This window comes from Rhinolophus hipposideros, assembly GCF_964194185.1.
Source record: "Rhinolophus hipposideros genome assembly, chromosome: 22".
NCBI lineage: Eukaryota > Metazoa > Chordata > Mammalia > Chiroptera > Rhinolophidae > Rhinolophus > Rhinolophus hipposideros.
In genome coordinates this window covers 11,233,686-11,522,043 of record NC_138068.1, presented here as the reverse complement: position 1 = coordinate 11,522,043, position 288,358 = coordinate 11,233,686, and the positions used below count along the sequence as shown (strand labels likewise).

The 288,358-nt window shown below is 44.8% G+C and overlaps 2 protein-coding genes across 2 annotated transcripts; one reads left to right on the top strand and one right to left on the bottom strand.

Moving 5' to 3' along the window:
- Positions 1-62,224: 62,224 nt before the first annotated feature.
- EYA2 (EYA transcriptional coactivator and phosphatase 2) lies at positions 62,225-286,702 on the top strand. The gene is made up of 16 exons (XM_081033652.1): positions 62,225-62,408; positions 132,377-132,495; positions 145,261-145,306; positions 147,077-147,219; positions 152,329-152,445; positions 198,324-198,391; positions 200,236-200,413; positions 209,475-209,617; positions 215,540-215,623; positions 247,497-247,586; positions 264,826-264,884; positions 269,620-269,780; positions 273,248-273,362; positions 274,298-274,419; positions 277,537-277,637; positions 285,902-286,702. The coding sequence occupies exons 2-16, from the start codon at positions 132,387-132,389 to the stop codon at positions 285,980-285,982; spliced, it is 1,617 nt and encodes a 538-aa protein (XP_080889778.1). The 5' UTR covers positions 62,225-62,408; positions 132,377-132,386; the 3' UTR covers positions 285,983-286,702.
- On the bottom strand, positions 256,817-257,540 carry LOC308490718 (histone H3.1-like; the record flags this gene model as incomplete). The annotated part of the gene is made up of 2 exons (XM_081033333.1): positions 256,817-257,235; positions 257,456-257,540. 2 exons carry the CDS (start codon positions 257,538-257,540, stop codon positions 256,817-256,819), a joined length of 504 nt encoding a protein of 167 aa, XP_080889459.1.
- Positions 286,703-288,358: the final 1,656 nt, after the last annotated feature.

Below are 288,358 nucleotides of genomic sequence, written 5' to 3'. Positions count from 1 at the left end.
AGCATGCTTTCACCAGATAGCATAACCCTGATTTTCCTCTGGGAAGCCACCTTCTCCACCACAAGCAGTCCACATGCCAACTGGGCAACCAGTGCTCTTAGCCACAGTGACTGGTTCAGGGAATCACATGTGTTTTAGTAAGCTCCGGCTGCTATACCAACATACGGTAGACTGGGTGACTCAAACAGCAAATATCTATTTATCATTGTTCTGGAAGTCGAGAAGTCCGAGATCAAGGTGCCGACAGATCCAGTGTCTGGTGAGAGCCGGCCTCCTGGTTTGCAGACAGCTGTCTTCTCACCCTCACACGGAGGAGAGCAGTGAGAAAGGAAACAAGCTCTCTCATGTCTCTTCTGATAAGGGCACTGATCCCGTTCCTGAGGGCTTCACCCTCATGACCTAATCACCTTCCAGAGGCCCCACCTTCTAATACCATCACATTGGGGATTAAGTTTCAACATATGAATTTAGGTGGACACAAATATTCAGTTCATATCAACATGTCCGTCAAGCCAGACTGGCCAATCCAGGCAAATCCCACGGCTTTTGATTGAGTAACTGTTAAGGGAGTTCGTTTCTCTCCTTCTGGAGTCGGTGTTGTGAGGCTATCAGGCTGGAGCTCCGCCAGCCATCCTGACGTCCCAAAGGAAAATTCCACCTCAGAATCAAACTAGAGGAGGCAGCCTCGAGACGTGAAATTATTTGAGCACTTGTAACAAACTGCCTGAAACCAACCCACGCTCCTGGACTTTTTAATACCCAATAAATTCATGGGGGGATGGGGAGTTATTGTTGAATGGATACAGAGATTCCGTTTGGGGTGATAAAAATGTTCTGGAAATAGTGATGATGACGGCACAACATCATGAAATGTACTTAATGCCACAGAATCGCACACTTAAAAATGCTTAAAATTGGTCGTTTCCGTGTTTTGTATATTTTGACACAATAAAAAAATACCATCACACTCCTCTTGTGTTTAAGTCCATCTGAATCACGTCTTGACCTCCTGCAACCACAAGCCCACGGTAACACTAGTTACCTGCCTTCAGAATATCGAAAAATATCTGTGTCCCGTCCTCTCGTGGGTTCCACTGGCAACGAACCTTCTGGAGGAAGGTTTTTGACAAGTGCCAATGTGCTTCTGGGTGTCACAGGTACATATTTTCAGGGGCTCTGGTAGGAGAGCTCAAGTTCAAAGGCGTGAATCTAGTGGTGGGCATTCAGGCACAAGGACACACGCGTGAGGAGGTTTCCCCGAAAATCCACAAGAGATTCATTCAACAAACAGCACTTCCTGAGACACCCCCCCCCACCCACCTGCCCCCGGGAGGGGTGAGGCCCCTGGAATTTGGGCTGCAGGAACCTCCAGGAACTCCTCATTCCCTGGGAGCAGCCTCTCCTCCCCCTACAAGAAGACCAGGCTCTCCCACTCACCCATTCTGCTTGGCCCTAATTGCTTCCCCAAGGAGACTTTCATCCCTTGGGGCAATTACATGTGATTTCCTGGTGACAGATGCTGTCAGATTCCCAGGCCCTGATGAGACAGGCAGTTGGGGGGTTCCACTCCCTTCCTCCTCACCTTGTCTGGCTGCTTTTCTTTGCCTTTCAACCTCCAAATGGTTATTAAAGCAACAAGCAGCATGGGCCAGCTGCAACATTTCTGATGGGTTACTGCCGCCATTCTAGATGGGGACTCCCCTCTCCCGTGAGGGGCTGGGGTAGATCTGCCCCAGACGGCTTCCTCTCCAATTTCTGTAGTCCTAGGTCGCCTGTTCATCCATCTACTCATTCATTCTTCATTCTGGCACTGCAGTTGCTCTGACCTCATTTTCTACCTCCTGCTTTGATCTTGAAACTCTGTCACACTCACTCCTCTCTGCTCCTCTAACATGCCCAGCTTTTCCCAGGTCAACCCCCAGCCTTTGTACTAGCTGTACTCTCTTTCTTCAGAGCTTTCCATGGCTGGCTTCTCCTCATCCTCAGACACCACCTCAAAGAAGCCTTGCTGGAGCACCCTGCCTAAGCTGGCTTTCTTCACCCCCTCAGACATTTTCTAAATCATCGCTTTATCCATTGGTAGCATCAGCATTATCTGATGATTTTCTTCATTTCCTGGTGTGCTTGTTTTGGGTCTGTCTATTCCAATTATAGGAAATGGGACCAGAGGGGACCTAGTCACTTTGTTTCCAGAGACCAGAGCCAGCACTGGCCTCAAGTTGGTGCTCAGAACCTTGGAGTGTCTTCAGTTGGGTCTCCCCAAAAGTAGACCCTAAGACAGCGATTCAAGTGCCGGAAGTGTATGTGGAGAGTATGGGAAACACCAGTGAGGGAGTGGGGAAGTGGCATGGAAGGAAGGTGGCTCCTTTTAGGATGTGGTATCAAGCAGGTCCTCAGGGTGGGCAATTGGGGTGTAACCGCATTGGGGTGCATTAATCACATTGGGGTGCTGGGGGTGGCTGTGTAGAACAAGCACACCAGTAAATCAAGAAAATCCTCCGTTAGTTCCGTATATGAAGTAGCAGTCTCGTAACAGTCTTGGTTATCAGATCCATTATCAGAAAGAGAGAGCCCGCATTCACATAACTTGTATTGCAGCATATTGTTATAATTGTTATATTTAATTCTTAGTTATTGTTAATCTCTTACTGTGCCTAATTTATAAATTAAACTTTATCATACGTACGTATGTATAAGAAAAAAACGTGGTATATATAGGGTATGGTACTATTTGCGATTTTAGGCATCCACTGGGGGTCTTGAATGTATTCCCCTTGGGTAAGGGGGGACTACTGTACATGTTTCTGCAAACTTCTACCTCCAACTGCCTGCCTCACATCTCCAGTGGCATCTAATAAATATCTCAGAGGAACATGTCTGAAAGAAAAATGATTGGTTTTCCACCCCCAAATTTGCTTCTCCCACAAAAGCTTTCCCCGTCTCCATCAATGGCACTTGCACTCCAATGTCCCTTTATCAGAGAAGATCCTTCTGACCACCAGTATGAACATGCAATAACATCCCCTCCATGCCACCTTCTAGCTCTCGACCCCACTGTTTCTTCACCACTGGTATCACCACCTGACCAACTGTACATGCTCTGTTTATCATCTGCTTCACGGAAACCTCAGATTCTTCAGACGACAAATGTGGCTATGTTCCCTGTGACATCCCCAGGCCCTAGAACAGTGCATGGAGCATAGTTAGGGCTCGATAAATATCTGTTTGAATAAATCACTGCATGAACAAAATCATGAATAAATGAACGATTCTGGTCTGCACTACCAGACTATGAGCTGCCATGAGGACCAGGGCTACGTCTGATTTGCAGCGCTGCAAGAACTAAAATGCCCAACCAGTAGAGGCTTAAGCACCTCATATAAGTCTATCATTTAACAAGATTTCTGGAGCAGTTATTCTCAACCAGGGGTGATTTTGCAGTGTCTATGGACACATTTTATTTTATTTTTTTTTGTCATGACTGGGATGTGGGTGCTACTGGTATCTATTGGGTAGAGACCAGCGGTGTGCTGCTAAACATCCTCTAATGCACAGGACAGCACCCCACAACAAAGAATTATCTGCTCCAAAATGTCAGTCGTGCTGAGGTTGAGACACCCTGGTTTACATGGAAGTGGTTTCAGGGTTAGTTCGGTCATTCTGCAATGTCAGGACTCTGAGTCTGTGCCTCTGTGATTCTCTTGGGTTCCCCACCCCTGGTTGTAATATGGTTGCCATGGCTCCAAGCATCACATTCATCATTCCAAGGAGAAATGAATCAATCTCTATACCTATCTATCTATCTATCTATCTATCTATCTATCTATCTATCTATCTATCTATCTTTATCTATCTATCTATCTATCTATCTATCTATCTATCTATCTGTCAGAGGAAAATCTTTCATTGTATGGCTAGTGACACACACTGGGTCACATGTCCACCCCTAGTCCACTTACTGTCCAAGGAAGATTGAGGTGCTGTGATTGGCTTGGATCAACTGACTCATCCTCTGGAATTGGACCCAGAGCCTTGGAACAAAATCAGGGTTATATGAGCTAGAAAGGGGGAATGGCTGTTAGGTAGTCAACTCAACCAAAAGTTACCCATCATTGAAAACTATTTCATTTTAACTTCTTATTGATCCTACCACAAAAAAAAACAAAACCAACCCACCAAGTGAAAATGCCTTGGTCTTTCTTCCCATTCCTTCCCACTCGGAGCTCTCCACTTTTGCTGAGCTAGCCCATGTCCCCAGCTTGCTGGAGAGAGGAGGGTGACTCTTTTCACTGTCCCATTAGACTGCATTGGATCCTAGGTTTGCCTTTGAATTCAGTTCAATCAGACGCCCCTTCCAGTGTCCCTTCAACAAAGCCAGGTCCCCTCTTCTCCCTGCCAGAAATCTCTTGCTGGCTCAGCAGATCTAAGCTGCGGGTAGCAGTGGTACAAACAGCCAAGTTCACCAAAGAGGCCTGACCCCAGGAAGGCAGGTGGACGTTAAGTAGCCTGAGCCAGTCCACAAATGCCAGACAGCTGTGCACATCTTTTGGGTGGAGACGAAAAACAGATACTTAATGTATCTGGTTAGAAATGAGGATTTTCTGGTTTGGTTATGCCTGTCATTTCTAACGTGTCTCCTCTATTATTTACAGCATTTATGCACCTGACCTTGTCAATTTCACCCTGAGAAGCAACTTGGTGAACCATCCTCAGAGCCTGACCCAGAGGCTCCAGGGAACTCCCTGCCCAGCCTCAATCCACTCAAACTTTTGTTGGGACACAAGTCTGGGTGAAGATCCTCATGCCAGAAGTTTAGGAAGATGTAAATAACACTTCTCGATTCAGAGCAGAGCCAAAGCAAACTGATTTCTGGATTCCATCCTCCTCTTCCTAGTCCCCAAACCTGTTGATGGCCCCAACAAGCAACCAATAACCAGTCCCACAATCTCAAGGTTATACTTGTTTCCTTTCCTTCTCTCATGTCACACACACTTTCCATCAGTAAATCCTGTTGGCTTTTAATAAAACATATTTCCCAAAGCCCTGGTGCCCTTCCAATGCAAGCTGGTGGAAGGAAGACGTGTAGGGAGGCAGGTCATGAGGGCCTCCTCGGTTGCTCCTCCAAATCCAGCCTGGAGGGTGACCATGAGGGTAAGGCCCCAGCAGGAAATGGGAGAGCAGAAGCACAGTGCAGGCAGGGTCTTTACCCCCCTGTGCTCCCTTGGCACCAGGGATTTGCAGTATCCGACTTCAGACCACAGTCTCCCTTGTCTAGTCTGGTGACTGCTCCCAACCTGCATCCCTCTGGCTTGAAGAGGTAACCTCAGTGCACACACCATCCTTACTGCTTTCCCTGTCCCCATACCTTTGTAAATAGTTCATTCATTAAACTCCCCTCTATTACCAAGAATGAATCTGCCATCTGTTTCCTGCAAGATACTGACAGACACACAGGGTATCGTCTCATTAGTCGTAAAAAGTAAAATTATCTATATATGTGTACGCACAGAGAATTGTTTGGAAGCAAACACCAAGCTGTCAATAGACATTACCTGCAGGAGGTAAGATAAGAGTGTTTGTTTATTTGTTTGTTTGTTTCATAATAAATATGTATTGTCTTTGTAATTTAGAAAGTATAGGACCAGGAGATTCAAGATGGAGAAGCAGATAAACACTTTGCCTATGTTCTTCCCTGAACACATTAAAATCACAACTAACTTATAGAATAGTCAACCTGGAAAACCATCTGAAGTCTACCCAAAGTCCTATAACTAAAAATATAAAGAAGAAGCCACATCGAAACTGATAGGAGGGGCGGAGACGCGAAACAGGCCCCAAACCTCCATGTGGCAATTGAGAATCTCGGCCGAGGAAGCTCTCCCTGGAGGAGCAAGAGACCCCAATTCCCCCACACCAGGACCTCAGCCCAGAGTAGTGGTACCGGGAAGAAGAGCCCCCCATAATATCTGGCTGTGAAAAACAGTGGGGATTCAGACCGTTCGGGTGTGATAAAAGGCGGCATGCAACACAGACGTCCTCTTAAATGGCTTGTGCATAGACTCACTGCTTGCAGGAACTCACCTTGGGCTCCATCGGAGGGACAATGACTCGGAGGACCTCGGAGACATACGGGGGGAAGACTGAGGTATGTGGCTTCAGAGGGTTTCCTGGTGAGGGGTCCTTCTCCCATGCAGTCAGCAAGCAGGCGCCATCTTTCCTATGTTAAGCCCGTCCCCACAGGCCAAATCCAAATCTGATTGGCCTGGTAAGCTCTGCTGCTCCGTCCTGATGACTCAGCTGGGGCCCTGCCCCACCCAACTCGAAAACTGCCGGAAGCACTTTCTCCAAGAGCAGCCGCCCCCTCCCACATTGCACTCTTTCTTGGAAAACTATCGGAGTTCACAGGCCCCAAGTGGGCAGCAACCGGCCTCGGTGTGCTCTGAGGCTTTTACAAGTTGCTCCACACTCAGCACTGGCACCAAACCAGAGTCTACATTAACCTGGTGACACAACTCTTCTCACCTAGTGACTGCCTGAAACCCTGCCTCACCCAACTCGAGTGCCACACGAGGTTTTATCAGTGACTGAACCTTAAGGGAGCCAGCAGGTGAAAAACAATGGTGTACTCCTGAAACTAATATGATATTGTATGTTAGCTATATTTTTAATAAAAATCTTTTTAAAAAAAGTACAAGTTTGTTGTTACAAAATAGTCATGGGGATGTAAAGCATAGGCAATATAGTTGATAATATGGTAATAACTATGTATAGTGCAGGTGGGTACTAGACCAGTCAGGAGGATCACTTCTTAAATTATTTAATGTCTAACAACTATGCTGTACACATGAAATTACTATAAAATAATATTGAGTGTTAACTGTAATTGAAAGATTAAAAGGGAGGGGAAGGTGAAGGGGGATAAGTGGTCCAAATTTCCAGGTATAAAACAAATAAGTCATGGGGAGGTAATATACAGCATGGGAAATACAGTCAGTAATATTGTAATAGGATGGTACGCTGTCAGACGGTTGTTGGACTTCTCATGGTGATCGCTTTTTTAAGTATATAAATGTTGAACAACTATGGTGTACACCTGAAATTCATAATGTTGTGTGTTAGCTATATTTTTTAAATAAAAATCTTTTTAAAAAAATGTACAGGACGGGAAATAAAACACCATCAGCCCCACCAGGCTCACAGTAGCCTGGACAGAACCCACACTCTCCAGACTGGAGAGTTGACAAATGTCTTTCTTGGGAAATTCAGATGGAGTTCAGGGATGGTCCAACCAGAAACGTCAGCTACTAGAAGTTTCTTAGCAAAGTAGCACAAGAGAAGCACCCACTGCCAGGTTGCCTAGCTTTCCCAATTCCTGATGTACCATTGTAAGAAGGCAAGAATGAAGAGACGAGCCATACACTGGAAGCTTCAGAGCTGTCTTCTCAAATTTTCCAATAATCATCATGCAAGAAAGCCAGCATTTCCAAACATGAAAGCTATTTGCCATCCATTTTCTAAAATTCCCAATGCCTACTCCTTCTACAACGGTACATAGGCAACCATTCTGGTGTGTTTGTGATGCCACATGCCACATTTTTGGCTTGCATGTGTTCCTGTACAATTTGTATTATTTTGTGTACATGTGTATTTTATCTTCTGTAAATGGTGTTGTGCTGTTTCACTCTTGCTTCTTCTACTCCACACTAGGAAGGACTAGCTTCTTAGGATCCGTGTGCAGCCCTCGCCTGTTGCCTTAACAACTGCTCACAGTGGCCCATAAGGTGTTATTAGCACCACGCTCTAACCAACTGAGCTAACCGGCCATCCCCCTTTAACAGATGCTCAGAACTGTGAGGGTGCAGCCACATTTTATCCATCTACTAGCTCCCTCCTAGACACTCAGGTCACCTCCCTCTCGTCACTACCCCCACTGATGCTGGAATGACAACCTGATACAGGTCCTCTTATGGACCCTCATGAGAATTTGTCTAGGATTCATACCTGAAAGAAGAAGGTTGAATCCTACACTTTTGTGCGCATACTTAACTCAACTCAGTAGTATCTGCTCTTCAGAATGGCGGCATCAGAATACCCTCCCACCAGAAAATTTGGCTTTCTCCATTTGTTATTACTTTTTATGATTATGTTTTACATTTAAGTACACCAACAATTAAAATCTCCTTTTGCGGGGGTTTTCTACTTGTTCACATGCAATTCCCCTCTTTGTCCTTTTCAGAGCTTTTCACCTTGACTTCTACTTTGTGGGACCCCAGAGTCTGAGCACTTCCCAATTTTCTATGCTGCCTTTCTGACTCAGAACTCGTGCCTGCTAATCCTGTGTGTTCAGGATTAATGTCAGTGGCCATAGCTCATGCATGGCCTGTGTCAAGATGGGATAATTCCTCTTGATGGATTCTTCAAAACAACAATCTTTTGCAGGCAAAGAAAAAGAGACTGACTGTCCGGGAGATGTAATGGACATCTGTTGTTTACGTCTGCCCGGAACCCATTTTTTCTTCTTCTGGCCATTGAACCCTGGTTTTCATTGGGGATCCATCTCTCCCCACTCCACATGGTCTATGTGGATCCATGTGTTCCCCAATCCAGGTCCTGACCAATCAGAGTAACCCACACTCCCAGCCACAGTGATTGGTTCAGCAATGACAGGTGACCCAGGCCATTTGATAAAATTTTGAGCCAGGATATTAGCTGGAATTTTCAGGAAGAAGCGTTATTTTTCTGCAGAGGTTTCTAAGATTGGAGAGTAAGCAGGGAAGTGCTGGAGGCCACCTTTGCCATGACAGGGAAAGTCTGTCTGAAAAAGGAAATGAGAGAGAGAGAGAGAGAGACAGAGAGAGAGAGAGAGAGACAGAGAGGAGGAGGGGGAGGAGGAGGAGGAGGAGGAGGAGGAGGAGGAGGAGGAGGAGGAGGAGGAGAGAAGAGAAGAGAAGAGAAGAGAAGAGAAGAGAAGAGAAGAGAAGAGAAGAGAAGCAGGAGGAAGAGAGGAAAAGAAGGGGAAGAAGGAGAAGAAGAAGAAAGAGAAGAGAAAAGGAGAAGAGAATCAAAAATTCATCATGATATCAACATCTTTTGAGCTACTGGATTCAGCCATGCCTGCAGCCCATTACCTCTGTTTTTGTTTTGTTTTGTTTCCAGAAACATGCCCCAATAAATTCCTCTGTTTTGAATCAGACAGCTTGAGTCAGATTTCCATCACATACAACTGCAAAGGGCCCTTATCCAGGTGGTTTACCCCAGCGCCTACGGAAAACAAAAAATACCTGTCCATCAATTGTCTATTAGGCCCTTGTCCACCTCTGGAACCTTATGTCCTATTTTACATTCCCTCACCTACTCTGTTCCAGCCATTTCAGTCTCCTGGCTGTTCCTGGAGCTCACCTCAGGGCCTTTGCACTTACTGTTCCCTCTGCCTGAAGTGCTCTTCTACCAGATTGTCATTCGACAGTTTCCTTCTCACACTTCAGAACTCAACTCAAATATTGACTCCTCAGAGGAACCACCTCAACGAGTCTATCTAGATGGTCACTCATCACCCTGCTTTTCAGCTTTGCACTGCAGTCACATTTATGCAATATCTTCCTGTTTGTTTATTCCTTTACTTGGTTACTATTTGTCTCCCCAATAGAATTAAGCTGTTTTCTCACCATCATAGCCCTAATGTTTAAAACAATGCCTGACGCATGGAAAATGCTCAATAAATATATTTGGAATAATGGAGGAAAGAAGGGAGGTTGGGAAGGAGGGAGGAGATAGAAAAGGAAGAAAGAAAGGAAGGAAAGAAATGAGGGAGGAAAGAAGAGAGGGAGAGGGGAGAGGAGGAGGGTGGATTTATACAAATGCTCCAGGTTTAAAAGCCATTCCCTTTGTCTTCACACACTCAGATTTGATCCAAACCAAACTCAGAAATAAGAGACTTTGAAATCCTATCTTGGAATGTCCCTCTGGCCTGCTACTTAATTAAATGACCCCATAATGAAATTTCTCCCCATTGAGTCTATATTTAATAATTAATTGACGTCTTCAGCCAGCCAGGCTTGGAGTCTCATCAATTATGCATTTCTCCCTTTTGCACTCAACCTCCCAGGAAAATAGGGCCCAAGTAGGAGAGGCTCTGAGTGGTTGGAGGCTAAGAGGGCCCCTCTGAGGGGTAAAGGTCCCCCCCAAACATTGACCTCTGGGGATTTGGTCAATCCTCTGATGGGGAGGATTGGGACAGGGGCAGATCCAGTCTTGGGCCTGAAGCTTTTACTATTTGAGGGCCCCTCTGTAAGAAGACAAAATTACTAATACCAAATCAGGCATAAAAATAAATATTTAGAGAAAAGGAAATGACAACCAATTACTTTTAAAAAAATTGACATAAAATACAGCAAAAAAGAAAAAGAAGAACACAATATTTTTATTAATTAACTGCCTCTCCCCTTGGCTGGTTGATGGCCGTCATCTCCCTGTGTCTTCACATGGTCTTCCCTTTATGGGTCTTTCCTAATCTTCTCTTCTTGTAAGGACGCCAATCCTATTGGATTAGAACCTACCCTGATCACCTAATTTTAACTTCATTACCTCCTTAAAGAGCTGAGCTCCGAATACAGTCCCATTCTGAGGTACTGAGAGCTAGGACTTCAACATGAATTTAGGGGAGGGGGACACAATTCAGCCCATAACACATACATGTGTAGGACAGTTCTCACATTTGGGAAAACCACTATCAAGTGTCTTTCCTACATGAGCTAAAACATTTCAAGGCATTTCAAGTTTTCTAAGCGCAGTGACTCATTTCAAATACTCACTAACTGATGAATATCAACAACCGTTTTTCGATGACATCCATCCTTATGTTGTGATGATGTATCTGGGGCCATCGTGAGCAGGAGGAGTTTTCTGGGTAACCATCCTTACACCTGGAGGACAAGCAATGACTTCACCAAGCACAGAGATGGCTGTGAGTCACATGAAATATCTCATGTGGCCAACTGAATGCAATCCCAACCAAACTTCCCTTTGGCTGGACCCCAAACATGTCGTCCCATCACGACGGTCTTAAATGATAGTAGTTAAAATACTGTACTTGTGCACATTCCACAAACATGTGGCCCCATAAATGTGCTTGGGGTCCTTCCCGTGATTTTGGAAGGTGCCCGGGCAAATGACCGGCCCTGAAGTTCAAGCTTCACTCACTTCACAGGAGATCTGCCTCCAAGTGGGTCCAAGTTATAAGCTTCCCCTCCTCAAACCCCACACAGTCTAGGCCAGAGTTCCAGAGAGAGAGAAAGCAAACGGGGTTTGGGGGAGGGTGTATTCTTTTCCTAGGATCACTGCAACAAATTACCACAAACTGAGTGGCTTAAAGCAATAGAAATGTATTCCCTCCCAGTTCCGGGGGCCAGCAGTTCAAACTCAAAGTGTTAGCAGGTCCACTCTTGCTCGCGGGGAGAATCCTTCCTTGCCTCTTTCAACTTCTGGTGGCTCCTGGCGTTCACTGGCTTTGGACAGCATCACTCCAATCTTTCCTCCATCTTCACCATCCTTCTTCCCTATCTCTCTGTGTGTCTTCTTTTCTGTCCCTTATAAGGACACCTGTCGATGGATTTACAGCCCACTCTAATCCAGGAGGATCTCATCTTGAGATCCTTACCTTAATTACATTTGTAAATACCCTTATTCCAAAGAAGGTCACATTCATAGGTAGCAGGGTTAGGACTTGGACCTATCTTTTCGGGGGGACACTGTTCAACCCACTACAGGGGAGCCTACACTGTCCTCACCAGTCATAACCTTAGGAGAACGGGCCTAGGTCTCAGCAGTTTTGTTGAAAAGGAAAGACTGTCTCCTCAGAACTGAAATCCCACCTGTATGGCTCTTCTTGGTGTCAGCCCTTACCCTTCACCACCTGTAGGAGAAGCCTCTCCTAGCAAATACTCAGGAGACAGGTTTTTCTCCAACACAGCGGAGTTCCTCAAACTTCAATCGGACTCTCTACTTTCATGATGGTTTCCGTCTTCTGCACTCACTTCCACCACATTCTATTGGTCAGAACTCAATTGCGGGGTCATGCCCAATTGCAAGGGGTGCTGGGAAACATAGTGAAAGGGTGGGCTTAACACAGATATTGGGGAGAACTAGCAACAAACAAATAAATATATGGTATGTCCGATGGTGATGAGTGCTACAGAAGCAAATAAAGCCAAAGAAACTGAATAAAATTCTAGCACAGATCATGATATTATTAGGTTGGTGCAAAAGTAATTGCAGGTTTTGAAATTATTTTTACCCTTTTAAACCACAATTACTTTTGCACCAACTTAATAAATAGCATGGCCAGGAAAGGCCTGACTGAGAAGGCAACACTGAACAAAGATTCCGAGCGTGTGAATTTCTAAGGAACAGTGCTGCAGGCAGTGGGACCAGCATGTGCAAAGGCTCTACGGAAAGGGCAACTGGGATGATTTTGAAGGACTGAGAGTCAGCCCAGTATTATAATTTAATTATTTGCTCCATGTCTGTCTCCCCCACTAGAATGCCAACCTTGTGAAGATGGGATTTTTGTCTGTTTCATTCACTGCTGTCTTCCAAGAGCCTAGAGCAATGCCTGGCACGTAGTAGACCCTTTATTGTGGAATGCTGCCCGAATGTGGCAGGATTAGTACACAGCAGGGAAAGAGAGGTGTCCTTGAGCAAGATCACTCTGACCTGTGGGCTATGGTAGGCTTCTCAGCCGTGAAGGAGAAGCTCTGGTTTTCATTTTGAAAAGATCACTTTGGCCGCCGCAGGCAGGTGCCCCTGCAGGTGAAAACCTGGCCACGTGCCTGACACGGAGAATGTGGGTTCCATTCAACTGGCCTCTGGGGCAGCCAAGGGAGGAGGTGTTTGAAAGGTGGGGCAATGGGACCAGGGGGACCCCTTGTCTCTGAGATGTACTGCTAAGAACGGCCTTGTATCAGGCCTTTGGAAATTACTTCTAAATAAGCTCTCCTCTCAGTCCCAAGCACCAAGGAGCAGCAGCTGATGTGATGAGGCGCAGCTCCCAGTTGGACACTCTGCCACGTTACTGGCCCACCCTGTCTGCAGGGCCCTACGGAATTACAATTGTACAAATCACTCCTGTAAACATCTTAGGAAAAAGCACGATTTGCTTGCACCTTGACTGGCATTTGGTGGGAGATGGGTGTTCAAAAGGGTTAATGCAGTCAACATAAACAGGTAAGATGGAACAGAATTTGAAAAACCCTGCCACAGCATTTCATATGTACATGCTTGGAGTAGCAAACATTTTTAAAAATTAAAATTAAAAAAAAGGAAAAAAAGGAAGTGGGGGTCACCCAACACCACTAGGAGTCTCTTGGGGACAACCCTGGACTGGGAATCCCTGGAGGTGCCACCACTTGCTGGGTGTCCTTGGGTGTGAGGCTGGTCCCACCTGACTTCAGTCTCCTCCAGTGAGAGAGGTTTCAGGAGCTAACACTCCTTGGAGATCTAAGGTCCTGGAAGGAAAACACGACAAAGGGGTTAGGGGTTTCTCTCCCCGCCCCCTCACCCGCCACCTTTCCCTCCATCACTTGCTTTCTCTCTCTCTCCACCCCCATCCCACCTCCATGCTGGAATTCCCCGGGGAAGCCGCCACGGTAATGACCCCTCGACAGCTGCGCTCCCACTAAGCAGTCGCCCCCTCCCCGGCCCCCGCCCTCCGCCCCACTGCCTCCGGAGACAGGTTCGCACCTGCTCGGGGCCATTTCTCATCAATTAGGCCTTGGCAGCGCTTGAATGGGGCCCAGCGAGGGCGCGTCCTGGCGTTCCCCCCCCCCCCCAGAGCCGCCCCCGGCCTCCCCTGGCGGCCCCGTGCACACAGATGGCAGCCCGGGCGCAGCTGCCCGCCCAGCTCGCGGGGGCCACAATCGGCCCAGTGTTCGCAGCCCGCAGGTTGGGCAGGGGGCCGGGCACACCTGCGCGGCGCAGATGGTGCTGCCTGCGACAGCAGGCACCGGAGGATCCTCCAGGGACGGGAGGCAGAACGAGAATGGGGCCCCCTCACGGCAAGGCGGCTCCTTTAGGGGCTTGGAATCTGTGGAAGGGGCCACCGAGAAAATTGTATAGGCTGTAGGACCAGCCACGCCCCTGGCCTTTCACCTTGTCACAACACGTGCCCCTGACCAACTGACCTCCCCAGTCCCCTTCACTGCAAAAAGAGTGAGTCGTTTTGGGTAACGTAAATGCTCAGTAATAGGGGAATGACTAGAAAATATGCGACAGCTCTGCAGGGCACTCACAAGCAACTGTGGGACAATATACAAGAAAGGAAAATCAAGTCACAAAGCAATAGACAGTATTTGGTGTAATCCTACTTTGGGGACCCAAGTTTGAATTCTAGCCGCATTGCTTTGGAGCTTGCTTGGTCAGGCCCCTTCACCTTTCCTAACATCGGTTTTTCAATCAGTAGAATGCTTTAATAACCATTAAACCATTGATGTTGCAAGAGATAAGTGCCTTGAGAGTGCCTACATAGGATCTGGTACATAGGAAGTAATTAATATTTGTCTTGTTTCTTACTATAAAAATAACACACATGCTGTTGAGAATTCACACTTTATCAGATTATATGAGTCAAAACTAAAGTATCCTATACTTTCACCTCCACCTGAGATAACCATTAGTAACAGTTTTGTGTTTTGTCCCACGATTTTTTTCTACCTTATGTGTATGTACATACGAAAATATAGACTCTGAAGTCAAATGTGAGGCAGTTTACCTTGGTGGTTAAAATCGTGGACTCTGGGGCCAGACTGCCTGCATTAAAAAACAAAACAAAAAAAAAACCCTGATTCTGCTGTTTCCCTGCTGTGTGTTCCTAGGAAATTTACTTAACTTCTCTGGGCCTGGGTGTCCTCATCTATAACCTTTCAGGAAGTCTATGAGATTCACTGACCTAATGCACACAAAACACTTCAAACAGTGCAAATAGAAATGTTAGCTTTCTTGTAGATATGAAGATGTTTCTTAGACATTTTTCTGTGCCAGAAAAGTCAAAGCAATCCTATTCGTTTTACTGCTATAGAGTACACCATCCTATGGCAGACCATCGCATATGTCCTCTCTGAGGGGCTTTGGGGTTGATTCCCCAATGCTACAGTGAACCCCACAGAATGCATGTCTTTATGCCCTGTGCTGTGAGATTTTCTGTAGTGTCAGGTCCCTAGTGGAGGTGTTTTGGGGTCAGGCTCCATATGGTTTGGCTCCACCAGGTTGGGACTAGGGTGAGATGACTGAGGCACTCACTCACGCACAAAATTTAAGAGGACACTACAAAAACTCAGTAATCAATATAAGTCATATTCGAACGCCATATTTTTAAAAATCAAAGTTATTGCTAAAAACAATCCAGGATGAACAAAATATCAAAATTTTGCAGACAGAATCCAGCAGGGCCACACTGAGCTCCAAGGAAGCCTGTAGGCAAAGGAGATGTGTGCCTCTATATACATATTTTTATGTATTTTTTAATGATAATTTTTTTCAGGAACATTAAAGTAGTTGAAAAAACATACTGAAAAGTTGAAAGGTAGACCTATTAAACTCACAGCATTATTTCATGTTTACATATGCCCCAAAGAGAATTTGTATCAATTTTATTTTCCTGGCTTTCAAGGGAGAAAATTCACCACTAATATTTTCAAAATTACTTCTGCAGAGAAATTAACCATGAAAAAATTACACAAAAACATAGATATTAGGGATGCACATTTTTTCCTTTGGTCTCAGGCTCTAATATGGCTGAAGTAGGCACTGGATGGTGTCAGTTTGCCTTTTCAAAGGGTTATAACAACTGACACTCACACTGACAGTGGACTCAGTTTTTCAAGCATCTTTTGGGCTTTAGCTGTTGTCAGCAGAGAGCCATTATCACCACATTGGGCCCTTGTTTAAGAGAAGCCAGGAGCTGGTTGCCTACCTGGGCTGGCTTTCTGTCCTCACTCACTTGTGAGGAATACCCAGCCAGCTCTGCCAAAGCCTGGGCAGCTCAGGTTACTGCAGGCTCTGATGCTGCCTTATCTCAGATCTGCAAAGCCGTGCACAGCGACACTTCATTCTCAGGAAAACCTTTCAACTCTGGGGTAGACAAACTCTGGGAATCCTGGAGCTCCCTTAGGGGCAATGAAAGCAGCTCCTGAATTGATTAGATCTGGGACCCCTGCTGACATCATCTCGTTAATGTTCCCTTACTTGTGGCCAGCAAGAGCTACTCTGTTGGTTCACTTACTTATTATTCCCTCAGTGGACACCCTGTGCTGCCGTTCTGTGCAGCCCCGAGTCCAGACCTGGGAGCAAGGCGGTTAGTCACGGTCTCTGGAGCTCAGAGGGGCAGACAGGAGGGTAAACAAAGAGTTTTCCAGACCCTTTCATGTCTATCATTATCTCACCACATTGTCCCTGGAGAGTCAGAAGCACTTGAGCCAGATATAATTGGATACCAAGGGGCATCTCAATCTTCTGTCCGAAGCGGTAACAGCAGTAGTAGTAATAATAATAATAATGAAGTAATAATGATGACGGTGATGACGATGACAGACTGTGTACCACCCCAAGACCGGTCTAGGTGCTTTGCATATATTAACACTTTTAGTCCTCATCAGGACCCTGTCCTCATCGGTACTTTTAAATTCTATCAGACAGAGGAAGAAATCGAGGCATAGAGGCACTTCATTCCTGCAGATGATAAATGGCAAAGCTGGGATAGGAATTCAGGGGTCTGCTGCCACACTTTGTGTTCTTAACTGTTACACTGTGTTCGTCAATTCCTCCTTATTCTCCCTCAGTTTTCCACATCTTGGAAAAATGGCACCACCACCAAAAAAAAAAAAATCCAGGCATTCTTATTTCACTCTTACCAATTCTTTTCATCACTGGCTTCTTCTCATCACTCAAATATCAGAGACACCTGATATTTGGGTTTCCCCAGAAGCAGTCACTGAGACAAGGATTCGAGGGCATGTCGTTTATCTGACAGGTGATAGGTGATGATTGTTGATCAACAGTGAAGTAGGGGATGAGATCGGGGAGAGAAGCAACCAGTACAACGTGCTTTAGCAAGCCAGCGACTATGTGGGTGACCACAGCTCCCTCCCTCGGACAAATCCTGGGAAACGGTACAAAGAACACGCCTCAGAATTATTCTACCCGAGGGACGAGGGGGCTGAGGTGTTTATACACTACCTCCTGAGAGTCATCAGTTGGGAGCTGCTGGGGTGCAGTGTTAACTTGTGGGCACTTCTTCCTGCCAGCAGCAAGGCTTCCACGGTTTCAGGGCAAGGAGCTCCCAGGCACAGATGCTGATACTGGCAGTTAGAAGCTACGAGAGCATCCAGGAACCATTTTCTTGTCCCTCCTGTACTCTTCATCCCTTCTCTCTCCAATGGGAAGGTATTTGGTGGTGGAGCCTATGGGAAGTAATTAGGTCACGAGAGCAGAGCACTCATGAATAGGATTAGTGCCCTTATAAAAAGGGGCTCTGGAGAGGTCTCTCACTCTCTCTGCCAATGAGAAGTCTGTAGTCTGAAACCAGAAAAGGGCTCTCACCAGAACCCCACCATGCTGGCTCCCTGATCTCCTGTGAGAAATAAATTTCTGTTGTTTATATACCACCCAGTCTGCAGTACTTTGTTAGAGCAGCCCAAATGGATTCAGACGTAAGAGTAGACAGAGAAGAGAAGGAAGCCAATAAAGAAGACGGTTACCAAGCAGGTTACCATCGTGGGCAGAGGCAGTGTTATCCCACTGGGGTTCTCTGGGAGGCAGCACAGAACTCCCACAGACAGAGGGACCAGAGAGAGGTATTTATCCTCCAGTCTCCATCTGTCACTGGGTGAAGGCTGCTTCTGGGGGCATTAACTCTTCAGCACCCTGGATTGCCCCAAACATGGGCCAAGTATGCTGCTAGGGCTGGGGAAAGAGCCTCAGGTGAAGAATTGCAGGTGTCTATAGTGAGCATTGTTCAGTGAGAGAAGGTGAATACAAGAGAATAGAGATAGGACTCCTAATGGCTGCTCCAAATAGCGTTCTCATCCGAGGAGAACCAGATGACAACCACCCTTCATTAAGCACCTACTGCTTGCCTGGCATCACGCTCAGTGATTTCCTTGTCTGATTTCACTGCAAAATTTGCTTGTATTGTCCCATATGAAGACGAAGAAGGCAAAACTTGAGAAGTTAGGACTTTGCCTAAAGCCACATATCCAGTCACACATGGAGGACTCAGGATTAAAACTACTTCTGTATGACTTGCCAGACCCAATATTTTCCCCCTCATGCTGTTTCTCTGGATTTCCCTGCATCTCTGAGATTCGTGATTCTCACCAGTCTGGCCCATCAGGGTAAAATGTACCAAAGCTATATGAGTGCCGAAGTGAATAAAATGCTAATCCTCATCAATAGATTAAACTGAGAAATGCTTAAACCAGAGATCTGCCTGCAATAAAAGCAATTGAGTTTTTTCTTTGTAATTTGACTGCTCACATGGGCCCAGGAACCTGCCTTATAGCTTTACAAATCTGTGATAATTTCCTTCAACTTTTCCATTTTATTGCTGCCATTAAAATCCCGTTGTGTTCTTAAAACAAAAAAAAAAATGATTAAAACAGATGTGGCTCTTAAAGTTACAATATGAATTTTACAACCCCAGGTTTTATGATACTGAGAGAAATTTCAGCCACCAGGGTCAGAGGCAAGAAAAATGGGACCGGATTTCTGAAATGGGTTTGGGGCAGAGGAAGGAGTGGGGGCGAGGGGTTGTGAATGACAAAGACAGCCAACAGAGCTAATTTCCTGACGTTTACTTCTCTCTCCAAACTCTGGGGACCAACTGCAGAATGTCACATTTGCAACACTCTCTCTGCAACCCAAAGCCAAGTCCCCACAGCTACTGAGTTTGGACCAAACCACTTTTCCTCACTCCAGCCTCGCTTCCAACCCCCTCACTCCAAATCATACTTTCCAGTTAAATAGTCTGCAGTAGTCTGTTTTATTTTTCGAGGCAGCATTTTGTCGTAAAAAGAGCATTGAAGATCCAAGTTCTGGTCCCTGATCGTCAACTCATGCACCTTTTGGTGCAAATCACTGAAATCACAAATCTGTGCTTCAGTTTCTTCATCCACAAAACCAAGAACTCGAGGTTCTGTACCGGTCCACTACCCCATGACCTCATCTGCAGGAGCCCAATGGCTGGCACAAAGGGCGCTCTAAACATTTGTTGGCTGAAGAAATAAATGAATTCCCAAATTTGTCTCCATTTTTCTAATGATAAGCAAGAATTAAAACAATCACTAGATGGGTTTCCCTTTTTGAAAAAAAAAAAAAACCAAGTGATCAGACTGGCAAAGATTTAAAGGGCCGTACACAGTGCTGGCAAAAATATGGAGACATAGGGATCCTTCCATATTGCCAGTGGGAATGTAAATGGTATAATCATGTCCCCTGCCAAAACAAAAAAAAAGGAGGTTAACTTGGCCTCTTTATTTTGGATATTTACATTGCTTATTCCATTTCCTTATATAATCCATTCGTTAGACACTCTGAAATAAATGTAGATAGTAGCCACCCTGCCTTATTTCTCATTTTACTGGGCATGATTCATATTTCACGGTGTCATAGTATGTGTACCATTAGTTTGTAGTAATTATTTTTATTCTAGTCACATAGTTTCTTTCTATTCTTGGTTTTTACGTAGAGCAGTTTCCTAGAAACAGCTGTAGAATTTTATCAAGTGCTTTTCCGGCATATTTTTATACAACCTCTGGTTTTCCTCTCTCAGCTTGCTGATGCAATAATGTAATGAATTATATTGTCAGATCTCAGGATGAGCCACTCCCACCTCCTGAAACAGATGCTATACGCTCATGATATATTGTTCTTTTAATATGCCACTGAATTGCATTCGCTGACATTTTATTGAGAATTTTAGCATCTCTATTCACAAGTGAATATGATCTAGAGCTTTCTTGATTGTACTCGGATCGTCCACCTTGACATTGAGGAGGTTCTTTGCTTTGACAAATGACAGAGAGAGAGAAAGAGACAGAGATAAAGACAGATAGAAAGAAAGAGAGATACGAGTATAGGAATAGGCTCTTGTGATTGTAGAGATTGACAAGTCCCACATAGTCAAGGTGAGACAACAAGCTGGAGGCCCAGGAGAGGGGATGGTTTAGCTCCAGGCCAAGTCTGAAGGCCTTAGAACCAGGATGGCCAAGGGTGTACTTCCAGTCTGAAGACCAGCGGACTCGAGCTCCATGAAGAGTTGATATTTTAGTTTGAGTCCAAAGGCAGAAAAAAAGCTGACATCCCAGTTCAAAGCCTTTACGCAGGTGGAATTCTCTCTTACTTGGAGTAGGCTCAATCTTTTTTTTCTTCTTTTTTGCTAAGTCAGCTCTTCAACTGATTGAACGAGGCCCACCAATATTAGGGATAGCAATCTGCTTTACTCGGCTCACCAATTTAAATGTTACTGTCGTCCAAAAGCACTGTCACAGAAACATTCAGAATAATGTTTGACCAACTCTCTGGGCACCCTGTGGCCCAGTGAAATCGCCACATAAAATTAACCATCACCTTAATCAGCGTGCACATCACCTAGCCCAGACTATACACCCGCTTCGTACACCGTGCCTCTCTACAGGAGCACTGGCCACATTTTATTTTGTTCTACTTTATGTTGTTTTTATTTGCTAGTTTGCTGTTAGTCCTCTCCCCTATATTATGCGCATCCTTTGGACAGGTTAAACTAGCAGGAGATAAGCCCTGCTCATCATTACTGCTTTATCATTTAAGTCAACATTTATGCATAGTACAGGTTAACAAATGACTTTGAACAAACTGATTTGCCCCCTTTATCACAACCTAATGTTTGCCATAATAAGCTGTCGATGTGTCCCCATGAAGGCAGACGAATGTGTATTGTTCATATCTAAATCAACGAGACTGGCTCTGGGACGGACACACAGCAGGTACTCAAAAGACATTTGTTAAAGCGAATTCATCTAAAGTCAAGGATTGAGTAGGGTTGAGAGTCAGTCTCTGCATAGTGGCATGAAGGGGACGAGAACGATGACGATCTCGGTATGAGGCAGGATGTTTTCAGTTGCAAGAGATTGAAACTCATCTCAAAAAGATTTAATTTAAAAGTAAACAGATGGGGGATATTATTGACTCAAATAACTAGAACCATATCTAGACAGGGAGTTTAGGCAAAGTGGAATCCAGGAATGACTATGATATCACGAGAACTCACTGTCTATCTTGTAACAGGGTCCCTAAGTCTGAACACCAGCAGCTCCAGGCTTCCATTCTGAAAACTTAGCACGCTCTGTGGAAACAATGCCATTATGCTCCTGAGTCATTCTGGAGATGCCTCACATTAGCTCATCCCAGAACCTTTGGCCAAGAAGGTGGAGTGTTCCAGGTGGCCAAGCCTGAGTCCTGTATCTATTCCTGGAACCTGGGTACAGGATCATACGTTCCTGAACCTAGCCTTGGCCTAGAGTGTGCAAGGGTAAGGGGAGCATTTTATTAGCCATCAGCACATGACACGGGATAAGAAACCAAGAGAAGCGTTTGAAATCCATATGTAGCCCATAGACATCCATGAGTCCCTGTAATTAAGAACCAGTGTCCCATTTAGAGAAACATCACCCAGGCAGAAATATCAATCTTCCTTCATGACGCTAACAAATATTTGGAGGCGGGGTGGGGGGTCATATTTAGCCAGTGGTAACTCTTATTTCAATCTTTGTGTTCTACTGCTCTCTAGCACCCTGAAACTCTACCTCTCAATTATTTCGTGTTATACTCTGTTGGGGCATTCACCTCCGGTCTCCTCTGCCTTGAGAAACCACTCAAGCAGCATTGTCGCATTGTCCTTTCTCCTCTTTGGACAGCAGAAGGACAAAGAATAAGGTGCATTTTGTCACCTCTTGGTGGCAGCATACTTGAAAATAAAACTAACAGAGGAGAGCAGAACCACGTAGTCTTGTGGGCCTGAATTCTGCCCAGACACCCTCCTACCCTCTGGCTCTAAGGCTGACCATGTGACTCAGGCAGGGCCAATCAGCATAGTTTATTTTCTTGGCCCCAGTGATTGGTTCAGGGATGAACACCTGACACAAACCAATGGAATCAGACTCAATTCTTGGAATTTGTTTGGAATTTTTGAGGGGAAAAAAATCTCTTTCCACTGGAGTGGTTAAACTGACAGGAAATCAGCCTGGAGCTACTGGAGGCCATCTGACCGCCACAAGCCTGCTTGAGAATGAAGCCAAGACAGAGGGAAGCAGATCAGAAAAACAGGAGAGCAAATGCTTATGACCTCCCATTAGCACCTGGATCCAACCAGGCCTGAAGCCTTACCCTTGTACTTATCCATTGCACGAACCAAGAAAAGTCAGGTTAAGTTGAGTTTCTGTCATCTACAACTGAAAGAGAACTGATTAACTCTGAGGAGAAACCTACGAGTTCATTAGCAATTGATGTTTTTGATGCAAAGGGTCTCCTCTCTCTCTGCTTCCACAGCCTGCGATGCTTCCACCATTGTGTCCCTAATCCCACGGTATGGCAATTACTTCTTCTGTTCTCTGTCTCCCCCAAAAGACTGCAGCTACTTGAGGTCATAAAGCTGCCTTTTTCATTTCTGTGTCCTCTAAGCCCAGTCTAGAGTCCAGAACCAACAGTTCCTTAGAGCCTACACTGTGGTCAGCCCATTCCCAACATTAATGCTTCCCACCCCCTTAAGAAGTAGGTATTGCCATTCCCAAGTAACAGGTGGGGAAACTGAGGCAGAAAGCAGACACTTTCTTAGAAATTTAACGAGTGACAGACTCCAGATTTCAACCCAGACTTTCTGATTTCAAAGCATCATTTGATGAATGCTTGCTGAATGAATGAATGAATGACTCCACAGGCTGACCTTGTCATTGATCTGAATGAAATTTTAGCTTGTTCTCACCCACAGATCCTGACATTGTAGAACCTTCGGAATTTTGCCAGAATGTGCCATGGGGTCTGGAGTTTCTTGGACAGCTGGTCCACAGCTGACTCAGGGCTTCCTTCTCATCACTTCTTCTGGGCCCCCAATCTGCAGCCCTCAGGACTGCTGTTCTGAACAGCTGCCTCCTATCACTGCCTTCCCTAAACACTGGCATACCTTCCTTCTAAAGCAGCTCTCAAGTTTTGTTTTGTTTTGTTTTGTTCCTTGTTAAATCCCCGAGACCTTAATGCGACTTCCTCACCATCTAGGACTCCAGAAAATGTCAGCCTCTTTTCTCTGTGACCATTTTTCAAAAATGCTGCCCTGAGTTCCATGTTCCCTGACTCCTGTTCGGTGCCTCCCTCCTTTGGGCTCCTCATGACACACTGAATTTGCTTCAGTCCGCTTAAGGCCATGTCATCTCTCACATCAAGGTCTTTGCAAATGCCCTGCTGTCCACCTGAAGTTCTCCTCCTCACCCCAAAGCTTGACTCTGCTTGCTCTTACTCTCTATATATTTGGCGAGATAGCTGGCCAAACATACCTCCACAGGGCATTCCCCACGTGCCCCTGACCCAGGTACATAATTTTACCCACCACTAATGCTTTGTAGTTCTCCTTAAACCCAACCAACACCCCTGTAATTACCAACCTTTCTAATGCCTGCATAGCTCTAGGCTGTGCACACCAAGGGGATAAGGACGCTGTCCTACTGGTTCTCAACTATGTCCCCACCCCTAGAACAGGGCCTGACACATAGTAAGAACTCCATAAGTATTTACTGACATTGGATGAATGAATCAGATCAACAAATTGGTGCTCAGGTTTGGAGGATTCTGATAGGTTAATGATAGCCCTCCCTCTCAGATTACACACTCAACTGCATGGCTTCAGGCACCTCCCAAATCTTCCCCTGGAGCTGCAGTAGTGAGTATCACAGCAGCACGACTTCTCTCCTGGTCTGGGTTAGCACAGGAATACCTGCCACACCATCCCACCCCAGGCTGCCTTCTCTCCTCTAAGCTAAGGCCACCCTTCCCATCTGTACAAAAATCCCTGTCTAATCTTTGCTGTTTCTCCCCTGAAAATCTCATCCCTTCGCTGCCTTTCAAGGAATAATAAAGATAATACAGACAAGGATAGTAATAGCAAGGGTTTATCATGTACCAAGTACTATGCTAAGCACTTAGCATGTTTCAGCTCATTTAATCTTCCCACAAACCCTCTAGGTAGGATACAATTATTATCTCCATTTTACAGACATGGATACTGAGGCCCAGAGGATTAAGTCAGTTATTCAAGGTCACACAGCTGGTAAGTGATGGAGCCAGACAGTCTGACCCCAGAAAAACCTCACATAACCACTAAACTATATAATAATAACTTCCCAACATTTTTTACTGTGACTCACAGTAAAAAATACTTTTTATATCATGATCCAGTTCACACATAGGCACTCACCCACAAAAGACAGAAACAAATGTTTCATAAAGCAATAATTACTTTTATTATCTGCTATGTATTCTATTTCCTTAAAAATAAATGATGGTCATGACCCAGGGCAATTATTGGTTGTACATGTTCAGGAGGTTAAAATTAGGTATATACCACATTGAATGTGCAATGCTTCTTTTTATTAGTATTTTTTATTAGGTTTTAAATGAAAATACATAACCCCTTGATTTGAGCCAATAAGACTTATGTCAAACTTCAATCCTGTAGAACTAAACGACAATAAATTTGTGTTGTTTTAAGTCACTGAATTTGTGGCATTTGTTACAGCAGCAACAGGGCACTGATACAGAAAACCAAGAAACTGGTGACACTGGTGCATCTTGGGAAGGGGGAATAATTAGTTGAGGGATAAGAGTGGGAAGGTATAGAGTGAAAAGAGCGTACTGTTTGAATTTTGAATCATGTGAATGAATCATTTTAATATAAATAAAACGTTTGGAATGTTTGGGAATTCCCTTTAAGTCTCCCCTGAACCCAGTCTAGAAACCATTGATCCACTCCAGTGCTCCTGGTGACATCACGTGATTTTGCCTTCTTAGCATGAAATTTTTTTCCCTCTAATTCAGTCTCACATTCCTTTCAGAAAATCTTTCCCAGGACTCTGTCCACGTGGTTTAGGTAGGTCTGCTGACAGACCTTGCCTCCACGGTTGGGCATGTGACCCAGGCTCAGCCAATCGGCATTCTTCACCCAGCCATCGTGATTGGTTCAAGAGTGGACACGTGACATAAGCCTAGCCAATGAAAAATATTTCCTCTCCCTGTGCACCGTGAATGATTGAGGGACCGGCATGGGATCCGAGAAGAAAGCGTACCCTGGAAGGAAGAATCAGCGTCAAACTCAGGAGATTTGCTGTAACTATACAGGGAGATATTGAACTAGTGGGAGATAAACCTGGAGCTGCTGGGTCCATCTTTGCCACCAGCTTGGAGAAAGCGTGTCTGAGAGTGAAATCAAGACAGAGCTGAGACGAGACTCCTGTCTAGTGACAAAACATCTGGATCCATTTGTGCCTGAAGCCACACAGAGTTCCATAGGCCAATGCAACTCCCTTTGAGACTTACTTCAGTTTGATTTGTTGCTTTTGTTTGGTTGGTTGGTTTTGGTCACTTACAAACAACACAGCACTGATATGCTCCTTTTTTTGCGAATGGGGAAACTGAGACCCAGCGAAGGTGCGTGACCTGACCAAGTTCCCACAAGGAGGCTGTGGCATGGCGGGGGACAGAGTTTGTTCCTAATTGTCTTGTTGTGTTTGCCTCCAGACCACAACTGGCCTTTCATCCCACCCACCTTCCCTGCACAAACACACATAATCCGAAAATCTGATCTTTCCTTCTCTTACCTGGATTAGATCTTCTTTCCGTGGGTAAGGGGAAGAAGTAAGACATTCCCCTTAATGTAAAACAGAAAAGGTTTTATGAGGCACCCCAAATCTCCATGTTCCGGGAGGGGAGGGGCGACATAAAGCCAATGTCCCCAAACCTACCCAGCTCATACTCAGCATGGATGTGAGGCCCTAAGCTTGGGTCTGGGTGAAAAAATGCGCTTTGGCGATTGTGGAAATGTGTTACAATGCTGTGCAACGGCCTGGACAACTCCTAAACTGGGAGGATGTAGGGCCTAAGAGGTGGGAGGGTTTGCTGGTAGAGCAGGACCCTCACACGGTCCAGAATGTCAGTGATAAGAGAGGGTCACCTGGAGAAAAGAAGACTACGAGCAGGAGACATAGCCCCATTGTTTAAAAGCAAGTGCAGTTCAGGCATCGACTAATCAGAACAGATGTGGACAAAAACCAAACCCATCAGAGCCATCACCAGGCAAAATCAACTGACACCTAAGAAGAGGGCCAGGTCGAATCTTGCCACCTTAGGTCTATGCTGGGGACGACTGAAAATCATCGTAGCTATGCTGAGTGAGTGCCTACTTTGTGCCAGGACAGGGCTGTGCCTTTCACAGACTCCAGCCCAAACAATCGTCACTCCCAACAATTCTTTGAGGTAAGTGCCATGTTATGCCCCTTTCACAGGTGAAGAAACTGAGGGTCAGAGACATTAGTCAATTTGTCCAACTCAAACAGCTGATAGGCAATGGAGCTGGCCTTCCAACCCACGTTCCAAAGCCTCAGGCTGCATAATTGCTGGGTCTGGTACAAAAAGAAAATGTGGGGGCCTTTGTTTAAAATTTTCAAGACAGTGACAGCAGAGCATTAACCCAAGTCCAGGACCATTCTAAGCACAGGCCCTGTGTGACTGTGCGGGTCACATCTGTGAAGCTGAGACTGGCTCCAGCACTTGTGCATGACTTCGAATGGCCTCCCGTAAAGCCCCAGGCCACCCACATTTGGAAGAGCACCACACTGGAGACAGGAGATGAGGGAGGGAGTGTGCCTTCTCTCCAAGGCTGGAGATCTGAGAGGAGATCTTGGAATAACAATAGTGTCTAGACCAGTACTTCACCATTTTTCATTACCTCCTCCCTAAAGGAGCCTTTTTAGATTCCCCCTCCCCCAATTCCACCGCCCTTCCATGGAATTTTAATACCACAGATGTACTACCGTGTTTCCCTGAAAATAAGACCTAGCCAGACAATCAGCTCTAATGCAACTTTTGGAGCAAAAATTAATATAAGACCCTGTATTATATTATATTATATATTATATTATATTATATTATATTATATTATATTATATTATATTATATTATATTATATTATATTATATTATAAGACCTGGTCTTATAGTAAAATAATACCGGGTCTTATATTAATTTTTGCTCCAAAAGTTGCATTAGAGCTGATTGTCCGGCTAGGTCTTATTTTCAGGAAAACATGGTATATATCTGTGTTTTATAAGTAAGATTTTTTTTTATCCCTAAGACAAAATTCCTCCTACTCCCTGTTGAGTATGCATGGTTAGGATGAAAAAAAAAATCATACCCTTTTTATGTCTGAAGCACATATACACATACAGTACATAAACAGATACATGAAATATCTGTGGATTAAAATTTTGTGGCAGGGGATGATTAAGAAAAAAATATCTAAAAAGCTTCTTAGGATAGAATATAAAAGCTCCTTAGCAATGCTTTTTAGAAGGGTGGGGAACTGGTCTACACGGGTGGTTTGGAATCACCCTGTGACGCCTACATGGGATTGGAAGCGTTGCAAGTGTCACACCAGAGCGGGCTTCTCTCCCTTGGGCCCTGGACACCCGCAGGCAGCCCAAAACTACCCTGTCACTAAAGCTGGGGTCTCAAAGTGGCCCATTCACAGGTCTGTTTGATCCACCAAACAATTTGTAAGAATTTGAACTCACTGCTAGTATTTAAAATTGGGAGGTTTTTACATAAAATATGAATTTATGGCTTCTTATGGAAAATCAGAAGATCTGACGACACTCTGACCACATTTCCGCACATCAGCAGTATGGATATGATATTGGCTGGAGTTCATTAGTGACTGCACCATTCATAAATGCATAACCTCTGTAGTTTGCCACAGTCCACACTCTTCCTTAATGTGCCCCAATGCTGAACTCAAGTGTCTGTTCCATTTGTCAGTTTGTACAGTCATCTTTTTTTAAAAACTATAATTGGCGTATTTCATTTATGTATATTCCCTGTCTGTCCCCAGCACTAGGGCAAAGCAAAAGGAAGGGACTGTGGGAAGGAAGGCAGTTTCTTTCACACCCTTATTTCTATTTATTAAGGAGTCTTCAGCAATTAATAATAACTTTTATCAAACACTTGCCATGTGCCAGATACTGTAGGAAACACTCTAATCTAATTCTCCCCATATCTCTATGGAGCATATACAATAAAATTATCTTAATATTCCTGATTAGCCAACCTGGGCTCAGAAATGTAAAGTAACTCAGCAAGGTCACACAGCAAGTTAACGGCACATTCTAATTACTATTCCTGTATAACAAACCACCCCAAACTTAGTGATGTAAAGGAACCACCATTCTGTTGTCCTGGTGTATCCTGTGGGTTGGTAATTCAGAAAGGGCACAGCAGGGATGGCTTATCTGTGCTCCACAGGGGCTCCTCTGGGAAGACTCAAAGCCTGGGGATGAGTTGGAGGGGACGGAAGTCACTCCTTACATGTCTGGTACCTACGGAGGGAGGACTATCTCATGCTTCACTCAGTTGGGACTGCCAACCAACTACAGCACCTACACATGGCCTCCCCTTCTGGCCACGGCCTTCCCATGTGGCTTGGGCTTCCTCACAGCATGGCAGCCTCAGAGAAGTAGAACTTCTTACATGATGCCTCAGGGCTGCAGCAGGAATGTCGCAGCAAAAGGGAACATCATGGCCTTTTCTGACCTAGCTAGGAAGTCCCATAGTTTCCCTCTGCCATGTTCTATTAGTTACAAGCAAGTCACAAACCTGCCCAGATTCAAAAGAAGGGGACATACACCCCCGACTCTGGCTGGGAGGAGGGTAAAGATTATATCATAGAAGAACAGGAAGGACGGAAGATATTGTGGCAAGATATTGGAAAACAGAATCTGCCACAAGGCAGCACCGAGACGTAGACTCAGGCAGGTGGCTCCAGAGACGTTGTGCTTAGCCATTACATGGTGCCTTGCTAGGTGGCTGTGAGAATTAAAGGGCAGAAAACATGCAAGGTGCTCAGGAAGAGGCATAGCACGTTAAATGCCAAACTCAATCAATGTTGCTTTCCTGATTTTGTGCACTCTCTTTGACTGCCTCAACATCTGTGTATTACTTCACCTATGACACACCTGGCGACATGCTTCTGGAAACCTGGCATCCATGGGTCTAACTCATGAGAAAGACTGAAGTCAGCCCACTCCTTACAACAACTCTGGATAAGAATTTCTCGGAGGTCTTACCCCAGAGGTGGCAGGGCCATGTCTCTGAAAACCCAAGCAGAGGCAGAGAGCAGTGCCCCAACCCCAGGCAGATGACCCAGGGATCTGAAGTTCAAAGTTGAAGAGTTCAAACTCAGCACAGTTCATGAATGTTCCTGGGCCCCAAAGAGTAACCTGAGAAATTGTTTGTATCAGAGAGGAATGACTTAACTCTTGGCAAATCCTGGAAAACAGCCTCTCTTCCTGTTTCTAGAGGGCTTCCAAAGAAAAGAAACAGTTTAGGTTTTGCTCAGCTCTGTGGTGGACTGTAGGCTCCCACCCCATTCGGCATGGGGAACCTGTGGGTGAGGTCTCAGCTCCTGGGAGCAGCAGGAGGGAACACTCAAGGAGTGCAAACCAGACTGTTTGGTTTTCTCTGGCCAAGGGGGCCTCTGAGTCAGCCTCAGAGACCCCCGAGAGGTGGAAGGGTCTTCAACACTGCTGATCCCAGAATATCTACTCTTAACAGCACCTTCCAACAAAGCAAGTATGGTCTCCTCACCCCCGACCCACCTCACCCCATTCCCTTTCCCACCGCCTGGCCTTCGTACATGCTGAGCCACCTTCCTGAAATACCCTCCCTCCCATGATGAAACAAACTCATCTGAATTTTCAGTAACCAGGTGGAGCTCTCCATCCATCACGGGAAACTTTCCCTGAGAACCACAGTGCAACAAAAGCTTTCTTTCTCTCCCTCAGCTTGCTACACCAGTTAATCATTCCTTAATCCAACAGATAATTTTTAAGAAAGCAGTGCTGAAGGCTTTTGGCCTCACGACCCCTTTACACTCTGAGCAATTAGAGGGGACCCCAAAGAATTTTTGTTTACATGGGTTCTAGCTATTGATTTTTACCATATTAGAAATTGAAACTGAGAAAGTTTTAAAATATTTATTAGTTTATGTGAAAAGAACAAAAACAAACCCATTCCATGTTAATATCAGGGGGATGACATCATCACATGTCATGTAACCACTGGAAAACTCCACAACACACTTGTGGGAGAAGGAGACTGAAAAGGCAAAAAACATCTTAGTATTGTTTTATCAAAACAAAAATAGTTTTGATCCTGTAGACTCCCTGGAGAATTTGGGGGAGCCCAGGGTCAGTAAAACACACTCTGAGCATTACTGTCTTAGGGTATTTGGAGGCGCTATGATCTCTCACTTTCTCTCTCTCTCTGTCTTTCTCTCTGTCTGTCTCTCACCAAACTTCGTATCTTTTATGTATCACAGGCTTTTTGGTGTAACTTCAGTGTTTATTTTACTGGTCCTGGTTAGCATTTTTCAAAGGTAAATAGACAAGGACAGGAAAGGAAAAGAAAGAAAAGGGAATGGAAGGAAATATCTGGGTGCAAAGCACAGATTCTTAGTAAAGACTAAGAAGTCTCATCAGTACTTAAGTATTATAAACACTTTTGTTATGCGTGTTTGCAGACACAGACCAGGATACCCATATAGTATAGATGTGGCTATTGATGTGGGTTTGTATTTGTTACCATAGGTTGTGATCATAACATTTCTTCTGTGGCTATTCCTCCTCCGTGGAAGTCAGTGTTAACCAGAGGGTGGGCACTTTCCCTTCATGTCTGGGAAATGCTGTTTGGTTGCGTACTGCACATGGATATGCTATTAAATAATACTTTATCACATAGTGATAGTATTAATAATTCCAGCTCAATGATCTTTCAATCATTCTGATTACATCCAGGAGAAGGTCTCACCTGGCCACAAGGCTGTCCTTAACATTCTCTAACGTTTGCTACTTTCCCTGTGTAACCAAGACAGAGATAGCTTCAGGCTCAAAGCTCTCAGCAGGCCACAGCGTCTAGATGGGACGGAACAATATGGTTTGATTCCATTTAAAATATATATATATATATATATGTAATATTACAGTTATTATCTTTGTCTTACAGTGATGCTTTCTTATTTAAGTAAAATTATTGCAGTAATAAGATCAGTTGTTTCAAAGAAACACTTTTAAGAAATTAATATTGAGGTAGTGGTGTGCGTATCTGGCAAAAGGTGTGAGGTGAAGGTGGGTACTGAGTGACGGAAGTTCGGGAAGTACTGACGTACTGGAAAGCACTAGATGGAGTCAGATATGCGTATGGGTTCAAATTCCGGCTCTACCACTCACTGGCTTTGTGACCTTGGGCGAGTGATCCAGCCAGTCTGGGACTCACTGCTCCTTTGGGCTCTGAATGTTTTCAAGGATCAAAGATATCCTCAGGTGACATCAGATAACCTCAGGTGAGAGAAACAGTCCAACAATTATGTCCCACACTCGTGCTAAATAAATATTTTATAGCCATTATCTCGTTTTGGGCTCACAATAACCTTGAAATAAGGACATTATTTCTACAGTTGCGGAAAGAAGGCTAAGAGGAAGTGTGATGACCTTCCCAAGATCACACAAATGGAAAGTGCAGAAGCAGGAATTTGAACCCAAGTCCATCTGGGGCTGAAATTTATTTTGTTCCCACTATACTGCCCATCTTCATGGGGACAGTTACAGAAGCAGGAGTGGCCCCCTGGCCAGGACTCCCTTCATCACCCAGCTCTCTCTGCCTCTTCCTCTACCGATGCCACTGAATGTGGTGGGAAAAGTCAAGCTCAGTTTCATTACTTCTGCTATAACCATAGCTTGTTTTTACTTGCTTTAATTTATTAATCATAACTTAATTTACACTTGGAAAAATGTGTTTTTTTCCCCCTCATAAGTCCAAGCAACTAGGAAGATCAGTGAACTCATTGTCACTGAGCTAAATATTAATAGGCTGGTTTGTAAATTCACAGTCAAGGTGATGTTGAAAAACATATCATTGAATTGAATTTTATGAGGGCAAGTTGTAGAATACGAATAAATCGGGTAGAAAAGAAGCTTCCCATCCACCGTGCTTATATTTACACTTAGGAAGACTTCAAGGTCTGACTTACAAACATCCAACAGTTTTCACTCTTATTTAGATAACCAAATGTAAAGGCTGGCTCAGTGCTTTGTATTTTGAAGTACTTGCATCAACAGTTCAAAATTTCTTTTTTTTTTTAAGATGCTATTAAAAATGTGTGGCTTCTGACTGTAATTTTAACTTTATTCAAGACTAAATAAAAGAATTTGGGACTATCATTTTAATTGCTCCCAACCAACCGGTGATTTTAGTTTCCAATTCAAATTCCCCCAAGACAGGATCATTGCTGGGCATGGCTTTTACATCAAGGCCATTTTATAGTGGGAAGAGCACTCAGTCAGAGGGACAAGCAAAGGCCAAGATCTTGAGCTGAGAGTGACTTTACAGTAAGGAGCAGCCAGGAGGCTGGGGTGGCTGGAGCTGAGGAAATGGGGTATAACATGGAGTCAGAGAGGTGCTGGGAGTTGGGAAGGAAAGACCATTCAGGACTCGCTCCCCAGGATAAAGACTTTGGCTTTGACTCTAAACGAGATGGGAAGCAGCTGGAGGGTTCTACGTGAAAAAACAGGATGTTCTGTCTTAAGTTTTAATGGAATCACTCAGGAAACTGTGTTGGAAATAGATCACCGCAGGGGAACGAGTGAGGATTCTATACAGTGAGCCACGTGAGAGAATGTTGGCTCAGGTCAGACCAGGAGTTAGTTTAGACCATGTGAAGTCTGAAATGACCATTAGACACACACGAGCAGATGTCGAGGGGACAATAGGGGACGGAATCTGCAATGCAGGGAAAAGTTTGGAAGAGAGGTCAACCCTGGGAGCTGTCACCATAAAGATTATATTCAAGGCCCAAAAAGTTTTCACTAAATGACTAAAGGTTGCCAAAGGAAGAAAACTTTTCATTGAAAAGGCAATTTGAATGCTTAAAAGTCCTGCTATGTACTGAATGTTTGTGTTCCCCCCAAAATCCATAAATTAAATCCTAGTCCCCAGGGTGATGGTATTAGGAGGTGGGCCTCTGGGAAGTGGATTTGGATTAGTTCCTGTATCGTGATGTCACAGAGAAAGGCACCAGCTATGAAGCAGGAAGTGGGTTCTCACCAGATACTGCATCTGCTGTTGCCATGACCTTGGACTTCCAGCCTTCAGATCTCTGAGAAATAAATTTCTGTTGTTTATAAGCCACCCAGCCTCTGGTATTTTGTTATAGCAGCCCGAACAGACTAAGACAGGCATCCATGCCAGAGCAAACCACAAGCCCTGGCTGCAGATTACACCAGACATGTCTCCTGGAATTATAACTGAATCACAGGCCTCTGCCTCTATTCTTTAGAGTATTTTCCCTGAGATTCTGCCTGCTTCTGGCTTTCCCTCCCCTTCTACCTCTTTCTTCCTGTGGCTCCTGATCAAAACAACTCGCCTCTCATGGTTGATGGTTTAATGTCCACAAATTTCTCCCATCCAGAAGGCACGCCCCTTGGCAATGTGTCTGCTTTTTCTACTATCCAGAGGTACAGTCTTTTTCTCCACCTCTTTGAAGCTGGGCTTGACCTCGTGACTTGATTTAACCAATAAAATGTGGTGGAAGTGCCATTGTGTGAGTCCCAGAGTTTGGGTCTTAAGGAACCCTGAAGTTTCTGCTTTCACCTTCTGGGAACCTTGAGACTGCCGTGTAAGTCTAGCCTCCTGGGGGATGAGACACTCTGTGGAGGAGAATTGAAGTGCCCCAGTCAACAGCCAGCCAGAACTGGGAGGGAAGCTTTGGGCCCTTTCAGCCCCAACCAATCTCCCAGATTTATGTAGCCACCTTGGTGAACCCAGCAAACCAACAGAGAAACCTCATAGATTTTATGAGAAAAAAACAATTGTTCTAACATTTAGTTAATATTTTCTTTAAATCCTTATTACTTTTTTGTTTGGATAAAGTTATTCTTAAAAAGCACTCCATGTACTAATAGAAAGGCAATATCCCTTTAAGATATCCCTTGTCTTACACAGGGGTAACTGAAAAAATGATATTCAGCGAGAGCCAAGCAATGTTAATAAAGTCTAGCTAAGTACTTTTGACCCCAGAGGCTTTTCCTCTGTATCACAAAAAGAGATGGGTCAGCATAAGAGAGGTGTTAAGGACAGAAGAGTACCCCAGGGAAATTTTGTCCTTGAAGGATTGGAGGAAAATTGGAGATGGAATAAATTTCTCTTCATGTGAGTCAATGTCATATAAAGCCAGGTCCATATATACCCAAACTCGCGCTCACCTAAAATCATGTTAGCTTCATACATTACAGGGTGGGAAATAGGGAGGTACAGAGCATTAAGAAATGTGACATTTGTTGCTCACCTGAGTTGGTGGCCTGAGATTGACACCCATGACTTATGATTGACCAAGTTCAAAAATAATCAAAAGAATGATCTGCACCAGACCCTATTCTGGGCATTTTACATGCATGGCCCCACTTTCAACCAACCCAGCAGGCAAGGTCTATCATTTCCCCCATTTTTCTAATGCAGCAATAGAGACGTCACTTTCCAGAATCCGCCACCTCGTCAGTAGCAGATTCTGTGATGTCAACACCTTTGCTGACATTGTCTCTCTCTCAGCACAGACACTCCTCCCAGGCTACAGGGATACAGGTTAAGAAGAAAGTATCTGAGCAGGTCTTTTGGGGCTGTTTTGCCCATTGCTCCTCCTGACCACCTGCCTCCCAGCCCTGCTCCTAGGATATACTCAGAAAACTCAAAATGTCCAATTCTAACGTAAAAGTTTCCAAATTTTCCCAGAAGACAAAAGATTTTTTGATCTGAGTGTTTCCCACAATTTGCAGTGATTTGCCTTTTGAGACGCCCAGAATTCTTTTTCTCTCCTGACAAGTTAGCAAGAGCCAGTTCATGTCTCAGGAGGGCTGAGTTTTAATGCGAGAAAACACTTGTGTGTTTCGCAAACACCGTCCAAATCAAGCAGAGATGTTCCAATTTTGGTTTCAGTTTTTAAAAAATTCAATCAAGTTCTTAATTTGAGATTTTATTTATTATAACAACTTTAAGCCTCCCCATCCCTCGAGAAAAAAAAACAACCCCCCAAAACTTCAGGCCTTTATGCCTTTTGCTGAAAACATACATACATATTTCTTCCTGGTCTTGTTTAACCATTACCCGTGTGTCATTTGTGGGGAGAGCAATATAGTTACAGTTGCATGGTTTGCTTTTTTACACTGGATAAAATATGGTATACACCAGGGATCAGCAAACTTTCTCTGTAAAGGGCCTAATAGTACATATTTTAGGTACTGAAGGCCCTACGGTCTCTATTACAGCTGCTCGAGGTTATCACTGAAGGGCAAAAGCAGCCACAGATAATAATAAGTAGATGGGTATGGATGTGTTCCGATTTTTTACAAAAATAGGTGGCCCACAGGCCATTGTTTGCCAACCCCAAGTCCAAGTTCCAATTTGGGTTGTTCCAGCACAAAGTATAAGATCAAGTCGCACAAATCACATAACATCTCTTGGCCCCAGTTTCCTCGTCTATATAATGGGAATCGTAAGATCACAATGTGGATGGGATTAAATGAGTACTGTGTATCCCAGACTTGGCCCAGCCCCTGGTGCACAGCAGAATCTGCAGAAACGGTGGCTGCTATGGTGACCTGCTACCCTGAGCCAGGCTTCTTGTTTGTCTTCCATCCGTCGGCATGTTAGTCCGTTGAGTAAATAGACTTTAATCTCCTTCATTGTTTCTCCCAGACTGTCTACTTTAAAAATCATTCGACACCCTTGAAGAGTTGAGGATGATGAGGAGAAGCTGATTTTCATTTTTGGACTGAATGTCTGAGTAAATGTGTGTGTGTTTGGGGGTGGGAGGGTGTTTAAAGACATAACAGTGAAATATTTGTGCTTGGGAAGAATTTTCCTGCCCTTCCTCCCATCAAGAACATGTCGACTAAAAGACGCGAATGCATTGCAGAATTCGCGTAGGTTAGGTAGGCCCTTCATTGAAAGTAAGAGAAACTTACATAAAACTGCAAGGGGGTCCTTCTAACCCAAACAAAGGAGTTTGTTACAGGGAATCAGGGGTGTCCCATGGTTTCCAAAGTCTGATCATGCAGGCTGGCTTCAGCAGGGTACAAGACAAGAATGGAAAGCTTTCGGGGCCCAGACAATGACACGTCTCATTCTGGGGCAATTCTGTCTGCAATTCCCTGCAGAAATAGGTGCCTCCTGATTTTGCTCTTTAAATCTTGTTCTGTGTGCAGCCTCCTTCCTTGGATCCAAGCCTTGAGACTCATCACAACAAAGGGACAAGGAACCACTTGACCGAGACAAGGAGAGAAAAGCAGACATCTGTATCTTAACTTCCCACCTTGGGTTTTGGCCAGGAGACAGGGGCCTTGCATCAGCAGACAGGACTAGGGAGCCTGAGGACAGAGGACCTCCGGTCTCAATCTCCGTTAGTAAGACTCTGAAAATGCGTCCTCTCTCTGGCTCCGTCTGGCTGGCTTCTCCACACTTGGGAACCGTCACAAGGAAGTGAACTTTGAGTGGCAAGTTGGTGAGGTTGAGGGTGGCCTTGGTGTTTTTTTCTCTCCCCTGCTATTTTTGGTTCCTACATCGCAAGGACAAGGCCTAGCAGTCCCTGAGGCTTTATAAGGTAAGACTCCGAAGGCAGCTAAGTCGGTATCTGGCTCATTTGTCACGAGGTGGTGAGAGCAGCATGCCCCACTGCAGATCCTGGAACGGAAGGTGGATTGTCCCGGCCAGAGGGCTGGTGGAGGGTGTAGCAGCCACCAGCTGCTGGGGCAATAGGCATTGGCTCAAAGAGCCCCAAAGCTAAGGACAGAGCAAGTTAGTGGTTGGGTTCTGGCTGAGCTGGGGAAGAACAGACGTCCAGCTACACCAACCATCAGCTTCCACTGCAGAGGCCCCAGGGTCCCACATCAACCCAAGGAGTCTCAATAGCAGGACAAGGACACCCCCCCACCCCCGCCGCCGCCCAGGCTCCATACCACTCAGGCCACCTGTGCTCACCCTGCCCCCAAACACCTGGAGGTCATCTTGGCAGAGCAGACACAGAACCAGGGAACCCGATTAATCCAAAGGCTCAGCGTTACTTAGAAGAACTATTTGAATTACTGAGTTAGACTCTTTAGACTCTTTTTGTAAGAAAGATTTTTGTAAAAGAGATTAAAAAAAAATTCCTTCTTTAATGTGATATTTAAGGGATCAGCAAACTTTTACTATAAAGGCCCAGATAGTAAATATTTAGTTTTCCAAGCTTATGGTTTCTGTTGCAAATACTCAATTCTGCTCTTATAGAGTTAAAACCGCCATAGACATTTGTAAATGAGTTGAATGTGGCTGAATTCCAATTAAGACTTATGGGCACTGAAATTTCAATTTCATATAATTTTCATGTGTCATGAACTATTCTTCTTTTGATTTTCTTCAACCATTTTAAAATATAAAAACCATAGCTTGCAGGTTAATCAAAAACAAGCCACAGGCAGATTTGGCCAACAGGCCATAGTTTGTGGGCCCCTACAACATATGATTCATACAAAAATTATATGTAAAATATATGTTATAAAGCATAATAATGAATCAAAGACCTGTGAATCCAGCAGCCAACTTAACCCTCAAAATATTACTAATACTATTGACTATATTCTCCCTTCTCTCATCACCCTGCCTCCCCCACCACCCTGCCACAAGGGGGCCACGTTCTCAATTCTCCGTTTATCTTTCAGCTTTTCAAAAAGTTTTATTGAATATGTATGTCTCCCTAAGCAACATTTGTAAAAATTTTGCTTGTGTGGAAGCTTTATAAAAATAATATCATACTGTCTGTAATTTAAAGAGACTTGCTTTTCAAATGTGCCATTTTATTGCTAAGATTTATCCATGTTGTTTCATGCAGCTGTGGTTCATTCATTCCCACTAGACAAAGTTTTAACCAAATAAAGATAAGAATAAACATTGTTTTTCCATGGAAGGGGGCTCACGAGGAACCAGTTAACTAAAAAATAAATAAAACTTCTCTGTACATCCACGCTCAGGACCCACTGCCTCCCGTGCCCACCACATGCGTCTGCATTGTTCCCTCTTTCATTTGCAGCTATGTTTTCCTTCCCAGCAGGCATGTGGGTAAGCATGGCCACTTCCAAACCTCCAACCTCTACACTGTCACCATTGACATCTTGGACAGTATCATTCTCTGCGGGGGCCTTGTTGTGCATTGCAGGTTATTAAGCAGTGTCCCTGGCCTCCACCCACTAGATGGCAACAGTTTCGATAACCAAAAATGTCTCCAGACATTGCACGCGGGGACAGTCTCATTCCAGGCAAGACACATTCACTTGTTTTAAAATTGAGCAATAGCAGAGACCACTCAGTGATTGTGTGTCACATGTTCTAATTCCCTGGAGGGTAAATCTGATGGGCCCAGTTTGAATCAGATGCGTCAACACTGGCCAAAGAGCGATTCATATGGTGAACTCTTGGCCTCAGGGCTCCATATGCCTAGGTCATTGGAGGCTGCTTTCAGCAAATGGGATTGTGGGCTAGGTAGATAACTGCAAAAGTGCATGTTACACCAGTTGATTTTATCAGTAAGTATCCAATCTCATATTTCACAGAGGGAATTTAGTGCAGGGGATGGATTAGTAGGGTGTTGGAGGGCTGGAGAAACAAGAGGGGAGTGTGAAGTTGCCAGAATCCATAGGTGTGGTGCCTTCAAGTCTGCTGCTAATGGGAATGAGCTGCCTGAGCAGGATCAGAAGCCACATGTCACCCCTGCCACCACTGCTGCTCTTGCTGCTGCCACTGCCACCTGTCAGAGGCATCACGGGGAGCTGGGGAAATGCCTCTGCCTTCACCTGCCTCCCACTGACCCATCAAGGCCTCTCCTTGGTAGAATCTGTAGGAAGCCAGATAGCAAGCGCATCTGGGAATGTAGTTTGCAGCTTTCTAGCCCCTGCAGTAGAATATGGCAAGTGGGGCTGCGATCAGCCTACGCTGCCCACCTCACTCACTGATTTCATTCATAGGAATTCTTGAAGCCTGTTGCTTGTTTCAATCTTAGGAATTGTTGCAACCCTTTGATTAGTACAATAGCTTGTTCTCACAGATGTCATGAAATAGCACTTTCATTGTATTGATCAGGGTTCTTCAGAGAAGCAGAACCAGTAGGATAGAGATAGAAATAGATAGATAGATAGATAGATAGATAGATAGATAGATAGATAGATAGATATTATGACCAATTGGATCACAAAATTATGGAGGTCGAGAAGTCCTACAATCTGCTATCTGCAAGTTGAAGACCCAAGAAAGTCAGTGGTATAATTCTGAATTTGAGTCTGAAGGCCTGAGAACCAGGGAGCCTATGGTTTAAATCTATCCAAGGGCCAGAGAAGATGAGATGAGATGTCCCCACTGAGGCAGGCAGGCAGAAAGCAAAAAAGAGGACAAATCCTTCCTTCCTCTGCCTTTTGTTCTCTTCAGGCCCTCAATGGATTACATGATGCCCACCCACTATGCTTACAGAGTCCACCTATTCAAATACTAATCTCATCCAGAGACAACCTCACAGACACACCCAGAAATAATGTTTAATGTGGGCACCCATTGGCCAGTCAAATTGACACATAAAATTAACCATCACAAGCATCAAATAGAAAGTGTAGGAAAATGTTGTTGCATGCTTTTCTTTTTGTCTTTCCTAATCTATAAAATGGAGGAAACAATCCCCAGCCTTTTCCTCATTAGGCCATGGACAAGTGCTGAGACTGACTAGACAGTTACAGTATGAATCTCCAGTTTATCACTTTGAAAGAAGGTAGTAAGTCTGTCTGCCAACAAATTATTATTGAGCAATTGTATGTCTGATCCAGAGAATTTAGTAATGCTTGAAAAGCCAAAGGTCTGATCCATGCCATCAAAGAGGTTACAATCTAATTAAAGAGATAAGATATTCACTAATGATACAAGTAAAGAGCAAATAACAATAATTCAGGGATAATACACACCAAAGATGGTGACATGTGGCACACATGCAATAACTCTTCATTTCCAGACCTGTGACAGGCATCACTAATCAACTGCAGCACTTTTTTCTTGATGAATCTGGATTCAATCACACAATTCTCAACACAGTGATTCAGACATCGACTCAGTCTCTCAAAATTGATAGCTGTAGCCTCCGAGACACTGGTTTAAGGATTTTAATTAAATAAGTAATTTATCTGATTGACAAAAATTGCTCACAGCCTACTATACACAAGGCACAGAGCTGGCCACAGTAGTAACTACCATGGGAAGATACTCATACTTATGGCTCAGAGTCTAGAGAGAGAACCTAAAAAGCAAATAGGAAACAACAGTGCAGTGGTATAAGTGTTAATATATTGAAAATACAGAGTTCTGGGGATGTACAGAGAAGAAACCAAACCAGGTTTGAGAATCAGGGAGGCCTTGAAGCTGATATGTGAGGGATGGACAAGAGTTAACCAAATAAAAGGAGAGGGTATTCTTGCAGAACTTTTTAGTTGTAATTGACAGAAACTTAGCTCAAATTGCTTTAAGCAAACAGAGAAATACATTGGCTCATGTAACTGAAACACATTTGGCTCATGGAAATGGGAAATCCAAAAGTACTTAGCTTCAGGTATGGCTGGATCCAGCTGCTCAAGTCATCAGGAAGCTGTCTCTCTCTCTCTCTTGAATCTGCCCTGCTCTGTGTGGCTTCATTTTCAAGCAGGCTCCTCTCTCATGGTGGCAAAGATGTCCCTGAGCAGCTCCAGGCTGACATTCTATCTATTCAGAACCCTAGTGGAAAGGTACCTTACAACAGTGTCAGCAAAATCCCTGACGTGGACTCTAGTTTTGTCACACTTACCCAAATTCTGTGGCTATCATGCTTGGAACACTCTGATTGGATCCTCCTGAGTCACATGGTCCTGAGGTAGGAGAGGTGGGGCATGAAATTGGCAGCCCCTGTGTGGGAGGACGGAAAGAATGTTGAGTACACAGAGTAACAGATGTCTCCTACCAAAGTCTTCAACACAATGGATGTGAATGCCTCCTGTCAATGCCTTTCAACTGAGAAACTTTAGAATCACATTTGTGAAATGGGCCCCTTTCTTACTCCAGGGAGGTTAGAGCAAATTCCATAAACCAGTCATTTCCAATCTTGGCTATAAATCAAAATCCCGTTGGCATGCTTCCTAAAATTACAAATGCCTGGACCCCTCCCCAGACCTAAAGAAGCAGAATCCCAGTGGGTGTGACCAGAGAGGGTATATAAAATTTGACATGCAGAATGGTAATAATTTTTCCCAGCCAGCATACATTCCCCTTTCCTCTAAAAACCCCAGTTTTCCTTCTGAAACCCCCTTCACCAAGTTTCAGTTCATGCCGTTTGGGGATTGGGGGGTATGATCCCCCACCTTAGGTGAGCACATGACCTAGGCTTGGCCAGTCAGAGAATTTGGTCTCTCTGTCCACAGTGATTGGTTCAGGGATGAGCAGTCAGTGCGACCTGAGCCTGTGAGCCCCAGTCCCAGCATTTTATTGGAAATCGTGGGAAAGAGAAGTCCTCTCTTTCCGTTGGAAGCATTAGCTGTGAAGGTGCCATGAACCTGCAGTGGCCAGGGGCCGCCACGTGGTGAGGGCCTACCTGACAGTGAAAGCTTCAGTAGGCACAATCGAGCTGAAAAGGGAAACAGCTGGTTCTAGAGTTTCTTGGGGGGAGAAGCCCAAGAATGGGCCAACATTTAGAAGACCCAGAGAGCTGGGACTACCACAGAAAAAAAAAGAGGCCATTCTTCTGGAGCCTGCTGTACCTCCAGACTTGCAGTTAGGAGAGCCTCTAACCTCCCTGTAGAGAGAAGTCCCTTTGAGTGGTGTTTTCCTATTACTTATAAACAGAGGCAAATCCCTTATTCGTGTTCCAAAGCTTACTCATTCCTTCAACGACAGTTTGTTGAGTGTCTACTATGTGCTCAGCATTGTCGTAAACACTGAAGACACAGCACTAATCAAAACACACAGACTCCCTGTCTTCGTGGAGATTACAGCGAGGAGGGTTGACAGGCAATCAATAACATCTATTCGAAACATGCAGAAAACATCAGTAAAAATAGCCTCTCAGGCGGAGACAATGAAAGCAGGGGAGGAGGATAAAGAATGCCAGGGTTGTGGGTGGGATAAACAGCGTCATCAGGGAAGGCCTCGCCTCCAAGGTGACATTTGAGCAGAGACTCAAGGAAGTAAAGAAACGAGCGAAGCAGATATTGGGGGAAGGAGGGTTCCAGACTGTGGGAACAGCTAGTGCAAAAGTCCAGACATGAGAGTATCTTCTAGGAAGAGTAAGGAAGCCACTGTGGCCCAGGAAATGTGGGTAAGAGGCACCTAGGGAGATGAATAAAGTCAGGGACATCATAAAGGCTGGATTGTATGTGTGTGTGTGTGGGGGGGGGTCTTCAGGGTGCTTGTCAGGACTTTGGTTTTTTCCCCCTGACTGAGATGGGGGCCATGGGAGGATGCTGAGCGAAAGAGGGTCATGGTTTTTGTGGCTTTGGGCAAAATGCTTCAGCTCTGTGGACCTCGTTTGTCTCATGTATGAAATGTGGGTGAATCCCATTAGGCAAACACCCCAGTAATAATTGCTGCAGGTGAGATCCACCCACGAATGCTAAAATCAGTGGGGCAAAAGTTGGCAGAGAAACAGGATACTCACATACCCTCAAAGTATCACCCCCAAGATATTTATTAATTACACAGGGAAACTTAGTAACTGTACAATGGTAAGACCCAGCAGGCACCACCTTGACCGACTGATCAAGGTTAACATCCCCAGTAATGACTCACTGACATCACCCAGCCCCTGACGAGAAGACCTGAGGGTGCAACTTCACTGCTGTACTGCTGTTCTTGCCAAAGATGCACCACCTCAACTTAATCATGGGAAAACACCAGAATAACCCACATGGAAAGACCTTCTTCAAAAATAACCAACCGCTACTTATCACACATGCCAAGGCCATGAAAAACAAGGAAGATGGAGAAATTGTCACAGATTGGAGGAGACTAAGGGACAAAACATCCAAATGCAATGTGGGTTTCTGAACGAGTGCCTGAGTGGGAAAACTGGTGAAATTCATGTAAGGTCTGTAGTTAATAGTATTGTGCCGGTGTTAATTTGAGCTTGGAGCTTGGAACTTGATTCTTCTCCTTGTACTATGGTCATGTAAATCGTTCACATTAGGGGGAGCTGGGTGAAGGTACATGGGAACTCTATACTGTTGCTACAAGTTTTCTGAAAGTCTGAAATTATTCCAAACTGTGACATATAAAATTGGGGTGATTAGTAGTTCGTACTGTATAGGATAGAATGCAGATTGAATACCCAAAGTCCACAGTGCCCTGTTGGGTAAGGGTTCTATAAACGATAGTGATTTTTACTAGCTCCTTTCCATCTGTTAGCAAACACTTCCATAGTGTCAACATGCTCACCGCTGCTTGATGGTTTTCACTGTCTCTAGCCGTCAGCAGTGACTTCTCTGTTTGGGGCTGAGTACACAGGATTCCTCAGATCAGTCCTAAAAATCAAGACCTTAAACAAAAGCAAACTGTGCCTTCTGGCTGCTTGCATCACTCAGATTATGAAATAGAAACCAGAGGCTCCTGGGTGCTGAAGGCAACAGACTAACAAACCCGCCCTTCTGCCCCCCGGAAGCAATGGCATAATTTATTTGAAAAGGTCTAAGAGGAAAAATGAAGAAAGCATCCACTCTCGGACCGGCCTGCTAAAGTGTCGATGACAAAGGGAACATGTTTTGTTTTATCCTGGATCACATTCTACCCTAAAGCAGTGGCCTCTAAACTCCTGATCAGGCAAAATGTTTTGCAACAACTCCTTCAATACTTATTTATTTACTTATTAAGTATGTATATATACTACTGTTTTAAAAATGCTCTCTCCATTGTCCAATTTTCTTTGAAAAAGCAATCCATTTCTCTCTCATTTTTCAAGTGCCACCTTTACCCTGAAGGCCCAGAATAAGTGTGTGGCTGACCAAGCGTGTGGTGCGAGAGGAATGTAAACTCTGCCCTCTTCCCGTGCTTGCATTATTCCCATCATCTCCCCGAGGAATCTCTTTGGCCACTTGTCCATTGCCATTTGGGAAGGATTAGTTCAATTAAAACTAGAATAGCCACCCATCTGGACCTCCTCCAAGGTGGTCTCTTCATGGGGGAGAAGATGGCAAGGTGAAGGGGATGTACACGCCCACAGTTCACACTTGTCTCCAGACTATGCACCTTGGGGTCCTGAAATTTCATTCCAGGGCTGTGTGAGCTGCTTCCCCAGGGCCGCCCTCCCAAGAGCAGATTGCTGCAGCAAGAGACATACTCTGCAGCCCCACGGGGGCAGGGTGCCAAGGGAGTGAGGCTAAGCTTGGACATTCAGGCTTGTATGTGCAAACACGTATGCAAAGAGCCCCCTGTGGTAAGATGGAGCTGGAAGTAGATCGAAAAGGGAGGTGGGCTATGGGCTGGGTTACATTCCAACCGGAACATGGAAAAGTCCAAGAATTCTAAACCTGAATTTGTCTCTCCAGGTCATCATTTGTAAAAGGAGGAAGCTAGAACATATTTAACATTTGGATATTTAGACAGTTGGATGTGCTGCGTGGGCCTCCATTTGTGTCATATAACTGACTGTCCCACAAATCGATAGGGGCAGCGGATTGGGGCAAATTGGTGTCACTCATCTGCCTCCTCTACGTAGGCAACCACTTCAGCAGGCGATTCCATGGGGCTCCTCTTTTCCCATGGGTGTCGGGCAAACTCTCACTTGAAATCTTGTTGTGAGAGGTCTCTCGGCAGCTGTTGGCCTGCAACGAGACAGTGTACCAGGATTGATGCTAAAAACCAGGGTGCCACCCTACTCAGGGAATGGTGGACCAGCATGGATCGGAAAGCCCAGGCCTACTACCAAAATGAGGTGATTCTCTTTGGGGAGCTGGAAAAGAGAAAAGTTCTCAGCTCCTCCCAAAACCTAGCCACCCGTTGCAAGGGCTGCTCTAATGACTTCCACTGCCGACGTGAAAGACATTCCAAAAACAAGGGAGGAAATGAAAAGTTGTCTGAGAAATAGAGAGGGAGCACATGTAATTTCTTCACAGCATTTGCTGATCTCTAAGTAGCAGAAGTTAATTGACTTAACCTTCAACGCATCACAGAGGTAAATGAATGAGTGAAAGTGGGTGGCTCCCAACCCGTCGGCATTGGCAACACTCCAGCTCTGCCCTCTGAACGTCTCAGACACGCTAAGGGACTCAAGACATACAGTCAGAGGGGAACCACTGCCAACTGGAATATTAAGTATTCATAAACCTGAATGTCTTTCTTCTTATTTTAGATTAAAATGACATATTAGAAATAGAAGTTCTTTTATTGTCTTTTGGACCCAGTGGATGCCCTGCCCTACCTCCTCTACCTAGGTGACACTGCCCTAAATCGTGAATTCCGATTAGAGGTAACTTGGAAAGCTTCAGAGCGGACTTTCTGCTCAAACAGATACCAGGCAGTTATGAAGAAGACAATATCGTAGTACATTTTAGTCACATAATTGGAAAGAAATTGAGAGAATTGCAACTCCGAGGGATACACGTAGAACAACAGAAGCAGGGTCACAGCAGAAAGAGAAATCACTTAGACGTCAGAGTACGAACTTCCAGTTAGAAAATGGATAATTTCTAGGACTCTAATCCACAGCATTGTGATTAGTTAACAATATTGTATTATGTACTTGAAAATTGCTAAGAGTAAATCTTCAATGCTCTCACCGCAAAAAGAAATGGCAGTTCTGTGATGTGATGTGAGTTAATGGGTGACGGGTATTGTAATATAGAAGTGTATCAAATCAATACATTGTATACCTTAACAGTACACAGTGTTCTATGTCAATTATACCTCAATAAATCTGGTGGTGGGGACAAAGTCAGGAGACCAGGATCTAGTGCAGTTCGGCCTCTACCTCAGTTTTCACAATTGTAAAATCAGGCGGTTAGACTTGAAGTCCTGCAAGTTGAAAAGCTTAGATGTGCATGCAATTAAAGGCTGCAAATTCAAATACCTATAGGGGCTGGGGGGTAAAAAAATAAATGAATAAAGAAGTCCGCGTGTGAGACGTCAGGGAGTGGTGAAGACTGTGGTGGACTGGAGAGAATAAACCACCACTCTGTTCCATCAACTGATGCCATTTAGGCAGGAATATAAGCCTAATATTGACAGTAGTTCCGATTTTTCAGGAGATGCTAAGAATCCACACGTTGTATGAAAATGCCTTATCATTAATGATGACATCCAATTAAAAAAAACTTTTTTTTGAAGCCCTGGGGCACATAGTTTCATACATAAAGCTATATTTCAACTTCACTGGCAACAGTAGCTGGAAAGTACTTTATTTTGCTTTGTCCTAACACCATCAATGTTTACTTCTGCTGAAGATGTTTATTCGCCTGAGAAGTGGCTCCCTAACCGAAACATTTGTTTTAACTGTTGTGGCAAATCATCCATTTGCTGGGCGGCGAAGAACAGCAAAACCTTCTCCCCCAACAAACATTTTCGTTAGGCCATCTTAGGAAAGCATTTGCAGATTTGTTTGTTTCCCTTAGTGAAAGAGGCTCATGTTGGCTTGGGATGGGAGGATGCCTGCCTGTACAGATAGGGTGCAAGTTTACATTACAATGGAAGTTTCACTCAATCCTAACACTCACCTGTTCATGTGAAGACCAGTTCTCCTCCCTGCCTCTTTCTCCAATCCATCTTGATTATCTGAGTCTGCTCCTTGCTTGACATTGCCATATTTTTAAAAGGATATCAGGTTAATTCCTCTCCTCCTTGCTTCACACTATTTCATGCAAATGATCTCAGCCTAAATGCACGTTGCAGAGGGACTCATTTTATTTGATCCTTCAATCTTAACTTTGCCCTCTAAGCATGCCAGAGTCATGCAGTACTCGATTTTTAATAGGGTTGTGCAAAAAAAATATATATGGGGAAAAATAGAATCCAAATGATGGACTTGATTTTTTTTAATATTCAGGCAGGAATTAATTTTTCAGAATAATTGTCTAGAGGTGATTCTATTTCACATGCTCTTTAAATATGTATTTTTCAGTGCTCTATGGCTTGAAGGAATGATTTAAAATTAGTGTAGATAGTAGGCTCTGAATCATAAATAAAAATTCTAGCAGTAAAGCTTTGTCATCTTTGCTGCAAAACTCCATTTTGAAAATGAAATTCTACCTTCCTGATAAGTCCCCTTTCCTCCTCCCTACTCCACTTTCTAAATAATTTCATCAATGGAAAGATAGAAGATTGTTGTTGTTTTTTAAAGGTTTGCAACTTAGAGATGTTGTAGCAGCCAGAATTCTAAGGTGGTCGCCATGAAATCTGCTTCTTGGTGTCAATGCCCTGTGGAATTACCTTCCCTAGTGGGGGTGGGGGGCACTTGTGACTTGCTTCTACCATGGGGATGTCAGTCCCTTAATTAGGTTACTAATGTAACCTCTGGCAAAGGTGAAGGGAGTCATTCCTGTGATTATATATACCAATGTATATATGATTTGTATATATATATATATAATTTGTATATATAATTTGATATGTATATAATTTATATATATTATATATATAAAACATATATTTACATATATATCACAGGAATTTTATACATAAGATATGTATGTAGATTTTATATACATATGTGCGTGTGTGTGACCCTGTCTTGCTAGCATGTACTAGAGTCAAGAGAGATTTTGGCCTATAAGAAGCAAACAACTATATGTGAACTCCTATGGTGAGTGTGAACTGCCTTTGGTGAGTGTGAATTGCCTATGGTGAGTTGAACTCCCTATAGTGAGTGTGAGCTCCCTATGGTGAGTGTAACTGTCTATGGTGAGTGTGAGCTCCTATGGTGAGTGTGAACTGCCTTTGGTGAGTGTGAGCTCCTATGGTGAGTGTGAGCTCCCTATGGTGAGTATGAACTGCCTTTGGTGAGTGTGAGCTCCTATGGTGAGTGTGAACTGCCTTTGGTGAGTGTGAGCTCCTATGGTGAGTGTGAGCTCCCTATGGTGAGTTGAACTCCCTATGATGAGTGTGAATTCCCTATGGTGAGTGTGAACTCCCTATGGTAAGTTGAACTCCCTATAATGAGTTGAACTCCCTATGATAAGTGTGAGCTCCTTAAGGTGAGTGTGAACTGCCTTTGGTGAGTGTGAATTGCCTATGGTGAGTGTGAATTGCCTATGGTGAGTTAAACTGTCTACGGTGAGGACCACATGGCAGGAAACTGCAGGCAGCCTCTGGGATCTGAGGGTGGCCTCCAACTGATGACTTTCAAGGTGGCCTCCGACTGAGGGACCCTCAGTCATATAGTTGCAAGAAAGAGAATTGTACCAACAACCCGAAAGGGCTTAGGGGTGGGTGCTCTCCTAGCTGTTAAGCCTCCAGGTGAAAACACAGCCTGATCATGCCTTGACTGCAGCCTGGAGACACAGTACAGAGGACCCAGTGAAGCCCTGCCTGAACTCCTGACCTACAAAAACTGTTATTAAATGTGTGTTAAATGTGTGTTATTTTAAGCCACTTTGTGATAATCTGTTACACAGCAATAGAAAACTAACACAAAATTTATTGGCGAGAACTTTTGCAAAATGTGTCTAAACTTAGAATTTTAACGCTGAGAGAGACTTTAGTCCAACCCCTTCATTTTATAGAGGAGCAACTGGGAATCCGAAATGGGAACAGTCACAGAGCAAGTCAGTAACAAAGCCAGGAACCTGGAATCCTGCCTCCTGAGAAATTGATTTTGTCAAAAATCACTTACCTAAAAATAGAATAACAATAGCTAGCGTTTCATTATGTGCCAGGTCTGTGCTATGCGATGTGAATATGTTAGTTCTATTAACCTAAAATATTTTCTCTTTTTAAAATAATTGGTTTTATAATTTATTTTTAATTATCCCAGTAATATATTAATACATTATCATCACACAAAAAATCAAAGAAAATAAAGTGAAGTTATCTTGACCCCGCTTCTACCCTTACTCTAAAACAAATACCCTTCCCTTTAAGTGATCACTGGCATTAGCTTTATGTGTACATTTCCAAAGTATATGGAAGGAAGTGAAGGGAGGGAGAGAAAGATGTGTTTTGTGGGATTTTTTTTTACATAAATGGGACGATATTTTACATATTTGTTTTGTAATTCCTTTTCATTTAATGATATATCCTGGGAAGTTTTTATGAACATACACCTCTGCCTCTACTTCATTCTTTATAACTGCTTCATAGAATGTTTGTACCCTAATTTATTTAAACAATTCTCTATTGGTTTAACCGGTTGGCAACTTTTTGCTATTATATTTCGATGAACATGCTTATATATGCCTCTTTGTGCCCCGACATGACTAACTACATAATATTAATAGAAGTTAAATTTCTAGGCTGAAAGGTGTGCACACTTTAAATTTATATGAATATATAAAAATTAGAACATAAAAGAATATAAACATATATAAATTTAGAATGTAATAGATATATACACATATGCATATATTTTATTGTTGCACTTTCTCCTACTGTTTAGGGGAATCATTTCCGTATCTCCTAATACTTTATGAGCATACCCGTTTCTTTACAACTTCATCCAAACTCATTATTACTAATCTTTTTCATGTTTACCAACTTGCAGGTACAAAAGGATATTTTAGTGTGTTTTATTTTGTGTAGTCCTGATTTTTAGTGAAGTTGAGCATGCTTGCTGGTGATTTCTATTACATGGTTTGTTAATTGCATATCCATACTCTTAATTCTCTATCATACTGGGTTGTTTGTCTTTTTCTTACTGATTTGTAGGAATGTGATAAATGTTGATAAATGTATTCTGAACTATGAATAGTTTATCTGTTTTATATTTAGCAAATGTTTCTTGTGCACTGCCCTTTATCTTTTAATTTGGAATTTGTTTCGATGACTGAAGAGAGGTAAGTATTAAACTTTCCCAGTGGAGAGTCATTTGTTTCACCAGAGTAATCCATGACTTCCTCATTGAGTAATATATATTTGCATAAATATGTGTTTGTGCCTAGACTTCATATTCTGCTGCATTGATCTATTTGTCTCTTTACGCCAACACTTTCCAGTTTTAATTATTAAAACTCCACTATCTGTTTTGATATCTGGTAAGGTAATTTGTTATTCATTTTCAAGATGTTCTAATAAGATGTTTCCTCTTTCCGATGAATTATGGAGTCAGTTTATGACACTCAAAAAACAGATGTAAGTGTCTGAATGTATATATGCACCTGTATGTGTGTGTGTGTGTCTGTATGTGTGTAAGTGTCTGTATGTGTATATGTGTCTGTACATGTGTGTCTGTATGTGTCTAAGTGTCTGTATGTGTATATGCGTCTGTGTGTATGTGTATATGTGTTTGTACGTGTATGTCTGTATGTGTGTAAGTCTCCGTATATGTATGTGTATATAACTCTTTCCACTGAGGGCACCTGAGTACAGAGACACAACAATAACACCAGACAAATTAGCACCCAGATCTTGGTTTCTTAAAATTATTTTCCCCTAAAAGGAACCATAGGGGAAATAGCTAATTCCAGGACTGGGTCAAAACGAGAAGTTGAAACTGAACATCTTCGTTTGACAGAAAGGAAGAAAGTGCTCAAAAAATGACGGGGACATGTCAAATGGACACAGGAGCCAGCATGAATGGCTCTCCAGGGCCCAACTGGGGACAGTGTGGACGTTAAAATAAATAAGATTGTAATGGATTATTCCCATTGAATGAAAGAGTAGAAAAAAGTTAATAAATTGAAAGCTTGATGAGGAACAGGATATGTGTATAGTCTCAAAGTATCTCCCCACAAAATACTTATTAATTACAAAGGAAAAGAGTAACTTGATAGTGGAGAAGCCTGGCAAACACCACCTTAAGTATTAAAGTTAATATCACTATTAATGGGACCAATTGAAAACCTGTGATACACAGCACACATCGTCACTTTTATGGTAGTCTCGCCAAAGATGCATAATGTAAATTTAATGAGAAAACATCAGATTAATTTAAATGAGGGGTGTTCTGCACATAACAGGAATTTTCATAGTAAATGATACATAATACTATATTGTAGTATACAGGATTTTATATACTTTATATGGGAATAAATAATTATTTTCTTTTAAAATAAATATTTTATATGTATATATGTTTTCTTTTTTCAGATATAAATCCTTCTTCATCCTTTTAGTATACAACTTCTTCCAGACAGTTCTCTCATGTGCATACACATGTATTCTTTCTAAATATGTGAACACTGTCACTTCTACTGTTTATGACATTCTACAAACTACATTTCCCATACGTATGGATTCACCTCCTCCTTAAGTAGTCTCAAATATGGGTACACCAGGTCATTTAGCTATTTCTCTTTGATTGCCATTTGTTTCCATCTTTTTACTCTCATAAACAGGCTCAATGACATCTTCTTGCATATGCTCGTTGCAGACTACTTGATGTGTTTGTCTAGAGATAAAAAGGTGGATAATAGAATTCCTGGGTCATACTTTACATTTTAATGGGTAGTTCCAAATTTCTCTCTTAAGTGTTCATACCAGTTTGAGCCTGCAAGGAATATTTCACAAGAGAAATCACAATGCACACACAACTCGGTGGCCTGTAGAGTTGAATGTTGAATGTGGCTGAGACTGATAGCTGTTGCTCAGTATCTGTTCTCCCTTCCTACTGAAGTACTGTGTTTCCCCGAAAATAAGACCTAGCCGGACCATCAGCTCTAATGTGTCTTTTGGAGCAAAAATTAATATAAGACCCGGTCTTATTTTACTATAATATAAGACCAGGTCTTATATAATATAATGTAATATAATATAATACAATACAATACAATACAATACAATACAATACAATATAATATCAGGTCTTTTATATTAATTTTTGCTCCAAAAGACGCATTACAGCTGATTGTCTGGCTAGGTCTTATTTTTGGGGAAACAGGGTAATACAATTTTGTGCTTGGCACTGTCTGTCTGCGAAGATAAAGTCTACATTTTCCAAACTCCCACACAGCTAATCATTAAATTCTGGTCAATGGGATGTGAATGGAGGTGATGTATTCAACTTCTGAGCAGTTCCTTTAGGAGAAAGGAGGAAGCCCTATGGCTCTTTCCCCCCTTCCTGCTGCTGGAATGCAGATGTGATGACTGGAGTTAGGGCAGCCATCTTGGACTATAAAATGGAAGCCACTTGTTGATGGCAGAGCAATAAAACAAAAGGACCTTAGATCCTAGACGATTGTGGAGCTACCAAACCAGCCATCAACTGCCTACCCAGACTTTTAAGTGAGAAAAAAAAAGTATCAAATAAAAGCCACTTTGGGGATATATCTGTCTCTGCAGCCATACTGATATCCTAAATAATACATTCACTGAATGCTGAAAGAGAATTATCTGGTAAGCAAAGAAATCATCTCAAATTGGGGAGATCATAAAAAGATTATTTTATTTGATCTTTCCAGTAATTCTGCAAGGAGGAAAATTTGTATATTGGTATTTAACTGCCATTAGCGTTGTAGATTGTTAAAAATGCTTATTGTAAGACTATTTTATTCCCCTTGGGAATTTTCTACACTGCTGGAGAGGGCAGGCCAAGGGATTCAGCTCTGCTGAAGGAACCAGGGAAAAATGCTGTCCAAACCAACTTGGGTTTTGGCAATGAATGCACATTTGTTCACCAGTTTAGCATTTGTTTAGATTTCACTGTTTTGAAAAATTAAGTGGTTCAGTATTTTAAATTTGTTCCTAAGCCCAGTGTAATAAATGACCTTTCTTCTTCTTAGGTCACTGAAAAGAACTTTCTTGTGTTTGTGGCTAATTCCTCAATGGCAGAGGCCCAAATAAGGGGACAGGAGGGACACTTAGGTCAAAAATAAACACAGGATGAGAGAAGGATCCTGGATTTCCACTGGTTTGTTCCATTTTCAATCATCCATACCGTTATATGTAAGTTTGGGTGAGTTTTGTATGCAGAATAAGCTGTACACAAATTCTAGGAAATAATTTTGAATTACTAAAATTACTATTTACCCAATCTAGTTTTCCCCTTTGAATTTTTAAGTTTCCTTTTCAAACCCGTTGTTCGATTTCTAAGAATAAAAGAACAGAAATTAGCCATTGTTTTTAAGGAAGTCGTTGATTAATATTTGGTCCCATTTATAAGCTTAGCTAACTAAATACTTTCAAACATTGTAAACTGCATTTCTAAATTTGATATTCTGGATTTTCTTTGCAAGCACTTCAAGTGCCCAACATTTTTACTTACTCAATCCATTCTTATGAATCTAATAAATCACGCTTATACAGCACATTTGGACTTCTCTTCAGCATTCCAGTGATTGCTTATAAACTTAGTAAGACTTCAGTTTAAAAACTGCCTGTGTAAGCCATGACTCAATTACATTTTAAATTATAACCAACACGTCTGACCAACATGTTACCCTAATAGTCCTACATCTCTTAATATAAGTCTCTTAAAGCATGCAAATTACTAAATATGAATAGATTCCTTCTTAATGAAAAGATATGATGATGTTGACCCTGTCAGATAGTTCCACATTAATTTCTGAATCTTACCTCAGTTAAAATATGCTACCATTATGGCTGTTACAAATACCTTAAAATATCTTTTATACTCAGCATTACTTTCAAATTATAAATTGTGAGGCTTGCTGCTAGGTCTTATTTATTTAATGCATTAATAAAGAACCTCGTATGACTATATCACAATATTTTCATGTATTATTGAGATACAATTAAAGTACATTAAACTGGAAATAATTAAAGTGTTTCTTTAGGTAGGCCTTCATTGCTATGAATTTCCCCCTTAGGACTGCTTTTGCTGTGTCCCATGGATTTTAGGTCATTGTGTTTTCATTTTCATTTGTTTCAGGGTATCTTTTGGTTTCTTCCTTGATCTCATTGTCAACCCACTCATGATTTAGTAGTATGTTATTTAGGTTCCATGTGTTTTTCAGTTTTTTTTCTTGTACTTGACTTTTAGTTTCATACCATTGTGATCAGAGAAGACACTTGATATGATTTCAATCTCTTAAATTTACTGAGACTTGTTTTGTGGCCTAACATGTAGTCTATCTTGGAAAATGTTCCACGTGCACTTGAAAAGAACATATATCCTGCTGCTTTAGGGTGATATGCTCTAAAAATATCAATTAAATCTATCTGATCTAGTGTGTCATTAAGGCCTCTGTTTTTGTGTTGATTTTCTATCTGGAAGATCTGTCCATTGGTGTCAGTGGGGTGTTAAATTCCTCTACTATGATTGTGTTACTGTTAATTTCTGCCTTTATGTCAGTCAATATATATTTTTTACACATATACATTTACGGTGCATAAATGTTTACTAGCGTTATGTCCTCTTGTTGGATTGATCCCTTTATTATTATGTAATGTCCTCCTTTGTCTCTTATTATAGTCTTCGTTTTAAAGTGTATTTTGTCCAATATAAATATTGCTACCCCAGCTTTTTTCTCATTTCTATTTGTGGGAAATATCTTTTTCCATCCCTTTACTTTCAGTCTGTTTGTGTCTTTCAATCTAAGGTGGGTCTCTTATAGACAGCATATGCATAGGTCTTGTTTTCTTATCCATTCACCTGCCCTATGTCTTTTGATTGGAGCATTTAATCCATTTACATTTAAAGTGATTATTGATAGGTATATAGTTATGGCCATTTTATTATTCACATTTTTTATCTTTGTTTGTTTGGTTTCTCCTTTCTTCCACTTAAAGGAGTCCTTTTAGCATTTCTTGTAATACTGGCTTGGTGGTAATGAATACCTTTAGCTTTTTCTTGTCTTGGAAGCTCTTAAACTATCTTCATTTCTTTTTGCTGTTCTGATTGGGTGTTTTAGGCTACCTTGTCTTCTAAATTGCTGATCCGACACTCTGCTTCATTTAATCTGCTATTGATACCTTCTAGTGTATTCTTCATTTCTATTATTGTATTCTTATTTCTGACTGATTCTCTTTTATGGTTTCTATGTCCCTTATGTTTACTCTCTTTTTGTTGAAATTCTCACTAAGTTCCTTAAGCATTCTTATAACCAGTGTTTTAACCTCTTCTGATAGGTTGGTTGCCGCTATTTCATTTAGTTCTATTTCTGGATATTTCTCCTGTTCTTTTATTTGAGACATGTTTCTTTGTTTCCTCATTCTGGCTGCTTCTCTGTGTTTCCTTCTATGCATTAGGTAGATCTCCTGTGTCTTTCAGTCTTTGCTGGGTGGCCTTATGTAGTATGTGTCCTATGTGGTCTAATGGCACAAATTCCCTGATCTCCTGTGCATGTGCTCCAGGAGTGTTCCTTGAGTGTGATGTGTGTGTTCTCCTATTATAGTTGAGCCTAGATTGCTTTTGGCATGTCAGTGGGTGGGATTGACCCCAAGGTGACTGAATGAGGGTTGGCTTCACCCACAGTGTATGAGCTGCTATGTGGAGGCTGACCCCTCCTAGTGGGGTTCGTCCCCATGGGCTCTTGTGACTGTTAAGTCCACCCTTTGGGTATGCTGCTTGTGGGGCCGACCAGGTACTTCTTTGGTGTGGTCTGAAGCCAGGTTCTGGGTGTGTGGTCTCTGGTGTTTCTTGGGAGAGGCTCAAGAAACCTATTTCAGCCTTGCCTGTGACTGGCCTGATGCTACCTGGTAAAAGTTATGCAGCTATATGTGGTTGGTTGCTGCCTGTGCTGGACCTGGAGGTATGTGAGGGTGGCCTCACTGTAAACCAAGGCCAGCTGCTACCAGTATTGGGCTTGGAGCAGCTTAGCAAAAGGCCCAGGAGTCCCTGTGCCTGTTGCCACCTGCCAGCTGCTCGTAAGACTCAGCCATTAAAAAAGACTCCTTAGGTGCACAGGACAGGCTGGCTGTCCTAGTGTTGAGAGTGCCCCAGCAGTGCAGCCTTAGGTGGGCAGGGCTGGATTCCAGGGAGTTACAGGGTATGGGCAGTGGTTTTTACAAAGTGAATGCACTTTCGTTTCTTGCACTGGTGCCGGGGCTGCAACCACTTCACGAAAACAATGCGGCAAGCCACCACTTGCCTCTGGCTCATAAACCCCTGACAGTAGCCCAAGAGTGGCTGTAGCGCAGGTTTTGGGTCACTGCCCAGCACCAAAAGTTGTCCGGACTGCAGCAGGCCATCTGCTGCTGTAAAAGGCTTCCAGAGCTCTTAGGCATAGCTGGCCACTCCGTAGCCAAGAGTGCCCCCATCCCCACACCCTGTGTGTGATGGAGCACTGGCTGTGCTGGGCAGAGACCCAGGATGTCACCACTGTGATGCGCATGGTGGATTTTACCAGACCAATGTGGTCTCATATTTGGCCCTTTGGGGGAGGGTTCAACATAGAAAAGATGGCGCCATGAGGCAGGCTCCACAGAGGAACAATGGCTGTTCCCTCCAGCCCTTGCTGAAAGCCACACAACTCAGTCTTTCCCTGTATGTCTCTGGCACCTTTCGAGTTGCTGCCCTTCCACCAGAGACCAGGTTGGCAAGCAAGTGAGTCTGTGTGCGGGCCCTCTAAGAGGGCACCTGGGTTTCCAGCCACCTTCAGTCTCACTGGGACGGACAGGGTACTTGCTGATTTTCACTGCCAGATGTGTGGGAATTCCTTTTCCCAGTACAGGACCCTTGAGCTGAGGAGTCCGGTGCGGGGCTCGGAACCCTTCCTCCTTTGAGGGGTCCCTCCCAGAGTTCAACCACATCCTATCTGTGGGTGTGGGGTCAGAGCCCATTTCGCGTCTCCACCCCTCCTGCCACTCTCTGTGTGGCCTTTTCTTTAGATCCTTAGTTGCAGGGAGTCTGTTCAGCTAGTCTTCAGATGATTCTTGAGGTTGATTGTTCAATAATTTGTTTGTAATTTTGGTGTGGTCCTGGGAGGCAGCAGGCACAGTGTTTACCTAATCCGCCATCTTGGACCTTCTGATTTCTTGTGATTTTAAATAAAAATAAAAGAAATTATAATGCATGACATATCAACCCAAGCCCCACATAATTTTCTAAAATGGAACTAAACTCTTAAAATACTTAGCAAGTATCAAACTAGTTTGTTACGTATAAAATGCTGAAAGCATGATTTTTCTAATCACCAAATGACTATTCAAGTTTTCAACAAATAGTTGATGTGTGTGATGACACGGTCACATCCGATTGCATGTCCCCTTCTTCGCTTCTTGGTGCACTTTTCAAAATGGGGTTCAAGTGTTCTCTCAATAGACGTTGAAAAGTTATTTTCCCTATGTGTTATTTGGATGGAAATGGTACATCGAGTTTTGGGGATACAAATAAAAGTTTTTCTTTATAAAGACTGGTCTAAAAAATTGTGAGAAACATGCCTTCTATGAAGTTTGTATTAAAAACAAAGAGGCAATCTATTGGGAAACTATTTACTAGAGAGATATTCAATGTATGTTTGCATCTGTGTTCTTGGGTTACAGAGGATGTGAGATATATATTTATATATTATATATATTATATATAATATATATAAGTAAATATATAATGATATTTGCTTATGTTTATATATGTAATATATAATAAAAAATATTTCCTTTTTCTTGGGTGAAGGAGTATTTTATATTCCATGTGTTTGCAAAAAGTCCCACCCCCACATATACACTGCATGACGTATTACCTCTTCTATAAGTACCCACGGGAAAACTTCTCTCCTGTACCAATATCAAGAAAAATCTGATTTATTCAAGTAGTCCTGTTTGTTTCTATCATATGGACATTGAGAATCATGAACACAGTGAAGCACTTTGAAATCCATGGCTTTCAATCTTGGCTTTGCAGAACTTTTGGGGTTCCTTCAAGACACTTTATAAGTATCCACAGGAGAAAGGGGTAATGCATGAGGTTGGGGCTAGGATCCTTCACCTCCTTTTTTCATACTGAACTTCTGTGCCTTTTTTTTCTTTCTAATTCATCTATAAAAATATGGAACAGTTCAAGAATTTGCGTGTCATCCTTGCCCAGGGGCCACGTTGATCTTCTCTGTGTCATTCCAATTTTAGTATAGGAGCTGCTGAACACAATGTGATTACTTTTGAATAAAAGAAAGTTTGAAAGCCACTGATGTAATTGATCACATTTTCCTCTTTGAACTGGCTGCCAGGAAGCTCAGTATCTAATCCTTTGTCCACCACTGACAAGCGTTCAGGATCTCTTAGCTCACATTTTCTGTGTAAACCTCACCCTTGACTTTCATTTCTTTTCCTCCCCATGTTTCCCCTTCACTGTTTTTCTTGTAGTCTTTTTTCTGCTGGTATACATGTGTTTTTGCATGCTACCTCAAATCCGTTTTGGGAAGAGCCAAGGTTTAAATGAATGCATTTTAAAAATGGAGTCCTTTTTTCTGTAGAGATCTTTGTGGGTGAGAAAGAAATGTGTATAGAAACAAGGCATGATTTGACATGGAGAATACACGTGTGTGTTGGTAGAATATGACTATATATGCTGGATACATTGTGAAGTTTGTAGTTTTCAAGATTCCTCTGATCTTCTGGCTTCAGAGGAAATTCACTTGGACGACTGGGGGTGGTGGAAACTGTTTTATTCCAGGCCAGGCATTGCCTGTGCTCTACACTCCAAAGAATCTGCTTTAGGGTTTAGCATTTTCAGATTTTGTCTGATCTTATTATGCTGGGTCCTTATAAAATGAGCCCAGATACTTACCAAGAAGAAATCAAGGTACAGAAAGGGGGCACTCCTGTCTAGGAAGGTGACTGGATTTTAAGCAGTCTTGAATAAAAATTGGGAGTCTTAAAGCTTATTTCACTTCTACCTCATCTGCTGTGAACCTGGGGTCAAGTCCTCATTCACCCCAAGAAAGGACTTCTACCCTCTGCTGCACGCTGGGATCGCCAGGGGAGCTTTAAAAATATACTGATACCTCAGTCCTTCTTCCAGAGTCTCGTTTAATTGGTCTGGGGTGGGGCCTCAGCATGGGGATTTTTAAAAGCTCCCCTGGAGATTCTAATGCACAGCCGGAATTGAGAAAACTGCTCTGAGAGAAGGAAAAAAATAAAATTAATAAGTACCTGCCTGCTGTTGATCTCTCAAGGGGCTATAGGGTGTGGCTGTGATGTATGAGAGAATGAGCCAGATTCTGATGAAGGAGTAAAATGGTTCAAAGGAAACCAATTAACCCTTTGATTCCATACCCTTAGTTAGTAAATTTTCTTCATATTTTCCCCATGATCTGCAAAAAAAACCACATTTCACGTCCTGACCCTGTACACACACTGCACAAAATTCACTTGGTATTTTCTATTCCAATCTATTCTATTCTATTCCTTTAAGAACAAAGTTCTGCTTACTACACTGTTTCCCCGAAAATAAGACCGGGTCTTATATTAAGTTTTGCTCCAAAAGACGCATTAGGGCTTATGTTCAGGGGACGTCATCCTGAAAAACCATCCTAGGGCTTATTTTCCGGTTAGGTCTTATTTTGGGGGAAACACGGTGCCACTGTTTAAACAACATTATATTAAGGCTCATGGGCCAAGATAAATCAAACACTTCTGAAGAGCATTAAGATGCTCAATTGATAATGACTTAGAGCCTGTTGCAAAGATGCGACGGGAAGTGAAGTTGTATGTACACTAATAATATTTGTTGAGTAATTGCTAGTACCAGTGACAATCATAGTAGAAAGTGTTTTACAAACATAATTTCAGTGAATTGTCACAATAAAAATAACATAATAATAATAATAATAATAACAATAATAATAATACAAGATGGGTGCTGTTATCTCCATTGTAGACATGAGAAAATCAAGGCCAAGTACCGATGTATGTTCTGCATCTAGAAAGCCAAAGACTCATCTTCACCCAGAAGCAGCAGCAGGTCTACAGCTTACCTGACTCATGGGAAAACACCTGTGCTTACTGAATACATTTGATTGTCTGAAGTTTGGGGAGTAGAAAGGGGATGGAATAAGCTATGAGCAGAGGTGGATCCCGGTATAGTGAAGCCTGCTGCATACATAATTTGGGGGCCTTATTTAAGAAAAAGAAAGCAAAATTATGAGTCTAAAATTAGGTACAAAAGTGAATATTTCTTTGAATTCAGAAAAAAAGCTTCACAACATATTCAGATTTTAAGAAGCTGAAAAATACCACAAACATCACCATGTCCCAACTCAACTTTCCCTTGTCTGGATCCCCAAAATGCCACTCCACACCACCCTATTCAAGGTCAAGTGCTACAGTGGGGACTCCAAGTGAAACGAGACTGTGGTCTCTACTGATTGCTGCTAAATGTCAAAAGCAAATGACTTTTGTAAATTTGACATCAGCAAGCAACCATGTGAACACATTTCTAGACCCCTGTCAGGGCCTTAGAAAGTGGCCCAGAAAACCAGTGCCCCAGGAGCTTAAGTTTCATCTATCAACTTCGCAGTAACTCCACAACTGGAGTCAAAGGCTCCCTATTATACCTCAGTATCAAGGGGTTTGGAGACAGCTGGGCCTGAAAGTCAGCCCTGGCTCAGACACCTTCTGCCTTCTTTGAACTGAGACTTGATCATTTGTAAAAGCTTCTACCTTTCCGTCTCTTTGGGGCATTAAAGGAGATAAGGAAGGGTTGGGCTTCAAGTTGCCAGATTTAGCAAAGAAAAATATAAGACACCCAGTTCAATTTGAATTTCAGAGAAACAATGAATACTTTTTTAGTATAAGTATGTATGACCTATTGCATAGGGCACACTCATACTACACCTTATTCCTTGTTTCTCTGAAATTCAGATTTATCTCAGCACCCTGTGTTTTATTAAGCTTAACAAATGGCAGTGCTTGATATTGGTTTTGGACTGAAGCATCCTGGGCGTCCCACAACAGGGTTCATACACATTAGAAAGTGGGTGAGGGAGGAAATGCTGCATAGATTCTGTTCAAGCCAGTTTTTTGTATGTATGTGTGGAAGGTTGAAAGAGGTGGATATGACAGAATGAAGTGGGGTGCCTTAATTTGAGGGTGAGTGTGGAGGGGCTTATATCAATTAAGTTCTCAGAACCTCAGTTTCCCTATTTGTAAAATGGGTGCAAGGAGATCCCTGAACTCATCTCCACCAGGAAGGGCACTTACTCAGAATACAGGTGTCACCTCCTCAGGGAGGTCTTCCCTGACTGCCTTCCCTAAGATCACTGCTCCCTTGCCACCGCACATCATTTCCCCCTCCATAGTAATTATAACTTTCTGAGATTGCCTTGATTCTTTGATTGTTTACTTATGATATGTCTCCCCATGTGAATGTTAAGTTCCGGGAAGGCAAAAATCTAGTCTGTCTTGTTTTAACTGAATCTCCCAGGTGCTGTGCCTGGCACAGTAGCTGTGCGATGTATGTTGCATGAATGAATGAATGAATGAATGAATGAATGAATGAATGAATAGCTGGGTGAATGAATGAATTCAGTGTACTTGCTGAGGTTCCTGCTAAGCAATAATTTCTTTCTCAGGGGCCGTGACGGGGTTACCAGGGGAGGAGGTGTGGGGTGTCGGTGGGTGGGGAGGAGGCTGGGCCCTCACCTCCTCCAGGACCCGCAGGAGCGAGCGTTCTCCGCTGGCTGCAGGCGCAGAGAGCAGCGCGGCGGCAGCTGCAGGGCCCGAGACCCGCGCCCCGCGTCCAGCCGCCGGGGGTGTGCGCCCGCGGAGCCCAGCGCCGCGCCTCGGCGCCCCCACGCGCCCACGCAGCGGCGCGGGGACCCGGGCGGGGGCAGAGGGAGGGCCCGGCCCAGGGAGGGGAAGGGGCCGGTCCTCCCCGCGCAGGCAGCCGCGGCGGCAGCCCAGGAGGCGGAGGCAGAGGCGGCAACGTGCCCGCCGCAGTCGCCCTGCGCGTCGGACCCGCGCCCACCCGCCAGCCCGCCGCTCCGCACGGCGCCGGGGCCCCCTCTCCACTGCGCGCGGTGAGTACCCCCCGCGGCGCCCGCCCGCCCCCCGCTGCCCACCGGGACTCCCCCGGCGGGGTGGGCGCGGAGCCCCTCGCCTTGCGCCTCTCTCTAGCGCTCGCCCCGCCCGGGCCTCCGCAGCTTTCGGGGCGCGCGGGGACGCACGGGCCGGATCGGGGCTCCCAGGACGCCTCAGGCACGAGGGCAGCGGGGACAGCAGGCTGAACCTCTTTCGGGAAGGTCCGTCCCGGGCTCCGGGCCTCAGTTTCCCCATGCGTTTGGGGGTGGGGGTAACGACCCTGAAGTTTGCACTTCCGCGCGCGGGACAAGTGCACGGCGCGCGGGCGGTGTAGACGCGGCTGGGCTGATTCCGTGTGGTTGGTTTTATGGCCGAGGTGGCTCGCGACGAGGGGCGCTTCCCCGATCGGACCGAAGAGGCGCCGGGAGCCGGATCCCAACTCACGCCCGCAGGCGCAGTTTGCGGGGTAACCGAGGAGCAAACTCTGGGATCCCCGGGACGGGGCCGCAAAGGCCCGCGGAGCCGTCTTTCTCCCTGTTGCTGATTTCTTTTTTAAAGTCCGTCTGCGCTCGGCCTGCGCTGGTCCAGCTCGCGGGGGTTTTGTACGCTTGCTGAAGTTGGAGTTGAAATCACAAAAACTTTACCTCCAAAGGATGCTTAGAAGGTGGCGAGAGGTTTGTTGTAATGGGAGAAAGTGGAGCATGGAAATGTTTTTTAGGCATGCAGTCTGGAGGTTAACCGGCGGTGCTGGCCCTAGCTCTTTAAGTATATTTCCTGCCCCCAAATAAATAGTTTATAAGCTCAAGGAATACTAGGAAAGCTTGACTGGTAAAAAGGACTTGCACCACAAAATCCTCAATGCGCATTTCTCAGCTGTTGAAAGTAAAGCGCCTCGGCGGCGCGAGGTCCCTGCTCCCCCCCAGCGAAGCCTCAGCTGAGAGTAACAGTGGGTACACTGCTGTATTCTGAATTGTTTTCAAAAAGCAAGATTGATACCGCCTTTTATGGATACCATTTTCTTTTCTTCCCTCTTTCCCCGAAATGCTACGTAATCTTTAATTACTTTTTTTTATGACGTTGAGGTATAAATCACTCCTGGTGGAGGTACCTTTTAATTATGAGGTGCAGTGAAATGAGTGAACATCGTACTGGGGAGTGTTCGTCAGAGCAGAGGGGAGGTAGAATGATTTACAAACATCAAGGAAGAATTTGAGTGCTGAATTATGTTTGAGTTAGGGAGCTCCCTTCCAAAGGAAATTATGAGCAGCGGACAATTGTTGTATTTCAAACCGACTGTATTAATTTCATGAGCCTTTCCTTTCTTGCTTGAGTGAAATTTCTTCTACCAGAGTACGAGTACCACATTACCAGTCGATGGCCCATTTGGGGAGAGAAAGAGAGGAACCTCCTTTTAAAAAATAATCTTTGTGCAAAAAATCTTCCGGAAACTTTACCTAAGAAATGTTCATTTTTTTCCCCCCACTTTTATCTTCCCATCACTTGAACATCTTGAACTTTGTACTTCCTTGCACATAGACATACTCAGACTAAGGAAAGTTAATAATAAATTTATATAACAAAGGGTGATGGTTTAAATCTTGCTTTTGACTAAGCATAAAATGGTGTTTGTATTCAAAATCTCCTTGCTTTGGGAAGAAACTGTAAATTTTGCACTTTTAACCGATGGGGCTAGATTTGAAAGGACCTGAACTTTTTTTAATGAGTTCATGTGTCCCATACATAGTCAGTAGTTACTCCATTCTTTTCTTGCAACTGAAAATCACAATATTATTCTTTTATCTTAAAGGAATTAGCATTTTTCCTCCATCTTAAAATAGCTCACCTAGTGTAATGGTTGTGTGTATGAGAATATTGTATAAATATACAAATTTCTTCCTTAATATTAAATAGCTAAAGGAAGTAAAATAAAATACAATAAAAATGTTATCCCAATACTTGGGGATTTTCAGAAAACAGATGTTTTAATCACTTAAGTTTTAGAATCTTCTCTTCGTGCCTTTTGTGTTGTATTAAACACATCATAAAGAGATATGATTTGTTGACTTGTTACAGGATTACCATTTGGCCAAAACACCCAAGACATGCTGTTCCAAATCTGTGGTATTGCTTCTGCTTTAAATTGCATGTAAGAGATCGCAAGCCTTGTTCCAGACGGATAAATTGATAAAATGCTAGCTGCTGTGAGGAGAACAAAAAAGTCCTCAGCAGAAACGCTCTGTGGTGTAGCTAAGAACATTTTGAATTAGGTTTGAGCAAGCTATTGAGATCCCGGTAGCTTGTGAAAAAAAGTATACAGAGTTCAATCACGTCCACTTTAAGACGAGTCGGGCTCCCCCATGACAAGATGAGTCCTTTCCCACAAAGAAGAAACCGTTTCCTTATTTTTTTTAGTTACTTTTCCAAAGACAACTTGTGTTCAATGCAGGAGACCGGAGTTATGCAGAAATCCAACCGTAACCCGCTCAGAACGAGGACGCCTTCTCTCTCCTCTCACCAGATGTTTTTTTAGGTGTCCTCAGCTGGAATGCCCAGTTTGAAACTAATTAGGCCAGCAATAAACTCCTTGTATAATAAAATTGCAGGCCGTTATGGTGCATAAGTGGGGTTCCCAACAGCTTATGACAGATGCCTCTCTCAGCAGAGAGAGAACCTGAGGCTGTCGGGACAAAATGAAGGGACTGGGGATATCTTGTTTAGACATTTACCCTTCCCTAAATATCCAGGCACACAGCAACAGCACATTATCTTCTGTAAGAGGATGGGTGGAATTTGCAACTGGGGTAGGGTTTTGTCTTTGCTGGGCCAGCGTCCTTAACGTAAAAATGATTGGGGAAGAAGTAAAAGCACAAGTATGAGACAGTGGCCACAGGTCAGAGGTGCATGTGGTATGTGTTTGAGCATAGGGTGTTATGTGAGTGGGAAGGGGTGTGTGAGAAGGTGGGCGGGATTGGATAAGAAGGCCGCTTCTCACTTAGGCATAGATAAAATCAAAGTGGTCTGGCCTGACATGAATTCCTTGGGGAAGAGGAGATCTTCTTCCCCCAAAGATTTTATATAAAGGGGGAATTCGCCTAATTATGTCATTCTCCTTATCTGTGGGGTTTGTGGAGCTGAAGTGGCTGGTGATTCGGTTATCTCCAAAGGCTGAACCTTCCGATTCTTGCCAAGATTGAGTTTTATTGGTGGAAGGAAACTTTTTTCTAGCTAGCTGCTCTGAAAAGGGAGTTGGTGGACTCAAACGGAATCTATTTACAGAGAATTAACCCTAGAGTTGAGAAAACACAGCCTGTTGACAGAAAACACAGATATACACTCACACATACTCCCCACAATGCCTCGTTCACTCCCCACCTTCCTCCCTGATCCCCACCCCCCAATATCATAACAGCTTTCTGAATGGCCCACTTGCCTCCCACCCCCACCCCCACCCCCACGATTTGTGGCAGTTCAAACAGTCCCTAACACACAAAACAGAAAGAAGATTCTGGAAGGGAAGCAATTAGTGGAGAATTCGCTTGAGACAATGCTTCATTTTTGCTATTTGAAGATCTTAACTGATCTAATGGTGTTTGACTAACACCTCTTCTAATCCGAGGATAACCCCCACCCCCACCCCCACCCCCCCACCAATCAGGTGGCAAATACTTGGAGTGACTGGCTCAGACCCACTTATCTCACAGTAAGTGCATCAGAGGGGCAGGAAGTTGTTCCTTACTGTGTGTGATTTAAAATCAGTTTCAAGGTATGAAAGTACCTGCCTCATAGGGAAAAGAGGACGAAAAAAGCCAGTCTTTTAAATGTACTTTTGCTGCTTTTTTTTCTTCTTTTTTGCTCACTTTTGTCATATTCGTGCTTTTGCCATTTCTCTCCATTTGCAAATTATATCCTTGCATTAATGATAATAATGGAAATAGGTGCCATTGATTGAGCACTTACTTGTATACTAGGCCTGAAGTCAGCTCTTAACGTGTGTTTTTAGGATGGTTTCTCACAACAGCTCTTTGAGTTAGGTGGTAATAATAATAATAATAATATTACAACTTTGTTAATGAGGACACTGCGTCTTAAGTCCAATGACTCGCGAGAGACCACAGAGCAAGTGGAACCAGAATTTAGGCCTACAGACCTCTGCAGACTAGGCCTTCCCCATGTGTCATTTCTGCCCCAGTTCTCTCTGCACAGAGGTACTAAATTTGAATGTTTTTAAATGCATGGAACACAATTATTTTCTGACTCTGTCCTGCTGTTCTTTGTTGTTGTTTTAAACAGAGAAAGAAAAACTCATGTTAAGTATTTAGAATACACAACTGTGAGCCTTTGTGAGTCATGATATTTAGCAGGTTGTGTATGGTTCTGTAAAGGAAAATGACTGTTTATTTACAAGGGCTAATTTGATTTTTTCCTTCCATACTATAACACCATGCATTTCAGTTCCTAAAAAGAGTCAATAAATTTACCGGCAGTGGCAAGGCCCTAAAATGTTACGGTAGGCAGTCCAAATGATGTTTACTGGAAGGGACTGTATTGCTATGGGTGGGTTGTTGTTTGAGGGTTAGATTGTAAACATTTGGAGAACGAAGAATAATTTGGAACAGGTGGTCCCAAGAGTCAGGTAACTGGAATTATTTCTCTTTGCCACTTTGAAGGTTAAGGAAGGCAATGGGTTGCTTGAATCTGGGACAGGGAGGCTGAGAGTCTGGGGGTCTGCCAGGGCCCCCACTTTGGGACACAGCGTGGCAGGATGGATGAGAGGGTCTCTCCACATATTCCTGGTCTGTAGCAGGGGCTTCGTCATTGCTGTCATCACCCTTCTGATGATACTAGTTAGGGCGCAGATGTCCCTGCAGAAGTCCCTGCTCAGGCTTCTTTGAAAGTCTGCCTCTGCATTCAGATAGACACGGAAATTTACAACAGGAACTTAGATGAACAGCTAGCCAGGGAGACAAGTTTACTTCTTACTTCTTAACAGTTTCGAGAATGTGCCCCGGTCAATGGTCTTGGTCTGATAATGTTCATTTAGACACGTTTTCAAATGAACAAAGTATTTAAAACAGGTTAGAAATTATGTTGTCATTTAGTATCAATAGTGTTGTGTCAACAACGTGAAAAAGTGCGTGATTTCAACACCACTGGATTTTTCCCCTCTTTCTTTTTGAGCGTCTAGTAAAGTTAGATTTTAAAAATCTGCATTCCCAGTTGTAACATATCGGTACATATCTACTCACAGCCATACCAAGGAGAGTTGTCAATTTTCTGTGAATTTAACTAAAGAAAAATGATAAAATCCACATTTTACGCCCTCCTCCTCCACCCCCCAAAGGATGAGAAACTGGAGAGTCTGACTACTGTATGAATATAGCAACTTAACTTTTGTCTCACTTCAGCTCAATCTGTCAGTTCCCCTTTCTTTTCTAGTAATCGCCCCAAATCGTCTTTCTTAACTGAAATCTACAGTGTGTTAGCCAAAGACATTTTAATTTTGTAAAGAAAAATCATGCCTGAGACAGCCGAGTCTGTTTCAACCATTATTGTTTCTGTAGTGTGCATACTTTGGTTTTCATGGTAAGATGTGGGTTTGCCAAGAAAGAAAATTACAGCAAGAAACTATGTTGAAAACATATACACTTCTGTTTAAGAAATGGGAAAAACACGGAAAATTCTGCACTGTAATTGCTTTAACGTGAGTTTTAAATGTCATTGTTTGACTTATGTCAAAAAAAAGTCCCTCTTAGCTAATTCTCATATATGCCATTCCCAAATATTTCACCTTAAAAATGGCAAATGTTGGGCTTAACTTTGATGATCTTTGAGGCTTTAAGAGATATCCTTAGCCCCAGTGGAAACACTCCAAATTTTCAGATTGCGCAGACCATTTTTTTAAGGGTACTCAGATATCGATTTTATTTTCTTGACCCAAAATAAGAAAACACGGGGAATTCTCAAAAGCTTTTTACAGGCTGCTATTATGAGAAGAGAAGCCAAACCAACATGTATTAGGTCATGAGCTTGAAGTGCATAAATAAGCCCTATGAAGGTCACCAAAACAGGACGAAAACCACCAGTTCTCCTTACCTCGGCCAAGTCCAAATTCCTGCCTGATAGATGTGTTTAGTTGAAATGGACACAGAAAGGGGGTTTCTAAGCCCACAGCCGAAAGATTTTGATTTGATTTGGGCTCTGAGGACAATCGAAGATGTTCTTGGAGTCAACTGAGATAGGAGGGCTGGAATTCCCATCTCCTTTCATCACCACTCTCACCTCTCACTGTTCAGGAGGAAAAGCAGGTTCCAGGGCCACCCTTCACTCCAATGTAGGTGTTTCATTCCTGCTGTTCGGATGCCAGAGGTCTAACATGTCTTGTGTTTCTTCTGGTCAGTTTCTTCACCTCCCATCCCCTTCCTGAAGTAACTTTGTAGTGAAGGTATTAATCTTCTTCAAAGGAAATTGTTTTATTTCTACAAACATCTATGTGTTTTTGGCATTTGGGGTGCCATAACATATAAGTACAAACCTTCAGGTCTTTGTTGATTGGCAGTTCCCTAAAATACGGAGAGACAGAGTGTCCACTGTGTCCCCGAGTTTGCTACCAACCCATGTGCTGATGGAAATTCCATGTAGGGAGAAAACCTCTTCTTAGAAGAAACAGAGAGGGTGTTGATGCAGAGAGGTTGTTTTCTTTTTTGGGTGTGTATTATTTACACCTATGGGGACTTTTGTTTCAGGGTGTTCTAGAAACATTTGTCTCCAGCAAAGGTCTGAATGTTCTTCTTGATTAGGAAGTGGGTGGTGGCGAAGGAGCAGAGGGGGCAGATTCCTGCACCTCTGGCCTTTTGTGTGATTGGTACAGTAGCGGGAAATGGTGACTTGCTGCTCGGAGGGTGTCATGTGGCATAACAAGTTGTGACTTGCTCCTTGTGTTGTAAACAGAGTTTTGGCCCCATCCAGCCGTGAACAAGAATGGAGCCGAGGATATTATTCTCCTCGTGTCTGCCATGGGCCTGAGCTCTCCTCTTGCTAAGGACGCCATGCTTCCTGGAGATGTTGACGTTGGGTTGTGGAGGGGAGGGGGACGAGAGGGGAGAAAGAATGTCTTAAACCAGCAAATGTCTGAAACTCTCCAAGTGTTTTCAGCATTGCGCTGGCAGCGACAAGGAAAGCAAAGTGATAAAAGGACATAGAAACAGGTTTTTTTTTTTGGGGGGGGGAACAGTGGGCAGAGAGATTGGGGGGCTTGCTAGTGGTTTGATCTAGAATGGAGAATTCTCTGATACCTTGGGACCCCTGGAATACCTTGGTGGACTGTCTTTAGAAAGCTGATTTTAAAAATGTCTCTTCTGTGAGCCTTGCCGTCATTGTTTTGGATGCTTATTTTTAATGAATTAGTTTTCTGTTTTTAAGAAAACATAAGACTTGTTTGAAAATAACCAGTAGCCCATATTTATTGAACATTTATTATGTACCAGGCACTGTGCTAAGCAAACACATATTTTTGTCTCCAAATAGCCTTAGATGGAATGTGCTATTATGATTACGATTATACCTATTTTACAGAAGTGAAAATTGAATCTCAGGGAGGTGAAATAACTTGACCAAGATTCCATGGCTTGTGTCACAGCCAAGATTGAACCCAGTTTCGATTCCTAAGCCTGTCCCTCTGGAATATAAGAGCTGTTTCTCCTGCATGTCTCTGCCTTGGAGAGCTGGATTTTAAAGTCAGTCTCCACTGGTCTGGTTTTACCTTAAGAATACGAACTGATGGTCAGGTGCAAAAGTTGTGCTCAGAAATGAGACACCCGCTAATTCTCACAGAATCTCCAGCCTGTCCTTGTAGGAATTAATGGAAGTTTCAAGTTGGAATCTGTTGAAATACCGGCTGCGTCACTGCAGTTAGCTGGTCTGAGCTGTTGCCTATGGCTGCTTTCATGCGAAAAGGGCGGAGCAGAGTGGTTACTACAAAGATCGTATGGCCTGCAAAACCTAAAATATTTTCTATCTTTACAGAATAAGTTTGCTGACCCCTGAGAAATTGCAATAGGACAAGACAAATTTTGTTTGATAAGGAAGAACTTGCACTTGGGACATTTCATATGCCATTTTACCGATTTATTATTTATCGAGTGCTCCTACGTGCCTGATACATTGCATGTGATGGGAGAAAATTACAAATGCAGTCATTCTTTCCCTCATGTAGTCAACAGTACTTATTGAGCTGTGTTCCAGGCGCGGGGCTAATTACTGAGGATTCAGTACTAAGGCAGTAATTCTTAATACGACAAGAGGGTCCCAATCTGGCACCTCTGATAGCAGGACCCCAGTGTGTATTCACCAATATCACTCTGCCTCTTCTTTCCCATTGAGGATTCGGAGCCCAGTAATAGGATTTTTGAGCTTTGCGGTGTTTAAGCAGCAGGATGGAGAAAAAGACCCAGCTCTACAGACCCTCACCCAAGGAAGCCGTGCCTGGCTGGTTCAATAAGAGCACTGCCCTGGCTTCTGGGCCTAGAACTGCGTCAGGCAATGTCTATGGCCCGCTCCCTGCCTCAGATGGATGACAACCTTCTGCTTCCCTTAAGAGGTGGTAGGGAACAGGTCGGAGTCGGAGGAGTCAGACGTCCCGAACTTTAGCCTTGGCCCTGACGTACGGCCTAGAAAGAAAGAGCATGAGCCCAGGAGCCAAGCTGTTCGGGTTCAGATCCCTGTTTAGCATTAACCAACTTTGGGCAAGTTACCAAACTTTTCTGTGCCTCAGTTTCTTCATCTGTAAAATAGGGTGGACAATAATGCGCCTTCCTCAAGGAGTTATTGTGGCATCAATAAATATAAAGGGTTTGGAATAGCATATGGCAAGTAGTATGAATGATATCAGTGTTAGTGGCTGGATGATAATGATGAGAATGACCTCGGCAAATGGCTTAGGCTCTTTGGGTCTCAGGTCCCCTCTATAAAATTGGGGTGATGGTAATCATAACAATAACAACTGCTTCGAAGGGCCCTGGTGAGAATGTAAACAAGGTGATACATGTGAAACACTTCGCTTTGCCACAGTGCCTGCCTACATCGAATGTGCAGTAAACCAGCTATTATTACCCTTGAGATTATAGGGAATCCTGGGTCAGCGGTGTGCCTTTCAGCTAATGGTCAGCCAAGTCTTTTTATGGTGTCAAGAGAACGTGGGGCAGTGGTGAATAGCGCAGACCCTGAACTCGGATCTGGTCTAAACCTTACGTCTGCCACTCACTCACTGTGCCATCGCAGTGGGCTGGGAGCTGACCCTCTCCACTTCCCAGACAGTGGAGGCAATGGGGTCGCTGTTCGTGGGGTGGTTGTGAGGGTTAAAAGAGGTCGCACACATAAAGCACGCAGCAGGGTGTTCGGCACATAGTAAGCACTCAATAAATGGTAGCTTGTATTATTATCACCCCCACTCCTTGCTGCACCCCCACCCCCAGGAAAGCACTGAACATCAGTAAATTTTAATTTGAAAATAAAAGAACACATTTTAAAACTGCCAAACAGATTTAAAATAATATTCATTAAACAAAATTAAAATATTCTATTAAAGCCAGACTTTGGGCTCAGACCAAATTTTTATAACCCAAGCTTAAAGGCCAAGGAGTCCCCCAGCCACAATGGGGACATTGTGATTGAACTTGAGACTTCAACGCTGCTATTGAGCAGTCTTTGAAATGCACGTTTCCCCGTTAAAATAAAAGGGAAGTCATGGGAAGAAAAAAATGAGGTTCTTGCTCACCCCAGTGAACCTTAATGAATTGAAAAAGAAAAACAAAAGTTTTCTCCTGCTACCTTATCCTGCCAAAGACGCATGGCCCCCTCCTAACCCCAGCTTTGAATGGTACCCACTCAGAATGTTCCAGATCTGATATGAACTACAAGCTAACCTAGTCTAAATCCTGGTCTTCACCAGATTTGCAGATGGTGGAATGTATCATTGACAGCTGGGACTTGGGAGCCCAGCTACAGGGGTTCAGATCCCAGCTCTGTCACGCCTAGCTGTGCCTCAGTTTCCCCATTCACAGAACAGAGATAAAATAACTGATTGTCTAAGCAATCCTTATGGATATTTTAACCTTGTGTTATTATCTAATGAATGAAACTTCCCCAGACTTCTGGGACTTTGAAGAATTGAAGTATACTGGTATGTCTTTATCTGAGAGTTTTGAATCAAACTAATCTCAATATTCAGGGAGGAGAACTGGAGAAGGAAGAAGTGGATTTAAAAGTCTCTCACAGAAGTTATATTGTGTCAGACGCTTTCACAAAACTCATTCAACCCTCTCAACAATGACGACAAAAACGCTGTGACATATGTGTACCCATTTAACAAGTGGGGAAACTGAGGCTGGGACAGGTCAAGTGGCTGCCCAGTGACATTCCATTCCAGGTCTCTCTGACCCACAGCACAGGCCTGTTCCCCCCACAGGACCTTCTAGAACAAGCACACAGACTTCACCCTGACCCACGGCCATTTATGGTCGATTCTCACTTTTCAGTAACATCCTTTATCCTCAATGAGCTTGAGTCTTTGTGGCCTTCTACCTGCCTTAACATCAAGAGTGAATGGACTCTTTCTTCAACAACAAATGGAAAACATAATGGCAGTGGGTTGAGACATTCTTCTCTAAGTGACAGTCTTTTAAGAACCTCTGCAATTTCTTGCCATCCAGGGGACCATGCCCGCCTCCTCAGATCAGGCTGGGGCTTAGCTTATAAGGTGGGGTCACGAGACAGTTTCTCACAGGTTTGGCAGCTGTTGGGGATGGTGTAGAATGGACTCCGCACACCATCGCACACCTTCTGTGTGATGTTGGACAGGTCACTCGAATCCCCTGACCCCAGACTCTAACAGTTCATGAGGCAAATGCTGTCTACAGCAGATTTGTTACACAACTTAAAACACCGATGGATGGGAACACAGTCTGCATGTCTGAGATGATATTCTTAGGGTATGATGGAATTGCACCCTCCTCCAGAAGTACTCAAAGAAAGGGATGAAAATGAAGGTTCCTTGCCCCTGAGCACATTCCTCACTGTTCTTTGGGTATCTACAGTTTTGGGATTTCATACTTTCTGAAAGAATCTATTAGTCTCTGAAGGGAAGTCTTGTTTTCAGTGGGGTGTGTCCCCTTTCCACATTAACTTAAAATGTGCATGAACTGGCTTTTCTTTTAGAGTTCTGTCTTTATTGTGCATTTGAAAAAGACAGAATAAGCATTTCAAACAAATGGTTTCCCACCTTTTTACTGCTTAAGACAAAAATGGTTTAAAATCAAGCCTGCCAAATAATTACTACTGTGTTTCCCCGAAAATAAGACCTGGCTGAACAATCAGCTCTAATGCGTCTTTTGGAGCAAAAATGAATATAAGACCCGGTCTTATTTTAAAATAATATAAGACTGGGTCTAATATAATGTAATATAATATAATATAATATAATATAATATAATATAATATAATATAATATAAAATAATATATGATACTAGGTCTTACATTAATTTTTGCCCCAAAAGACACATTAGAGCTGATTGTCCAGCTAGGTCTTATTTTCAGGGAAACAGGGTAGCTAAAGTGGCACCCAGGTATGGCAGAATTCATGAGCGAAGTGTTAGAAACACAAATCTGAAGAGGTGAAATTTTCTCTGAGATCTATTTATTTAAATGAAATCTGTTACTTCTGAAGCTCATCCCTGCAACCTGCTTACAACAAATGCCCCAGATAACCAGAACCTTCTACTAACCAGAATTGCTCAGCTGTACTCTGTTCTCAGGGGAATAAAATGAAACAAAGGAGATCTGTCAAGGATGTCTGGTAAAGTTGTGTCAGGGTATTGGTAAAGTTGTATCAGGCCATGTTAGTATCTGGATACATTTAGTCTGTATCTTATATCTTTAAAAAAAAAACTGGCTAACCTTTGGATGAATACAATGTTAATAAAAATGACCTCTGAAAGCTTCTTTGATGCTGGGATCTGTTCTGAATGAGTATAGGCATCAATTCATTTATTCCTCACAACAATTCTATGAAGTAGGTGCTATCAGTATTCCCATTTTAGATGAGGAAAGTAAGGCCCAGAGAGGTTAAGTGACTTGCTCAAGGTCACACAGCTAGTAAGCACCAGAGCCAGGCTTTGTATACAGGAGTGCGATTCCAGATGTTGTCTTCATAACCCTTGCATTCCCTGCCTCTTTAACCAGCATAGAAAGAATTAAATTTACCTTCTCTTTCACCTTCATTTAACTGGACAATTAATTGTTTTTGACAGGCATGAGAGGAAAACAAAGGGGACATAAGTCTTGATGGTAAGTGTTTTGGTGTTTTACAGGAATATATTTGTGTTTCCTATTAGCTTTAGGTGCAGCATAACACAGAGGTTAAGAGCCGGTCTGTCCAGGTTCAAATCCAGAGTCTACTGCTTACTAGCCACCTGACCTTGGGTTTACGTCACTTCTTCCAGCTTCAGTTCCCCTATTTATGAAGTGAATCCACATTATAAGAGTTAACAACTATGACTAGCAGGGAAGAGCACCTGATACCCGGCAAGTGATTGTTAAATGCTATTGATTACCTGTTGAGGAAAAAGTTACTATAGAAATCCTGTCTTCCTGCGCTGGCACAAATGCGCTTTGATATAGTCTGACGTGAAAGAGAAGGGAAAAGTGCCTGGGACGTACGCCTCAAGCTGGAAAACAGCTCAGGTTTTTCCAGATGACTTACGACACAGCCAGAGACATTGGCTTTTTGCGTCCCTATCTGAGAAGTTGCCAGGACAAGCACTCAGTAGGCAGCCTGGAAGTCCTAGCGGTCAGGGATTAGAATCTGTACAGATGAGGACATTGAAGCCCCTGGGACAAGGGCTTGCCACAGTCACGTGACCAGCCCCTGGCAGAGCAGAGACCCCCACCCTGTCCCAGGAGGAGTTGGGACTTTGGGCTACTCTTTGCCCTTTCTTCTCTCTAGAATGTTCTTCCCCAGATACTGGCAGGGCTCCCTCGCTCATACAGCGCTGTTCTCAGTGGCTGCCTGCTCGTGAGGCCTCCCTCCCTACCTCAGGTACTTACTATCCACCTTCTCTTGAGTTTTCCCCACAGGCTTATCACCATCTGACATTCTGTGTCCTTTACATATTTGTGTGTTTGTTTTTGGTCTTTCCCCACCTAATTGCAGCTCCACGAGGGAGTAGATTTAGGTTGTTTTTGTTCACCGCTGTGTTATTCTTCATGTCCAGAGAAGGGTCAGAGGCGGAGAAGAACACTTACCAAAAGCTTGCACTCCAAAGCTGCCATTGGCTCTAATTTCAGAATTTTCATTTTTTCTTCTCGTTCCCTTTCTTTCATGGTGAAAAATGTCTTTCTCTCCAGAAGTATCTGCCCGGTTTTCAGTGACTAGGTGGGCAGACTTCCTGGGTTTGCCTCCTTTCACCTTCCTCCTGCACCTCACCCCCCACCTCCATTTCCTCCTGAATATGGAAAACTTCATTCATTCATTCATTCATTCATTCATTCGAAAATATGTATCGAGTACCAGCTGTGTACCAGGCACACTATTCTGGACATGAAGAATACAGCAGTGAACAAAAACAACCTAAATCTACTCCCTTATGGAGCTGTACTTAGGTGGGGAAAGACCAAAAATAAACACACAAATATGTGAAGAACACAGAATGTCAGATGGTGATAAGCCGGTGGGGGAAAATTAAAAGAAATGGATAGAAAGTACCTGGGGCAGGCAGCCATTGAGCGCAGCGCTGAATGAGTGGGGGAGCCCTGCCGATGTCTGAGGAAGAACATTCTAGAGAGAAGAGAGGGCAAGTGGAAAAGCGCTGAGATGTGAGCAGCCTAGAGGCTGGTGTGGCTTCGGCCACGATCAAGGGGGCAGGGCGAGGTGAGGTCCTGGAGGAGGGGCCAGAGGGGATAGGGCCTGGCTTGAATGCAGCAGCCTATGCCAATCAGACATGACCGAAATCAAACTTATTATATTTTTTGTAATGATTTTTAAAAAATACACAGAGCCTAAATCTTAAATACTTGCAAACTCAGATACTCAAAGCAGCCAGACAGGTAACAAAGTTGATGAAGTGGACAGGATAACTTACCGGGAGGAATTCGGGCTTTATATTACCATGTGTTCTGATTTTTCAAAAGACAGTGAAATCTGGATTTTTATGAGGAATGTCCCAATTTTTTAATCACTACGAGGAACCACCAAAATGCACATACGGCTCACAGTGTGTGACCACTCTCCCAAACATGGCCGCAGACCCTGGAAATCTAATCTCAGTGAAAAGGCATTGAGCCTTCTCTCGCTCTCTCCTTTTCTTTTTACCAATTCCTGACCAGAAGGATGCCAAGAGATGCTAAAAATTGTTTCCAGGAAAAAAAGTAGGACTTGAGTCTCACGGGGTTGGGGGCTGAGACTTGTTCCAAAGAGCAATCAGTTTGCTTCATTTTTATGTCTTTCTCAAGACTTTTTCCTGATCATCGCTCATCATGGGTAATGGCAATGTGGTCCAAATCCATCCTCCTTCGGGTTTTCATTAGTTTCATGATGATTATTATTTTGTCATCTGGGGTTGATTTAGGAGTGGTGAAATGTTTGCAGGTTTCATAAATGGTTGTCAGCCACTGTTTAGAATGGCAAGGAATTTCTTGTGTTGTTCACATTGCAAGGACTGGGGTGATAGTTTCCAATGGCTACAGATGTGAAAGGGGAAAAAGGGGAGAGCCCTGAAGGATTCCACACCAGGAGGTTGGAAAGTTGAGTAATTAAGCAGGGGCAGGGGTGGGGAGGGGCGGGAGTGAGCTAAGCTCCCCGAGCTTTAAAGACCTGAGATGCCCAGGCTGACAACACTGAATTCATCATCTGCCTTCTCTACCCCAAAGCTGGAGTTCAGCAAAAACCCGGCCAACGGGCCACATAGCTGGAGATTGTCCTGCTTATAAGCAACAGAAAATTTACTTCCGAGGTGGTTTAAGTAAAAAGGAAATTTGTGGACTTGGGGAAATAAAAAGTTCAGGTACGGCTGGTTCAAGAACTCAAATGTAGGTGATGGGCCCATCTCTTAAGGAATGCCTTTTGAGGAGGATTCTGTCCTTTGTCACATGCAACCTCTGGAACTAGGGATGGAGTGGAAGAGAGGTAGGTTTCCAACTGAAGCCAGCAACATTCGCTGGAAGCGGGGGTGGTAGTGGTGGTGGTGGATTGCTTCCTTGTGGACGCCAAAACTGCATTCTAATGCACCTTTTGGTAACCCTTCTCCACGCCTCTTCTACTAGGTTACAGTGCCATTTGTGAAATTTCTAGTTTTTGCAAGCGCTGTGCTATATTCTGGGTATATCGTCTCCTTTTCTCCTCACACACTCCTGTAAAGGTTGGAACTTTTGAGACATCCTACTATTCTGCCTCCCACAGGCCTAAAGGATGATCTTTTATTTCAAGTAAGGAGTGTTCAGGGAAGGTCACCTCTTTCGTGGCATCTTGTACAAAATTCGCACTCAGTATTTGGGACCCTCCAGCCAACCGTGGGAAATGCCATGGACTTCAGAGGGAAAGGTGGAAGTGCTTCACTTGCAATGGAAGGAGAGGACCTGGCTGTGCTGGGCTTACATTGCTGGGCCCTGATGGTCCGCCCATGTTTCCTTTCCTCCTCTGAGCTTTGCCCTCTATTCTTGCTTCCACTGCCCTTTTTCACGGTCCAGCTAGTGGCACTGCAGTAACGTCTGAAGCAACACGGAGGCTGCAAGCTGGCAGCCAAGAGGCATGTTGTTTGGTCGGCACAACATTTAAAATAGGAAATGGAGCCAACATTTGAAAATCTGGACATTTCACACAAACATGCAGATTTCTGGCTTCCATTAAAAAATGAGAAGATCTGTCAACTCTGTGCCCACATTTGTACATGACTTTAATTGAACGGGGCTGGGAAAATGACGGCATCTTTTAGCTGGATGAGTTCTCAGTTCACCACAATCCTCACCTCTCCCTATTGTCTCTCCAACACTGGGGCTCAGGGTTAGTTGCCATGTCCTGTTGGGATGGTGCTGTTAGTTGTCCTAGAGTAGATTTACGAGGACAAGGAAATCTTTCCTATGTCTAGGTGTTCATCAAAAGTATGAAAATGAGGTGTAAACCAAGTTAGTCATTAGGGTGAAGAACAAAGAGGACAAAACACGTGTCCTTAGATAAGTCAAGATTTCTCAACCTTGGCTCTGTTAACATTTGAGATTGGACAATTTTTTGTCGTAAAGCTCTGTCGTGTGCTTACAGGGTGGCATCTCACATGTCCACATAGGGATTCTACCCCTTTCTGAAGTAAATCATTTCCCAGGCTCCAAGCACCCATCCCCATTTTGGTAAAAAAGAGTTTTCTCACAAGTGAGAAAAACTGATCTGAGTTGTGTCCCAGTGGGCCAAGCATGGGTGGTGAGGCTATGAGTTGGGTGATTTGGGTTTAATCGTCGGTGGACTTAGGAATCATTGAGGCCCCTCTAAGGTGTTAGAGAAGGAATTCAGCATTGGACGAGAGGTTGACCCATCTGAAAGAGTCTTCAGAGAATTTCTTAACTTCTAACTTAGAAAGGCCACGGTGGGTGTCACTTTGAAACATTTTGCACACAGTAGGTTTTACTATGGAGCGTGGACTGCCATCGAAGCTTATTGGAGAGTGGAGGGAGAGGACACATGACCCTGGGTGTCTCCTGCAGCTCTGATTCCGTAAGCTGCAGCACCAAGAGTGAATTTCCCCCCAAGACCGGTTCAGGGCTTTGCCCACTGCATCCTCGCGTCTTGTAACGTTGGTCTGTGATGGAAACCCAAGGAGACATGAATGTCCATGGAGGAAACACAGTCCTCTAGGCTAGTGCTGTGGGCCATGTGATGTTTACTTTTTGACCTGTCACCAGTGCTCCAAATCCCATCGAGTGTCTGAAACACCATCCACGCTTAGGTTTCTCATAATAACCATAATAGGTGCCATTCATCCATTCAACACGTACTGACTGAACACCTACTATGAGGCATGCACAGTATGACCTGTGTTAAGTGCTGGGGGCGGGGAGGGAAAACAGGAAGTGTTGGGGTGGAGGAGGGAAGAGTGGTGTTTGCCATTTAGTTTTCATTTCAAATAGAGGGGTCATTGCCGGTGGTGTGCTGGTAATCTGTTGTGCTCCTTGGAAATAAAAGACACTGATTTGTAGTGTTTGCCACTTCTTATCATGTAAATACTCCCACCGTGGCTGATTTCAAGCTACCAGTGGTTTAACAACCAGCTCGCCAAATTCCTGCGAATTTAACAACCATTTCTCGTAGGCTGGTCCAGGCCGGCTCCAGCCCATCAGTGGCACGGAAGGCCTCACTGCAAACTATCTGGCAGAAGAGCTCGCTCAAAGCTGCGAGTGGAGTTGAGCCTGGCGTGTTCCGGAATAGGCGGGAGTCCACTGTTGCTGGAGCAGAGTGGGGGCGGAGGAGATGTGGTCAGAGAGGTAGCAAGAGGCAGACAATGTCAGGCATTTTAAGCCCCTGTGGGATTTTTGGCTCCTACTCTGAGTGAGGTGGGAGTTACCCGAGGGCTCCACGCAGTGGAGGGACAGTATCTGACTTACCTTTAGCAGAGTCCCTCTGGCTGCCGTCAGAGGCGAAGCAGGGACACTAATAGGAAACTTTAGGCAAGAGGTGACGGTGACCTGGACCAGGGAGGCGGCAGCAGGGGTGGTGATAAGTAGACTCTGGATATATGTTGAAGGTGCAGCCAATGGGATTTGCTGAATCCCATTCAGCAAATGGGATGGATCTGGGGGGTGCTCTAAAGAGACCACGGTGACTGCAAGGTTTGGGGCCCAAGCCCCTGGGAGCTGGGGGAGGAGCAGGTGGGAGCATCACCTGTGCACCTGGCCTTGAGCAAGTGCTTGTGCACTACCGTCTCCTTCCATCCTCACAAGTGGGTTTTTCCATTATTCCACGTTAGAGGGGTTGTGACAGGAACTCGAGGAGGTTCAGTGGCGTGTCCCCAATGGCCCCGCTGGGCCATTGCCAGGCCAGAGCTCCCACCACACCACCGCTCTGCTGTCCTGCTATGTCCGCTTGGCTCTCCTGCCCCCATTTCTCCCCTTTGTTTGCAGGAAATGGAGGCAGAGAAACTCTGAAAAGGAACGAACTGGGGAACCGAGACCCTCTCCCTGTGCAGAAAGAGCTCGCCAGTGGTTACTCCATGCACACGGAGGTTCTGCCCGGGGCTCCTTCGCCAGCCTCTTTCGATGACAATCTTGTCGGATTGACCCCATGAAGATTGATATTTTAAGTAGAATTTACACTTAAGAAATGAGTAGCGTAGAAGGCTTTGGTTTAGTGTGGACATCGGTTTAAATCTACCACTCAATAGCGTTACCGGTCTGAGCCTCGGTGTTTTCATCTGTGGAGTGGGGATATTAAAGGATTGCTCTCAGATTCAGTGAGATAATGCACGCATGGCACTTAGCTATGTGCCTGACCTGGAATCCACACTCGGTACATGGACGGGGAGTGGGGTGGCGGTGGGGGTGGGGGTGTCTCAGGACTACTATTGTTTGAGAGAGAATTAGAAAGTTGGGTTTAATTTTAGACAAAAGCTGACTGACCTTAGAAGCTGGAGTGGGACAAGGGGTTGTGAAGCACATGGTATCTGAGAGCTTTGTGGTTTGGCCTTTCCCTTTCTTTCTTTCTTTCCTTTTTTTTTTTTTTTTTTTTTTTTTTGGCGGGGGGAGGTGTGCAGGAGATTGGCGGCTTCTGTCTGTGTTTCTGCTGTACTCACTAGGAGACCAGTCCTCAGCCATTTTCTGGTCCCGGGGCTCCCAGGAGAGCCAATCTCGGGGCCCCACAGAGTCTCCTGTCTTGAGTCTTCATTTGTCGAAGACAGAACGGCATGTTCCCTTAACCAGCAAATCCCCAGATGTGAGCCCATTCCGAGGCGGCCACGTTTTTCCTGATGAAATTCCTGACTTGGAGTGTTGTGTTTTTTTAAAAACACGCCCACTGCCTCCGAAAACCTCAGCCGGGAACAGAAACATTTCTCGTTGACTTACTAGTTTTTGAAATGGTGTCAAATGATGCCCCACTTTCATGGCTTAGATTCACCACTCTTTCCATTTACCGATTTTGGGGACAGACCTAGATGGCAGAGCGAGGCTATTACCTAGGCCAGCCCTGGCGTTATACAGATGGGAAAACTGAGGCTCTGAGACGCCAGGGAGGAGTGTCACATACTAAGTTGGTCTCTGAGCCTCGGCGAGACCCAGATCTCTGAATTCTAAGCCCATTTTCTTCCTCCTTCATCACAGGTCACAAACGGGCAGCCTGTGGCCACCTCTACCCCACAGATGTGTTGTTTTTGGCCCAGGAGTGTTTTAATTTGAATGACTTGCCAGCATTTAAAAATCAAGAGAATCCATATAAAAGACCAGATTTCTGGCTTCTCTTGGACCATTGGGAGATCAGCCAAATGAGGTCTGCATTCCTGCCTGGTGACAATTGGGGATCTCAGTAATGACCACTCCCCTTAGCAGGGCATGTCTTCAGTTTGCCACAGTCCACACCCCTCCCTCTAGCATCCCTGGACACTGGGGCTGAGTGTCAGTTGCCATCATTGCAGTCCCCATCCTGGTTCTTTTATGGTGGAATTAAGAAGAAAGGAAAATACTTCTTGAAGTTGTGTTTTGACCAAAAATGAAGAAACAAAAGATGAACTGAAATGGCTACTTGTTTAAAAACTAATGAGACAAAGCATGATTGCTTTGTGGCAAGGAAGAAAATTTTCTACAAATTTAATATGTAAACAGAATACATCTGTGTTGAAATAGCCAGCTCCCTTCCCTCGTTGATGCTACCACCCCCTTCTCTGTCAGCATTACTTTGGTGACCTCGGCATGCCAGTGCCGCAGTTTCCACTTATTTTTTTTTTTAAGGCAGAATGAAACTTCTTTGGCCCAAATATGCCCCATTTCTCTGAAACTTGAAATGCTATTAAACCCAATTTAAAAAGTTTTTAAAAGTTTAAGTACTCTTTAACTGCTCAAGAAAGAGTGTGTATGAGTATGAATGAGTACGTGTGTGTGTATTTGTGTGTGTGTGCTGGCATAGGTGATGTGTTCTTGATTTATGGGATTTCCCCTGAATAGAATGAGACGAAAGTGTTTTTGCCCTGGCTCTGGGACTGGTACTTCAGGACCTTACTGTAAATTTAAGCCAGGGTGCAAAGCCAAGATGGTTTTAATTCTCCTTTAATGGTGTATCAGTGAGCTGGGTTAAGGGTGGGTTAAGATTGACTTTCTCTCTGGGGCATATTGGGAGGTACGCGGAGAGAAGACTTGGGGACACCATGTTTTAAAAATGAGCATCGTTCTCTTTCCAGGAGAGTCAACTAAGAGAAAAGAGACTACATTTGCAGAATACCTGCTGTGTGCCAGAACTTCTTGGGAAGATTGTCTTTCTGCTTTCCAAAGTGAGCTTTGGAACTTTCTTTCAGTACTGACATGTTCATTTCGTGTGCGTTAGGAAAAAAACACAGAGCGATAGCCTACAAAGTACATAAATGAGGAGTATTTCTTAGAATGAGGCTCAATTTCCTTAACGAAGAAAAAGAGTCCATTTAAGGAAAAATGTGTAAATAGTACAGGTGGTTTGTGGATGTGACAAAATCTTGAATGACTGATTTAATTTAATCCTCACAAGACTCGGAAGTGGTCAGTTGATCAGCTCACTCTTACATTTATAAACCCTCCTAACATCTTGTACTTCCTCAAAACACTTAAACTTGTCATTATATATGTAATTGTGCAATCTTTTGCATAATTCTGTCTGACTCTTTCAAACTAGGGCTGTGCCTGTCACTTTATTGTTGTCGTCCCAACATCCAGCAGAGTTCCAGACACACAGTGAATGAATGCATGGACATCCTGCGAGGCAGGAATTGCTGTCCCATTTTCTTGATGAGGAAATTGAAGTTCAGAGGGGCCAAGTGACTCGCTTAAAGTATAGCAAGTAGGGTAGGCCAGAGTCAAGATTTGAACTCGTGACCCTGAAGCTGCACAAAGCCTGTGGACTTTTGGCCAAACTCCAATACGGGGGACTCAGGTCAGACCACAACAGCTGGCCCTTAGCAAAATGAGGAAAAGGAGTGGATGCAGAGCGTTTCGTAAAGCTAGACTGGTTCCATTTACACAATGGTCTATTATTTTTATTTCCTTTCCGTTTTAAGGGTATCATGTTTTCTTTTTATGGGTATATAAGTTCTCGTTTGTTGTGTTTAAACATATTACTTGACAAATCAAAATGGCAGCCCCTCATGTGGGTCCTCCCAGTTTTTTCTTGGTTTTGAGATTTTCTAGTTGGTGGAATCCTGGTGTGTGAGAATCCTCAGACAACTTCAGTTTTCTCTTGAGATGTTACCAGGTCAGTGGGTGAAATCTTTGATCTCTACTCTGACTTGCCTCAGGTCCACTTGACCATTTCCCCTTTTTGGGGGTGAGGGCAGATGTGTCTCCATCATTCCAGAAACCCGATGACACAAAGAAAGCAGAGCACTGTCCCCAAGCCTCGTCCCGGGATGGCCAGAGCCCGCCCACTGCAGATTGTCTGGGGAGACAAGACCCTCCATTACTCTGGAAGAAACAGGAGCTGTTGGGATGCCTGTGGTTGATATGACATTTCTCCATGGTCTCTGCTCACCTGGTTTACTTTCAGCACAATGCAGATTGTCTTTTCCTTTTCTAGACCAATCCAGAACCCTCTCATCTAAAGATTAATCATGGCAAATCATAACCGCTTAACAAGGTTTCACCTCTAAAAGGCTGCCTGCTGTTGATACCCTATCACTTCTTCCTAGCTTGGATGTTGGCCGGGTGCCACCTTTCCATGCCCTGCCAGGACATCTAGCTGAGGCCAAACTTGGGCTGGCTTTTAATTGGAGAGCTTCCATGGTGGGGAGGCTGTGGCAGTCCCTGTGGAGACTTGGGGCCAGAAATACCCCATCCTCCTCTCAAGGAACTAAGAGACTGGTCAGTGAGACAAGAGAAGCACCGCTGTTTACGTGGGACTGGGTTCTAGGTCCTGTGCTGAGGGCTGGAGTATAACCTCTTGTGCCTGTACAGCACTTTACAGTTTACAAAGGATAGCCCTAACTTATTTTTCTCTCTTTTCCATTTTTAGTCCTCTGTAATAGATGATGCCTAGCATCCATCCATCTTCTGGTTTTTCTTTCTTTCCTTTCTGGTTCTCCTACTTTTACAAGACATTACCTACTCCCCTGTTCCAGGTGTTAAACCTATGAGCAGGTCTAGATGTTACTCCTAATTCTGGGTATGGACCAGCCAGTCACAGCATTCCATCCCCCAGCCCTCAGGGGTTGGTTGAGGCACAGGTCCGTGACTCAGGTGGAGAGCGACCCAACCCTGGGAACTTTGCTGGAATTCTTAGGGAGAAGGTGCCTTCTGTACCCTGACTGGCTAAGCTAGTAGAATGTAGCCATGTTGTATAGAGAGGGGCTGCCTGAGAAGGAAGGCAACTCGGAGGAAAATAGAGGGAAGATAGAGAAGCAAACGATTCCTAATGACATCACTTGAGCACGTGGGTCCAGCTATTCCCAAAGCTAGGGCCGTGGTATTCAGTTGTATGTCATTTACTTCAAAAACTTTGGACTTCCTCCCACTTGCTACAGACTAACTCAGTTGGCGCCACGTACTGAGTTGCCCTGCTTCCTCTGATCATAATAAAACTCCCTTTCATGTATAAAGCCTTCTATCTCAGAGCGATTGGACTCATTTCTATGAAACAACATTGGCCCAATTTTACTGGGGAGAGGAATCTGAGGCACAGAAGGGAACGGAAGCAAGTTAGTTTTTCCCCGTTTGAGGATCATCACCAACTTTCATTTGGGGAAGAAGAACTGTTGTTAATACCCAGGGCACCTCTACCACTGGGGAGGGGAGTACAAAGGGATTTGATAAACAACCCGGGCGAGGTCAGGAAGACCCTAACCATATCATATAATGGTGATACTACTATTAAGTCATTTTAGATGCTTAGAAAAGTTCTGGAAGATGGGAGGGAAATAGTTAACTGCAGTTACCTATGGGACGTGGGATGGGGAAGGAGGAGACTTTTATTTTTCACTTTATAGACACTGCTGTACATTCTGAAAACGTTTATATGGACACGGATGGTTTTATACTCAAATACGTGACGTTTAAAAGGTGACGATCGCGGGCTTTCCTCTGGGACAGTTAAAGCTTCAAATAGTGAATTCCAAACCATTGAAAAACTACGAACCCCTGAGTCTATACCAATAATAAATAGATAAGTAAATAAACAGAAGACAGGGAGGTTTCTTGTTTACATTAAAATAACAAGGACTAACTGGAAACATGGAAGGAGGGCTGGGTTAGAAACACGTCGTGTTGCAACCACTGTGGTAAGGATTCAGTCAGGAATCACCCATGGGTGCTGAATCTGGGGTGAAGTGTTGATGAGGACTAGAATATTTGCATTCTCTTCAAGGATCACCCCACAGACCGCTTATTCATTTTGAAGGGAGAAATAGCCACTGTGCAGGGGCAAAATCCGATGACACAGTGAGCAGTGGGTCAGAATTACTGTCTCGAGGGGAGGATGGATATGACACCCTGAGAAGCTCACCACCCGCCATGTAGAATTCTGGCATAATGTGAATCAGATTGTGAGGAGACCAGCAGAAGAACGCAGAATGTGGAACGTTCTGGTTCCAAAAAGGCACCTGACTCTTCAAACATGCTAATGTTGTAAGACAGAGAAAGGCAGAGGAAATGTTAAAGGAGCCTAGAGATACATGAGAACCAAGTGCAGTCCCTAATTCTACACTAGGTCCTACCTAGGAGGGGGAACGCAGTAAGGGACATTGTTAGTCAGTTGACAAGTTGGAATAGGGAGAGTGGATTAGGTAGGAGAGTGGAATGGTGTTAAATTGACTGATGCCGAGAATTGGCTCGTGATTATGTAGGAGAAAGCCCTTATTCTTTGAACACACACACTGAAGTATTTAGGGGTAAGGGGCTATCACGTATATAACTTATCTTAAATGGCTCATAAAAAATAGGCGTGTGTGTGTGTGTGTGTGTGTGTGTGTGTGTGTGTGGAGAGAGAGAGAGAGAGAGAGAGAGAGAGAGAGAGAGAGAGAGAGAGAGAGAAAAAAAGAGAGAGAGAGAGAGAGAGAGACTGACAAATCAAATGGGATGACATGCTTATACCACAGGTCAGCTGAATAAAAGATATACAAGTGTTCTTTGTACTAGTAAGTTTGAAGTTATTTCCAAATAAAAAATATAAGAAATTACTATCAGCAAAAATTATATATATATATCATAATGATAATAGTACGTGGCATTTATGAAATAGCAAGACATAGAAACTTTATGTGATTTACTGCTCAGAGACCCCCTGACATCAGGCATGGTTAATGTGCTCATTTTCACAGATGATGAAATGGAAGCTCAGGGAGAGGCCGGTGCCCCCAGACCCACAACAAGTCAGTAGAAAGCAGTCTCACATAGTCATTATCTTCAGAACCCACACTCTCATCACCTAAACTACTATGTCCCAAAGCATGGGACACCTTCCATGTGGTGGCTTTTAGGTGTTATGCCAATAAAGCGTTGGATAACATTAAATCACTTAGTGATCTTTTACATCTCATTTCCATCTCATTTCCATTCTTTTAAATTCGGAAGAAACTCTCCAGTTGGTGCTAGATGGTTCTTAACACCAAACACTTGCTGATTCTCATTGAATAACAAAGGGAGTCTCCAGGCAGGCGCTGGAGAGAAACTGATAAGAAAACGATAATAATCTGTAAGAATACTGGATGAAAGATATGAACAAACAATTCACAGAAAAAAGAAAACACAAATGACTTTTAAATACGTGCAAAGACGTTCAGTCTCACTTAAAAGATAAGCAATTAAAACCACACCAAGAAGATGGGCAAGCATCCCAAAGTACTCTGCTGGGGAGGCTGTGGGGAAATAGACACTCCATCTGTTGCTGGTTGGAGTGTGTATCTAGTAAGGTCCTTTTGGAGGGCAGTTTGGCAGGGTCTATGCAAATTACAAATGCACCCAACCCTGTAATCTAGTAATCCCACTTCTCAGAATTTATTACAATTGTTCATGTGTAAAGTAGCATATGTCAGCCTTTACTGTAGCATTATTTTTAACAGCAGAAGTTTGGAAACCATTCAGATGCTTACAGATAGAGAACTGGTTGCATAAACTATGGTTCACCCATGCAATGGAATACTACGCAGCTGTGACATAGAATGGTGATACTCTCTAGACACTAGTTTGGTAAAAACCTCCAGAAAAAAAAAAATGTTACAAAAAGGAAATAGTACAGTATGCTACTATTTATTTTTTTTTAAAAAGTGGTGGAGTGAATAGTAATATGCATTCATAGTTGCTTCTATTTACATAAAGACATTTTGAACAGTTACACAGGAAACGAATGGAAGTGGCTATGAGGGGATAGCAGGATGGGAAAGAGACTTTTTCACTGTGTTCCTTTATAATGGGCATGGAAAATCACTAATGCTTGGGATGGTGGTGTTACATGTGCTCATGGAAAATTGACCTCGGCTGTTGGGGTCAACTGTTGGGGTCTCCCCTTCCTTCTCTGCCAGGTCAGGATGTGGATGGGTGGGAGGAGGGAGGGCTTTAAGGGACTGCTTTATGGAAAGGGTTCTAGATGGTTGTGTGGCCCGGAAGCGGTGCTGTGCTGATGTCGGGGGCCTCCACCTCTGAACTACAAGCAAATTCTTCCCTCAACAAGAGCACATTGTGTTTGGCTCTGCTCTCCCACCCAGGCTACTTTAAATGCGGCTCTCGCTGCCAACAGCTACTTTTAGTAAGGGCAGACTATCACAAGGAGAGAAACTTGTGAGAAAATAGCAAAATGGAAGCATTGTTCCTGAGGGTTTGGAGCAGACTCAGGGCACTGTGGGATGGGAGAGGCCTGGGGACGTGCTTTGCCATCACAAGTAAGTTGTACCAATAATAATAATAATAGTAGTTAATAGTAATAATGTCACTTACAGTTGGTCCTCAAAGCCGAAAGGAAGAGAGGGCCAGCAAAACGAACTGTCAAAGGCTCTGAATCCCACGGTCCTGTGGAACCTCATTTAAAGGAGGTGGGAGTGTTAGGAGAAGAAAAGTCCTGTCTGGAATCTGGAAGACGCAAAGTGAGGTTGGAGTGAGGGGGGGGCGTGAGCAGCAGAATAAGCTTGTGAGTTGACAGCATAATGATGAAAGACCCTTTTTGGATGTAATCAGAGTTCTCAGGGAGGAACTAGTAGCATGTGATAAAAGGTGGCAAGGACAGTTCCAACTCCACACTAGTTAGAGACTAACTGCTACAAGGAGGCTGCCTCATGCAGTAGTGAGTGGACCGTCCCCGGAAGCATTCAAGCAGAGTCTGGGTGATGATACAGGGATTCCAGCTTTGAGCTAAGACACCAGACTCGGGCAGAGGTTCAAAAACACTGGTCTACGTGCTGGGGCAAAGAGGACTGAGTATGAGGTTTTAATCGGAAAAATGGAATTGAGGTTCATGTAAAGGACTGTCCTTTGAGACGGTTCCCTTCCTATATGTGGATGTTCCAGGGTCCTTTATAAAATTCCCCGTTTTGGAATGTAGAAGTCTGGAAAGATCAGGATTAGATAATGTCCAAGTCTTTTCCATTGCTAAGGTTCTGTGAGTCTATAAAAATATGCTTCTGATTTGGATGAAACAGGATAAGGGGGAAGAGGGTAAAATCCAGCCTAAAACTGACACATCAAGAGATGGCTGTGTCAGCATATTATTTAGAGATGTGGAGTTCATTACTGGAAGGAACAGCTAAAAACAGTTGACAATGGTTGCCCCTAGAGAACTGGGCTGGAGGTGATATTTCTCTTAAGTATTAATTCTGTATTATTACAGGAATTTCAAAAGGACATGCATGTCTTACATGAACTTTGACAAAACTAAAACACTTCAAAAAAATAAAAGACAGAAAATAGCTGTCATTGATTAGCTTCTGTGTTAAGAGCCTTTTGATATTGTTGTATTTAATCAATCCCATCTTAGAGATGAGGAAATGGGCCCCGCAATAGAGAAGAGTGTCTATTTCCCCACGGCCTTGCCAGCAGAGTATGCTGCATACTGTCAGGTTTTCCTGATCTAAGAACCCAAGGCAGACTCCGAACTGAGATTCGGTTGTCTCCTGCCCAGGGTGAATGAGACTTCTGTGTGGTATGAGAAGAGGGAGAGGATGGAGAGGTGGGTGATGCTGCAGAAAAGACTAGAAGATAATTGGAAGGGAGATGATGCCAAAAAAGGAAGTTGTGGTTTTGTTTCTAGAGTGTACATTTTGAGAAGTTCTGCAAAGAAGGCCCAGAGTCATGTTAAAAGAGAAACTAATAAACAATTGCCCGGGACATTTTTGTTCTTTCCTCCTCCGGAGGGAGGCAGATTCAGACGACTTTGAAGAGTCTACTCTGGGCCAGATACTGTGCTAGGAACCTTATGTAAGTGGTAACCCGTTTGGTCCTCGCCATGACCCTGAGAAGTAATATTCGCTATGACTTCGGAATGCCGACTGCAGGGTTTCTCAGCCTTGCACAGCTGACATTTGGGGCTGGGTGATTCTGTCATGGGGGCTGTCCTGTGCACTGTAGGATGTTTAGCAGCATCCTTGGCCTCTATTCACTAGATGCCAGTAGCATCGCCCACCCTCTCAAGTTGTGACAACAAAAAGTGTCTCTAGACATTGCCAACAGCCTCCAAGCGAGGCAAAAGCAACCCCCGTTGAGAACCACTGTCTTCATGGGATTGGGCATGTCATATATATGGTCTTTAATCACCTTGCCAACTTGCAGTCATGATGTCCACTTTGCAGGTGGGAAAACTGAGGCTGAGAGAAGGGGAGGGATTTGCCCAAGGCAATGTAGGTAGTAGTACAGCTGAGAGTCAAGCGGAGTCTTTTCAATACTGAACTTAGAAAAGCAGCTGATGGAGACCTGGGCAGACTGGACCCCACGTTTACCTCAGGCTGGCACTAAAACACAGATTGAACCTTTTCTTTTTAAATGGCAGTGAACATCTTATAGGAGGTGCCGGTGTTTCATTAAGTGTTTAAAAATAGGCTGGACAGCACCAAATGCTGGTGAGGACATGGAGCAACAGGAACTCTCAGACATTGCTGGTGGGATGCAAAATGGTATGGCCACTTCAAAGACAGTTCGGCGGTTTCTTGCAAAACTAAACACACTCTTACCATACAATCCAGGAATTGCTCTCCTTGACATTTACCCAAAGGAGGTAAAAACTTATGTCCACACAAACATCTGCACACAGATATTTATAGCAGTTTTATTCATACTTACCAAAACTTGGAAGCAACCAAGATGTCCTTGATAAGGTGAAAGGATAGACTGTAGAATATTACGTAGTGCTACAAAGAAATAAGCTATCAAGCCATGACGTGACGTGGAAGAACCTTAAATGCATGTTACTAAGTGAAAAATGCCAATCACATATTGTGTGATTCCGGCTATATGACATTCTGTAAAAACAAAAAAAACAAAACTGGAGACGGTAAAAAGATCTGTGGTTTCCCCCAGAGGCTGGGGCAAAAGAGGCATGAATAGGTGGAACAGGATCTTTAGGGCAGTGAAACTACTCTGTGTGGTACTATAACGATGGGTCCGTGTCACTATATATTTGCTCCAAACCCATAGAATGTGCACCCCCAAGAATGAACCCTAATGTCAACGATGGACTTTGGGTGATGATGAGGTGTCTACATAGGTTCGTCAGTTGTAACAAATGTCCTGCTCTGGTGAGGGCTGTTGATGGTGAAAGCAGCTAGGCATGTGTAGGGGTACGGGGTATATGGGAAATCTCTGTATCTTCCTCAATTTTTCTATGAACCTAAAACTGCTCTAAAAAAAAGTAAAGTCTTTAGAAAACAAAACAGTATGCTGGTAGCATGGTGGCTGAAAGCACAGGCTCTGGGGCCAAATGCCTTTATTCAATCCAGTTACCAGTTTGGAACCCCTGGAGTGTTACTTAACATCTCTGGCCTCAGTTTTCTTCTCTGTAAAATGGAGCTAATGATAATACCTTCTCATAGGGTTGTTGTGAGGATGAAGTGAGTAAAACAGTGCCTGGCCATTCAGCATCAATAAATATGAGCTGTTATTCTTATTTGCAAGCTTTTAAATCTTTTTCACATACTCAGACCCAGAACAGGGACCCCAGTGATGTATTTCAGGGAACCATCTCTGAAGTGGCTGACTCTGCTTCTTTGCAGTCAAGCTCTGGGGTTGCAATTTGGGTCGATTTTTCGCTGACCACTGAGCAATCATCTCCGGCCTGCAGGAGTAGCCAGATTTGGCTTGAGTGTCCTGAGGAGAAGCCATCCAAGCATTCGCCTTCCCCACCAATAGGAGTCTCAGGAGAATGATGGAAATATCTTTGCACATGGAAGAGATTAATTCATGTGGCCACAAATAGCTCGAACACTGTGTCCTCAGTGCTCTGATCTCCTATCCCCTGAAATTTACTCAGGGTGCCAGCTCGGCAGCCAGAAAACCCACAGGGCTGCCTTAACGACTCAGCGGGCCTAGCTAGGAAACCTCTCAGAAACTGTGGATGGCAGGATGAGATAATTAAGTAGCTTGATTGTTTTTAATTTCACACACCTCCTGCCACAGCCACAGGCTACTTCTGCCCTCCCATACGTCAGCCACATGGAATTGTTGTATGTTCCCTCTAGGTCACCACCTCCAGGCTTTTGTCAGCTCGTTCTCCCACCTGGTAGACCCTCTTTTTATCCCCAAGACCTGACCACCTCCTAGTCTCCACATGGCTAAAGCCTTCAATCCTGGTGCCACCACCTCTGCCTCCCCCTGTCGGATCATACATGGTTTTAGAGGGTGTGGGACCTGGAATGGGGCTTAACGCCAGCTGTGCTAAGGATGGGCAAAGGGCTTACTCTCCATGAACCTTAGTTTCTGCCCCTGTAGCGTGGGAAGACTGATCGTTACCTTCCTCCTTGGATCATTAGTGATTCCAATGCGAGAAGGTGTGCCAAGTGCTTGGCGCTGTGCTGAGCACGTGGCAAGGATTCAGTCAATGTCAGCTCAAGGAGAGCGAGGCAGAAAGGAGGCCCTCTAGATCAGCTTGGTGCCAGCGCCCGCATCCCTAGGCCCTCAGGGCTCGCCTTCCTCCAAAGCTCCTCCAAAGTCACAGGATTAATGCTCACTGGGCCACATTTGCTCACGTGTCCATCTCTGAACCAACCACAATGGCCTCGCAAGGAAAAGGCTCTGATTGGCCAGGCTTCGAACCCATCCCTGTGCCTGAACCAATCGAAATGGCCGGGGATAGCGCAAGGTTCTGATTGGCTAGGCTTGGGACATGGGCCCGTCCCTTCATAAATGGCGCTGTGGAACTTGGGAGGGAGCCGCTCTTCCCAAACGATGTCGACCGAGGGTGAAGTAGGACGGTTTTCCAAAGCAAGGTCGGGATGCTGTTGGAGAAGACGGGTGCGGGGCAGGTGCAGACGACGGGTGTCCACCAGGCCTTGGAAGAACACGGTTTATTTGCGCCTGATGGTGCGGACTGAATGAGAGTTCATCGGCGGGGACAGGAGACCGGGAAGGGAAATCGTAGGCAGAGGGAACAGCATGCAGAAGGCTCAGAGGTAAAAAACGACATGTTTAGGAAACAGACAGGAGCACTGGGAGTTGGACTGGGAGGTAAGTCGGTTGGAGAATTGAGCCGGGGCAGGTGACTAGAGCCCTTGAATGTCCAGTGATTGGACGAGGAAAGGGCTGTCGTGCCGTTTGTGTTTTAGAATTTATTCCTTCGTCCCACACACACATTTACTGAGCACCCAGTGTGTGAATAAACCAAGTCCCTGGTTCTGTCCTGATGATCCCCAAGAGCAGCGATAAGAGACCGGACTTGGAGACGCTGAGTCTGAGGCAGGAGGCCAGGGGGGCGGCTGGTGCACGAGCCCAGGCCGGAGAGGAAAGACTTAGCCCGGGTGCGGAGCACATTTCCCCTGCATCACAGCGCGACGCAAAGCCGCACCGGTGCTTTGTAGAGTGAGAGCTTGAGGCAGGTTTTCAGGCTCTTGTTCCATGTCCTGCCAGGGCAGTCTGCTGGGAACAGTTTTCTAGCATCTGTTTGCACAGGCTGCCACCAAAGAAGCGCTCAGCCTGGACGGGAACCCTTGCTGCTCCCCGGCTGTGTCATCTTTGTGGGCCTCAGTCTCCTCCGTTCGATGGCTTACTGACACCTTGTGGGACCATGGTAGCAGAGGGCTTGTCACAGCGCTTACCACGTGGGAAATGCTCAATAAATGGCGATGTTTTTAATTACTATTATGACCGTCTTCCTTGCCTCTCAGTACTCACCTTCCTCACTCGGAAAATGGGGACCCTGATAGCATGTGCCTTAGCGGAGAGGTAAACCACTTAGTGACTGTGTGACCTTGGGCAAGTGACATCACCTCTTTGTGCCTCAGAGTCTTCATCTCAAAAAATAGGGTTACTATTAGTCCCTGCTTACAGTGCTGCTATGAATTAAATATGTCACGTTTGGTGCTCAGAAGTTTGTGGCACACAGTACAGTCTCAATATACGTCAAATAAATAAATAGTAGCAGTAGTATATGTTTAATGAGTAGAAGTGATCGTGAAGTTATAACCTAATAAGGGCTTATTAAATGGTGCCTACAATCAGTATCATTATTTTCCCATCAGATACTTTGAGGGGGCAATGACAGCATTTGGTTTGGGGACAAAAGGGACATCATTTCCTCCCACAAAGGCAGATGCCTTTCTCCTAGAACACATGGATATTAAATATTGCTCCGTGGGTGGGATGAAAAGACATTAACTGAGGAAAATTTCCCCAAATTCTCTTCAATCTGGATGGGAGAATGGGGCTGTTTCCTTCTTCTGACCCACTTCTCTAGGATAGCCAAGGGGGTGTCCCCCACTCCCCGACAGTTCTGTCACTCCCAGAATACAACTCTAGCTGGCGTTTCGGTTTTGCGACTTGAAGAATTCTTTTCTTCCGTGTGACTGGAAAAATTTGTGGCTCCATTTACAAGAGCAAAGCTCTTGTGATCAACCTCACTCGGGTCCCAGAAGCAGTGATGCCTGAAAAGCAGTTTGAAAAGGTCAGTTGAGGGCAAAGTCCAAAGTGATTTTAAGAGGCCCAGCTAAGTGCCAGGCTGAATGGGGAGCCCTTTTAATTTATGACAGTCTTGCCCTGTGAAGAAAAAGACAACACTGCTCTGGAGCACTTTGATTGCAATGTAATAAATCCCTTTGTGTATATAAAAAGCACAGACGTATCTAGCTCACATTTCCAAAGGAAAAAGATCTCTACTGGTTGGGACATGGGGTTGGGCTAATGTACATGAACCTATAGGAGGAAGTTAAGAGAGAATAAGGATTTTATCGTTGTTATACATTTCTAATGTACAAAGGCTTGGTCCGAGACTGCCTGAGATCACAACTTCCCAAGCTGTGTGACCTTGAGCAAGTTACTTCACCACTCTGTGTCTCATCTGAACAATGAAAAGAATAATATTACTGGTTTCTAGGGTTGTTGCAGGATTAAAGAAATTGCTAGATGAAAGGCAGTGAGAACAGTGTCTGGGACAGTGGACACACTTGGTAAGGGTTTGTTACTAATTCTTTATACAGACTTTTGTTTTGGGGTTGGTGGCGATTTTCTGCCTGGCACATAGGAAAGCCAGTCTAGAGAATGGCCTTGTTGTTTGCAATAGAAAACCTATAATTGTCTGTTCTTCGTTGGTTTTCTAGCTGGGAGTCCAGTGCATGCATTTCATCATGCCTTGATTTTTTTTTTCTTTTTCTTTTTTAATCCAACCTTTCAGAACGTGCTTCCAGTAAGCCCTTTTGGAATTCTTGAATTCCAGAGAGATTTTTCTGGCCACATCAGCTAACAGAGAAACTCTTCAAAACCAAGAGAAGCCTGCAAACCACTGGTTAGAAAATTGACTCTTTCATTCATTCATTCTACAAATATTTCTTGCGGGCTTACTATTTGCCAGGTCTCTGTGCCAGGCTCAGGATTCAAAGTGAGAATAATATAGTAAACCTGACTCTTTGGGGAACCAGGCCCTGACTTAAGAGTTGTACATCCATCAATCCATTTCACCATCACCACAGTGTGTGAGGGAGATGCAGTATTCATCCCCATTTACAGATGAGGAAACTGAGGCACACAGAGGTTAAGTAACCCATGGGCACACAACTGGTAAATAGAGTTCAAATTCACACCCAGGCAGCCTGCCTCCAATGTCTGTACTCCTCTCTTTTTCTCCCCAGTTTTTTAATTTGGAAAATGTCAGACCTGCATAAAATGTACCTGTATGGTACGTGAACATCATGTACCTGTCACATGGATTCACCAGTTGCTAAAAATTTGCTGCATTTGCTTTATCGCTGTTTCTCAATAACAGTTTTGCTGAACTATTTACTTGCAGATATCCTGATTCTTCACCCCCACATATTTCAGTGTCTGTAGTAATTATCTATTGTTGCATAACAAAATTTGAAAAGCAAAATTAAAAAGCAAATATTTAGTATATAGTGCTATGGTTCAGGAATCTGGATGCAGCTTAGCTGGGGTCCTCTGCTTTCTGGTCTGTCACTAGGCTGGAATCTAGGTGTCCGCTGGGGCTGCTTTCATGGTAGGTGTCACTGTGTTCACACATGTGGCTGCTGGCAAGAGGCCTCAGCTCCTCTCCACATGGGCCCCTTCATAGGGCTGCTCATGACACGTTGGCTGGCTTCCCCCAAAGTGAGTGATGAGAGAGAGAGAGAGAGAGAGAGAAAGAGAGAGAGAGAGATAAGGCACCAACAAGCCAAGATGGAAATTGCAGTCTTTTATAACCTAATCTCAGAAGTGACATGTCATCACTTCTGCCATATGCTATTGGTCACACAGACCAGCCTTGGTACCATGTGGGAAGGGACTTCACAGAGGTGTGACACAGACCAGCAAGCCGAGATCACTGGGGTATCTTGTCTGAAGCTAGCTACTCCTAAGGTTTCCAGTTATGTGAGTCACTAAGTTCCCCTTTTTCCTTAAACCAGTTTGACCTAAATTTCCTGTCATTGCAATGAAAAGGCTCCTGACTAATACATGCATGCATCTTCCTGGGAAAGAGAATGACTTACTGTAAGTCCTTACCACAGAAACTAATTTGTTTGCAGTAGACGTTTGCTATGAGAAAGCAGGGCTGATATTCTTAGAAATCAGAGTTCTTTGCTTCCTGCCTGCTATTTGTAAGAGATGACGCAATGAAAAGTCTAACCTTCCCACCTTCCAGTATGGATTTGCCCACCCCAGGAAGTTCATCAAATCCCAGTTGTTCCACTTATTATTGCTGGGATCTTGGGTAAGCCATTTAACCTCTCTAAGTCTCAGTTTCCTCGTCTGTAAAATGGATATATTATTAAGATGTAAAGTTTGAGGGGAGAGGAAAATAAGATGATATATGTTAAGCATGGGGACAGTACTGGGACAGTAAGTGCTCAATAAAACTTAGCCATTTATAATTATTATTAGATGAAAGATCTGTGTGCCCAATATTGTGCAAAGATCTGGGAGAAGATACATAAGAAGTTTAATATGCCCGGCCCAGTATCTCAGAAATCTTCATGGAGGAGAAAAGTTGTGATCTGGCCTTTCAAGGCCAGATTCACCCACATTTAAAAAGAGAAATAAATAGAGGGCTTCTTAGACAGAGTAGGCAGAGACACAAATCAATACTAGTAACAGCTAACATTTATTGAACACTTAACGATGTACCAGGAGTGGTTGTAAGTGCTTTCCACATGTCACCTCTTACAATATTCCTAACAGCCCTTGGGTATCACGATGAACTATTTCACAGATAAAGACACAGAAGCACAGAGAGATTAAATCATTTGCCCAAGATCACTTCAGCCCTAAGTGGGGACCCAGAATTAGATCCCTCGTGGGTGTCTGGGTCCAGAGCCCACATTCTTAGTTTAACTACTCTGAAAATACTATTACTAATAAAAACTAAAGGAAAATAACAATTACCAAGGTCACACAGTAATAGGCACAAAACTAGAATGGTGATAAGGATGTAAAAGAAAAAGCACAAAGATCAGCCATTTAGCCAGGGATCGGGCCCTACTCTGTTAGCCTCTGGCCCCCAAGGGGTTAAATGCTTTGTTCTGTGAAGGTGGCCAGGCCCAAGCAAAGGACTCTGGGAGGGGAAGGCGACAGGCTGGCTGAGGGAGGGGTGGACAGCTCCAGGCAGCTGGTAGCTTTGGGGGCCATGGCCAGCTGTCTCCTGCTGACCAGGCCTGAGCACCCCCAGGCCTCTCCCGGGTAAAGCCCCAGCAGCTGTGGGAAGGGAATGGTGCGACCTGCGGAGCCAGCCAGTGACCCTGAGGTGAACGATTTGCCTGCCGGCTCCTCAGCCTCCTGACTTGCCATCTGTCTCACCACCTGGAAGTGTCATTTCTGATTGTTCCCTTTAGTGTAAATGGGGAAACAACTAGGAAATACTGGGAGATGAGGAAGACATCCCATCTTTCAAAAGCCCCAAGCCTGCTGGCTGCCAAGGTGTATTTGGTTGAGAAGGCTGGTCGGGGGCATCAGGAAGGAGGAGACCAGCGTGCTGGATGGTACAGTGGAAGGAGCTGTGTCTTGGAATCCCACAGGCCTGGGTTCAAATCCTGGTTCTGCCACCAAGAGATGCCTGACTTCACCTAATCTTTACCTCTTCTGTAAAGTGGGCTCAGAGATCCCAAAGAGGGACTGGGAAGATTTAATGACATGACTAGGTTACACACAAGGTCTAGAATCATACTCGTAGGTTCCAATCCTGGCTCTGCCCCTCCTTAGCTATGCAGCCTGGGCAAGCGCTTTAATTTTTTTGAGACTCAGTTTCTAAATTCCTAAAATAGGGTGATAGTATCTATATGCCAGGGCTCTGGTAAGAAAATAAATGCATTACAGTGTGTAAAGTGCTTAAACACTTTAGTAAGCGCTGTTAAGACTGGCAGTTTCGCGTGGTGGTTAAGAGTATAGGCTCTGCCACCTACCAGCTGTGTGAGCTGGAACAAGTTACTTCCCCTCTCTGTGCCGTGGTTACCTCATCTGTAATGTGGAGATCCGCATAGCCACTACTTCGAAGGCTTGTCGTAAGGATTAGATGAAATAGCATAAAGTTCTTAGGGCTTAGTGGAGAGTACACACTAAACATTGGCTTTTCATGTTATGAAAGTGCTTGTTGATTGTGAGGTGGTTGCTCGTAGCGTTCTTATTAACATTCTTTCTAGAACATTCCTCACCAAGGAGGGTACAGGGGTCAATCTGAGGAAAGGCACCATTTTATAACAGAAAGACCCTCTTAGAGAAAAGACGTGGAATGGGGTAAAGGGCCCATGGACACTTGGGGACATTTTTCATGTAGTCAAGAGAGCCTGAGAGTTGGATTTATCCAACTCCAAAACAGAACGTCTCAAAGGCCTCCAGCAAGCAGCCTTGCAGATGTACTTACCCACGGTCAGGGGTGAGAGGAATTCGCTGGGCTCAAGTCCCCTCTCTGGTATGAGCTATGTGACTTTGGGCAAAGGTAGTCAGCTTAACCTCCCCAAGCCGGGTTCCCCCATCATTTGGTTCCCCCAAATGAGGACACCCACAGACCTGCCTCATGGGGAAGGTACCGTGAGTCAATCACATAAAGCAGTAGTTCCCAACGAGGGCTGACTTTGCCCCACTTCCCAGGGGACGGTTAACAGTGTCTGCAGATGGTTTTGTCCTAACTGAGGGCGGGTACTACCAGCATCTAGTGGGTAAAGACCAGGGGAAGGCTGCTACACATCACAGAGCCCAGGGCGGCGCTCGCAACGATGATCCCGCCTCAGGTGGAAGTGCTGTCAAGGGAAATCCTGACCTCGCAGTTCCCCGGCCTTCGCACAGTGCAGGTAAACAGTAAGTGCTCGTGGGTGTTGAGTGACTACATGATCTTGCTCTCTCCAAGTCTCAGCTTCTCCCGGAGAGAATACATGTACCTCACAGACTTGCGATGAGACTGGAGGAAGAAAATCCACTAAAGTGGCTGGCGTGAGCCATGGCCCCCTCTGGGCCCGGGAACTTGTCGGCTGTTGAATGAACTGTTGGAACTGGGGGGCACAGAAAGTCCCAGATCTGGGATTTGGGAAGGAAGGCTTACCCAGACAAAACCAAAAAGAGATGGCAGCAAAGCAAGCAGAAAGGAGCTAGAATCCATCTGGCCCCTGGTATTCACCTCCTCGCTAACTTCTGAAGCTGTAAGAATTTTAAAGGAAACTTAATCCACATGTTGTTGCCTCATTTTCGTGTAATTCATCAAAATGCCTCGCTGTAATAGAACCTCTTCGTGGCTCGAAGCCCTCCCCACACTTTTTATCTTTTTCTTCTCTCTCTCTCTCTCTCTCTCTCTCTCTCTCTCATTAAAAAGATGCTTTTTTTTCTCAAGTACAGGAAGTTGGCTTGTGCCAGAAACAAACAGGGTGGATGGTGAAAGCTCCTGGGGTTAGTGTGGCGCCTCCAAACACTGGGCCCCCTTCTACTAGAAGCCTCCTCCCTGTTTTGTCTTCTCTGGCTGCCCCAGGGAACCTCAGGAACAGCTGAGAGAGGGAAGCAAGTGTGTGATGGGAGAGACTCACTCCAGTCCTGAGGACAGGGGTCAGGGCTGGGGACAAGAGGCCCACAGGGCCCTTCCAGGAGTGGATGTCTCTGATGCCGCACTAGCTGCGGGCCTATGGCAGTCTGGGTCTCCTCATCTGGGCAATGGGAGAGGGAGGGGCCTGTTCCGAGTGTGGGGTGAGGGGCCCCTGAGGAGGGGACACAGAGTGTGTCTCGGACACCTGGCACTGCGTGGTGAGGGCTCAGCTGCTGCCAGATGCTGATGTCACTACATCGTCAGGGTACTTTCTGAACCTCAGCGTCTTCATCTCTGAGGTGCAGCGAACGTAACATCCCCTCAACAGCGCTGTGGGGAAGAGTCAACAAGCTCTTTGCTATAAAGCTCTCAGGAGGACCTGGCACCCTGTTGGTGCTCAGAGGATGTTTGTCATGTGTATATGTGTCTTCGTCCATTTAGGCTGCTATAACACAGGCTGAGGGCCTTAACCAGCCAACGTTGATTTCTCGCAGTTTTGAAGGCTCAAAGTTTGTGATCAAAGTGCCAGCAGATTCGGTGTCTGGTAAGAGTCCCCTTCCTGCTTCATAGATGGCAGGTGGCTGCCTTCTCACTGTGTCCTCCCCAGGAAGAGGCCAGGGAGCTCTCGGGGGGCGGGGGGGGCTCTTTGAAGGACACTAATCCCACTCACATCCCATCCCACCCTCCTGACCTAATCACCTCCCAAAGGCCCTGCCTCCAAATACCACGACAGTGAGGATTAGTTTTCAGTAGATGAATTTGGGGGAGACACAAACATTCAGACCATAGCATTTCGCAAATCTTACCTAATTCGTGTCTACTGCAGACTGAGAAAGAGGTATCAGGTGGAGAAGGACAGCACAGAAGTTGAAGATGCTACATTTGCCATCTCCTGGCAATTCATTTGGTTCTCAAATAAGAACACGCCCCCTGCAGTTAACAGTGGGAAGATCCCCCTTTTAACTGGGTGGCCTTAGCCTCTCTGGGCCTCAGTTGTCTCATCTTGAAAATGGGGATAATTACTGAATCTGCCTCATAGGGCTATTGTGGATGAATTGAGATCTATGTAAAGCACTGAGAAGAGTGCCTGCCATTCCCTAAATGCTATGTAAGAGTCGGCCACGTTGAGCCAGAGTGGCTGCACTCTCAGTGACTGCTGGATTTTTAGGAAGCTCAAGCTCCCTGTTTTTAACCAACTCCAAGACATCTGAGAGTGCTCAGAAACCACGCCTCAATGTTTCTGTTCTATAAAGGGGGAATTATTGTGAGTTCCCACAGATGTGCCTTGTGGCATTTGCTGAGCCCCAGGAGCCTGCAAGCGTGCAAGCTCCCTCAAATGCTGTTACCATCACTCACAGTCTCCAGTGCTCAGTGGGGACTTGGGAGCTCAGGTTCCTCCACTCTGGTCATCATTAGGGCATTTGATGATTTTGGACAGGGATCTGCCTCTCACCTCTGCGGCCCGCTGGGCCCTTCTGGGCGTGTTGCAGGAAGGGAATGCATCGTTGCTCAATCTGCCTTGTCAGCTTTTGTAGCAAACTCTTGATATGACTGACGGTGGTGTGTTTTGATTTAACTTTTCAGAACTTCTGCAGGCTTTGCTGCAGAGGGTGGAAGGGCTGGGACAATCTGATCAAGCCATCAGCTGGCGACAGGGACCCTGGTGAGGGTCACAGTGCAGAAGACGCTGAGCTGTCCCATTCTGGCTTGCAGTGGAATGAGCCAGTGTTCTGAGAGCTGACTCGAAACTCAGGCCAGAAACTGAGCACTGTGGATCTCAAGATGAAGTGTTGGCCTCAGAATCCGGGTCCTGTTTCCCCGTGGGAGTTGACTCTTCGTGACTGAGGTCGTCCTTCTCCAGTGCCTGCCTGTATTTGAACTTGTTCCTCCTCTGAATCTCACCCAGTGGGTCCCTGTGAGACTGTCCAATGCTCTGCCAAGACAGGCCATTGGTGGCAGGGGCTGCTCCCTCCTTACTTCTAAGATCAAAACCCCGGGAGGTCTTGCCCATGGACACGGGGTGTGTGGCTTTGCGTTTTATTACTATTTATTGTTCTTGTTATGTTAACATTGATGGCGCATGTCTTAGCTGTGAATTTACTTCTTAAGCGTCACTGCGGTCATAATCTCTCCAGGGTGTAGGGTCAGGGGTTACTTGGATTAGTTGTTGGCTTCTGCCCTATTTACTTTATTAAAAATATCATTCTGCTTGGAGCTCCCTTTGTTCTAAGGACTTTTCTGGATATGGTCCTGGGTCTCCCCTAAGCGCCTACACACCATTGTTTGAACATGAGCCTGGGCATGCATGAGGACATATAGGCCAGGCATCAGCAAACATCTTTTGTAAAGAGCCAGATAGTAAATATTTTAGGCTTTACAGTCCAGTGGTCTCTGTTGCAACCACCCAACTTCACTGTCATTGCCATAGACAACATGTAAATGAATACAATTTTTATTTATGAAAACAGATGGCTGCTGGAATTTGGCCCATGGGCCATAGTTTGCTGACCCCTAATGTAGATAATGAGGGCTTTGTTTTAATTGGAACTCATCTTTAGCTCTTGTGTGTATCTAAAATGTAAGTCCTTTTTCCTGCAGTTTCAGCCTGTTTCTACTTCTTTATTCGATCTCCTTGAGCAGGGGTCAGCAAACTTTGGCCCATAGATCAAATTTGGCCAGCTGCCTATTTTGTCAATAAAGTTTTATTGGAATACATCCACTCACTTCATTATCGTTTGTGCCTTCTTTCCCTCTACATTGGCAGAGTTGAATAGTTTCAACAGAGACCTTTTGGCCCTCAAATATTTACTATCTGGCCCTTCACAGAAAATATTTGCTGATCACTGCCTTAGAGAGTTGGAGAATAGGTGAAAAACATCTTTTTGTGTGTGTGTACATGAGAAGCATTCAAACTAGCCCCTCCAAACTCACCGCCTTAGAACTTTTCTCCCTAGTTCTCTTGTTTCATCCTCCAAATATTTCAGATGTTCTTTTCTGGACTCTAAGGTTTATCCAAAGCTTTAGACCACTGCTGTTAAATATATTTTGACTATGACCCTCAATACAAAACATATTTATTAAAACTTATAATGACATACCGAAATGCATAAATGCAGACATACCCACACACATACACATGCCACACAAAACACGTATGTAAATGAAAATTTCAAGAAATAATACTCTGATTACATGTGATACTCTCTTGTATTTTCTATTACTATCAATCAGTTCAAGCCTCTGTCCATGAGGGTTACTTGTCATTTCCTTTAACACTTCTTTGGCCAAAGCAACTCACATGACCATAACTTTAAACAGGGTAAAGAAGTGCAGCCCTACTGTGGACCCAGAGGTGACCCCAAAATAATTGATGAACCGCATTCATAACTACCATACTAGTTACTTATCTGAAGAGTTAGCAGACTTTCTGTCAAGGGCCACCTGGTGAAAATATTTTTGGTTTTTCAGACCAAACAGTTTCTGCCACAACTACACAACTCAATTGTAGACAGCAGAAAGCCCATAAACAAATGGGAGTGTCTGTATTCCAATAAAACTTTATTCATAAAAACAAGCGATGGGCTGAGGTTGGCCCATAGACTGTGAATTACTGACTCCTGGTCCACTCTTTCATTTTTTTAAAAACACTGGTCACAACTCCCTAAACTGACTTCATTAACCCACTGATGGGTGTGACTCCACAGTTTGAAAAACACTGAATAACTAACTATAAGCTGCATGAAGTGAGGGCCTAATATTTCTTGTTATGTCTTTATCCTCAGTTTCCAGCACAGGTGTGGTGCTGAATAATATTGTTGCAAGAAGCAATTCAAAATCTTCTCCACTTTTTTAAATAGCTAACCTGTCCAAGACATACACACATTATTGCTTAATCCTCAAAACTATTACCCTACTTTCAAGGTAATGGTCAATTCTGAACGTGTAGACACAAGTATACGTCACTTCTCTAAGACCACTAAGGTTTTTCATTCAAATTCAAGATGATTGCCCCATAAATACACTGTTGAAATCTATACTCCTGGAAACCCAGCTCATTATATATCTGTTTTCTTCATATGTATTTACTATTTATTGTGTCAGGTGTTTTACTATATACATTTAATTTTCTCAAAGAATGCAGGAGGGGAGGTACTAGCATTATTCCCATTGTACAGATGAGGAAACTGTAGTTCAGAGGAATGTACCCAAGGTCATGCAGCTCATAGTTGATAGAGATGGCATGCAAGCAGGTCTCTCTGTCTCCAGAGCGTGGGTTTTAACCACTAGTCCATCTGTGCTGCCGTCTGGGACATGCCACCAATACCAGGACCCACCATGCTCCAAACACAAGATTAAATTTCTGTTGTCACTTGAGACCGTACTTTTAAGAGGCTAAGGGGTCAGCTTGGGAAAGTACTACAATGTGCCTCCTAAGATGATATGAAATACATAGATAACCAGCTGCTTCGGTGGGAAAAGGATACGAAGTTAATGGTGAAACTGAGGAGTAGGGAGGGTTTAACTCTTTAGAAGCTGTCCTGCTAAATAGGAGAATAAGTCGGTCTAAAGCTACTGTCACAATCAAGGCTTTCAGTTACAAGTGACAGAAAACCGAATTCGAGGGAATTTATGGGCTCCAGGCACTGGAAGGCCAGGACACAGCTGGATCGGGGCTCAGATGCTGCAGGCACCACTCCAGCTGCTTTCGGACTCTTGACTGGATTTTCCTCTCCTTTTTTGGCCCCATCTTCAGACTTCACATGGAGCTAGATGGCAGAGGCAGCTCCATCATAGGCAGCGTTTGTAAAAAATCTTGGGGAATGATTACGTGTTCGTGTTCTGTGGAGAGGGCAGCATTAACGCAGAAAATGTAGTCGGAGCTCATCTACGTGACAAATAAGTGCATATAAGAACTAGTGGGGTTGGGGGTAGGGGACATGTTCCAAAACGCAGGCCTGGAGTAGGGCTCTGGACCTCGGCGATATTGCCCTTGACTTTGCTGCCCCATGCATGGTAGGGCGTTTGGCAGCTTCCATGGCAACTGTGTACTAGATGCTAGTAGCACCCCTCCACCAGCTCTAGCAACCAAAAGCATCTCCAGACATTGCCAAGTGTCCCCTGGGGGGTAGAATCATCTGGTGGAGAACCACTGGCACAGATGCTAAGCTTATGGGTGGCATTTTTCCTTCCTTTCTCTTTCCTATGGTTTCCAAATTTCCTCTAATAGTCATGGATTTCATGAATAAGCAAAGAACCTCTCATTAGGAATGTTCATGCCACTCTCTTGTTCAAAACCTTCCAGTAAATTCCCAGTATTCCTAGCCTTCCCAAGGCCTACAAAGCCCTGTGCTATGTTGCCCCTGGCTACTTCATGGACGTCTTCTCCTATCCCTTTTTGCGCTCACTCACCACAATCCAACCACTGTATTCTTCTTTCTGGTCTTCAGACGTGTCTGGCTCATTTCCACCTCAGGGCCTTTGCACATGCTGCTCTGCCTGGTGGTTCTTCCCTACCCCCTCTTCATATCACTTGTTACTCCACGTCTGAGCAAATGTCACCTCCTCCAAGAGGCCTTCCCTGGTCACCCTCTCTAGAATATTTATGTGCCCCCCAGTTTGTTGTCTGTCTCCCCACTAGAATGCTAACTCTGGGAGGGCTGGGACTTGGCTTTGTTTCTTGTTCCATACCCCAAACCTAGAACAATACTTGGCACATAGTAAATGTTCAGTAAATATTTGTGAAAGGAGGGAAAGAGGGAGGGAGGGAGGGAAGGAGGGAGGGAGGGAGGGAAGGAGGGAGGGAGGGAGGGTAGGAGGGAGGAAGGGAGGGAAGGAGAGAGGACAAAGAACAATTAAGAAAAATAAAAGCAGTAAATTCAGAAGCTTACAGTAAAGGAGCAATCCTGCAACCCACACAGCTGTGTTTCTCTCTAAATTCCATCTCATTTGGACTTGCGGTTTATGGACAAAGGTTTGCGTAGCAAACAGACTCTGGGCAGCTAGTTCCCTTTGAGGGAACACACTAATATGATTTTTGTGCTGCCTCTCTCCAGAAATACCATGCGGGTGAGTGACCTATGTTAAAACAGCAATAACATAAACAGATACTCCTTCCTCCGAGCTGGTGAGCGACTGAAGAAACTCTTGTGTTTCCTGGTGTTGTTTCCCAAACGCCAGGAAACACCCAGAGCCCCCTCGTCCTCGTTGTGGTCACATTCTCAGCCTTGGACAGAGCTGTGAGTTCCCATCAACCCTGAACTAGACCCACAAGGCAATGGCTCTGATCACGCTCAGTTCTTACTACGAGGTGTGCACAGAGCCAAGGACAGGCTGGACGGGTGGTCTGCGGGATGGACATTTTTGGCAGAGGATTTATTCTAGATTTTTTTTTGCTTTGATTTTGGGGTGAGGAAGATGCAATAGCAGTACCTTTGTATATTCTAAAGGTCAGCATGTCCTGTGGGCATTTTTCAGCCTGCGTTGATGTCCAAGTTGGGCCATGCTGGGTGAGCCGAAGGAAGTGGGTTTTTCCTTTTCTCTTCTTTTCATTCTTTTGCTATCTTAAACATTTTCTTCAACAGTTGTTTCTGCAGGCATCAGACATTTAATGAGCACCTACTGTGTGCCAGCCAGGCCCCAGCCTGGCTTTTAGAGAATCAGAAGAGGTTTAAGAACCACATAACACATTGTAGTTCCCCAGCAACCTTTACACTCTTTGGGATTCCAGTTTCTTGTGACTGTTTTTTTTTCCTTTATTGGTTTTCTTTTTCTTTACAGAAATAATTAACGTGCTCATCCTAAAATGTTAAAATGACACTGAAGTATATAGAGTAAAAAGTGGATGGTCCCCAGCTTTCCTCTTCAGCAGGATAATGGTTGGGTGTGGACTCTTGCACATGGGTTTTCCTACATACACGAGCCATCGTACACACTCATATAGTTTCCTTTTTGCAAAAATGGCATCAGACTTTGCACACTATAACTTACTACTTTCCACCTCCAGTTGTGGACGTTTTTCCATGGTAGCAAACGAGACCTCATTACTGATAGTAAGTAGTTCATTCTTCTAATCTGTGTTTTTCCTATGTTGGTTGCCTCGCTCAAGGTTCAGCAGACTTTTCCTGTAAAGGGCCAAATAGTACATATTTCTGGCTTTGCAGGCCATACAGTCTTCATTCCAACTACCCAATTCCACCAGCATAGTGTGACAGCAGCCATAGATGTATGTAAACCATGGGGCATGCTGTATTTCAATAAAACTTTATTTCCATGTCAGATAGTGGACCAGAGTTGGCCTTTGGGCCATAGTTTGCCAACCACTAACCTTTTAGTCTTCCACATTTTTTCTCATTCTCGTGTGTTCCTAAACAGATGGATTTAGGTTTGGTCTTAGTTGGGTTTTGTTTTTTGGGGGGAGGATGAAGTGGTGGGGGTGGGGGGAAAATGGATAGGGGAGGAATCACTGGTTGTTTTTTTAAAATAATGTATTACACATGCTTAGAATCTTATTTTTTCCCCTCAATGATATTCATGGATTTCGCCTCCAAGACAAGTGGAGTCGCCTCCAAGACAATATAACTCTTATTGTCTTCAATGACTGCATAAAATTCTATTGTGGGATAGACTGTCTGTATTAGTTAAGGTAATGCTACCTGCCGAAACAAATAAAACCTATAGTCTCAGAGCTTAACATAATCACAAGTGATTTCTCAATCACGTAAAGGTTAGTAACAGTGTTCCGGTAGATGGCTGTCCTGCATGGGGTCCACCAGGGGCCCAGGCTCCTTTTATTGTATAGCTCTGCCTTTAGTGCTTCAGACACAAGTCCAATCAGCAGATGGATGTGCCCAGCTGTGACAACCAAAAATGTCCAGACCTTGCCTAGTGTCCCTGGGGGCAAACTCACCCCCAACACTATATTAGCTGCTCATAGTGAGGTACCGTCCCTCTGCGGAACTTTATTGCATCCCCACCTCCACCCTGCCACACACACACACACACACACACACACACACACAAAAACGTCCTCTCCTTCCCCCTCTATCACTCTGCTACTTGTACCCCAATGCACACACATATCTCCTTTCAACTGTTCCCACTTTGGCATATAAAAGTGTCAGAGAATAAAGGTTCTCTCTTTTCCTCTCCCTCTCCCACTTACTGAACCTGAACCTGACCACCATCGAGGGGTCTCTACCCTCTGATAGTCTCCAAGCATCCCATCCCATTGAAGTCAGCAGGAACTTCAGATGCAGAGGGGTGGTGCAGGGGAGTGTCGGAAACTGCCAGCTCTGTGTTTTTCTTTGCCTTTGGAAATCTCAAGAAGCACTTGTGTGGAAAGAGTGGTAAGAAAACAACTTTTAAAAGGGCCTCTCCGGCCACACCTACCAGCTTCAGGCCAGGTCAGGAGCCTGTGCTCAGCGCAGGGGCCACAGCACACCCGAGTTTTGTTTTGATCTGTTTTCCTATCGGTATCATTTTGGGGAAGAATACAGTACTATCGACTTTGGCGATTGAACACTTACCATGCACTTGGTATATATTTGCTCATTTCATCTCACGGCAACGTTGAGGGTGGGTACTATTACTATCCCATTTTACAGCTGAAGAGATGGACGCTGAGGGAGACACTTTGCCCAAGGGAACACCTCGTAAGAGGAGTAGCTGGGATTTGATCTCAGGATTCTGCTTCTAGATAGTAATAGTAAAAGCAGCTAAGATTTATTGATGTGTTTACTCAGTGCCATGTACTCCCTGGAGAGCTTTACATGCATTAATTTATCTAATCCCCCCCAACCACCCTATGATCTAGGTATTTTTATGATTCCCATTGATGGGTGAGGGCACTGAGGCACAGAGGAGTTAAATGACTTGCCCAAGGTCACACGGCTGGACTCCATTAGTCCGGCTTGTAAGTCCTACACTCCAATGCAGAGGTGGGCAAACTATGTCTCAAGGACCAAATCTGACCCATTGCTTGTTTTTATAAATAAAGTTTCATTGAGACACGGCAATGCCCATTTATTCACATGGAGCTGCTTTACACCTACAGGAAAGTATGACCTACAAAGCCTAAAATGTTTACAGAAATATTTTATGGCCCTTTACAGAAAACGTTTGCGACCCTGCTCTAGGGCCTTTCCTGATTACCAAGCTGCCATCTGAGCAGTGGGACCCCCACAGCCTGCTGGATTTGGAGTGTATTTTGTAATACACCTCTTGTGTAAGGTTTAAACAAGTGGAAAGAAAGGCAGCATCTTAGGAGGTGCTGCGAAGGTGCCTTCAAAAAGCTGACTTCTCATCTCCGTCATGTTTCTTGGAGGTTTGCTTTAAAATTCGACCAGCAACATGTGTGCAGGTACCTTCCTCAGCCCTTGGGGACGGAAGGTAGAGGGACATAAAGAAATCTAAGACTCTTTCTTCTTGGTTTATTTAATCCCAAACAAGCAAACAAATAAATACATGCGTAAGCTATTTTAGATTGTCCTAAGTGCTCTGGAGGAATGATGAAACAGGGTGACTTGCTGGACCTCAGGGGTCTCTGTGTACTCACTGGGGATTTTTTTTTAAGTGCTGATATTCAGGCCCTACCCCCAGCAATGTCTGAACCAATTGATCTGAAGTGGGGACTGTGCATTGGTTTAAAAAGCAGCAACAACAAAACTCCCAGGGTGGCTCGAGTGTGTGGAGAGGCCTGAAGGTGGGTCACAAGTGAGGGCGAGGCAACATTCCATGCATGGTCAGGCAGCCTCCCCGAGGAGGTAACCTTGGCTAAGCCAGATGGACAAACAAGAAGAGTGCTTTAGGCTGGGGGAACAGCATGTGCAAAGGCCCAGTGGCAAAAGGGAATACGATGCCAGGGCTTCAGCATGACCAGAACTTGGGCTGCCAGGTGAGGAGAGATGAGGCCAAAGAGCTGCCAGGGTCTGGGTCTGAGAGCTCTTAAACCAGTATTGTTCAGACTGCAGGTCTTAACACATCATTGGGCCATGAAATCAATTTAGTGGGCTTTAGGCAGCACTGGGGAAAAATAGAAAAAGAGTAGAATAGAGTGTGCTCATGTGTGTCGCACATGAGGTCAGCGTGGTTTCTTGAAACTTTTATTTCAAGTTTTATAAAGGTATACACTGTACTGCATTGTAAAATGTGTTTCTTACTGTGAAGTCTCAGAGATTTTGAAAGCCACTGTTTTTAGCCCGTGTGAAAGTTTGGAATTTAGCCCAAGAGCAATGGGAGCCATTAAAGAGGTTTTAGCGGGGGCATGACAAGGTCAGATTTATGTTTAAAAATCTCACTCCAGGAGCGTGGAGAACGGATTCGGGGGAGGCAGGCATGGAGGCCGGGAGGTACCCCAGGGGCAGCTGAACTCGGTCATCAGGGAGTGAGTGGTGTCCAGTGTGCACAGGGTTGAAAGGTTGAGTTTCAAGTTCTTCTGCCTCCCACCCTTCTTTGGGGAGCCCTGACCCTGACTGGTCACCTCTCCTGTGACCCAGGTATTTCAGGCATAATGGACATTGGGCTCCTCTTTGAAAACTTCCTTTTTGCCAGACACTCTGCTAAACACTTTGAAGTATTAACTTGTTTAATACCGTTACAACAGCCCCCTTGGTAGGTAGTTATTATTCCCATTTTACAGATGAGGAAACTGAGGCCAGAGAGAATAAGGTCACAGCTACCATCAAGTTCTATAACTGGGACTCCGGCCAGTCAGTGTGGCTCCACAGTGTACTATGTTCTCCAGCATCTGTAGCGGTTACGTGGGAGCCAAATTGCCTGTGTTTGAATTTATGGGGTAATAATAGCCAAGGGTTGTCATGAGGATTTAATAAGCAACACATTCAGTGAGTAATAAAACACTTAGAGCAGTGAGCGACTAGAGCTTAGTAAATGTTGGATAGATGAGAGTTATTGGTGCTACTGCAGTTCCCCAACTTGATATCGCAAGTAAGCAGTAAAGCTGGAGTTCAAACCCACAGCACTGAGTTGCCTGGGTTCGAATCCTACCTCTGCCCCTTGCCCTGTAAGTTGTTGATGTGCGATACCAGTGTTAACTCTCGTTATTAGGTGCTCCATGCCAAGTACTTAGCACTGAGCCTGGCCTCAGTGGTGATCCCTTTCCAAGTGTGAGCTGTTGGTCTTGCTGCTCAAGGTCAAACAGGAATACAAGTGCCAGCACTTGGGTTTGGGCTCGCAGCCACTCGCTCCTGAGCAACTAAAATCCTTTTTAAAAGGGGCCAAGACACCAAGCTTGGTTTCCCAAAAGTGGGCTCAAATTAGAGCTTCAGGCCCAGGGGGGCCCCAGAGCCCTGGCCCATCTCTAGCGTCAGGAGGGTGCTGCTGAGTGACGACCACGCCAGGGCCTGGGCCGGCATGTCCATGCCACATAGTTCCGGGGTCTGACCTGGTGTGCCTTCTTCCTGTGTCGTCGGAGAACTGTTTTCCTTGGCACAGGATGGAGACAGGTGACCCCACCTGGTTGGTTCGGGCCTAGGCTTGTTCAACCTCCCAGACACCTGGTTTTGGCCCCTTGACTTCCCTAGATTGGCACAGCTTTGCCCTCTTTGGCTCCTGTCTGCCATGCCATTTCCTGCAAGCACGAGTGGCCCTTTCTAGAACGTGTTTGTCCAGTCAAGGTTGAAAGACTTCCCAAGCCACCGTCTGTTGACTTTTGTGGGAGATTCTGGCTGCTGTGGATATTTCTCTCAAGCCTCGTATTCTCTCTTGGGTTGTGGAGTCAGCTAAGGGAGCAGGGGAACTAGCCGTGGTCACAAGATGGTGTCTGGAGAGAAACCTGGTGCCCATGTTGGCCAGGGCTAGGCAAGTGAAAGAACGAGAGCGCCTGGTGAATGTTTGCGGGACTTTACAATGAAGTACACAAGTAAAGTCTTCTTGAAAATCAGGATACAAGCAAGCTAAGCTCTTACCGTCTCTTAAATTTCACTCCATTCATTCATTCATTCATTCATTCATTCATTCATTCATTCATTCATTAACATTTACTCAGCGCATGTGCTGTGCCAGGCCCTGTCCTAAGCACTAGGGATAGTGGTCGTTATGGACAATGTAGTTAGTATCTCTGTTCTTATGGAATGTGTTAAGGTCTCAAGCAGCACTGTCCGACAGAAATGTAGTTTCAGTTAGAAATGCGAGCCACATCTGTGATTTTAAATTTTCTAGTAGCCACATTCAAAAATATAAAAAGAAACAAGTGAAATTCATGTTAATAATATATTTTATTTTATCTAATATGTCAAAAATGTCATTTCAGACATATGAAAAAATGCTCAACATCACTAATCATCAGAGAAATGCAAATAAAAACCACAATGAGATATCACCTCACCCCAGTCAGAATGGCTTTCATCAACAAGACAAATAGTAACAAGTGTTGGAGAGGCTGTGGAGAAAAAGGGACCCTCATACACTGCTGGTGGGAATGCAGACTGGTGCAGCCGCTATGGAAGGCAGTGTGGAGGTTCCTCAAGAAATTACGAATAGAATTACCATATGACCCAGCAATCGCTCTCCTGGGTACCTACCCCAAAAAATCTGAAAACATTTATCCATAGACACGTGTGCTCCAATGTTCATTGCAGCTTTGTTTACGGTGGCCAAGACATGGAAACAACCAAAATGTCCTTTGATAGATGAATGGATAAAGAAGTTGTGGTATATATACACAATGGAATACTATTCAGTGGTAAGAAAAGATGATATAGGAACATTTGTGACAACATGGATGGATCTTGAGAGTATAATGCTAAGCGAAATAAGTCAGACAGAAAAAGCAGACAACCCTATGATTTCACTGATATGTGGGATATAAACCAAAAACAACAAAAGAACAAGACAAACAAATGAGAAACAAAAACTCATAGACACAGACAATAGTTTAGTGGTTACCAGAGGGTAAGGGGGTGGGGGGAGGGAGATGAGGGTAAGGGGGATCAAATATATGGTGATGGAAGGAGAACTGACTCTGGGTGGTGAACACACAATGGGATTTATAGATGATGTAATACAGAATTGTACACCTGAAATCTATGTAATTTTACTAACAGTTGTCACCCCAATAAATTAAAAAAATACACACACACAAAAACAATAAAAAATTTAATTAGAAAATGGAAAAAATATCATTTCAATAGAGTATTAATATTTTTATTTTTACTAGTGCATGATTTCACATTATTTTTTTGTACTAAGTCTTTGAGATCCAGGGTATGTTAGGACGCATCTCAGTTTGGATGAGCAGTGGTTCAAGTGCTCAAGAACCACACGTGACTTATGGCTGCTGTATAGAACCTAAGAGGAGAGGTGAGCATTACACAACTAAATACTCAGCTAATTATTCATTGCAGTGATAATTAATGCCATGAATGCAAACCTCAGGATGCAGTGAAAACTAATCCAGTAAGGGGGGAGGGTGGTAGCAACCGTAGTAGTCAGGGAAGGCTTCCTGGAGGCAGTGACATTTATGTAGAAACCTAAAAGTGAGGGAAACAGGATGACCATCAGGGCAGAGGAAACAGCTGTGCATAGACCCCAGGGTGGCAGGGAACAAACATTCCTCTAAAACAGTTTCTCAACCTTGGCACGTAGGACATTTAGGGCCACATGATCCTTTGTTGTGGAGGCGATTCTGTGCATTGCAGGACGTTTAGAAGTATCCCTGGCCTCTACCCACTAGATCCCAGTAACACCCTGCCCCAATTGTGACAACCAGAAATGTCTCCAGACACTGCCAAGTGACTTCTGCTCTAAAAAACGTTTTACTGCCAGCAACCTGCATAGCCCTTTATCCTTGTGCAGCTTGTGTCATCTTTCTGGTCTTCACTTTCCTCTTCTGTAAAAGGGGGAGACAATATTATTGATTTCACAGGTTATTTTGAGTCTGAAATGAGCCAGTATATGCAAAGCACCTAACATAGTGCTTGGCACACAATGAGCCCTTTTTTAGTATATGTGCTGCCGAAGCGAGCACTATGAGCCCTTTTTTAATATGAAGATTTGGCTCAGATGTCCCTCTGTCTTGTCTATCTTCAGCTAATAAGAACTTCTGGCTGGATTTTACCAGCACGAGTAGAATTCCATGATCCATGTTGAAATCTACCAGGATGTTGACTCTGGGAGTCAGGGGTGCCATCTGTCTTGCCCCCCACTGGATTCCCAGGAATTAGATCAGTTCCTGGCACACAATGGGTGCTCTGTAGTGCTTATGGAATGAATAAGTGACTTATCCTTGTGAATATTTATGACACTATTTGTGTAGATCTCCCTTCAGGTTTCTCTCGTTTTTTCCTTGTCTTCCTTTATATTTGTTTTTTGGCTTTGTTTTTTGTTTTTGTTTTTTTGTCTTTTACTGGGTGTATTTTATTTGTTTTTTGCTTTGTTTCTACCATCACTGTGTTTTCACTACCCCAGAAATGACAGATCCTGCAGGTTCTTCAGCATTGCTGTCAGCTGAAACTTCATCAGCTGGGCCAGCCTAACTCAGGAGCCTCGAACCTGTTTTAGTAACCCCCTTGGCCGGTTTCAGCCCCCGACGTGCCCTTTGGGGGGTGTTTAATTTTCCCCAGCAGGTTCTGGCTGGCTGTTAAACTTGGCCAATGGCAGATCTCAGCGGAGCGGGCATGCTTAAGGCTGTTGAGTTCAGGCTTCGTTTAGAATTTGGAAGTCCCTCCCCCTTTTGTGTACAAACATCATTGTCATACCATTTATTATGAAACCTAGGGGAGAGAAGGAATGCGGAGGGTCACACATGTTCCCTGAAACATAACCCTACAACAGGAAGTATGCCAGACCATCAAAGTTAGGATATTGTTCCCATCTCTAAGTCAATTTTATAAAACGTGTCTCATGTTCTTCCCCTCGGATCCTGATCTGAGGCACGATGTTAAAAAAACATCAAAATCAAGGGCTCTTGGGTTGACATGATACGTTTGCAACCACGAACTGCAGTTCTTCATGAAGAATCAGTTCTCAGGTTTTCATGGCAAACATGATGGATACACAGTGAAAGTATGTATTATAATGCAGGGTGGGTATGAACTGATGTTTTTCTCAAGGAGCCACCGTTTTGAACACTCCACTGTTTCCATTTCTGTACTGGCCTCCCCTGTAGAAATGAGAGTGTTCTACTTGCTTAAGAGTGTATATTTTGCGGAGAGGTTCTCAGCTGGGGTGATTCTAACCCCAGGGGACGTTTGACAATGTCTGGAGACATTTTTGGTTGTTACAAGTGGGGGAGAGGGGTGCCACTGTTGTCTAATCAGGAGGCAAGCAGATGTGTTGCTAAACAGTCCACAACCCACAGGTAATCCCTGCACAGCAAAGAATCGTCCAGCCTGAAATCTCGAGGGTGCCAAGGCTAAGACATCCTGAGGTTGACAGAGGTTCACTGCATCGTTGATTAAAATAGCAAAAAAGCCTGTATAGAACCTCAATGTCCATAGTCGGAGAATAGCTAAATAAACTTTGCACGTCATTTCACTGGAACACTATGCAACTATAGAAAAGAATTAGGTGGCTCTATGTGTACCGATGTTGGAAATTGCCCACAGTGTGTTTTTCAATGGGAATAAAAGCTACATAGCATATTTTGTTAAATTAACATCTGATTTTGGTGATATTAAGGAATTTTATAGGCATGATAATGGTATTATGGCTGCGTTTTCAAAAGAAGCCTTTGGTTTTTTGTTTTTTTTTTTAAAAAAATTCATACGGAAGTATTTAAAGATGAAAGTATGTTATGACGAGGATTTGTGTCTGAATATTATAAAAAGAGAAGTAGACAGGGTGGAAATGTGACTGGATTGGCCATGAGTCAATGGTTGTTGGGGCTAAGTGTTGGGCATAGAAATTCATTAGATGAATCTGGGTATTTTGAGAATTCCCCACAATATAAAGTTGCCACACACATGCGCACACACATAAATGCATTGAAGAAAATCTGGTAGGAGATGATAGATGATAGATACAGACAGATGTAGATTTCGCTCTGTGTAACAGAGAACTGAACTCATAGTGGCATAAATAGCCTAGAAGTTTATTTCTCTCTCACATAAAAACCCGATACAGCAGCTCTGCTCTACGAGGTCATTAGCGCCCCAGACTGCTTTCATCCTTAAAGTGCCACCCTTTTCCACATGGTCCAGGATGGCTTTCCCATCACATCACATTCTAGCAAGTAGGAATGGGGACAAGGGGAAGGTTCGCCCCACTGCTTTAAGTATATGACCTGCATGTTGAATGCATTGCTTTTGATTCCATCCTGACCATAATTTGGTCACATGACCACAACCTAACTGCAAGGGAAGTTGGGAAATTCATTCTGGGTGGCTGCATGCTCTGCTAAGAATCAGGAATTCCTTTCTGGTAGAAGAAGGGGAGAAGAGAAAGAACACTGAGGACCGCCTAACAAACGCTGTCACAGGCTACCTCACACTGAATGATGGTTAGCATAGACGAGTGGGCTTAGGGGAACTTTATCTGTTTACTTTATATGTTGCTCTGTTCAACTCTTGTACCATGGTCATATATTTATTTTTCTTTTGTAAAAAAGAATTAAATACTAAAAATGCTATTGATAAATGGTGCATACATGATTCTTGTGTATAAGACTATGAGGCTGTAGGGTCCTTGTTCAGCATTCATTTAACTGCTACCTATTCGCTGACTGTTTAGTGCCAATTACAGTGACTGCACTAGATGCCAAGGATGCAGGAGGGAACAAGACAGACATAGCCCCACCCCCAGCCCAGATAATGAACAAATAAATATGCAGCATAATTTAAATAGTGACAGACTTGTAAAGTCAGATACCATAGGGTCAGGGATGGAAAGTGGGGGGAGTGGTGGTTGGAGAGATGGGGGAATGGGTTTGATAATATCAGGGAAGGCAGTTCTGAGAAGGTAACATTTGAAAAAATACCTAAATGGAGTGAGAGAATGAATCAGGGAAAGGTCTAGGGAAGAGGATTTGTGGCGGAAGGACCAGCAAGTGCAATACCATGAGATGGTTTGAGTAATAGCAAAAGGGCAGTGACCCGCAGGAGAGGCAGTAAGGGTGGAACTTCCAGGAGATGAGATTGGAGGGGTACTCAGGGTCCACATCATGGGGGGCCTTGAATTTAGGTGTTATATGAAGCCATTTATGTCAGTATGGCCATTTTTCCTAATCATTTGTGATCATTTTCAAAATGTGGAAAAATATTCCATTGACATAACGTGATGCAGTGAAATGAGATGTTTGTTCCAGCTTTGCCTGTCATTACCTGTGGGACCTGAGGACATTTATTTAACTAGATGGCCTCTCAGTTTCTTTACTTGTAAGGGTGGAGAAAAGTTTACTCTGTATCCTATTCTGTTCTAAGAACTATATAAGTAGTCATTTCATCCTAGGAGACTGGTACCGTTTTTATCCCCATTGGACAAATGAGAAAATTGAGGCAGAGAAGTGAAGCAAGATCCCATACCACTGGTAAATGGTAGAGCCAGGATTTGACCCAAGTACCCAGGCACCTGAGCTATGTATTCACCCCAAACTGTTCCAAATTCCTGCTGGCTCTGCCCACCTCACAGGCTGCTTGGGAGAGTGCAGAGAAGAAAGATTTGGGACAGCAATTTGCAAGAATATGTATTAATATTCTTGTAATAGTCCTCTCTCCTTAAAAATTTTTTAAAAATTTCTAAACCCTAATGAAATCATTGATTCAACCCATGAGCATTAGTGGATGAAACCATTAGCTCAGAGGTTTATGGGGGAACTCAGAATGGATGGAAGGAGAGTGGAGCCACCCAGACCCACTGGCCCCTATCAGTATCGGTAGAAAGGGGGCACCTGGACACCTAGCCCCTCCTGATGTGATCCAGTGGGAAGAGCTCTGAAGCATGACTGCCTCCCCACCCCCCCATTAATCTGAACCTATTCACATTTTAAAGCTAATTTATGGGAATACAATAGAAAGAGAAATAAGTTAACACTACTATGAGGAAACAAACAGAAAAATCTAGAACATGAGATATTCTGCAAGACAGCTAACCTAGTTCTTTCAGCATGTCAATTGTCTGTTTAAAAAGGAGGGAGAGGATATTCTAGATTAAATACATGTAAGAAACACTATAAGCAAATGTAATGTGTGGACCTTATTTAGACCCTGAATCTTACACACCAACCTTAAATGGCCATGTGGAGACTGTTGGGAGGGGGTGGGGGTAGAATACGGACTGTGTTTAAGATGGCACAGAAAGATGGTGAATTTTGTTAGGTGTGATAGTGGAAAGCGTCCATATTTTTTAATGAAGCGTGGCAGATAAAGAGACTTCAAGTTCAGATTTGTTTTTGAAATTTCATCAAAGAGGAAAAGAAACAAACCAAAAAGCTTAGAAGAGCCAAGTGAGGTAAAATCTTGAAAATTGTTGAATCTGAGTGATAGGGGCTTAGGGATTCATTTTACTATCCTGTCTGCTTTTGCATCCGTTTGAGATTTTTTATTTTAAAAAAAACTGCTAGCCCCTGCTCATCATGTAGCCACCTTACAAAAAAAGGGGGGTGAGGGGAGAGAAAAAAGTCACTGTATGAAATTGCATAAACCTCAAAACAAGAAGAAAAACATTTAAAAACTCATGAATCATTGCATGGCCCATTCAATTTCGGGGTAATGATGTAATTAGAGGAGATCAGTCATTAGGGAAGATTAATTTTAAGACATCTGCTGCTGTCGGTGGCAGATGGCAGAAGAGTAGAACATTCAGAGTCAGACATCCTGGCTTTCAATCCATCTCTGCTACTTATCAGTGATTTTAGGCAAGTGACTTAAACTTCCTGTCCTCACTCTTCTCATCTGTAAAATGGGGTCTGAGTTCTGTCGATCTCATAGGGGCTACTGGGAAAATGAAGTGAGCTCAAGCGTGAATAGCACTTCAAACAGTGCTTGGTTCCTAAACAGCATTTATCGCATGTGAGCTATTATCGGTTTCAGTTTTGTAGTGGTCAGTGCTTCCTGGGGACTCAAATAATGAGTTGGGTAGAATGAAGCTATTCTAATAGCCAGTTTTTCAGTATCCAGTTTCTCTTACCATTTCTCCAGTATTTTTCTCCCATCCATTCCCCTTTACTCAAATGAAAATGCTCTGCTCTGGAATCTCAGAATGAGTCTCTCCGTGGTTTAAGACGGTTTACAACGGGTCCAGGTCATTGAGGTCGGCTGTGGTTGGCTGAGCAAGAGGAAGAGGAGCAGTGACTGCTGACGATGCTGCCGGGGTATCTACTGAGGGTGGTGACCATAAACTCAGAGCAAAACGCCTTTGCAGTCTGAGAGACACTCCGGCTGCTGCTTGCTCGCTTGCCTCTTGGTGGAGGGGGTTTTCTGGGGCTCCCTGTGGTGGCCTCCAGGCATTTGACATTCTCCAGCCATCACTCGCAGGGGCAGGCCTTCCCTTCAGTCAGAGTCGCGGTGTTTTGCTTTGTGCCTTGTTTCATTGGTTATGGGTTGGGTTTGTTTTGTTGTTGGTTTTGTTGGCTCTGCATGAGAAATATTCTATAAAGTTCTGCATTTTGCTCCAGGGCCCTGTTGAACCCAACCTGAAATCAGTAGAACGTGTGTGGTCCTGTCCTGTTCGGTCACTGCACATTGGGTACTTTTTTGAAGGTTGCCTCTTATGGGCCTAATGAATATTGGAAAACACATTGTAAAATGCAGGCATCTGAACTTGAGTCATGTTAGAAAAAGAAAAAGAAAAAAAGCCAACCTCAAGAGGTCATATACTGTATGATTCCATTTATATAATGTTTTCAAAATGCCATCTTCGAGCTGGAGAACAGAGCAGTGATTGCCAGGGGTTAGGGGTGTTTGGGGGAACGAGGTTGGTGTGTCTGTGAGGAGACAGCACAAGGGAGATCTTTGTGGTGATGGAGTAGTTCTCTGTCTCGATGGTAGTGGTGGTTGCACGAATCTACATGTGTGATAAAATCACACACACACACACACACACACACACACACACACACACGGCACCAATGTCCATTTCCTGGTTTTGATATTGTACTGTAGTTATGTAAGATGTAATCACTGGGGGTAAATTGAATGAAGGGTACCCAAGACCTCTCTGTACTATTTTTTTTTATAACTTCTTAAGAATCTATAATGAAATCAAAATAAAAAGTTTTTTTAAAAAAAATCCCGTGGACGGCAAAACTGGATTAGCGAAAACAAAGGGCCCTTGTTTTACATGCTATCAGGAATGAGGGAAGCATAATAAAACCCTCCCATCGACCATTTTTATTCTGCACCAAGTTCCCACAAATGAGAATTTATCAACCCTGAGTGAGAGGGTTTGGTCTGGGGCTAAAATTCTAGGCCCTGGGCTGGTGGTCCTTTCTGACATGACTCCTTAGAACATACTTCTCTTGACAGAACGATGGTGCTAAGGAGTAGACTGCCGAGGAGACATATTAAAATAATTGTTCATGTCTTCCCAAGAGAGTTTGGGGTAAAAACTTTCAGATCAGGGAAGAGAGGCTGTACAGGGGTGAGGATGGGACATCGCCATTGGGAATATAAATGGGATCAGCCACCCTGAGAGGCAATTTACAAATGTCCGTTACAATCTTAAAGGTAGACCGAGCAGTTTTACTTTAGGGCATCATTCCTAGAGACCTATATGCATGTGCACCCAAAAAAGCCTGTCCCAGGCAGTGTGGCATTTAATGACAAAACTTGGGAAACCTGGGGACTAGCCGAAAGAAGTGTGGTATAGACATACCTGGGAAATCTATGCAAGCAGTGAAAAAGAATAAGCTAGATCTCTGTGTCATGACATGGAAAGAACATCAAGATACTGTATTATCAGAGTGAAAAAAAATCCTAGAACAGGATGTACAGATCCGGGACATTTATAAAAATACATTCATAAAGCACATTTATAAAATACTGTGTGTCTTTCAGGATGCAGGTGGATGTTTCTGTGTGTTTATGACCAGAAAAAAGGTCTTCAGAAATATTTATCCTGTTAGTCATTGTGGGTACAGCTGGTGGGAGATATAGCCAAAGGCAACTGCCATTTTATCTAAAATTTAAAAATTTATTTACAAACGTTTTGAGGCATTACTTGGGTGGTTCAAATTTTATGTTAAGAAAGAAAAGGCAATGTAGTTATTTTCTCAGTTCTAGGAGCATCTGTGCGGCTCTAAAGTCCAGCTATCTGGGGTCACCCACTGATGAATGCCACCTGATGGTGAATAGCAAATCCCACTCTCAAATGTCAGCTTCATGAGAGCAGGAAACTTGTCTGTCCGATTCGACACTGTATCCCCAGTGCCTGGAACAGTCCATGACTTTTTTAAAAAAATGACATATATTAGTGAGCAAGAACAGCCTTTCTTTTTTGGTATGCGATATGCATAGTCAGTGATTCTAAATGATTGGCAGCCTGACTCCGTGAATGAAGCAGTGAATGAATTTGGCATCGACTGTGTCCCTACTTTATCTGCCTCCTTCTTCGCTTTTGGAGAAGAGGCTGAAAGCACCTTGTTCGTCACCTGTGTATTCCAGCCCTGATCCCATAATTTCTATTAAGTGACACCTTCCCCATTGCAAGGGAGATGGGGTTGGGGAATGGAGATGTGGACGGGAGGAGGGGCTTGTGACCCCACCACTGTAGCATGTGGGGTCCTTGCCAATGGATGGTGAAGTCGGCCATGTGACAGCAGTCACTGATTTTCACTGGCTGCACCTACAGTTTATTCCTGCTCTCCCTTTCACACTGAACTCCAAGGTTGTGATGCGCGTGTATTGGAATGGGGGTCACAGTCTTCTAACACTGTGCTACTCAAGCATAGTCTGTGGCCCTGCACTGCCTTCCAAGGTTCCGTTCCAGTGGGACAGAGCAGCTCTTCTCCAGCAGTTCATCCTGGGCCTCTCATTGGCCTCCATTGACTCCTGACCACCACCCCTGAGCCAATCACTGTAGACCGAGCGATGGGAGATGTTAATTGCCAGGCTCAGGGCCTGTTACTAGTAGGGTCAGCCCCACTCAAGCCACATGGACTGAGAGGCAGTTTCCCCAAAGAAAGAAAGGATGCTATTGCCACAAGACCTAACAGGCCAAAATGCCAGGAACCCACGGCCCCTGCCATGCTCCTCCTCAAGCCATGATTTCTCCTCTTTGCTGTGGCTGTAGACATTGCCGCATTCTCCTCCTGCTTTCTTAGCTCAAAGCAAGGCCATCATTTTGCTATATATACATGTATCAAATCATCTCATTGTACATCTTAAACTTATACACTATGTCAATTATATCTCAATAAAGCTGGGAAAAAAATAAACCTACAGGGAGGGAGGAAGAAAACAGGACTGCTAACGGCATGACAGCCAGGCAGAGCTTAATAGTGTGATAGTCATAATTAACAAACACATTGTGCCATTTGCACAGGAGCTTTTGGACCATTTCTCCTTTCTGGGATGGCCTGGGGACAGTAGCATCCAACATCCATGTACTTCTGCCGCGTACAGTGCTAATGCTGGGAAGAATAGTAATCCAGGGGGGTCTCAAACTCGTGCCTGGAGGGGCCAGGCAGGAATGTAAACGAGTGCCCCGTCTGGGTGGTGACAATGGCAGTGACCCGCACTTAGCGGGCACTTGGTAAATATTGCATTTATTACTCGGTAAATGAATGCATTTATTCATACAGCACATTCATTCATTATACCACAAATATTTATTAAACAGCTCTCAAGGGCCGGGCCCTGCAGATTTGGGGAATGTAATGGTGGATAAAACAGACAAACTCCCTGCCATCAGGGAGCTTACAGTCTGGTAGGGAAGACAAGCGGATATTAAATAACATACAAACACTCATAAAAATTGTTATAGTGACTGGTGTACAAAAGGGTGAGTTATGGCCCTGTGGAAGCTGCTGAAGGGGAAGGCGCCCTACTCAGGAAGGGCCTGGGAAATCATGCTAGAGCTGAGACCTCTGAAGGGTGAGCAGGAGGGAATGGTGTCCCAGGCAGAGGGAACAGTATGCGCAGAACCTCACGACAAGAGGGAGCGTGCAGGAAGAGAAAGGCCAGTGTGCTAGAATGAGACGTTGAGTGAAGGGAAGCCAGATCAAAGCTGTGTTCAGAAGTCTTTGCTTCATTCTAGGAATAGCAGAAAGCAATCGGAGGAGGTTATGAGTAAGGATGAAGTGAGAGGGGCAGGTTCGTTTATGTTGTCAGAAGTCCCTCAGGCCGCTGTGCAGAGAACAAACTAGAGGGAGGACAGCATGGCCCCAGGGAGATCTGGTTGCAGGTTGAAGTGGTTGTCCAGAGAGGGTGGTGGCTTGGCCCTGGGCGATGGCCATGGAAATGGAGAACAATTGGTTCCATGGATGTTTAGGAGGTGAACTTGATGACACCTAGTGATGGATTGGATATGAGAGCTTAAGAAGAGGGAGGAGGGGTACGGTCCTGGGCTTTTGGTGTAAGCAACCGCACCCCTGAGACAGGGGAGACCGGGCAGAGCTCGTTTGCGCTTAGCAGATGTATTTCGAACTGAAATCAAATGAGGGTGGTGGAGGCGGCCAGAAACGTCCAGGTTTGGGCCACAGCTGCTGTCTATCCAGAAGCCTGTGATTGCTGTCAGCAGGTTTGGGTTTCTAAGCCCTGGAAAGATGCTGGGAGTTGGCCTTCTCTAGAGTCCGGTTGGCCGACTGGCCATCTGTCCCCTCCATCCAGCAGGCAGGGCCACTGTTCTCAGCCAAGGTAGCCAGTGAGCTCACGGGGGTGTGGAAAGGTGAGTCTCCCACCCGCCTGGGACCCTCCATCTGCTTTTGATCCTTTCCAGCCTTTGAAGTTGCCCCCACCCCCCACCTTCCAGCTGTCATCTCTCCAGCTCCTCTGCAGCCTCACGCTCCCCCAATGTTCCTCAGTCCCCCGGGACAGGGGTGGTGACAAGGGTAACAAATGGTGCAAGCCGCTGGCAGCAGCCGACCAAGGAGAAGGCCAGAGGGCGGGGCTTCCGAATGCCTCTTTCTTCCCTCTCCTCTTGGCCTGGTTCTGAAGCAGTGGGGGTGTCGGGGGTTTTGCAACAGGGCAACTGGGGGGGGGGGGTTGTGTCGTAAATGAATCCCATGCCTCTGCTTCCTTCAGGAAAGAGAAGCTAAGTCTTTCTCCTCCCCCCAGACTCTATTAGACTGTCTGATTTCTCTCTTCCCTCCCCTGCAAAGAGGATAAGCTGGTCTCCTATTTCAGATAATTGTGACGAGGGGAGAAAAGGGAGAACAGGAAGGAAGACTCTCCCCAAATTGCAAGAGAATTCAACTCTGCCCGTCAGGCCACAATAGGAACCAGTGGTTGCCCCGACTAAGATCCTCATGACAATTCCCATTGTCTACCTGGAATGTATATTTTAAGCTTTTGTCTGTGCGAATGCAAATCATGTCAGTATTTGTTGACAATTAAAAACCCTTTGTTGAGCACCCACTCACTCACACCTTCTCAGACTTAATCCACAGGATAACCTACCAGGAAGGGCGCTATTATTTCTCCATCCTTATGGATGAGGCTCGGTGAAGTTACATAACTTGCCCAAGGTCATACAGCTGGCATGACAACGTAACTGGGATTTGAGCCCCTGTAGCAGATGACAGAGCCAGTGCTCTGACTGAGTGGGAGCTGGATAGACCCTGGGTTCAGATTCTGACCCAGTTTGACTTGCAAGCTGTGGTTAAGACCTCAGACCCTGGAGCCAGACCACCTGGCTGGGAATCCTGGCTCCAGCACTAACTACCAGGTCACTCGGTGAACCTCAGTCTCCTCATCTCTACCCACTTCATAGGATTAAATAAACTGATATATGCAAAGAGCTCTTGGCCCTAGAGTAAATGCTCTTTAAGTGTTAGCTATTTTTATTTCTATTATCTGTAAAGCAAGCACTATAATCAGGTCCAGGTTAAGACCTTCAAAGACCTCAAAACACCAAAGAGATCAGCCTCCCTCCTCTACTGCCCCATGTAATTCAGTAATACAACAATATGACCCATAACACACAAACACAAAACTCACCCTGTGCTGAAATTTTAAAAGCTTCTTTTTAGATCTTCTTGGCTGAATAGGATATGTTCACTAAATAGGAATGATTCACATTTTCTTGGTGCCTATGCTTTGCTCAGACCTAAATCTGTGTTTAGTCGTCTGGTTGGGAAATAGAGGGAGGATAATTATATCTCCCAGGGTGGTTGAGAGAATTAAAGGAGATAATGTAAAAGTGATCAGGAAAATTGCCTGGCATGTAATAGGTGCTTAGGAAATGAGAGCTACAATTAGACTTTTTTTTGGAAGCGTTTTTCTCACTGTTCGTATTGCTATCCTTTTGGTTTGCATCTGCAAGATAGCAGTGGCCCATAAGCGATAGCTGGCAGCCGGAAAGAACAAATTGTCTGGTCCTTAAATTAAGGACCTGCTTAATTCGTGAAGACTAACATTTCTATTGCTTCATCTTTGTTAGCAACATTTGTTTGCCATGCAAATTAATTGGGGAAGGACAAACTAATTGTTATATCTTCGCGGGTTGATTCTTTCATCATTGCTGTATGTTCCTCTAAATCTCCATAATGGTTTTTATTTTCAAGTCTATTTGAAACTATTTCTGCTTTCTTTTATCTAATATTTGCATCATGTGGATTTTTCCCAATATTTAGCTTTGAGTCTTTGTATGTCTTTATATTTTAAAAGGATCTCTTGTAATAATCAAGTGTTTAGTTTTTTTTTAAATCTAGTCTTATAATCTTTGTCTTTTAATGGGAGTATTTATTCTGTTTACATTTAATGTAATTATTGATCAATTTGAATTTAAATCTGTCATTTTATCTTTTTCTATTTGTTCCATCTCTTCTAAGTTTATTTTTTCTTCTTTACTTTCTTGCTTTCTTTTGGATTAATCAAGTATTTTTATTATTCCATATTCTCCTCTATTAGCTTGTTTATAGCCATTTATTATTATTATTCTCTAAGTAGTTACCTTAAGATTGCAGTATACATCCTTGGTAAATCTTAAAGTTTACTATAAATTAGTACTTTTACCCCTTCCAGGAACATAAAATCTTAGAACATGTTTACTTCGTTTATCCCCTTACCATGCACGTATTTACCCTTTTATGTTGCTCTCCATTCCTTGCTGAGTTTTCAATCTTCTAGAACATTCTTTTGTAATTTAGGTCTACTGGTGGCAAATAATCCTAATTTTGATTTGTTTCATTCTTGTCATCATTTTTAAAGGAGATATATATATATTTTTTCTTTTTCTTTTTCTTTTTTTTTTTTTTTTTTGCTGGCCTAAAATTCTACATTGGCAGATGAAATTCCATTGCTTTCTGATATTCATTATTTCTGTTGAGAAGTCTTATTACTCCTTCTTTAAAGATATCTTGTGTTTCATTTCCCCTCTGGGCTGCTTTTAAGATTAATATGTTCTCACACATATGCAGTTTGACTATGATATATATATATATATATATATATATATATATATATATATATATATATGTATGTATATGTGTATATACATGTGTGTGTGTGTGTGTGTGTGTATATATATATATATATATATATATACACCCAGGAGTGTTTTTCTCTGTATTTATCCTGCTTGCGATTCACAGAACTTTTTTATTCCTTTGGCTTGATATCTTTCATCAGTCTTGGAAACTTATCTGTCAGTTTTCCATTAAATATTGTTTCTGACTTGTTCTCTCTCTCCTCTCCTTGTGTGGCCCCTATAACATGTATGTTAGACCTTTTCTCCATGTCCCATTTGGTTTATGCTTTTTTAAAAAACCTTGTTTACAACCTTCCTTTTGAGATTTGTCTACTGACTTATCTTCCAGTTCATTAATATTTTCTTCTGCTATGTCCAATCTGTGGTTCAACTGCTCTATTGAGTTCTGAATTTCAGTTATTGTATTTTCAGTTTTAGAATTTCCATGAGATTTTTTTTTTAAAGATTCAAGTTCTCTAGTAGCATTCTATACCTTAAATCTATTTTCTTGATCATATTATCAAAGTTATTGGGGAGTCCATGTTTGATAATTCCAATATCTGAATCTTATTTGGGTTTGGTTTTGTTTTTGTCTTGGTTTCTGATCATTTGGTCTTGTCTCCTTGCATGCATGGTAATTCTCTTTTTTAAATTAAATGCTAAGCATTGTGTATAAAAAATTATGGGGACTCTTGAATATGACATCTCCCCCCAAAAGAAAAGTTACTTTTCTTCTGGCAGGTGGTAATAATAGAGGCAAATCACTTTTATCCAATAAGGGATTAACATGACTCAAGGCACGATCTATTTGGTTTGCCCTGATTCCAAGGGAGTCACCCTTCAGAGATCTCAGTTAAAAGCCTGGTGTGTTTACCAAGGCCTCTCATCCTGAAGGGCCATGAACTCCAGTATTTTCCTCCCTAGTACTGGGAGATTACCAAAAGCTCTCTTTCATTTCCTGCCTTCTTAGCTACCCTTTTCTGCTTGACTTCTCTGCCTCTCACTCCACCCAGCTTAGGTATCAGCAAATGCCTCAAAGGTAATGACTGTCAACAATATTAGGCTCACTTCTCTGTGGCTCTCATATCTCTAGGATCTTTGCTTGGGCGCTAGCTGCTTTAGTAGCCCTGAATTCCAATTTTTGTCTCCCCAGGCCAATGAAACTGGAAAACTCTAATCTTTTTCCCCTCTGCGCTTATAAATTGGCAAACGTCTTGCAAGGAAAAGTGGTAGAGGTCAGAGTTAACTGTCCATTTCTCATCTCTCTGGGATCTTGAGCCCTCAAGCCCTGCCTTGGTTGTCCCCCGATGCCTTAAAACAATGTTTTGTAGCTTTTATTTTTTATTGTGATAGTGAGATTGAACCAAAAACACAAACTATCTCATCACAGCTGGGAGATAAATTCAGTTAGAGAGTTTAATACACATTAGGGGAAATGGCTTATTTTAATTTTCTCCTATATTGGAGAAAAGTGCAACTTTAAGCCATATTAAATAGAAGACTTCAGATGAATTGAAGACTTAAATATGAAAGGTAAAATTCCAAATCAATAGCTTAAAATGTAGATAAACCTTAATATTCCAGGGTTAGGGGGAAAATTTACATTTAGAAAAAGAAGAATTATTGGACAAATATTTAAGAATTTTTTGTGGCACACGACACCATAAATTAAAAAAAAAACACAGACAAATGAAAGATTAAGAAAAGAAATTTACAGCCTCTAAAGCCAGAAGTGAGCCAATACCTAAACGCTACAAGGCACTCCAGCAAATCAACAAGAAAAGAAAATCCAGTAGAAAAATGGGCAAGGATAATAAATATGAATAGACAATTCCCAGAAACTTATATGCCCCATAATTACGTGAATATATGCTCAAACTCACTAGTAATCATAGAAGTACAAATGAAAACAAATATGAGATACCATTTTCCACCCACTGGTTGGACAAAAATTAGAAAGCTGGACAATGCCAAGTGTTAGCAAGAATTTATGAAACAAGAATGCTATGCACTTCTGGTGGGAATCTATATTAGCACTGGAATTAGGAAGAACAGTCTGCTACTACTTGGTGAAGTCCAGTTCACATGCCAAAGAAATTCTCCTCAAATATATATATCCATTTTAGGAATGTATGTATGTATCTATATACACATATGTAGACACACATAAATAAATATGTGTTTTATTTAAATTAAGATGTTTATTGCAGCACTGTTTCTGGTGGCAGAGAGATGAAGGCTTCTTAGGTGCTCATCACTAAAGCATGCATAAATACGATGGCGTGGTGCACAGCATGGAATTGTAGCCACAAGCTGGATAACCATCCAGCAATATGTATCCATTTTTAAAAATAGTGCAACGTGAAAAAAAAGTAATAAACACAATGCGATCTCACATACGACACTATTCATATTAATGAAAACACGTCACACATAAAACAACATGGCATCATTTATAAGGAGACAGATTTAATACATTAGAGTCACTGTCTTCTTAGAATGGGGTGGATAATGAGAAATTTTTTAAAATCTTGTTGAAAGAAGCTGATCACTCAGTTACAGATTTACAGATTTCCTGCCTCCCTCCCCAGTCCCTCTCTTCCTCCATTCCGTCCTTCCTCCCATCACGTGTTAATCAGATGACAGAATGGACAGGCTTCTGTATCACGTGCTGTGGGGGAAGTATAGATGATTTCCATGTTGCTCGGCCTCCCAGGACCTTAGGCAAGATGTGAAAACACCAAAAGTGGTCGCAGCCATCCTCTGTCCCAGAGTTGAAACTCACAAACGCATTCCTGATCTGCTGTAAATGTCAACAAATGCTGTTTGGATGTGCTAAGAGCTCTTGAGAAGGACAGCGACACTCAGGAAAGTAAATAAGCTATGAGACTCAGTGTCACATTGCTGTTTCTTTCCTCATCAGGCTTTTTCTTCTGTATGCCGTGGCTCTCAAATGCAAAGGCCTATAGGGTCGGGAGGGAATATAAATTGAAAAAGAGGACCAAATGTGAGAGGTGAGGGACGGGTGGGGACTGAGGCAAACTGGAACCCATGTGCCTTGACTGTCTTGATCTGCCACTACCAGCTCCTGCTAATTGTTGTCATGCAGAAATGTGACAGTCATCTTCCATTTTCAAGAGAAGCTGAAAAATCTAGATTTTTTTTTAAATGTGAAATTGCTTCATTTTAAAATATTGGCCATGACTTCAAGTATTTTAAAACCCTGAAGAGGGGGGAAGATAATTCATTTTGTTTTTTACTGGATTTGGTCATTTAGCTAACAATTGGCTGCGAACAGGTACCCATATTCATGGCATCTGTATATATAGAGACCAAAGCTATTTTTTTCATCATTCTTTATTTTTTAACCTTGAATTATTTGCACATACCCAAAAGGATGAAGGGAATGAGTTTGGATAAAATGCAGACTTCTGGCACCCACCACCAGACAACAGGTTCAAGGTCTATTTGCTGAGTTCCATACAATCTATATGCGTTGATGTGTTAAAAGAAGGAGACACCAAGACCTCTCTCCTGGAGTACCTGTGGCATTTGGGGGACAAGAAAACAGGCACACAGCAGGCATGTATACCTGGGAACATTTAGGAACCAAACGTGTATCAGCTCCTGTAAAGATACACACAGTAGACGCTGATTTGTGTGGAATTCTTTCATCAGATTTAAAAGTATATATGAAGTACTTCCTATGAGTAAATCCTGGGATAAGTGATTTCTTTCTTTTTAAAAAAATATTAAGTATTTCAGGTACACAAGAATGTATAGTAACCATACTACAGTGATATGCCCATCATCCTGCTTGCTAACTAAAACCGGGATTGGCAAACATTTTCTGCCAGAGAGTAAGTATTTTCAGCTCTGTGGGTGTCTAACACCCTAATTCAGAGGTTGCAGTGTAAAAATAGGCATGGACAATCGAGTAAACCAATGAGCAGGACTGTGTGCCAAGAAAACATTACTTATGGACACTGAAATTTGAATTTTACGTAATTTTCACATGTCATGAAACGTTAACCTTGTTTTGATTCTTTCCCCAGCCATTTAAAAATGTGAAAGCCATCCTGAGCTCACGAGGCACACAAAAACAGGCTGGATTTGGATGGGCCATAGTTTCTATCAACCCCTGAACTGAAATGTTACACAGTTGAAGCCCCCCGGGTACCATTGCCCAAACTGCATCCCCTTACTATTCCCAGAGTTAGCCATTCTCCTGAAATCAGTGTGTGTCATTCCTACACATATTATTATCTTTTTATTGCATGTGTCTATATTCCAAAACAGTGTATAATATTGATTTGTATATTTTGCACTTTGCAGAAATGGTGTCATACTTTGGGTACCCTTCTGCCTCTTTGCTCTGTACTTCGTTTGGCAATCTGTCCATCATGCTGTGTGCTACCCCAGCTCCATCTTTTTCACGGCTGTATTGTATTCCATTACGTGAGCATACTGCCTCTGTTTATTCATTTCCATGGTAATGAATGGGCATTTAGGCTGCTGCCTTCCAAGTCCTTTCTTTACACGTATCATCTCTTTTCACCTTCACCGTGACGTTGTCAGGGAGGTACTTTGATAATCCTCATTGTCCAGATGGGAACACTTTTGACTTAGAGCCATCTGGTAACTTATTTACGGTAGTGTGTAGTGACAGTGGAGTTTGAATCCACAACCGTTTCCTGGTGTAATCTGTGTTTATAACCGTGTCGCCATCCATCGGTACATTGTGTTTTACTAACACAATGGTAACAGATCCTGGCCTTGGACACTGATGCGCAGTTTCCAAGGGCTATACACTTAGCCCTCTCGGAGCGCAACTCGAATCAGTGTCAAACATTGCTGGTTGTCGTTCAGTCCTTTGCAAAATGCCACGTGTGATGTTGTGCGCAATAACCAGAAACTTCATTTCCTAACCACAGCAGGGAGGAATTTCGGAGGAATAAGTACTAACATAGTACAAGAGTTGGAAAAGTTTTCAATAAAAAATGAGAATGACCCAGGAGACTTGTCCCTACTTTTCCCTCCCCCTTCCATAACATTTTATCAAAATCCTAATTCAGCAGCTAGTGTTTTCTTTCTTGGGAGGGACCACAGTGATGGGCTGTGAGTTTTGCTGCCCACAGGGGCTTAAATATCAATGACGCCTTTTGAGCCTTTCTCCATCTGTGTAAGTAATGCCATGTAACACCATGTCCGTTTTTCACTCTTAACTATGGTCCAGCTTCTCCCCGTACCTCTGGCTTGTGGGAATCTAAATTCAAACACTCCCTCTACCTGTGAGCCCCTTCCTCTCCTGAGAAGTCTCCCTGGCTCGCTCCAGCTCATTCAGATGACATTTAAAAGAGACCAAAATATAATTTTTCTAATGGCAAAATACAGGAGGAAGGAGGGGAAAGTTTTAATCAAGTGGGCGTATTCTCCAGAGGGGAGTGAGTACTTCATTTTAATTCCTCATTTCCCTTTGATAAAAAGTTTAGTGAATTTTTATTATGTAGAATTTATAAGACGACTGGGTTTAGGTAATCAGCTTTAATATTTATACTCTTAGGGAAAGACATAGGAATCATTAGTAAGCATGCATAATTAATGAATAAATTACATTTCCCTTTGTCTTCTTTCAGGTACAAGGAAATGCTAGAACTAGTGATCTCACCCAGCTTTACGGTAAACAGCGCTTGTCCTGGTAAACTGAAGCTTACCCGTGCTGGCACTGATGTCTGGACTCTGAGTGACATAGAAGGTAGGCCTCCTGGCGTGCGTTTGCAGGACCAGTGGTGGGCCCGCGGAACATAGCAAGGGACTGACAGCCTTAGGCCTGCTGCATCCTTTGGAAAGTGCTGTCGTTATGACAATGTCTCCTCCTGCCGTTGAGATTGTTGCCTCTGGACCAAAACTTTGGCGTACGCGGCTGACAATTTTGTCTAGTCATTGTCTAGGTGAAAGTATGTTTGTTTGTGTTCTGAACTTCCTGTCTTGGTCTCCAGTTCCAGAAATGCTGACACTGCCACAGATGATAGTCGGTTTCAGGTGTGTTCCAGGCCCGGCCCTGGGTGTGTCCTTCAGGGTCTGGGGCTTGAGCTGGGAGGTCCGTCCCTCAGTGCTCTCCTGCCATCGCAGCGTCCAGGCAGGCGCCTTGTTTACAGGGGTTTGACGTTGGGACAAGAACTCGTCTGCCTTTTGCTTTCAGGTTGGGTTGAAGTCAAGGAAGCAGAGGAGAGTTAAGCTGTTTGAAAAATTATTGGCAAATGATGCAGCCAGACTAGTTTTCACTAGAACAATTCCTGCTATTGTTTGCTTGTTTGGGATCTGTCAGCCTTCCTGTTAGAGCTGGAGTTAACAAAAGGCATTAAGCTATTATGTTTAACTATTGGGCTTAACCCTTTATTAGACCAGCTTTGGGATTTGCTTCTGGTGTTCTGGGACGGCCAGCTCTCTCCACGGCCTGTGTTTGATGCGAGCTCCTGGGGCACACATGCTATGTAACTGTCGTGGAAAACCAAAGAGACATGTATCTAGTCGAATATAACATCGCGAGGAATTTGCTTTTAAGCAACTCCAGGCTTCCGGGAACAATTGTTGATGTCACCAGGAAAGTGACATTTCCTTTACATGCTGGTAACGAAGCTGAAACAACCCTGCTCTAAGTGCCACCAAGAGGGGTGGGGCCCCCATGCCCAACTGCGTGGTAGAGACACACCCTCAACTCTTCCTGGCACTTTGGAATGTCCGTGTAAACCATCCTGGGCCCTTTGAGAATCTGAAAAAATGTACTGAGTCCTGCTCAAAGCCAGTCATCCTTTTCTTTCTGACAGAGACACAAGTCTCCTTAAGACTGTCTTCATTTCAGAGCCAGAAGAGATAGAAAAAGGCATAGACTGCTGAGAAAGGAAGATCCAAGTCCGAGTCCCAGCGCCACTGCCAACCAGCCAAATGATCTTGGGCAAATTGCTGAGCTTTCCTGAGCCTCGGTTTTCTCACCTGTCAAATGGGGGCATAATCATGGCACCTCCCCACCCTACTTCACAGGGTGCTTATTGCAAGGATTAAATGAGAAGGTGTTATGTAAAGTGCCTGGCACACCTCTGGGGCGTGGTACAATAGTTAAACTTACTATACTCTTGTCATTCTTTTCCGAATCAACCACAGTAAATTCAAAACCATGATTGCATACTGGCAGCTGACAGTGAAGTCTGACCCTCCGGTATGCCTTTGTTTGGTTTACACCATGTTTTAAGTAAAAGTGAACTTGTAAAAATCGGGACAGAGATAAAAATCTGGATTTCTGGTTTCTCTTGAAATGCTGAATGCTTTAGAAACACTGGGCCCACATTCCCTCCTGGCTGCCACTAGTGGGAGCTGGGGGGTAGCTGTCCATTCCATGAGTCCCTGCCTTTTGTCTTTCATTTTTGTGAGCACATACTTTGTGCCAGGCACTGTCCAAAACAGTTTACATCTAGATTAATTCTCCTCTTCTATCACCATTAGAGCAAACACGTAACATTTGCTATGTGTCAGACATTAGTGTATTCACTCATCCCCACAACTCTAAGAAGGGATACTGTTATTAACCTCATTTTACAGATGAGAAAACTGAGACACCGAGAGTTTAAGTAGCTTCATCGAGTTGTCACAGTTAAGTGACAGCTAAAATTTGAACCCGAGTAGACTGACTCCAAAGTCTATTCTCCTAATCGGCACATGGTACTGTTTCTCATGTAATTGTTACACCCCCATTAGGCTATGAGCTCATTTTACAGAAGAGGAAGTTGAGGCACGGGGGGAGTTGAGTACCCAGCTTAAAGTCGTACAGCTAGTAGCAGGGCCAGGAATCAAACCCAGGCACTCTGGCTCCAGAGTCCCCACTTCTCAACTCAATGATCACTTTCTTGCACACACTTGCACTCTTGAGAGTGTCCAAACCCCAGATGTCCGTCCCCCACGGTGTGGCACCCACAAACACACCATCTCTCTCCTTATTGTGACCTGGAGCTGTCCGCGGCTGTAGCCCAGTGAGCAAGGGGCTGACAGGAGAGATGAGATCAGACCATGAGAGATAACCAGGGTCAGACCGTGCAGGACTCTGTGAGCCTCTGGAAGGACTTTGGCTTCTGCCCTGAGTGAGATGGGAGCCACAGGAGGGTTTGGAGCAGATGAGGCATGATCTGATTGACATACTGACAGGATCATCAGTCTGCATGTGAGAACGGACAGAGAAGGGGGACAGAGTGGGAGCCCAGAGACCAGAGAGGAAGGCATTACTGTAAACCAGTGAGAGGTGATGGAGTGGTGACCATGGAATGGTGAGAACGGGTCAGATTCTGGGCCAGTTTTGAGGGGACACCCCACAGGACACCCAGCCACGCTGTTCCATGTCCTATTTTATTTTCTTCAGATTCCTACTTTCTATCAGAAGTTTTGTGTTTGTTTATTTGTTCCTTGTCCATCTCCCCTAGAATGTAAGTTCTCTGAGGGCAAACCTGGCCCACTTTAGTTACCTCTGTATCCCCACTGCTCAGAACAGGGTATGACACATAGTAGGTGCTTAAGAACTTGTTGAATGAATGAAGACAGAAGATAAAGCACTCTGCAAGACTAAGGACCGAATGACTGAATGAATGAACACTCCTCTCTGTAAGGCCCAGGTGCTTTTCCAATTCACTTGGCACCTCCCTGGAGTGCCCTTCCTTTCCTTTTTTTTCTTTTGAAGACCAATCAATTTCTAGTCAACCAGTAATAGACAGAGGGTGCCAAAAAATATATACACATTTTAAGAAAGGAAAAAACTATTAAAATTGCAATACTCAATATATACCGATAACAAAAGATGAATACAGGTCACGTTTGACTTCTGCAATTACAAGAGGTGCTCAAAGTGGTTCCCATCAGCGTCCAGACACTTCTGATGACGGTGAACTACTGCTTGAGTAACGTTGTATCACTGCACATGCCGTTTCAATTTCTTCCCGAAGTACCACCAGTGTAGCTGGTTTACTACGCTACACCACATCCTTTAAGGTCCCCCATGGGTAGAAGTCAAGGGGTGTTAAGTCAGATGAACATGGGGGAAACTCAGCCACAGCTCTTCCCACCTCTGCGTCCTATCCGTTGTCCTAGCGAATTCTCATCAAGGTCAGCTCTCATGTCTTGGTGGAAGTATGGTGGGGCGCCATCTTGTTGGAAGTTAAATCAACCCTTCCCCAAAAGTGTAGGAATTGCAGGTAAAATGGATGTGTGTGGCGTGTCTAGGTCCACTTGACCAGTAATGGTTCCTTCAAAAGAAAATGGCCCGAATGACCGTCCACACCAGACCCAGTAAATTGACTTCTTTTTCCACACGAATGTGTGGATTTTCTGGAGCCCAACACACACAATTATGTTGGTTTATTGTTCCGTCCAATTTAAAATGTGCTTCATCAGACCAAACCATTCTCCCCACAAACTCCTCATCCTCTCGTACTATGGTTGGGAACCACTCCCAATACTGCACCCTTCGACCAGGGTCCTCTTCATTCACTGCATGTAGTAATCTTGGGATGAAAACTTTCCCTTTTGCTGTTTTAAGAATGCGTCGGATGCTTGTTCCCCTGTCTCACGTGCACATGGTTAGGTAGACCTCTGTGGCGAGCGTGTGAAGCGTTCCAATGCCAGAGCAGAAGCAGCAGGATGTGTTGCTGTGTGAGGCCTCCCGGATCTCCCCTTGGGCACATCACACCCAGTACCATGCGTCTCACACTGATCACAAATGCGTGCAGTTGTTACGCATGTTGGAGGTTCTGGTGCACACTCACGCCTCCATTGTTGTACTTCCACAACATTGGCGAATTTCAAACACCACTTCATACCGGTCCTGCGCTCCTCGAACAACGACAACCGTGCTTCCACTATTTTCATTGACTGTCCAGCCTGTCGCATGGGGACACTAGCATTCATGTGATTAACGCCATCTTTTGAGCAAACGTCATACTACACATTGCTACTGTAATTCAATTCAGCTTCGAAAAGTAATACATAGATAACGTCTCTTAAAATGTGTAGACATGTTTTTGGCACCCCCGGTATAAATACATGATCCTTATAAAAACTTGACATGTAGACCAAATTCCTCTTTGCCACACCACCCAGTCTTACTCTAGTCTTTTCCTCCCTTCCCCAGCGGTAACCAGTTATCGTATTTTCTATGCACCTTGTTTAAGACCTTTCTCTATGCAACTGCATACGTACAAATGTGTATCTGTATAACTTCTGTATGTGTATTTATCAATGTATATTTCCTGTATTGTCTTGCTGGAGCAAATCTGGAAACACAAAGCTATCATACTACATAAAAGTATATTTTCTATACTTTGTTTTGTCCAATCAAGATGCAGTACGTAATGATCAACCTCCTTTTTCAAAAAACTTCATGGCATACCAAAGAATGCCCGTGCCCTGGTTCTTATAGCCATTCAGTCCCTTGCAGATGAACACTGAGTTTATTTTTAAATCTTTTGCTCTTACAAGTGGTGCTGCTGGGGGAATAGGCATGCAAGCTGCTCTCTGAACAAATGTACTGTTTCTCTAGGGAAGACACTGAGAGGTGGACTGCAGCCTCCTAGGGTCCCCTTCCCTTTCCCCTTCCTTTCAGCCTCCCAAACTCCCCCTTATCCAGCATCGCCTCTGCCTCCTTGTGAAACCTCCCGAGCCCCTCCCCAGGGAGAGGTGGTGGATTCTCTTTCATTTCTTTATTTCTCCGATTGTGTAGTCAATGAATTGTTTGATGCACTTGCTGTGTAAGAGGCACTGGGATCCGGGGCCTGCCGTCAGGGACCTCTCGTGCTGACCGTCACTCTGCTTCCAGGGAAACGTTTTATATCCCCTCGTGGGCATTGCACCTCACGTCCTCCAGGGTGTGGGCTCAGCCAGCCCATGTATGTATCCCAGCCCTGTCCTCAGCTCACTGTGTGAACCTGGACAAACTCCTACCTCTCGCTGACCCTCTCAGTCTCCTGTCTCGATAATGAACATATATGTGCTGCATGCATTCATTCAATCAATTGTCCCCAAACGCCAGCTGTGGGCCAGGGCCTGGTGTAGGTGCTGGGAATGTAATGGTGACCAAGATGGACAAGTCCTCCCTCTCAGGGCTTACGTTCTAGTGGAAGGGGCAGGTACCGAATATTCAAGCCAGTAAGATATTTCAGATAGTGGTAATTTCTATGAAAACGAAAGCAGGAACGCAATAGAGAGCGACCTGCGAGTTGTTTGAGCATGGTAATTGGAAAGGCTTTGTAGAGTGCTCGAGGCTTAGAAAACCCTCAGCAGAGGCCAGCTGTGTGTCTCTCCCTCTTTAATGTGCACACAACCACCTAGGACCTTATTCGATTGCAGGCTCTGATCCAGCCTGAGAGTCTGCATTTCTCACAAGTTCCCAGGTAATGCAAAAGCTTCTGGTCCGCCAGCCACTCTGAGTAACAAGGTGGTAGCTCCACGGTTCTCCAATTCTCTTGTGCATCCTTTCACCTTGGAAGTTTTGTCAGCACACAGATTGCAGAGTCCCACCCCCTGCATTCTGATTCTGGAAAAGTTTGGCCTGAGGTCCCAAGAATTTGCATTTCTAAAAATTCCCAGGTATGCTGATGCTTCTAGTCCAGCCACCACACTCTGAGAACCAGGCTGGTTTTCAGTGCTGGCTTTAAACCTGGCTACACATTGCAGTCTCCTGGGAAGTTCAAAAAAATTTTTTTAATGCTAATGTCCAGATCCCACCCCCCAGAGAATCTAATTGACCAAAAGTGTGACCCAGGCATTGGGATTTTTTGTAAAACTCTACAGATGAGTGTATTGTGCACCCAAGGTTGAGAACTGTTAATCTAGGTACTGAATTCCTCCAGGACAAGGATAAGTTTTTTATTCCTGTATATGTATTTAAATTTGTTTCTAATTAGCATAGAGCTCAGTGCCTGGTTTATGGTAGATTCTTAAAAATTATTTATGGGTGGAGGATGAGTGGGTGGATGGATGAATTAATGGCCGGATGGGAGGAGGATGGATGGGAGAATGAATGGAGGATGGATGGGTGGAGGATGGATGGATGGATGGATGGATGGATGGATGGATGGATGGATCGGCGGGGGGTGGGTAGGTGGATAGATAGGTGGGTAGGTGAATACAGAGTGGTCTTGAGGAATCACAAATAACTTCAGGTTGGTGTTAGCTTTGAATCCTTAGTAAGGTTTTCTTTACTTCCCCCTGCCTCATTTTCCAGATCTGTAAAGTACAGGTAATAATGTATTCATTGGGTTGTTATGGGGAATAAAAGAGATAAGAACTATGCAGTCCTGTAGCACAGTGCCTGACTTGTAGAAACCACTAGAGAAATATTAGCTACCGTTCATTACTATTCATGGGAAAATTGGATTTGAATTGTATCCCATCTTTTGGAAGGAGGGGGGGAAGTTACAGAACTAAGAAAGCAAAGCTGGATAGAGAAATTTTTTCTTTTAAAATGCAGGTACATTTTGCAAAAGCCGAGGCTATAATCTCATTAACTGTTTCGCCTGGAACCAGCTGGGTTGTCATCTTCTCTCAGAATCCTTGCACCTCCTCTGCCCTGGGCCTGACAAGGTCTAATTTTGAATTTCAGTCTCACCAGTTCCAGCCTGAGGCTGGCAGATTTTGATTCATTCCACCTAAGCCAGGTTGAGCTGCCCAGAGCTTTGCCTGAGTCCTCACCTGGGGAGCCACAGATCACCTTCACCTTTCCCACCTCTAAGCCTTTCTCAGCTGGCTTCTTTGGGGGACTTAGCCCCCAGAATGACCTCTACCTGCGTGGAACAGAATTGGTACAGTGTTAAGGGAATTGCCAGCTCCTCTTTATGAAAAAGGGCACTGACTTACTAATTATCGAAAGCCCTCCCTGGATAAAGGACTTTCTCCTATGGCAATGTCTCACAAACTTCACACATTCTCAAGCCACTTTCTGCCATATAGTCATACCACCTACCCTGTTACTTGCTTACTCATTATGCTTGAAAACAACTCCCTTTCAGTACATTCATTTTAAAAGGATGACTTTAAACCAGTTCCAGAAATGAAAAATTACAACTTAGATAGCCTTGTTAGGATTTTAATATGCATTAAAATATTAAAATAGATTTGGGATGATTTAATGAGAAGAGTATGTATTTACGTAGCCCCTAAAATCCTCACACCCTGGGATATACTGGCCTCATTCCTTTCAGGTCTCAGGAACACCCCCACGATGGCCAAATGACTTGTTCATTGTCACACTCAGTGAAAGTCAAAATTGGAGTGCATCCTTCTGGACTCCTAATACAGCTGTCGCTGTCCCTGATCTGGGAGCAGTTTACGCCACCCCCAAGAGGCAGATGAACTGATACAATTTATGGACATGCACCTTTCGTAGCTTAAGACCTGCCTCAAGACAGCTCACTAGAAGTTGTCTCATCTCACCGGCATCACTTAGAAGCGGCCCCTGGGGTCCAATTAGACAACATAATAGCAGTTGCTGCTTTCAGAATCATTAGCTTCTTAATCCTCCCAGTGAGAGGTAAAAAAAAAGTGTGAACATTCAAATTGGGCTGGGATTTAAGTGGTTTAAGCCAAGGACCCCAGGAGAATGGAAAGCTAATAATAACGCCTGTGTGTTGAGCAGTTACCATTTGGCAGGTACCTGCTTCTGTAATCCTTGCAGCAGCCCTGCGGGTATGAGATATCGCCCCATTTTGCAGATGTGGAAACCAAGGCTTAGAGAGAGGAAGTGACTGGCACAAGGTCACACGGTTCTCTTGCAGCAGAGTCAGGGTTTGAATTTGGGGCTGACCCCTTCTGCCCACATGCTTTCTTTGGAAAGAATATTAAGTTAACAAATTATGAGATTTGGATTGTAGAGCTAGCCCACAGTAGGTGCATAATAAACATTTGTTGAATGCATGAATAAATGAACAAAGTGGGTGTGTCCTTGGGCAAGTTACTTCACACAATCACATACACACACAGTCACACATAAGTGTGCACTGGCGCACAGACCCCAACTTTAGTGTCCTCTTATTAAAATTGGGTGTTTGCTCATTTGTATTACCTTCTTGGCCCCAATATGCATTTGAGTTTGTGACTTCGGGAATGGAGCTTTATTTGTATGAATCCAGAATTGTGATACTATTTAGTAATTTGGTTCTATAGGTATTAGCCCATGGTCCAAACTCCGCTACACAAAGTGTGGTTCCTGCCCCGCCATGTCAGTGTCACCTGGGAACTGCCTTGACCTACAGACTTAGAGTCTGCATTTTAACGAGATCCCCAGGCCAATTCTGTGCACGTTAAGGTCCCAGGCGCACTGCCCTATACTGTCCACTTTCTTCCTTGCACCTTGCTGTAATCATAATTAAGTACTTATTTATGTAATTATGTGTTTGCTATCCATCTCCCCAGTAAACAGGAGGGTCTGTGAGGGCAGGGACCCTGACTGCTTTTGCTCACCTAGTGTAACCCAGTTTCTAGTACATGCCTGGCACATGGTGGACAATGACGGACTGAATGAATGAATGAATGAGTGAATGAATGAATGAATGAATGGATTCATCCCAGAGGCTCTGGCCATCCATTTAGCTAATCCTTCTCCCTCCACCCACAGGAAGTGGGGGAGGCAGAGGAGGCTTAGAGTTTTAAATGGAGAAGTCAATGGGGGACGTTCTCTGCCCCTCGCCACTTGAGAACCACCTGCCCCACTTTCTGTGCCAGCCACCCCTTCCCCCCCGAGACACGTGGCGAGCCTAGCAGTAAATAGATTTGTCTATGTAGAGTCAGGTCACTGGGGATGCTTTCACCACTGGCTATGTGGATAAGTCACCACCAGTGACTCCTCCCTGGACCTCAAGCTCGTCCATCATGACGAGTTCAGTGACACTGACCAGGTGAAGAACAGGCACCTGTGATCAGCGGGGAGTCCCTCTCCATCTGCCAGGTACCCGATCCCACAAATGTGAAAGGAGCTGCTGCTGCTGAATATGACATTTTGCCACCCTGAAGGTGCCCGGGGCTCACCTGACGAGCGGAGTCACAGGGTCAGCTGCCTGTTGTACCGATGGCCCCGTGTTTCTTCATGGCGTGACCATGAGCAGGGTGACCATGCCCCCTAGATTGCCAGCATGCTTGCCCCGCCCCCCACACACCCACTGCCAGGGTCTGTCACGCTCTGGCATTGTGGAGGGAATCACGACCAGAGTCCACACCTTTACCCCCGCTGGCAGGCTGTGGTACGATGGCCATGCTGCCACCCAGAGCACGGTGCCTGCATCCAGCCGTGCTGCCACGGCTATGGGCAAGACCATTCCTGAGCCGCATGGGAAGCTTGCTGGCCTGGCTCTTGCGTCTCCCTCAATGTGTCTGTCTGGCTCTGACTGCCATCTGGAGAAAGCTCTCAAACACAGTGTCATCCAAAAGTGGTGAAACGGGCATCTGGGGCGCCCTGAAAGACGTCCTGGGCTCCGCTGAGGACCAGGTACGTACCTGGGACTCGAATGCCCACTCCTCCAGCCTTCACATCAAGGCTGGTGTTGCCCATGCACCCACTTCCTGGTATGTAGATGGTGGCTGCACCTGCAGGTGGGTCTCCTGGTCCCCATGACCTCGAGGACTCACAGCCCTGGACCAGAGCAAGCGCGGCAGAGGAAGGGAGAGGCTCTGCACTCACTCCTGGGAGCCCCTGCCCCACCTCTTCGTCCTTGATACAGTCCCACCCCAGGTCCTCAAAGAAGGGAAGGAGCTTGAGAGCCCTACATTGTCACATTGTCACGTACCATCAGGATTCCCAGTGAGATCAACCCCATCCTTAGCTGGGGAAAAAGGAAGAAAGGAGGGAAAAAGGAGATCATTCCATATATAATCCACTCATTTTCCAGATTCGCAATTCCCCCAAGTGTCCCAGCATGAAAAAGTTACATGTAATACCAAATTTTTAAAACAATAACAACCAAAAAAACAAAAAAAGAAAAAAGGATACAAGCCTATGCTTTTCCAAATCACATAGTCCGCAAAAGGAAACTCTCTTTGCACTTCCTGAATGCCTCTTTCTCACTTGCACACTCTCAGGTTTGCACGGAAGGAGAGGGAGATCTGCCCAGGTGGCAAAGGCAGGTGGCTCAACAATTCAAGGGAACAGAAGAAGCCAGAGTGAGGCGAACATGCAAATCATGGCAGGGCGGTTGTGGGGGGAAGACTCTGGCTTCAAATTTATAAAATGCCAAGTTAATCCCAGCCCATAGGAATGTTTCCATAGATTTAGATGTTTTATGAATATGTACATATTTTATTAAAGAAAACATATGCAAAATGTTTAATTCAGGAACTTATGTACTAAATGCACTCAAATCACTGGCTTTTACCAATAATGAGACTATGGCTGCTTCAGAATGAGATGGTTCGTTCTCTAGTCCTGGGGGAGGATGAAAAAGAGCATGCATGAGGGCCTGCCTGGAGCAGCAAACCCCCAGTAGGGAAACTAGCATTGAGCACCTACTGTGCACCAGGAACGTCCTTTAGCATTAGACCAATGCTGTGCCAACTTTTTAAAATACAACACATAGTAAGAAATGTTTTCACACTGCCTTTCAGCGTGTGCGCGCGCACACACACCCAATATACAACATTCTCATGGCTATAACTGGAACAGAAGTTCCGCACAATTCCTTCTTACTGTGGGCAATACCTGCTGATATTGTCTATTCTACTTGACCTTTTAATTCTAGTTGTAGTTCTCTAAATGGACTTCAGGACTGCCACCCTCACCCCAGTGGTCTGGGAGTTGAACAGAATTTGGCTAAGCCAGGGAGGTAAAGGAATGGATTTGGCACTCAAATAACCCTTGGGTTCAACTCCCAGGTCCCGTGTCCACAGGCTGTGTGGCTTGAGCAAGGCATTTAGCCTTCCTCAGTTTCTCCATCTGTACAATGGGGAGAATGCCACTGCCTGCCTCGTCCCCCTGTTGTGAGGACCAAATGAGAGCGTGCATACAGTGAACGCATGGCCTGGCACATACTCATACTGAGCTTCTGAGTGGGTGCGAATTGTTTTTAGGATGATTGTCCTTGTGGGCTGCAGTGTCTTGGGTGAGAAGACAAACTCTGGAGTCAGACTACCCGGGTTCAGATTACAGACCACCCCTTACAATCTGTGTGGTTTTGGGTGAGTTCCTTCAACTCTCTGTGCCTCCAGCTCTTCGTCAGCATGGGGATGTGAATAGAACCCTCTTTGTGGGGTGAATATGAGGATAAAATAATTAATCCAGGTAACGCATTTAGAAGAGAGCCTGGCACATAACGAGCACTGGGTAAATCATCGATGTTGTCATCATCTTCTCATTTAATCCTCGCCCATCCTTGTGAGATAAATATTTCCCCCCATTTCACAGGAAGGAACACTGAGGCCCAAAAGCTCTAGGCAACCTGCCCAAAGTCTCATTGCTACTAGGTGGTAAAATGGAAATTGCAAGTTGGTCTTCTGAGCCCCCAGCTCAGGGGCTGAGAGAGGCTCAGAACTCTGGGGACCTCAGAACATTTCTCAGGAAGCACAAGGACACCCCAGCCCCAGCCCTACATACCAAGAAGTGTGAATGGCAGGTTGGTGCAATCAATAGTCATGTTATCTAGTATTTTCCAGGGCTTCACAGTGAGGATATCCATTGAGCTGTGCTGTAAAAGATGACACAGCCATGAACTGTCCATTTGTAAAATTATCATCTCACAAACTTCTCTCCTCGCTTAACTCTATCACCTTTTCATCACCTCCGGCATTATCGTTGCCCACCGATGGTTGGATGCTGTGTGCCCAGGGATACAGTTGAAGCTCAGGCAGCTTCCATCTCACTGCTCCACCCCCTCACTGGAGCCTAGGGGATGATCCAACATGTGCCTTCCCCTCACTGCTGGGGCCAGCTCACTGAATCCCATGGACTGAAACTGGGGAGGGAGGAAGGGATATCAAAGTTATGTCATCAAAAGAAGGGAAATGGATGTTGGAGAATCCAAACCAGCCAGTGCCTGCCATTCTGGGGTTCTCAGGGTTGCCTTCAAAGCAGGAAAGGGAATGGTTTCTCCCTCCAGGAGTGGAAATAGCACCCATCTGGGAATCAGGAAGCCAAGGTCAGGTCCCAGTTGTGCTACTGCCTGGTCATGTGACCTGGCTCAAACATGTGTTTTTCTGTCCCTTTGGCCTCAGTTTCTCCATCTGTACAATGGGTGGGGGGATGGATTCCACTCTGATGTTTTGAGATGCTGTAGCTTGTTTCTCTTTTACCCTTCAATTACTACCTGGAGGCAAAAACCCTTACCCAGAAAGGATTTTCAAGGCTAATGCTAAGATGTTGTGCCTCGGATAAGCTTTTGTGGTTGAGAAAGTCCCTAGCAGTGAGTCTCTTAAGTTTTTTCTGCTGAAGTCGGCGTCTGAACTCACAACCTCAGTGGAACATCACTCTGACAGCTAAAGCCCTTCCCATTTGTCTTCCCTCCAGGCATCACCACATCGGCCCTTCCGCGTGTGTCCCCGCTCTTGGCAAGGTGAGTATCCTTACCTGGTCTCCTCATGCCCTCTCTCTTCATTCTTGGAGGGCAGCTATCTGGAGCCAGACTCCCTGGAGAGGAATCACAGGGCCAGCACTTACTAGCTGAGCTATTTTACCTTCCAAGGCCTCAGTCCCCACGTTTGGAAAAGAGGGACAGTCATGACGCCTGCCCCATGAAATGAGGTGAAACATGTAAAAAACACTTAAAAGGGGGCCTGGAACAGTGTTTTCAGAGTGTTGGTTTTCATCTTCTCTTTGTTCTATTGTTCAGTCTTTCCTTCCTCTCCTTGCCTGTGCATAGACTCTTTCTCAGTTCCTCCCTCCCTCCCTTTTTCCCTGTCTCTCCCTCTCTTTGTACCTTTTTCCTTTCTTCTCCCTCCTTTTCTCTCTTCCTTCTTTCTCCCCCTCCCTCCATCTTTCTTTGTCCTTCTCTCTCTGCCTCTTTCCCTCTCCTTCCCTCTTCCCACCCCATCCTTCTCTCTTTCCCTCTCTTCTCCCTCCCTCTCCTTCCCTTCTTTCATCCTTTCTTCCTGCTCCAACATCCACCCAACACTCCTTGGTACCAAATCCCCTCCCAAGCCCTGGAGATTCAGAGGTCCCTGCCCTTGAAGAGCTTCCAATCTAGTGGGGGAGCCAGACCAGTGAATCAGAGATCTCAACACAGCTGGCAGGTGTGCACAGAAGCAATGGGGGCTCGGTGATAGACAAAACTTACCCAGGGTCCTCAGGAGCCTGACCTTGGAGAGGCACAGGTCTGCACCCCACAGCATGAGAAGCGCTGGGTTAGGCCTGGCCCAATGGTCACCATCTCCATATCTGGACTTGTCCTCCCTTAAAAACACTGGAGAAGCTGTGTCTGAGAAACACTTTCTCGGCCTTCCTTTCCCTCCAGAAGATGTTTTGGAGGTTGTGACTAGCAACTAAGGTCTGATAAATCTTCCTAACTTGTTTAATGGCCTCAGGGTTTGAGAGAGCGCCCCATTCTTTTTCTGGGTTTTCATTTTAGCCCCCGTTTAATTTGAGTAGGGTAAATTGGTTTTGATGGGAAGCAGGAGTTGATCACCTCAGATTTCTACTTTTTCTAAGGCCAGGTGTAAATTGGGGACACTTTTCAAATAAAGTTCTCTGCTAAGTCCCGGCCTACTACATGCATTTCTAGACCATCTTGAATCATGTACTCACCCCTTGGCCAAGAGCAGGGCATCCTGATTGACAGCCCTCTCAAAGCTGCAGTCAAGTGGGAAGGTGTCTAAATGAGGACAGTCAGGATGAGATAGGCTGTGCTGTAGTAACTAATAAACCCTGGTCTCGATGGCTTAACACAACCAAGGTTTATGTGTTACTCACATAAAGTCCGGTGCGGATCAGATGGAACTCTCCAGGGCAGCTGTCCTCCACACACTGACTCAGGGATCCAGGACGTGTCCATATAATGGCACAGCCATCTCAACCTTTGCCCTCCACAGTTGCTGCCAAAAGAGGAGAGAGGTTGGGGAGTGGGGGGTGGAGTGGGTTGGTTTTATTCGCCCGACTTGGGAATGGCAGAACCCAGTCACTTGGTCAAATCTGGCCACAAGGGAGAGGAAATGCAATCTTCCTGGTGCCAAGGAAGAGAGAAAATGAAATGGAGTTTGATGAACACGTAAGTTGTCTCCGCCCTGGAAAGGGTAAATACCCAAAGGAAAATGGTGGTGTTGATACCAAAATAAGGGAGCAGGGATGCTGGGGTGGGTTTGGAGGTTTAATCTTCTCTCCTTCCCTGCAGACCTTGCCCACGTGTCCTGCCCAGCCAGCCTCCCACGGCCATGGCAGCCTACGGCCAGACGCAGTACAGCGCAGGGATCCAGCAGGCCACGGCCTACACAGCCTACCCGCCTCCGGCGCAAGCCTATGGAATACCTTCCTACAGTGAGTGCCAGACCAAGCCCTGGCTTTCCCCCGGGGGCCCCCAACACTGTAGCCTTTCTTCTGCCCTATTGCCGCAGGTAAATTCAGAATGATAAATACAGCCAGCCTAATCTGGTATTGCAGGTAGAGAATGACAGACCCTTTAAAGATGGTTCAGGTTCTGTAGACGATATCAAGGCCTTTTTTGATTGCAAGAGTAAGAAACGTAACCCAGGCTGGCTTAGAGAAAATGGAAATTTAATGGTTCACATACTGGGAAAGCCAGCTAGCATCAGAAATGGCCAGGTCCAGGTGCTCCAATGATATCAGGAGAAACCCACCTCTCCATGTTCAGCTATTTCCCTCTGAGTCGGTGTGACTCCCACACAAGTTCTTCCTCCGTGGCAGCAGATGTGGCACCTATCAACTCTGGGTTTGCATCCTTTCAGCTCAGCACTCCCAGCGGAAGGAGAACTCGTCTTTCCCAATAGTTCCACCAGAATCCCATATTGACCCTCATTGGTCCAACTTGGGTCACGTGACAATACTTAGAGCAAGGCAGGGAGGTGGGAGTGAGAGAGGTACGGAGGATGGAGCCCATGGATTGTATATGTGAGGGAGGGACGGTTCTCTCGAAGGGATAGTATCAATGGGAAAATGGATGCTGGGAAGACAGAACAACGGACCTACAGACCTTGAATATCAGAACCTTACTGCTAACAACCAGGACCAGCATCCATTGCTCACCTGTCCCTGTCTACGTTAGTCAGGGTTCTCCAGAGAAACAGAACCAATGGGATGGGAGATGGAGATGGAGATGGAGACAGATATGAAGCTAGAGAGAGGTCATAGGAGTTGGCTCACTCGATTTTGGAAGCTAAGGAGTTCTAAGATCTGTAGTTGGCAAGCGGGAGACCCAGGAGAGCCAGGGGTGCGTGATACGCATGCATGTTATAAAGGAAGAGAAGGTCATGAGAGAGAAAGAACGAGAAAGACTTAATTTACGTTCCAGCTCCATGCAGGCCTTTTAGATGAGCTGACTCAGCTGAGAACTGAGAGATGACCACACACCAGCAAGCTCAGGAGGGAGAGCGTCCAGGCAGTGGGGACGACCGTGGGAAGGCCCAGGGAAGGGAAGGAATTTGGCAAGTCTAAGAAGGCCAGTGGCTGGAGCACAGTGAGCGGTGAGGTGGGTGAGGTGGGCAGAGCCTGAGAGGCCAGGGAGGGATTTGGGATTTTATTCCAAGTGAAACAAGAACTCTCATTGGTGGGTGTGTAAGCAAAGCGCTGTTGGATACAGTCTGGGTGTTTTACGAATCACCTTGGCTGCTGTGGGGAGGTTGGATTACAGGGAAGCAGAGGAGAAACAGGAAGACCAGTTAGGAGACTGATAAAACCTGGCGTCAGGTGATGGTGGAGGCCTGGGATAAGGCAGTAACAGACAGGAGTACAGATTCAAGAGCAATTCTAGAGGTAGCAGTGCTTGGGGCATCAGGTCAGGCGTTGGTAATGGTCACCCTCTTTGCGCTGCTGCCATTCAAAAGTCTCGGTGCTATGTGTCCACTCGTTCCTTTAACGGCCCCTTAACCCTACGAGGAAGGAACCATCGTTATTCTCTTTTGAGGGATAAGTGGGGACTGAGGGTAAATAACTCTCCCAAGGTTACCCAGCTGGTCGATGGCAGAAGTGGAATTAAACCTAGGCAGCCTGCTCTGGGGTCCAAACTCAAGACCAAGCTCCATTGCCAGAGTGTGCATTCCAGAAATCCTGGGAGATTACCTGTGACGGACTTTGGCCAACAGGTGTGGGCATCATTTTTTAACTTTCTGCCCCTCTTATACTAGAATATTTGTGATACAATCACATGTAAGTTACCCAGCCTGGCTGACAGCCAAGAAAAATGAAGCCATATTATTTTTCAGCATAAAAGAGAAAACTAGCCCTGTTCCCAGACAAAACATAGCATCGGGTGGAAATTAATTGGGTTCAAAGTCATTTTATAGTCTCAGTTACTTGAGAGTCTGTATGCTGACAATACAGTGTAGGTGGTAAGAGCACACACACGTCTTACTCACACCCCACTGCTGCCCTTTGCTGGCCCTAAGACCCTGGGTGAGTTTCCTCATTCATACAATGGAGCGATACTAAGCCTGGCCTCCTTGTGGCTGTTGTAAGGATTCAGTGAGATTGTCTACATAGGGGGTCTGCTACCTTTTTCCATAAAGGGCCAGATAGTAAATATTTTCATCCTGTGGGCTACCCAGTGTTGGTCACAACTACGCAAGTCTGCTATTGGAGCATGAAAGCAGCCGGACAATATGAGTGTGTTTGTGTTCCAATAAAACTTTATTTACACAAGCAGGCAGTGGGCCAGATTTGGCCCATGGACCATAATTTGCCAACCCCTGGTCTATAGGAAGAGCTTAGTTCCCAGGGCCTGGCCCAAGGGAAGTGCACAATCAGTGCAGTAGAAGCCAGGCTGCTACACACCCAGAATGTCCTTGTCACTAAATAATGACAAGTGGGATGGAAAGCCATTTCCCTTCACACATGCTGATGCTTGAGCAAGCAGTGTTTGCTCATTGTCTAGACACACCTTGTTGAATCTTCTCAGGAAACTTCTTTCATTGCTCCTTGGAAAATAGCATTATTAACTGTGTTTAAATAGTGACAGGGAAATAGCACAATTGAGTAAACTAGAGGCAAGGAGGTTAGGGGTGTTGAGTATTTTTTTCTCAATTTATGACGCAACATCTAAGGACATATGTAAAAACATAAAGAATAACAATTCCAGCACGCGTGATCTGACCATCCAACTTAAACAATAAAAAAAAAATGGAGGTCATCTCCCTTTCTTTTCAGAGATACTCACATTCCCTGGGTTTGATGTTCCTCATTCCTCTGTATCATTACGTTATGTAGAATAGGGGTCCACAGACATTCTGTAAAGAGCCTGATAATAAATATATTTGGCTGTGTAGGCCATAAAGTCTCAATCACAACTACTTAACTCTACCGTTGAGGCTTGAAAGCGTCCCAGATAATGCGTAAATGAACAGATGTGTCTATGTTTCAACAGAACTTTATTTATAAAACAAGCAACAGGTCACATTTGGCCCACGGGCTATAGTTTGCAGCCTGAGGTAGAGTATTATTTTACATGTTTGTGGAATGAATGAATGAGCACATTCTTGTGGTTTTGTCTGTATCTGTTTAAAATGAAAAATGTACATACTCTTCGACTCAGAAATGTCACTTCTCATACCCGATGTAGATAAACACGCTCACGTGGCATGAGCAGGCAGGTCCATTCCATCATGGACGGTGATAATAAGAAAATTAGAATCAACCTAATGAACCATCAGCAGAGGACTGGCTGAATAAGTAATGATATTCCATACGTTGGATTTCCGTTTGGTTAATAAAACAAATGAGAGTAGCTGAGCACACAGCTTGAGCAGGGTGAGCTCCTGGAGAAGGCAGAGGTCTGAGCGGTGAGAAGAGCCCATGTAGGACCTTGCGGCCACCCAAGGAGTTTAGATTTGGCTCGAGGCACACCGAGCACACCATTAACCATTCCTAGCAGACTGAGCAAAAGAAAGTGCTGTAGAAATACATATGGCGAGAAATATATAAGCAAGAAACTACTTGTCGTCATCGCTATTGTTACTGAAGTCTTGTACCATCTATTGCATGAAATCCTTTTACACCCATTATTGAGAGGCATCAAGAGAAGGAAAGGAAAACCTTCACTTCAGAGTTATCGGCCGATTGCAGGACCCTGACTGAGTGGCCAGGCTTTTTGAACCTCAGTTTTCACACCTTTAAATTGGAGAAAGCAATATTTCCTGTTCTGTGAGGTTATTGTGTGGCTTAAAGAAATGTGTATTGCTAAGTACCTCATTCAGAGCCTTATATGTTCATTCTTTCCCCTTCTTTTAATCTCCCAACAAGCCTGTCGGTGGATATCAGTATCTTATTTCGTAAGGGAGGAGACTTCCAAGCTGGGGTTGAAAGAGAAACCACCCCGGCCAACAAGGAATGAAACAAACCACCCAGGACTCTAGCACAGACCTCTCGACTCAAAATCCATCATTTTTACACTACTAAACAGTCTCTTCATTTACGGGGGTGAACGGGTGAGAAGAAGGGAAACCAGAATTATAAAACCATCCCAGAACTAGAAATGTTCTTTTAAAAATGCAAATTTAAATAGTATCGAAATTCCATGTTGTGCCTGTAAGATAGACAAAGTTCAGCAAAGTTTCTTACCTTTTCAATAAAAATACAGTGTGTGGGCTACTGATGATGGATCAGCCCCCCTCCCTCAATACAGTCCCTTCTCCAGCCAGTTGCTCCTGGAACTGGTGCTTGTGCTTTGAGGACGCATGTCAGAGTTTGGCCGAACCCGAAGGCAGATTTGTAACCATGGCCTTTGGAGCAGAGAGTGTCTTAGAGTTAAGTGGCACCATCTTTACAGAGGAAGGATGTTTCATTTAACACCTTCACCCAGACTCCTGGTGGACATTTAAGCCATACAGATGCTACTCCATGGAGTAAGGGGTTGTGAACTCACTACCCTCAGAGCCAGGCAGGAAGCATGTGCAAAAGATGAGGCCCTCTTGGCCTGCCTTTCCCTTCCCCACTTTTGATAGTATTCTAGGATGTAATACATATGTACACATGTATGACTATGTGTGTATATATATCTGCAATGAAAAACTAGTACCTTAAAACTAGCCTGCGTCTTGGAAACAGTATGGGATCCATGAAACACACACTGGGGAGCTTATAGGGACAGCGTGTTGTCACATGGGAACACGGGCTGGGCTTGGCGTGGTGTTGCTACCCCATCCCATTGCTCAAGAGAAACCGTAAGTCCAGATTTTTTTTTGGTCATATCTCCTGATGTTTTAAACAAAAATCAATTAATGTCAAAGTTTCCTTAAAAATATGCAGGCTTAGCAAAACGTGTCTGTGGGCTAAGTTCAGCTCACAAGCCACCTATGTGCAACTCCTAGTTTGGAAGCTGATAAAACAGCACTCCGTGTTGACTCAGTAGCGGTTCTGCAGGTGACAAGGAAGCATCCTAATCATGTGTCTCTGGTGCTTCTTCTGCCTCCATCCAAGGCATCAAGACAGAAGACAGCTTGAACCATTCCCCCGGCCAGAGCGGATTCCTCAGCTACGGCTCCAGCTTCAGCACCCCACCCACTGGACAGAGCCCGTACACCTTCCAGACGCACGGTCAGTGTGGCGCGGAGGCCCCTCCCTCAGGCATTGCCTGAGTTGGGTGTCTGACCATTCACTCATTAATTTAGAAGATGTATTGAGCACCTACTGTGTGGCCGGGTCTACCTCAAGTAGCAGAGTTACAGTGGTGGACAAGCTCGATATGCGGTCTGCCCTCGTAGAGACTGATGATACGCAAGGCAACAAACCAGCTCATTTGGGAGGATTTGAGTGCAGTGAAGCAAAGAAACATCGTGTCTGGATAGGGCGTGATGAGAAGTGGAGGGGGCTAAAAGGGGCGATGTGTAACTTTAGATAGAGTCACCAGGGAAGGCTCTTTGAAGAGATGACACTAGACAGAGGCCCACGGGGTGAGGTGGAAAGAGCCATGTGCAGACCTGGGGGAGAGCATTTCACACAGAGGGAGTCAGTGCAAATGCTGCATGGAGGAAAATGTCTTGATGTTTTTGAAGCACAGAACAAAGGCCAGCGAGGCTGGAACCCTGAAGGAGATGAAGGAGGAGAGAGTCCTGGGAGAGAGAGAGAGAACAAGGCCAAATTACACAGGGCCTTGAGGGCTGATTTTAAGTGTGATAGGACATTGTAGACTCAGAGAAATGCTGGGTGCTGGGGATATTGGACAGGCAAGTAAAGGAGCTATTATTTCAGGCAGGAAGTTTGAGGCTTTGCACCTCCTTGGGTAGCCTTAGAAAGGGAAAACAGATTTCCGGTGTATAACTCCCACCCCAGGTACTCTAAGAAGGTGGCATACTGTGTTCTCCTGTGCCCACCTCCATTCCTTTACCATCCAGGGGCCCCTTCTCTTCTCCAGGGCTCCATTGGAAGCATGTTGGGGCTGGTGCATGGAGCAGAGTACTGGTAGCAGTCATTTTGGGAATCCTCATCCTGGTATTTTTTGCCTTCATGAAAGCTGGGAAAAGTGACCACCAAGGATCTGAAAAGTAATATACAAAACTGAAGAGGGAATGAGAGGATGGTGGGCCCATGAGTGATTGTACTTTTCTTCCAAAAAAACTTTTTGCAAGTATTTGTTGCTTCATCTTTTTAATTAAGGAAACAATAAAAAGGAATGTCCAGGGCAGCCTTCCAGGAGATAAAAACCTAGTGAAGGGACAGCAAATGATCGTAGGGGTATGTACGAGAAAGGCTGTGATAGGCATTAGTGCCTGGCCCTTGGCATGGCTTCCATGTAAAGGTCTGCATTGGAGTTTGTTGGTGACACCATCAGCTAACCGTGACCGCTGACCGCGTGCCACCTGATGTTGCTCGATCATCTGTGTAACCTTCATGACACTCCATTGTACGGGAGAGAAAACCGAGTCATAAAGGGAATGACACATGTGCAAATGCAGTAGGAAACGGACTGAGTCCTGTCTCATGGGGATCTGGTAGAATCACATCGCCCATCCTCCCCCAAAGCCCATGCTTTTGGTTATGGTACTATCTTACCTCCTCTTCCTCTGCTGTCACTTCTGTCATCCCACAGTCGCCCTTCTGAGTCCCACTAAAGGTTAGAAGATGCTGGGACCCATCTCCAACTAGGGAGTGAATTATGGCACCAGTTCTGATAATAAAGACATACGAACTTAAACGTGCATTTGGGTCACTCTCAAGCCAGGTTTTTCTCAGCTCTGCCAATAGAAACAGAATTTACTGCCTCAGGGCTTCTAAGTCTACAGAGGTTGAACTGTAAACTGTCTACCCTCCCCCATCTTACACCCTCTCCCTGCCCCGCTGTGTAATAAGTGAGTTAAGTTAGGGAGGAGTGGCTCCCCATCCATCCATCCATCCATCCATCCATCCATCCATCCATTCATTCATTCATCCATTCATTCATTCAGTTATTCTGTATTACTGAGCACCAGCTGTATGCCTGGCACTTCTTTAGGTACTAGGGGCACAGCAATCCACACAGTTCCCTTTTGGAGAGATGGACAATAATAATTAACAAATAAATAGATGGTTACAGATTTTGATAAAGCTTCTGAGAGACAAAAACAGGGTAGTGTGATGGGCAGTGACGAGGAGAGTGGTGATGGACATAACCCAGGTGGTTAGGGAAACATGAGTGATAAAAAGGAGCCAACCATGTGAGCAGCTGCAGACAGTACAGCCCAGGCAGAGAGTACGGCAAGAGCAAAGGCCCTGAGGCATGAAAAGGCTCCCAGTGTCCAAGGGCTCAAGAGGAGACTCATGAATCTGGGTGGAGTGAGTGGAGGAGATGACATTGGAAAGAGAAGCAGGAGCCCTCCTTGAGCCAGGATGTGCAGAATAATGTTATTGCTTTTCTGGTCCTTAAAGCAACCCTGGGAAGTGGGCACCCTGAGCTCTGCTTTACACATGATGGAAATGAGGCTCAGAGAGGGGAAGTGACTTACAAAGATCACAGAGCCAATAAGTATTCAGAGCTGGGATTCAGACTGGGGTTTCTCGCATTCCAGAGCCTGCACTGATCCTCCTTGTGCTATTTCCTGGACTCTTTCAGGACTCCTAAGATCTGCGTATGTACCACTCCCCTTAACCCTCCCAAGAGCCTCATGACGTAGATTATATCATTATCCCCATGTTACAGGTGGAGACACTGAGGCCCAAAGTGATAACGTAACTTGGCCAAGGTCACAGGGCTGTGGCAGTGGGATTTGAAGCCAGGCAGTTACACTCCAGAGCCCAGGAACATAACTGCCACACCATCATGCCCTCCATCTCTTATAGATCCTTCTAGAAGATGATTCTTCATGGGTGAGCCCTGGCCTAGACCCCACCCCCCACCTCAATCCTCGTCAGCCCCTCACAAGTGGAGAAACATCTCTTGGTCTGTCTCCCGCTGCACCACCATGAGAATAATCCAGGTTCTTTTCTTATCTTCCTCACGGCCAACGTGCCAGAAGGGCCATGGCAGCAGCTGGACTTCATCCCAATTAAGTGCCGTCAGCCTAATGCTAATGGCCGTTAACTGCTCTTGAGACAGCCCAGGCATTCTGCAAGCCTGACATATTCCTCCTTAAGTTTTTTGTGTTTTTTTTTTTCAAACACAAACACACAGAACGCTCTCACACCATGCCCATGTGCTTCCTATTAACGTCTTTTTTTCAAGTTGCTCCAGAGGAGAAATAAACTCTCAAACGACTCCATGCGCATTTCAGAATAGACGGCAGGCAGTGGTCGAGCTTAGTGTTTCAGATGAAGAAGGGAACGAAGAGGGAAACAGACAGATTGTGTTTGAGGCCTGAACGCACTGACTTGGGATGAAATTGGTCCATGTTTAGAAGGTGAAATGGGTCGTTTCCTGTCTAAGAATTAAAATTAGGATTTTGTAGAAGCAAAAGAACCTAAGTAGGGAGCACCCCATCGATGCACAGATGAGTAAACTGAGGACCGGCTAGTGTACGGTCACAGAGCAAGCACCAGATAAGCCGGACATCTCCCCCTAGGTCTTATACCAAATCTCATAAACTTCCAGAAACTTCGGCAGTGCCATCGCCCCTCAAGTCCCTGGTTTGAGATCTGTATCTGTTGGGATAACGCTGCCTCTTCACCGAATGTACAATAAACGTAAAGGAGAAAAGTTCATAGCACTCGTCCAGCCTTTGCATAATTGTTTATTTTCTTTTTTCAAGTTCACCCAGGGGTTTTTATGGCTGAAATGTATTTCTTATGAGTTTGATTTTTTTGTTGTTGTTTCTTTTGGGCTTCTCTTGCAAAAACACTGCTATTCACAGAAATGACCACAAAGCTTAAAAAGAGAAGGAAAAAGAAACCTCTTGAGAGTGTGTTCCTGGAGGTTAGGTGCTCTGGCCCTGGGCTGCCGTCAGTCGCGACTGTGTCACACTCACCGTGGCATGACTCGTGGGAGCTTCTCGACTTCTCTGCGCCTCCTTTTCCTCACCTGTAGAACTGGCATCGTCGCAAGAGAGATGACCTCATGGGGCTGTCACAGGGACTCAGGGGAATGATGGCTGGGCACATCAGATGACGCCATAAAGGCTGGGTGTGCTCTGTATGATTTCCGTTATTCCTTTCGTAACATGGTAGTTGAAAGCAGTTGCTCTGAAGTCAGACTGAGTTACCGCCCCAGTTCTACAATGTACCAGCATGTGACACTGAGCCGAGTTCCTTCTTAGAACCTCAGTTTTTCCGCCTGTCAGATGGGGCTGCTAATAGTACCTAAGCCTGGGGCGCTGCAATAATTAAATGAGTCAATGCATGTGAAGTGGTAAGAAGAGCACCTGGCACAAACTGAGTGCCCTACAGATGTTAATATTAGTATTAGTATTGTTAGTATCCTAATTTCAGAGTTGATGGTCTGTGATCTTCCCCAATTCACTTCTCTTTCCTGAACTCTCAGTTTTAAGTAGCCGTCGTCAGAGAAAAGAGGTACACAAATTTGTTGAGCCACATCCGCATGAACTCCCCATTTTAGGGGGACTTCAAAACAGTGGGAGCCCTTGTCAGGGGAAATTCCTTTTGTATTTACCAAAGGCCGGGGAATGTAAGTACTGACGCTCAGAACCCAACATGAGCCATTCAGAAGCAATGTGGAAATATGCCATTTGGGATGGGTAGGCAAACTGGGTCCAGCAAAAGGGTTAGTAAGCCAATGATCTCAGCCCGAGTCCCCCGAGGCCAGTCTGTGTCAGATTTATGAAATCTAGCACCATCTCCGGCACCAGAACTCTGTGTGACTTTGGACATGTCACTGAACTTTGAGGCTGTTTCCCATTTCTGCTGCTTGTAAATGCTCATTGGAAAAATAAAGGGGTCAGAGAAGGTCATGGTCAAATACACCAAATACATGTGGTGAATCGTGTGTGGCATAATAGTGTGTCTTTGCTGCAGGACTTTTCTGAGTCTTTGCAGACTGATGTGCTTTGTGACTCTCCAAGAATACAATTCAGTGGTCGGTTTTCCCAGACACATTTGAACACAAACGAATGTTCTATGCTCACTGCGAATCCCCGGATGTGATGATCTTTAAGCTCCTTCCTGTGTTAAAATCCTTTGATTCTCTAATGTTTTTTTCATGACAAATGTGTATGTATTTCTTTTTTTCTGTATTTTATTTTCTGATGAGATATAATTCATATACCATAAAATTCATCCTTTGAAAGTGTATAGGTCAGTGGTTTTACTACATTCACCAAGTTGTGCAACCATCATTGCTGTCTAATTCTACAACATTTGCACCACCCCAGAAAAAAACCCCATGCCCATTAGCCATCACTCCCTATTTCCCCTGCCCCTGCTGTCTTTCCTTTTGCAATAAGAAAAAGATACATTTAAAATTACCCTTCCTTTATATTAATTTTTTTTTGAGCAGAGCTATACATTTACCTAGTTTAAACACCTACAGAAATCTCTCTCTCTCATCCTCATCCCACGTCCACCAAGTTACCAAACCCCCAGAGGTTAACCACTGGAAGCAGATTCTGTGGACCCATCCAGAATTTCCTTTTGCAAATAGAAGCAAACATAACCACAGTCTGTTATACTGCATATTTCTATGACAGGAATTAACTCAGATGTGAGTCATAAATAAGGAAATGATGCCAGTATAATTCCAAAGGTATGTTGGTTCATTTGCTTTTAAGATTTTCTCCTTATCACTGGTTTTAAACAATTTAATTTTGATGTGCCTTGGTGTAATCTTCTTCTTTATTCTAGTGCTTTCAGTTCTTAGATCTGTGAGTTTATAGTTTTTATCAAATTTGGAAATTTTCCGGCTATTATTTCTTCAAATATTCCCCCCCACACACTTCCATGTCTTCAAGTTCACTACTCTTTTCTTCTGCAGTATCTGATATGCTGTTAATTACACCCTGGGCATTTTTCATTTCATACATAGTTGTGATTTCTAGTTTGATTTGAGTCTTTTTAAAATATCTTTTATCTCTGTACTTAACATGTCCAACCTTTCCACTGGCTCTTGAACAGACAGAATATTAACTATTATATTAACTGTTTTAATGTGTTTGTCTACTGACTCTGTCATCTGTGTCATTTCTGGGTTAGTTTTCATTCATTTGCCTCCTTATTATAGGTCATATTTCCTGCTTCTTTGCATGCCTGATTAGTTTTTGCTAGATGTGAGACATTGTGAATTTTATCTTGTTGGGTGCTGGACATTTTCATATCCCTATGAATATTAAGTGTTGTTCTGGGATGCAGTTAAGTTGCATGGAAATAGTCTGAGTCTTTCAAGTCTTACCTGAAGCTCTTGTCAGGGAATGCTGAGCAGCATTTGGTCTAGGCCTCTCTTGACCTAACAAATATTTCCCACTACTAAGGCAAGTCTTTGAGTATTCTTTCCAATGCCTCCTAAATTCCAAGGTTTTCCACTCTGGCTGGTGAGAATAGGAACTAACCCCAACCCTATTATGAGCTCTGAGGATTGTTCCTTCTAATATTATCAGGTTGTTCTCTCCCGGCCTTGAGTAATTTCCTCACAGGTATGTGCTAATCAGTACTTACGTGGACACTCAAGGGAAATGTCTGCAAATCTGCAGAGTGCTCTCTCACTGCAGCTTCCTATGTTCTGGTCCTCCGCTCAGCTAATCCTCACCCCTTCTACCTCCCTAGTCTTGCAGCTCCATCTCCTCAACTCAGAGAGACCACTGGGCCCCAGTTGGGTCCCCTCCCTAGAAACTATCCGTACTGGGACAGTTATACAGCTCACTACTCATTTGCCCTCTCTGAAGCATCACTGTCTTTCATGATCTGATGCCCAATGTCTTGGAACTCTAGTTTTTAAACTATTTCATGTAGGAGGGAAAATCCAGTCACTGTGATTCAATCTCAGCCAGAAGTGGAAATACTGCTTCACTGGTTCATTTGCATTTTTCTCAGCACATTCAGTAACAGCAGCTGAATGCAAAATATGTAACACAGGTAAAGACCACCAGCCTTATAGGAATATATTTCTGTCCCTGGTGCCCCTTGTCCTTCCTTTGACCTCTGTGTGGCCACGTGCTCTGTATTTGAAACACTTATTTTGTACTTCCCCCAATCTTTGTTCATTTTACCCTTGTTTCCTTAATTCAGCACTTCCATCGTCCTTCTACACCCTGCCATCAGGATACCTTTACCTGCTTTTTTGAAAAAAAAAAAAGGTAACATCCTCTGTTTAATGTAACACTTTACTATATATTTCCTATTTACTTATTTATTTTTTCACTGTGCTATTATTTTTTATCAGGATTGATTGTTTTTGTCAATGATCTGGTCACAAAGTTGCATGGCTTTTGAGCAGTCTTCCCACCCCTACCTGTTCCATAAGCCCCATTATTTTGGTGCACAGGTTTGCACAATATGTGGCCTTTCAGGAAGACACTGTCACATTATGTCAGAGACACTTGTGTATATTCTTATTTTCACAGGTCCCATACTATACACAGTCTTCTGCACTTGGCTGTCTTCATTCAGCTATACACCTTGGAGAACTTCCTAAGTCGGTATATAGAGAGAGCTTCCTCATTCTTTTCATAGATGCCTATTATTCCATTGAATAAAGTACTGGAAATGATTTAACCAGATCCTTGTTGGATGTTTCCAGTCTTTTGCAATTACCAATATGGCTATGAATAATTCTATCTGTATATTATTTTGTTTTTCTGCAAGTATATCTGAAGGGCAAGTTTTCCAGAAGTAGAATTCAGGGTCAAGGGAAAAATCCATATTTAAATTTGGTAGATATCTCCAAAATACCCTTTATAGGGAGTCTACCAATTTTAACACCCACCAGCAGTGTCTGAGAGTTCCTGTTTCACCAACCCAGTGTCATCTAATTATTGGGGTTTTTGCCAATCTGATGCATGAAAAATGGCATCTCAGTGTAATACTAATTTGCAAGTGTGTTATAAAGTTGGTGGTCTTTTCAGATCTTTGACCAATTTGTGTTTCCTTTTCTGTGAACTAAGAGATTAGGCTTGAAAAAACTATGCCAAAGAAACGTGATGATATACTAGGCATACTAATATTTAAACATATTATAAAGCTTCAGTAATCAAAACAGCATGGTTCTGGTAAATGAATAGAATGATTGACTAATAGAGAAGAACTAATATGGTCTGGAAAGAGACAAAACGTATCGGGGAATTTAGCACATGGGGCAGATGGCATCTTAAGTCAGTGGGAGAAGATGGAATATTCAGTGAACAGAGTTGAAGTAACTGGTTAGCTATCTGGGGAAAAAATCCACTCCTATTGCTATATATCAGAAAAAATCCAAATGGATCAACAGTTTAAATGTCAAAAGTAAAACCATAAAAGTACTAGAAAGAGAATTAGCAAAATTTTTATAACCTTGGAGTGGAAAAACCTTTTTTTTCCAACCACGACTCAGAAATCCAGAAGACATCAATTGATAAGTTTGATTGATAAGTTTGACTATGGATTTTTTTTTTGTTTTTGCATGGCATAAAACACCAGCAGTAAAGTCAGAACAATAAAAATAAACAAACAAAACAAAAAACAAATGGCAAACTGGAAAGAAATATTTACATCTCAAATCAGAAACAAACTGTTACTATTTTTTAAATGATTCTCAAGTTCTATGGATGAATCGAACCTGCTCTGGGATGTGATTCTTCAAAATAAAAGAGAGAAATGAGGAGGTATGATGTTACAGGGAGTGGGGGGTTCTGTGACAAAGTGGAGAGTACAAGCCCATAAGAGTTGGGGGCAAATGTTATTCAGTTTCAGCTCATTGCTGCCACACTAGAATGGGACTCCAAAGAAGCTAGATCTTTCCATTTTTCAAGATTATCCGCGAAACTATATTTTAATTCTTTTTTTTAAACTATATTTTCATTTTTTTTTCATTATTGGCAACTGATTTAGATACTCTCTTTAAAATACCTTGTAAAGCAGATGAACGTGCATAAGGCTAGTCTTTATGCCTCTGTCTTACATCTGGTTCCATCACTTTTCTTAACCGCAGGTCATGAGATCAGAACTGGAAGGAGACACTTCCAAGCCAAGTGGTGACTTGGAAAGCCAGAAAGAGTGCTCTTTGTGGTCCCCACCTCTGGCTTCTTTCATCAGTGAGCCGTGTCCCAAAGGACTTGAGTGGTGGGCGTGGTTATAGCTGAGTTGAAACCCATTGGCCTACTGGTAAAGCAGAGTTGTTTCCCTATTTCTTCTTGGCAGCCCCAACTCTTCAGGCTGCCCTGGCCCAGCCAGTTTTGAGCAGCCTAAGTCTGTCTGGTCTCACTCTGTCGGTCAAGACAGGAGCCAGGCTGGGCATCCGCGGGTTCCTGGACTGAGGTCAGCTTTCCTGGTGTGAATCAGCAAGTCTTCTGCACATGATGACGTGGGTGAGGTTTTCCAATACATATCAGCACTCTTGCGCCGTGCAACACCTCCACCCTGGTGGTCACCTTCGTGTCGCCATGTGTGTTGGCAGTCTTGCTGCCTCCTGTTTGAGCTGAAGTCTTCTGGATGTAGGTAACAGAGAGGTTTTTAAATGGATGGTCTTTTCCCCTAGTTATATAACAAGTGTGATTTGGACATTTCCCCCCCCCCATCCCAAACGCCCCTGGAGATGACCAATGGAAACAGCTGGAGAGATTGAGCGTTAGTGTGAAGGGAGTTTAGTAAACAGCAATTCACCAATCACACCAAGACATCACCTTTCTGTGATGATGGAAACGTTCCATATCTGTGCCGTCCAAGATGTTAGCCACCAGCAGCTGTGTGTGGGTGGCTATCGAGCGCTGAAATGCGGCTGGTGCCACTGAGGAACTGAATTTTTTATTTTGTTTAATTCTAATTCATTGTGACGTAAACATAAATGTGGCTAGTGGTTACCATATTAGGCAGCACAATGCTCAGGGATGCTTAAAAGCCAACTTATAACCTGGTCACTGCTTGGGTGGGGAGAGGAAAATTAGTAGGTGTTATGAACGGAATGTTTGTGTCCCCCCAAAATTCCTACAGTGAAGTCCTAACCCCAAATGTGATGGTATTTGGAGATGGGATTTGGGGGAGGTAATTAGGGTTAGATTAGGTCATGAGGGTGGGGCCCTTTGAATGGGATTGGTGTCCTTATAAGAAGAGGAAGAAAGAGATCTCCTCTTCTGGCACCCATGTGAGGACACAGCAAGATGGTGGCCATCTTTAGAAAGTCCCTGTACTGTCTTGAAATTTAATTTACATATAATTTAACCTTCTTATACATATTTTTAAAAGTCAAATAGAATGCCCTACCTGTAAAATAATTTATACACTGTATTTTTGAACATGTAACTGCCCAGTCATGACCACACTAGATGACATAATAGACACACCCATGCATAGATTCACAAGAGCATGGCTGGCAAGCTGGGTTGTGCGGTCAACACAGATGTCACCAGCAGGGTGGTCTTTGACAACATGACTTACCATAAGGGGAGACAACTCGGTATATTCCAAACAAAACGAAAGGCAGCCATCCTTCTCCTGACAGCAGTGGTGGTGTTGTCAGCAGGAAATCACCCTGATGCAGAGACAGCCTCGAGGGACATGTTATCCCAGAGGTCATGGGACTTGCAGAGCAAATTAAGATAACCGTGTTTCCCCGAAAATAAGACCGAGCCAGACAATCAGCTGTAATGTGTCTTTTGAAACAAAAATTAATGTAAGACCCGGTCTTAGATTCTCTAAGACCGGGTATTATATTATACCCTGTCTTATATAAGAGCTGGCATATTATTATATTATATTATATTATTATATTATATTATATTTTATACCCGGTCTTATAGTAAAATAAGACTGGATCTTATATTAATTTTTGGTCCAAAAGACACATTAGAGCTGATTGTCTGGCTAGGTCTTATTTTCGGGGAAACACGGTAGTTACATTAGGGATTAGGACTTCAACACGTGAAGGGAGGGGGGCACAATTTAGTCCACAACAGATAGTGAGCATGGAAATGAGTAAATGCCAAGATGATGTTGGCTATGATGGGTGCTCTGAGGAAAATACGCTGGGAGATGAAGCAAAGAGAAACCGAGGAAGGAGGGTTTAATGTGGAGGGTGAGCAGGGCAGGGTCTCTGACATGGTAACAGAAGAACAAATTAAGAAAAGCAGCCATCGGTCATGAGTGTTCCCAGCAGACCGGAGGCCAGTGGCGGGTGCACAAAGGGGAGAGGAATGGAGGATGAGATCGGAAGTTGGGGGAAGCAGAGCCTGTGGCCTCTTGGCGGCATTTGGATTTTGTCTTGAAAAACAACAGGCAGTGATTGGAGGTTTTAAAACAGGAAGGGTGATCTGATTTGCATCTTAGTCAGCAGCTGTGGAGCCAGTGAGCTGCTTAGGAAAGTCATGGAAGATGCGAGGAAACCAGAAGCAAGTTCTCTCTTAGAGACAGGACCACCCTATCCTTGGTCCTCCTCCCCCTCCAGTTCTTTAGGTTGGAGCCACAATGGAGCCAATGTTCACAGAACTTGCCTGCAACAACATCCCCCAGGTCCCAAGGACTCCGTAAGGACTCTGTTCAGAAAATTCTAGAATCATCCCAACTTATCCTTTCACTCCTGAAGGAACAAAGACCCAGAGAGGGGCTTTGATGTTGTTCTCTGGTGTTATTTGTTTTCATTTTTATTTCTAACATGTCAATGAAATAAGTACTGAACCCACAGCAAGATCTGTGTCTGCAAAATTTGTTTCAAAATGTCGCACAATAACGCTCCCTGAGAATTGGGGTGTGTTGGGGTGGGAGAAGGAGAGTGGGGGAAAAAGAAAACAGCAATGAATCACAAAACAAAAACTACAGACACAGAAATGGAGGGTCCTATCTGAGGTACAAGTGCCCCCAGGGTAATTCTTTAGAGATAAAAGTGGAGAGCAGTCTGCTCCCTGCCCCAGGGCGTTTGGTGGCCTTCTGCTCAGGAATTGAAAGGGATAATTAAGGGGTGGGCAGTGAGGGGAGGGAGGAAACAACCTCAGGCAGGGAGTCATTTATTGAGAGAGAGAGAAAGTGAGAGAGAGAGAGAGAGAGAGAGAGAGAGAGAGAGAGAGAGAGACCGAAAATCTGTCTTCACTCAGAAAGAAGCCATAGACAGGCTGTGGGATACAGAATTTGCATTCTCAGAGCAAATCTCATTTTTTTCTGCTCCTAAAATTTCATTTGGTAAAGGGGAGAACGGGGGTTTGCTGGGAATTTCTGATTCTTTCGTAGGGTGCTCTCTATCCACATTATTTACATTCAGTAGTGCCCACATGCCCCAGGGTTAGTCCGCCAGACCCTAGCCGCCTGTCTTTTTATGCTGGTTTTTAATTTTTCATGTATTTCTTTTAAATCAGATAAGTAACATCATTGAGTATCTTTCTGTAACTTCTTTATACACGTGTATGTGCATTTTTTCTCCCACAAGTGGAATTTTTTTATTTATTTTTTTTAACAAATGATCTCTTGCTGTGCATCTTGTTTTTAAAATTGCCTTTTCTATTTTTCACTAAATAACCTATCTTGGAGAGCTTTCAAAGTCAGCTCAAATAAACCCTCCTTATTCTATTTTCTGGCTCCTAGTCCATAGAGAAAGCTGACCCCTGGGTTTGATTCTCAGCACCACCAATTACTGGCTGTGTGACTTCAGGCAAATCATATCTCTGAGACTTGATTTTCTCATCTGTGAAATGGGTCCATCGGAGTAGCTGACCTCACAAGCTGTTGTGGAGCTGAATGCCGGGGGCTTAGAAACAGTGCCCGGAACAGGACTCTTCATTAGTGTTGGCTACTATTCTTCTTATGGATACAGCATGGTATTTAGCCATTCCCCTTTGGATGAGCAATTAGATGGTTTTCAACATCTCCCCATGTTTACCTCCTCTAAGCTCACAGTCTCTATTATACCTTTTCTGCCACGGAGTAGAGGTTGTTATCAGAGTATTGGCTGCTGCGCTGGAACTTTGGGTGTCATGCTTTTTTGTACCGGATCCCCATCTGTGTGTGTGTGTGTGTGTGTGTGTGTGTGTGTGTGTGTTTGCCTCAGCCAGGGCCCCCTTCCAACGGTCTCACCAGACCTTCCATCTCTTCCATTCCAGCCCTAAATCGCCATCTCCAAGAACTGGTTGCTCAGAAGGGTTGTGTACAACCCCCAAAACTGTAGCATGGGGCCATCCCAGCTGCTCCTGCATGTGAACCCCAATCAGCTGCCTGGCCTTTAAATTCTCTGACTGCTCTCATTATAGACCCCTGGGACCAAAATAGGGATGTGGCTCAAAGGATGCCACAGGAGAGCTCCACCTTGGGGAAGAGGTGACATTTGTGACTTCGGAGGCCCAGATTCTTAGGATTTGCTATTGCTGAGGCTTGGACTTCTCTTCTGCCTTGTGACCTGCCATGGGGTCATTAATCATGTGGACATTTGATAGTGCGCATTGGAATGGCTGGCTGACTGCCCTGGCCTGGAGAGTTGGGGCAAGGTCTTAAAGGGGGTGGTAGGCTCACCTTCTGGTGTTGCCCCGCATGGGACCATATCGGGGATAACATACACTCTCCCTGGGACTCAGCTCTTCCATCTGTGAAATGAGAGAGTCGGACTAGAAATCAGTGGCTTTCCACCTCCTTTGATCACAGTCCACACTAACAAAGACATTCTGCATCAGAGCCGGTACACACTTAATGTGCGGACATTTGCGTGCACGACTAGTTACAAAGGTTCTACAAAAACAACACTCGCTCTTGCTATCTGTTTTTTTTTTCTTTTTATTAGTTTCAGGTGTACAAACAACAAACTAGTTAGACATTTACACCCCTCACAAAGTGACTACCTCTCTGACATCTTATATATGTTTTGTACTCTGATATTTTCTCTTCTATTTCTTTTTTTTTAGTTTCAGGTGTACAAAACAACATAGTGATTAGACATTTATTGACACCCCTCACAAAGTAATAACCCCACCCAGTCTACTACCCATCTGACACCTTACATAGCTATTACAATACCATGGGCTGTGTACTTCCTGTGTTGTACTTTATATCCTGTGAGAAGGTGGCAAAAAAATGTAGACACTCTTTAAGAAAGGAAAACTATTAAAATCGTAATACTCAATATATACAGATAACAGAAGATGAATACAAGTCACGTTTGACTTCTGCAATTACAGGAGGTGCTCCAAGTGGTACCCTTCAGCGTCCAGACACTTCTGATTATGGTGAACTACTGCTTGAGCAACACTGACCAAAGTGTCCACTTCTATACATTTTTTGGCACCCCTAATATACAGAGGGTGCCAAAAAAATGTATACACATTTTAAGAAAGGAAAAAGCTATTAAAATTGTAATACTCAACATATACCAATAACAAAAGATGAATATAAATCATGTGTATACATTTTTTGGCACCCCCGATATATATATATATACATATACATGATATATGTATATATGTAATTATAGTTGACATTCAGTATTATTTTATGTTAGTTTCTGGTAGCACAGTGATTAGACATTTGTATAATCTATGAAGTGATTCCCACCCCCCCCCCACCATCTCTTCTATTTCACTGAAGGAAAACAAACAGAAACAAACCACAGTTCTCTTCAATTTGATTTACAACATTGCCAGTCAGGACACATAAATTGATTTTGCATCTCACTATTGGGTTGTGACCTAGTGTGGGACTTGGGACAAGTTGACCTCTAAGGTCCTTTTTGATGATGTCTTGGTGACAAAGTGCTGAATCTTTTTTAAATAATAATTTCTTTCTGCTTGACTTACATGTTCATTGTGGCATCATTGGGAAATACCAGAAAAGAACAATAAAGAAATTTGTATTAGTAATCTCTATTCCCACCCTTCAGTGAAGCTACTTTACTTTGTCTTTGGTTCTACCAGCTCCTTAATTTGAGTTTTTCATTTAGCCTGTTTCAGTTAACCTAGTTTTTCATTTAGTCTTGAACAAAGTAAGATTATATGGGATCCATAGCTTTAGATTTTGAGGGTTTCTTAATATTGTGTGCATTTTCTCATCTCACCGAACTTTCTCGGCAAACATGTTTTTAAATGATTTTATAGTATTCCATTGAATCCACGTGCCATAATTTATTTAAGGACTCACATAATGATGGGGGCATTTAAGGAGTTACCAGCTTTTTTCCGTCACATACAGGCATCAGCAAACTACAGCTGACCAATTGGCAGCCTGTGTTTATAAATAAAGTTTTATTGGAACACCACCACCATGCCCATTCATGTTCATATTGTCTACAGCTGCTTCTCACTACAATCGCAGAGCTGAGGAGTTGCACTAGAGAACTCAGGGTCTAAAACGCCTAAAATACTATCTGGCCCTTCACAGAAAAAGTTTGCTGACTCTGACCTAATAGATGATGCCACAAAGAATATATTTGTATTCACATCATTGTGCCTTGTTTGGCTATGTCCTCCTTTTTAAGGACATATGTTAAATGTATTGGAATGTAATTTTATAAAACCCTAAAATTTCTGGCTTGGTTTGGTTCTCAGAATGAAATGTAAACGATTAGGTTAAAACTAAGAAAAAAAAGACATTTTTTTGTATTTAATAGTGCTATCGTTGGTGTGACCATGTAACTTATTGCCCAAACCTGGACATATTTTTAGTATGAAAGGGAACACCACTAATAATTAGGCCAGGAGAACAGCATAACCCAGGGTAGCTATGGGTTCACAGGACAAACAGGACACACCCTACCCATGAAGAGTGCATGGAATCTTATAGGAATCACTCCTGAATTATGATTCTGAGAAGGGTGTGGGTCCTGGTCTGCCCTTAACTGCTGTGTGACTTTAGAGAGATCATGTGCCTCTCTGGTTTTTCATGTTCTCCATTGTGGGGACAAAGCCCCAAAAAGCGGTTTCCAGGCTCTCGGCCTCACATAGAAAGGTGCTGGCTCGGGTAGTAAATGGCCATCAACTGTGATCAGATGGCCAGCAGCTGTGGCTAGTTGGCCGTCAGCTGTAACCCGTAAGCCATTGGCCACTAATATAACGGTTGTGGCTACGCTAGCAAAAGGAATGGGGTCTAGCAAGAAGATGGTGGCTGGCAAGCGCGGACTGCTGTTAGGCAGATTATGTAGATCCTGCTTCCTGTGTCTCCAGCCCAGCGCCAGTGAGAATATATTGGTTTGACTCCCCTACTTATGGCTCCGTGGGTGTTCCTTTTTGGCCTCACCATGTCCTGCGTTCTTATGTGGGGAGCGGGAGCAGAGACCCCGCAGGCCGCCCCACCCACCGGACGCCCTGCACGCAAATGGCACAGCGAGCAGGGTCCCCCTCACGACATCCATAGTCATCCAGCCACCCCCAGGTTCTTCTGCAAGTTACCAAAAACCCAGAGGAAAAGAGGCTTCTCTCTCCCAGACCCAGTTTCAGAAATCCCAGAGAAGATTTCCGATTGGTTGTTAAACCAGTCCCAGTGGTCAGGGATTGTGATTGGCCCTACCTGGGTCACATGCTCATCCCTGGGACAATTGACGCAATGGGGATCAATGGTAGGTAGACCAAAGCAGTAGATGGCTAATATTGAGTCCCTTCTGCCTACCAGTGAGTTCATGAATGAAGATGGCTTTTCCAGGTAAGAAGAGACATTTCTAAGTCTTGTTAATTGACTCCCTGTAAAACATTCTCCATATATAGAGTTGCTGTGAAGAAATTGAACAGAGATGGGGGTTCACACCTGAACTTCGGGTTAATTTTCTCGTCCTTTATGTAGGTTCCAGGAAATTTAATCGACAGGGTAGGTGTTTCATTCACTATAAATATCATTAACTGGGAATGCTGCAGACTTCGGTCTCAAGAAGCAGAGCCAAGCAGTGGTCAAGGGAGGGCATGGCCTCTGGAGCCCAGCCGCCAAGGTCTAGACTCCAGCTGTGCCCCTTCGAAGCTGTGTGACTTTGCTCAAGTTCCTTAGCCTTTCTGTACCTCAGCTTCTGCAACTAAAAGAGCAGCAGTGGTCCCTACCCATAGGATTCTTGTAAAGATAAAAGGAGCTGGTGTTCATGAACTACATAGACTAGTGCCTGGCATGTAGTATGTGCTTGATGTAGTATGTGTAGTATGTAGTATGTGCTTGGCATGTAGTATGTGCTCGCGTTGTGTGCGAGGAATTCTGTGATACCCTTTGGAGAAGTTGTCTATGATGTTACTTGAGACTCAAGATCCATGGAGTATTGTTGGTCACTCGGGCAAAGGTATAGAGGCCAAGAAAAAGCAAATGTCAAAACCTACTAGAGATAACTCAAGATTCCAAAATTCTACGTTTAGAAGGGATGAGAGGGATCATCTAGGTCGTGAGTCCGCCAGCTTTTCCTGAAAAGGGCCAACGAGGGCCCTTTAGGCTTTGCAGGCCATGCAGTTTCCGTCACAATTACTCAAGGTTGCCATTGTACCAGGAATGCGGCCATAGCCAATACATACACAACTGGCATGGCTGTGCTCCAGTAAAACTTCATTTACACAACCGATTCGCCAGCTGACAGGCCGTAGTTTTCCAGTTCCTGATGTGGGTTGATTTAGGTCAATCCATCGCAAGGCCTGCGTGAGTTGCTTTGGCGCCATTACTGCTAGTCCCTACTTTGACCCAAAATGACCCAGAGTGTTGGGATGGCATTTCTTGCCCACCCTGTAGCTGGGCAGTGGTGTGGGAGAGAGGGAACTGATTAATTCTGGCCAGTGAGTTGAGGATAGAAATCACCACAGCACTTCCAGTCCAGGGTATTCAACAGCAAACGTGAGACCCTCCAAGAGCTCTTTTCCCTCTGACAGTGTTTCAGTTGGGGGAAGGTGGGGTGCTCCTTTAATGAGTGCCCCTGAATGACTCCAATTTACAGAGCCCCTGCTGACCCTCAGTGGATATATAGCCTGAAGAAGAAATCAACTTTGATTGTATTTAAGCCACTGAAATATTGGAGATGTTTGTCACCACAGCTTACCGTAACCTCTCCTGGCTGATTTATTGGCACAGATTTTTTTTACCTGGCGCGTGAAAGTGGCAATAAAAATCATTGGTCCACGTAGTGAGGAAAGCATGCCTCTTTCTATTTTTTGTCAGACTTTCTGATTCAATAATAAAGCAAGTAGGAAAGTCTCTATTTAGTACTAGTATGTCTTTAATTCCTCCTAATCCCTGCAAATATTTATTTTTAACAAACTAAGAGAAAACCCCAAATTTAGGGCCTTTGGTAGGCAACAGGATTTAGCTAGAACTGTGAGCACTGATTTTCTATGTATTTTTTATTTTTATGTTTTTATTATTGATGGCAAGTGCTACTGATTTTCTCTTTACAGTAATGATATAAAATCTTCTCAGACACATTTAAGTAAAAAGAAGGAGTGATTTTTATGGATAGTATGTGTTAGGAAAAAGCTAAGTTTTACAAAACTGTGCATGAATCTAAAGCAGATTTAAGGAACTATTAAGGAAAATAATAGTACAAGTTGTATGAAGATATGGAAAAAGCATAAAGGGGTAGGGAGATGTGTCAAGTCTGGGTCCATGAATCTAGTTAGCCATCTTCCTTGCGCAAATATGAAAATGGAGGCTCAGTGAGGGGACATGCTCTGCCGAAGGTGACCCACCTTCCCAGTGGCAGGGCGAGGAGGCATTTCTGAATTTTGCAGTTCAGAGGCCAGGCTGTCCTTGTGCCCATGGCCCTCTGCCCGCCAAAGTTGGAAAGAAAACTGATAAAATGCCAGCCGGTCAACAAGATTGCCTGTGCTTGTTTCCTGGGGCTGCCATAACAAGGTATCACAAACTGGATGGGTTAAAAGAATATAAATGTATTGTCTCATAGTTCTGGTGATTAGAAGTTTGGAATCAAGGTGTTGGCAGGGTTGGTTCCTTCTGGAGGCAGAATGTTCCATGCCTCTCTCCTAGCTCCTGGTGGCTTCTGGCAACCCTTGGCATTCCAACTTCTGCCTTAGTCTTTACATGACATGCTCCCTCTGTGTCCGCGCCCAAATTTCCCTCTTCTTCTAAGGATGCCACTCACTGGATTAGGTCCCACCCTAATCCAGTATGACCTCATCTTAACTGGATGACATCTGCAAAGACCCCCATCTCTAAATAAGGTCACATTCACAGGTCCCAGGAGTTAAGAGTTGAACACACCTTTCTGGGGACACAGTTCAACTCACAACATCACCCACCTAGGGTCCCTGCCTGAGCAGAAGAGGCCTGGGGCTGAGTGCCGTGTTCTGTCCCTGAGATAGCCGGGCTTTGCAAACATTGAAACCACCCAAGCGAGAGCGGTCGCTCGGGCCCCTGCTGCTCAGCTGGCTTGCATTAGTCTCAGTCTAAGACTGTGGCGGCAACAGGAGTCCAAACCCCGGCAAGTTCACCAAAGAGAGGCAAAGGTCAGGGCTCACTCTTTACAGTATAAATATAACCCCCTTCTCGGCCACCCCCCCAACCATAGCCACACAATATCTCTTTCAAAGATCTCAAAACACCGAAGCAGACCGTACCAAATTGACTTTATTGTTTTAAAACTGGCCCCTTCTGTGTGCCACTGCCCGCCAGCCGCCTCGCCAAGGGGGAAATATTCATAATAGATGTCTCCCCAGCGTGCACCTCTGTTCCCTTCTCTCTGATGGCAGCTCAGAACCCTGAGGCAGTGACTCTAAGAGTGTGTCCTAATAGCCAGCATTTGTTTGACAAATCCTGAGTGACCACCAACCTCATCATGGCCACCAGGAATCAATAGCCAATTTAGTGACAGGTGCTGAATAATCATAAAAATAGCTAACATCATAAAAACAGGATGACGGCTTCCGGGGGCCAGGTATCAGGCTGAGCATTTGGCCTGCATTTACTCCCTCGGCCCTTCCATAGGCAAGTTCATTGCCATTTGACAGATGAGAAAACTGAGGCTCTGAGGAAAGACATCGCAAAGCTGGGAAGTGATGTAACCAGGCTTAGGACTGGGAAGGAAGTCATTCTCCTGGGTGCAAAATTTAAGAGAGTGCCAGAAACTCAGATCAATATTTTAATGCAATATTTAAAATAGTCAAAGTCGATGCCAAAAACCCCTGAGGAACAAAGTATCAAAATTTTAAATGAAGATAGACTGTTGGTGTTTGTTTGTTTTACAGCCTAGCATTATGATGCAAGGGGAATAGCCGTTTGCAAACACCCCATGATTTTGGTACACACAGTCCCTGGGATCCTGCCAGGTGGGTCTGCGGCGGTGTGCAAACAGATTTGGCAACATGAGGCTTTATATACAGTCATGCTTTTTGATTGTAGGGTGTTTAATAACTCTTTCCACTTGGTTGGCAATATGGGAGGATATTTTGGTAAGTGCATACAGGAGCGAGCATTTTCCTTTTGCCTCAGGCTTGGCTTCTCCGACCAGGATTCTCCTCCGGGCAGCTAGAATCAGAAGTCCTCGTCTTTCTTTGTTCCCTTCTGGTAGGTTATGCAACTTTGCACATACAACCTCAGGTCATCCTCACAGCGAAGTGTGGGGGTTCAGAACGTGGGCTCTGAACCCAGACTGCCTGAGTTTAAACCCCAGCTCTCCCATTTAATAGCTATGTGCCAAACAGCTTCACTTTTCTGGGCCTCAGTTTCCACATTTGTAAGATTCGGATTATCGGAGTCTCCACCTTGTCAGTTATGGTGTAAGACGGTCATGAGGCTTAAATGAGTCAGTATGTGTAAGACACTGAGAATAGAGCATGGCACAGAGGAAACACCATGTGTTCATGAATATTATGATAACTATTACTGATGAGTATTATTGTATTAGTTTTCTGTGGTTTGCTATAACAAATTATCACAAAAATCCATGGTTTAAAACAGCACAAATTTGTTAATCTTACAGTTCTGGAGGTCAAAAGTTGGACATGGGTCTCACTGAGCTAAAATCAAGGTGTCAGCAGGGCTGGTTCCTTCTGAAGGCTCTAGGGGAGAATCCGTTTCCGGGCCTTTTCCAGCTTCTAGAGGCTGCCCACATTCCTTGGCTCGTGGCCCCTTCCTCCATCTTCAGAGCCAGCAATAGTGCGCCAAGTCCTGCTCATACCACATTATTCCCATCATTCATGCTCACATCTCTCTCTGAGTCTTTTGTCTCCTTGGTCTTCTCTTAAGGACCCTGCGGTGACATGGTACCCACCCGGAAAATCCCGAATGCTCTCCTGTGTTGAGGTCAGCTGATCAGCAATCTCAGTTCCATCTGCAATCTTAATTCCCTTTTGCTGTGGAACCTGACATATGCACAGGTTCCAGGGTTCTGCTCACCACACTCACTCATCAGTCAACAAATATTTATTCATAGTAATCACTGTGCACCAAGTTTGAGGTCACAGCAGTGATATAACAGATAAAAACTCCCCCCTTGCAGAGCTGGCAGTCTAACAGGGGGAGATAAACAATAAGATGCTTTATTTTTATTTTTTTAAGTAAAATCATAGTGTTTTGGACAGTGATGGATTCATGCAGCAAAGTAGAGCAGGGTTGGAGATTGGGAAGCCGTACAGAGCAGATTCTATTTTAGGTAGGCGTGGGGCATCAGGGAGAGCCTTTCTGAGAAGATGAATTTGAAGAAAGACCAAAGGAGAGGAAGGAGCCCTACAGGGAGGTCTGGGGAAGGGTATTGCCGGCAGAAGGAACAGCAGCTGCGAAGGGGGCCATGCACTTGTGGGTCTGAGGAGCAGTGAAGGGACCAGCGTGGCTGGAATGGAGGGACTGAGAAAAAGAAGGAAGAGATGAGGCCACGTGGTGGTGATGGGGTCCGGTGGGTGGACCACATGATGGCTGTGACTTCGCTTCAAGTGAGATGGGCAGGGTGGGAGGAAGGACAGGCTGGGACTCAGGTTCTGTGCTACTTTCCTTGGGCTGCTGTAACAAATTGCTACAAACTGGGTGGCTTAAAACAGCAAATGCTTACTCTCTCTCATCTCTGGAGGCCAAGAGTCTGAAATCAGGGCCCTGCAGCAGTGCCACACGCCCTGTGAAGACTCTGGGGGAGGATGCTTCCTGCTTCATCCAGCTCCTGGGGGCTCCAGGAGTCCCTTGGTTTGTAGATGCAGCCCCTAATCTCTGCCTCCGCCCTCAAGTCTTCTTCTCTGTGTCTCTCTGTGCTTTTCTGTCTCATGTAAGGACACGCTCATTGGTTTTCGGTCCTACACTAATCCAGGAGGATCTCATCGCAAGCCTTACCTTGATTACATCTGCCAAGACCCTATTTCCAAATAAGGTCATATTCTGAGATCTGAGTGGACGTGAATTTGGGGGAGGACACAATTCAACTCACTCTGGGTTCTAGCAGGACCTGCCATGTGGAGAGTATTGTGTTGACTGAAGCGGGCTGGCAGACCAGGAGAAAGGGGGGCGTGGACCAGGTGAAGGGCAGGAGGAGGTGAGCAGCCCGTTAGCGGTAGTGGCCCTGCCCTGACCCAGGCTGGGAGACTCGTGGCTTCCTGTAACCCTGGGCAGGAGGGTCACAGGTCAGAGAAGGACCTCTCTGTCCCCTGCCATGCAGGAGGGGGGCTCACATTTACAGTGGGACAGATCAGCTGCTGCTTCTGCCCACATGAATGTTCCTGGGACAAATCCACAGAGGCCAGAAGAAACACTGAGGGGTGTGTGTGTGTGTATGTGCGTGTGTGTTGGTAAAAAAACACATAATATAAAACTTTCCATCTTAACCATGTTTAAGCATACAGTAAGTATAGTAGTACCAACTGTATGCGCATTTTTGGGTAACAGGTCTCCAGGACTTTTTCATCTTTCAGAACCAGAACCATATCCCTTGAACAGCTCCCTCTTCCCCTTCCTCCCAGCCCCTGGCAACCACCATTCTACTTCCTGCTTCTAAGAGTTTGACAACCTTAGATTCCTCGTAAAAGTAGAATCGAGCAGTATTTGTCTCCAGAGGGGCCTTTTTAAAGAAGAAGATAGAGACTTCTAGAAACAAGAGGGCAGGTGTGGACAAAAACTCTGTAGCAGTGCATTTCAGATACTTTTGCCCTAGACCAGCTCTGCCCACGGCCTATTTCTGTAGAGCCCGGGAGCTAAGAATGGTTTTTACACTTTTCAGATGGTTTGGGGGAGGGCGGAATCCAAAGGAGAATAATATTTCATGACATATAAAAATGATATGATATTTAAATCTCAGTGTCCACAAATAAAGTTTTATTGGCACACAGCCACTTCTGTTCATTTCCCTATTGCCTGTGGCTGCTTTCACACTCTAGGGGTGGAGTTGAGTCGTTACAACAGAGACCATATGGCCAAAGCAGAAAGTATTAATTACCTGGCACTTGACAGAAAATGTTTGCCTGTCCCCTGATCTCGACCCACAGAAAGAAAGAAATACAGTTTATGTTTTAACGCTGTGCAGATACAAGCATGGACATGGATAAACACACAATTGAAAAAAAAGTATCAACAAAATGACACTTCCCCTCCTCCCTGAGCTAGATCCAGTATTTTCAGTTCTCTCCTATGGAGGCCGGTGTCTTGTATGATGAAGGAGGCCCAGTGTGGAGCCAGCCCGCGTGGGTTCCCATCCTAGTTTTGCTGTTCGCTGTGGGAAATTGTTGAAGTTCTCTGGGCTTCTGCCTCTTCCTCTCTGAAATGGGGATAGTATTTCCTGGGGTGGTTTTGACGATTAAATTCCTTAGTAGACGCACAACACTTAGCCATGCTTGTTGCAGACTGTTCGCCAGACAAGTATTAGCCATTTTAAGCTCTGAAGTTTATCTTTCCTTCAGTGGTGGTTCCATGTGCTAGATTCATGTCATGGTCCACTAGGGGGTCTTCCCAGTTTGTAAATACTGTTCCACAGGGTGGTAGAAACTATGTGGTCTTTGAAGAATGATATGGCCCGGTTAGAACCCATCTCTGTGTCTTCCTGAATGGGGAACTTTGGACATGTTCCTGCCGCAATCTGAGCCTTGGTCTTCTAACCCGTAGAATGGAGATAGCACTACCTATTGGATAGAGCAGCCTGAAGACTAGTAGGAAAATGCAGTCAGGGGCTTGGCAGCGGGCTGGCCCTCCAAGACACTCAGTACGTGCAGCCACCACTGCTTTGGTCATTTCCCTTTTTTTTTTTTTTGCTGCACAGTGTCTAATACAATAAAAAAATCACAACCATCTAGCAGTAACTGTTCTTAATGTACTACATGATTATCAGCAACAGTACCAACAGGTAGGTACTGAAATTAGCCTCATTGGACAGAAGAGGAGACTAAGGAACAGAGACATTAAGCCACTTGCTTGAGGTCACACAGCTAGGAAGTAGTGAAGCTTGGGTCTGAGCTCAGGCTTGCTGGTCAGGATTCAGTGTTGTTATCACTGTTGAACTATCTCTAGAAATGGGAGTGTCTGAGGGGCAGAGGAGGGGAGAGGGATCCAGGGGCTTATCAGTTACACTCTTGGTGCCACCAGCTGTGTGCTCAGAGCTGCAGGGGGGCCAGAAGCACCCCATGGGGCTCCCGCAGGTGAGCAGCTTAAGTCTGGCTGGAGGCATAAACCACCCCCACCCCCACCCCCCGCAGGGAAGTTAGATAACCAGCAGTGGCACTACACCCCCTGGCCTGCTCAAGCAGGAGCTCAGCCACCACTCCCATCCCGGGGAGTTGGAGACAAACCCGGTTTCAGTTCTCCAGTGTTTGAAAGACCCTCTGATCTCAGGAAATCCAGAAACTTTGGCAACCCTAACCCACCAGAACTCCACCCCACCCGCCGTGCCCTTTCCTTTCATGATATATATTTTTTTGAAGAGTTCACATATGCCCCTGTCCCACAGCCACCCACGACTCGTCCCCCAAAAGCAGCCTCCCTTTACCAGTTTCTTGGGGGTCCTCCCAGAAGTAGTCTGTGAAAGTCACATTCAACAGTTTTTATATAGATGGGAAAAACCCAACCCGAAACCTACCAGGACTCGTAGCCTTTCAGCTGCTGCCAACACCTGCTCTGGTCTGCTCTTTCCATCACCAAGTTGCAGCGTCAGGTTCTGGATTCTGTCAGAGAGAACTGGACCAGTCAAGGAAGCCATTGGTGAATTTCATTCGATAAACATCTGAGACCTTGTTGGCTTCAGGGCAAAGTGTGTGGGATCAATTAGTGATGTCTTCCGTGACTGTGGGGGGGAGTGGCAGAGTGAGTGCTACAGATTTCTCTCCCTTTGTCTAGAAAGTGTTTCTCAAACTCCAGGCACTTGAATATCGTATTCATGACTTTGTCTCATTGAAGTACCAGCTGTACTATTTTTTTGTTTTTTGATTTACAGACTTCTGTTGGCTTAAAATAAATTTATTTTTAAAGGTGAATTTATAGCACTACTTTAAGTGGAAAGCCAGCATTGTTTGCCATACATGGAAGGAATTGATTAAAAAAAAACCCACAAATTCATTTCAAATAAAACAGTATAATTAAATTCTAGCCAAGGCTCCAAACCTGAAGCCTGTTCTCTCTTAGCTAAAAAGGGAGATTAGTGAATATTAGAAATTTTCTCCTTGACCTACTATTAATTTAATACTATGTTCCAGGTGCTACCTGATTAACTGCACAACTACTGTGTAATATAGAAATTATTGTGTCCATATAGAAAAGGAAACTGAGGCACAGAGAGGACCAATAACATGTTCAGAGTCACTTAACTAATGAGTAGTGAAGCCAGGATTTGGACCCAAGCCGTCTAGCTCCAGAGTCCAAGCTCTTAACCTCTGAGCTAGGCTCCCTACGAGATAGATTAAAAGAGAATTGAAAAGGGAGTCATCTAAAAACCACTATGGAGTTCTGTCACCTTGTGGGACCCAGGACTAGGAGAAAGAACAAAACTAGACTTAAGCCATAAGTCTGGGTTCTAATCCTGTCTCTGTCTCTGATCCTCAATTTCCCCATCTACAAAGTACAGGAGTCGGGCTATACTTGGGCTTCTAGATGTCAGGAACCATCCCTTCTCTCACTGGAACCATGGCGTCTGGCAGACATTATGAGTTCGAGCTCATTCACACAGGCAACAGAAAACCCCGTGTCCCAGCTTTTCTCTGTCTGCCTGCCCTGCTGTCCTTAGCCTCTCGTTTCCCTCGTAATTCTCGTTACCTCCTAGTCATAAGATGGCTGCTTCACCTCCAACCCTCACCTCCACATTTCAGCCAGGCTGAAGAAGGGAGAATCAAGAAGGAGGGAAGCCATGATCAGGAACTCAAACATTTTTGGATTTTGTTTCAGTGTCTGGATTTGTGTCATGTGGCCACCCTGGACTGCAAGAAAGAATCAAGAAGTGATTATTTATATCTGGTTGCATTGCTATTCTAGCTGGATTCTCTTAACAAGAATGGGGAGGAAAAGGATATTGCGTAGGCAATCATGAGACGCCTATAAATGCCGAAAGAAGGAAAGGAGGGAAGGTTAATTCCTCAGACCCCTTCCAACTCTCTAGAGCTGTGATAAAAGATTACTCGTCCTCCTCTCTCTTACAGAGCTCAGTACCCAAGAGCATGAATGCTATACTTTTTTCCATAAAAGGGCTTTTCTGTGAACTTCTGCATGTTGAGGCCACTTTTGTTTTTACTGGCAAACTTATTCCAGGGGAATGAAAGTTCACCACGGTGCAGATGTATATTTAAGTCCGGCAGGAGGATAGGCAAGGAACCCATGGAAAGGGAGTGTTTTAAAAGTGGCAGCAAGCGTTTAGCCTAGGAAGGTGACATGGAAGTCCCAGAAAGAATGTGTCAGGTGCCTTCCAACTGCAGCCGAGGACAGGAAGTGGCCTTGAAGCCAGTCTTACTTCATCCCAGCTGGCCACAGCATGAGCGTGGACCACTCTTTCCACACGTCCTGCCAGCACCCTTCCTACAATGCTGCACTCATAAGGCAGTGTGTCTCCTTTCATTTGTGATTTGGCTTGACTAAGCATTTTTCCCCATCACTTTCTAGCTGGGTGGCCTTGAACAAGTTTCTTAACCTTTCTAACCCATTGTATGCTCATCGGTACAATAGGCTAATGATACTACCCACTTCATAGAATTGTTAAAAGGGTTAAATGAGTTCATGCATATAAAGCTCACAGAGACTTCCCTGGCACGTAAGTTCTGTTAAGGTTATCTCATCATCATCGTCGTCTTCATCATCATTGACCCACATGAGTGGGTAACAGAAGTTGACACCTTCCCAACCAATGTTGGGCAGCCTTTGAGTAATGTCATTTTTTGCATCAGTCAGAGAGAAGAGTTCAACATTATGAGATTTGGGATCTGAATGAAGTTGTCCAGAGGCAGGAAATTCCTTTAACCATGGACTTAAGTCTGTGGTTTTGGAGAGAGGGCATTGGGAAGGTGGTGGTGGGCCTTGTTGGTGTGGAACGGAGGTGGGCAGTGTTTATCAGCATAGCCCTTCCCATCGGGGCTCTGCCTTTGGTTTTACACGACGCCAGGGGCACCCTTCACAGTAAAGTGATCATAGACTTCCATGGTCGTCAGCACCATTTTCAACACCAACATGGCACCAACATGCCTTAAGAAAGTAAAGGGCCTCGTTCTAGTGGGGCTGCCTCCCATCTGGTCACTCCACATTGCCAAAAGCCCTGGATCCCCAGGAATACTTCGTTCATTCATTCATTCATTCATTCATTCAACAAATGCTTGTTGGCACCTATTGTGTGCTGGGCATGGTTCCAGACACTTGAGATGCATCAGGGAACAAAATAGACAAAACTCTATTTTTGTGGTGGGAAAGACAGACAAAACCCAGTATAGGTAATAGAACAAATAAGTACGTTATGTTGTAGGGTGATAAATGCTATGCATAAAGAACAAAGTAGAGTCATGGAGAGGATTACGGTGTGTTGTTAGGGACACCTTTCCTTTGAGTGGTCAGGCTAGGTCTCACTAAGGCGGTGACACTGAGCAGTTGGTTCATCCAGCCATTGAGTATCTGTAGAACTCTTATGTCAATGCGTTCATTCCTTCACTCAACACATATTAACTGAGGGCGTGCTACATACCATGCTATATGTCTGGTATATAGTTAGTTAAGCCAGGTGCTTACCTGACATTCTCTCATTTCATCTTGCAAATACCTTGTCACGTAAGGATTAATATTTCTCCCATTTTTTAAATGAGCAGATTGAGTCCCAGGACGCAAAGTAACCGGCCCAAGGTCACAAACCAGGAAGTAGCAGAATCTGGTTCTGAATCCAGGTCTGAAAACCTCCCGAGTATATACTTCTTACCACTGAAGTAAACTAAACAGACAATCACACGAATGAAATGATTGCAGCTATGAACCCTGTTATGAAGAAAGTGTACAAGGGGCTTTGAGGAACTATAACTAGGCCTGGGGAAATACAAAGAAAAATAAAACAGTGCCTGTGTATGGCTTAGCTATTGCTGTGCAACAAACCAGCCCCAAATTTAGTGGCTTAAAACAGCAACGATGGATTCTTCTCCACGTGGTCTCTCTTCCTCCAGATGCCTACTCAGCTTCCTTACAACATAGTGGCTGGTTTCCAAGAAAAAGGGGAAAACTGACCATTCTCTTAAGGCCTGACCTTGGAAGTTCTAGAACATCCACATGTTATTACTGGTCAAACCAAGTCACAAGGCCAGCTCTGATTCAAGGAGAAGGGAAAAAAACCCACCACCGGATAGGAGGAATGGCATCTATTCAGAGGGACCGCAAGGATTCTTGGCAGCCATATTTGAAGGCAGCCTACCACATTCTGTCTTAAAAACTCCTTACAAATTTCCAGAGTAGCTGGACTGCAGTGTTCCCATGGATTTGTCACTGGAACAAACTTGTCTGGGGCTACCCCTGTCCTTTTCCCCCAACTTCTTTCCTTCAACATTTACATAAGTAATGCAATTGCTGTTGAACCAAAAGAACTTTCCTCAGAGAATTGACAGGGCCCTGTCTTGGAGTGTTTTGTTTGGCTTCAGTGGTGTTTAAGGGTTTGGGAATAGTATGGGGAGTGGGGTGTTACGCTCAGCTGCTATAACAAAGACCAAAATTAACAATGGTTCAACAGAATAGCATATTATTTCTCTCTTATGTAACAGTCCGGGTGTAAGAAGCTCTTCAGTGTGAGGGACCCAGACCCCTTGCATCTTGTTCCACAATCCTTAGCTGCTGCCTTCATCTACATGACCCAGGATGGCTCACATCAGCCCTAGTCCATCCAGAGGGAAGGGGCATGAGGGGGAAGGAAGGAGCCACACCTTCCTTTTAAGAGCACAACCCAGATAGATACTTGGCCACACCAAGCTGCAAGGGCAGTTGGGCGATCGAGTATTTATTCAGGATGGCCCCGGGCCCAACTCAAACTTGCGAGCTTTGTTACTGTGAGAGAGAAGGAAAGAACAAACACTGGGGTTAGTTGTCAGGCTGGTTCCCCATGGCTGATGAGGGGAACCAGCATGTGATGTGCCCAAGACTGAGTCTGTTGTCATCTCCGCACAGAGCAATCAGCTGCAGGATACCCACTGGAACTCCCAGCCTTTTCTTAGTCTCAGTGTCCAGTGCGTGAGCTTTGATGAAAGGCTCGTGTTGGGGGTGGATTGGGTCCAAGTCCTCCCAGCCAAGTGTGGAGTTAGTGCTGATCTGCTTTTTCTGGACTAGTCCTTCCATCTGCTCGGAACATGTCACAAGATAGCTGCAATCACCAACAGCCCAGCCCAGGGCCAGTTCTGGGCCAGGTTTGTTACTATAAAATGTGCCACTGCTTAAGTGCAGACTGTCAAGGCGGGTTCAAGAGTTCTGCAGCTCGGTGTATTCCTAGGGGAGGTTCCGACAGATTTGAGCCACCTGATGGAGAAATAGAACAAGCACGGGCTCCTACAGGAGCTGGCTTGCCTCTTACCAGCTGTGCAACCTTAAATATGTTGCTTAACTTCTCTGAGCTTCACTTCCCTCACTTTGAAGATGACCAGGGTAGAGTATGGTATCTATTTTCTCCAGGTTATTGTGCAAACAAAACTTAGATGACATTGGGACAACGTGTCCATTTTCTAAAATTTATTTTTTGTATTTGTCAAAAAATATAATTTTTCTGTTTCCAAAGTGTTGCATTTAATCCTCTTGAATATCCACTTAGATTGTAAAATCCTTAAGGGCAGGGACTGTGCCATTCCCTATTGTATCCTCAGTGAGTAATTGTGAAGCATGCATGCATGCATGAATGAATGACATCAAGCTCCTGGTTTAGGAGCGGCAAACACAAATACCCACAGGAACAGAGCAGGTCACCCAAGTAGTAAAGTGGGCTGAGCCTAAGAAAATTTGGGTGGCCTCTGCTGTATTTGTCTCTCTTATTTTTGTTAGAGGCTAAGGACTGTGTTAGTGTCTTATTGGTGCGGTCACAAATTACTGCAACCTTAGTGGCTTAAAACAACACTGATTCATTATCATGTAATTTTGGAGGTCTTAATTCCTGAAACAAGGTGTCAGCAGGGCTGCATTCCTTCTGGAGGCTGCAAGGGAGAGTCCATTCCGTTGCCTTTTCCAGCTTGTAGAAGCAGCCTTTATTCCTTGGCTGTGGCCCTGTCCTCCATCTTCAAATCATATCACTTCAGCCTCTGCTTCCAGCATCACGTCTCCTCTCTCAGTAGACCCTCCCGCCTGGCTCTTAGTAAAACCCTTGTGATGACATTGGGCTCCCTTGGGTAACCCAGGATAACCTCACGATCTCACTTTACATGACAAATCCTTCATTTAATCTAGTCTGAAAAGTCCCTTTTGTCATGTAAAGTGACATTCAGAGGTTCTGGAGATTAAGACAGAGACATCTTTGGGGAGCATAATTCAGCCAACCACAGATACACAGAAGCATTTTTTTTTCTTAACTGTAAGAAACCTATCAGGCCAGGGATGGTAGAATTTATCCTTAGTGTTGGACAGACAGTGGGGAGCGGAGGGGTCCCATGTGCCATCTAACCGAGTATATGCTATTCATTTGCAGCATATGATTCCATGTGAGAAAGGAGGCGCCATTTTCCGGAGCTTCCCTCACTTTTTTGTTCAAATGGAATCACACACCTGAAACTATGAAAAAAAAAAGAAAAACAATAGCCCTCTTTTTAAAAAGCACAAAGTCTGCATTTTTATATGAAATCATTAACTATGTTCGTTTTTAAAATATTATGCAACAGTTCCCTGCCAGATATCATGAAATGTACCAGGTTGATATGCTGACAGAAGACACTGTACACGTTTCATCTCATTGTCTCCCAGAGTGAGAGCAATAAGAAAAATGATACTAACAGTGGGTGACATTGTTCTGGCATTTCTGAGTACGAGATACGGTTGTCTACACAGTACATGTATGAAATTGTTTGATTCTCCTATTAACCCCGTCAGATGGGTGCTAGTTTTAATACCTATTTTACAGATGGAAAGATTAAGGCACAGAGGGGTTAAGTAACGTGCACAGGGTCCCGTAACCAGTAAGTAGCAGATTCAAACTCTGTCCATTAGAATCTGTGTTTTTTCTTTTTTCCGTTTTAACTTTTGATTTTAAAATAAGTTTAGATTCACAAAAAAGTTGCAGATAGTAACTTTTGTAAACCCTCCACCCACCTTCCCTTGAACATCTTACAGAACCATAAAGCAATCCTTAAAACCAGGAAATTAACAGTGGTACAATGCTTATACCTGAACGACATACACACATTATTTGAAATTCACCAGTTCTTCCACCAACGTCCATTGTCTCTAGGCGGATGCAATCCCCGACCCCATATGGCATTTAGTTGTTGTGCCCCTTCTGGTCTTCCTTCTCTGACAGACAGACCCTCAGTCTTTCATGACCTTGACACTGTGATGGATGCTGCTTAGGCATTTTGTCGAATGTCCCTCAATTTGGATTTGTCTGCTGGTTTCTCGTGATTAGATTGAGGGTGTACATTTGGGGCCAGGAGACCACACAAGTGATGTCATACCCTCAGTGCATCTTATCGGGGGGCTACATGTCATCAGTCTTTCTTATGACTGGTGATGTTAACCTTGACCCCCACAGTCCATGCCCTGTAACCCCTTGGCTTAACTATTTCCTTATGTAGAAAGAGGGGGAAATATAAACACAGAATATTCAGCAGGACTTGTGGGCAGGCCTCACCTAGCTCTTGGGCTGGCTTCATACCGAGGAGGTTCTTTGTAAATGGGAACATCCTCCAAGTTTTAAGACAGCCTTAAAAACACCCACTAATGATGGCGGGAGTGGGGAAGAATGACACCCAAATTCTGGGACTTTGGAAATAATTTAAGCTACAAAGATTGGAAAAGCTGACCAGAGAATGGGGAAATAAATCTAGCCGAGATGAAAGACAAGGTCCGCAGCTGCTCAGACCATCAAATCTTTAAAAGCAATGGGAGGTTTTAGGGCAAGGAGTAAATTATGGCTGTTAGGACCAAGGACGAGACGGCTTTGATCTAAAAGTGGGAGACATCTTAAGGGAAGCTGTGGTCTTTGCGTAAGTTATTCCCACATCCTCCTGGGGTACATTAGATGGACTCATTTGAAATTTACAGGTCTGCGGAAGGAACCTTACTCCTAATGGTAAACACTTGAAACGGGCAGCTTTGTCAGAAGGGTGGAGTTCACACTGGAAGAGAGCAAGCCCTGGCTGCTGCAGGGATACCTGGAACAACGCATCGTTTTACGAGGCTCATTGCCCACGAGGTCGGACAGAAGGGGGATTTGTGATCTTATGAGGTGTTCAAGGATTGCCATGGGAGGTCATTTAGGTGAGCCCTTGACCCTTGTATTAGAAAAAGTATCAATTTGGAGAAGGTTGTCTTTACTGCCAGGAAACTTTAGAGCAGAGGCTGTACTGTGCCTTTTTGGATGTTCCCCCCTGTCACAAACCAGATGTTGGCCTCTGTTTGCCCCAGGGCGAGCCCCCGGCCTCCAGCAGACTTCCCCCTCATTGCTGAGTGCTGGCTGCCAGGGAGCTATAGACATGCGCTCTGCAGGGCTTCACCAGTGCAGCACAGCCACGGTGCCTGCCGCTGGTATCGCCAAACATGAGCAGAACAGTCCAGCAGGCAGCCATCTGCGGGGGAAGAATCAGATCCCTGTATAGTGGGTACAGCAGCCGGGGGTGCCCTGGGAGGAAGAGGGGGAAAGGAATGTTCAGCTAGGTGCAATCAAACACCCGCTGAAACTATTCATGAACCTTCCTGGGGGGTGGAAATTCCAGCAGGTCGGAGGTAGGACAACACGGAGATGAAAAACAACAGGCCCCAGAGTCAGACAGTCCTGGGTTCGAACGCCAGCTCAGCCATGTGTAATCTCTGCGTTATAAATTACAAGTCGCTTCCCCGCTCTGCGCTCTGATCTCTCACCTCCTGCAAAGCTTTATTGAAATGTGGAGCCTTCGCTGACCACCCCACCTGTACCCCGCATTCCTAGCTCCCGTCCCTGCTTTGGTTGTCTCCAGCTCCTATCACCCTCTAACACATCCTTTTCCGTATTTATCCCCTTTCAGCCCTTGCCCACTGGGACGTCAGATCCAGTGAGGCACTGGTTTCTGTTTTCTTGTCCATTGCTGTGGCCTTCGTGCTTAGAACAGACCGGCACATAGTAGGTGCTCAGTAAATGTTGGTGAAATGATTGAAAAGGGATCACAGTGGAGCCTACTTGGTTCTGTTCTCCTTGCTGGGTGGGGGATACACGAGGATAACCAAGGGAGGGAATTAGCTAGGGTTCCGGGCACGTAGTAGGTGCTCAGGAATCAGAAACTATCAACAGTCAGTTGATTCACTTTTCAAATTTATTCATTCAATAAATAGCTATTGAATGTTTGTTATGTGCCAGGTACTGTGCTAGAAGCTGGAAATAGTGCCAGCAACAAGACAGACATTCCCTTTTTTGTCTCTCTCTCAAAAATTGGACCAGGATGGATGCAGGAAAATCAGTGAGGAAACTGTGCAGTCCCCAGGTAAAGAGATTATAGAGACGTGAAGGTGGAGCTAACGGTGCAAGAAATGGAGAAAAGCAGATGGACTTGCAGAGTATTTAAGGCGCCTGATTCAGAGAAATTGGTGATCGTGTTGAGCTGTGAGAACATCAAGGATGATGGATGATTCTGTCATCCCTCTAATTTTTCAACAGACATTTTTGGCATCAGTGAAAAGTGGGTATGCTGTCTCTTTAGGGAGGAGGGCAGTCACATAAATGCCCAGTTGCCTTTGTAGTGGCCCAATGGCTGCAGCAGCTCCAGCTTCTTTAGCAAACCACATCTTTATATTTACCCCTCCTTTGGATCTGTTTAGTTCTGACACGCGCCCCTAAAGCAATCACGGTGGTCAGAGGAATGTGATTCACGCATTGGTATGGGTCGCCTCCCTGCCAGATTTCCACCAGGACAGCATAAAGCACGTCCAAGCTCAGTGCATTCCCTGGGCAGTATATCAGTGAAAATCTCTCTCCAGCATCTGTAACTTGTCTCAGAAACTTTCATCTTTGTGGGTGACCATTCCCAAGAATCCCTCCAGAGGAGACCCTTCACAGTAAGAATAGTGCATTTGGTCTTGGAGTCCATTGTGACCCCCTGATCTATTCCCACCACACTGGATGAATCACACAGTCAGCCCTTCCCCATGTTGTATCAGATCACCTCACTGCGCTCCCCCGCTTAACAGCCTCTCTCTGGGCCTTCCCATCACAATCAGAAGCAAATGTCAGTGCCGTGCTGTGGCTTCCCCCTGCCAAGCCCTGCAGAGTTCAGCCTCTGGAGACCTCTCTGAGCTCCTCCTGGATACTGCCTCTCAGTCCTCTCTATTTCACTCACACTCACTCTCCTCCCACCTCAGGGCCTTTGCATTTTGCTGTTTCCCCCAACCTGGAAGGCACTTTCCCCAGACCTTCATGGAGCTGCTCCTTCCCATCGTGTGGCTTCTGCTCAACTGCCGCTTCCTCTGAGAGGCCCTCCAGTGTCACCCATCCTCTGCATAACTGAAATGAACGGCAAGCCACGTTAGGTCCCGTGTGTGCTCAGAGGAGACTCACGACTCTGCGACCCACCCTTCCCCACCTTGCTCTGATGTCGGACATCTTTCCACACGAGCATATATGGGTCCTTATGTGATGGATTTCTCCTCTGCTACATCAGTGCCCCCCTCGGCCTCCTTCTCTCCCGTCACCGCCCCGGCGTTATTCCGACTCGTGCGTGTGGCAGAGACACAGTGACAGGGCAACCTATCTGAAATGGCATTCTCAGGAATGCGGATTGTTTTATTACCAGTTAAATATGCTTTATGCTACCTGTGAATGAGGCCATTGTGACATTTAGCAACTGCTTTGATTAAACACAGATGTGGGCTGGACTCCACGTGGAGCAAAGATGCAGGACAGGCTGTGAGTGCGTGTTTGGATTTGTAAGATGGCAAAATGGACTAGACGACTCAGTGTCAGCCAGACAAACGCAGACACCTCTCTTCCTAGCATATGGGCCAGGGGTGACTGTTGGTTTCAGAGCTGAGAGCTCAATCTGGGTCCCCAAAATCTTTTGTTTTCATTTGGAATCTGCTGTTTGTTCCTATCCAAACTTTGTTTTCTTCCTTTTTAAGCTTCCCCGGATGTTTTTATTCCCATGAATATTTTCTTTAACTGGTGAATCAATGAAATGTTAGCACTGTTGACATCACCAATGGTGATACAAAGAATAAGAATCCCAGCTACCATGTAGTGAGCACTTGCTCTGTGCTGCGCTCTGACCCTTAGATGCCTTATCTCCCAGAAACCTCAGAATAAACCAAATGAATATACAATGCTTAGTTCCATTTTATAGATGGGAAAACTGAGGCTTTGAAACTTCAACTACTTGTCCATAGTCATCAGGGAAAGTAATTATATGTGGATTCTCTGTTGTCTTCCACCCCCTTCCAGGTTCTAAGATCCAAGAAGACAGGACCCAGTTCTTTCTCAAGACAGAAATCTTGAGATTTCTAGGCACTCAGCAAAAATTTATTGAATAAATGAGTGAATGCCTGAATGATTGAGCACAATAGGTAAAGGGCGGGGCCAAGGCTTGGCCTTCACCACTTTGTATTCTGGGTAAAGAAATTGACTTGTGAAGACCTGTGATTTGTCCCTTGCTAGAACCTGGGCCATGGTGGGGGCACTTGAGTGGGTAGGGTTTCATAACAGGCTCCCCTCTCTCTATCTCTTAGTGGCTTTTCCATTTTATGCATTATCTGCGGACTTTGTTTTATAGCACCCCCCAGCTGCATATCCAGACTTTTTTCATGTGCAGCCCTGGTATGTTTTCAGTAATTTTATTTTAATATTGGCATAAATTAAGATGAATGAATATCTGTCTTTGAGTGTCACCTTTGAGTGGACCCAGTACAGCAGGTCCCTTTGCTATGGGGAAAGAAATTGTAAGGTGATTCCAAAGCAGGTAACATTGATGACGGGACACTTATTCTTCGGAATTTTCTGTGAGGCTTTCTTTGCACTTGCTGGGAAGACAAACCTGTGGGTGACAGTGAAACCAGGATGGCCTAAAAGAACTGAGACAGGCAGTGGCCTGTGCCACTTCCCACAGCTGCTTGGAAGGCTCGGCTGCATGCTGGCTGGGAGCCTGGGCCTCGGAGGCAGGGTGACCTGGGCTTGAACCCTGCTCTGCCACTTCCTAATAGGACCTACTTGCTAGGGTTGTGGTGGAGGTTCAACAAGATGGTGCATATAAAATGACTAGCACTGGGGAAGGTAATAAGTACTCAACAAATGGGGGCTATTATTATTATTTGTCCAACTGCTCATGCCGATAACTGAGAGGCTTCCAAGGGCTCCTATTAAGTTAAAGCTGAGCCTGGCCCAGGAAAAGGAGAGATTTTCATAGTGATTGTCACCATCTCCTTGAAAAGAGGGGGAAATCCAGGAAGCAACAAGCCCAAGAAGGGATGTGCAGAGTCACCAGTAATCAGAGAAATGTAAATTAAAGACAACAAGTTGAGTTATCATGTTAGTCCTATTAGGAGAGCAGAAATCAGTAGAGAGGTTATGCCAACTGTTGGTGGGGGAGGGACGTGGGCAGATGGGAAATGTTGGTACTGCCGGTGGGAATATGCACCTGGCAGCCATGCTGTGAGCTCTCACCCAGCCCTTAGGGAAACTGGGTCTGTACGACCGCAGGGCCCAGCAGTCTTTCTCCAGGGGACACATCCTGAGGAAACTTACAGGCCCACAAAGAGATGTGTCTGAGGATTTTCATGCAGCCTGGTGGTGTGGGTGGAGATGGAGGGATCCCAGGTGATCTCCTGCAAGAATGGGCAGGGGAGAGTTGGAGAATACCCACGAGCGAGGACTGGGCATCTGCCAGGGTGACAGGTGAGGAGTTCCCATAGAAACGTGGAGGGAAACTAAAAACTTAATGCTAGGGGAAAAAAGAAAACCGAGAAGCTATATGAAATAGAAAGTAATGGAATGTACTATTCCATTTCTATTCCAACAGGCAAGACACATCTGCAGCAACACAGATGGATGTTAAGAACTGAATGCTGGGTAAAAAGGCTGAGAAGCCATGTGAAACGTAACATATAGAATTTACAGAAATTATATACCGTCCCACAAAACACTAGTGGCCTCTTTGCAAGAATACAAATAAACAAAAGGATATGTATGTCCAGACACACTAGAATTCTTGCCTTTTGAATGACGGGGAATGAGAGGAAACAAACAGAAAAAGAGGGGTGTGGGTAGATGAATGAGGAAATGTCCGTGAACTTGAATTAACTCCGCATTAGCACCTAACATTTTGCAGGATGACAGAAGGGAACGGGCTGCCTTTGGCAGCGGTCCACACAGGTTCCCTGAATTGGTGGAGGCACCATTGCAGGGACATAAATAATTCTTCTGTCTGTTGTATAGAACGTATAACTCTCAATCTGCGTGCTCAAGGGGGTTAAAAATAGAGCTGACTTTATTTTCAGCATTTCAAAATAACTTCTATTTTGAGCCACCATTCCCCTGGGTTGGTGGGAAAATTTCATCTTAGTCTTTCGGGGTTTTCCCCACACTCTCCAGAATTTTGGCCACAGTTCTGGAATCTCACTCAGTGCCGGGTGTTGTGGTGTTGGGGTTCATTCAATCCTGCATCTTTGGGACCCAGTCTGCTGCCAAGTCGTCCACTCTGTTGGTCCATGAGGCCCCTTCCAGTTTGGGGTTCTTCACTGCTGTGTGAACATCACGGACACAGGGATCTTTCATTGTTCTGTCTTCCTAGACCAGAGGTCACACACTGGAAACCCATAGGCCACATCGACCCTGCAAACATGTTTTTGTTTGTTTTGTTTGGGTTTGTCTAACTCACTTGTAATTTTTGCCAATGTTTAAAATAGTTGGGAAATTTCATGTATAAATCCAAATTTCTGACTTCTCTTGAAAAATCAGAAGCCCTGGCTACATTCGACTCACATTTATTTCTAGATGACAGAGGTCGGCCGGAGATGAGTAGCATTGTATCAGTTAGGAATGCTTTGGGCAGCAAGTAATAAAAAGCCCAGCTAACATTGGCTTAAACCATAATGATGCTTATTGCATATTTAGCAAGAACTCTGGACCCCAAGTTGGTTGGGCAGCTCGATTATATCTTCAAGGATCAGGTTCTTTTTATCCTTTCATTCCTTCAACCTCAGCATGTGGGTTTTTTTTTTTTTTAATATTTGTGACCTCATGTCCCAAAATGGCAGCTGTAACTCCAGGCATTACATCCTCATGTAATCCAGGGGAGGAGCTGACAGGGGAACAAAAGAAAAGTCTTTCCCAGAAGCCCTCTTGGCCAGAAGTAGATAACACGATCATCGTGGAGCGGCAAGGGAAACTAGGAAAGCAGAGAAAGAAGCTAGCAAGGGAAAAAGGAATTGGGAATGCCTAATGGGGAGCCAAATAATATCTGCTACAAACTGCCACCCCCTTAGATAGAAACTGTGTGTTCCAGTTTGCCCCAATCCCCACCATCCTCTATTGTTCCCCAATACCAAAGCTCTGTTTCAGTTGCCATTTATCGTTATGCCTGTACCAGCTTCTCCCCTCACCTGCGGGCTCATAAGGCTGTGAGCACCACCTACTTTAGACTCGGCCATTTCCAATGTGGGGGTCCTGCTACTTCTCAGCAGTTGTGTGTGGGTACAGAGAACAGAATCCCTCTGCCCCAGGACTACATGCTCAGCCCCTTTCTCTTTCTCTACCCACTCCTTTCCCTTCCCTCCTGCCCTACCCCATTTCTCTGGCCAGGAGAATTGCTCCCCACCCTCTTTTAAGAAAATCCTTCTTCATGTTTCGTATTAAGCCATTTGCCTACATCAATCTAATTCTTAGCTGCCCCTCCAATAGGGGTCAGTCTGCAAACTGTTACTGGCCTGTGATGACAAAAATATGGAACTAAGAGTACGCATGAGAAACTTTCACAGCAATTAGATATTGCGCCAACATCCAGGGCTCCTGTCGTAGCACAGGGTGCCGGCCAGTTCAGGAGTTGTCACCTCACGTGGTGAATTACCTGTGGTGTCAGCTGCTTGTACAGTGAATCACATCTTCACCCCCAAAATGGTAAGCATTTAAACACCAGTCCTTCCCAGAGTGTTCGAGAAGCATTAGCCTGCTCCTTAAATCCTCCGGGGCCTACACTTTGGAACGGAAGAGCAGGATAACTCATTTCTGCTATTTCTTCTGCCCACCTGCACACCCCAGCTCAGGGCCCATGACCCTGACGTGACTGTCTGCGAGGAGAAGTCCCACTGTTCCTCAAAACACTGCCCGACACGCTTGCCTTCTTCCCCTAACCCTGGCCTCACCTTCCACCTTGCACTTGGGATTACGAGGTGGGGAATCCCTGGTGGAGGGAGGACGAGTGACATTCAAACCATCGTGCCAGGACCACCATGGGAGTGCTTTCTCAGCAGAGAAGTGAGGAGAAAGGTCCAGAAGGGGCTCATCTGCCCAGCATTTTCACCAGTGTCTCTCTATGACATGTACCCTGACAGAAGCAGTTTCCAGTTGTCCGACCCCCGTGGAGTTGAGCAGACTACTCCGAAGTGCCCTCGACTGTACCAGGTTCACATTCCCCAGTGCCCCAGGTGGGCAGCCACTCTTTTACGCGATCACAGCAAGTCCTTCAATTAATGTCGTTTCCCTCAACAGCATTTCGTTGTAACATTGAGGAGCAAAAAAAAAAAAACCAGTCGATTTTCAACCAGGGCCAGTGTCTGCGTGGAGTTTGCATGGTCTCCCATGTCTGCGTGGGTTTTCTTCAGGGACTCCAGTTTCCTCCCACATCCCACAGATGAGCACATGTGCTTCATCGCTGTGTCTGCATTGCCCCCGTCTGAGTGTGGGTGTGTGTGATGCGCCCTTGATGGAAGAATGTCCTGTCCATGGGGGGGTGCCCGCCTTGGGCCCTGAGCTGCCAGGATGGGCTCTGGCCACCCGCAACCTGAACCGGAATGGGGGTTGGAGAACAATGGTCTGACCTGTTTTTATTAATCTTCCTTAAATGTACGTACGGCTCACATTTATTTCAGTATTTAATATTAGAAGGGTTTAGGGTCTTCATTTAGAAGTTTGGTGATGCTTCTGTGATCGGAAATATGCCGTAGGAACATAACTCTTGCGTCTATCAATTAGCCTGTGGTCAAATTCGTTTCCTTACATATTGTTTTGCTTAAAGTCACAGTTTTGGGCTCAGATGCTATTGGGCAAGTCATGCAACTTTTCCAACACCAAGTTTCTATAGACTGAGTGACAATATCCACCTTGGAGGGTAGACAGCAGCATTGAACGAGTCACCATACATTACAGCTTCCACTGCTGGGAACATCGTTTCTTGGTACCGAGGGCCGCCTCCAGGTGCTGTTATCCAATACTTCACATACTCGCTGTGGTGAAAGATTCGGGTTTTTTCCTTAACTTAGTGTAATATACAGTAAAAGTGAATCACTAGGACATATATTCAATGGGGGAAATGTCATCCAAAGGGGGCAAATTAAAAAAATGGGGTGGGAGGGTACAAAAACCTCTTACTCCTTTTCTGTATTAAACACAACTGTATCTATAAATACCTGAACAGATATACAGTATATCTATAATATGAAAATTTCATAGGGGAGGGGTAATTGGGAAAAAATGTCAAAAAGCATAGGGGAAGAGGAGTGGCAATAATGAAAAAAGACTGAGAAGCAATGAAATATTTTAAGAGACACAAATTTCAAGCCCTGATTTTTTTTGTTATCAGATTCAGCAGAAAATGGAAATTTCTACACACTGGCTCTGGATTCCTGTATTTATCTCATAGTGGACCGGTAACAAACAGTTTGCGGGCAGGCAGGCTTCAGTCCACGGTTCCCATCTCGGTAGCACCATGCTAATGCATCACTGCATTTGGATGTGTCTGGAATTATCTTAACTCCTTGTGTCTCTATTCACTTGGTTGTGTTCTCTCTCCTTTCTGAACATAAACATCATCTCCTTGCTTACTGTCCTATCTAAAACAATGCCTGACCCAGTAATAGTTGGTACATCATTAGGAAATGATTGTTAAATGAATGAATGAGTAAATGAATGTCCACTTAAAAAGTGTTTTACGGAGCCAGGCATTGACAGTCTGTCTACTTTTACTTAAAACTCAAGAAAACCAATCCACCAAAAAGGAAAAAAGAAAGAAAAAAGATAGTTCTATGCTATGACATGCAAAAGAGCGATGTCTGCAAACAAGAAAGAAGCTTCTTTCTTTCTCACCTAAATGTCCAAGCTGATGTGGGGGTTCTGGCCTGCCAGTGTGGCAAGGGTCCAAACTCCATATATCTTGTTGCTCTACTGTATGATCCAAGATGACCCCATTTTCTGGAAGAGGGGCCCCTGCCCTTTAAGGGCACAGCTAGGAAGTTGCCAACATTAATTTATCCCTCTTCCCTTATCTAGAACTCATCACATGACCACACCAGCCACAAAGGAAGCTGGAAAATGTAATGCTTATTCCAATCAGCCACGTGCCCATCTTAAAAGCAGAGATTCTGTTACTATGAGAGAGAAGGAGTGAATGGATATGGGGAGGCCCTGAGCAGGACCTGCCACCATCACCTTAAGAGAGGATGTTTTCCTCCTCCTGTCTTTGCTTTTCCTAGCCCTCACTGGGCATTCCACCAGCCAGACAGAGGCAAAAAGTCCCATGTTCAACATTCCAACTTAAGGCGGGTCCATTTGCAAAGTCCTCCAGAGACCACATAATGGCACAAGATTTCATGAGCCCTTCCTCCTGGGTCCTCTGGAATGGGATGGATCCCTCACTGCAGGGGCTGTGTGACTACCCTCCGCAAACTGCAGTTTGTTCAGCTGTCCATTCCTCAGATGCCAGTCACAAATGAAAACAAACAAGGGGTTGTTTTGAACAAAGAATACTGAGAGATGGGACTGTGGCCTATTTGTTTCTAAACCTGCCCTGAGCCGTCATTCAGAAGGCTGACACAAAAGAAAAGAGAAATCAGAAGAGAAAACAGTGCATCCAGGAGACTTCCTAAGGCAGCTGTGTTCCTAAGTTTTGGCAGGTAGGGTTGCCATGGTAACCAGGAGGGGCTGGGGAATGACCTTGAAAGGAATAGGCTGGCCTAGACCTTCTGCCAGACATGTCTGGACAGGCCAGATCTGAGGGCAGAAAGGGATTTCAGTGTGCCACACTGGTGTGGACACTTTCTGTGGTTTCCGGGCCTTAGTCAAGTCCCCATGTAATGGAGATCAGGAGAGAACTGCGGGTCTGGTCACATTCCTGGTTCTTGCTCTCTTCACCTGACTAACTCCTACTCATCTTTCAGAGATAGTTCAGATGTCACTTCCTCCAGGAAGCCTTCCCTGGACCCACCCCCTCCCCATGTGGCATAGAGAGCCCTCCCTTGTGCCTCCCAAGCTCCGAGTGAAAGCACTTACTGGCAGCTTACTTCTCTACTACTTTCCCAGTGCCCAGCGCATAAACCCCCTCACTCCTGGATAGGGATATAGTTTATTTTATAGATATAGCTTTGGAACCATTTAAATATTTGATATAATTATAAAACACATTCAAAATAGTAATTCCAAAAATTTGATAGCAAACTCTTATGAAGCTAATTGTATATGGAGTTGGTGACATAACTACCCAGACAGGAGACTTTACCCATATTTTTACTTTTTCTTTTTCTTCCTTCCTGATGTTTCAAGATTCCTTTATGTATTGATTTTTTAATCTCCTGTCTGTTATAAGAACTTCCAGTACCTATTCTTTCAAGGTAAATTGGCTGTGACAGGTTCTTAGCTTTCTTTCATTTGAGGATGTCTTGATATTCCCATCATTCCTGAGGATATTTTCTCTGGGTATAGAATTCTGGATGGCTATACTTGAAAAACATTGTGCCCCTTCCTTCTGGCCAATAGAAATTGATAAGTTTATTCTAAAATCGATATGTAAATGCCAAATTTATACATAGAAGCCAAAACAATCTTGGAAAAGAAAGACAAAGTTGGAGAACTTACACCACATAATTTCAAAACTTTCTCTAAAGCTAATCAAGACAGGATGGAATTTATAAGACACTCACAGGTACATCAGTGGAACAGAAGAGAGAGTCCAGAAGCAAACTCTCACATTTATTGTCAATTAATTTTTGGCAAAGGTGCCAAGTAATCCAGTGAGGGAAAGGATGAACTTTGTACAGTGATGCTGGAACAACTGGATATCTATATGCAAAAAGATTGATTTAAGCCCTTACCTTACACAACCCACAAAAATGAATTTACGTTAGATCATACCTAAACGTAAAAGCTAAAACTATGAAATTTCTAGCAGGAACCATAGGAAAGAGTTTTAATGACCTTGGGTTAGGCAGCAAAACAAGATCTATAGAAGAAAAAATTGATAACTTAAAAACTTTTGCTCTTCAAAAGATACCATTAAGAAAATGGGGGGCGGCTGGATGGCTCTGTCGGTTGGAGTGCGAGCTCTGAGCAACAGGGTTGCTGGTTTGATTCCCACATGGGCCAGTGAACTGCACCCTCTACAACTAGATTGAAGACAATGAGCTACCGCTGAGATTCCAGAGAGTCGTCCAGATGGCTTAGTTGATTAGAGCGCAAGTTCTCAACAACAAGGTTGCCAGTTCAATTCCCTCCCACGTGGGATGGTGGGCTGTGCCCCCCTCAACTAAGACTGAAAACAGAAACTGTACTTGGAGCTGAGCTGCACCTTCCACGACTAGATTGAAGGACAGCGACTTGGAGCTGATGGGACCTAGAGAAAACACACTGTTCCCCAATATTCCCCAATAAAATTTTTAAAACGGATTTTTGAAAAAATGAAAAGACTCTACAGAATGAGAGATAATATTTTCAAATCATATATCTAATAAAAAAATTGTGTCCAGAATTTGTGAGGAACTCTTACACCTCAGTAATAAGAGGACAAACCTCGCTTTCTTTGTCGTGGGACAGAGATTTGTGTAAATCTTCATCAGAAAAGATACATGAATGATTCATAAGCACATGAAAAGGTGCCCAACATGGTTAGTCATTAGTGAATTGCTACTTAAAACCACAGTGAGATACCACCGAACACCTACTAGAATGGCTATAATAAAAATTACTGATGGTACCAAGCGCTGGAGAAACTGGAGCTCTCAGACATTGAGAGTAGGAAAGCAAAACAGCACAGCCAGTGTGGAAGAGAATTTAGTGATTTCGTAGAAAGTGAGACATGCTCTTACCACGTGACTCCACAATGCTCCTCCTGGGATCTGCCCAAGAGAAATGAAAACATGTCCACACAAGGACGTGCATGCAAATGCTTCTAGCAGGTTATCCATAACAGCCAAAATTTGGATGTGGTACACCCATACCAGGAAATACTTATCAACAATAAAAAGGAATGAACTACTGAGATGGATGAGTTTCTAAAGCATTATATTAAAGGAGAGAAGCCAGACACAAGTACATATTACATAAGCGTATTTCTGTGAAGTTTCTAGAGAAAGCAAAACTCTGGAATCAGCAACCGATCAGTGGCTGCGTGAGGCTAGTGAGGGGAGTGGGGGTTGACTGCTGATGGGCAGGACGGAACCTCGGGGGTGATGGAAATGTTCTAAAACTGCCTCGTGGTGACAGCTGCACAATTATATCAATTTACTTTAAAAATAATTCAACCGACACTTACAATGACACTTTATAGCATAATTATACCCTCCAAAACAGCAGCATAATTTGCAATAGCCAAAAGGTGGAAGCAAGCCAAGTGTCCGTCAGCAGATGAATGGATAAAAAAATGTGGACTATACATACAATGGAATATTATTGAGCCTTAAAAAGGAGGGAAATTCTGACACATACCATAACGGATGAAACTCGAAAGACATGATGCTAAATGAAATCAGCCAGTCACAGGAGGACAAATACTCCATGATTCCACTTACATAAGATACCTAAAGTAGTCAAATTCATACAAAGTAGAAGAGTGGGTGCCAGGGGCTGAGGGAGGGCTCAGTGGGGAGTTTTATACAATGGGTACACATTTCCAACTTAGCAAGATCAAAAACGTTCCGGAGAAGGATGGTGGTAATAGTTACACGGCAGTATGGATGTCCTTAATGCCACTGAGCTGTACACTGAAAAAATGGTTAAAATTTCCATTTTCTGTACATTTTCCACAATTTTTAAAAATAAGGTGGTTTTCTCATGATCAAATACCAGAAACTGTGTTGTGTGCACGCTCTCATTTATTTCTCACTACCATCCTTTGATGAAAGTGTTATTTCTTTTATTCATTGAGAGAAGTGAGGTGCAGAGACATTTGGGAACTTCTCAAGGTCACAGTTTCCATCCCAGCCTGTCAGACCTCAAAGACCCCACCTTTCTGCTGCATGCTTCTCCTCCATGCTCCCCCGCCTCCGACTGTAAGAAACCCTCATCTGTACACCCGTTCTCCTTTCCGCAGGCACGGCGGGAATCTACCAAGGAGCCAATGGACTGACCAACGCGGCCGGATTTGGCAATGTACACCAGGTAGACCCAGCAGCTGTCTCCGTTCTTACCTGAACTTGTCCGTTGAAACCAGGGCACCCAGAATGCCTCCTCCTGCTCAAGCCCCCCCACCAGAAATCAAGTCTTTTATTCCCTGGGTTTGGAGAGCACAGGGGCCAGATTGTGCAAATAGCTACTGGGAAGATAGAGAGTAGAGGCAGAGAAATTGTAATTGCTGGATTTCCATAACAACAGAGGCAATGTAGTATATGCCATACTCTCCTGAGCCCAAGACACCCATGACTATCGAATCTAGAATGTATGACTGCAAATGCGTGTGCTCTTTCACTGGACCATGAGCTCCTCAAGGGTGAAAGTACATCTTCACCTGTGCGTCCCAGTGTTGAGTGCCCTGCACACAGTGGGGGCTTTATAAATGCTGGTTAAATCCAACTAAGTCACCGCTGTCAAGATGAATGCCGGCTCATAGTTTGATTCTCTTGATTTCACTTAGAAAGTGAATTAAGAATGAACCTGCTAAAGGTGTACGGGAACTCTGCTATCTGTGCCCCTTTCTGTCTAAAATTCTTTCAAAACAAAAGATTCACGTTAACTTTCACGCTAATGTTTAAACAAAACTACCCGGAGGTAGATGGGCTTTAGGAATATTTAACATATTTAAATATGGGGAATGCACTATTTCTTCCTCAGTGAGCTGAAAAATCTAAATTTCACTTAAACCTTGGAATATGTGAAAATTGTTTTTCATATATTTTTGTATTTTTTCCAGTGTACTATATGCATAGATTAAATTGTTGTAAAGAAAAGAGTACTTTTTAAGGTGTGGTCCTCCACTCCGGGTGTTTGTCCATTTCACCACAGGAGCTTATCAAAAACACAGGCTTCCTAAATGCCGCCCCCCAGAAATTCTGATTCGATAGATGTGGGGTGGGCCCAGGAAGCTGAACTTTCCATGAGTTCTTTGCAGGGTTGAGAAGCACTGGTTTATGGTGAGGATGGGGCAGAATATTTAAATGGGTATTGTGGGAGAGTTGGAATATCTGGTTGGTTTACACAAAGCTTGATATAAGAGGATTGGCATTCTTTGATTTGATCTCCAAGACTCCCTCATAGAAGATTCTGGATCTCTAATGCTGTGTGGATGCTGTTGTAGGTGCACTCCCCTCATGAACCTAAAATATCACCTAGTCTCCTGGGTGTGTGGTCTTTAATTCTCATTCATTTGTTCATTACCACCCAGTATGTACTGAGTGCTTACTTGTCGTATATGTGTCCGGCACTGTTTCAGACACTGGAGACGCAGAAGTGACCAACACAGACGCTGTCAGGGCCACACCCATGTCCCTCAGGGTGCACCTGCTCACCCCCAGCTGCCAGTCTCTGCATCCCTGGGCCCATGTATGTGTTCTAAAACCAATGCATAGAGTAGGCAGGAAGAGCCAGAGAATTAAACACCCCTAGAAGCAGCTCCCAAAGACTGGCTCCATTGCTTCTTGGAGAGGCCGTTCTGAGATGTGTGTTTTATTCCATCCCAGCATTTCCCCAGTAGAATTCACTCCAGTCCCCACTTAGAAGCCTCGGAATTGGCTGCTATCTCTTCTTCCCTTCACTACCCCACTTTCCTACTCCCCAACTGGTATCTCTTTCACCCCCCAAATACGCTCATTGCTCTTGGATCCTTCTCTCAGTGTCTGCTTCTGGGGAAAGTCCCTGCCCTCATAGAGCTTTTGTTTTAAGGAGAGACAGGGACAGAGACAGTAGAGGCCCCCGGGAGGCCCCCCGACTTCATCAGCCTGTGATGGGGCTGACCTAAGGCCCACGCCCAGGGAGTCTTCCTCGCTCACCGCCTGTGTTCCCCTTTCCAGGACTACCCTTCCTACCCCGGCTTCCCTCAGAGCCAGTACTCCCAGTATTACAGCTCCTCCTACAACCCACCCTACGTCCCGGCCAGCGGCATCTGCCCTTCCCCCATCTCCACGTCCACCTACGTTCTCCAGGAGGCATCGCACAACATCCCCAACCAGAGTTCTGAGTCACTTGCAGGTATGTACTGTCACTGTCACGTGGTCATTCATGGCTGTGGTCTGAGCTCTTATAGGAAGGAGGGACTGGACATCGGTTCCAGTAATGAACTGGTCACCCAGTTCATTACTAAATCCAGCCCTCAGCTATATTTTGTTGGCCTTTCTGTGTGTGTGTGTGTGTGTGTGTGTGTGTGTGTGTTTAGTTGAACCCATGTTTAAAAGTCAGAACTTTTTACCTAAAAATTCTAATATTTCAACCTGTGGAACCCACCCAGATTATGGGCAATATGTGGGAGAATCCACATCCTAGCCCCTCGGTGGTACACATCACCAGCCTGTGGATTCATTCATTCATTGCACAAACCTTCTACGCACATTTCTCCTCTTTTATGAGATGGTTTGGGCTTATCCACATTAAATGACATGACCGCAATAAGTCAGAAAGTCGAAATGGAAAGAAATAATATTGTATTTTGTTCTTTTCTTGTCTTTCCTGAAACCTACTGGCATATGGAGCTCTGTAGGACCTACGCCAGCCAGCATGATGGTGTGTGGATATTCGTTCAATAAATATTAACTGGTTAATGGTTAAAAAAAGAACAATAGCAAATATCTACCTCTGGAGTTCCTGGAGTTTGTGGTGTAATCGTGGCTTCTAGCCCTTATACTTTCGGGGACGAGTTAGTTGTCCTAGATTTGGTGATACATGGGGACAACATGACCAAGCATTTTTAGTCAACTGTTGAGGCAGTTTAGGACTTGAGTATTGGTTTTGGCCAGTGTGTGATCTCATCACAGACTACTTAAGGAATACATGATACCTGTTTAACAATTTCCTAATCGCTTTTTTTTGAAGGGTGAGGAATTTAACAAACTTTTCTTGGTCATAATCCTGCAGTATCCTGCTTTTCAGAATGTGGCCTCTCCAAACTGGATTCAGAAAGGAAATATAAGCATCTTTAAGCAGATGCCCCTGGGTATCTAATGGTTATCTGGATTCCAAAGACAGACTTCACAAGAATTTGTGTTATGGGAAAAGGTCTTTTCTGTTCCTCATCAGAAGCGAACATAAAGCCTCCTTGCATCTCTGAAATTGTTCTTGTTTCCCCCTGTTCTTCATTTATCCATTGGTCTAAGGTTCAATGATACATGGTTGGGATGGTTTTTACTGCGTGTCTAACAAACTCACATAAAATCTAATGACATAAATAATTGTCAGCTATTATTAAGAGGCAACATCTCTTGCCTCTTCCCCCAGTGTTTGGTATAAAGGAAGGGCATGTACGCATGTGTATCTGTGTGCACACGCGCACACATGCGTGCACACACACCCACACACACTCACTCAATCACTCACTCATGCACTGTTTTAAAATTTCCCATAAAAACTCCACTTTTGAAATTATCCAAGATCTCCAGAGTCTTGGTTCCAACTCCAGAGGCCCAGGGGGTTTATATATTACTGACAGCTCACACACACTCTGCATTGCCTGACGCTCTTCTCCACCCTCAGCCCCAGCCCCCAGCCCCACTGCAGTGCCATCTGCACGGACGTGCATTAACAGTTAGATGAAGCCCCAACAATTTTCAAATGATTGCAGGCCAATTTGCTGATGCAGAAGGCAAAATCTGAACATTTGACGCCACTCAAGAGAAAAGACAAATCATTAGTGGGTGCTGAAGAAATTTTTTCTTGAAAAATTTTTAAGTACCTCAAAAGAAGTTGGAGGGTTTTGGGTTTTGTTTGTTTGGTTTTTTTTACCTCCTGAGATGGTCCCGCTCTGTTAATAGAAGAAGAAAGGTTTTTTCAAATCTCTCAAGAAGAAATTTGGAACACTCTTCCATGCAGTTTGGCAATATCTACCAAATTTTAAAATGCATGTACTCTTTAACTTAATTTTTCTACTTCTAGAAATTTACTCTGAAGATAAATTCCCACATTGATACAAAGACTTAAATAAAAGAGAATGTTTATTGCCACAGCATCATAGCAAAAGACTGAAAACCACGTGAATATCCATTAACAGTAGTTGGGTTAAACAAATTATAATGCGGTCATCAGCTGCATACTATCCATCTGTTAAAAAAGAGTGAGCTAGGTATATCTACACTAATATGGGTCTCTGAGTGATGGTGAGAGGTGATAAAAGGTGCAAAAGAACTACAAGTATAATAGGGTCCTGGGTTGTTTTTTTAAGTGTCAGTGTAATTTAATACTCATATTTGCATAGGAAATTTCTGGAAGGATTCAAAAGTAACTGTTAACATTTTCTCTGAGGAGAGAACTAGAGTTAAAAGACTAGATGTAACAGATAATCTATAGTCTACTCCACTCAACAACCACAAAATGCACTCTTTTTTTTTTTGAGACATTTACCAAAATAGACATATTCTGGGCCTTAAATCAACTTCCATTACATTTAAAAGGGTTCAAGTTATACAAATAATGTTCTCTGAAAACAGTAGAGCTAAATTAGAAATAAATAACAGAAAGAGTTTTGGAAAATTCCCAAATATTTAGAAGCAAAATAATACACTTAATAACTCGTGTGTGATAGTTAATTTTGTGTGTCAAGCTGACGGGACTAAGGGATGCCCCAATCACTGGTAAAACATTATTTCTGGGTGTGTCTGTGAGGGGGTCTCCAGAATAAATTAGCACTTGAACCAGTAGACTGAGTAAAAAAGATGGCCCTCCCCAATGTGGGTGGGCATCATCCAATCCATTAAGTTGTCCATGTGGAACAAAAAGGCAGAGGAAGGGCAATTTCACTCACTCCTTCAGGTGGGACGTCCATCTTTTCCTGATCTCACACATTAGGGCTCTTGGTTCTCAGGCCTCTGAACTCAGGCTGAAGAGTACCACTCACTGCCTTTCCTGGTTCTACAGCTTGCAGATGGCAGATAGAGAGAATTCTCAGCTTCTTTAAGCATGTGAGCCAGTGCCTATTATATGTATATGTAGATAGATAGATAGATAGATAGATAGATAGATAGATAGATAGATAGATAGATAGATAGATGACCCTGACTAATGCACTATGGGTCACAGAAGAAATCAAGGGGAACTAAAAATTATTATTTTGAACTTAATGAGAATAAAACACAACTTATCAAAAATTTTAGGACGTCACTAAAGCAGTATTTAAGGGAAATTTATGGCACTAAAGGACTACATTAGAAAAGAAGAAAGGTTTCAAATCAAAACCTCATCTTCCACCTTAAGAAACTGGAAAAAGAAAAGCAAATTAAAACCAAAATGAGCCGAAGAAGGAAAACAATAAAGATCAGAATGGAAATCAGTGAAATCTGAAAACAAAAAAACAATAGAGAAAATCAGTGAAACCAAAAACTGGTTCTTCGAGAAGATCGATAAAATTGAAAAACTCTGGACTGGCTGATGAAGAAAAAAAAGAGAAGACATAAATTACCAATAAGATGAGAGCAATGACATCACTATAGACCCTACAAATATTAAAAGGATAATAATGCAATTTTATGAATAACATCATGCTAATAAATTTGACAACTTAAATGAAATGAGCAAATTCCTTGGAGGACAAAAACTTCCAAAGCGCACTCAAAAAGACCTAAATAATCTAAACAGGCCTATGTTAAATAAACTGAATTTTTTATTAAAAAATCTTCCCACAAGGAAATCATCAAGCTCTAGTGGCTTCACTGATTAATTCTACCAAAATTTAAGTAAGAAATATCAGTTTTACATGAATTCTTCAAGAAAATTGAGGAAGGACTGTTTCTCAACTCATTCTTTGAGGCCAGCATTACCCTGATGCCAAAACCAGAAAGAGCCGTTATAAAAAAAAAAAAAAACGATAAAAATAGATACAGAATTTCTAAACAAAATGTTAGCAAATCAAGTTCAACTACATATTAAAGAAGGATAATGCATCATGACCAAGTGAGGTTTCTCCCAAGAATACAAAGTTGGTTGAAAATTTGAAAATCAATATAATTTGCCGTATTAATTAACCAGAAAGAAAAACAAAAGGGTCATCATGATAGATTTAAAAAAAAGACCATCTAACAAAATCTATCTTCTCTTCCTGATAAAAATCCCAAATTAGGAGTAGAAGGGAATTTCCTTTACTAGAAAAAGATGCTATAGACTGAAAGTAGTACCTCTGCCCCAAATTCATATGTTGAAGCCCTAATCCCCTAATATGATGGTATTTGGAGATGAGGTCTCTGGGAGATTAGGCCATGAGGGTGGAGCCCTCACAAATGGGATCAGTGCCCTTATAAACAGAGATGTGAGATCCAGCATGTGTGGATACAGCAAGAAGTCCATCTACAAACCAGGAAGAGGACTCTCAGGAGGAACCAAATTGGGCAGTTCATTGATCTTAGACTCCCCAGCCTCCAAAATTGTGAGGAATAATTCTCTGTTGTTTGTGTCTCCCAGTGTATGGTATTTTTGTTAAAGCAGCTCCAACAGACTAAAACAGGACAGCTACAACTACCCCCAAAAGATCAGAAACAAGACAAGGGTGTCCATTCTTACCAGTTCTATTAAACGTGTACTAGAGGTTCTAGACATGAGGCAAGAACAATCAATCAAAGGCATCCATATTGGAAAAGAAGCAAAAGTTCATGAACTAAAAAGAAGTAAAATGACATGATGACCTTTGTAGAAAATTGGCTAGAGTCTACACAACGGCTACTAGAACTAAAAAGTTGAGTTTAGCAACATTTCAGGGTACTAGGTGAATATATAAAAATCAATTGTATTTCTACATGCTAACAGCAAATGATAGAAAGTGCAATACTTTTAATGCCATTTACAGTAGCATCAAAAATATGAAATACTTGGGGATAAATCTGACAAAAGATGTATACACTTAAAACTATAAAACACCAAAGAGAGAAGTTAAATATTTTAATAAACAAAGAGATATATACCTCATTCATAGGTCAGAAGACTTAATATTGTTAAGATGTCAATTCTCTACAAGTTGACCTATCAATTTGACACAGTCTCTGTCAACATCCCAGGCTCTGTTGTAGAAATTGGTAAGCTGATTCTGAACTTCATATGGAAACACAAAGGACCTAGAATAATGTCAACATCTCTGATACAGAAGAACAAAGTTAGAAGGCTGATACTACCTGATTTTAAGACTTATTACAAAGCCACAGTAATCAAGATAGTATGGTACTGGCATAAAAATAGACAAGAAGATCAATGGATCAGAATAGAGAGTTCAGAAATAAATCCACATATGTACGGGCAACTGATTTTTGACAAAGGTTCCAAGACAACTCAATGGAGAAAAGATGGTCTTCTCAACAAAAGATGCTGGACCAATAGGCTATCTATAGTCAGAAAAACTGTTCTTCAATCCATACCTCACATAACATACAAAAATGAACACAAAATAGATCATAGACCTAAATATAAAACTATAAATCTCTAAGAAAACAGGAGAAAGTCTTTATGACTTTGAGTGAAGCAAAGATTTCTCATCTATGATACCAAAAGCACGATCCAAAAAGAAAAATAATGATATGAACTGGACTTCATAAAAAATTTAAACTTTTGCTCTTCAAAAGACATTGGTGAATGAAAAAACAAGCCACAGTCTGGGAGAAAATAATTGCTGAGGGCCTGTCTTTATATAGTCAGAGTTATCCAGAAACAGAACCACTGGGGGTGGGAGAGGGAGAGATAAAAGGAGATTTATTATAATAATTGGCTCACGTGGTCATGGAAGCCAACAATCTCCAAGATCCGCCTTCTGCAAGCAGGAAAAGAAGAAAAGCTATTAGTGTCATTCAGTCCGAGTCAGAAGGCCCGAGAACCAGGAACTCCAGTGTCTGAGGGCAGGAGAAGATGGACGGCCCAGTTCAAGAAGAGAGAGAATCCACCCTTCCTCTGCCTTTTTGTTCTTTGGAGCCTCAATGGTTGGATGACGCCCACCCACATTGGCCAGAGCAGATCTTCTCTACTCAGTCTACTGATTCAAATTCTAATCTCTTCTGGAAACACTCTTACAGACACGCTCAGAAATAATGTTTTACCAGCTATCTGGGAATCCCTTAGCCCAGTTAACTTGACACATGAAATGAACCATCACACACCTGTATCCAGAAGATATAAGGAACTCTCAAAACCCAAGAATAAGAAAACAAACAACCCAGTAAAGAAATAGGCAAAATATTTAAACAGACCCTTCACCAAAGAAGATACGGGGAAGGCAAAAAAGCACATGATTAAGATGCCAGTCTTAGTCATTAAGGAAATGCAAATGAAATCCACAATGAGATGCCAGTGCACACCGGCTAGAATGGCTATAATCACAAAGACCAACCATACCGAGGGTTGGCAAGGATGTGGAGCAACTAGAACTTTCTCACGCTGCTGGTGGAAACGTGGGTTGGTTCGATCACTTTGGAAAAAAATTAAGCCGTTTCTTAAAAAGTCAAACACAAACTTGACCATATGACCTAATAATCACACTCATGAAAAAGAAGGCTTATGTCCATGCAAAGATTCTATGTGAATGCTCATAACAGCTTTATTCCAACCCAAAAACTAGAATCAACCCAACTGTCCACCCACAGATGACAGATTAAAAAAGTGTGCTATATCCATATAAAAGAATAGCACTCAGCAACACAGAGGAATGACCTATCGATGTGCATAACAACATGAATCGAATCTCAAAACAATTGTGCTGGCTGAAAGAAGCCTGGCAAATTATATGTGTGTGTGTGTGTGTGTGTGTGTATACATATATACACATATATATGTATACATATACATATATACACACACATATATATGTATATATATAGTGACTCCATTTGTTTGAAACAAATGGAGTTTGTTTTACAGTACAAACTAACTGATAGTGAAAGAAAGCAGATCCATGGTTGCCTGGGAAGAGAGCAGAGGAAAAGATTACAAAGAGATCATAAGGGAACTCTTGGAGATGCTGGATTTGTTCATTATCTTGGTTTCACAGATTTATACATATGTGAAAACTTGTCAAATTGGGCACTCTAACTATACGTGGTTTATTATATGTCGATTATACCTCAGTAAAGCTTTTAAAATAACTAAGGAGAAGCACTTTTTAAAAAAAGACAAAGAAAAAGAGTAAAATGACTCCAAGAAAGGTTTATCTAAATTGCTCTAGCCTGTGTACCTCTAACTATGACCTAGAACTTGGACGCTTCTTTCTCAAGATTATATAAGATTGGGAAAAGGGTTGTGTGTTTTTTTTGGCATCCCTAATAAATTGGCTCCACATACACCTTATGTAGACATTTCTAGGTAGCTGGTGTTTCCCCCTCTTTTTAATAATATTTGCCTGGGTTTTAATGGGGTCTACAAATGTTTTCTAAGGTCCTATAATAGCCTTAGACCGACCAAGTAAATTAGGATAAACCTTATTTACATGACTCTTAAGCATCTGCAAATTTATTTACTTATTTATTTACTTATTTATTTATTTATTCCTCCTCCTCCAGAAGTAAGTCTTTGCTAGGTTGAAGTTTGGGAATTTCTAACACTGTATCCTGAAAATGATGGGGAGTTGGAGACGGCCCAGCAGTCCTGACAACTCAAAATCACATCTTTTCTTAGTATGTCCTTAGTCTGCTAAGAAGTTTTATAAATATTATATAAACAAAGTTCTGTCCTTTGGGTTTTGGAGGGAAGTAGTCCTTCCAAGATAGGGGGGGAAAAACACACACACACACACAACTCAGTCCATTGCCAAGTATTTTTAGACAAAAGCATTTCCCCCCGATGATCCAAGAACTGGTGATTATGGAAGGAGAGATGGAATCCACAGGACACATTTGGGAGCTAAACAAGCAGCTGTAAACTGAGAAAGTGGGATGGGATGTCTTCTAAGGTGCCACGCTGGATTACAGTTCTGTCACTCAAGTGACAAGAGCACGCCCCAAATTTTAGTTCTGGCTCTACCTCGGATATGCGGGGTTAACAACAGACTTCTGTCCTCTCGCTAAGCCTCAGTTCCTTCATTAGTTCAATAAAGATAATCAAGGCTAATCAAAAGCTATGTATCTAAAACTTGCACACGTAAGAAACAACACAACTCGGATGCTGGCTTTGGGACCCGAGTGCCACAGGGTGCTGCTCACTTGTTCAGGGTGTGAGCTTGGCAGCCCCTCAGCACCCGTGTCCAGAAACACCACCTCGGTGAGAAGCAGCAGGTGCCTGCCCTCTGCCCTGCCCCTTCTCACTGGTTTTCATGTGTATGTGAATCTAGTAGAGCCAGATCTCGATTCACATCATTTATTGACATCTCCTAATTGCCAGCCCTGTGCTGGATGCTTTCGAGTATATAATGTCATTTACTTCTCAAACGGACAAAGCTCTTAACAAGTAGACCTTAAAGAACTTGCTGTGAAGAGAGAATGGAGCAAGCTGCATAGGAACAGGAACATGGAGAATTCTCCCCCATACTCCCCACCATCACCCCCACCCCTGCCCCATTAACCCCAAAGGAGGGGTCTCTTAATGGGAAAGGCCCAGCTACACAGAAATATTTATCTTCTTCCTCATTAGTCTAGGGATTCTCAGGCTTTAGGATATACAGAGAGTTGTAAATCCAAAACGCTGTTCACTGTAATTACAGCTCCCCCAGCGGCCCCGCCCTCACTGCTCGCTGCTCACGGAGTCTCAGGTCCCTACTCAGATGTCCCTCATCCATGAGGCCTTCCCTGACTTGCCTCATACCACTTAGTGACCTCCCATCCGATGTACTCTATCACACATGTCCCCACCGGGCATATTATATATTTCCTTATTTGTCTAATGTCTCTCCTGTCTCTGGAATCTGGGTGCCGTGAGAACCAGGACCTGGAACCAGGTCTGCTGAATAAATCTTTGCTGGATGAATGAATGCTCATGAATGGCCCTTTAAAGGGCTCTCTGGAGTAATTTGGATTCTGAATGGTCTTTGCCTTCGGTGCTGCCTTTGGGACCTACCACTTTGTCATTACATGGTTCTGGTGTGATATTTCTTAGGAGAAGACACTCAGCAAAGCTTCTGATATGTCCATCTTCCCCTTTCCTCCACCAGCTGAATATAACACACACAATGGACCTTCCACACCTGCCAAAGAGGGAGATACGGACAGGCCGCACCGAGCCTCCGACGGGAAGCTCCGAGGCCGGTCCAAGCGGAGCAGTGATCCCTCCCCAGCAGGCGACAATGAGATTGAGGTAACTCCCACGGCCTCTCTGTGCCTTGGGGAACGTGCTCTCCATCTGTGACCCGAGCAGGAGAATGGGGGACAGAGTTTTGTCCAAGTACCTGGGGGAGAATGGCTCTTTGTGTTCACAAAGTGCATTGACAGAGAAAAGAGCATTTGCAGGAAAACTGGGAAGAATTAGATTGGCCACACAAAAGCACTGTTGACTGATGGGCTAGGAAATGTGACCCTGGAAATAGTAAAGAATTGTGGCTCTCAAACCTACTAAGCCGCCGCAGAATCATCTGGGAGCTTCTGAAAACCTGGACCCCTGGGCCCCATTCCCAGAGTTCCCAATTCAGCGGGGCCTGAGACCTTGCATTCCTAACAAGTTCCCAGATGCTACCGATGCTGCTGGGTTGGGGACCACTCTTTGAGATCCCCCATAAATACCTCAATGGCCAGTGGACCTTCCCTGCCGGGTAGGGTGGCTCTTAACCCTGGCAACATATTAGAATCACCTGGGATACTTTTTAAAATACAGATGCCCAGGCCCCAACCCCAGAGGAATTAAATAAACATGGCAGGGGTGGGGCGGTTCTCAAAGTTCCCCTAGTGATTCTCATATGGCTTACACGTTTATCTACCTGGAGACAGGAGGCTGGCTCGAGTGAGCATGCACCGTTTCTATGATTCTGAGTTTCTCAAAGAGTGGTTCCCCACCTGGGCTGTACCTTAGAATCTCCTGGGGAGCTTTGAGAAATCTTCATTCTGAAGCTGCACCCAGATCAATGAAATCAGACTCCCTGAGGGTCAACCCAGGCCTCGGTATTTTTAAACTCCGCAGGCGATTTCAGTATACAGCCCAGGCTGAGAACGGCTGATGTAAGGGGTGCCCCGATCTTTATTGTAATAAAGCAAGTGTAGGGTTAGTGGTCAGGCACGGACATTTTCCCAAAACAAGCAAACGAAAAAGAACAGCATGCCCGAGAGAAGGGGGAGGGTACTAGTGAGGACAGAGGGTAGACAGACACGCAAAAAACAGGTCGAAGCAACAGTTATCAATCAACAGAGAAAAACGGCATGTACACTAGTTCATACGTCTTTGCAACAGGCGGTCATTTGTTGGCGTGAGTGTGCCGTGGGTGTGTGTAGAGTATCTCACAGCCAGTGTCGGTGCGAAGAAATCCAAATGCATCATCATCACATCCCTTTTCATAATCCTGTCCAATATATGTAGCAGCTGCAAAGCTTGAGCCAGTTAGCCCAGTAACTCAGATTTGCTAAGAAATACCATTTTCATCCTTTCCTTAAAATCAAGCTAATTTTGACTCTGAGTCCCCATCCCATCTGGGTGGTAGGAAATTCCATCTCATTGCTGGAGCACCTCCCCTCTCAGAACTGCATGAGAATCTCAGGGTTCGAGTGGTCTCAGAAATCAGAATACAAACTACTGACGTCCAACTTGGCTTGGTCACTGCCACCTTCCTCACTGCCAGTGCCTGCAGTGGTCCAGCCGTTCTCTGGGGTTTCCATGCCATACACCGGGCACACACAGCCTTGCAGACAAGAATCTCGGAGTATAAACTGCAATCCTTTGGTTGCAAGCAATAGAAACCAGTTCCGGTTACTTAAGCAAACAGGAATTTACTGGGAGGAAGACATAAAACCAGGATGAGAAAGAACCATAACAAAGGCCATGCTGAGGAATCCAGGAAACCTTCAGGGTGCCAGGCCCTGCTGGAGAGTGAACCGTTTGAAATTCTAGTGTTATGTCACTCGATGTTTGATTCCAAGGAGACTGCATCCCACTGACCTGGCTTGGGTCTTCCACTTGCTGCCAGTTGACAGTCCCACCCAACAACGCACAATGGGCAAAGAAAACCAGGGGCTCTTACCAGGAAGGGGTGGATGCTGGGGGCACAAAGGACAAATGTCTTCACTACTAGGGCTGAATCACTTCACCAGTCTTCACAATCAGGGCTGTATCTGTTGTTTATATGGCTGATGTCTGTTCCAACCATCCTAGGTGTTAAATATTTTGAACACCACTTCTGTCCCCTGCATCTGATGCATCTCCAGCAGCCATTTCCTCTGAGAGCTTGACCGCCCTGGGGACTTGCCACAGAGCAAGTGTTTCTACTGCTCCTGGACTATTCTCAGTCCAGGGTCGTTTGTTCTTGCTTCTCCTCTTATTCTTAAAGGCCTCCACCTTCCAAAATTGAGGAGACTTCCCTCAGTCCCCTCAACAAAAGGCAAGAAGGAAGTTTATTGACCTCAGGTTGTCCTGGCATTCTGCCCTCCCATATTCTTGAGGATTTTCTACCAGCTTGAAGTTGCAGATCTATAGAAATCATGGAGAGCAACCCATACTTGAATATATTTTTTAAAAAAATGTATTCGGTCACCTCACACGATTTCTGCTCTTGGTAGGAGATGGTGGGGGTGGAGAGACATTTTTCCATTAAGTGGAGAAGGAGGTGGGGGTAGAATGGAAGTCAGGGATTATGGGGTGCTATTATTCTGGAAACATCTGCTTCTTGATTCCAGAGTAAGTACCACTGGGCAGGAACGGTTGAAAAGGTGTGAGCTGTGTTTCACTTCTGTGCTTAATGTCAGCATGGAGAGTTTGCACGGGTCACACCTCTTAAGTCTTTGGCAGTTTTGCTAATGACTGAAGCCCACGAGAGACAAATTATGTGGAGAAGTGGAAAGGAGGAAAATTCTGAGTTTGTATTAGTTAAAAATCCCTTGGCTGCAGGTGCCAGAAACCAACTTGAGCCAGCTTAAACGAAAAAGCAGAATTTATATTAAGGATACAAGGATTCTTGTAGAACCCAAGGGCAGGGCTACAGTGGAGTGTCACCAGAGGTAGATGGGGCAAGAAAATGCATTTACACCTTCTCTCCCCACAAGCCACAGTGAAGGTGTTAGAATCGACAAGCCATAGTGACTTTTCAGTGTCCCCACATACCGCTTCCCAGGCATGGCTCTCCTCAGGCCCCTCATTCTGCTTCTAACTGAAGCCAAGTCCTGCAAAAATGTTGTTGTCTCATCTCTCACCCCTCTGTTCCTCTCTCTCTGCAGACTGGCCTTCCTTGTCCTTCAGATCATATGTCTACCAACATGACCTAAAGACAATGAATTTCTATCTAGAGCCCAATTTTAAGTTCCCAAGGAAAGGCCTCTGACCTAACTAGCGTCAGGGACCCACACTGGCCCAAACCCCAATGGGTAGGGCTTAGGGGCACCATCAGAATGCCACCAAAAACCTACCCACTAAGAATCTAGGGCAGGGGAATAGCATGGTGGGCTAGCGGGGAAGAGGGACAGAGCTTCTTCAGAGGGGGTGTCATGGGTAAATTAGTTGAGCCTGCATTAAATTTGAAGATATTCATGGAGTTTTTTAAATTCTCTTTCCAAAATTTCTAAGTTTAACTGATCCAACCCAGTTAATTCAGATAAATTAGGCTTAGCATATTTCACCCCCAGAAGCACTCCTCAAAAACAGTGGTTTTCAAACATTTTTTTTTACCATGACCCGTAGTAAGAACTGTATTTAATATCATGACCCAGCACATACATATACATAAATATAACTAGACACACAAAAAAATCACAAAACACTACTCAGGTCTGCTAATTGTTTGAAAACCCCTGCATTAATTGACCTTTTTCTTTCTACCTACACCCTTCTCTTTATTTTTAAAGACGTGGCAAATGCTAATATGTAAATACAGCCACTGAGTTCCAGAAAGGTTTCAAAGGTGGCCCGTTGACAATGGCACACTGAGTAGGTATTTGCACCCCTCTCCCCTCTGCTGCCCAAGCCCAGCCACACAGATGATCAATCAGGCCCTTTGTTCTTAAAAATAATGATCACCAGAAAAATGAGGAAAACCAACAGTATAAAAATATAAGATAAGTATGTAGGACAAATGCCAGGATAAACATGTAAGATAAAGGTCAAGAAAGGTAATTTCAGAAACAGCAAAGAACTTTAAAAAATTCTGATTGGTTTCCTTGTAAAGATTCAAAGAACTCTTGCAGCCATAAAATAAGAAGTATAAGCTATTGGGAAAGGAACACTCAGAGACAAAGAGTTACTATAAATTTTAAAACGTCAGTGAGAATCGAAAGTGGAAGAGAAAGTTTAAGAAATCTCTCAGAACATAGATCAAAAAGACAACATTTTTTTTTAAAGATATCCAGTATCAATCCACAAGGTCTAATTTGACTATTGGAAATTCCAGAAAAGAGAAAACGGTGGAAAAGATGGGAGGAAATGATTTCAAGAAATAAGATTGAAGACACTGAAGTGCTGAACACCATCAATTAAAAAAGACCACACCTAGATATATCCTCATGGAAATTGAGGATACCAAGTATAAAGAAAAATCCTTAAAAAAAAACCCGAAAGGAAAAAAAAATAACCACAAAGGACTGAGGACAAGTGAAACACCAGACTTCTCATCAATCATGCTGAGCACTACAAGATAATGGAGGAATTCTTTCAAAGATCTAAAGGACATTGTTTCCCAATTAGAATTCCGGATCCACAGGAGCTGCAGAGCAAAATAAAGGTACCACCAGATATGCAAGAATTCAGGAAGATTATTTTCCATGCACCCTTTCAGAAGAAGCAACTTAACGATGTATTCAACAAGCAAAACAAGGAAGAAAACCAAGAGAGATTTGGGATCCAGGAAACGGTGGATCTGACCCAGAAATAACAGTAAAGGGAAGTCTCAGAATGCTAGCTATGCAGCAAATCTAAGGATGACCCAGTCTGCATTGGAGCATTCTGTCACTGAGGATGGATATCTTTGATACAGAGGGTGTGGCGGAATTTGAGATTCTAGTGAAGGCACCTTATTGGAAACAAGAAAATAATTAAAGCAACTAATAAACTCTAGCAAAAACAAAATGTTGCATGATTCCTATGTGAACACACTGAGATATGGCATGGTTTTAGTCGGGATAGCGTGCAAGAAAGGAGAATGCATATGACCTTGATGGTGGGAACAGTCTCCTTCAAGTGGCTCTGGGGTTAGGACATTGGAACCACAGAGAAGGAAGTGAAATTCTAGCACGTTACTTGGCTCTGCAGTGAACAGTTATCACAAGATATAAGTGGTCTTTACTAGTTACCAACTTTAAAAATCAACATATAGACAGAGCACAGAAGACTTAAGTATAGTTATAAAACTAAATACACAAGCCAATCTGTCCACATTGACAATGCAAAAGTAAAGCTAGAGCTGATACATGTCAGAGAGGGGAGGAGGTGGGGAAAAGAATAGAGACACCAGTATCCAATATCTTCCAAAGTGCGTTTACTGTGTTAACCAAGGGAGAATGTCCATAGCTGATGGAATGGGAAACAGAGCGGTTCACATGTGTGAAAAATATAAAATTCTGGAGAAATGGTGGAGATTACCATGAGCTAAACCCCAAACCTCCAGATTGCTAAGTCAAAAGATATTGTCTAAATTTGGCACATCAAATAAGGAAAGGTATAAATATGTTATTTAGAGTTGTGGAGGTAACCACCAGAATTGCTGAAAACAGAAATGGTCAGAAGTAGCTGGACTGATGGTGAGCTATGAATGTAAAATGGTAGTATTCATTTTGTCAAATGAGTTATAAGATTTTTATTACTGTGCTTGGACTGAACTCCTTTTTTGAACTGTCATGTGGAAGGCAAAAACAGGCTTCTTGGTTCTGGCATCTATTGGGTTGATAGGAGCTCAGAAATTGGCCATCAGCGTACTCTTTACACAGCTGAGGTTGGATGGGGACGCAAGGACACATCAGTGAGTTGCATGTTTTATAACTTAAAGATAATGTTTTTCAAGACTCCTTTTTCCTCCAGAGAATTAATTTCTGCAGACATTAAGTCAGATGCAAGTGAGTCCATTTGTCTCCATTCTCTTCCTCTCTTTCATCACAGCGTGTGTTCGTGTGGGACTTGGATGAGACAATAATTATTTTTCACTCCTTACTCACGGGGACTTTTGCATCCAGATACGGGAAGGTAAGATTCCATTTGTCTCTTTTTTTTCCCCCCCAACATGACTGTCTGTCCAGCTGATTTGTCCTGGGAATTGTGGGGGGCAGTTTATGAGGCAGTTTCTCCAACAAAAGCTGCCCCTTTGGGTCAGCCCAGGTTTGAGAACGCCTATGGAATTTTCCCTTGACATGTGAAAATTTAATTAGCTTCCCCTTCTATTGTCTCCCATGCCTTTTCTTCCAACACATGAAGTGTTCAGCGTCCACTTAATAGGATATAAGCTCATAGTCGTTGGCTGTCTCTAAGCGGGCTAGGGTAGGTTGCAGCCAAAACCAGTAATCCTAGCTAACATACGAGGTAAAGTCTTTTTCTTCTTCCCTGTTGTTTATCTTAGTGTCTCCAGCAGATGCATTTAATTTTCCTTCCATTTTTCTGAGACAAGGGGGAGGCATTTTGTCAGCTCCAGTATGGCTCTTAGCAACAGCTTTGCAAATATATTATCGACAAATTATGTTGGGGAACCATCCAGTTCGAATGCTGGGCGAATGCTATGGGCTGAATGGTGGTGAATGGAAGAAACGTTGAAACCACCTGAACAATACAACAACGAACCCAAGTGCTAAAACCCAAAGCCTGCCGATTCTTTGCATTCATGCTGAGGGCTTTCCAATACCCCACGTGTGGATGCTCCAGACGTCTGCCATCTCTTCAGGGCGACAGGTGGGGGTGGCGGGGTGGAGCTTCAGAGCACGGGCAAGTTACAGTCTCATCCGAGGTGAGCAACCTGCTGGCAGCTGCTGCCACGCCTGAGTAGGAACCATGAGACTCACCAGCGACTGGAAAATATTTCTGTTTCTGTTTAGAGACCAGGAATATGATTTGACATCACCTCATGGCTTTTCCAGCTGCTCGTGTTTTTTTATGGGAGTTATAACAAGCTGGATGTGTAATTAGCAAGATAGATTTATCGTCTGCCATTATGTTGTAAAGAATATGAAAATGGTGTTGGTAGTGCAGAAATCTCTTACTGTGTAGGAATGCTGTTAATATGTCTAGCAGTGCCTGCGGGAAATCCGGCGTGCGTTTTTGGACTGTGCATAGCTTAGGTAAAGGATGGCCGAGTCAAGAGCTGCTGAAAACACCTAAGAGTGGAGTTGGCCGCCATGGAAGAAAATTGGGCTGCCCCAAAGGGGCCACTATAGTGAGTTGCCCTCTAGGTCTGGGTGTTCCATGGTTTTTCTGGCCACCCTGGTAAAGTCGCCTTCCCTAAAAGGCATTCTTTCACTCTTCTTTCCCTTAGAGATAGCCCACTCTGAAGTTCTAAGGCTCCATGCAGCAAATTGGTTCCTTAAATTGTGTACGGCTTTGTAATCTTAGGCATGATGTTGGTGTTTGTGTCTCACCACCCCTCCGTAAACCAAATTGTGAGCTCCCTCAGGACAGGGACAAAGCTCAAAGGCCTTTGTGAGCCCCAGGCCACCTGGCCCTTGTGATTCCTCATTGCCAGCCACCTCTCTCCAATCCTACCACCTAATCCCAGCTATCTTCACCTCCAGCTACCTCCTCTCTTAGCTTCCATTCTTGCCCTTTACAGGCCCCTCCAGAGGGATCATCCCAAAATGCAAGCCTGATTAGGGTCCTCCCCGGCTGAAAAATCATCAGTGGCTTCCCTGTTGACAAACCCTACCCCCAGCCTCCAGGACCCTTTATGAGCTGGCTCTTGCCCCCACTCTCCAGCACCGTTTCCTACTACTCGTCCTGAGTTGCTTTCTGTCCTCAAACCTGTCATGTTCTCTCCCTTATCTTCTGGGCTTCTTCCAGAAGCAGAGCTTCAGACACACAGTGAGTGTGGGTAGTTTATTTGGGGGTAGATTTCAGGAAGCATCGGATGCAGAGGGGGGAATTGAGACAGGGAAGGGAAAGCAGCCAATGCAGTGGGCATAAATAGTTTCTGCTGTGGGTAACTGGGGGTTGGTCCCACCGGGGACCCCTGGGAGACTGTGGAACACACCTCAGAGTTGACCCACCCAAGGAGGGAGGGTGCTAGGATAGTAATCTACAGATTCCCTTCCACCATGGGGTGAGGGCTTCTCCTAGGGATGTGACCTCCCTGCCCTTCTGGCCTAGGGCACGTGCTAACAGTAGAAAGCTTCCGCATGTACAGGAAATGTAACAGCTGAGGGGGTCTGGGGGGGAGGCACATTGGAAGCCTCTGTTATAATCTAGAATGTTCTATAAAATTATTTTACTAAGTCAAATATTACTTACCTTTCAGTTCTCATTGTAAATGTAGCTTTCTCCAAGAGGACTTTCCTAACCACTTCCCTCCATCTAAATTGCATCTCTCCCCATAACTATTTCTCATTTGTATTATAATTATGTCCTTATTGCCCGTCTCCCTTCTAGGCTATATGTACCATGAGGTCAGGGACCATGAACATTTATCAACCCAACTAAGTACAGTGCATGGGTCAGAATTGTCCAATAAATATTTGTTACATGAATGAATCAGGGCAATTCACTAGAATGAGAGCCGCATGACGACAGGAACTCTTTTTCCTGTTTTGTTTATTGTTTTATCCCAAATGCACAGAACAGTGCCCCCCACAGAGTAGGCATCAAATATTTGTGGTAGGGAGGGAGGGAGGAAGGAAAGAAGGAAAGCGGGGAAGGAGGGCAGGAAAATAGCATCAAAACAAAAAATTTCTAACTGGTGGCCACTGGCCAAATTCAGCCTGCAGACATTTTTTAGTTTGGCCCCTTGAGTGCTTGAAAAAATGTGAATTTGTCGCCAACATTTAAAAATCAGGAGATTGCACAGACCAAAACTATCCAGATTTCCAACTCTTCTTGAAAACTTAGAAAATTTGGCAATCCTGCATTCCCAAGGGGTAGCAGTCAGCAGGAGCTGAGTGGCGACTGCCCTCTTCGCAGGGGTGTACGATCTCTAGCCCATCCCCAGCCCCCACCTGGCCTGTGTTTAACCCGTTTATGGCACCCTCCTGACCCTATTGACATCTGAGTGTCAACATTCATTTTAGAATTACAGAACTACAGAAGGTATGAGCTGGAAGGACCCGAGGCCATCATGCTCAATTCATCTCCATAGTACATAAGGAGAAACTGAGGCTGAGAGAGAGATCACCCAGGACAGAATGAGAGTCAGACCCCAGGCTCACTTGCCTCCCTATGTGCTCCCAGGATGTACAGGGAAAACTGAGGTGAAAAGCCCCTGGGGCCTACAGGTGTCCTGTGCAATCTTCACTACTCTTCTGGAATTTTCCACTCCCTCCTCCAGCGCTCTCTTAGGTGAGGAATGAGTTTTTGGGGGGTTTTTTGTTTTTGTTCTTGTTTTGTGTTGTTTTTTTAATTTGCTAAATCTAGCAACCCTTAGAGAGATTCAAAATAACTGGCTTAAACAAGATAGAATATTTTCCTTGTCTAGCAGTCCAGGTATAAGCAATTCAAGCTGATAAGGCTACCCAGCACCAGGGACCTTCTGCTTGATTCTCTGCCATCCCTGAAGCATTGCCCTCATTACCAAGATAAAGCATAGCTCACTCCCATGTCTGTACTCCAGCCAGTGAGAAGGGAGAACAGAAAAGGGGGAATTTACCTCTCTTTCTTTTACTTTATTTTTATTTTTTTGTCCCTCTCTTTAAGGGCCAGACCCAGATGTTGCACATACCATTTGTACTCACATCCCATTGGCTGGAACTTGATCACATGGCCACATCTACCTGCAAGGAAATCTGGGAAATGTAGTCTAGTCACATGCCCCCTCAAAATTTAGAGACTGTTATTCTGAGAGGGAGAAAGGAAGAATGGATATTGGAGGACACCTATTAGCAGTTTCTAGCACAAAATACCATGTAATAAGAGGAAGAACAATGAAAAAATTATTGAGGAAAAATAAAGTTAGTTCAAAAGGCCAGAGGACAACTGGATTTGTGGATCTGAAGCTCCAAAGAGAGGTCTGGCCTACAGCTGATAAACTTGGAAGTCAGAGAAGTATAAAAGACCTAGAGTAGCAGGAGTGTGAGCCTCGTTTTGCAGACAGAATAACTGAGAGAGACAAGGAGGTTATGTAGTCAGGGCATTCATAACAGAACTAAAATCCATGGCCTTCACTTTGGGCCCATAGCTCTTTCTCTTTGTGCTTTTCCAGTAGCTGCAGCCTTGTGGAGCTTATTATTAACAGCAAGTATCAAGCAAGACTCTCACTTTGAAGCACAGAGTATGTAAGCTAGAAAGGAAGCTATAATGATTGGATCACAAGAAATAAAAAAGCCAGGGAGGGGTATGTGGGATTCAGGTTGGTCTGGATCCAGGAGCTTAAGCAATATTCTCAGAGCTTGGTGTTTCTGCACCCCTCAGCCAACTTTCTACATGTAGTCCCTTCCTCTCAGCATTCCCAGCTAAGAAAGGAGACTGTCTGTTTCTCAAATTCCAGCATAATTCCCAGACTTCAACCTCACTGGCCCAAACTGGGTCACATACGCACCCATCTGCCTCTGATTGGCCAGCCACTCCTGACATGGAGAGAGCAGAGGAGCAGGTCAGTTCCATCCCAACCAAATGGACGAGGTGAGGGAGGGATGGGTCCCCAAAGGAAACTGAAGTGTTCTTTTCAGAAGAGGGTGAGGACTGTGGAGCTCCAGAATTGGCTCTAAAGGCCAAAACCCTCTGGACATCCATGCCAAGGACCAGCAGCTCTTTGCTTGTGGCCATTGTGTTGAGCACTGTACAGGAAGCCAAAATCATATCAACTGTGGTCCCAGCCAAAGGGGCGACTCACTGTTTACTTAGGGAAATAAGACCAACAGAACTACAATGATTAAGGGATGATTCAAAACAGAGTGTTTGAGCTTTAAAACAGAAACTGGGCTCTCTTCCTGTTCCCAATCAGAGCATGTGCTGCTCGAAGCTGTCATCTCTCCACTTCCTTTCCATCTCTTCCTACCCACTATTCAGAGCCAGATCATCCCTTTGGTAGCCGTTCCTCTCTGTATCTTGTGGATCCATTAGAAATTCCCTGGAGAGCTGGAGCAGCCAGTGATTGCTGCCTCTTTCCTCACCTCTCCTCCTCCTGACCCGCCTCCCTGAAGTCCCTGTACTCTATTTTTTCCAGCTAGGGTTAGGCACATGCAAGGTGGTCAGGAGTATTTGCCTGTGGCCAGGGAGGGATTCTAAGAGGGATTAATCAGCTGTCCTCCCTGGGGTTCACTGTGGGTTGATCCTGACTCCCCCTTTCCTGCCTTGCCTTCCAGGCATCTCAGTAACAATCGGAAGCTCAACTCTAGAACCAGTTATGTGTTTTGTTTAATAACAGCTTGATGGAGATATAATCACATACCATAAATTTACCATTTCAATGTGTACAATTCTAGTATATTCACAGAGTTGTACAACCGTCACCCACTACCTAATTTTAGAATGTTTTCATTATCCCATAGCAATGAACAAACATTCCCTTTTCCCCCCCACAGCCCTTGGCAACCACAAATCTACATTCCCTTTCTATAGATTTGCCTCTTCTGGAGATTTCTTCTATATTGAATCATACAATATGTGGTCTTCTGTGACAGGCTTATTTTTCTTAGCACTATGTTTTCAAGGGCCATCCATGCTGTAGCTTGTATCAGTACTTCATTCCTTCTCATTGCCACATAATTTTCCATTGTACCACGTTTTGTCTGTGCATTCATCAGTTGATGGAGAGTTGGGTTGCTACCACTTTGGGCTATTTTGAATAATCCTGCTGTGAACATGTGTGTGTAAGTTTGTGCGGGGATGTATGCTTTCACTGCGCTTAGGTATATACCCAGGAGTGGAATTGCTAAGTCATATGATAACTCTAAGTTTAACATTTTGAGGAACTGCCAGATTGTTTTCCAGAGTAGTTGCACCATTTTGCAATCCCATAAGCAATGTTAAGGGTTCTAGTTTCTCCACTTTCTCACTATCACTTGCTATTGTCTGTCTTTTTTGGTTATAGTCCTCTTTGTGGATGTGAAGTGGTATCTCATTGTGGTTTTGATTTGCATTTTCCTAATGACTATGTTGACTAACTATGTTTTCATGTGCTTATTGGGCCATCTATAATATCTTCTTTGGAGAAATATCTACAGTACTCAAATCCTTGGCCCATTTTTAATTAGTTTATTTGTCTTTTTATTATTGAGTTGGAAGAACTCTTCATATATTCTGGATACCAGTCCATTATCAGATTTGTGATTTGCAAATATTCCCTCCCATGCTGTGGCTTGTCTTTTTCATTTTATTTATAGTGTACTTTGAAGTATCTGAAGTATTGCAGGGGGAAAGGGTTGAAATTAAATTTAAGGAGAGGTGACGAGGGAAGGAGGCCTCATGGAGAAGGTGACTTATTAATGAAAACTTGAAGGGAGTGGAGGAAGAGATACATGGTGGAAGACTGAGGGAGCACCCAGGGCCCAGGCCTGACGCAGTTTGCCTGGTGGATTTGAAGGGCAGCAAAGAAGCTTGTGTGGCAGCAGAGTAAGCGGCGAAGGGCAGAGTAATAACTCAGCTGGCTTTTACTCTGAAGAGGGAGCCATGGAGGTTTGGAGTAGAGGAAGGACAGGTCCGAGTTATATTTTTAAAGAATCCCTCTGGCTGATTCCCTAGGGAGAATCGACTCCCTAGAAGGACAAAGTTTGAAGCAGAGAGGCCAGGCAGGCAGCTACTGCCACCGTCCAGCTGAAAAGTGATGGCTGTTTGGACAGGGGAGGTAGAGATGGGTGATGAGAAGTGTAGCAGTCTGGATGTATTTCGAAGGCAGAACCAACCACAGGTAACGAACGAACGAAGGAATGTGATCCCTTATTCTCACCCCCTAGGTTACAGAGATGGCCTATTTTCTCTCCATGGTCTCCCTCTGAAGGGACCTGATCTCTTCTCCCTCTGTTGCCAGCTAACGAGTTCCTCTTGAACAAACTCTCTCGTTTTTTGCACATTCACTGTATGCCAAGTACTGTGCTGTGAATGTTCTTTTTTTTAATTTGAACTCAAATGCATTGTTGAGTTATTCACTTTGTGCACATGGGACTCTTTCTTGTTTCACATAGATGCAAATATGTGTTTCCTTTTAGACCCTCCATGGCCCCTCCCCGGCCCCTCCCCTGCTTTCATGTGCAGTTTGTTTCCCTGTAAAATATGTATTTTCTTTCTATGGGCATTTATTTGTTATGTACATAAACGGCATTGTTTTAATGCCGTTTCCATGCTTCTCATATTTCCCCCTCCACACCCTTCCGCATCGCCATACATCCAACTCTGTTGCTCCAACTCAGTGGTTCTCAACTGGACACAGTTTTGCCCCACCAGTGACATTTGGCAATGTCATAAATATTTTTGGTTGTCACGACTTAAGGTAGTACTACTAGCATCTAGTGGATGGAGGCCAGGGGTGCTGCTAAACACCCTACTGTGCACAGTTGGGCCCCCCCACAGAGAATGATCTGGCCCCAAACTTCCCTCGTGTCGCTGTTGAGCAACCCTGCCTTTCTGCTTGACTACAAGTTCCCACAGCACGCGGACTGGGTCTGATGTATTCATAGCTTCATCCCCGGGCACCCAGCTGTGCCTGGCACATCCACTTGACAAATATTTGTTGAATAAACAAATAAATAAATAGCTTGTGGGTAGGGAGTGTTCGGCATGTGTTATTGCAAGTACTGCAGAAATGAGATTCCAGGGTGCCTGCCCTCAAGGGAACAAATATCCACGCTTGTGACAAGACGGGCCTGTCAGCATCTCTCCATGGCCTGGATGCTGGGTGCCAGCCTGGCCTGGCCTCACCCAGGGCATGGCCCACAGCAGGGGCTCAGCAAAGGCTGTGGAGTGTTGAGCAAGTGGCCCCTCGAGGCAGACTTGGGAGCAGGGACCTTTTGACAGGTGGGTGACATGGGATGGAGCCAGATGACCCTTGCTGTCTCCCTGAGCAGAATCCTATCCGAAGTTTCCTTCCAGATCACCCCTTAAAGGGCCGGGCCCTGCTCAATCTAAAGAGATTGGAGGTTTCAAACTGGCAATCCAGGACCAAATCTGGCCTGAAGACAGGTTTAGTTTGGTCCCCTGGCATTTCCTTAAGTTTTAAAGTCATTGCCAATATTTTAAAATCTGGATATTTTACATAAAAATCTAGATGTCTTACTTCTCTTGGAAAATGGGAAGTTCTGGGAACATCAGGCCTGAGTTTTCAAAGAGTGGGGACCCTTGGACAGGAGGTGTGCCCCGGGGCCACCTCCCCGCCCTCACTCCCGGGAGTGGAGCGTTTCTCACTCCACCTGGGCTCGGTGACATGGAGCTGCCCCCTTCGTGCACAGTGCCTCCTTCACACCAGGCCCTGCCCAGTGTATGTGGGGCATGTAGGGCAGAGATTACTGGTCCCCATACCCTCCAAGTCCTCTGGGTGTACTCCGGGACGTAAGGGTCCCTGCTTCCCTCCAGCCGGATTCCAAGCTTTGTCAGGTGGCTCCAAACCATGCAAAATCCAGGCTATTTACTTGCTAAAGCTCCTCTGTCTTGGGAATCTGTTATCCCAGCTGGGGATTCTGTTCCCTCAGTGTGGTTGCAATCCCTACCGTCACCTCCCCCTCTCCCAACAGATAGAAGAGAAGCAGTGCTCCTCATCCAATGTCACGTCCTCAGCAAAGTGTCTCCAACCCTCCTGATTAGGTCGACACGCCCTGTGGCTGGCTCTCGGGACCACGGGGTTCACCACAACACAGTGGCAAGTGTCCATTTCTTGGCGTGACTATTTGTAGAATAACACCATCATCATTGCTATTAAATGGCTGGGATTGAATTGTCGTTATAGCAGCACCATTAAAGCCCCACCTTTATCCCTGTAGCCCTCCCCATTCCCACAGGCATGACGGCGGGGTACCTGTGGCACTCTGGGGTGTTCTTCACAAGTCTCCCACATGTCCCCAGAGCACAGAGCCCCGGTTGCCCACAGCAGTGGCCTGCTCGTTGACCTACCCTTGTTGACTTCCTTCCTTTTCCCCCTCACTTCCCTGGTCACCTGCCAGATAGACTGCTTACACTCGAATCCTAGGCTCAGGGTCCGCTTTGGGGGAGACCCAAACTAAGACACTGAAGGGGTCTGAATGCTCAGACCTCCTGATTAATTCTTATCGAAACGGAAATGCCTCACTGCCAGACCCCTGTCGTAACACAAGCCTCCTGGCTGCCCCACATCTGTCAGAAATGCAGAGCCTCAGGTCCTACCCATTACAAACTGGAATGGACAGTCACACGTTACCTCCAGGTGATTCCTTCACACCGTAACCTGTGAAATGAGGTGTAAGCCATAAATTCACCTGATGACAGCTATTCTCGTGGATCCAGCCAGCCTGCCAACCCCTTTGTGTATCTAGAAGATGCTGGGTAGAGAGAGCCAGGCCAGATCTTGGCTCCTCTGCTCCCTCGGACCAACCGTGGTTCCTCCCCCCCCATTCCTCCACGGTGTTATTACGACTCCAGCTCGGGTTCCGGAATCTAATACCCAGCGCAGTGCCATCAGGATTCAATCAGATCCAGTCACCGATACACAGCTTGGCCTGTCCGTTACTGCTTTACAAACTGAGAAGAAAGAAAGGGAAAAAAACTCGGTTTTATGACCTCGCAGTTAAAAACTATTTGTAGAAGTTGCTAAGGTTCAAATCAAAAGTGCCCTCCCTGGAGGACTACTAGTTAATTCAGGGCACCACAGATTCTCTTTTTTTCTTTCTTTTTCCCAGTCTACCTTGAGATGTAGCTCTAATTCACTTCTGCCGTTCAGACATCTAGAGCTTTCCATCCTTTGACAAAACACAAGCCAAAGTGCTTAAGGACATCTGTTTATTTTATTTCTTTAATGAGAAAACCTTCCAGTTTCTCCGGGCTCAGCTGTGTTTATTTACATTGTGTTAGCCCTGTGAGGCAAGCACCTTGGAAGTTTAAGGCCTGGCCGGGCCCTCGCAGCGGCCTCCAGCTCTGAAATGGAGTCAGCCCTGCCCAAGGAAAACAGAGTCCTTGGAACTCTATAAAATAGATTTTCAAAATAAATACTGCCTAATTCACTCGGTAGATGTGGATTAAGTCAAGATGAATACAATTTGGAAAGGATTTTCTGAGGAAGTTGGAGATTTCTTTTCCCCACTGGGGGTTAAACCTTGTATTTAAATCTACCCCCCTCCCACCCACCCCCCCCAGCTCTCTTTTCAGTTAAGTAAAAGGTATTTAGTCTCTGTGGCTAATAAAGAAATAATGACTTTGATTGGCCTTCTCCAGCAATGATTATTTTCTTTGTAGGAGTAGGAATGGTGACTTAACTCGTCACTTCATTCCACCCAGTAAGGGCAAGAAGCAGACATCTGCAGTTGTCATTCTGGCGGGGGTGGCTGAGGAAGAGTCTGGAAGTGCTTTGAAAGACGTCCTAGAGGTGAATGACAGTTGCAGCGGCCTGGAGCTGGGGGGGGTGGGACCCTTTGTAGATTTAATCCCCTATAATAGTGCTTCCCTGAGCCAGTGGGCCTCCATGCCAAGTGCCTCTGCTTATGTATTTTAGAGCATTAAAGGATTATTTCCAACATAAAATATATTTTAGAGATGGTTTGGGGTTGTCAGAAAAGTGCTCGTTAGCAGACACTTCCTTTGAAGCCCTGTAAGTAACTCTGCTGCTTGGAGAGCAACCTCAAAGAATCACTCAACTTAGGTTGAGGGTTTCGGGCTGGTTAAGACTCCTGAGTGCTCCTAATTTTCCGCCCACAAATTTAACAAATGCCGACTGCTCGCCCCGGACTTCTTTTGCCAGCATTTTTTGTTTTTTGTTTTTCGGTTTTCCTTCCTTAGCTCCCCTTTCAATGAACACTGAAGGGCATCTGAAATAATAATATAATAAGAGGGATTTAAACCTCCTCCTATGGAAAACTTACAACAAATTTTCATCGGGTTAGAGTGAGAAGCTCTTTTGTCTTCTGTAAATATAGGGGTTGCCGCTCACAATGATGAGTGGTGGAAACGAATCCCGGGTACTCTGCGAACCTACATAATGGGAATAATTTTCCTTTACACTTAACTAGCAGGTTGAGAAGCTGTGTCCCCCAATGTTCCCCCTGCACTTTTTACGGTACTTATTTCACAACAATAGGGCCCTTGAGCTGTCCAAAGATCGGTGGAATTCCCCTGAGCCTTTGGTGACGAGGGTGTCACTCGGTGAATGGCAGGATGATGTCAAGGCTGTTGTATTTGGGGTTGACTTTGACAGGGAAATAGGCGGTTTCCCCCCCACCATGCCTTCTTCCCACACTTCGCCTGTAAGTAAGTGAACTTTCCCCCCTCTTCTAAGGGCAGAGGGGGAAAAGCTCCAGTGCAACACCCCCTGATGGGGCCCAATTCAAAGCAGAAATACGCAGTTTTAAGAATCTCTTTGGAAAAGGGCATCAATGGATAAATGGGTAAATACAGCGCAGGCTAGTCATACGTGTACAATGGAATATTTTTCAGCCATAAAAAGGCATTAAGCTCTGATCCATGCTACAAGGTGGACAGATCCCAAAAACGTTATGCTAACTAAAAAAAGCCAGACACAAAAAGTCATCCATTGAGTGAGTCCCTTTATATGAAATGTCCAGAATAGGTAAATCTGTAGAGACAGCATACAGGGATGAGGGGAGTGGGGATTAGAGACCAACTGCCTTATGGGTATGGAGCTTCTTTTTGAACTGGTGGAAAATACCATGGTTCCCCGAAAATAGGACCTAGCCAGACAATCAGCTCTAATGCGTCCTTTGGAGCAAAAATTAATATAAGACCCGGTATTATATTACATTATATTATATTATATCGTACATATTATATTATATAAGACCCAGTCTTATATTGTTATATAAGACCCGGTATATTATATTATATTATATTATATTATATTATATTATATTATATTATACCAGGTCTTATAGTAAAATAAGACTGGGTCTTATATTAATTTTTGTTCCAAAAGACGCATTAGAGCTTATTGTCCAGCTAGGACTTATTCTCGGGGAAACACGGTATTCTGGAGCTAGATAGAGGTTTGCTAATCTGTAAAATTAGAATAACTATTCCTGCTCCACTGACCTCAAAAGACCAGTCTGAAAATCGTGTTTCCCAAAGGGAACTGTGGGTACTATTAAAGAAACACAAACTTCCTGGAGCTGGTAAAAAATGAACATTTTTTTTACTTGAAAAAATCAGGGTGTGTTTATTTGTTTGTTTAATATTCTCTTCACCTGGTTTTGGTGTCAGGGCAATACTGGCCTTATAAAATGAGTTGGGAAGTGTTCCCTCCTCTTTTATTTTCTGGCAGATGTTGTGGAGAATTGGTGCTAATTCTTCCTGAAACGTTTCGTAGAAACCTTCTGAGCCATTTTGGTTTTGGAGGTTTTTAACTATGAATTCAATTTAATACTTGCAGTTCTTTCGTCCTGAGTGAGTTTTGGTAGTTTGTGGTTTTCGAGGAATAGGTTCATTTCATTCATTGTTGAAATTATGCACCTAGAGCTGAAAAAAAGTATTTACTTTTATGGTGACTTTCAGTTTGTGGCGTGTAAACCATACCCAGAAGCTTCAATTATAGAGATAAAAATTTTTCTCTCTCCCCACGTGCATGAACCATCATCTTGGTCTTCAAGACAAACTTACAAGGAGACGGGGTGATCCCCATTCTACCCAGAAGGACACTGAGGCCGTGCCCAAGACTGCCAAGCTAGTAGGTGGCAGAAAAAGGATCAGATCCAGAACTGCAGAGGCCACTCTGAACCCTTCTGTCATCCAGGCTGACCACAGCCAATTACAAGGTCCCCAAGTTCCATGGCCAAGCATCAAACCTTCAGTCCAACCCCTGTACCAGACATCATACAGTGGGGAGAGGGGTCAGCAGGCCTCACCTGACTCAAACATATTTCCATTGCATTTTTCAAATCAATTGCCAGCATTTAAAGTCAGAAGATTTCACATAAAAGTTAAGATTTCTGGGTTCTCTTAAAAAATCAGAAGATATGACCAGGCTGCACCCACAGTCCCAAGTGGCATCACTGGGCTGGAGATACATACCAGCTGCCTTCCTTTAAATGAGGCAGGTGGCCTCCAGTTTGCCGCAGACCCCACCATTCCCTGTTGCCTCTCTATCACCTAGGCCAAATATCAGTTATTACTCTTTCAACTTACAGTGTTGTCTGTAAGGCGACTTAAGGGGAAATTTCAATATTTCTTGTATCAAGAGTTGGAAAACGAAAGACCAACAAAGTCGTGGGTTTCACCTGGATTGTTTCACTCATTCGAGTGAGCTGCTCCATCTCAGTAACTCTTGTTGTCTTTTGTGCTTTGTCAGCAGAGTTAAGTGCACACTCTCCGGGCTGGCTTCCAGACCCTTTGTGGCCTTCTTCTTCTCCTCTCCTGCCTCATCTCTCAGACTCTCAACTTCATATTTGCTACAGTCTTGCAGTCACAACACCACACTCCAGGCTTTTATCCATGCTGTTCCCTCTGCCGGATTAGTTTTCTCCTTCACCACCTGTTTGCCCACTCAGCCTCAGATCTTAGACATATGCTGTGCTAGAAATATGCTAAGCCTCCATGAAACCTTTCTTGACTACACGTAAGAGGGTCAGATGTCCCTCCTGTGTGTTCCCTCAGCACCTTGTACTTGCCCTCTTGCAACACTTATAACTATCTTATCACTCACTCACTTGTCTCTCTCCCCAATGAGACTTCAGCACCTCGAGGGCAGGCATCATGTCGGTGTCTTAGTTTTCCCTGGATCCCTACTTTCTAGCACAGCATATCTGTGTGCCCCATAATTAGTTGTCAAATTAATGTTCCTTCAGTTATAAATAACAGAAACCCAACTCAAGCTGACGTAAGCAGAACAGTGAATTTATTGACTCAGGGGTATTTAGCATCAGGCCTGGCTGAATCCAGGAGCTCAGCAGTGTCACCAAAACTCGGTCTTTCTTCATCTCCTTGCTCTGTTTTCTTCTGATTGGCTTCATTCATTTCATCTGTGATGACAAAAATGCCCCCCCAAGCAGCACAAGACCCAGTGAAAAGAGAACCACTTTCCCAGTAGGTCCAACCAAGCGCCAGACGAAGCTTCCCTTGGCCTGGCTTGAACCAGTCACTCCAGGGAGTGGTTGGGGTCAGCCCCCTCAAAACTACATGTAGGGAGTGATGAAATTCTGGTTCCCCAAAAAACACTCAGAATCTTGTTACCGTAAAGTTGGATGAGCAGACAAGCACAACCGACACTCGCTTTGACATGAATGTTGTAAGCCACATGGGGGCCAAGAGCCTACATGGCCTTCCCAGCACATAGTAGGTGCTCAGGAAACATCTGAAGTTGAAGTGTAATCTTCTGGCCCAGTTACCAGGGCCAGTGCCCATAGATGTGGCCCCTGTTCCTCTATGACCGTTCCTTCCCTCCCTCACGCTGCCCCAAACGCAGTGGCCTCCTCAGTGGTACTCAGACCTGCCAGATACACTCCACCTCAGGACCTTTGAACACTTGGTTCCCTCTGTCTGAAATGTACCTCCTGCCACATGGCTTCCTCCCTCTTCTCTTGAAAATCTGCTCAAATGCTTCCTTCCCAGCAAGGACCTCCCTGACCATCCCTATGAAATTGCAACACCTCCCAACACAACCCACATGACACAAATCCTTTGCTTGATTTTTCTCTGTAGTACTTGTCACCTGCTGGCAGGGTATACTGCTGTGCAGAACATGCATTGTCCATCTCTAGGAGACACCACTTTCATGGTGGTCTGTGTGAATGGTAACCCTGTAATTGTGCAGTGCACAACCTGTGCAGCCATACACAGCAGCCCTGCCATCGGATATACAACAAATCTTGTTTTGTTCATTTATTTGTGACTATTTTGTTTGCGGCTGCATCTCAGTGCCTAGAACAGTGCCTGGCACATAGAAGATACTCAGTAAATATTTTTAAATGAAAGAATGGATGAATGAATGAATGAATGAATGAATGAATGAATGAATTTTTATCCCCCTCAACCATGCTGCATTTTGACAGCTAAGCTGGGGAGAGGAAACCTGTGTCCTGATGGATGCCTGTGGGAACAGTACCCTCGGGACTGGAGGAAGCCCCATGCAGTGACCTCTTGCTCCTTCTTAGGCCCCTCCATAGATGCTAGGGAGTCCAGCTAACAGTATGTCAAGTGCTCTGTTGCCATTCAAAAGGAAATTGATTTTGTTATGCAAAAGGAGACAGTTAGCATAGCGGTCTAGAGCAGAGTTGGTAAACTACCGAGTTTCCCTGAAAATAAGACCAGACCTTATACCATATTTCCCCGAAAAGAAGACCGGGTCTTATATTAATTTTTGCTCCAAAAGACACATTAGGGCTTATTTTCAGGGGATGTCTTATTTTTTCATTACAACAATCTACATTTATTCAAATACAGTCATGTCATCTTCTTCTGGAACGTCATCCTAACGTACTAAATGCGTCCATCTGACTAATGATCTCAACTGGGGCTTATTTTCGGGGTAGGTCTTATTTTCGGGGAAACACGGTACATCCATCCTGTGGGTCAAATCTGGCCCACCACCTGTGTTTCTTAAAGTTTCATCGGAACATAGCCACTCCCGTTCGTTTACATATTGTTTATGGCTGTTTTCACACCACAACAGCAGAATAGAGAAGTTGTGACAAGAGACCATACGGCCACAGAACTGAAAATATTTGTTGTCTGGCCCTTTATAGAGAAGCTCACCTACCTCTGGTTTAGAGCATGGGCTCTGGAGCCAGACTGCTCAAGTTCAAAGCCAGCTCCGCTCCCTAGCATGTGACCTCAGGCAAGTCACTTTGCCTCCCTGTGCCTCAGTTTCCACCTCTGTAACATGGGTGTAAGAGCAATAATCCCTCCTCAGGTCAGTGGGGAAAGAGTCAATGAGCTAACACATGTGACGTGCCTAGAACTGTGCCTGCTACACAGGAAACCGTTTTTGTAGACTAAATTAGTAAATATAACAATGAGTAGATACCTGTCTTTAGACTACTCCTTTAGAATCACGTTGCTGGTTGTGTAAGAATGTCCTTTCTATGGAAGGCGTGCTGAACCACCACTCTGACTGCTACTGAGAAGAAGCAGAAGACTTACAGTGCGATGAGGACATGTCCATTCTGGACAGACCCACCCATCGCGAGGGGCCAGGTTCTGGGTCCTTGGTATGAACTTCTGTAAACACACTGGTCTCCGTATCATGAACTGCCCCTGGGTGCTGGCCGGCGACTCACCTTAAGGTGATTTTGTCACCTGGGTCTGTCTGGAACTGTCCCAATTTAAACAATCACCGTCCCAACTCACCTCCTCTGTTGGGACACATCAGGAAGGGGGGTTCCCCTACTCCACGTTAAACTGCTCCGTTTATCTATTTATTTATTGTTTTTTGCCTTTAACTTGATATGCTAAGAAAAACGCTTTAAAAGCTGCTAGATGGGGCGGCCGGATGGCTCAGTTGGTTAGAGCGCGAGCTCTGAACACCAAGGTCGCCGGTTCGATTCCCACATGGGCCAGGGAGCTGCGCCCTCCACCACTAGACTGAAAACAACGACTTGACTTGGTGTTGAGCTGCCCCCCTCACAACTAGGTTGAGAAAACAACCACTTGACATCCTGCAAAGACACACTGTTTCCCAGTATTCCCCAATAATTAAAAAAAAAAAAAAGCTGCTAGACACCTCTAGCTGAAAGAACATTTTTCAAAGGATAAAAAAAAAAAAAAAATCTAAGAGGCTGAGTAGTTGTGTAAAATTTTCAAAGAGGAACCAGTTTAGACATCTTTCTTTGTTCTCTTAAATTTGACCATGATTGTCATCATTTGTAGTCAGCGTGACTTGTGACTCAGTGATGACGGGATTTATCCTACAGTTCTTTTGGTCAAATTCTTGTCAGTACAAATAGACCCATTTGCTGAGCTAAGAAGATCTTTTTTATTTTCTGTGTTCTGTGAAACTGCCAAAGAAGCCAGGTTGTTGTGTGGTTTTTTTTTTCACCTGACTGTTCAAACATGTGAATCAGCCTATTTTTTCTTTACCACCATCATTTTCTTGTCTTCCTCTTTTAAACAAGCTGATCTGTTTTCCAGGAGTTTCCAAGTAATTAAACCCAATTAAAACCATTAAATTCTCTCTTTTAATGACAACTTTATTATTCAAAGCTCACCACAAGGAGGAGATTTAACTGGCAAAGCCCTCCATTGTGTGTTAATCCATCCCTAACCTCTGGCTGACACTTCCAAGAGATAAACCCCACAGAATGGTGAGGCGGGTTTAATGAATAGCTTTAATTAATACTTTTCTTCCTTGTGGCAGAGTAATTATTTGTTCAGCTTGTAAACAGCTACTTGGTGGTGATTTTTTTAAAGGCCCAGTTGGCTCGCAGGGTGTGATGGCTTTGATTGGCTTTGTGTGTTGGTGTGTTTTTTCTTTAAAAGAGAAGGGGGTGGGGAGAGGTCTCCGTTCCACAATAGGCGCAGGGCTCATTGTCCTTAAGTTTGGAACGTCAAGGGAATCAACACAGAAGAAAAGCGAGGCAAATGCAGGTGGCAGGCTGCCTGTATTTGTGAACTGTCTCCAGAGTGGGCAAGTCTGCCCTTTGCAGCAAAAGTCTGCATGCCCAGACAGGGTCCCCCCCGAGACACAGGCCTGGCTCATGGCAGTCTGGGCGCTGACAGGAGGAAAGGGTTGGAATGGAAAAATGCCAAGCCGAGCTCCAACCCTGCAACAATCCCCTGACCTTGCCTTCAGGTGGGACCTGAGAAAGGGGCAGCCAAAGGCAAGTGCTGGATGTGGCCACTGAGTCCCCTAAGAAGTCATTCTGTGAATAAGAATGACTGAGCCACCAGGAATGCTTGCTCTGAGCCTGCCACCCATCTAAAGTGCTTTTCGTAAAACCAGGGGTGCCCAAAAATTGTGTACACATGGCTTGTATTTATCTTTTGTTATCGGTTTATTTATGAGTATTACAATTGTAATACAGTTTTTTCCTGTCTTAAAATGTGTATACCTTTCTTCGGCACCCTCTGTCTATCAGCTCATCTACTCTCCCCATCAGGTTAGGAGGGAAACATTAGTTACCCACACCATACAGATGAGGAAACAGGCCCAGCACCCTGCCTGGAGTCACACACCTTCCAGGAGGAAGGGCAGGGCCTGGCTTTGCAGACAGGTGTCTGGCTGCAGCGGTGGTTCTGAACTACTGGGTCACACTGCTCTTTGAGACAAGAAAAGAGCACCTTCCACTCAGCGGGTTGGGAGATTTAGATTTTTTTTTTTTTTAATTTAGCTCAGCACTTAGTTAGAAAGCTAGTTTCATTAATAAGGTGCCCTCTCTGTGAGTACAAAATTGACTGACTAACACTGAGCACCAAGCCTTTTCCTTATTTTAAAATCATTTAGAATAGTGCTTCTCCACTGCGAGTAAAGTTGCCACCTGGATGCGTGTGGCAATGTCTGGAGACATTTGGGGTTGTGACGCCTGGCTGAAGGGTGCTATTGGCATCTAGGGGGTAGAGAGAGGCCAGGAATGCTGCTAAATGCCCTACAATCAACAGGACAGCCCTCCCCCCCGCCCCACAGAGATTGATCTGGCTCAAATGTCAATAATGCTGAGGATGAAAAACGCTGATTTACCGAATGCTCAAATTTTTCATTCTAAAGACATTTTGTAAACACCCAAAAGCCGTATTCATACACCCACCTATCGGAACCCCTAAAGAACTAGGCCAAACCTCTTCTTTAAAAATCAGTAAGTAATTATCTTAGTGACTTTCAACTGTTAACCAGGCCACCACAAGTTTTGCAGAAACACATCTAAGGAGCCAGGCGTTCTCACCCAAACATTAGATGTTGATGAACTTGCTCGCGTGTGACTGTTTACAGACCACTCCCCAATTCCCAAACCTCTACCTGTTACACAAGTTTCCTTCAGAAGGGTCTCGTGAAAAGTGCGAAGCAGGGTAAGCTAATTCATGATCCAAGCAGATGCGTGCCGAGAGAAATGTTCAGAAATCTGCAGATGCCTCTTTGGAGACACCAAAGTTTCCTCGCCTTGGAAGACTCAGAGACGCAGCTGAAGCAGGAAGGTTAGGCAGACAGTGCAGGAGGGCTCTCCCCTGGGACTGGGTCTGCTCAGACTGGGACTGGGCTTCATGCATAGGATGTCGGAATTCAAGCATCTCAGAATAAAGACTGTGTCCTCATGTTAAAGGACTTGACCATCGCGTTCCCCCTGAGACACCCTGAAAAGGGTGAAATAGAAGCACTTGCATGCAGCCAACCACAGCTCGCCATGAGAACAAGACAGTATTCCAGATATTCCAGTATTTACATAGAGTTGTGGGGGTTTTTTGGTTGGTTTATTTTTTTCTGAGTTTCCTTTGGAAACATTGCCTTTAACACCATTACTGGCTCTAGAGAGGCTCTAAAGTTGGTAACCAAAATGAGTCTCCCCACAACACACCTCCTTTCGACTCCTACGAGGACGTCCTAAAAAGTTATGGGCTACCAATAAGTAGGGGGAAAGCAGGGCGGGCAGAGAGGGGACTCGGAGCCCTCCAGGGCCAACTAAAGCGATCTGATTTCTAATCTCAGCCAAGGTGTCTGGTTCCCACAGAGCCAGGCCTGGCTTTGGGGGCGGGGAGGAGGCCAGTGAGGAGTGAGGGATTTACTGGGGAACTTTGCTTTTCCATATCAAGTCCAGGAAATGAAAGGCACAAATACTCAGAGGCAATAAGGGGAGATCCTTTCCCACCCCCTGGGCCCTCCTTTTATCCCTTCTGAAGCCCAATAGTTATTAGAAAGGAAAGCCAGCCTGAGACCTGAGAAAAGAATCACGGCTGATTTTTACATGGCAGCTGCTTGTCATTTCTTCCTGCTTTGGAAGTGTAATTTCATTAAATGGATCATTTATTTCATTAAAAGTAGACATCAGTGCTCGCTGCGGCAGCACATATACTAAAAAAGTAGACATCAACAGTTTTAAATCAGGCATTTACCAAAAAAAATAATTCTGATTTTAATCTGCCTTAAGCTCCTTCTCCCTAATAAAGTACCTTATGTGATGTGACTAGTTCCTGCAAAGATAAATTCAGCGAGTAAAATGGTTAAGATTTTGGTTTCTTCTGCAGCTAGTCCTGGGTTTAAATCCCAGCCCTGCCGTTTATTAGCAGTGTGACCCTGCAGAAGTCACTTCATCGCCTTGAGCCTTCATTTATCTGTGAAATAGGGAAAAGATATTTTGAGGAGGAAATGTGGTCATGTACATAAAGCTCACGTACACTCATATATTCATTTAAAAAACACTTAACTGAGCATCTGCTGTATCGCGGGCTATGTTCCAGGTACAAGGGACATAACAATAGCTCTCACAGAACTTGCCTTCTGGTTGAGGGAGAAGCACCAAAAATCACAAGTAAATAAGATCATTTCAGATAATGAGAAATACTACCCAACACTATAACAAGGTCATGAGATGTAGAGTGAGTGGGGGGTTGGCGTTGGGGTTACTTTAGATGGAATGGTCAGATAAGGCCTCTCTGTACTGAAAGTGGGAACCGAATGTCACAAAGGAGCCAGCCTGCCTTGAAAGCAGCTGGGGAAAGGGAATTCCAGGCAGAGGGAACAGCAAGCGCAAAGGCCCCCCTGAAGCAGGAGCAAGTCTGGCATGTTCAAGGAGCAGAGAAATGAGCTAGAGAGAAGTAAGTGGTGGACGCTAAAGGATGCTGGATTTACTCGGAGGCCACGGAAAGCCTAGTGGATTTTAAAAGGAGGGACACCTCTGTGTTTGTGTTAAAAAGAGTACTCTGGCTGCCATGTGGACCGCAGACTTTGGGGAGAGGGAAAGCTACCGTGTTTCCCCAAAAATAAGACCTAGCCAGACAATCAGCTCTAATACGTCTTTTGGAGCAAAAATTAATGTAAGACCCTGTCTTATTTTACTATAATACAAGACCGGGTATAATATAATATAATATAATATAATATAATATAATATAATATAATATAATATAATATAATATAATATAATTAATATAATATAATTAATATAATATAATATACCAGGTCTTGTATTAATTTTTGCTCCAAAAGACGCATTAGCACTGATCGTGTGGCTAGGTCTTATTTTTGGGGAAACAGGGTAGCTGTCTTTACACATAGCCCTGCATACAGAGCTGCTTGTTCTCTTGCTCCCTGTGGGGACAGAGTCCCAGAGAGCAATTTTCAGGCTCTCAGCTTCACGTGGAAAGGTGCTGGCTTGGGTAATAGATGGTCATCACCTGTGACTAGTTGGCCATCAGGTATAACCAGTTAGCCATTAGCCACTGATATAACTGCCATGGCTACATTGGTTGGTTGATTGGTTGGTTGGCAGAGAAGCAGACAGCGGATTGCAGTTAGCAAGTGGGGTTGGTTGGCAGAGAAGCGGACGGCAGGATGCGGATCGTGTGGCTCCTGCTTCCTGTGTCTCCAGCCCAGCCGCCAGCAAGAATATAGTGGTATGACTCCCCTACCTATGGCTCCGTGGGTGTTCCTTTTTGGCCTTACTGTGTCCTGAGTTCTTAGGTGGGAAGCAGGAGCAGAGACCCTGCATGACACTCCCTCACCATCTCCTTCTCTAAATGACAAGATGCCATTAAAGATAGAGCACAGGGACCCACACACAGCAGGCCCTCAAGAGCCAGGAGAGCTCTGATAATGAGTATTATTATTTTGAAGAAATATCTCTTAATCCCTTGTTTTTGAACAAGTCGGAGTGAGGCATAAGGACAAAGTAAAGTGTTGGGGAGGGCAGAGTACATTTGTGAATTGCAGTCACGTGCTCCCAGGCCTCTCAGCCAGAGAATAAACTGCCACAAAACAGACCATATGGAGACTGTGACATAAGGATATCCAAACCTGTAAAGAATTTTTATAAAATATATTTGAACCAAACAAAGACTATACCTGGAAGCAAGATCTCAACAGAATGAGAAAAATGCTTTAGAGAATGGCAGTGTGCAGCTTCTTTTATGCATTTGGAATTAAGGAGAGAACATAAGAAAGATTACATGAAGGTAGGAGAAAGCAAGGTGAATTGGATCTAAGGAGGCTTAACAAGATTATGTGCTCTCTCGAGGGTGGTTTCTCTTCTCAGGAGTCTGAAAGGGGGTATTTCAAAGGTGTTAACCCAGATATACAGACACCATGGACACAGCTTGCTTACGGCAAAGAGAAACCTTTTACTAAATAAGTGATATGCCTGGGATGTGACTACCCACCCAGCGTGATCTGCCCTGTTAGGAATTTATGATGTGAGGTTACTTTCCGTAGAATCCCTTTTTCATCCCCAAGACAGAGGGGTGGCAGTTGGCATCAGGATTTCAGTCACTACTTCAGCTGCCACACATCCAGAGCTCCCTTTTTTTAAAAAAAAAAGTATCTTAAAATACCTCTTTTATTCCCCTGAAATGAAAATCGAAATAATATAGCGCACCCACTCACTACTTTTTTAAAAAAATGAATATAATATCCTAACTGTGATATAAAGGAAGGAAAGAAAAGAACACTTATGTTTAAAAAATATGTATTTCAATACGTAAGTGCTCAGGCCATGACCACGATAGAAGATATAATGAAGGAATCTGACATTTGCACCTACTTCTCATTTAAAAGGATGCATTTAAGAGAAATAAGAAAATCTGGAGCCATTGTTCTTCCCCAAAGTAAAGGAAAATGGAAGAACAGAGGCAGGCAGAAGTGGACCGTGAAGTACAATCAAATGTACTCCGTATATACCAGCGGTTCCAAAAAAATGTACATAAGTGGACACTTTAGTCAACGTTGCTCAAGCGGTAGTTCGCCATAATCAGAAGTGTCTGGACGCTGATAGTACCTACGTTGAGCAGCTCTTGTAATTACAGAAGTCAAACGTGACCTGTATTCATCTTTTATTATCAGTGTATATTGAGTATTAACATTTTAATACAGCTTTTTCCTTTCTTAGAATGTGTATACATTTTTTTGGCTCCCTCTGTATATATTTCTTATAAATCGCAGTATCACACACCCCCAAATGCCACTATTCCCTTCCCAATTATTATGACAACCAAATATGCCCACCCAAATTACCGAACTATTCTCTAGGAAGAGGTGCCACCTATGCTGAGATGTCGTACCTGAGATGATGTTCCCAAAAGAGCACCATTTTGTAATGTTGTGGTTGCATGCTGTGTTCGGCAGACATATGGCCTCCCCACTAAAGCTGTCCACGTCCCAGTGCCCAGAACCTGTGAATGTTACCTCATCAGGCAAAAGAGACTTTGAGATGTGATGAAGTGATCCCAATGTAATCACTGGGATAAGAGAGAGGCAGGCAGGCAGACTATTAGGAGATAGGAGTAAAAGGAAGAGGTTGGAGTGGAGAGACCACGTGCCAAGGAAGGCAAGTGCCTCTAGACGCTGAAAAGGGCAAGGAAATTGATTCTCTGAAGCCTCCAAAAGGAACGCAGCTCTGCTGACACCTTGATTTAGACTTCTGATCACTAGAACTAGAAGAGGACAAATTGGTGTTGTTTTAAGCCTGGACCCTGCTATTTTTTGCTAATAATACCTAAGCACCAGGAACAAGTTACATCACATGCACTGTCCTACAGGAGCCCTAGAAAGGACTCACAGCTTGTATTTAGATGAGGAGACGGGAGGGTGATGCTCTCCACCTCTTTCTTTCATGGAGCTTCCTCCCTACGGTCACTTTCATGCACACCTCGTGAATGGCAGAGGCCATTTGTGGCGGTCTTTTGGGGGAAGCCATTTATCCCATTAGATAATGTTTATATGTAAGATAGATTGTTGCCCTAAGACCAAATAATAAGTGGGACCCTTCCACTCACTTGGCTTACCTCACCTTGGGGGTGGGGGGATTAGAGGTGCCATCAGAAGAGAAGACATTTAGTCCTTCTGAAGTGCTGCCTGGCAAAACTTGATTGTTGCTAAGATGTGTGGAAGCCTTTGAGCTTGCCCACTGGGCCTTGCCAATGTGGGAAACGCCTGTTTTTGTATGGACCTGGGGAGGTGGCAAGCAGAGTCAAGGATCTTTCGATTATAAGCAACAGACACTCAACATAATGTACATTAGTGTAAGCCCAAAAGGAAGATCTGTTTGCTCATGTAACCAAAATGTCCAGACGTAGAATTCAGGAATTAAGGAATCTGATCCCCAAATACTTTCATATGAATATGTGTACATTGTCAGGGAGACTCTGCCTGTATTTGTGACAAGGATGGCTGCCAGCATCCGCAAGCTTAGGCCCTACCAGCTCAGCCACCCCACGGCTAAGAAAGTGCCTCTTTCCCAGTAGTTAGAGCTAAAGTCCTAGAGCCAAGTCTCATTGGCTCCCGTTGGCCACGTGACGACCATCCCTGAACCAGTCCCTATGATTCTGGCCAGGCCTGCATTATAAGATCATCCTGGAAGGCCAATAATGGCTATTATCTTTACTAAAAATTATTGACTGCTAATTTACACGCATGAAAATTCATTCCCAAAGAGATTACACAGTTCCACAGTATCATGCTGCCTTTCTTTCAAGGTCTAATAAAGGCTCTGTGGTGGGGGTTCCCAAGACCACTCTCAGGCTCAGTGAACAGTTAGTAGGACCCACAGGATTCCAAAGCTATTATACTCACGGTTACAGTTTATTACAGTGAAAAGATCCAGATTCAGATCAGCGGAGAGAGAAAGGCACATGGAATGAAGCCCAGGAGAAACCCTGCACAGCCTCCCAGGTGTCCTGTCCCCGTGCAGCACCCACACTCCAGTTAATTCTCCCAGCACTGACTGGGGACAGACAACATGTCGGAAGTGTTGCTAACCAAGGAAGTTCACCTGAGCTTTGATGGCCAGGGTCTTATTGAGGTCACTGATACAGGCAGGCAGTGCCTCAGGACTGACCTTAGCTAGTCAGAGGCCAGCCCCCCGGAACAAAAACAGGTGTTCCCCAAAATCACACAGTTAGCATCAGCTCCCTGATCAATTGCGTGGCCCTGGGGCTCAGAGCTCACGTACCAGGAGCCATCCAAAGGCCAGTCTTGAAGCCAGACGTTTCTTAGGAATGTGAAGGGTTTGAGCAACCCAGCCTGCTGAGTTGACCCTTTCCTGCACAGACAGCCTCTAGATCTTCACAGCAGGGACCCCAAATAAAATCAACTAAATGGTTCAGCTCTATTGGAGACCACCAGGTACCATAGAGACCTTGTGCATGTGGACATTCTAGAGAGGACTGCCTCTTTCTAGTCATGCAATTGACCCAGGGAAAGCAGACAAAGCAAAGAAGCCGTAACAGGCTTCATGGCATAACCAGAGGATTATGGAATCTGAGTCAGATCAGACCAGTGCCAGCCCCAACACTGCCTCTGACAAGCTGAGTGACCGTGAACAAGTCACATGGTAATAACAGTAATACTCATAGCTATGTAAATAGTAGCTGTCATTAAACTAACATTTATTCAGCATTTGCTATGTTCCAGGCATGGTTCTAAGCTCTTAACAGTCATTTACTCACTGTTTTTAAGTTTCTTAATACAGTCACAATAAAAATACATTTTACATCATGACCCATCTTCTCTCTCTCTCTCTCTCTCTCTCTCTCTCTCTCTAACTGAAACAGTTCACTGTTGCTCCATATGATAAACTCTGATATTTTGTCATTTACTCTAGAAATTGGCAAACTTTTTTTATAAAGGGATAATAAATAGTTTAGGCTTTAGGGTAGGCTCTGTACTATTAACTCTGTAAAACAAAAGCAGCTTAAATATTACGTGAACAAATGGGCATGGCTGTGTTCCAGTAAACCTTTATTTATAAAAGTAGCCCAAGGGCCATAGTTTTACTGACTCCTGAATTTTCTTGTATTTCTTCCATTCTTTTTTCTTTTTTAATGCTGGTCATTAAAGTAAACTTTTACTAAACGGAGTGTTACCTGCAATTTGAAAAACTCATTAATCTGTATAATAACCCTATGAGGTAAGTAACCCCATTTCACAGATGACAAATTGAGGCACACAGAGGTTAACTGACTTGTACAAGGTCATCCATCTGGTAAGAGGTAGAACTGGCCTGGCTTATAAGCAGTCTGGCCCAGAGCCCACGCTTTTAACCTCTACTCCAAAGCACTCAATAAAGATTGGCTATTGTTATAATTGTTGTTATTATTAGTATTCAACCAGCTGTGAAAGAACCCAAATGTCCATGAAAGCTGATTTCGAGATGAATTTGGAGTGTGCCTTCCTTTTGTTCAAAGGGCTATGATGCTGAACAGTGTGTAGATCTCACTCCTTTGAATTAAACACCCCTTAGAACCATCTATTATAAAAGTGCTTATGGGGACAGAGCCCCAGAAAGCAGTTTCCAGGCTCTCGGCCTCACATAGAAAGGTGCTGGCTCGGGTAGTAAATGGCCATCAACTGTGATCAGAAGGCCAGCAGCTGTGGCTAGTTGGCCATCAGCTGTAACCCGTAAGCCATTGGCCACTAATATAACTGCTGTGGCTACGCTAGCAAAAAAAAAATGGGGGCTAGCAAGAGCGGATTGCAGAGAGGTGGATGCCGCCGGTGAGAATAGTGATTTGACTCCCCTACTTATGGCTCTGCGGGTGTTCCTTTTTGGCCTCACCATGTCCTGCGTTCTTATGTGGGGAGCAGGAGCTGAGACCCCGCCGGATGCCCCGCACAACAGTGCTACATGCTTAAAACAGAAAAGTTGGAAAACTCAGAAAAAGTAATTTTTTAATGGACAAATAGAGTTATGGTTCATTAAAACAACTTTTTGGTTAAAAAAAAAAAAAAAACTTGGACTGCTTTGGAAATAAAATGGTTGCTTCCTAACGTATCTGGATTAGAAAGTAGACCTCTAGGAATACAGCTTAAATTGGGGAGCTTGTAGAGTTGGGGATGGTGGAGACCCTTGATAGGAAGCAACTGCTGCCCTCTTAGTTAACCCTGACGAACTTTGACCTTTGGAGTTTGAAACCCCCAAGAGTCCACATGCTGTTTTCTTCATTCATGATTGTTTGACATAAGATTGATCTCGTTTTTTAGAAAGACTTTTTTTTTTTTTTAATGCTCTTACCCTCTCCCCTGCGTCCTGGAAATACAGTCGTCCATCACAAGATAACTTACGGTCGCACAAGGCAGATCTTAGAGCCGTCCATATGGCGAAAGTCCTCGCCATCCTCTAATTAAGAGAACTTCACCAAGCATGCGTAATAATTAGGTTACGGGCTTCATCCAGGTCACAGCATCTGCCTGGGGGGTGGGGAGGGGGTAACCAATGCTTGGAGCCTCCTCAATGAACCCATGCATCGCCCACCTCACCATCATCAAAACGGAACCCTGAGAAACCTGTAGAACATTAGAGCATGTTGAAAAAATCTGCAGTGCCGTAGTCTGATTTGTACCTTCATAGGGAGAGAACCACCCACAAAGATGACATTCCATCCACCCCCACACCGCCAGCCCCCAGCACGGTCGGTCCTTCGATGGACAAGTTACCAATTGAAGCCTTTTTTGGAAAAACTCCCCTTTCTCAGTTCTCCATGCTGGTTTAAATGGATTGTTTCTTAAAAGCAGATCTGTTTCTGCTGTTAGGAAACTAACCACTGATTTTTTTTTTTCTTTACTCCAAAGAGTGAGTAACGATGAAAAAAGAAAATGGTACTTTCATTAAGGACCATCTGATTGTGGGTGTTCCTGCTGGGTTTACGGAAACCGGTTCTTAGCATCAGGGTGCGAGAAAGTGGGTTGGGGGACTTTGACCATGACCCACTTGTGGCATGCCTGCTGCATATCAGGGTGGATGTTTCCACGAGCTATCTCATTTAATGCTTACTGCAGCATTAGCTGGTAGAGGGTTCAGGTGAACTTGAATGGGTCATGGGCCTTTTATCAGCTGCGGAACATGGTGTGATGGATTCCATATTTTAGGCTTTATTTGGCTGGGTGATGTGCTAGGTCAGACAGGGCCCTCCTGCTCCAAGCTACCCTGGGCGACCAGGGTGGTGTGTTCATGGAGTACATTGGGATGCATTCGGCAGGCAGCTCGCGATGAAACCGATGGCTTTTGTCTTGCCCTCACTCCAGATGTATTTCACATTAATTAATGCTGAGTCTCCACCAGTTTTATTTCCCTTAGTTTCTCAGTCTTTGCAACCCTGGAAAAACATTTTCTACTTGGATAAAGTGGTCTGGCCCAGGGTAATGCTCTGTTACTTAACTCCTGGGACAGTTGTGCTTTTCTTGGGCTATTCCAGACTTTTCCATGTCTGTACAACTAGTTTTATCAAGTTCCTTGAAAAGAGGACCCCCCTATGCAGTTCAAAACAATCTAATTAGCAACATGCAAGCAGATTTTAAGAAAACCAGAAATAATGAGAATATCCAAGAACTAGATAGGTATTCCAAGGGTTCATCTCAGAAACATTTGGGCATCTTTAAACTTTTAATTTTTAATTCCACAGTAAATATCTGAGTCCCTTCTCTTTTAAAAAAAATTTAGAATATTCTAGATAATGGTAAAGTTCACTTTGATCATCACCTCTAATTCTTGTTCCCTCCTCTCTGCCTGCCAAAAGCAATTACTCTTCTGACTCTGGGTGTATCCTTTCAGATATTTATAAATACAGAAGAGCCCATGGAAAATACATAGGAACAGCTTATGTGTTTCTAATAAATGGAAATAACATGCGGTATATAATTTTCAGAAGATTGTTGCATTCACTCAATAAATTTTTTTTTTGGTGTGTCCGTGTTAATACATGGGCATAGAGTTCATTTCTTTCCATTGAATTTAGTTTTCCATTGTTGAATACACGGCTGCATTTTCTTTCTCTAATCTCCTTTGGCTGGATAGCTAAGTCATTTCCAGTGTTTTACTATTTACAATCAATTCTGTAATTAATATCTTCTTCCATGTCCCTTGCTCACATTAGTGGGTTTTCTAAGATAGGTAATGAGAAGTGGAATTACTGAGCGTGTTTCTGTTTATTTTTAATTTAGTTTTTTTAATCTAATAAATGGATACATATCGTTTAAAACTCATATAGTCCTCCAAAGGGAAGTATAATGAAAAATATCAGGCCCCAATGACCCCTCCACAAACACCAGCCTTTCTTTCTGCCCAGAGGTAACAACTTTCAACTCTTACTCTTTTGGTACTTTCCTCCAAATTACTAAGTATCCTGTTTATACTACCACTTCTTGATTTTTTCTGTTTCAGGCACGATCTCTGGCTTCCCAAACCAGAAGACAAGACTTCAGCTCACTTTTCTCATCCTTGCCCCCATCACACACGTGCAAGCTCTTCCTTCACATCCTCCCAATATCAATAAATTATCATTTCAGCCTTATCAATATAGACTATTTGCCTTCTTATAACTATACAAATACTTTTCATAGATAAGCCATCCGGTACACAATAATTACTTTTCCTGTTTTGTGTGCAGTCCTGGGAGTTGACATTTTTCTAAATAAATCCTTTCAGCGGATGAGTCTGGATGGCAGCTTCTTCTTGCTTCTTGTCCAGTACCTTGAGGGCTAGTCATCAGTGGCGAGGGTACAAACAGCCTCTCTGAGAAGGAATGTGCAGTTCTGCAGAGGTGAAATGGTTTGGGTATGAGTAATGTGTAGAAACACCCCCGAAACCTTTTCCCAGGTCACACAATGATTCCTCCTTGGCCCTTAAATGTTTGTTTTCCTCATTTTCTCTTCATTTTTCACTGAGTCTCTACCCTGCGACTTCCAGCCAGGACCTGGAGTGCTGAGCTTTGGTGGTTGGGGCCCTGATGAGGTGTTTCGCCTAATGGCTGTGTTCCTGGTTTTGATTCTTACAGTTGTGTGTGTGAAGCTGAGATCACCAGCTCCATTGCCCCCCTTCCCCTTTTTTTTTAAGAGTCAAGAAGGGTTGATGTCGTTAATTATTTATTTTTATAATAGAAGTAATACAGCCTTTTGGTAAAAAAAAAAAAAAAAAATTCAAACAGAAAGGGAAATGTATAGGTGACAGTATGAGGCCCTCTTTGCTCCTCGGCCAGCCCTGGCCACTCCAAGGCCTCCTCAGAAGCTGTGCTGCCTGGAACCAGATTTCCTGGGTTCAAATCCCAGCACTCGGTAGCTCTGGGGCCTTGAGCAAGTTACCTAACCTTTGTGAGCCTCAGCTTTCTCATCTATAAAATGGGAAAATAATAATGCTCACCTCAAAGAGATTTGTGTGAATTAAATGTTAATATTTATAAGTGACACAGAGAAAACACTTAATAGATATTAACCAGGAATGTAACTAAGTGTTGTATTTCCTTTTAGACCAGTGGTTCTTAACCTTGGTTGCACACTGAAATCACGTGGGGAAGATTTAAACATTCCTGATGCCTGGACCCCCTCCTCAGCAATTCTGATTTTACTGTCTGGGGTACAAACTGAGTCTCAGCATTTTTCAATGCTCCTCACATCATTACCGTGTACGGCCAGGGTTGAGCATCTTTATGCTACCTATTTTCCATGTGTATCAGCTGGGATAGGTGAGGTTGTGCTGCAGTAACAAACATCCCCCAAATCTCATAAACTTCTCATTTATGGTACATGTCCATTGTGACCTGTTGCACATCATCTTTACTCTGGAACCCACGCTGACAGGGTAGCTTTTGTCTGGAATACTTAAGTCTTCTGAAATGGGAAGGGAGAGAGCATGGTGAATCGTGCACTGACTCTTAAAGCTTCTGACCAGAAGTGAAACATAACTTCTGCTCATGCCATTGGCCAAAGCAAGTCACATGGTCACCCCTGAGTTGAACAGGGAGGGTCTATATCAATGGCCGGCAGACTGGAAATGGCCAGCTAGCAAATATTTTAGACTTTACAGAATGTATGGTCTCTGTCACAACTACTCACCTCTGCCTTCAAAGCACACAGCCATCATAGACTATACACTGGCAAAAAATATAAAAATCACCCTTAGCTCATGAACCACACAAAAACAGGCAGCAGGCCAGATGGGCCCATACGCCATAATTTGCCAATCCCTGCTATTTCTCATCCTCCTACAGGGAGAAGCTCTTCAGGAAGGGACCCCAAATATGGATGAAGAGTAGTGCAGTCTAGTATACCATATGTATAGAAAAGTGAAGGAAAGAGAAAATGACCCTTTTATTGCATAGCTGTGTTTCCTACATTATCCTGCGATGCTTTTTTACTTAAAACTGTATTTCTTGGTGATAGTTTCATGTCAGTACCTATAGCATGATTTCATTTCTTTTCACGGCTGCCTCATTTTCCCTTGTATGGATGCACCATGTTGGGTTTTGTTTGTGGGATTGTTTTTATAATTAATCCTCTATTGTTAGATACCAGTGACATTTTAAATATCAGGAGGAGGAAGGCAGACTCTATAGAGAGACTTGTAAAGAGAGAACCAACATTCCAGCTCTCCCAGTGTTGATACATGGTTTATAGCATTTTCCCTGAAATCTTTCTGGCCTCCCTGAAGACACCCATTTCCAGGAGGCCCTCTTTGTTATTACAGCCATTTCTGGTCCTTGCAGCACTGAACACAGTCGCAGTTCCAGTGGCATTGTGGGGGCGATTATACTGAAGAGGGTAAATATATGTGACAAAAAACTAGAAGTGAAATCTCAGAAGCTGCACAATGTAATCACCCTGACCCCACATGGAGACACGTTTTAGGTCATGTGCGAGCCGTGCAGAGGGAAGACCAAAACTGCCTTTCAGAGATGGGACAGGAGGGAAAGGGAGGCTAAGCAGACTACAGCCCATTCCCATGTGCTCTCCCCCTCTTCCTAACAGGACACCACGACATCCGTGCGTATCGGCCTGATGATGGAAGAAATGATCTTCAACCTTGCAGACACGCATCTGTTCTTCAACGACCTGGAGGTTTGGAATTGCTTATTTCATCTTTTCCGTATTTAACCACCTGCATCTGGTTTGGGGGAAGAGACATTGCCTTTTCTTTTTCTTTTTTTCCCCTTTTTCCTTTTGCTAGCAACCCCCCAAAAGGCACAATTTTGTGGCCAGTGACAGTTTATTGAAAACACACTTGACCGGATTATCTCCCCAGCTTCCCTGGGCAGTTACTGGGCCTTTCTCTTTGCTCTAGTGGTGATGTCCATGGACAGTTTTACTAAATCCAATAAAGGCTGCATAGGTTCTCCCTCCTGAAATTTGCTATGTGATGAGTTGATTAAGGCAAATTAGTACAGATCCTCCTGGGTCAATGATAATTAGCAGTTGGCCAGGAAAGAAGCTTTTAAAAACTGTTTACATTCCCCTGAAAACATGTTTTACAAAGCAGGAAGAGCAAGCAGAGGGACTATGCCTATTTAAAGTATCTGCTCTTCTGCCCCTAAGGAAACATCAAGGGAGATAGGAAATGGGGAGAGGAGCTTCAGAAATAAAGTGAATTCACTTGTTTATACCCAGCTATGTCAAAAATAGTTGGAAATAATTTCAAATAGAAAACATATTTAAAATAGAACTATTAAAGCAAAGACAAAGAAATAGAAAGCTAAGTAATGAGTAAAGGTAAGATGTACCAAAAAAAATCCAGCTCAGGATTAACTGCTTAACTACAGCAGTTAAGTTCAGAGTTAATTTTTGAGCTTCCTGGTAGCCAAAGCAAAGAAGGAAATACAATGCATTGCTTACCTCTAATGAAAGAGCAAGCAGCATTCTCCAAGGTGAGGAAGGGCTATTTCATTTTATTTTATGTTATGTTATGTTATGTTATTTTATTTTTGGCTGATGAAAGGAGTAATGTGGGGATCTTCTGGCTTATGTTTTTGCAGTATTGGTTTAACAGATGGAAAAATAAAAGCAACCTAGAATAACCTGTATGTGAAAGAACAGTTCTAGTTATCCTAGTAGGAATTCCCCCCTCCCCCCCCAGAATCTGGGAAATCCCTGTGGACCAACCTGTGAAGTAGAAATATGAAGACTATGAATTCCAGATCCGCCCTGACTAGCCTAGAGCAGCACTCGTGCTCATCATCATCAGGAAAGGACATCGTTTTCCTTTCAGGTCCGAGAGGCAGACAGGGAAATCTTGCTGAAAGCAGCAGTCTGTGTTCCATCCAGTCTAGGCAAGCCATTTGGGCCCCAGTCCTCCTATGAAAAGAAATTGCTCTCTGCCCAACATTTGTTTTAGAGAGAGGTTCAAGGTAGAAACTTTTTGAGAAAGAGCTTTGGAGTAGTGGAAGATACCACTCACAGCAAGGTCCAGGACTGTTATTTTAGCAAAAAGCAGCTTCCTTTACAATGGCCCCTCGTGTCTGAGGGGAGAGGGTGGGGGAGAGGGTTGGAAAAAGGGAAGGGAGAGAACTTACCAGTAAAACAAAACAAAATCAACACGGCAGTTGACTTCAGCAACTGTATTTATGCAGCTTCATATAGTAAAGACTCAGCTGACTACAAATAGCAAAACCCAACTTGCTTTAGCAAAAGCATGCAAATTATTGGCCCTTATAGTTGAAAAGTTCACGGTAGATTTAGCTTCTCCCTGTCTCCTCCTTAGAATGTCAGTTTCATGAGAGCAGGGACCACAACTGTCTCCCTCACCCTAAATCCCCCAAACCCAGGCAGTAACCAACCAAACAAATCCGTAAACAAGAAAGTTTGTGATAAGTGGAAAGGATGTGAAAAAAAATAAAATGAGATGTGATGGGTGAGAGGAATAGGGTGGGGGTGGGGTCAGCATTCTCCAAGGGGTCAGAAAAGGTCCCCCGAGGAGGTGACAGTGGAGCCAAGGCCTGAATGAGGACAGGAGCTAGCCATTTAGGGAGGGAGATCAGCAAGTGCAAAGGCCCTGAGGTGAGAACAAGCGTGAAGTAATCCAGGATCAGAGAGAGGGCCACCTGACAGTAGGGGAAGGAGTGAAAGCATAGGGTGACTGAGCCTGGAGAGCAAGTTGAGGGCCAGACATGGCCGCCAACATCGGTGTTTATGGTAAGTGCTGTGGACAGCCAAAAGGCCAAAGAACATGAAACAGAAAAAGCCGCATGACCTGGTTTATGTTTTAAAAAGACCACTCTGGCTGCTGCATGGAGAATGGGCAGCAAGAGGGAAAAGGTAGAGGTAGGAACACAAGCAGGAGACTACTGCAGTCGTCCAAGCAAAAGAAGAAAAATGGGTTGTGTTGAGGTGGGGAAAAGATGTGGGCTTCGGGACGGAGGTAAAACCAGAGGACTTGCTGATGGGTTAGTGTGGGGATGAGGAGAGAGAGGATTAAGGAGTCCTCCTGGGCTTGGTCTGACCAGGGCAGCGGTGCCATTCTCCGAGACGGGCAAAACAGGGAAGGTGTGGGGATGCAGTGGGGGAAACCCATCCTTCCGTCGTGGGCACGTGGGGGTTGAGATGTCGGGGACACCCCCGTGAAGACACCAAATCGACAGGCAGATGTTCAAGTCTGAAGTTCCTATGCAGTAAAAATGCCAAACATGTAGGAGGCGCTTTGTCAGTCTTGATTGAACACGAGACTCAGAGTTTGGTATTTTGCGTGACTGGTGTGTGTTTCGAGCGACGTGTCTGAGTCTTGCCCGCTCTGCTCTCCCCCTCGGACCCCGAAACTGAAGTTCACCTCTTAGAGGAAGCTCTTAATTACCAGCTATTCAGGGAAGCGAGTTTGTTTTTCTTCTCTAAATTTTTTTCAAAAATGTCCCAGTACAGAAGCCCCCCAGGGCACCTCAGCAGGATTGAAACCATGTTGCACAATGGAGAAGCAAAGACTCACACAAGTGAAAACATACTGGTTGCTGGGGCTGGGATCCCCTATCGGAGTCTAAAGGGCGCCTTCTGTGACTCCCGAGGAGGCCATCTGGGAGGCCTGGCCCTTGCGCGATGGTCAGTGGGGTTTAGGGAACAGCGTCAGAGCCCTTTCTGCTCTGAGCCTATCATCCATCGGTAAATAGGGGGTCAACTCCCACATGCAGCCACGATTTGTGGAGAACTCACCATTTCCCAGGCCTTCCTCTCCATGCCGTGGATTCCGTGGCAAACAAAACACAGCAAGTTCCCTGCCCTCAGGGCACTGAGCTTCCAGTTGGGGAGACAGACCCTAAATAACTGAATATATGAAGTCAGATGAAGTACTCCGAAGGCAGGCAGCAGTCAGGGAGGAGATAGTCACAGAGCTGTTATTTTATTTGGTATAACCAGGGAAGGCTTCCCTGACATTTGAGCAGAGATGTGAAGGAGGTGAGGAAGTGGGCCATGGGGGTATCTGGACAAAGAGTGTGCCAGGCAGAGGAACAGCAGTGCAAAGGCCCTGAGGTAACTTCCACATCCAGGGCGGCTGGAGCAGAAGCAGGAAGGATTGTGGTGGACAAGGGGAGTAGGAGGGCGGTCATATGGAGCCTTTCTGCCATCGCTGGGCTTTGAATAATAGTCTACGAGTGACAAGAAGCCCTGGAGGCTTTTGAGCAAGAGGGAAGTATGATCTGGTTTGCAGTGCAGAGGCTCCCTGGGGCTGCCGGTGGAGAACAGACTGAAGCCGGCAAGGGCGGAAGCAGTTACCTGAGTTCAGGGCACGCCCTTTCTAGGCAGTTGGATCTGCCTTTGAGTCCTTGCTCTGTCATCTCCAGGCTGTGTGACCAGGGCAAGTTTACTTATTTCCTTGAGCTTCAGCTCCCTCATCTGTTAAATGGGTAGAAGAAAAGCTCCTACCTTCCAGGGTTGTCATGATGATGGGAGATGGTTGAAAGCAGTCAGCACACTGTACTGCCTCTCCACTAGAGGGCTGTAGGGGCCACTGGGACTGTGCAAGGGGAAGGAGGGCAAACTGTGTAATTTAAATCTTTAGATACTTATTTTACTAAGAGTTAGAAAAATATAGCTAGCTTGCCAGAGCCCTGATTTTACAATAATTCAGTAATAATACTGCAGTACAGAGATACGGCAAAGAGTATGACAGGGTGAGCCTGGCCCTGAATCACAGCTCATTGCTGGAACTAGGGCACACATATCAACAACCGCATCTCCCGCTACCAGCCAACTTGCTGTTGTGCAAGAGCGGCTTGTTTTGCAGTAAAATCCAGGGCAGAGGAACCCTCGTCTGCAGTGTCGGCTGGGTTGTGGGACAAGGGTGCAGGCTTGATTGACACGCATGCGCCTGATGTCAGGAGCTGTGGGAACCACCCTCGGGGCCCACCAGTGACCTTAGAAATGGACTAGTGCTAGAAGAAAAAGGTTGTAAAGTGGAAACAGCAGGGGAAGCTGATGGTCCAATTGCAGGGTGTTAACTACCAGCACATCCTACCACTGAGGTTCTCTGGAGATTGGTCATCACGTCCATGCGTTTGGTGGCCCTAAAGAGCATAGCAGCACCCCCCATTCTCTTGGCTACAATGGCAGGTGTGCTGATAAGAACTGCCTTGGGTACCTCTTGCCCACCAGCTTCCACTTCCTTCTTGATATGTTTTAAAAGAACACGAAATTCGCAGGGAAGATGTAGCGGGACCCTCGAGGGGACCACCTCACTCTTTGTGGCCTTAATGAACAGCCTGCTGATATTGTCAGGAGGTGTGAGTGGGTGAAGGTGCAGTCCTTGGGGAAGATAGCCAGGGTCTGGTATGATGAGGGCAGTGGTGAAAAGGAGGCAAACTGTTTGGCCCCAGGAGGGAGGTGGCAGGGACAGTAAGTCCAGGGGGTAAGATCGGTGAATCCAGCCAGGAGAAGGCGGACACATGGTGCCCTTCACCACATGGTCCAACAGTGCCACTACATGCATATTCAAGGGTACCAACCAGAGGTTGCATTTATAATTTCTGCTTACATCCCATTGGCCACAACTGTGTCATGTGGCCACACCTTCCTGCAAAGGAGCTGGGGAACATAGTCTTATTCTGAGCAATGCCATGCAAGTGAAAATTCTGATACTATAGAATGGGGAGAATAGATATTGGGAGTCAGCTTACAGACTCAACACCCTTCAGTCCCTTCTCACCAGAGTAGCCACAGTGGTCTTGGTGAAGGGAAAATCTGCTTAAAACTCTTAAAACTCTTCCATGGCCTCCCTGTGGTCTTAAAAAAAGAAGACATGACCGAGCAAAAAAAATAATAAAAAATAAATACAGATAAAACATTCATGGATTGGCCCCCACCAACTTCTCCAAACTCTTTTCCTACCATTTTTTCCCTTATTTCCCCCACTCCAGACCCACTAGGCTTTTAGGCTTTTCCAATCCCTTGAACATACCACACGCCCTCCTATCCTGGGGTTCTGGGCATGCTCTGCTCACTTCCCAGAACAGTGGTCTCCCCAAACTAATCGCCACCTCATTATCTTCAGTGTGTTTATCTAGACCAGTGCTTCTCACCCAAGGGTGGTACCGTCCCCAAGGGAGGAGTGTGCAGTTGGAAATGGGAGGGGTTTGTTGGTTGTCATGTAAGAGGAAGAACTGTTGGCTTAGGTAGGCAGGGCCAGGGGTACCAAATAACCCAGTCCTTTGGACAGCCTTCTACATTGAGGAATTGTCCCGCCCCAAATGCCAATGGCACCCCATTAAGACACACTGCACTGAGCTCTTAAGAGTTGGCGATCACCAGCACAGTATTTACGGGTCACCCCAGGCTCCACGTGGCTGGCTTTGACTTGAAATACTACAAAAATGGGGGGGGGAGTGTTCGTTTGTTTATTTTTCTCTCACATATTGTTTTAGGGAAACAGTGACTGGCACATTACATCAATGATTTCTTCAGTGATATTGCTTAGAATGAAGCTAAGATTTTAAACATTTGAAAAGGAGTCTATTTAAAGGTAAATGAGAAATAAATGAATGAGAGGGGCTCCTCCGCAGGAACCTCTACCCTCGTGGCCGCCCCTCCACTGAGGAGCCTTGCCTTATGGAAAGACTGCGGGTGCTATTCGGAGTCAGAAGAAGCCAAGTTCAAATCCTAGCCCCACTCCTTAGCTCTGAGACCTTGAACAAGGTACTTAATTGAGCTGAGTCTCCATTTCTTCCCCTGGAAAATGGGGGAGTTGGCAATCCACATGGTAGCTATGGGAACTAAGTGAGGGAATGTATTTACAATACCTCGTCCCAGCCTTGGTAGTCACTTTCTCTCTTTTCCTCACCCCTGCTTCACATCGTGCAGGGAACGCTAGCATTTTTCAAACAGCAAACCATGACCCACTTAAAGGGTCAAGACCAGCATAATTTCTTAAATAATTAAAGAGTAAGGAATAAAATAGAATAGGATAAGGTGCACCACAGATAGTAGTGGTGCCTATTGTTTAAAAAATTCTGTCAGTAATATAAATTATGTCTCAGTAATTTAAATCTCTATGTGATAGAAAATGCATTTCTTTGGTTTTTTTGGAAATGTATTTCTTACTGAAGGTCACAGTCAAAACCATGTGAAACCCAGTGTTGTCCAATAGAGTTTTCTGCAATGATGTAAATGTGCTATTTCAATACAGTAGCCACGAGCCACATGTTAGTTGAGCACTTGCAGTGTGAACAGTGCAACTGAGGCACTGAATTTTTAATTGTATTTAATTTCATCAATTTTAATGTAAATAGCCACATGTGGCTGGTGGCTATCATATGGGACAGAGCAGGACATTTGCATCATTGTAGAAAGTTCTCAGATGGTGCAACTCTACAGTCCTAAATTTGTAAGATATGAACTACATTTTCGATTGTGATGGTGATAATAATTAATAACAGTAATCATAGCTGACATTTACTGAGTGCTTCCTAGGTATGAGGCACCGTTCTGAGCAGTTCACAGCTATTCTCTTGTTCGACCCCCCCGCCCCACTAGTATTATCCCCATTAATCAGGGATGGCTTATAGACTGGGTGACTTAAACAACAGAAATCTATTTTCTTACAGTTCTGGAGACTGGAAGTCCCAGATTGAGGTGTTGGCAAATTTGGTTTCTGGAGAGGACAGTTTTCCTGGCTTGTAAGAGGCCACCTTCTCGCTATGTCTCCACGTGGCCTTTCCTCAGTGCGAGGGGGTTTGGGGGGAAGCCTAGTGTCTCTTCTTATAAGGACACTAATCCAGTTAAATCAGGGCCCCGCCCTTAGGACCTCATTTAACCTTAATTACTTCCTTAGAGGCCCCATCTCCAAATACACCCACACTGGGGATTAGGGCTTCAACATATAAATTTTTGAGGGTGGGGAAGGGAATGACACAAATGTTCAGTCCATAACATCCATTGTACAAGTGAAGAAAGTGAGGCACAGAGAGGTTAAGTGAACAGCCCGAAGTCACACAGTTGGCGGTGGCAATATTCAGACCCATACAGCCTGGCTCCAGAGTCCTTGCACATAACTGCTTGCTGTACTGCCTCTCCCAGGAAGAATGATTGCCATCAGGCATGAGAAAGAAGATTCCCAACAGGAAATCTAGACTCACACGTACTGCAAATGGTGGGTCCAAAGGAAAAGAGAGCAGGGAAGGTCGGAGTAGCTAGCAAGCCTGGAGGACGATGAGCAAGTTCTGACAGCAAGAAGGAGAAATTCCCATGAGAAAAGTCAAAGACAGAGATGAAAAAGTCCTGCACGAATTAGCATCTCATCTTCTCATTGTCTATGCAAAATAAAAGTCAACCAAATAACAACCAAAACCTCACTGAACCACAACAGCACCCTCAGCCCCCCACCGTGAAGGTGAGCAAAATGAAGTACAAAGGATCTGAATGCATTTCTAGAAGGAAGGCTGTGGACCGTGGCTGGAGCTGAGTGGAAGGCACAGAAAGGAATAATAAATACAGTTGCTGCAGTAGCGCACGTGTACTGCATGATTCATTTAAACTTTACAACAGCCACAAAAGGTAAATACTGCCATGTATTCCCATTTTAGAGCTGGGAAAACTGAGGTACCGAGAAGATAACCTGCCCGGCACTGACATGTAATGAGCTCTTACCCAGGCCAGGCATCATACGTGCATTTTCTCACTGAAATCTCACAACAACCCTGCAAGGGAGAATGTTTTTTAATCTCAATTTTACAGATGAGGAAAGTGAGGCCCAGGCAGGTTCCTTTCCCAGGGTCACATAGCTAGTGTGGAGATTTGATCCCAGGCAAAGCTGACTTCTAAGCTGGGACATTTCTCCTTCATGGAAGGTCCAGTTTTGAGATGCACTATGGAGCGGAGAAGGGACACACACAGGTCAGCAGAATGAGTGGAAGAAAAGAGTCCCTCACAGGAAACAAGATTAACCTAAAGGTTTTTGGCAGAACGTATCTCTGGCCAGGCAGGCGGGTAGGCTGGAGGGGGAGCGTTTCAACGTGCTGCCAGAGCTGTGGGCAGGATCTTTCTGGAGAGACTCAGAAGCGGCTGGAATCTGGGCAAGCCATGGCTGTGTGCCTGACACGCGGGCCTGATTGCTAAAGGCCTGATTTACGGTTGTGCAGGAGCTATCAGGGAGAATAATATTTCACTGTGTCAGCGCCGAGCTGCTCTCCAAGGCGTCCTGCCCAACTGGCCATTAACACAGTGTGGCCCACGGCCTCTTGAGTGCTCTTCAGATAAGTTAAACATTTAGACAACACAAGAAAGATGGCCCAGGTTTCCCTCCCAGGGAACAGGCCCCTCTCTGGCTAGTGTGGAGGCAGCATTAAGCAATCCCACTTAAATATACTTACTTGCCTTAAAGAAGGAGTGGCCAGGGAGTCCCGTCTGGGCTCTGAGGAGAATCATTTCCCCCCTTTTTTTTAGGGCTAGGGTTTTCTAGTAGTCTTCATAGTTAACAAGGAAGCCACACAAGCACGTAAACTTGTGGGCTACGTGGAGGCGGAGAAGACGGAGCTAGTTGGGAGGACCTGAACTGCCACAGCACCTTCTCTGAGCCAGTGGTGGCTCTGACAATAAGAGCCTTTGGTGGCTCTGAGAAGAGCCTTTGGTGGCTCTGAGAAGAGCCTTTGGTGGCTCTGACAAGAGCCTTTGGTGGCTCTGACAAGAGCCTTTGGTGGCTCTGACAAGAGCCTTTGGTGGCTCTGACAAGAGCCTTTGGTGGCTCTGACAAGACTGACAAGAGCCTTTGGTGGCTCTGACAAGAGCCTTTGGTGGCTCTGACAAGAGCCTTTGGTGGCTCTGACAAGAGCCTTTGGGTTAAGAGCGGCGATTCTGGCCGGGACACTGCTCGTGCAACGGGTTCAGGCGCGCTCTCCGCAGACGCGGAGCGCCAGCTGCATGTCCTTGGGCATGATGGTGACGCGCTTGGCGTGGATGGCGCATAGGTTGGTATCTTCGAAGAACCCCACCAAATAGGACTCACACGCTTCCTGCAGCGCCATCACAGCCGAACTCTGGAAACGGAGGTCGGTCTTGAAGTCCTGCGCAATCTCACGTACCAGACGCTGGAAGGGCAGCTTGCGGATCAACAGTTCGGTCCACTTCTGGTAGCGGCGGATCTCGCGCAGAGCCCCAGTACCGGGCCGGTAGCGGTGTGGCTTCTTGACTCCACCGGTGGCCGGGGCGCTCTCCCGAGCCACCTTAGTGGCCAGTTGTTCGCGTGGGGCCTTGCCGCCGGTAGACTTGCGCGCCGTCTGCTTGGTACGAGCCACGGCCTCAGCTTCCGTGCTTCAGTGCTTCAGCTCTCACCTCCAATGCGGCTCCTCGACTGCTTTTATAGAGGCTGCCATCTCCCCATTGGCCGGCCGCTGGGTGGCGCGATGGCAAGATGTGCTCTGATTGGTCTATAGGGCGCTCTGCTCAGCCGCCTGCTCCTTATTTTCCTGTTGCTGGGGCGTCGTTGCTGAGTCCTGCGGAAGTCTGAGGCTTCCCGGGCTTGCCAAAGTCCCCGCTGCGTGCGGTGCGGTAGTTCCGATGTGGGTTGCGGGCCGGGGTCCCGTCGCAGACCTTTATACATTTCCTCATTCCTTCGTGCACACGCTTCCCTCAAGATTCTTGGTGTTTTGTTTGCCACACTGAATGGGCTCGCCTCATCACATTTTCTGGGCCTTGCCGTTGAAAACTGAATTGGCTCCGTTTTCTCTTCGGGCGGCTGCACTCCGCCGTTTTGGAACCTGGGAAGTTTGGCTCTGGGAGTAACCCGCCTTCTTTTGGTGGCAGGAGTTTCGGGGGGGAGCTAGCGGAGGGCTTCTCAGAGAGTCATTTTTCTACAGCAAATTTGTCAACAATTTCCTTTCTGCAGTTGTGTCTCCAGGCAGCCAATGATGAAAATTTAATGGGATGGGACCACAGCAGGGCAAGTTAAGGAAAGCCCCGCCGTTGCCCCTTAATCAGAATGGGTTTCCACCGATATTGTTCGCTGAGCGTATTGTTCACAAAGGAGCAACCGTGAGAATACTCAGTATCAAAACCTGTGGGATGCAGGTACAGAATGAGCCAGACGGACACACACAGCCTGAAATCACATTTGTGAGGGACACTACTAAGACCTGCTCGTTGAAAAGACCATGCAGGGACGTGAGCCTTTGGCGCGCGTGAATGAGAAAAAAAGACAAGAAGAAAAAGGAGCTCAACAAATAATATCCCGAACGAAAGGGTGGGCATTACTACAGATTCGGGGGACATGCAAATACCACGTACAGTATTAGACCAATGAATTTGAAAACCTAGGTGAAGTGGACACTCTTCAGGAATACACAGATTACCAACATGAACCCAAGGGGAAATTTAAAAATAAAATAAACCAATGACCTGGGACCTTGAAATGGTAGTTTAGGGTGTTCTCCCCCAAAAAGGTACCTGGCCCAGCCAGTTTTAAACAGGAATTCCACCACACATTGAAGGAAAAGGTAAAGCCCATCCCACACAAACTACAGAACAAAGAAAAAGGTGGGATACTGTCCCATGCATATTATGAGGTCAGTGTCACCCTGAAAACTAAATCGAGACTTCGAGCACATGACAAATGGATAAATCACTGTCATCGCTGATGAAAGGTGGAATGCACCTGTAGTCCCTCTGATACCTTCACTGGTGCCCTGTGACTCTTCACCTGAGTTCCACTTGGGCCCTGTCTGAGCTTCAGGTGAAAGACGGGTCTGAACTATAAGTGACACCATTTAGTAGGCCTGCCACCTGCCTCATCGCATACCTGCAAGAGGAGGCATTCACCATGTTTCGTAATTTGGAAACACAAGACAAAACTGGAGGCCTTGCTCTGTCACCAGAGAAGGGCCCAGAAACAATGACACTCCTGTAGCAACGAGAACACCCAGCACCCAGATCCTGGTTTCTAATACCATCTTCCAGTGAAAGGAACCAGGGCGCCTTGAAGAAACGGCTGATTAGAAGTCTGGGGCAGGGAAGACACACGATAAACATGGAGCATCTTATAAGGAAGTGCTCAAAAAAACTCCACCATGATGGGGTATGTCAAAAGGACACGGGAGCTAACCAGAAGGGTTCCCACCGGCCAAAGCTGGAACGATTTGAGTGCTAAAACAAATAACATCATATTGGGTTCTAACCGCAACTAGAAAATAAGTACCCATGAATCCATACTGACACAGATAAATGATTCAATAAATTAAATACATACATACATAAACAAATAAGTGAAGGAAAATAGACGTATCTCCTATACAGAAAAACTCCAGTTTATTTAGATTCTCCACCCTTAATCTTGAGCTTTACATAATGACTCCCTTCCAAAGAGCATAATATGGGAAGGTGGGGGAGAGTAGCTTTACAGTGCAGAAACCTGAGGAGCCAGGTGGTCAAGGTCAACGTCAGCAGTGATAAGTCCTGTTGATATTATGTGATGAGAATGGCATTTCATCTCTGTGATCTTCTGGTCCAAAATCCACAACCCCAGTCTAACCATAAAGGAAGCATCAGACAGATCCCAAGTGAGAAAAATTCTACAAAATGCCTGACCAATACTCCTTTAAACTGTCATCAAAACCAAGGAAAGTCTGAGAGAAGGCCCAAGAAGGCAGAATAGAGTTAAAAAACAAAACAAACAAACCAAAAAAACCCTCACATACACAAATAATAATGTTAGACTATTATGAGGAAAATAGAAAAAGAAAATCGTATTTACAAAAGCAACCAAAAGTTACAATTTTTAGGAATAAACTTATGAAAACCATTTTTTTTTTAAAAAAAAGGAATGTCTGAGAAAATCTTGATTCTTTAGGCTCCTCTGGGCTAGAGGAGCCCGGGAGCCTAAAGAGTAAAGATGACAAAATGTAATGTGATACCCTGGATGGGATCCTAGGAGAGAGAAAAAGGACATTAGTGGAAAAACTAGGGAACTCAAAATAAAGAATTGACGTTAGTTAATAATAATAATATAGTGACATTTATTTATTAGTTGTGACAAAAGTACCATACAAATATAAGATTTTAACAGTGAGGTAACTGGGTGTGACTATATGGGAACTCTAGATAGATGGGAACTGTCTACACTATAGTCACAACTTTTATGTAAATCTAAAACAATTCTAGAATTAAGAATTTATTTTAAAACGAAAACAAAAAAACCTTAAGACTCAAAGGTATTAAGCATGTTGCCCAAGGTCACACACCTAGAAAATGCCAGGAACCCAGGGAGGGGCCTTTGAACTCCTGCTGCACCATCTCGGGCGTCTCTACCCTGGTCCTCTTCCTTGGAACCTGTGATACAGGAACGCAGTGTCCTGCTTTGCTTCTAAATGGCCTCCTCAGCAGTTGACCATGACCCTCTCTCAATGGTGAACTCAATTCAATTTGACCATTACTATACCGGGCAGAATTTAGGCCTATAGAATTCAAAATAGTAATAATAGCAATAATGACACCAAACAGGTATGTGGCATTGTCTGTGGGCAAGGCACTTTTCAACGTGCTTGACCTGTAGGATTCATTTAATCCTTTCAACACCCTCTGTGGTAGGTACCATTCCATAGCTCGGTGACATTCTCCAGCCCCCCCTTTTTTTTCACACTATAGGATGTCTTGGAAATAATTCCATGTGCTCACGTAAAAATTTCCCTCACTACTCTGAACTGCTGGATAGGATTCCACTGAATGGATATACCATATTTCCTTTAGCTGTGATCCAACTCAGGGAACTTGCGGCATTTTCCAGTTTCTCCCTGGGATGATGGGCGTCCTTGAGTAAGGCTCTTGGCAGGTGTTTCTCTGGGAGTCAGCCCCACTGCGTGTCACCCATGCTGTGGCTGTGGGAACCCTTCCTCTGTCTTTGCCAGCTGGACCCGCTCAGACACCCAGCACAGTCAGTCACACTGGCCCAGGGAGTCCAGAAGCACCGGGGCTGTGAAAAGCCAGCATCCTGACCTTTACAGGCCTGCCCCACCCCCCCGTGCCGCAGAGCTGAGAGGCATCAGATCCACTTCCCCAAGAGCTCAGTACCATCCTATGTGCTCTGCACTGTCCCAGCCCCCTGGTCGCGGGCTCAGCGGGTAACTCAATCCAGGTCAGCTGGTTGCGTATGAGGTAGTGTCTCGCTGAGCATCATGGTATTTTATTAACTTCGAAATGTGATCGCTACTGTTGTCACACTTTAGCACCCCCAACAATCCCTGTGCAAATGAGAAAACCAGAGCCTCCCCACATACCTTTCCCCTGACATCAGGGAAAGAACAAGGAGCCCTACCCAGGGGCCTGAGCCTGTGTGACCCCCAGAGCAGCTTTGGAGCTTGAGGGACGGACTGGGGGGCATAGGGAGGTGTTTTTCCAATTTCAGGAAGAGCAATGGACTGGGCCTTGGTTGCGAGGAAACCTGTTATTAATTTTGTTGTCTCTGTGCCTGGGTCTGCGAAGTCCACATTGGCTTTTAAATAGTTTTCGTTACCGGTTCGGGAAGCTGTCCCTAGGATCCTTCCATCTCCCATCTCTCAGACGGCTGTGGATCAGAGCTCTCAAACTCAGATGCCCACAGGGGCCAAGTGATCAGGTGATGAAAAGTGAAGAAAACCCAACAGACACTGTGGGGAACTGGAAATGGGTATCCAGACAATTGATTGTCGGTGTATAGGAATGCAAACCCGACATTGCCGGGACATGTCAATTCTCAAAGTAGCTGAAAATCTGGAGAGAGGTCCCCTGGGTTTCCACACTGGCTATCATGTCAAAATATGTTTTAAGCACAGTGTGACTAAATAAGCTATGTGTCCAGGCCAGCTTGCACTCTTCCCTAACTGAATTTACCAACATAGAAGACAAGCTGTCAGCCTATTTTATCCCTCTAGAACAGCGCTGTCCAATAGAATTTTCCGTGACGATGGAAATACATGCACCATCCAGTACGGTAGCCACTGGCTGGCTGCAAGGAGCGAGTGAGCACTTGAAATCGGACAAAGGAACTGAATGTTTATTTTTATTTAATTATAATTAATTTAAATGTAACTGTAAATAACTGCCTGTGGTTAATTGCTACGATATTAGACAGTGTCATGATAGATTTTTAAAATTGGGGTGTCAGGGGAATTTTAAAAATTGGGGTGTACCATTGAGCTCAGCTACTTCAGGAAAGGACACCCCTCTTGAAGAGCAGGGAATACATTATACCTGAGACCACCAAGCGGCAGTTACAGTCCTGGGTACATGGAAAGAAAGGAAATATGGAATAATGAGAAAAAAAGAGTTGGGTGTGAGCCAGATATCTGCTAGCTCAAGTGTAGTTACTCAGTGTCCCCCCAGTTTTTTTTCTAGCACTCTCCGAAGAGTTTCTCAACTGGAGGCACCATTTAGCATCACCATGTTCTTTGCCATGTGCTCTGACTCACCCCTACCCATGGCTGACCCCTAGGAAGCCACTTGGTGAGACTTCCCTGCTGCCATCAGCCTATCAGAGCACACCACTGCCCATGCCCACATGCTGTCCTGGTCCCACAGACATGCCAGGTCCTATGCAGAGGGACCACGGCAGCTCCTGGACTCAGTCATACTTTGTCACTGTCACAGAGCTATGCGATAGAGTGTGCCAAGGACCCTAGAAACAGACGTCACCTTCCAGCAAACCCCTTTCCAATCCAGAGCCCTTTCAGGGGTCAGAGAGGGGGACCAGTGGCCACACCACCTCAGCTGCCATTCTCCCCTTCTTCTCCCAGGTTCCAGCCTCACTCCCCACAAAGCAGCCCAGCCTGCCCCCAATGCCACTGTCCCCAACCCGACTGCAACCCCACGTCTCCATATCAACAACCTTCCCTCTACATATCTTTAAAAAATGAATGAGGGAAAGGGTTTCCCATCACCGCCACCAAGCCCCTCCCTAGCTAAGCCCCTGTTCTCAAAGATGAATTCAAGCCTCTTTCTGGTGTAAAAAGAGATCTCAAAATGTTGAAAACATATTTTTTCCCCAGCTTCTATCCCCCCATAAAGGATGTCCCAACCAATTTCTTTCCTCAGAGGTCAAGCTCAGAGTCCCATGTTCTTCTTCTCTCCTTAGCAGTCTTTGCAAGAAATATCTGCCTCCTGCAATTACATTGCCACCAAAATACGGATGTGTAGAAATCTTTATAACACAATAATAAAAACTGACGCAGCACCTACTGTGTGCCAGGCACTGTCCAGCACGCTGTGAATGTAGCCTCTCACTTCTCCTCACGTCAACCCTGTGAAGTAGGTTCCATTACCAGTGTGACCTCGGAGGTGCAGGGGGGTGATGTCGCCTGCCCAAGGTCACACAGTTGGAAGAGGGTTGGATTCAGGATCCGAACCCAGGCGGTCAGATTCGGGAGCCTGAGCTCTAAACAGGACCATGGGGGCGGGCACAGCAGGCTCACAGTGTTTGCCGTCTCAGCCTATCATCCAGATGTGCTTTCTGGTGGAGGTGGAGAGGACAGGATCGGTGTGTGTTGCGCGTAGCTTCCGTGGGGGGACATTGCATCACTCTTAACTCCCGGTTGCAAAGTGACAGAAATCCAATTCCGCTAACTCAAACTGAGAAGTCCGGGCGTCAGTTTCCTACGGCTGCTGTAACAAATTACTGCACAATTTAGTGGCTTAAAACAACACAAATGTACTCTTTTACACTTCTGGAGGCCAGAAGTCCAAAATCAGTTTCACTGGGCTGCAGGTGTCGGCGGGGCCGGTTTCTCCTGGAGGCTCTGAGGGGGAATCTGCTCTTTGCCTTTTGGACTTCTCCCCGTATTTCTTGGCTTGCAGCCTCTCCCTCTATCTTCAGAGCGTGTGGCTCCAATCCCCTTCTCCCCTCGATCATCAAATATCTCCCTGCCTCTTACTTACAGGACCCTTGTGGTTACCCCAGGGCCACCCAGAGAATCCAAGATAATGTCTCCACCTCAAGATCTTTAACTTAATCCCGTCTGCAAAGTCCCTTTGCCATATAAGGTTGTGGGGATTCGGGCGTGGACGTCTTTGAGATGTATTCAGCTGACCACAGTCAGGATGGCCTCGTTTCAGTTGTGGCTGGATCCAGGGGTTCAGACAATGTGACCAGGGCCTCATCCCTCTCTCCAGCTCCCAGACCCGCTTTCCTGCAGCCCCTCCAGGCTGAATCCCACCCTCCAGCAGCCCCAGCGAAAGGAGAGCACCTCTTTCCCAGAAGTCCCAGCCAGAGTCCCAGGGCTGATTCCCATTGGTCCAGCCTAGACCACACGCTCGTCTCTGAAGCAATCACTTTAACCAGAGGGTCCCTCTGATTGGTCGCGACTGGGTCATGTGCCCATTTTTTATCATCCCCGTCCTTGTGGTCTTAACCCACATTCGATAAGGTGTTTCCCCAAAGGGAACTGAGAGACTTATGGGTGGGGGAAAGCAGCATGTCGTTGGAGTGCATTGAGGGCAAATCCGTGACATGGTGTCTGGCACATAGTAAGTGCTCAATAAATGATGATCACAGATCATGGGACACAGAGGGGCACTTAGGAAGGGGGTAGGTCCAGAAGCTAATGCTTGAAGAATACAAGGTTCACTAAGTAGATGAAGGTAGAAGAGCATTCCAGGCCTAGACAACACTTTGAACAAGGCAAAGGTTTTCCACAGTATGTCCTGTCGTAGCTGGGGGCAGACGGGGATGGTCCCATTTTGTGCCTGTCCTCCCAATGTAATATTAACAGCAGCCCTTTTTACTTGCAAAACTATCTCAGTTTGCATGATCGGTTGTATGGTCACTCCCCTCCCTTACAGCCCACCTGCTCATTTATAAAGAAACCAAAGGCAAAAGGGGCAGCAGCAGATTAACCAGTCACATTTCTCTCTTTTCTTGCCAAATTCTCCGTAGGATTGTGACCAGATCCACGTCGACGATGTCTCATCTGATGACAATGGCCAAGATTTAAGGTAGGAACTCAGGGGAAGGTCAAACATGCCCTTTTGGATTGGTTGTCAAGCTCTCCTATCACTGGCAAATAGAGAGAAGGGGCCGCTGGTTATCAGGGCAAGAAGCACCTGCCTCTAGGGCTTCTAGTCCCAGCCTGAACTGGGACTAGTTTCTCTGAGCTGGGAAACCACGCCCCCACCCTGCAGCCTTTTCTGTTTGTCCTCCTATCACTGAGGCTGAGATTTCCACAGATTCTCTGTGACTCTCCTTGTGTTTGTCTCTCCATGTGTTTTTCCCCTTCTTAGTAAAGTAATACACGCATATTATAAAAAATTCAATCACTCCGGACCTTGCCTCCCAGAGTCACCACCATTAAGAGTTGATGTATATTCATTAAGAGAATGTATATTCTTCAGAGGTTCGTTTGCATTCATTAGCATATATATCATTTAATACAAAAGTTAATACAGTCGATACTCAAAAAATATATATTTCTTGAATGAGTGAATAAGTGGTATGTTTCTGGCTTCTAGGGAAAAACACTCCCAGGACATGGATTCCAGAAATCAGGTGCCCAACCACTGAGAAAGACAACTTCCAGAGGAATGTCTCTGGAATGTTCCATACCTGCCCCTGGGGAAAGGTTTATAAAAAACAGAACCATAGTTAATCTGTGCTTATCCAAAATTATCACAATTCAACACCTCTAGACCCATCAAAAATATTATTAGACCAAATAATATTTTGCTTACTGGGCCAGTTGTTGTAACTTCACTTAGTGATTGCTTCCTAGGTACGTCCTTTAACCTTCTCCTAAAAAAGAAATCAAAGTTTTTGTTACTGAGCCCTGCAAGTCTTTGCAAAGCCCAGGACAATTAGAAGTGACAGGGGGCAGGCACCTGCTTCATTTTAATTAGCCATTCAGAAAATCCCTCTGCCCTCAGGACTGGCAGGGGAGCAAGGCTCCAGTGCCAGCGGGCATTTCTCAATTTATGAAGTAAATCAACCCAAGATCAAGGTTAACTGTGTCCTTTCCAAGAAGTCATCACTGAGAACCACTCTCCCTTTCAAGGCAATGAGCAGCCAGGGTTTCGTTTTAATAAAGTATCCTCCGTACGTAGCTGTCTGGATTGGAATTGAAAGCATTGTTCTTCATGCTGAGCTGTTTAAGAATCCACAATCCAAGGGTGTCTCCCCCGCCCTGAAACCAAATTCCCCATTGATTCATTCAAGAACTATTTATTGAGTACCTACTATGTGCTAGGCACCAAGCATCAGTGCCCCTTGGTTTTCGTTTGTTTCATTTTGTTGCTTTTCTCAGTTAACAATAGAAACCAATCTTGGTAAGGCCCTTAGGTTCTGCCATGCCCTGTTCCAGATGCTTTACGTGGATTAACTCACTGCATCTTCATAGTAACCCTAAGACTGGTGTTCTTATCATCATCCCCATTTTACCATCAGGGAATGGGAGGCACAGAGAAGTTAGGTAACCAGCCCAACCTCACACAGCTGGCAAGTAGGGAAGCAGGATTCATGAACATCCAGGCAGCTCCCCAGGGTATCCTCTGAGTTTCATCAGTGTTCTTTCTCAAGAATAAATTACCTAGCCTTTCCATACTACTTGGAGACATGTCCGTATAGCCTTATTCTGGGTTCCTGTCAGAACTGAAAGGGAAACTTTCACACTGTCCAGAACCCTCGATGAAGGAGGACAATGTCCTTGAATTCCTTGCAGCAAGAACTCAGTTAGGTGGCACCTACCTGGACTTCCAAATGGAACAGTCATCTACAAATGGAAGAGTGACGGCATGTGCATCATAAATCTGAAGAGACTCTGGGAGGAGCTTCTGTGGGCAGCTCGTACCAGTGCTGCCACTGAAAACCCGGGTCAGTGTCATAGCCGGCGAATACCAGCCGGTGAGCTGTGCTGCCACCACCAGGGCCGCCTCTGCTGCTGACCTCTTCACTCCTGCCAGCTTCGCTAACCAGAGGCAGACAGCCTTCCAGGAGCCGAGCCTTCGGAGTTTCAGGTCCCAGCGCTGACCATCAGCCACTTAGGGAGGCATCTTATGTTAACCTGCCCACCACTGCTCTGTGTCACACAGACTCTCCCCTGTACTATGTGGACACTGCCATCTGCACAACAAGGGAACTCTCTCAGCGGGTCTTAGGTGGGGGTGCTGGCCCGGGAAATTCTGTGCATGTGTGGCCCCATCTCCTGTGAACACCCGTGGGAGGTCACGCTTGATCTCTGTTTCTACAGAGATCCTGAAAAGGAAGAGCAGACCGCTGCTGAAAAGGCTGCGACCATGTTGTAATGTCAGGGTGGACAGACTGCTCCAGCTCCCAAGTTCACTGCTGCTCAGCCTGAGTCACAGGCACAGGTCCCCTCCGTGCCTGTCCAGCAGCTCCGTGCCAGGGACGGAGGTGCTCAGCCTGCAGCCCCCACTGCTCAGGCCGCTGAATGGGCAGGAAAAACCCCTGAGGGGTCTTAAGCTGTTCTTCCACAGACGCTTCAACAGGAACAAGGTTGATGGAAAAGAAACAGTTTCTTTAAAAAAAAAGAGAGAGAGAGAGAATAAATTATCTAGCAAGATGGGAACCTTTAAAGTAGAGAGGAAGGACCACAGGGCTATTGAAAATGTAGGTTCTGGAACCAAGCGACTGTGAGGGGATAAAGTCATATAGCCCCTTCCTCATTGGGGTAGGAACGTGCTGGAAAAGTGTGCGGCACAGAGTGAGTCCTTGATAAATGGCTCCTTGCCTCTCTGCCCCCATGGTTAGATGTGATCTGCTCCCTTTCACTCATTGGGAATATTTCATTTAGCTTTAGCCCCTGGTCACCACCACCCAAGGGGAGAACTGAGAAGGAAGAAGAAGCAATGTGTCTGTAATAAATAAACCCATTGACATCTTTCGTGGGGAAGAGGACGTTTATGTGCAAACAAGTTATGAGAACAGTCATGTTGTGTTCTCCAGGGGTCTTTTAAATTTTGAGCAATTCAGTAAAAAGCAGGGGGGATAATCACCCATTTTCCCAGCATCTCAGACTATTTTCTGACATTATGACTTTCTTGCTTCCAATTTTATACACACTCACACAAATACTGTGAAAAACGACATGGGCGAATGTGTGTGTATTCGGGCATGTGTGTATGTATATGTTTGTATGGACATACATGTGTGTATATGAGTATTCTTGTCTGTTGATGGGCAAGAATTTAAAGATGTCTAAAAAACAACTCCTGTCAATCAGTTGGTGTCTCACCAACTGTCCACACAACCTGCTATGGAGGGAACACCAGAGTGTACATTGGAGGACTCTGAGATTAAGTTTCAGGGACCAGTGTGCCCCTGGCCTGTCTGCCCCCGGGAGCCCCTCATGGTCAGATTTGCTGTTGAGTTTGAGACATCGCCCACGGCATTGCTGTGGCTCCTGCAGGGTTTGTGCTGTCCCCACCCCTGCCTCTTCCCTGAGAAGTTTTCCATCCCTGCACAGAGGCCTGGCCTCTGCTCAGAGTACGGCTGAGCCACAAGCTTCGTGGGGGACGGCAGCATGTCACATCATGCTGTGTTCTGGCACTCACTTCACCCCTTTCAACTTCCTTTTTATCTCTGCCGTAGCAGTGGTGTGAAATTGGAAGTACTTAAGATGCAATTTCCAAATGTTGTTTCATTCCTGTTGTGCTGCATCTTTTTAAAAAACAAAATGCCTTTCTTTTTCCATTCTTAAACTCATCATAGAAAATCCAGCAATATAGTACAAAGAGAAAAAAGGTCAGCCAAACCCGCACCCTGAGACACCATGGCACCATATTGACCTGTTTCATTGCACTCTTTTTCTCTCTGAAGAGACTTTCATGTTTGTCTTAGAAGCTTCTGGTCAAACTGCACACACACACCCCTTGTCACACTCTGGCTTTTCCTTGCGACATCATGGTGTAAGCATGACGGCTGCGGTTTTGAAAACTTACAAAATGGTGGTGGGAAACACAATGGGGTAACCTGGAGAGCTGGGGTTTCCATCCTCACACTGCAGTTGCTGTAGGTGGTGAATCGCCCACACTTTCCCCTTCTGGTCCCTAGCTGCCACTTTTGTCGTTAACTTTGTAGGACGTTCTGTCTTGTCTCTAATCCACGAGTAGAACTTCTTAGCCCAGCGTGCTTTGTGGGGGTGGAGGGTTATATGTGCCAAGCACCAGCATTCGACTCTGCCTAATTAAAAATAAATTAAAATAGGGAATGTCTGTAGCAAGATATGGAGATGCTTGCAGAATGGGAAGAAAGAGTCAACAGCCAGGCCTTAGAAAGGAGGGGAAGCGGGGCAGATTTTGGGTCAAAGGAGCAGGAACAAAATGAGGTTTTCTCCTGCGCTCTTCTGTTAGGATGAACCCAATCCAAATCCAGCCATTTTTTTTGGAATTCTCTTCTAGCCTCAAATTATAAAGGGAGAGAGAGAGAGGCTTTCCCTAGCTTGGCCACTGCTGGTGGGGGGCAGGATAGTTCTCCATAAAAGAAAGCAGACATGCTGTTTGATACCAAAAGAAAGGGAAATGGACACTGATTAGGCAAGTGCAAAAGGTGCCACCATTCTTAGAGAAGCCAGTAAGGGCTGTGGTCCTGCCCCTCCCGGAATTCACACGCACGCAGCACCCTTGCACACTCGGGGTTGTGGATACCCTAAGCCCCCTCCCACCCCCTGTGAAGAGCCCCACACTAACACTGCCTCTTCTCCTCTCCTGTCCCCGTCCCCAGCACGTACAACTTCTCCGCCGATGGCTTCCACAGTTCGGCCCCAGGAGCCAACCTGTGCCTGGGCTCCGGCGTCCACGGTGGCGTGGACTGGATGAGGAAGCTGGCCTTCCGTTACCGGCGGGTCAAGGAGATGTACAACACCTACAAGAACAACGTGGGCGGTGAGTGAGTGGGCTGTCCCTGGGGGTCCCGGGTGTGCCCGAGCTCGGGCTGCCTCCTGGACCAAGGGAAATTCATCCAGGATGGACGCTGTCACTTACAGCGCACCTGCTCTGTGCCAGGCACTGTTCTGAGAGGGTTAAAGACAGCCGCTCACTCAACGGAGTCCTCATGACATGCTCTGGGCGAGGGCACTCGTGTTGGGGGCGATGCACGTTGCTAGAGATTACTCAGCCTACCAATGGCGGGGGTGGCATGGGGTCTGATCACAACCGGGGGTCTCACAGCGTGCTCCTTGGGCCAGCAGCATCAACCAGTGGCACCTGGAGACTTGTTAGAAGTGTAGGTTCTCGGAAGCTCCGGGGCGGGCCTGGATATCTGGGTTTTAACACCCCCTCTGGGTGATTGACACTCGCTGGAGTTTGGGGACCAGTGGCTCCAGCCCTCGTGCTCGGACTGGGGTCCGTGGACCTGCTGCATGAGTGTCCCCCGGGTGCTTGTAAGATCACAAGACCCCCCAGGTCATCGGTGGAAACATCAAAATGAAAGAAGCACTGGAAGCCACTGGTTCTCAAACTTGGCTCATTTGGGCACACCTGAGGCATCTGTGATCTGACTTTCTTGGTCTGGCTGCAGCCTGGGCATCAGAATGCACAGTTCCCTGGGTGATTCTAACGTGCAGCCGCGCTGAGAGCTGCCGGCGTCGGTAGCCGGAGCGCACTGCTTTATTGCACTGAACAAGAAGTCTGGAGGGGACCGGGGCACGGTTGGTTGGCTCGGCAGTAGCCAGGCCCTAGGTCACTATTTCTCTAGGAATTCTCTAGGCCAGTCGTTCTTAACACGAGGTGATACTCCCTCCCCCCAGGAGGCATTTGGGGTATTTTAGATTGTCCCAATATCTGGAACCAGCTATTGGCCCATAGAGGGAAAAAGGTTTGAGTAGGTAGCTAATAGTATCTGCCATATACACCTTGACTCCAAAAGCTTCAAGGGCTCCTTCCGTCCACCCCCCAAGAGTTCCGGGAAGAATTTAGGGCCTCAAACTGGACAGAATCCACTTTCAGTCCCAGAACTGATGCTTTCTAGCTATGTGACCTTAGGTAAAATACATAATGTCTCTGAGCCGCAGTTCCTAGGTCTATGGAATGGGGCTAAGGATGGTTCTGTGTTCCTGGATGATGGAGAGGTTTGTTGTTGATTCATACAAAAGGCATGTCTCCATGCCTGGTGTGTAGCAGGCACTCAATAAATGGTAGCATTTATCACTATCCTTTCACTTTTGCTCTGGAGTCTTTTGGATTCTCCTTTGTCTTCTGCTTTCCCCAACAGACCAGCACTTCCTTGGGACGGATGTTTCCATCTTGTCCGTGGCTACAGACTAATGCAGTGCTGCAACAACTAATGTTTATGAGCGCTTACTGTATGCCAGACTTTATTTTGTAGACATGTCATCTAATAGATTCTTTGCTCTTCACAAAATCCCTATAAAGTAAACACTTTTATCATCAGTGTTGTGTGAAGGTGGAAACTAAGATCAGAGAGGTTAAGGAACCTGCCCAGCATCACACAGCCCAGGCAGCAGAGCCACGGTGGAGTCCCAGGTCGGCCACTCCACCACCTCTGCCCACACTCTGTGGCCTCTCACATCCAAATCTGTTGACTACAGGAGTGAAGCAGAGAGCTTGAGGGTAAGCCCTACAGGCTCACCCACCCCTTCATGGAGAAAGTGGGGGAGCAGGTGTGCTTGGGGTAGGGGAGATAGAAATGGAGTCAGCAATAGAGGCCATCAGCTCCCCATCCAGGTTAAAGCCCCAGGAAATGCCCAGGGCTTCTGTCAGGCTGCTTTGCATTCCCATAAACCAAGGAGAAATTGCCCAATGTGTCAACAGATGGGGAGCTCACAGCTAGCAGAATGCCCGTGGGCACCCCTCTTTTTCCCCTCCCCCTTGTAGTCTCTGCTACCTCCTCCCCCCACCTCCCCCTGCATCACAGAACTAGCCTGGTGAGGGCCGGGATTGACCCTGAGGAATGCAGCCTTTTAGCCTGGCAGCCGTGCACTCAGCTAACAATCAGGGTCCTTATTACTAAGAAGGCTTTCTTTATGTTTTTATTAATTGCTAAAGAGTCTAGCAGTGTCTACCATAAATAGCAAATGAAAAACCCCATGAACAAAGGAATTTGATGCTTTTCAGGAAGATGAAAAAGACCAGTGCGGCTGGAGCGAGGGGGCACCTAGTAGAGGAGGAGATGAGAGAGGTGGCGGTGCCCAGATCGTGCCAGGCCTTGTAGGTGACGGGAGGAGTTCGCACAGCGGAGTTCTTCCATGTGCAGAAGATGATGTCTAAATAGCACAGACACAAGGCAGCACTTGGTCCCAGGAAATTCAGTCTTCCTTCGACAAACACGGACTCAGCACCAGCCATGTGCCAGCCCCTCCTATAGGGCCTGGTGCTCGGTACTGACCCGTACCGCCTTGGTTCCTGCCCTCATAGAGCGCACAGTCTAATGACCAAGGCAGCCAGCAAACGCATAACCACATGGATACGTTTTCAATTAGAGTCGTGAGGAGTGCTATGAAAAAAAGGTACAGTGTGTTGGGAGAGTATAAAATAGAACGAACTGACCACACTAGGCCTTCCAGAACACATGACACTGGTGGGGAATTTAGGCAGGGAAACAAGGAGAGGTAAGATCAGATTAGTCTGGGTTAGAAACTGAGGTATGCAAAGGTCCTGAGGCAGGAACATACATACATGGTGTTTCCAGGAACAAAGAGGAGGCCACGAGGGCTGGAACAGAAGGACATCCATGCAATAGCAAGAGATGACATTGGCAAATAAGTAGAGGCAGGGTCATGGGTATCGAGTCGGAGCTTTACCTTCAGGGCCCTGATGGCTGAGAGAATGACAGTCAGGTTTAGAAACATATATGTCATTATATCTCAATGTTAAAATAAATAAATAAAGAGTGTTCACCTCCAGGGTCGCTGTGAGAATGAAGTTAAATAAGTCATGTTAGAAGCACAGGGCCCTGCACACAGTAAGCACACAATAAATGTTAGTCATTATTAGTTTCTATTTTATTAATTTTTGTCTCCATTGGAACAGTATAAGCTCTATAATTGGCATGTTATGTGCCTCTCACAATATTGACCATGTAGCAGGCCCTTCTGAATTTTTTGTTGGATGGATGGATGGATGGATGGATAGGTGGATTATGGGTGAGTGGATGGATAGATGGATGGATGGATGGGTGGATTATGGGTGGGTGGATGGATGAGTGAATGGATCAATCAAGAGATGGATTGATCAATCAATCAATCCCCAAATAAGATTAAGATCACTGGATTGAAGTTGACCCTGATTTGAAACCTCAAAGTACAGTAGTTAGACACTCCTTTCCAAACCCTACCCTCTCCCAGACCTTTCTAACACGATAGCTACCACGTCTTTATTTCTGTTATCCATAGGCTTGATAGGCGCTCCCAAAAGAGAGACCTGGCTGCAGCTCAGAGCTGAGCTGGAAGCCCTGACCGACCTCTGGCTGACCCACTCCCTGAAGGCACTAAACCTCATCAATTCCCGGTAAGTGGGAGCCCTCATTTTCCTTTGCGCCACTGAACTTTCTCCCATTCTAGGGTGGTGGCTCCCCCATTTCCACCCTTGAGGGAATAGGACTCTCCAAATTTTTACTTGCACACTGTGCAGAGGTTTGATAAAGCTGAGGTGTGCAAACCACCCTGGACACCTTGTGCCATCACTGAGCAAACACCCTCAGTGACTTAGGACCCAGCGGAGCTAAAGGCCTTTGTACGCAGGTCCATCTGGTCCCATCCACCCACCAATCACAACATCCCCCTCTGAAAACCGTTTCAGAGAGCGTCACAGTCATTTACGTGAGGGAAGGATAGTCCAGTTTCATTCTAAGCCTCCCGATAAATTGCCTCTTGCTCTTAAATAAGATCATCTGGGCCAGAGAACAAATTACTCCCCTGGTGACCCAATCTGACCCAACACATGAACGGTTACAAAATGGCAGCCCATGAGCTGCATCTGTCCCAATGACGTGTTTTGTTGGATACTTTGTCCCCGAGACTGAGAAAGTTAGTCCATAGCTCCCGGTTTCTGGGCTCTCTCAGAGGATCAGAACTGGCATGTGCCCTCCCGTTTAACCCCAGTCCCCACCTGTCCCTGACACCCTTCACTTGTTCCATATCACTCATTTACATTACGGATAGGCTCCCACAGCTATTTAAGAGTGTGGCACTTGCAACAAACATTTGCTTTTTAAATAAGAAAGTGTTACACTCACATTACATTTCAACATGTCAGGCAGCTTGAGGCTTAAAAGAGAAAAGCAGCTGGAGAATCCTTGGGCCCTACCCTCACCTGAAGATGACTTAGCCAGAGCCTCCAAACCCCACCTGAATTCTTTGCCGGCTCCAGGCTCGTGCCACAGGGTCAGGAGGCCTGGCCTGTGGTCCCCTGGAGTTCTGATCCCCAGTCTCCTTTGTCCTCAGGCCCAACTGTGTCAATGTGCTGGTCACCACCACTCAACTAATTCCTGCTCTGGCCAAAGTCCTGCTGTATGGACTGGGCTCCGTGTTTCCTATTGAGAACATCTACAGTGCAACCAAGACAGGTAGGGGAGCCCAGACCTCAGGTGACGCGGGGAGGGAGGGTGAGGTTGGCATTTCATCCTGACGTGGGCATGGAAAGTGTAAGGAAAACGGCACTGGGGAAGTTCAAGAACTTGTCCACAGGCATGACTCAGTCCCAAAACAACCCTCACAACCTGCTTGTTTGAACCAAGGGAAATTGGTTAGGACCTCAGTTTTCCCTAGTGTGTGTATTAGGATACTTGCAAAGCTGGTCTAACACACACACCCCAAATGCAAGGGTTTACATCACAGTCAAAGCTTATTTCTCTCTACCTTGTCAACAGACCAGAAGGTAATCTAGGATGGAGGGGTCACCCTCTCCTTATACTCACCCAGGAACTCAGGTGCTTCCAATTTTATTTCCCACCATCCCTTGTAGTTTTATTATGTGTGGTCAAATCAGGGTCCTGCCACATCAGCATTCCAGCCTATGGGAAAGAGGGAAAGAGGAAGGAGTAATGCGTGTCCAATATTTTAAAGCCACAACTCAAAAGGAATGCACAGTACTTCTGCTCACCTCCTATTTCCCGTCTTAATCTGTGGCCACAAGTGGTTGCAAGGGAAGCTGGGAAATGTAGTCCATAGCTGAGTGACGGTAAACACAGGTAAAACTCATGGAATTCTGTTACTAAGAAAGAAGAGGAAAACAGTTACCACCACAGCCTGGTACATAAGGGGATTTTAATTTAGGTGGTACAAGTCATCAAATTACCTCGAATTTAACCTTGAACCACATAGAGAGAAAATTGGGTTTTTTTGTTCTCTTTTAAGGAGCGAATCTCCACTTGGTGGCAGCCTGCTTTAACACCTCTCTAACATTTGTTTATCTCCCTTACTAATAAAGAAAACAAGCCTTATGCTCAGAGCTTTTATGAGATAATACAATTTAGTAACTAGAAATAAACAGCATCATTTATCATCAGGGCAGGTAATCCTGGTTGGTTTATTTTTTTTAAGTGGAGGGAGCTGACATTTTTTTATTCTTATATCACCTAAAAATGCCTAATAATGCAAAATAAATCTAGTTAGCTAAGATGTTTTTAATTAGAAATTGTTTATCCTTGTTTTATTCTGGAGCAAGAAACGAATTTATAGTACTTTAGAAGAGTGTTCTTAGAGCAATTTTGCCTTTATTAGAGCCTGAACATTGTCTAAAATGCCTTTAATGTTAAATTCAGGCCCCAAATGGCCATTAGAGATTCTACAATGGGACCTCTATGTCGGAGGAATCAAATGCCATCAGGGAAGTGGTGGCATGACTCTTGTTTCCCACTGGGGAGCCTAAAGTTCAAAGACCTGGAACTAGTCAAGGAATTTGTTTTCCTCTTTTCCCCAGTAACAGAATTCCTGAGCGCTCACAGTCACTCAGCTATGGACTACATCTCCCAGCTCTAGCTCCCTGTTTTAACTAAAAATTCATATTTTTTCAATAGTCAGTTTCCTGCTCTGATAATGCTGCATAACAAACATCTCAACACTCAGTGGCTGACAGCAACCAGCTTTTATTTCTCACTCTTTGGTTTGTGAGTCAGCTGTGGCTCTGCCGGCCTTAACTCCAGGTTCTGGTCTGTTCCACGTTGTTTCCTTGTTACGAGACTGGCAGCCATCCAGGGGCACATTCTCATGACAGATGGCAGAGGTGAAGGAGGTCAAGCCAAACCACCCATGCCCATTTCTCATGGCGGGTCCCTAACGTTCCATTGGTCAAAATAGGTCACATGGCCAATGCACTATCAATGGGGTGGGGAAGAGGCTCCTACTCTAGTGCGAACCACTGCAAAGTGGTGTGGCAAAGGGCTGGGGTGTGTGATTCTGTTAACTCAGAAGACAGCTATGATCCTCTGCTTTGACCCCGCCTCTGCTCCCACCGAGCAGGAAACGGTCTGCAACAGAGGTGGTGGCTACTAGAGCGGTACGACGGAGGACTTCAGAGCTCACGCGCTTGAGGCAGGCAGTCTGAGTTCGAGTCCTGGCTCTGTGCTTGCTAGCTGGGTGCCCTAAGGCAAGTGACCTCACTTCTCTGTGCCTCAGCTTCCCAGTCTGTAAAATGGGTGATCACAGTACCTCCCGGCATATGATAAATAATAGTGCCTGTGAAACACTGAGCAGAGCACAAGTGCTCAAAAATAGAAGCTATCTTACGATTATTATAACTCCTCCGCCTACCACATCCCTCACCTTCAAGACACTTCGTAACACTGAGCCTCAGTTTCTTTATCTTTATTGATTCCAATTTCATAAGGATTGCTTTGTTAGTTAAATGAACTAATGTAAGTCAGTGGTTCCCAACATGTGACAAAGCGGGGAGGGGGCTGAGTAATTTGCCTCCTACGGGACATCTGGGAACATCTGGAGACATGTTTCATTTTCACAACTGGAAGAGTCGCTACTGGCATCTAGTGGGTAGAGACTAGGGATGCCGCTAAACATCCTGCAATGCGTGGGGCAGCCTGCACAGCGAAGAAGTTTCCGGCCCCAAATGGTAATGACATCAAAGCTGAGAAATCCTGATGTGGGTGGAGTGCTTAGCAGAGAGCCTAGTGTGTAGTCAACTCAGAGAGTGACAGCTATGACGATTACTGCTGCTGTTGTTGCTATTTTCATTATTGTTATGGTTCCGAAACTTGCTGACACGGTCAGGATGAACTAAGATCTGAATCCAGTATGTCTGGATCTATGCTGCTGCCCAGACAGTGGGAAGAAGGAGAATACGGAGAGGTGGATATCCAGGTGGACCTGTGAGTGCCCACACCTCTGCTTCCTAACTGGGATCCTGGGCAAGTCGCCCTCACCACTCAGCCTCGTGTCTGCAGCTGTAAAAGGGTCAGTCACTGCTACCCCAGACAACTGCACAGCTTCTGGAGCCTGCTTCCCCCCTGCTGTGTCACCCTGCGCAGGCCTCTTCACTTCTCTGTCATCTGTCACGTGGGGATGACAGCAGCGTGACCCTCAGAAGTGTGCTGGCGGCTGAAAGGACTAATACCTGGCCCTTAGGAGGACGGCTGCACACAGCAGCCACTGCATTCGCGGTCATTATTCACCACATTCCTGGTCCTCATCGAGCGTCTTGTCTTTCTTCCCTTCTCCCGTACGTACAGGGAAGGAGAGCTGCTTCGAGAGGATAATGCAGCGATTCGGCAGGAAAGCCGTCTACATCGTGATTGGTGACGGGGTCGAAGAGGAGCAGGGAGCAAAAAAGGTACTTATTCCGTTTTCCGTCTTTCGTCTCGGGCTGCTTCTCCTCTCCTGAGTCTCCCTGTGGTTTCCAGGCCTCAACACACGGACTCCTCTCCACCGCCTGTCACTGGCTGGGTCCCCCCTTCCCAGGCTCTGCACTTGCTGGTCCATTCCCGTTTGCACATCACACGGCAGCCTCAGTCATTTCCTTCTGTAAATCCCGCTCTATGCTTGGCTGCCACCCCTGATTGTTTCTGGGACAACTGCTCGGGAACCCAGAAACTGGGCAGCCTGGTGGGGGCCTGGTGTGTGTGTGTGTGTGTGTGTGTGTGTGTGTGTGTGTGTGTGTTTTATTTAATACTTACTAATCATATGTTCCAGGAACCCTTCCCAGTTAATAAAGACAGCATTAAGCTAATGAAAAAGAAAGTCCTGCATTTGTGATCTCAGGCCCATGAGGAGGGGAGCAGGGAGTTCTGGGGGCTGCAGCTCTGTTCTTGGAAAAGAAACAGCTGCCAAAGTCCTGGGTCTGGACCTGTCAACAGCATCCCAGAGAGCCTGCCACCCCCCACCCAGAGGCCTGGGGGTGGATTGTTAATGTCACAGAGCTTAATTTGGGGGACCTGGTTTCCCCCGGCCTTCCCAGCAACAAATTTAAGGAAATGCAAAAATGTTTAGGGTCTCAGTGGGCGGAACCCATAAGAAGTGGGAAGGTCCCTAAGCTCTGAGAGTGGGGCTCAGGAGAGGGGAGCTTAGAAGGCTTTACATGTTCTGTTCTATCCACGGGAAAGGCTCCTCCCCTTGCCCCAGCTGTCCTTACTCTTTCTTCAGGACATTGTCCCCTCTTGTGATGAAAGGATCACCTCTGTGATTGGTGGCTTAATCACAGATCCACCAGCTAGTGTGTAAGCTCCATTAGCTGAGCACCTACTGTGTGCCAGCCACTGTTGCAGGAACTGGGGATCCTGCTGTGAGCAGAATAGGTAGGGCCCTCCCCTATCACTCAGCTCACAGCCTGATGACAGGCAATAAACACATAAGTGTAACATGAGTGTCAGCTGGTGAGCAGAGCTTTGGGGGAAACTAGTGTAAAGAACGGTACGGGGGGTGGGGGGCAGACTTGGGGGCAGGGCAGGTTGCAAGTGTAGGAAGTAGTCAAGGCAGGCCTCCATGCGAGGTGACATCTGAGCAAAGGCAGGAAGAGGGAAGAGGAGGAGGAGTAAGCCTAGTGGATATCAGAGGGAGGGCATGCCAAGAAGTTCAAAAGTCTGAAGGCAGGAGCTTCCAGCAGGGAGCCAGTGTGGCCACAGAGGTGAACCCGCGAGTCGGGAGTGGTGGGAGCTGAGGTCAGAGAGGACCTGGGGCCCTTGGGAGCACTTCTGCTTTTACTCTGAGCTCTTCTTCTTAAGGCATATATTTTTAACTTTAAAAATAAAGTGATTTAGAGGGGAAAATATTAAGTGAATTGTAGTAATAGAGGCAATACACAAGGATATGGCCAAACAGTGGCATGATTCATATGAATTATCACATGAATTCCTGGGGTTCCAGAAACACCGTGCCTGGTCATGTCTACTCGGCTTCCTGAAGCCCACTGCCAGGGCCCCAGGGGGCATCCAGAGCCCCTCTACCCTCCTGCAAGTTCAGATATAGTTCAACCCTTCGCCCTAAGCCTATGACCACATCCAACTATGCTTTGCTTATATCGAAGTTGGACTGGAGAACAGTTTAGGCCTGGGGTCTTGTGCCTGCCCTGTTTCTTACCTGGAGAATGACAGAGACAGCCGTGGAGCAGCCCATGCCATATACCCGCCTTCCCCCCAGCCGGAGAGGTAGCAGATGTTTTAAAATGACCCCTTCATTGTCCTGAAATGAAATATGGTTGGATAGTATAAGCTACGTCTAACCATACTGTCCATACTGTCTGTGTCTATGGTGATATCAGAGAGAAATAGAGCGAAAGTTATTTATACTCAAAAGAACGTGGGCTTCAATAGGTGAACATTTGGGCACAAAATTCCAATGCCCGCATCCAAACTGCCATTGCTGTGGACGTGACCCGGCAACCGCAGACTGACACAAGTGTATACAGCCTCCCCGTTCATGAACCAGGTGAGGTGCTGCGGCGGTAACCTGACTTCTCCAAACCGCTAAGCAGCTCATGGAAAGGTTCTGAATAAAACAAAATACAGTCTTCCCTTGACTTACCCAGTAGGTGCACCCCTGGAAAATTCAGGTTTTGTTAAAAGCATGCAAAACATACTCTGTATGCGACGGTACTCTGTATTTATGTGTAAGATGGAGGTAAGAGTCCAGGCTCAGGTTATTACGATCGAGTTTTGTACTTGGTTGACTATCTGGCAGCACATTCGAAAATCATTTAGGCCCAAGGTGTGTGGGATGAGGCAGGACACCTACCCCTTCCCGCAGGGTCCCCAAATCATGACAGTCAAAAATCACACGGTTACCAATTTCCACAGTGACCACTAGGGGCGGCCTTTCCTCCTTTGAGAACTGCTGGTCTGGGGTCACCTCCTGGACGGTGCCAGCAGGAAGGTGAACCGAGGGAGGTACCTCATTAAATTTTGTGTCCTAGGTAACTTCCTCACCTCACCCCTGCCAGTCCTGCTCCCACAGAAACATGCGACCCAGAGCGGGAGAAGGGGGGAGTTTTGCCCTATATCCTAGCTCTGCCATTTACGGCTGTGTGGCCTTCAGCAGATGACACCCCCTCTCTGAGCTGTCTTTCCTTATCTGTCACTGGCTGCTGAGAATATGTACATAGGACCCAGCAGAGGAACCGTGCGTGGTGTGCTCTCAATAACCCAAAGCTCTGTTACTATTACTCCTCGGGGCCAAGGGGTTGGGGGAAGAAAGAGAGGGGGTTCTCTCTCCTGTGGTGCCAGAAGAGAAAGGAAATATGAGTGCTGATTTGCACATAACAGGAAAACTCACCCAAACCTCTTGTTTGCTCAGAGCCCCTGGGAGACGCATGTTGCTGAGGGTGTGGGTGGCGTGGTCTCTGGCAGGGCTGGGTCAGCGGGCCACAACAGGGCCAGTGATGCCCAGGTTCTGTGGAGTGGGGTATGTGTTGCCAGAGATGGCGGCTTCAACAAAAGAGGTTTCGTCTCTCGTGTAAAATGTCCACAAGCCACCAGGACTGCTATGCCAGCACCAGGAACCCAGGCCCCTTCCATCTTGTTGCTCTGCCAGACCCAGTACTATTCTTTCTACAGAGTCCAAGGTGGCTCCCACCCCCCCAAGGTCATACTCCAACCACCAGGAAGGGGGTGGGGTAAGGCACCTCTTCCCTTTAAGGGCACAGCCGCCATAGGTGGACATCACTGCTGCTCGAGTTCCATTGGCCAGATTTGAGTCACATGATCACACCTTGCTACATAGGTAGCTGGGAGATGTAGCCTTTATCTCAGCCACTATATGCTTAGCTTTAAAAAAAAAAAAAGAATGGGAGCTTCTGAGAGAGAAGGGGAGAACGGAAGTTGGGGGCAGCTGGCAGAGACTGGCACAGCTGGCTGTGACTGGTACTAGGGGGGCACATGCCCTAACCCACTTTATTACTAACATCATCATTTTGCTTAACCCTCAAACCTCCCTGCAAAGTGGGTATCATTCCATTTCATTTTGTGGAGGATGGATTTGAGACTCAGAGAGGTTAATTAATTTACCAAAGGTCGCACAGCTGATACATGCAAACTGATGTGTGTTTTGCTCCAAACACCTGGCAGGAAGGGGGTGGACTTAGGAGTTTCAAACACAGTCCACAGCCCTGAGTTGATCAGACAAGAGCAGAGTCCACCAAAGAAGACGAGGGCACACCCCTCATGCACTGAGCTCCCCCCAAAACCTCTGCCAGTGTCTGAAACAGCAGCACAGCCCATTAGTTAGAAACGCTCTGCACCAGCAACTCTCCCTGCCTGATGGATGGGAGTCATTAGCCCAGACCACCAGACACCTGAGCAGCCTGAAATATGGCAATAGGACAAGGGGCTTTGACTGTTTCAGCCGACAGTGTTGTTAATATCTCCATTTTAGTGGGTCATTTGTCTCAACCTCTCCACACGTGATAAATCCACCTGTGCTCTGGAGCCATCAGGCCTGGGATGGAGGCAGCTGAGGCGTTCTCTTCCACCTTCACTCATTTCCTCCCAGAAAAATGAATTACACTTTTTAAAGGGGGAAAGGATTGGCAAGGCGGTGACCAGAATCCATCTTTGCAAAGAAAGGAAGGCTTGGCTGGTGAGGAGAGGGTTGGGGGAGCTGGGGCAACTGGAAGGCATTACACAGATGGCAGCTGTTGCCCATGATGGATAGCATTCTGCTTTCCTTGAGTAAAAGAGAACATTCTAACTGTCGAAGACTGGTTCTAGTAGTCCACAGTCTGGAGAGAAAGAGACAGAGACAGAGACAGAGAGAGACAGAGAGAGAGAGTTTGCTTGAGAAACTCACCTTCCCTCTCTACCTCCCTCCCTTCCTCTTTTCATTCATCCCACAAATATTTCTTGAGCACCTACTGTGTGCCCGGAGCTATGCGATGGAGCAGTGAACATGACATTCCAAGGTTGAACCCACCTCAGGGCCTTTGCACTTGCTATCCGCTACCTCAACTACCTCCCCCCACATGTTTGCATGGCTCCCTCCTTCTCATCCTCTGGGGCCTGTTTAAATGTCACCCCGCACCCCTAGAGAGGCCTTCCCTGACCCAGCTAGCAAAAGTAGACACCCTCCCCCCCGGCTGCCTTCCACCCCCTCCACGCTATTTCCTTCATAGCACTGACCATAAGATGAAATGACCTTGTTTATTTCTTGTCTATGGATTTATTATCCACGACTCCAGTGACAGCTCATGAGTGTGTGTCACCTGTGCAGAAGGCCCCTTGGGGACACACCAGCCCTCTGGACAATGTCCCCATGTCAAGATACTCTTTAATCACATCTGCAAAATCCCTTTCACCATGTAAGGTCACATATCCACAGGTGGCAGGGCCTAGGACGTGGACATCTTTGGGAGGCTATTATTCTGCCTCCCGTAGACCAGGAAGGTGAAGATGAAAAATTGTGGTACAGAGTTGGCAGGGTAATAAGTACAAAGGCACCAAGGCAGGAAAGCGTTTGGCGTGCTCTGGAAACCAAAAGGACACCTGGGTAGTGGGCATGGAACCTCACGCAGCAGCAGAATTACCACGAGAACTCTGGGCCTCCATATGTTTATCGCAAATTCTCTTTTCATTCAGTAAATAATTTAAGGCCAATGACTGTCTTGAGGAGGTTCTGCATCTCTTAGCAGCAGGTTGCAGAAAACCTAGGGATTGATGACTTACCACTTACTCATCAAACAAGATTGGAAGTAGGTGTACCCTAAGATGTTCCAGTGGATCAGAAATTCACCAAGCCCCTTTCCATCATTTTGCTCTACCCTTCTAAGCACCCTTGGCTTTTTGTTTTCTGGCTTGACCTCAAAACGTCTGCCATAGCTCCAGGCATCACATACTAACATGATGGCATCCAAATAGGACGGGAAAGTAAGGAGGAAGTTCTCTTCAGGTGCTTCTCTCTAATCATGGAGGAAAACCTTTCCCAGAAGCCCCCAGCCAACTTTCTTGTTGGCTTCAACAGGTCACAAGTCAGGAAGGATACAGGACAAACCCCTGACACACAGGGCTGGGATTGTCATATCTCTCAGACAATCAAAACTCGTCCCCTACATCTGGGCACGGCGCTGCCAAGCTCAGCGTTCTGGAAGCCAGGAAGGGAGGATGGCTGTTGGGCAGGCCACAACTTTAGCAGATGGTTCGGTTTTCCAGCGATAAATATACAGTCAGGTTTCTTCTCTGGAGCCAGACATGACCTCTCTGTGGCTCAGTCTCCTCATCTGTAAAATAAGATACATACAGTGCCTCTCCCAGAGGGTTACTGATCAGATTAAATGGGGTAATGCCTGGGGAGTTGTTTAGCACAGTACATGGCACATAGTAGGCACTTCATGATTGTATTCTTTATGATTCTTTCTGGCTTGCCACTAATTTAACTTTGGTTAAGTCCATTTTCTGTTCTCTCTGTCATCCCCTACTTGAAAAAAGATGTTTATGTTTTTGTTTCTGGGGTTTTTTGTTTGTTTGTTTTGGTGGTTCAGTGAGATAATAAACAGTGTCTGACTCAATAACGGTTTATTTAAAAGATTATTATTTAAAACATTGTGTATCACAGGCTTACACAATGAAATCCAAATTCTGCATCGTGACACACAGGAACTTGACTCAACCAGCCTTTCCCCACCCCCACCCCTCCACCCACACACACTGTGGAGAGAGACTCCCACAGAGCAGTTTCCAGGCTCTCGGCCTCACGTGGAAAGGTGCTGACTCGGGTAGTAGATGGCCGTCAGCTGTGACTAGTTGGCCATCAGTTGTTACCGGTTAGCCATTAGCCACTGATGTAACTGCCCTGACTGACCTAGGAAGCGCGGATTGCAGTTAGCAAGTGAGGTTAGTTGGCAGAGAGAAGCGGACAGCAGGTTGTGGACAGTGTGGCTCCTGCTTCCTGTGTCTCCAGCCCAGCCGCCAGTGAGAATATGGTGGTGTGACTCCCCTATCTATGGCTCCGTGGGTGTTCCTTTTTGGCCTCACCATATCCTGTGTTCTTGTGGGGGGAGCGGGAGCTGAGACCCCGCATGACACCCCACATCACACACACACACACACACACACACACACACACACACACACACACCCCATGTCAAAACCACTTCACACGGTTGTGTTCTCAAGTTACCTTCCCCTATGCGCCTTTGTATGTCCTTGGCTCCCCCAGGGGTGCCCTGGCTGGGACGTCCTTCCCTTCAGCCACCCGCCAACCATGAAATCCTCATTCATCCTTCACGGCTCAGTCCCCACGCACCTCTCTTCCTTTGGGACACCTGTCCCAGCCGCACCCCATTCTCTGCCACCAAAAGGGAGGCTGCTTCCTCTTGTCAGCTTCCACGACATTTTATTTACACCGACCTGAATGACTTTTGAAGTCCTCATGATGTAGTCTTATTTATTATTTTTTAAACTACTGAAAACACCCAAATTCATCCCTCCCCATACATAGCCGTTTGCCCTGCCTCCTTCGTGCTTTGTCTTCGATTTCTATAGCTATGTCCCTTGTGCATAGACAGTCACAACAGCAGCCGTATGTACTGAACACTTGGTACATGTGTCTGTACCGGAAGAAGCCGCAACAGTCGTAACAAGCAAATATTATCCCCATTTTACAGACAAGCAGCAGAGTCAATTGTCTAAGGTCACGCAACTGATGACGGCCGCAAAAAGCTTGGGGAAGGGCACTCTGCTAACGCTTCTGCTGTGGAAATGGTTCACAAATTTCGCTCCATCTGAGTGATTTCTTCCCAGGATCCACGTTATACACCACTTCTTACACGAGTCAAAGCTTTTGGTGTGTCTGTATAGAGCCTATACTATCATCTACGTAATGTATTCCTTTCAAACAACTCCCTTCTGTTTAGAATTGAAAACTTGATCCCATGGCAGTAACGCAGAGTGGACATCAGCTGCTATAAAGAAAACGATAAAAACAAAAGTGACAAAGAACCTGATTGTCATCCTGTGCACCGTGGCCTGTCCAGCCCTGTCTGTTCAGATGGAGATTAGCAGGTGGTAGGGAGGGTTAAGGACACACCAGCACCTCGCCGAGACTTGCTTCTTGAACTACCGTGCTTCCCGGAAAATAAGACCTAGCCGGACAATCAGCTCGAATGCATCTTTTGGAGCAAAATTATCATGACCCGGTATTATATTATATTATGTTATAATTTTATTATATTACACCGGGTCTTATAGTAAAATAAGACCAGGTCTTATATTAATTTTTGCTCCAAAACATGCATTAGAGCTGATTGTCTGGCTAGGTCTTATTTTCCGGAAAACACAGTAGAGGGACTGAGAACAAATGTATAAAAAGGAATAGCTTCCTCACTGGTCCCAATGGAGGGAAGAGGTTCAGACAGGCTGCTTGGCAGCACTGGATGAGCCAATCAGAAAAGGTGCAGAGGGAACAGAACCGGGGTGGCCAGACTGGTGGGTACCGGCCAGGTGGTAGTTTGCCCGATGACATTATGTGTCTCCCAGTTTGGAAAATGCCCACATGCTCTGCTGACCCGAGTTGACGTCTCATAAGCCTCTAACTATGGGTGCGGCATCCAGGGGGCTGCAGGGGGCCACGGAGCGGGGCTGTCACTAACCCTGTGGCTGGTGTTCTGTGTTCCAGCACAACATGCCTTTCTGGCGGATATCCTGCCATGCCGACCTGGAGGCACTGAGGCACGCCCTGGAGCTGGAGTATTTATAGCAGAACCCACAGCATCGCCACCTGCCATCACAGGTGCCTCCACCCACCCAGACCCCTTACCTTCCCTCCTCCCGCCAGATGCTGGACACTGGGCAGGGTCCCTACAGCCAACAGGACGTGTCTGGTGACCACCTCAGAAGCTGGCCTTTCCATCCAAACACGGATCCTGAGAAGCAGAGTACCCAGCAGTGGTTTTGGAATATTTAACTTTGGGGAAAAGGGCTGGCTGAGAGTCCAGACTTTTCTACAAGACTCACAGAACAAAAGCAAGGAATTGCTGATCTGGGGGAGGGCTGGTGATGAAGAGGGGGACAGGCTTGTTTTTTGTTTTTTGTTTTTCTTTTTAATTTATGGACAAATCTCATTACTCCGGTATTATGCTCTCGTACCTGTGTTGTTGGTTTCCTTAGTCATTGGTTTGGTTTGGTTTTTTTAAACTGGCATGTGGGGTGGTGCACAGGTCTAATTTAAGCACTCTGCTCCAAGTTGTGCTTTGGGGGGACAATCATTTTTCAACAATTGGTGAGGGAGGCGATTCGGGGCTGTCGGGAAGACTATCGCTTATTTTTGTTTTTAATGACCTAACCTGATGTCATGTGGACAGTGCACGTGCCTTATGCTGCCATCTTGTTTTCTAGGACGAGGGACCTTGGGGAGGAGGTGGTACTTTGTGACAAATAAAAGGCATTAAATAAAACCACGTTTACATTTTGAAGTGGGTAGGGTGTCACTACTTTATTACCACTCCTGAGGATTCTGAGTGTGTTGGTCTTTGCAGAACCTTCTCAGTTGCAAAGGAATAAAATCTAACTCAAACTGGCTGAAGCTATAAAAAAAAAAAAAAAAAAAAAAAAAAAAAAAAAAAAAAAAAAACAATCTTCAGAAACTTTAGGTGATATCTGTCTTCAGGCATCACTGGATGAAGCCGATCAAACTACTTTCTCCTGTGTGGTCTTACTTCTCAGGCAGGTTCTTCCCTGTGTAGGAAAGATGACTCCAAGAATCTTTTAGCTAAACCACACCAGCAGAAAGAGAGCATGTCCTGCAAAGGGTTTCGGACAAAAAGCCCCAGGATTGTGTTTCATTGGCCAAGCCTGAGTCATAGGCTACCCACAGAGCTGGATTCGGGGCTTAAGCCCTCATGAACAGAAAGCTAGGAGAGCTGGTGACCCAAAGGAAAAATCTGTGGGCTATTACTATACTAAAAGAAGTAGTGGAAATTAGGGTTGGGCTGGAAAATCCATTCCTGTGATAAGATTGTATTTTCCAGTGAGTGAGCCAAGGACCAGGGGATGGGGCAGGGAGGGACATTTGGAGAAGTTCTGAGGACATCTTGAGCATGTTTACTGCCCGCAGAGTTCCCAGCAGGCTCTGGATCCGTCTGATTAGATGCTAAACGTAAGTATGGGCTCCTCCCGCTATCCATGTTGGTGAAATCCAGGGTTAGCAGTTGGCTGGTGTATCCATGTCGGTGGAGATGGGAGATAACTCGGGGCTTGGAGTGTCAGAGCTAGAATCTCTGATGGATAGGAAGTCATGACCAAGGATGAGAGAGACTCCCCCACTAGACTCTGAGCTCCCTGGGGGCAGGTTCTGTTGGTTTCATCTCTGTATCCCCAGAATCAAGCACAGAGTGATGTGCTTGGAATCAACCCACAGAGGGAATGCTGGCACAAATTGGACTCCCAGGATAGATGAGATGGAAGGAAGGAGGGAAATAAAATTGGAATCACTGTCAGATAGATATTTGGACAAATGGATGAATATATGGTTAGATAGTTGGGTGGGTGAGTGGATGGTTGGTTAGGTGATTGGTTGGATGATTGAGAATTGGAAGATGATTGGCTAGCTGCGTGATTGGCAAATGGATGGATAAATGGATGGATAAGTATGTTGGGATGACTAGATGGATGGTTTTATATAAAGAGCATATGGGTGGATGGATGATTGGATGGATGACTGAATTGATAACCAAACGGTTGTGTGATGAGATGAATGGATGGATAGTTGTTTGGATGAGTGAATGGTTGTGTGGTTTTATGGAAAGACAGATAGATGGGTAGGTGGGTGAGTGATTGGAAAATGAGTGGGTAGATGTTTTGATGGGTAGGTGGAGCTTGCTTCTAGCCACAAGTGCCCCCCAAAGGATGACACTAGCCCTTTCCCCAGGGGTCCCATGATGCTAGTGCAAAAGCTGACGAAAACAGCTGAGTAAATCAGGTGACCTCTTGCCCCATCCTAGGAAGCCTCGACCCCACTGAGCCACCATTGACAAAGTGGGGCAGTGGTGGTCTCAGAGGCCTCCCAGGGTCAGGCACACCTGGGAAAGCCCTGTCAGGTTTCAGAGCATCCTACCTGGTTAAGCCGGAGTTGACC

Coding starts and splice junctions, on each gene's coding strand:
- EYA2 (XM_081033652.1), top strand. CDS start 132,387: ATGCTAGAACTAGTGATCTCACCCAGCTTTACGGTAAACAGCGCTTGT. Junction 273,363..274,297: donor CTAAACCTCATCAATTCCCG/GTAAGTGGGAGC, acceptor CTTTGTCCTCAG/GCCCAACTGTGTCAATGTGC. Junction 277,638..285,901: donor AGGAGCAGGGAGCAAAAAAG/GTACTTATTCCG, acceptor TCTGTGTTCCAG/CACAACATGCCTTTCTGGCG.